The sequence below is a fragment of the Acomys minous genome (genome assembly GCF_964271855.1).
Source record: "Acomys minous genome assembly, chromosome: 12".
Taxonomy (NCBI): Eukaryota; Metazoa; Chordata; class Mammalia; order Rodentia; family Muridae; genus Acomys; species Acomys minous.
Genome location: NC_140493.1, coordinates 12281366 through 12569723, shown reverse-complemented (window position 1 = coordinate 12569723; position 288358 = coordinate 12281366). Strand labels below are relative to the sequence as shown.

The 288358-nt window shown below is 40.5% G+C and overlaps 1 protein-coding gene across 3 annotated transcripts; it reads right to left on the bottom strand.

Moving 5' to 3' along the window:
• Positions 1-78566: 78566 nt before the first annotated feature.
• Positions 78567-259972, bottom strand: CPNE8 (copine 8). Of its 3 annotated transcripts, XM_084749495.1 has the most exons (20): positions 259171-259972; positions 229178-229218; positions 228454-228500; positions 208231-208334; positions 205904-205943; positions 191863-191939; positions 172837-172900; positions 162045-162148; positions 159916-160020; positions 158369-158410; positions 139024-139099; positions 128047-128100; positions 127015-127076; positions 115102-115148; positions 109720-109901; positions 100563-100690; positions 93129-93231; positions 91320-91377; positions 87670-87743; positions 78567-80246 (listed from the first exon to the last, which is right to left on the bottom strand). In XM_084749495.1, the coding sequence occupies exons 1-20, from the start codon at positions 259305-259307 to the stop codon at positions 80058-80060; spliced, it is 1734 nt and encodes a 577-aa protein (XP_084605621.1). In that variant the 5' UTR covers positions 259308-259972; the 3' UTR covers positions 78567-80057. The 3 variants fall into 3 exon arrangements, with proteins under 3 accessions (XP_084605621.1, XP_084605622.1, XP_084605623.1); XM_084749496.1 differs by lacking the exons at positions 191863-191939; positions 229178-229218; positions 259171-259972 and having other exon boundaries at positions 228454-228475; XM_084749497.1 differs by lacking the exons at positions 191863-191939; positions 228454-228500; positions 229178-229218; positions 259171-259972 and adding an exon at positions 208737-208759.
• Between the last annotated feature and the right edge of the window lie 28386 nt (positions 259973-288358).

Genomic DNA, 288358 nt, shown 5'->3' with positions numbered 1-288358 from the left:
CACCTAGTTCCCTGTTGATAGTGCCACTCCCTATGGGCCAAGCATTCAGACACATGAGTCTATTCAAACCACCAGAGTCATGTCCCTGTAGCATAATAGTTATGTGTTTTTTCCCCCCTAGGTTTATGGTCTATCCAGTATAGGGATCTTGTACAACTAACCATTGTTAGGCATGGGCTCCATCTCAAGGGGTGGGCCTTAAATCCAATCACACTTTGTGCCATTTTTATACCAGTGTATCATGCAAGCAGGTCACCATGGTGGATCCAAGAGTTTGTAACTGGGTTGGTGTTTACCTTTCTGTTAGCATGCTAAGTACCTTCCAGTACCATGACCACTAGGTACCAGGCTTCTTTTTTGTTCAATTAGATATGTAAACGTTGCCCTCAGTAGTAAAGCCTTACCACCAGGGTGTGGAGAACAGACAATAGCATTAGCAGTAGGCTGAGATATTTGTTGGGTACTAAAGGACCCCATTGGACAATGACTCAACTATGTATAGCCCATTCTTAGCACTGGAAGTTTCACTTAATAGAGAAAGAAGTCTCATGGGCATTTATCTCCTTACTATTTGGTTACTTCATTTAGTTTATTTTTATACATGTATGTGTTTTTAAGAAGCATCTACAATAATAGGTTTCTGTATGATAGACATCTAAGTGGCTTCCAATTTCTGGCTCTTGTAAGTAGAACAGCAATGAACATGGACAAACCAGCATCTCTGTAGTAATGTAAAGCATCTTTGGGTATGTGATCAAGAGTGATACAGCTGGATATTGAAGTAGATCTATTCCTGGGATCCTTGGGAACTGCAACGCTGATTTCAATAGTGGTTGTACAAGTTTACACTCCCACAAACAATTAATGAGTGCTTCCCTTTCCCCACATCCTTGCCAAACATGAGCTGTCATTTATTTTATTGATCTCGGCTATTCTGAGTGATATAACAGGAAATCTCAAAGTAGTTTTGATTTTTCATTTTCCTGATGACCAAGAACAATGAACATTCCTTTAAGTGTTTCTCAGAAATTTGTGTTAATTTTTTTTGAGAACTCTCTGTACCTGACATTTTAATTAGATTATTTGTTTTCTTGTGTTTAAAAATTCTTGATATATTTTAGATACTAACCATGTGATGGATGCATTTATCAGCTGTAGAAGTTTTCTGGTGGAATGTTTAGAGTCTTTTAAGTATGAAAATAATGTCATCTACAAATAAAGATACTTGGACTTCTTTCTATATATTTGTATACCATTCATCTCCATCACTTGGCTTTTTGCTCTATCTAAGGCTTGACATAATAAATTGAATAGGTATGGAAAGACTGGATATCTTTCTCTTGTTCTTGGTTCTAGTGGAGATTTTTTGGGTTTTTCTCCATTTAGGTTGACGTTGACTGTGGACTTGCTGTAAACTGCCTTTATCATGTTGATATATGTCCCTGTATCGCTAGTTTTTTTTTTTTTTATCATGAGGGAGTGTTGGAATTTGTCTAAAATCTTTTCTGCATACAATGAGATGATCATGTGGTTTTTGTCTTTCAGACTGCTTATGTGGTGGATTACATGTATTGATTTATGCATGTTGAACCATTTCTGCATCGCTGGGATAAGTCTACTTTATTATGATGTGTAATGTAGTTTTATGTGTTTTTGGATTCAGTTTGCAAGTATTTTATGCTCATAAAGGAAACTGACATGAGCTGTTCAGATAATGTCCAGAAAAGGGCAGGTTGTTGAAATTACCCACCATGACTGTGTGAGGGTCAGACGTGTTCTAAGCTGTAGTAGTGCTTTTTTTTTTTTAATGAACTTGGGTGTCCTTGTGTTTGGTGCATAGATGTACCATTTGATGTAACCCAGAATGGAAGGAATCCCGGACAAAACCTGCACTCATACACTGAGTGTGTGTAGCCCTGGTTGTGCTTCAGTGCCAGGTCACCTAGTGACTCTGTTCACCTCAGAAGTTCCCAGAGTGTTCCTAACTAAGGACAGGGGGGAAAAAAAGGTCATGAACTCCAGTGTCAGCTAAAGAAGAGAGCTAACAAATACCAGACTTTGGATTACAGCTCTTTACAAATGCTACTGAAAAACAAGCCAGCTTTCCATATGAAAAGTAGACAATGCTTTAGAGAACCTTTGGAAAAGAGTTTACTTCTCTGATGACTTTGCCCCTGGTGACATCAAACTGTCCTTTCTCGTGTTCAGTGGCATTCACTTCAGAGCTCAGTATTTTCCGTTCCCGATAAGGCAGAGAAAGAGCTGTTAAGGAGGTCACTCTCTGCCTGCAGTTTTGTTTATTCTCAACAAAGAAAGAGCCCAGTGTGACTATTTTACATGGCAAATAGCTGAAGTCAGATTTTCCCAACAGCCTGAGATCATCTAACCTTACCAAGAGCGCATCATCGCGCGCAGTGGAAGATTACCGCACCAGACACTGATGTGGAACAAGGCTGCTGCTACTTTTCCACAGGCCGCTGTATCTCAAGGGAAGAGCATTCTCGCCACGCCCTTCTTGCTGCTGCTCACATACAAAAGGCTGCCTGGATGCAGAAAAACTTTCTCAATGCTTTCTACCAAAGGAATTACTTCTGCATTGTGTGTCTGTTCTTTAACCTCCTTTGTAGCTACATCATCTAATAGTTCACTTATTTAATGGGAATCGTGACATGATTAGTCTAAATATTTAGCTCAGAAGTTTGTGCTGAGAGGTCAATGAGTTTTAGTACATGGGAGATATTTATGGCTGACAAATATTCTATAAATCAATGGTTCCCAACCTTCCTAATGCTGAGAACCTTTAGCACAGATCCTCATGGTGTGACCCACAACCACAAAATTATTTTGTTACTACTTCATAACTATAACTTTGCTACTGTTATGAATTGCAATATAAATATCTAATGGGCCACCCCCATGGGGCCAACGACCTACAGGTTGAGACCACTGCTATAAATATGGGCCATGATAGCTATATACTTGTGTTTGTTTGGACACATTCACTCAGTATGTAATGTAGATTATAGATATCAGCATTTGAAGTAATAGAGATATGGAAAGGTGTACAGAGATTTATCATTAAGTTAGATCATATTTTATATAATTAAGAAAGTCAGTTATGAGCCCTTTATTAAGGTTAAGTTGGCAGCTGAAATTGGGAGAATGTTAAAGAAAGATAAAGATTAATATAAAGGGAGCATAGAAATTAATGAAATAAAACACCTAAACAGCATTGAATCAAGTTTGCAAGAGGAAATAATGGTAACAATAAGGTTATTTGTCATAATTAAGAGAATATATAAAACTTAAAGAGGAGGGAGAAAGGGTTCCTTTTAATTCTACAGAAAATATAGTAAGCAAGATCGATGAATTGCTAGTAAACATGGCTACTTGGTAGCAGATCATATGGCATTGAAAACAATGACTAAGCCATTTAAGATTTTTAAAATGTGTTCATTTTATATCGTTTTGGGCCAGTTAGGTCGCGAGTTCTATTGTGCAGCAGTTGGGACTAGAACAATGTATACCTCTGTCAGGTGCAGAGAAAACCCAGTTCCTCAAATAAAGTTAATTCCCACGAGCACTGTTTTTTCTTGTTGTTGTTTGTTGTTTGTTTTTCCAAGACAGGGTTTCTCTGTGTAGCCTTGGTTGGCCTGGACTCACTTTGTACACTAGGCTGTCCTCATATCCTCCTGCCTCTCCCTCTCCGAGTGCTGGGATTAAAGGTGTGTGCCACCAGGCCTGGCTGAGCACTGTATTTTTTTTTTTTAATACTGTACTGTGCTCCTGTTCTCTTGATGCCCTTTGAACTCTTACAATGGAAAAGTGCTGTCTACGTGAGAGAGGTCAGCACTTCAAAGATAAAGCAACGGATGTGGAGGATTTTAAAGAAGTATTTTCAATATGTGGACAATAAGGAAGGCACAAGTTCAGTCAGCAAATATAGCTGTTTACTTATTGTTAAATGCTGATTTATCTAGTTTTAAGAAATCTGACCAAGTTTATAGAACACAGATGTTTACAACCTGGACATTCTGAGATCTCAATGTACACAGCTCCACTCGCTCAGCATCCAGCTGGTCTCCAATGTTGCTTTTTTCCCCCCATGTAAAACAACCCTTTGTAGTCAGAATACTTTGAGATAATTACCCTCAGCATCCCAAGTGACAGCTAATTTACCGGATAACAAGAGAAGAAAAGTGTCGATCATTTCTTTGGCCTTGTCTTTACTAGGCAACGTAATCTGTGTAAAGATTTGAGTCCCCAACAAATATAGCCAGGTAATAGCTGGATCATGTGAAAGAAAGAACCTCCCGTCATGATGCTGCTTTGGTCCAGTCCCAGACTTCGACTCTCTGCATTTCCAGTGGCCACCTGGCACCAGCCATCCCTAAGCATCTCCTCATCTTTCCCATGTCTCATATATTTTCTTCTATTTTTCAAAGTTCCCTGGGTGGCAACTAAGCACCTTCACCTTCAAATCACAAATGCTTAGCTGGATGTTCCCCTCCCCCTCCTTCTCTCCCTCTCCCTCTCCTTCCCTCCCTCCCTCCCTCCTCCATCTCTCTCTCTCTCTCTCTCTCTCTCTCTCTCTCTCTCTCTCTCTCTCTCTCTCTCTCTCTCTCTCTCCATATCATAAACACTTACCAATTATGTGTGCACAATAGTTCCAGAACTTGTAGGTTCTCGCTAACTATCCCAGAATCCCCGTGGTGTGAGTCACCACACGCTCCTCTAACTGTCTCACTCCCATCCTCTCTGTGCATATGTTTCATCCAGCAGGCAGAGTGATGCTTTATTATTTTAATAAGGGAAGGCTTTATATGTTCACAGATTTAAAATCCAAAAACAAGTAAAGAGAACGTTCTGATTGAGTCTTTGTGCCTGCCACCCTGCTATAGCAATTATAATCACTTTTATTCTGTGTAAATCTTTAACCAGTCCTCATTTTGTAGCAATTTTCTCAATTCATACCATGTTCTTTCGTCTATAAATATTTTTTGAGCGTGTCTCTAATTGTTGAGGAGTTTTAGTTTTCTGAAGATTCACTTTTATTACTTTAAACTATGTCTATGTGTGTGGTCTGTGGCTGAGTATATGTGCATGAGTCAAGATGTCCACAGAGGCCGGAGGCTTTGGATCTCTCTGAAACTGCAGTTACAAGAAGCTGGGAACAGGACTTACAGGAGTATGAACCTCTTGACCTGGGTGCTGGGACTTGAGCTCTCTATCCCTAAATTTTAGTTTTTTATTCACTTATTTGTTTTGTTTTGACTCACCATAATATCACTATAATAATTTAAATACAATAAATAATTTCTTGGCATCATTATATATCTTAAACAGCGATAACATTTTTCTTTCCTCTTAGGAATGTCTCTCTGTGTGTGCATGTGCATGTGCCCCATACATTTATATAAAGACATCCCCACATCATGGCACACACAGGTGCCTGTTGGTCATGACTCCAGTCAGGACTGCAGGGATGTCTTTGTGTCATCTTGTTTTAATGTACTTCTGAGTTTCTGTTAATTAGTCTCCACAGTGTGCCTTAAAGGGGCTGGATCCATTGTGTACTAACATTTACCAGACTCTGGAGCTTTGCATCTGCATTTCTGTGAGGGGGTAACAAGCCCTTGGAATTGCCCTTGCATTTGTAGTTAGACACAGACGCTTAAAATAATGAAACTTTGCTATTTGAGCAAGAATGATTCGTAGATTGTGCATTTCCACTTAGGAAGCAGAAAACAGTCACTTGTCTATTTTCTGAAACATTAAAAACCAGCCTCAACTCACCATTATATTACAGGCCACATTAAAATTCTTGTTCATTTTCAACTACCATACTTATACATAGGGAAATTTTGTCTCATTAGCTAGTCAGCACAGAGTTAAAATGCACAATGTGTTGTTTCACTTATTTACACAATTTTAGTTATAGCCTCTATGTAACCAATGACCTTTCTAACAATCTCTGGGCTCGCAGCAACTTTTAAATTTCTGGCGATTTAAAAAAAACCTCACTATGAGGTCATGAATTGCAGCATATTGGCTGTTACTGGAACCACTATTCTTATTGATGTTCGTGCTGTCAAAGAGTCAGTCAGTAGGACCTCGCAAAATTGCTTCTTAAGCTATTCTGACATAAGGCTAATGAATTTTAATTTCCTCAAGTTTCTGGTCTGGCAAAGTCTTCAGACTTCATTGTCCTTCCATAGACCTAGAATAAACGTTTTTCAACAGTCCCTGCTCCCTCATAGCGGGAATGTGCTGTGGAAATTTGAATCTGGGTGTTTTGCCATGCTCTCCAAACACCTCACTGAACGTTACCAATTGGAAACAGAATTTTATTTTAGTCTAAGAGAGTCAGCCCTCTCTGATGATTTCTCTCCTGATCCATATTATGCCTTTATGCATTGTCTGCTTAAGTGGAACAAGCCTTTATTCTCTTCACAGGAAAGAGTGGGCAGGATAACACCGAAGCCTCATCCATGCCTCTTTGGTTCTCTTGAAAAGTTTGAAAGTAACTTGGAAGCTCTTTCCTTCTTTGCTTTTTGCTATCCATTTTTTTCATTGTTCCTGTTTAACTTAGATTTAGCTGCTCCATATCTTCTTGTTGCACAGAGCATGATCCCAAGTATGCAACTTCTCAGATGGGTGCTGGCATCCTCAAGCTCCAAAGATCTCTGCCTCTACCAAATGCACACTTGTCCTTGAACTGGAGCCGGATGAAGCCACTTGCCAGTGTTGATGCCAACCTCAAGTTGACCTATTGTACTTCCAGTTGAATGTGTTTCCGAAGCATGGGTTTCCTGGGTGAGGCTTTGCTTCTTTTTAAGCAGTTGCTAATGCTCTGAAGATCTTCTTGTGAACTGAGTTTGTGCACTAGCTCAAGCTGTGATTTGTATGAAAACATTGCTCCCTCCTTTAATTGCAGGTGTTACCCATGTGCTTGGGGCTTACTATTCCAGATTCCAGTTATTTTTCCTGTGTGTGTGTGTGTGTGTGTGTGTGTGTGTGTGTGTGTGTGTGTGTGTTCATGTGCGTGTAATGAGGGAGAGCTGCCAGGAGCCCCACATAAAGTGCGGTTTCTCTTTATACAGGCTATCTCTTTTGAAATAGAAGTTAAATCAACTCCTTTTTTACTAGAACTTCTCTCACGCAATCTCGCACTTAATGTTCACACATAATGCTGAATTTATTTGCTGAATTCATCCACAGAGTCTAGAAAATTAGATAAACATTGCATTTGCATCATTTTTAAAAAATCGATTATTTTTTTAAAATATTGACTTTTTGTATGCTATGTCTGGTTTTAGATTCTTCTGTCTGTAGTAATTTAGAAATATGTTAGTAATATGGAAAAAGTACCAGTGCTGCATATTGAAGAAGAGGGTTGTCACCAAAATAAGCACAATATAAATATAAATGCAATATAAAATAAGTGATCATTGATATAAACTTCCTGTTATCATTTTTGGTCCTTTTCCTTTCCATCATCTATTTTAAGGTCTGGTCTTGCTTTTGAAATATAAACGACAGAGGGATGAGGATGTAGCTCTGTCAGCAGAGTGCTTGTCCGGTACAAACAAAGCCTTGGGTTTGATAACAAGTATCACACAAACCAGTCCCAGCACCCGGGAGGTAGAGGCAGGAAAACAGGAAACTCAAAAGTGTCCTCAGCTACATAGTCAGCTACTCAAATTGATCTGGAGTACAGGAAATGAGTCTCAAAAATATATTTATGTATAATAAACTTTTATGTATTATTATATATTGATTAGTAATATAGTATACCTATATATAAAGTTTAACTTTTAAGTTTTTCATTTTCATCCTTCAGTCTACAAACGAGAAGAGGAAAGGATGATATGAAAAGAGAATGCTCCTCTCTGAAGTACCCTGCCACCCAGGTGCACATTTATCTCCATTACCAAAGTGAAATATGATATAATTCTTTAACTGTTTTATAAGTTAGAATATAGTAGGAAAATGATACCCATTTTTTTCTAAGCAGAGCAAATGGAAGCCTTATTTGTTGAAAAATGTATTAAATGTATGGTAATAACACGCACATGGAACGCTGCTCCAGGCTTATGTGAGGAAGGCAGGCTTAGATGCTGATGGAAGTTTTAGAAGTTTGGGCCAAGTTGGATGAAGTGCCTCAGCAGGTGACTGACTCTGTCTGAAGATGACATGTTGTTCATGGCTGCTTTGCTCCTCTCTTCACCTCCCCTCTTCTTTTTCTCCCACTCTTTCTTTGCAATGCTATCCCCTCTCCTTCTCTGCTTTTACCTCTTTTCACATTTCTTCTCCCTCCTTCTCTCTCTCTCTGTCTCTCTGTCTCTCTGTCTCTCTCTCTCTCTCTCTCTCTCTCTCTCTCTCTCTCGTACACACACACACACACACACACACACACACACGTTTCCTCTCTCTCTCTCTCTCTCTCTCTCTCTCTCTCTCTCTCTCTCTCACACACACACACACACACACACACACACACACACACACGTTTCCTCTCTCTCTCTCTCTCTCTCTCTCTCTCTCTCTCTCACACACACACACACACACACACACACACACACACACACACACACACATTTCCTTTCTATTCATCCAAGAGAAGTAGAAAAATGAATGGAGGTGGGAAAACATTTTCAAGGGCAAAAATCCTCTATTTTCAATCATCATGTTGTTAGCAACTAGATTTTGTTTTAGTATGTAACTCATGAGACCAAAGTCATTCATGGAAACCTGAGAATTAGGTTAGTCTCTCATCCAGAGCATCCCTGAAGACTGGAAACACAGAGTTAGATGGACACCATGGATCAATACCAACAATATGCAGGCAGGTACTGTGGCACTTCCGTAGTTAACATACTGAAAAGTAGAATATTTTCAATTGTTTGTGGAGTAATCCCCAATTCCTTGGGCAGATTCCTGGGAGAGAAAGTTTCTAGCTATCAGAGTTTTGTTGATGCCATAGCCTTCCCTCTGTCTTCTAGAACACTGAAGTCTCACTTGAGGCACCAGGTGATTCAATGTATGAGTCTTTGTGGACGTCATAGCCTTCCCTCTGTCTTCTAGAACACTGAAGCCTCACTTGAGGCACCAGGTGAGTGTAAAATGGCTCTACCTTTTCCATTATTTTCTTTTAATCAAAGCCTGAAGCATGTTCTTTACTTGAAACGTGGTCAAATATAATACTGAAAAGTTCTTCAGAGCCTAGTAGCTGTCTTAATTTATGTCTTTAACATTTCTTTATTGTTAAAGAGATCTACACATTAAAATGGAAAAGAATAGATCACATGCATTGCGATTGTAGGTAATTTGAAGTGCGGAGTCCCATTGATCACTAACGTGTCACTATGAAGAGCCAGCAACTAAAACTTCTTGCAAAAACTAAAGTACTATAAATCATGATTCACGCAGAACGATGCTCAACGTTCATTGTCAGTCAGAAAAATACACACCTTAAGCCTTTGTTGGGACTACAGGTTGGAACAATGAACTTAGTGGCATAAAGCCAACAGCATTTCATATTGGGTAGGTATAATAACTTTATTTGATCTTTGTAGTCATATTATTAAAAGAGAAAAATGTGCCACTTAGGTCTGCATGTAATCAATGTGTGGAACACACCATATAGCAAATTGTATAGACATGTTTATAAACATGTTATGTCATCATCTATAGACATTTACTTTGTTCTACTATGAACAGGGCACAACTTTTTACAAGATATGGAGTTCTCCAAACAAGGTAAAAGAAACCAGGACAACCTAGGAGATGGTATTCTAGAACATAAAGGCACTTAAGTATTTGTTTTGCAGCCTACTCTGTCATTTGCTTGTTCTGAAAACGGGGGCAAGTTATTTAGCCTCTGTAAACCCCAGAATTGCCATCATTATAAAAGATGAAAATAATTGTACAGAAGTTTAAGAGGTTAATTTAAACTGAATGTGATGTGTGCTGTGGTGTGTGTGTGTGTGTGTGTGTGTGTGTGTGTGTGTGTGTGTGTGTAGTCCTGATTATCCTGGAGCTAGCTCTGTAGAACAGGCTGGCCTCAGACTCACAGAGATCCACCTGCCTCTGCCACTCAAGTGCTGGAATTAAAGGCATGTATTACTTCCATCTGGCCTCAAACAAAATTTTAACAAATTTCAATATTTTATCAAACTATACTGCTAGTGTAAAAATAGAGCTACTAATCCTACCAGCTGACTCGTTTATCCTTGACTTTAAAGCATTCATGGTGAAGAGGATATTGTAGGTTTCATTTTGGATCATGAAAACATCACATAATAGAATCTGGGACGTCGTTATAAAAACTCTAGGCAGTATTGGACTGTGGGTGTGAAGTTAGCTGTAGAAGCCCTGGACATGTCTCTTCACCATCCAGTTTTCCCACTGACTGCATCCTCCAAATTGCTGCTTAGCTGCGTGATCTACGATTTTCTTACTGTTTAACCCATTTGTATGTGTTTTTAATCTGCATACTCAGAGCTTTGTCATTTTATTTAAATGGTTATACATTAAATTTTTTTAAAATGCCATGGTTCTACATATACATATATCCTAACTTATTTAACTATTTCCTCCCTTTGTAATCATTTGGAGTGTTTGAATATTTAGTAATTACAAAGAATGCTGCAGCATAAATCCTCATTACAAGTCTTTCTGCATACCTAGCACACGCTGTAAGATAAAAATAAGACAATGAAAAAGACTTTGAAATGTAACATTTGGGCAAGAGACGGACTTTTGAAAATGTATGAATCTACCTATGATTAAGAGTAGGTGACCCCTGTGTCAGTAGCAACAGCAAGGCTCTAGCACATTCTGTAGCATTCACGTCTACTCCATACATTCTGAAAGTTACTACTTCCTGGTAAATTTTGTACTAAATTTTTAATTAACTAACATTAGTACCATAAAGCTATAAGAATTTTTAAGTTAGCTTCTCCTATGGTGCAATAGGCTCGTTTCACCTGCAGACTGGATTGTCATCCACTTATGTTGCTTAACTCTTGGCTTCAGTTTACATTGCATTAGTTTTGGGTCTTATTAGGAATGACATCTTCTGTCTGTTCTCCATCTGAGGCCTAATATGTACCCTCCTGTGTTCAATGGATATTTTACTCAGTACTTCTAAGGGTCTATGTTATGTCATCTGACCTCAGAAGGCTAATTGTATTTTCTTACGTTATTTTATTCTATGTGTCACCAAGTATTTATATGGTCTTTGGAGGAGACACTTAAAAACTGACTTAATTTCTATGAAGATTGAGATACACACTTTCATCTTTGAATTTTCCCTGTTCATGGTCAGGGATGAAAATGTGTGGTTCACACTACACTGTAAGAGTGGAAGCTGACCAAGAACATGGCCATCTCACCTGGATGTGGATTCCTGCACCTACTTGCCAACAGTCTCTTTGCCTTTCCCTAAGGAAGCTTGCTCTTTCCGGAAATTAATGTACCACTTTATTCAGACAAATCCAACACCCATCTGTTTATGAAATCCTTTGTGTGGAAAGGTTGGCAAATTTAGCCCCAGGAAACAAATTAAATCATTTTTATATTCTCAGACCTCTTGGAAATAAACAATATGAACTTTCCCCAAATGCTCTTGGCTCACCTACTTCTTATAGCTGGATAATTAAAGCGTGGGCTCACAAATAAAAGCATGTCATTCTACAAGAGCTAAAGATGAGCTTTAGTTTCTTTTGAGTTATACAAAAGAGAAGTTGATTTCAAGAGTTGGTAGTCCATGAACATGCATATATGCTAAAAATCTTGGCTTTTCTGAAAACCAATGTGGCTACCTATTAAAAATTTCACTAGCATATGGTGTCACTTGAATTTTTAGGATAGCAGGCTACCAAGAAGAGACCTGATACCCTATGAGCATATACAGGGGGAGGAGGTCCCCCTCAGTCACAGTCACAGGGGAGGGGAGTAAGGGGAAAATGGGAGGGAGGGAAGAATGGGAGGATACAAGGGATGGGATAACAATTGAGATGTAATATGAATAAATTAACAAACTATATTAAAAAAAGAAAGGAAACCAGCCTAGATGTCTTAGTCTCACTTTCTGTTGTGACAAAATAGCTTTATAAAACATTCCAGAGGAGAGAAGGTTTTTTGTCGTAGCTCAATATCCAAAAAATATAAAGAACTCAATAATTTAAACACACCAAACCAAATATCCCAATTAAAAAATGAGGTAGAGAGCTAAACAGAATTCTCAACAGAGGAATATTGAATAGCTGAGAAACACTTAAAGAAATGCTCAACGTCCTTAGCCATCAGGGAAATGTAAATCAAAACGACTCTGAGATTCCATCTTACACCTATCAGAATGGCTAAGATTAAAAACTCACATGAAAGCACATGCTGGAGAGGATGTGGTGAAAAGGAAACACTCCTCCATTGTTGGTGAGAGTGCAAACTTGTACAACCATTTTGGAAATCAATCTGAAAGTTTCTCATAATATTGGGCATAGTGCTACCTCAAGACCCAGCTGTACCACTCCCGGGCATATACCTGAAAGACGCTTTATTAGGAATAGCCAGAAACTGGAAACAACCTAGATATCCCTCAACAGAAGAATGGATAAAGAAAATGTGGTACATTCACACAAAGGAATACTATTCAGCTATTGAAAACAAAGAAAACATGAAATATGTCAAGGTGAAATATTATCCTGAGTGAGATAACCCAGACCGAGATAACCTGATAGACATGCATTCTATGTACTCACTTATAATTGGATATTACCTTAGTCTGCTGTGACGTAATTTGCCAGGTCAGGTTGGTACCCATTGTGTAGGTGGGGGGCTCTCTTTCTCTGAAGAGAAGGGGAGAGGTGAATGGGGTTGGGGGGTGAGAGAGTGGGAGTGGGAGGAAAGAAGGACGAGGGGCTGCAGTCAGTATGTAAAATGGCTAAATAAATGAATTAATGAAAAAAAATAATGTGGCTCAGAAAAATATGTCTTCATAGACCCATTGAGAGTGGCACTATTAGGAGGTGTGGCCTTGCTGGGCAAAGTTGTCACTGGGGGGTGGGCTTTGAGGCTTCTGAAGCTCAAGGCTGATCTGGTGGTTCGCTCTCTCTTTCTGCTCCCTGTGGCTCCAGATGTAGACCTCTTGGCTACCTCTCCGGCACCGTGTCTGCCTGCATGGTGCCATGCTTCCCACCGTGATGACAATGAACTAAACCTCTGAACTGTTAGCCAGCCCCAATGAAATGGCTTCCTCCATGAGTTGCTGTGGTCATGGCATCTCTTTACAACAATAAAGCTCTCATAAGACACGTAGTTTCTTACACTTTCTGCCTCATTTTTCCTCTATGGAAAAAAGTAATGTCCATGTAAATCCATATTAGAATAGGCTTCAGCAGCTGTGCTTTCCTCATCTTCATCCAAGAGGGACTTTATGTATTGCTGAGCCTTTCTCTGTGTCAGAACTGTTTGAGACACAACAGAAGAACAGGGAAGGAAGCTTGATAACTTGCTCTCTAGAAACTTACAGTGTGATCAAAGAAAGCAGGATGAGATTCCTTTAAAGGCCTTTTTATTACTTTTCCTATTACTCACTTCTGTGAACCTAATGTAAAAGAAATGCATTTCTTTTCTCCAAATAGCTGAGCTGGCAACATCATCAAAGGAACTATAAAGCCTTTATATGCCTTTGTTCTTCCTTGGTAGCAATTTTCATCCCATTCAGAACCCTACCAACATCAGTTGTTCTGCCCAATGTCAACCTGAGCAAACCGACTCCCTTTTTTCTTTTCATTTTCTCTCCATCCTTCAATGGACCCACTGCATTACAACAGTGACCAGCACCACACTCTTAATATTTCTGATATTTTGGGCCCTGACAAATGTTTATTATGAAAGTTTCAATCAAATGGGAAGAAGGCTTGTTTTGTTTTGTTTGTTGGTTTTTTGTTTTGTTTTTGTTTTTTTAGTTTGTGTGTTTGCTCAACCTTAGGTTTTCTGGTCTTACTTAGCTATAGTAAATTGGATAAGCAAAGCTTATCAATATTTATTATTCTAAAATAAGCCAGCAGTGTCTGAAATAACTACACCTTTCACTTTAAGACAAAATGGCTTTGTGATGAGTGGTTCCCTGGACTCTTCCCTAACTGCTTTCTGTTGTTTCTTTCTCTATCTGATTGCATGTAGATGCTCATCTGAAAAAATACCTGATACTGAAAGACTGAGATAAAGCATTTAAAGGCAGATGAAAGACATTTAAAGGCTTAAGAGGAAAAACAAAACAAAAATAAGCTTAAGTAACGTGACTCTAGATTTGTGTGTCAGATACTGGACCTGTACTACCTCAAACAGTGCCAAAATAGCCTCAAGAAGTAGACTCACTTTATAGCCGAGGAGCTGAGGTTGGAGAAATGCCTAGAGCCTGTTGTAGCCACATGATTTCTAGAAGCAGAGCCTAATTGAATCCAAACGAATCTGGGATGCTTGGCTTTGAGCGACGTTCCCTCCACACTGCTAAAGCCCTTGTTCAGCCCTTGCTGTAGTCAATTGTCATTGCCTCCTTACTCTCTCACAGCTGATCTCCAGATGCCGAAAGAGAATCACAGCTGCTGTCTTTTCTCTATATTTAAGAACCAGCCTTCAACTCCTGCACATCATAACCGTTCCAAGGCTGTGGAGAGAGTGAGTGAACAAATACTCATTTGCTCCCTTCAGCTTAGTGTTTGAAACTATCACCTTGAATCTTATAAAGTGCTATAGTTTGAATGACAATGCCCCCCACAGGCTTATATATTTGAAAGCTTAGCCATCAGGGAGTGGCACTGTTTGAAAGGATTAGAGGGATTAGGAGGTGTGGCCTTGTGGTAGGAAGTGTGTCAAGGAGATTTGCTTTGCAGTTTCAAACACCCAAGCCAAGTGCTCTCGCTCTCTCTCTCTCTCTCTCTCTCTCTCTCTCTCCCTCTCTCTCTCTCTGTGTGTGTGTGTGTGTGTGTGTGTGTCTCTGTCTGTCTGTCTCTGTCTCTCTGTCTGTCTGTCTGTCTGTCTCTGTCTCTCTGTCTCTGCCTGTCTCTGTGTCTCTGTGTCTCTGTCTCTCTCTCTCTGTCTGTCTCCTCTCTCTCTCTCTCTCTCTCTCTCTCTCTCTCTCTGTCTCTGTCTGTCTGTCTCTGTCTCTCTGTCTGTCTGTCTGTCTCTGTCTCTCTGTCTCTGCCTGTCTCTGTCTCTGTCTCTCTCTCTGCTTGTGAATCAGGCTATATAATCCTGAACTACTGCTCCAGAGTCTGCCTGCATGCTGCCATGCTTTATTGTACTAAACCTCTGCTACTGTAAACAAGCTCCCATAAATGTTTTCTTTTATAATAGTTGCATTGATCATGGTATCCCTTCACAGCAACAGACCAGTGATGAAGACATGAAGGAAACATTTTTAATACTGTATTATTACATAATTTAAAAGTTGATGCTAACATAAGCATCTGTTTTATCTTTGTTACTAATCTGTAACTTTTTAAAGAAAAGAATTCTACTAATACATACAACATACCACATGCGCATACATATAAATACAAATGCATGCATCCTACCACGTGCACACACATGTGCATATATTTATACATATGCATACCTAGCTATACTATCTACCCAGACATTAATAGTTGGAGAGGTGTAATAAATATTTGTTGATTAGATACCTTTATGACAGTAAGATGTGAAACAGCTTATGGCTGGCTTTCTTTTAAAAGACCAAGCTGGCATAAAAGAAAGTGATTTAGAAGGACAAAGATGGGTAGACCAGGTTAGAAGATTCAGAGAATGAATTATTACCACTTGGACCAAAGATGTTACAATTCATCTGGTAAAATAATGTTTTCCTTATGTATGTGCCTAATGTCCCAAGGCATAGTATAAAACTATATAGGAATACATCTGATTACCAATGTCTGGTGGCCCTGAGTGCTTTCCCATGGTGTTAAATATATTTAGTAACATTTTGAATGAAATAATCTACAAAAGATAGGGAAGCAATTTCCTTAGAATAAGTATTTTCGTTGGAAGATTCTGTCCAAAGGAATCAGTCCTAATGTGCACTTAAGCAGTAAGCAGGCCTGGCTGCCTCTACCTTTCCCTGCAGGAAGCATCTCCTTGGGTGCCTTCCCATCTCTTTATCTCTCATCAGCTTGAGTTACTTTCTCTATTTAAATCTATGTAGGGGTTCTGCTTTCATTTCACACTTCATTCGCCATATATACATGAAGAAGAGAGGACACTCAATTGGCAAGCTGAGGTGCTTGCTTCTTGGCCTTCCGTGGGCATCTCAGAACTGAAGGTAAAACCTAAGTGTTACTGTGAATAAAAGCACCTTGCTTACCGATGACTCTGCAGTTGGCAACCTCATCTACCACTTGTGGCTTTATAGGTAACTACACAAGTAACCCAGGCATTATTTTAAATACAATGGGCTGTATAACTGAGAAGTAGTGCAGACGTAGATCTGTAAGAGGAAAATGTGCAACCAAGTGCTCTAATTTCCCTTGAAAATTCAGAAAACTTGTCTACTTGTCTTAAATAAGTATTGCCTGTATAGTTATCATTTAAAATCCTTTAGCATAAACACACACGGATGGAATCATATGGTGTGCATGTGGGAAATGTCAGCAAGGCTTTTGTCTAACCATTTGGCTCTGTCTACCATACATAAACGCATATGTACGTGCCTTCATATAAAAACAAACAAACATCAAGAAGTCTTGCAAATGGGCGTGCATTATGATTTTGGTAGTTTCATTTTGTTTCGTTCTCAGTATTTTTCCAGCCATCTACCCAGCTGGGATGGAGGAGTATCTTTAATTAATAAGCTAATTAAAGAGAATCAGATTCTTCCATTTTAGTATCGATTGTGGAAACATTCTTATTTTATTGGCACAAAACTGATGCCCAGTCACTTGAGGTGGTTGCTGAGACTCACGTTACCAGAGCTGAGGATTAAATGCATACTGTTTGCCGTTTGGTTCACAAGCCCTTACCAATGATTTTTGTCCTTTAAAGGGGAGGCAGAGTAGCACAGTGTGTAAACAGTCAATTTGAATAAAAAGAAATAACTTGTTTTTAGTCTTGGTATTCTCCCTGATAGTGTGGACAAGTCTAAGAAAGTCATATAAAGTTTTGGATCTCTATGCCTTTCGTAGAGTCGAAATTCCTACTGCACCTGTGAGCTGGAAGGCATAGAACACCCGTGTGAGGGTTAATACCGTCAATCTGATAGGACCTAGAATGACCTGGGAGACAGCCTCTGGTTATACCTGCAAGGGCTCATGTAGATTAGATGAACTGAGATGGGACCAGTTAGTTGACCTGTGTGCATAAGCATTCCATGGACTTGGATGCTGGGCTAAATGAAAAGAAGGAATCACGAACACCTGTGGCTGGCGCTTCCTGACTGATGTAAGTGGCTGCTTTTGACTCCTGCCTCCTTGACTTTCCTGCCCTGAAGAGCTATATCTTCAGATTCTGAGCCAAAAGAAAGCCTTCCTTCATGAACCTGCTTTTTGTTCAGTATTTTGTAACAACAACGAGACAAGCAAAGAATACAGCCACCTTTAAAGGTATTTACTAACAAAAACAATATAAGCATTTCAGAACTGCAAACTCTCCAGCCCTCTGTTCCCAAGGGAGAGATGCCTACACCACCCCACAGCAGATGAGGTGTAGGGCTACTCGCCCGAGTGTTGCAACCTGTGAGAGGTGGGTCCAGCTCTCCAGAGTGCCTCAGACAAGGAGAGGAAGGGCCAGCTCTGCAGAACCCACCCTCCCCATCAATGTAGCTGCAGGCAGCAGCCCAGCCCAGGGATGTCTATGTGGTTTTCAGTGGTATGATGGGCTGTGGACATTGACACAGACTCCTGCTGCTACATGGCCATGGAACTGGACATGGCCTTCAGAGGCATCGTGAGCTGGGGCTTCACAATGGCCTCGGGTGGTAGGGAAGGCCACCCATAACAGGCTATTTCTCTCCACCCTTGCATCTCCACTTCCACCTCTCCTCATAATGCTCAAATCTGCAGGGTCTTCATGACACAGGGCAACAATAGAATATCCCAGAGGAGTCCCGGTGAGGACCCAGTATTGATGGTGTATCAGAAGCTATAGGGCTCGAATCAGACCAATGACTCACTGCAATGAACATTTGCAAGTAAAGATGTGTGGACAAAGGGGTATATGGTGTGACACATTGTGGCACACTACAGCTTCCACCATAAGACTTCTTAAAGCTTTGTTTTATCTATTTTTGTTTTTTATTTTCTGTTGGTGGGAGGTTGCAAGGACAGAAAGCAGACACAAAGGAATGAGATGAGTGGGACTCGTGGCCAGGGTGTGAAACTTACAAAGAATTAATAAACGGTGAAAAAAGAGATACGGCAAGTGTAATAGACCAAAATTATGAATGGCTTTATTTAATTTTGCCAGTTGATCTTTCTTTTTTGCATTGCCATTCGTTTGCTCAACAAATACAGAGGATTGAGGGTGGTTGATCCACTGAAAAGCATAACAGGCTAAATTTTACAGGTCGCTTCATATATTCATCAAGTAAAATGAGTTCTAAGCCCACCATGGAACCTAGCAGGATGATACCACGCAGACATAATTCCTTCTAAGAGATTTTTTTCCCTCCTATTTAGGCAATGGTTTCCCAGAAATGGAGGCTTTACCAGCTGGAAAATGAACTTGCATATAATCTGGTCACACATTTTAAATGCCCCATTTAATTAAAGGGTAAAGCAAATAATTTTTCTAAACCAAATTTCATTCTGTGTAAACACTACTAAAAGAAGACTGATGCATAAGAAAAGAGGTGTTTTATCTAAGGGTCTTGATTTGTGACCTTAGAATTTTTAAAAATATATTTTATTAATTTATTCATATTACATCTCAATTGTTATCCCATCCCTTGTATCCTCCCATTCCTCCCTCCCTCCTATTTTCCCCTTACCTCCCTCCCTTATGACTGTGACTGAAGGGGATTCCTCCTCCTGTATATGCTCATAGGGTATCAAGTCTCTTCTTAGTAGCCTGCTATCCTTCCTCTGAGTGCCACCAGGCCTCTCCATCCAGGGGACGTGGTCAAATATGAGGCACCAGAGTTCATGAGAAAGTCAGTCCCCACTCTGACCTTAGAATTTTTAATAACCCTTTACTTTATCTAACTTAATTTTAACTACATCATCTTTTTCTAAGTCTTTACTCTCAGAATCACTTTTAAACAATATTCTTTAATTTTTTTAAAATTTTAACAATGTTCTTTAACCTAATTTTGTTCTCAATTATCTTTCCACTTAGGAACAATATTTTCTTATCACATGAAGTTGTTCTCTTCACCCCCCCCCCATCCTAAAGCACTTATCCTTTCTTTAACCTCATCACCAAAAATAAACTTCATGTCTGTTAGACTGGGGCTGATCAAGAAGACAGGAAAATCAAAAAGAGACCTCAAGAGAAGCATACTGTCCTGTAAGGGACCAAAGAATGGCAGCATCCTCTGGAGGAAAGGAGACTGTGTGCTGATGCTTGGGGTGGCATGGGTGGGTTTGTCATAGGGCAGGAAGGGGAGCTTGTGGCGTGGATGATACCATTTGTACATCTGTTTTGTTTTTGTTTTTTTCTCTGAGACAGGATTTCTCTGTGTAGCCTTGGCTGTCCTGGACTCATTTTGTAGACCAGGCTGGTCTCGAACTCACAATGATCTGCCTGCTGCTGCCTCCCGAGTGCTGGGATTAAAGGTGTGCGCCACCACTGTCCGGCTCCATTTGTACATCTGTTACCTAGCGGTCTTAAAGTTGTCAGTATCACCGAGGGAGATTGGTACTCTAACAGGAATACAGAGGAGCAGGAGCTCCCTGCTCTTCCCAACTGCTACAGATGCTAGTTTGTTTACATTTCCTGCTGGGAGTTTTTCAGCCCACTTGAGCCTTTTAGGTAATTAACTTTTCAATGTTTATATCTCTTTCACAGTTTTTCCTTACTTGATGATTCCTTTCTGTGTTACCAGTATTATTTCTACAAAAGCATTTATTTCTTACTATGACAATTATATTTGAAATGAAAACCCAGGAATCTATATATGGAACACAGAAAAAATATGTATATGTATGTGGGTATATATATAACATATGGGTATATATGCACACATATAGTCATTAATACAGAGAAAACATATTACTAGTGCCAAGGTTCCTTAAGAAATTAAATACAACTGTCTTTTAAAGATTTGAGTAACTATAATAGGCACTTTTAAACTTTCTTGTTGAAAGTCACAGGGAGAGATAAATAACATTTCCAGTCATTAGGACAGAAAGCCAAGAAGATGATTTCCCTACACAGCAATAAGTATCTACCAAAGGGGAAAAAAAAAGCACATCACAGGGGTAACCATCCCTCGAAACACAGTCCATCCCCTCAATCAGCAGACACACTGGTGGTCATCATATAGAACACAAAATAAGATGAGAATCAGGGCAGTTAAATGGGGCCTAGCATAGGAATCTGTACTTCTTTTATCTTTCTATTTATCTTTTCTTTTCCTCTCCTTTTTTTTTTCCTTTTTCAGGCATTATTGCTTAAGTTCATCATGAATTATTAATGACAAAGCTTTGGCCTAAAGTGCTCTTGAGGCCAGCACCTCCATCAGTAGAGATGTCTCTTCTGCTGGCTAGCTCTTGAATCAAAAGATGCTGCCTTACACTACTTGAGTTTTTCTGTAACCAGCTTAGAGTCTATATTTACTATATATGTTTTTTCTCTCTTCAGCACCACTCAAACACTATTTGGATCTCTGGCCAGAAAGCAGAAGCAAAGCAATTCAGATAGCATGATGCCCAGCTTTGGGTGGATCTCAGCAGGAAGGGGCAGACACACAACACAGCCTGCACCACCTCACTCAGCACTCCCCCCACGAATTCCTCTAATCAATGACAGGCCTTGAATCACCCCAAAAGGAAACTTGGCTTTAATGCCAAAATGAATCTTAGGCTTAGCTGGTTTGAAGCAGAGCTAGAGATTTCATTACAGATATTTTAATATAAGCTCAAGCACAGGATGTAGGCAGCAGGGGCACTCACAAGACAGGCATACGCGTCTGAAAGCACGTGTGGGAGCTGCTCAGGAGAGCCACCTCTGGCAACAGAGATGCTTAATACAGTTTGAGATGACTTTCCTCTCCAGAGTTCATCCTAACACAGGTCATAATGATGTTTTCCTTTGACATAGAACTCATTGAGTAATGAGATAAAAATGCAACGTCAGAGGACAGGTGAGAGGAAGGGAAGATGGAAGGAATTAGGTTGCTCAGAATTTATCTTCAGTTTGGACACATTAGCTAAAAATTCTCATAGTAATTTTCCACTTATTATTTAACAGCTTCTTCTTACATAGATGTGGCTTCTGGGGTTCTTTATAGTTTCATCATTTTAGATGCTTTCATCAGTTAAGGCAGGCTGTCCACTTGTGATTAAAAAAAAAAATCCTAATGCCTAAGACTTCTAGCTAACTATGCAAAATAAGCCAACTGAGAGATATTAAGTGGAGTGAACTGTAAAGCCAGGTTGTTTTTAGTTAGCTTTTCCCTTCGTCCCTAAAATGTGCAACTTGTATTAACACACATAGCAAAGATAAAACAACTTGCAGTGTTGAACAGCTAGCTGTTCTCCAAACGTTTTCTCCTTCTGTGGACTACACATTGGAGCAGGGTCTAGAGAAAAACGATGGGACGCTGGAAACTATTCTACAATGCTCAGAAACCTAATGCTTTAAGAGGTCAGAGAGCAAGTAAAGTAGGAAACCAGAATGCTCTCAGAGCAAACAAACGAAACACGGACAGCAGAAATACAGTGCTCTGAAAGCCTGAAGGGCTGCAGTACCTGGAGGGGGTTGGAATGGTGCAGGTCCAGAAGCTAATCATGTCGTCTTCTGCTAGTTCTAGCCCTACAACAGAGTTCCTTGCTTACCTCTGGTACGAATTAACATCTTGTGACTGGTAGATAAAAGCCCTTTAGAATCTACGAAGACGGGAGACCATTAGCTTCTAAGAAGGTCCTCAGCATCTTGGGCGGTGACTGTTTCTCTGGTATACCCGCTAATGGGCTTTTCACACTTCCCTTGATTTATGACTTTCTTTGTTATGTAAAACTATAAAATCATCATTAAACTCCTTCCACGTTGAAACATGGAGTTTGGGGTGACTTAATTCTGGGCTCCCGGACCATGGTCACTCAAAATGGCCCAGAATAAATTATCTTTTATTTCTTCTAAGATGAGAGCTATGGCTTTGTGTCAACAGAAGCAAACAAATGAAAAGGTATCCCAATAGATAGGACCCTAAATAAGCAGAGCAAATCACCTACCACAAGGGAGTTCTGAGCCTCAGACAACACTAGCATCCCCCTGAGGAGGCAGGGCTGGACAGCTGGACACAAGAATCCACCCCGAGGTCTGGTCTGGGGCCTCATGCTGGGTACTGTAGTAGTTAATGAAAAACAATGACAAAACTCAGCCCTCACCTCTAAACGAATCAGAGACGGTTCATTCTGGAGCCGATTGTGAGTAACCTTAGCCTAGAATGCAGACTCAGTTTACCCCAAATTCTCTATTCCAGTGTGGTGATAGCATTGTGGGGTTTTCACGGTAACAGAATAAAGCTGTGAATCAACACAATTCTCAAATATATTGGTAGGTACACTGTTGAAGCAAAGCAGGGTGTCCTGGTTAGTTTGGTTGTTAGTTTGTTGTTTAATTTGATTCACTTGAGAAGAACGAACTTCAACTAGAGAAATCACCCTCATCAGATAGGTCCGTGGGTAAGTCTGTGGGGCGCAGCTTCTTGACAGATTACTGAGGGAGGCCCATCTCTGTGTGGGTGGCAGATGGGTTGGGGCTCTATAAGATAGGCCTTTAATTACAGCACTTGGGAAGTGTTGGGGGGGGGTAAGGGCGCGGGGGCGGCAGGCAGATCCAAGAGTTCGAGGCCAGCCCTATTTATAGAGGGAGTTCCAAAACCAGAGAAATTCTGTCTTGAAAAACCACCCCCACCCTAAAAGAAAGCAAAGGCAGCGGCTGACCATAAGCCTGGAAACAAGCTGGTAAGCATCATTCCTTCATGGTCTCTGCTTCAGTTCCCGCCTCCAGGTTCCTGCCTTGCCTTCTTTCGATGGCGGACTCTAATCTGAAAGACACAAAGAACCCTTTCCTCCTTACGTTGTCTCAGATTATGGTCATCCCAGCAATAGAGAGGCCAATACATATGGCTACCATTGCTCCAGGCCTCAGGAGTTATCTGATGACTTTCCTAATTGTTTATGGGAGCTAGAAGTACCATGATATTCCAAAAAGACTCACCTGATGGTCACAGAGGCATTGGGTCATACATGGAAGTGAAGAATAAATAGCCACTTGAACGGGGCCAAGAAATCCCCAAGTAGCTCTGGACCTGCAACATTCTCATTGTGCATAATCACTGATTAATAGAATATTCAACAGAAGCCACAGTTTCTTTTCAGGACTTTTGGTGCACAATCCTGCACTGATCACTTACAGTCAACATTTGTGTGTATGCGTAAATACAGCTTAAAGTCTCTTTTATCAGACTTTGATTAAACACTAAAGTAATGTATTTTATAATTATTATATATAAGATATATTATTATGCAATGATATATATTATAATATGATATACATGATATATATATGTATAAAGCATACACACACACACACACACACACACACACACACAACTAGTCTGTGAGCTCCACTGCCATCTTTGTGGCAATAATGTATAAACTAGCAATTCCTCCAAGGCAGGGGCCACTGCCAGCCAGGGTCCAGAACTAGAAATCTGACCCCTTAGTATAAGCTCATAGTTTAGTTAAGGAAAATTGTTTTGGTTTGTTTAGAGTTCAAGTCTGTGTAAACCCCTTAGGGCATGAACTAATAGGACCCTCTCTCACACCTTTCTAACTGTTCAATTGGCGGTTCTAGCCCTTGACTGTCACAATGACCATCTCCAGTTTCTCAGTGGACCCTTTCCAGATTTATGCTAATTTTAGGTGAAAAGGCTGAATTAAAAAACTACCAGTCCCTAAGCTTCCTTCAGTCTTAGGACTTGAAATCCCACCATCCTCACTCTGGAAATCTCTGCCCTAGAAAGCCCTGCCCCCTTAAAAAAAATCCTATATAAAGGCTGTGTTTGTTTGCCCAGTTCTCACTTGGGAGTGGAGACAGCCACTCCTAGTTGTCTGTCCTCCCCTGGATTTGTCTCTCCAATAAATGTTTTTAAAAAGAGATTTACTGCTTGGTGTGAAGCCAAGAAGCTCAAAAGAGAAGTGAAAAAGGAGCAGATCTCAGGCTTCTAAGATCCTCAGGTCATCAGGGGTTGGGGTAACCCTCTCCTGGGAGCTGCAATGTCTCTGCTGAGGAGGCCTCCTCTCAGAGCTGTGTGTTGCTTGGGCTGTCTCGGGATATTCTTCCCTTGGGGTACTGCCCCACCTCAGAGCTGAGATACCTTCCCAGGCCTCAGAGTTGTTGGTTTCCTGGACACCTTTCCACCCAACTAGGAAGACCAACAATAATGGCCATGCTCTATATTAAATTTGCAGAACTTATTTATTGGTGTACTTTTAAAATTTATTTTTATTTTGGTTTCTTATATCTCTTTCTCCCTTTTCCACTCCGATCCCTTCCAACACCCCAATACCAAGTAGGAGAGAAAGAAGGTTAGTGGGGAGAAGGGGCACAGTTTTCCTTAGCTACTTCCTGCTGTTTAGGGTCGTTGGGTTCTTGGGGCAAGTCCAATCCTCTTTTCAGGATATCTCCAACTTCTTATCAAACTACATCAACAGCAACCAGGAGCAGTAGTGGGGAAAGCTCCATTCGCCTTCTTCTTTCTCGGGGGCCCTCAGCCTTCTCTCTGGGTTTGGCATTTTCACTAGCAAAGACCACACCTACTCATGAGGCAGTTCCCAGCTGACAAAGATAACACACCCTCTCATGAGGCAGTTATTAGCTGTGGACAAACTGGAGAAGCTCCCATATCATACACCTTAGGATTAAAACAAAAACATATTTACATATCATAAACCAAAACTTCCATAACACTCATCTGCTTGATATTTGAAAGCTTTTATCCTTACTGAGCTTGCTGCCATTTTCCTCTTTCCCTGTCACCCAGAATTCCCTCTGTGCTGAACTGAACAATCTAAGTTGCACATTTAAAAGGGAGCAGGCAGCATCTGTCTGTCTGTATCTAAATTACTTCTCTTGTGTAATGCCCCAAGGTCGGCCATATAACCATCGACGTCACCCTTGGCTTTTCTGTGTACAATGTACTTCTTACTCTGGCACTCAGCTACATTTAGCTATCACCACTGTGTCTGGGCAATCTGATCACAATCTATCCTAATACAGAGGCAACATGATCCCAAACAATAGCAAAACAAAGCCATCTACTCTCTCACAGCCAGGCTCTAGTTGTTCAGTCCTGACCCAAGTGACTTACCACGCCTCATAAAACTACTTTCGGCTGACTCCCTTTGGCCTCTGCTGCCTCATCCCAAATGGCCAGTATCGGAGGCAAATTATGTTATAAAATTGACTGCATCAGGACAGTGAGCTGCCTGCAGAAACTCTATGACCCCAGCTAGACACATGGTCCAGGAAGCAAGGCCAGCTGACTTCCCTTAACAACCCCGTTCCCCTCCCCAGGCTGGCGATTTATGCTCTGAGATCTTCCCTGCTGTTTCTGTCCACAGTATCTATTTTTTTTTTATTAAGACATTTATAGTTAATTCAGCCCTGGCAAATACTTTTTACACCCCCTCCCCGACACACATCTTGTGGGCATGACATTTGCTGGTCCGGCTGGGGAACTTTCTCTTCGCCTCCCTTTGGCCCATCTTTACTTTATTGCATGTGGTACTCAGCCAAACGGAGGGTGGGCAACTCAAGACCTGTGGCTGGGGCAGCTCTCCAGTGAGGCCTCTTGGCTGTGATGTATCACTGTTTCCTCTCAGGGTACATGCTAATAAATTCCTGTCATCCCCTCCAAAAAATTAAAATAGGGCATTTGTTCTTTCAGGGAGTCTTACTCACTGTCAGTCGTTAGTACACAGATAGTAAAGGCTCATACTGTGAACACGCACTCATCTCCCTCTTCCTTTTACTCATCCCAGAATGGCACTTGACACTGCTCCTCAGAGTTTTCATTCCCAACCATGTTACGACAAATTATATCTGTTCGGCCTAAGCTGGCTAATAACTGACACAGAGTCTGAAACATACTTTAAAAGCTGCCAGCACTATGCTGGGCAGAATCTAAACGGATACAAATCTACTAATAAACTAACATAAACAAACTACTCTAAACCTCATAACATACATATATCCCAAGCACTTGCCAATTTGGTGATCCTCGGGCCATTTCTCTCCCCCTTTCCCCCCCCCCCTCCTTTGCTCCACTGCCAATCTTGGCTCCGCCCCCTTTCCAAGAAGTCCCGCCTTCCACTTCCCATCCTCCTGCCCACCTTATTGGCTAAACAGCGCTTTATTGACAGTTGTTACATCCATTCAAGACATTCATCCACACAACCAGACTTCGTGGACTGAGGAAATAATAGATAAGCAGGTTTTCATGTTCTTTAGGGTAGAGAGCTCTCCTTTCCCTCACAGCTGATCTGTATCCAATTTCCATTTGTATGTACACCTTCCAGGTCAGACAGGTTCAACTAATGGTATGGTTGCCATCCATCTCAAACTTCTTGCTTTAGTTATTTTTCTAGTGTTATGATAAAATATTGACAACAACCAACGTAGGGAAGGTTTATTTTGTTTCACCGTTCAAGGGTTCAGGGCATCATATTAGCCAGGTCACTGTGTCACAGGCTTAGGGTAGACAGACATATTGCATTCATTGTCAAATAGCACAGAGCAATGGATGCATGCTTAGCTCAGTTTTCCTTTTCACGCAGTCTGGAATTCCAGTGAATGTTGGCGCGCACAGTTGGCCAGTCCTCCCCTTTCAAATAATGCAATCAAGGTAATCTCCTCAGGTTTGCCTAGAGACCTATTTCCAAGCTCACTATAGATCTCACAGAGTCGCCAATTTAGCTTGACTATCACAACTCCACACCTTGTCATCTTGACTCTCAAGCACACCGCTTTGAACTATAACCTTCCATCTTTTGACAACTAGAGTCATTCCGGAAGAGGGAACCTCGGTTGAGGAAATGCCCTCACCAAACTGGCTTGTGGTGCACTTTCTTAATTGGTTATTGATGCGGAAGGAGGCAGCCCGTTGTGGGTGGGTCCCGCTGCTGGGATGGCTGCCCTGGGTGCTAGCAGAAAGCAGGATGAGCAGGCTGTGAAGGAGCAAGCCAGCAAGCAGCACTCCACAGCACGGCATCAGCTCCTTCCTCCAGGTCCCTGGCCTCTCTGAGTTCCTGTTCTCTGACTTCCCTCAGTGATGGATCATGCTGTGTAAGGACTTAGAAAATCCCAACGAAGAGAGCAGCTGTTCACCACTACATCTGCTATTCTCAGTGCTGACCTGCGAGCCTTGTGCCTCTTGCATAAGCACTCTACCAACTGAGGCCACACTCCTTGACTCTGGGAAATTTTGGCATTATTATATTTGCGTGGGAGGGGTTTTGTGTGGATCTTCCTCAGACCTTATAATTTCCTAACATGGATGCCAGGGGAGAACTTAGGTACCCCTAAAGTTATCTTAAATATGGATCTGTCCAAACTGCTTCTCCAGCTTCCTAACTTTAGCTGCCTTCATTTCCCACAGTTCATGGAATTAACCTGGCTCAAGTGGTTTTTTTTTTTTATCATCTTGCAACCTATCAGGAAATGCTTTCTCAAACCTGACTCTTGGCTAAATTTGCCCTTGAAACTTTTAGCTAAATAAATTCTTCAGAACCGTCTGCAAGGGGGCTGAGCCAGGCTTTATAAACACTAACCCGAGGGTCTTCAATTTTAAATTTGAATTAACAAAATTATATATGTATATATTCATGGAGTAAAATATAATTTTGATGCATATGACATATGTAGATTATTTGATAAAAGCAATTACATTATTTTGTGTGAGCGTGGTGACACATTTAAATTTTACTTTCTGCAGTTTCCAAGTATACAATATTTTGTTATTAGCTACGATAGCCATAGCATAAGTAGTTTAATTGAACTTATTCCTGTTAACCAACATTTTATATCTTTTACCCAAGAAACCAATTTTAAATGCATACAAGACAATGTGTGATCATTTATAGAAACTGTTATTTTTCTAGAGGTGACTTGTAAAGCAGATAAATTTCGGGTAGGAGGTAGCATGAAAAGTGAGAGAAAAATAAGAAAACAAACAAACAAACAAAAACAACAAAAAACCTCCTCAGAGTTCAGAGAGACTCCACACTAAGGATGACAAAAAATAAAGCATGTGCAGGAAACACACACACACACACACACACACACACACACACACACACACTCCCCCCCCTCCCCAAAATAATGTGTCATATGCATAAGACTCCGGTGACTGACACTGGGATTTAAATCCCCACTCCTTTGTAAGGATTGCCTTTGAATCTTTGTGCCTGGTCCTCCTCAGAATTCTCAGAAGTGCTTTTCTCTTTGGGTAAACTCTCTTTAAAAACAAAAACAAAAACAAGATCCTGAAAACTCTAGCAGGTGCCTCCCACACTCAGATCCCCTGTTTACTCAAATCAATTTCCTTGACTCCTTGACCTCTGTTGAGTTGTTCATAGGTTTTAAAACATTTTTGGCTTTGTTCATTTTGTTTCTATTTCCATTTTCCCTCATTTTCATTTAGTGTGGAATGGTCTCCAGTTTCAATAGTCCTGAATTTGAATAATAGCTTTGCTACACACTACTACAGGAGAGTAGACAAAGCATTAATCTTTTGTGATCTCAGTTGCTGCCTATGTAAAGAGGTGGAAATAGGTTCTATTGTGAGGGTTTTTGTTTTGTTTGCTTTTAAGTTTATTTTGATTTTGATTTTGGAGAGAGAGAGAGAACGTGAAATTGGGTGGATAGGGAAGTAGGGAGGGTCTAGGAGGAGTTGGGGGAAGGGAAATAATTTGATCAAACTATATTGTAAAAAAACTATAATATATATTAAATAAATAAAATGAAGAAAATAACATTCAAAGTCACACATGTGATGATCCTCGTCTTGGCAGGAAAAGTCGATTTATACTAGTGCTTTTAAGAACTCAATTAGTGGCTTTTCTTCACTGCCTGAGGGTTGAGTTTCATCTTGACTAAATTTCTTATTCTTTAGCAGCTTTTCATCTTTAGACTTCCTTACCCGTTTTGATATGAAAATTGACATAACGTCAATACTTCTGCTTGTAGAGATGATCCCATTTCATATCCCCGGCTGCTTTTGCTTTACAGGTGGTGGGTGGGGGAACGTGCCAATCTCTACAAAGAAGACTAACAGCCTCTGATAGAAAATTTAGGACCTTTCCTTTGGGTATTTTGGGGAGAATTAAGAATCTAGCTGGGAACTTCTTTCTCCAAGACAGCTTTAGAATATAAATGACTGCTAGTTCAATTACAGAAAACTCCTTCCATTTCTCTTTGAGGTGAGCGGATCGTTTACCTACCCTCCCTGTTTTTCATTCTTCAAGTCAAAGGATCCATGCATTTCATTCTTCAAGTCAAAGGATGCTAGAGATGCCTCAGGATTCTGGTGTCCAGCACTCATTTTTTTTTCTCATTGTTCCATGGGCTCCTTTATGGGACATAAGAGAGCCTGGGCTTGCTACCCATATTCCTCTACCCACTTTCGACTAATACATCAGCTTATGATGTGTGTCTGTTATTTGAATGAAGATTCAAAACTAAAACTAAGACTGTTTTCAAAGCATCACCCCATACTAATACAGGAAGTAGGAAGGTCATGATGGCTCGTGATAGGTCATCTACTCTGCGCACAGCTGCGCTCACAACCTACTCAGCATTTCTCCTGCGAGGCCTCTTTTTCTTCTTTCGTGACCAAGTGTGTAGCATCGTAGCCTATTTCTACTTCGATCCCATAAAAACATCCGTTTACACAAACTGGAAACAATGCTCTAACCTGCCTTTAGGGATGCCTCTTAGTGTAGCAAGCAGAAGTGAACGCTGAGATTCGTAACTGATCCAAGTGTTAAGTAGGATGAGGTGTTATCTATATCACCGCTCCCAAGACTCAGAAAAACGCCGTGGAAGAGGGAGCAGAAAGAACAGAAGAGCCTATAGAGGGAAGTGTGTTAGTTACCCAAGGCACCTTGCAGGCATGACATGGACATCTGCACTCCTGAGTTCACAGCATCGCGGTCCCCTAGGCATGACCTGCACAACACTACCCGACCGCATTCATCATGGAAGGCAGAAGGGCCTATGGGAAGGCAGAAGGGCCTATGGGAAGGCAGAAGGGCCTATGGGAAGGCAGAAGGGCTTATGGGAAGGCAGAAGGGCCTATGGGAAGGCAGAAGGGCTTATGGGAAGGCAGAAGGGCCTATGGGAAGGCAGAAGGGCTTATGGGAAGGCAGAAGGGCTTATGGGAAGGCAGAAGGGCTTATGGGGTTCCTACTCTTTGTTCGCTTGCTGTGGCATTTGGATTTGGTTCCTGGAGGTGTATCAGATTGTTTGTCTGGGTTCCCCATTTTTTTTTCCTGTTGTTACCACTCTAATTTTTCAGTGTGCCCTAGCTAGCTTCTATTGCTGTGATAATGACTATGACCAAAGGCACCTCAGGGAAGAAACAATTCATTCGGCTTATAGTTTACAGTCCCTTGTGTGTATTATAGTTCAAAAAATAAAAGTGACATGGATGTGAGCCCCTCTGCATTGGCGATCCCATCTGGATATGCCAATATATTCATATGTAGCGCATGCTGCTCACAGACTAGGTCCCTACTCAGTGGGAGGAGGAGGCCTACTGTTAGCAGAGCTTTCTCGAAAACACTCCCTATTTCTTAGAGCTTTTCAGCAGTGAGATACACTTTCTTCCTTTCCCTCCCCTTTTCACCCGTCACATTTGCCTTTCAATGTGAAGCTTCTCCCTGCTTCTGCCCCCTTTACTTTTAATAGATGTTCTCCCCAGTGCATTTGCAAGCTGATGTCTCTTGTCACCTGCTTTTTCATAGAACTTGGCTTACGCAGACTGTTCTAGGAGTGGTCCAAGAAACTAAAGTCAGAGGGTATTTGGTGTCTGGCTTTCTCCTACTTGGTGGTCAGAGGAAGCCCTCTTCGCAAGTTGAATGTGGCTAATTCTGGGCTCAGGGCTGCAGTCTTATTACCCCATAGATAATGATGTTAAAAAATATTACAGAGGAGGGGAAAGAAAACGTAGCTGGGAATCTCGGTAGGGGCTTTATACCAGTATGGATAACCAGACTTTTCAGTGAGGATAGAAATAAGGCTGGCAGCAGGGTATTGATGCATTTATGCATTCAAGCGTTCCAAATTGCTCATTATGACTTGATTTCTGCCGGACTCACCGAACCCGAAGTTCAGGTCATTCTTGTAGCAGTCTGGTATATTAAAGCCAACCCAAACTAGACTAGAAGGGACAAATAAAAATGTCTTAGCAGCTGTTTGAGAGCCCTCTGCATTAATCAACATGTTTTCATCAGCACTTGCTCTTTTGTTGACACCCACAGCCTTGTGTTGTGTCAAGTATGCCCAAATGAACTGAAAGCAGGTAGGCCTCTATATATGTTTACAAATGAAAACTTAATTGCAGTATATTTTTAGTCAAATTTGAAAAGCCACTAAAAACAGTGGAGAGAGAATCTACTCAAGTAGTTGGGTCCTGAGCTATGTCTTGGGACATCTCATATAAACAGCTATGGGAATCATTATCTCTAGGGGGAGCAGACAAGCAGACAGTGGTATGACTCAATGAATGACCCCCCCACACACACACACACATACATGCCACTTGTGTACACGTGGGAAACATTGAATGGACTCAGAACTTAAGCTTTTTCTCAGAAAATCTACACACCTATGAACACTTGATTTTTGACAAAGAAGCCAAATCCATACAATGGAAAAAATATAGCATCTTCAACAAATGGTGCTGGTCTAACTGGATGGCTATGGGTAGGAAAATGCAAATAGATCCATATTTATCACCCTGCGCAAAGCAAAAGTCCAAATGGAATAAAGACCTCAACATAAAACCAGACAGATTAAACCTGTTAGAATAAAAAGTGTGGAAGAGCCTTGAATTCATTGGCACAGGAGACAACTTCCTGAACAGAACACCAACAGCTCAGGCTCTGAGGTCAACAATTAATAAGTGAGACTTCATGAAACTGAAAAGCTTCTGTAAGGCAAAGGGCACTGTCAATAGGACAAAATGACAGCCCACAGACTGGGAAAAGATCTCCACCAACCCTACATCTGACAAAGGACTAATACCCAAAATATACAAAGAACTCAAGAAATTAAACACCACCAAACCAAATAACCCAATTAAGAAACAGGGTTTAGAGCTAAACAGAGAATTCTCAACAGAGGAATATTGAATGGCTGAGAAAAACCTAAATAAATTATCATCATCCCTAGTCATCAGGGAAATGCAAATCAAAATGACTCTGATATTCCATTTGACACCCGTCTGAATGGCTAAGATTAAAAAGTCAAGTGATAGCACATGTTGGCGAGAATGTGGAGAAAAGAGAACACTCATCCATTTTTGGTGGGAGTGCAAACTTGTACAACCACTTTGAAAATCAATCTGGTGCTTTCTCAGAAAATTGAGAATAGTACTATCTCAAGACCCAGCTATACTACTCTGGTCATATACCTGAAAGATGCTCCATCATACAACAAGAACATTTGCTCAACTATGTTCATAGCAGCCTTATTCATAATAGCCAGAACCTGAAAACAACCTAGATGTCCCCCAGTTGAAGAATGGATAAAGAAACTGTGGTACATTTACACAATGGAATATTACTCAGCTATTAAAAGCAAGGATATCTTGAAATTTGCAGGCAAATGGAACTAGAAATGATCGTCCTGAGTGAGGTAACCAACCCTGACCCAGAAAGACATGCATAGTATATACTCACTTATAAGTGGATATTAGCCCAACATAGATTTTCTCTGAGGGACTCCACCCAGTGGGGGATCGGGACAGATGCTGGGACTTGCTGCTGGACTCTGGGTGTTGCGATGAGAATGGAATAGAAGAATGGGGTGATAGAAAGGCCCAGAGGGTTCAGAAGGCCCACAAGGAGACCATCAAGCTGGAAAATCTGGACCCAGTGGGGCCTGCACAAACTCTTGTACCAACCAAGGACAATGCATGCAATGAACCTAGACCCCCCTGTTCAAATCTAGCCAATGGACAGCTCATTCTCCATGGTTGGGGGGAGAGCGGGGACTGTCTCTGACCTGAACTCTAGTGTACCCCCCCATTTGATCACTTCTCCCTGGTGGGGGAGGCCCTGTGGCACACAGAGGAAGGGGAAGCAGGCTATCTGGATAAGCCCTGATAGGCTGTGGGCATATGGTGGGGGAGGAGGTCCCCTTCTGCCAGACGTCTAGGCGAGGGGAATAGGGCAACAGAGGGAAGGAGGGAGAAAATGGGAAGATACAAGTGAGGGGATAACAATCGGATGTAGTCTGTATAAATTATAATAATTTAAAAAAAGAGGACATAAAATTAGGAAAAGGATGGGGATGGGAGGAAGGGGAGTTGGAGGAAAGGCTTAAGTGATGGATCTAGTCAAGATACATTTTATTTATATATAAGCGTATATATAATATTCATTTATTAATATATACTAAATAAATATTAAAATATAAAACATATACATGTATAAATGATAACATATAAAAAATTAGAAAAAGGAAAGTTATGTGGTTCAAAGTGACAAATTAGAGAGTCGTATGCAGCAGAAAATCTTCTGATACTTGGATGGAAGGCTTGGTAGGAGGAGGACAAGAGAGAAGAGGCATGGAAGACAAAGACTTCTGATTGGAAGAACCTGGATGGATGTTGGCTTGCAAACGTGATGTGATAATGCTTCATAGAGCAGCCTCTGCAACAGTGTTCCTATTGAAGTGATTTAGGGACAAGTTTCTTCCACATTGTTCAGGCTGTCCTAACTCTTGCGCTCACGTGAGCCTTTTGGTCTCAGCTTCCCAGATATTTTGGGCTTCGGGTATATGATATCATAGCCAGTTGGCAGTGGTGTTCTCAGCCTAACATTTCATTTTTCTGTTCCTCAGGAATTCTTCTTTTGAAACATTGTTCAACTAAGGAAGTTTGCTTTACTTTTTCTGGACCATCTATTTTTTGAGAACTTTAATTGGGAAAAAAAAAACCCACCTCACACCCAATGACCACAGTTTCCCTGGGGGTTATATATATATATCTTTTCCATGGCAACAAGGATTTCCAACTGCTCTCCTCCTAACAGTGGGACTCCACAGTGCCGCCTTGTTCAAAGTGTCAGCACTTTGGTGTTTGTTTGCTCTTCAGATTCAATACAGTTTTTTGTTTGTTTGCTTTTGCTTTGTTTTGTTTTGCTTTTACTTTTTTTTTTTTTTTAGGTTACATAGCCAAGGCTTCTCTCTCAACTGAACCATCTCTTTTCACAGTCAAAGGGGAGCGGTCACTATCTCAACAAGGATAGCAGTCTCCCAGGAGTTGTTCAGCCGTGTGTGATGAGAGTACGAAGAGACAGAGAGATCCAAGAGGGAAGACCTAGTGCCACTGCCCCTACAGGCTTCATCTTGGCGAGGCAGACACAAAACATTTGGGCATGTACTCAGGCCAAGTGCTTTCCCCCAGATTCAGGCACTGTGTTCTCTAAGAAAACCTCTGTACCAGGCAGATCTCAGTCCGTGTGAGGCAGCTTCTGTGTGGTTCCAGCCTGTTGTATACCGTTCTCACCACCCAGCAAGTCTTGCCACAAAATAGTGAAGCATTGTCAGGCCAGAAAGGATTTGTGGCAGTCGAAGGCACTGCACGGCAGAGGATGACACTAAGTTGACCTCCTGTCACAGATTAGATGAAGTACAGAGCTGGTAGCCAGCAGGCGCAGTCAGCTGCCCAGGTCACACGAGTCCCAGCTGAAGTCAACAGTGGCCAGTTTCTTCAACGTCATTCTCTGTTAGTTACAGAAACAGAATGGCCATTGCAGCCCCTAAGATGCCATGATGGCCTTATGAGGTGGCAACTCAAATAAAGGCTTAAAAGCGTGGTCTGCATCCACGAGTTTGTATTCCCCTCTCTCACACATCCCAGGGTGAGAGAAGGAGAAAAGGGCGGATATGGAGCTCTTTATAAGGTTGAATAGATGTTCCACAGTAATTATGCTAAGGTGAATGGTCTTACACACTAAATTAGACTGACTTCTAAACATGGTTTGGCTGTGTGTGTCTTTTCCAATAAGTAGGGATGTTCATTGCACAGGTCAGAGAAATTTTGAGAAGCAAGATACTATATTAAAAGATAGGAAGTGGTACTTTAAATGACCATAATACTTTTACTAAGATGATGTAAAGTTAAATCCATTATTATGAGTACACATTAATTGTAATTTCTAAATTTTTAAATTTTTTGTTTTTGTTTTTTTTTTTTGAGACAGGGTTTCTCTGTATAGTCTTGGCTATCCTGGACTCACTTTGTAAATCAGACTGGCCTTGAGCTCACAGAAATCCACCTGCCTCTGCCTCCCAAGTGCTAGGATTAAAGGCATGTGCAATTTTTATATTTTTCCAAACTGTGTTTTATCAATACTTAAGTTTTTGTTTACTTTTACTTTAAAATTGTATCAAATATTCTCAACACAGCAGAAGTGAAGGACTATACAGTGACCATCAATCTTTGCTCCTTCTCTTTCTTTTCTGTGTGTGTGTTGTGTGGTGTGTGTGTGTGTGTGTGTGTGTGTGTGTGTGTGTCTACATGAATGAGTAAGGATTTTTGAGTGGTCGAGCCCCATCTTATTTTTTTCATGCAAACTCTCATTTTTAATGTGTTGTTTTATAGTACACATGTGCACCTCTTTCAGGAACACTAGCATTATAGCACTTGAGAAATGCTGACATACAGTTAATTGGCTAGTTTGGTGGCTGTCTCTGCACTTGTCCTCACACTCAGAGCAAAAAGATAAGTGCCAGGGTCATACCCAAAGTTTACAGTCATTATGGCTGAGCTTCCACTTGACTCTCCAATTTTTCTCTTACAAAAAGAGTTCTTTCTATTCTGCCTTGTCCTCCCTCCTTTAAAATAGCTCAACAAATAGTGTTTGCCACTTCCTCCAGAAAGAACTGGCTTCATGTACTGTCATTGTCTTACCATAAACCTGCTCTGTTACAGTGTGTTAACTCCAAATCATGCTAGCGGTATCGCATGTTAGTCCAAAGATTTGGTAAGATCTTGGTTAGTGTACAGGAAAAAAAAACACATCAAAGATCTCACAGAGACCTCAAGGACACTGCTAGTCTCTTAGGTTGGAACTACTCTTGCCCATGACTTAGAGGTAATGGTGTGGCTCCCTGGTTAAGAGTGTGTCTGTGTAGTCAACTATTGAGGCTCAAAGCATAGCTCTATTCTAACCCGGTTGGGTAACAGTGCATGGCAGTTCCTGTGGTGACTTCCCTGCAGGCTTCACAGCAGGCAGGGGGAAATGATCAGAGTGAGGTAAAGAATGAAGTTCAGTCTCTGCTCGTTTTTGTGGTAACTGGTCTTCTAGAGTCTGGCCCACATCATTTTACTTTAGCCATATTAAGCACAGCACGAATTTTGGGGGGATGTATCCAGGTAGCAATTAACTCAGCCCGAGTCACAACAATCTATGGCATGTTGGCACTGAAGCACTTTGCAAAGTACAAGTGCTTCAACCTTCGGATGGTTTCTGGTTGACTTAGGAACAAGGCTCAAGACAAAGGTCTAGGGAGAGTGACTGAGGTAAATAGAAAGCCCGTGGGTGTCAGGAATGGCCTGGCCCTGAGATAACATCGAAGTCACTCAGGGTGTTGGAAAGCACAACATCACTCATAAGAATGAGTTTCAGGTCTCAGAGCAATGTTCAAGGTTTAAGGGGGAAAAGTCTGGGATAAATAGAAATAAAACTTCTGGATGATTATGGGCAGAGCCTGTCTCATCAGACAGCCAAGGATCAGCAGGTTGTAAAACTACCTCATTCCTGGCATTCCAGAAAGAGCAGCTACACACTTCACTGCACTGAAGAGGTGAGCTGTGTGGTTAACTTTCCTGGCTTCTCCAGTGCTTATCTGTGTGCACAAGGCCAGTGCCTTCTACAAATTCCTAGCTGCTCTAAGGTTTAGCCTCTCTCTCTTTCTCTCTGTCTCTGTCTCTGTCTATCTGTCTGTCTGTCTGTCTGTCTGTCTGTCTCTCTCTCTCTCTCTCTCTCTCTGTGTGTGTGTAAATATTTCTCTTGATACTGTTGTCTCACTTGCTGTGACAGTAGCTGCAACAACATACATGAAGTTCTAGGAACACGCCCAGCCTACAGAGAGATGAAGATATTACAGCTGTTATTAAAACCTTGTGAGCTTTTGACCTCATAGTTGGAGAAAAGAGTTTTGTGAGTCCCTAAGGGTAACTTCTCCACTTCAGATAGCAGAACACAAATGCACGGATTTAACCTGTGCCCTACACATTAGAAATGACACAGTTTCATTTTATGTATTGCTACATTCACTCACGTTTTCCTTTCATCTCAGAAGAACTCACCACAGATCTCTCCGTTTCATGCTTACTGTCCTCGTCATAGCTACAGAGAGTTCTTTTCTTTACGTACTTGCTTTTGACTAAACCGTATTGTGCCCCAACTCTGTCATTTATAAGTATGTACATGTAAAACAGCCATTTTGTACCTGAATGGCGTGCACTCACACGCGTGCGCGCGCGCGCGCGCGCGTGTGTGTGTGTGTGTGTGAGACCATGCGTGTTTTCAGTCACCTACGAGAAAGGTAGACGAAATTCTAAAGGGTGCTTCATGAGCAGCAGTTAAACTCCAACCAAAAAAACATAATAAACCACACCAACGTTAGAATACGACAAGTGAAATTCAATTTGAAAAGGAATTAATTTGGCTATTTACTCATTCCACAATCTCTATCTGTCATCTTAGTTGCCTTTGCTTAGTCACCCATACTAATATTTGTCCAGGAGCATACTATTTAAAAACGAAGCACAGAGCAAGTCATTATGGTGTTAGTTTTGCCAGAGAGGATGTGGCATCCTAAATATAACATGTGTTCATTGCAGTGTGGGCTCTGTCTAGGGAACTCATCCTACCCATGTGTAGCCAAGTGAAGAATGAGGTGGTAAAGACGCCTAACAGCGAGGACTTTTAACTTTCGTGTATGATGCGACTGTCCCGGTGCAGATTAAGGGTGAGGGATCTCAAAGTCCTCCTGGCTGTATTTTCTCATTCAGTTCTCTCTCCCTGGAGTGCCCTGCATGTGCCTAACAGGTCCTTCTGCTGTTGTCTCGTCTGGTAGATCGTCTGTTATACATCTCCGCCACCTGATGTCTTTATCAGCGTGTACTCTCTCTTGTAACAGGTAGGGTTCACTCTGCTCCAAAATCAAGCAGTAATCATTTCTACTGCATCAGTCAAGCATAGACTCTGAACCTTTTAGATTCACCATGAATGAACAATTGAACTAAGCGGAAATAACGTCTTTGTTAGGCGGGCAGTGTCTGTCTCCTCAAAGCAAATTCTAGTTAGAGTTCGACTAGGTTTGTGGAATTGATGCTATAAAATGATAGAATGTATTTTCACCACAATTCACCGAAATAACAAATACTTTCTCCTAGTAGCGTTTCATCTCCCTGGATAATGAACAATCCATGGTAGTTATACTGTGACAATAATCATGTACGCTTGTCACATTAGCTTTTTGGAAAAGCCAATGTTTATTAAGCTACAAAAATAAATCATTACAATATACTAGAAAGGATTTAAACTCCAAGAAAATTTAGTTCTTACTGTATCAAGAGCTACATCTTGTCTAGATACATTAGTATAATACTGTCAGAGCCATAGACATTTAGATTTTTAGATTGAGACTTTTTATTATCATATTATTTGTTTTCATATTGTGTAGAACAAAGAAATATACCACTGTGCCTAAGGAGGTCAGAAAACAACTTTGGAAAGTTGAGTCTCTACTTCTGCCTTGCAGATCCTAGAGGTTCTACTAAGGTCATCAGGCTCGGCACCTTTAACCACTGAGCCATCTCTATGGTCCAGTTGTATTGAGTTTTAGTGTCTGGTCTATTGATACATATTTGATTATTTATATAAATGCACATAAAATTACAAAACATTTTATGGTACTGTGTGCTTATATAGCCAGCAAACAGTGGAAGTTAAAGTTTTGACTACAAATTTAACCTACCTTTCTGGATTTTCTTCTATAATTTTATTTTATGTGTATGAGTGTTTGGGCTGCATGTATATGCATACAACATACATACAGTGCCCACAGAGGCCATAAAATGTCATTAGAACCTACCCCTGCAACTGGAGTTACAGACAGCTGTAAGCTTCCATGTGGGTGCTGGGAATGAAACCTGGGTTCTCTACAAGAGCACTAAGTGCTCTTAACTACTAATCTATCTCTCTAGACTTTTCTCTGGATTATTAATAACATCTGTTCTCTGATTCTATGTGGGTCTCTGTGTCTCTTTCTCTTATCTATCTATCTATCTATCTATCTATCTATCTATCTATCTATCATCTGTCATCTATGTATCCACCATTATCTATCATCTATTATCTATCTACCTATCAATATCTATGTCTGTCTGTCTATCTATCTATCTATCTATCTATCTATCTATCTATCATCTATCTGTTTATCTGTCTATTTATCTATCATCATCTATCTATCCCTGAGGAAGACTTACTGCTTTCTAACAGTTTTTTATAAATAATTGTGAAGATGCACAGTTTTAAAAAATCTGAGAGGATTAAAAAGCTCAGCCAAGCTTCTCCCTTCTATGTAGCTTAGAAGATTTAGAAGCAGAAATTATGAGCACATAATACATTACCCACCAGATCCTTCTGGCTGTAACAGTTAAGGGACAAATTACCAAACATTCACGTAAAAGAGGAAACAAATGGAAATTAGGTTTATCTCTAGCAATAGGAGGGAGAAGGAGAGAGGGAGAAGAAGGAAAGGGAGGGAGAAATGAGCAGACAAACTGGTGCAGAAAGTCCCTCCCACTGATGTGAATGGCAAAGCCTGCCTCTATAACACGCAGCTCGACTCTCCCTCTGTCTGTGCATCTCTGGCTCTGTCCCTTGTTCTGGGACACAAACATCTAGAAGTTACAACAGATACCTTCTGGATCCTGATGCACAGCGTTACTCCTGTCTTGGAGTAAACACTGGAAAAAGGCTGTCACGTGTCCACTAACTTGTTGATTTTCTAATTAATGTAATAAATAGCAGCATGGGTCATCTTGGGGGGTGATTTCTTGACGATATTAGTAAAATTTTAAGTCAGGAACGCACAGAAAAGGATCTCATAGTAAGGCCACTCCATTGCTCTTTAGCATGGACTATTCAGATCTTTGGTCACCTATGGTTTTGAATGGAGGGGTGGAAATCTGTGGTCAGTAGAGTTCTGTTGGGTTATTTTAATCACAGGTTGCTATGGAAAACTAAAGTGCCTCAGGCTTTCTATTACTATTTCCCCCTCACTCACCCGAGGGCGTGAGTAAGCCATTCCTCAGTCCTTCATGCTGTTCTCAGGCTCAGCACCTCCTGGTACTTTTGTCAGGTTTAAGCAACCCCTTTCCTAGCCTCTCTAAAGAACTTCTGCTCTTCCTTCCTTTCCCATCTATGTTCTTCAAAACACTCTTTGAAAGTCCCAACTTCTACAACTTCAAAATATAATTTGCATGTGTGTTTTGAGGTGGCTTAGAAAGGCCAGGGATCATGATGGCGCGAGTAGAGGGGCACGGGGTGGGGTAGGGGGGCGGGGTGGGGAGGAGGGGCGGGGGCGGAGCAAAAAGGTTCGCTTTCCAGGCTCCAGCTGCTCTCGCTGTGGAAAAGAACTTCAGACACGCGGATAGGAACGAAATGGTTCATTGAGACAACCTGTTTTCCAAAATGCATCTTGTCAAAGGGGATAAATTGCTTTCATTTGGAGCCAAGTGATACATCCCCAGACACACCCCAGTCACGGAGAGCAGCGACAGTAATCAGGCTGTGCTAATGTAGTGCAGAAAGCGGTACCCTTATGTTCCTAGCCCTCCCCTCTCCTAGCCTGGAATCCGTCAACTTTATGGATTGGGAAATATTTTCTTTTTAACTTTTTAACCTTGTTAAAAAATTATATTCATTGGGCAATGTAGAAAAGGAGGTTTTTTTTTGTTTTTTTGTTTTTTTTTTTTTTTTTTTTTTAAGCAACCTTTAGAGATACAACTGGAGAGCTACTTGAAGTCCTTATGTACCAAAGGAATGTGTTTGGGACTCTCTCAGAGAGCAGCCCTCACTTCTCTTAATGGTGTGTTAGAACACCTCTGTCTGTTTTCAATAAGTCTAAGGCTGTTTCAGGTGTGGGATACCATGAAAATCATCTCATCATTGCCGCTGTGGAAATCCCTGAGAACTCCCCAGGCAGCTAGAGCTGTGCTCCTAGCCACTGAGGCACTCTCACTGACTGTCTGCTCCTTGGGATAGTGTTTATGCCGTACTGATTCTGCCTTCTTTCTGATTCCCTACTGTTTGTGGAAGGTTTAATTAATGGCTTAAGATGGACTTACTCACATCTGTGAGTGTCAGAAAGTGTACAGAAAGAGTTGATGGCTCTGAAAGTTGAAGAGAGGAAGGACTCTTTCAACAGCCCGGTACCAACTCATAAATATTTTTCTTAAAATAATGAGGTCCAGTGGGGGTAAAATTAGAATAAAACTTTCTGAGGTCAAGAAGCTAATGTAAGTGGGCCAAATAAAGTGGTACGCCTTTAATCCTAACCCTCAGGGGGAAGAAATAGCTCGGAGCGCTGTGATTTCAAGGCCTTGTTGGCCTACAGGGTGTGTTCCAGGCAAGCAGAGCTACATAGTGAGAACTTGTCTCAACAAAAGAGCAAAAACTAAGGAAGGGAGGGAGGGAGGGAGGAGAGGAGAGAGAGGGGGGGAGGAGAAGAAGAAGAAGAAGAAGAAGAAGAAGAAGAAGAAGAAGAAGAAGAAGAAGAAGAAAAGACAAGAGGAGAGAGAGAAAGAGGGAAGGAGGGAGGAGAGGAGGAGGAGGAGGAGGAGAGAGAGAGAGAGAGAGAGAGAGAGAGAGAGAAGGAGACAGAGAGACAGAGAGAGAAACAGAGAGAGACAAAGAGCAAAGAGAGGAAAGAGCGTGCTGTGGAGTTGCGCAAGAGCACTGAAGGTGTGCCCTGGGCAGGCCAGCTTGCCTATGGCACTGGCAGTTCTCATGACAGTTTTGATGTGGTGAGCTCTGACCTAGCTTCAGTGATGGACTGCGTGTGTCACAGTTCTCCTGCTTTGTACTTCCAGGTAGACTATCATCTATTGTTAGCAATAGCCATGCATACTTGTGAGCCTTTATATTTGATGCACTAACACTCAAAATTCACTTCCAACAGGAAGACAGTAGGTCAACACCATGTGACATATTATCTGCTATTGCTGTACCTGGCATATGAGTTTCCTTATTGCCATAAAAAAAAATAATTGGAACTCAGGGGCTTACAATGACACACATTTTCTGCTTATATCATCTATAGGTTAAAAGTCAAATATAGATTCCATTACGATAAAATCAGTGTTAATAGACAATAAACATGCTGGTATTTTCCTCTAATTGATTTTAGCCAAGGCAAGAGAATCACAAATTGAGGCTAGCCTAGTACCCTGCTAGCCTGGCCTAAATTGCTTAAATGTCTTTTTTTTTTTAAAGGTGTTGGGAGAGGCACTGTTTCCTGGAGAAGTTAGAGGAGAAAAGGTTTCCTTTCTTCTGGAAATCACCCATGTTGTTTGGTTGTCAAGTCCGACCCCCATATGATGATCTCATCCCCCCCAGCTGAAGATGGGGGGAATCCAGAATATTCTTCCAGATGTAGGGTCAGGCAATGAACAGCATTAACCCCTCTGAAACTTGATTCCTTTTGCCAAGTATCCTATTATGTGTCCAACCTGACTGTTTAACCTGCTTTTAAGAGAACAATGCATCACCTTTAGTTGCCTTGGGTTCCACGCAATCAACTTTTACAATCTAAGCTACAATGTAGCTGTAATCTTAAATCATGTATTCTTCCATGCCCCTGGCCTTGTGTGTGTGTGTGTGTGTGTGTGTGTGTGTGTGTGTGTGTGTGGTGTGGTGTGTTATCAAAATCAGTGCTGGAAACAGAAAATATCAGTTGAAAGCAGGCTTACAGAATGAATACTATGCTGTAAGCGTTGAAGACAAAATATGAGTATTGCTTGGTAACATTTATCTGGGTCATGTATTATGTGGGTCAGTTGGATTCAGTGACTTGACCCCTTGTAAGATTCTGTTAAAGGCTTCCATAAAGTATTCTTCATTCCTTCCCCATCTGATGTGTTCTGTGCTGTTCAATAAAAGAGAAAGTAAACCTCTTTGCTATAGACAGCCAGGGGCACATGCATGCACACAGACCGTGACAGACAGTCACAGACAGCTTCTAGAAAGTCACATATTCGGACTCATACAGTAGACAGACAAGGAGCAACAGAAGACACAGGGAGATAGCAGCAGAAAATTCAAACCTCGGCTTGCTCATGGTTAAGTTATACCAAGGGGAAGTACCTATTATTTTTTCCCCTTAATATGAGAGGGATGCAGTTCGGGTACTCTGAGGTTATTATTAATGCACTTAAACTGATGCAATGCCAGTCATGAGTATTTCCCCACAAGATGCCAAGCCGACATGTCCAGACGCACTTCCACGCCAATGCTTTTTGCAGCAGTACTCACCATAGTGAAGTTATAGGACCAACCAAGGCACCTGACAACAGAAAAATGTATGCCACATATATATTCCCCACCACTTGGGGTATAGATGTACACCTCAGATTTTTAAAAATAGAACTGACATCCAACTTTATTGGATTAGGAGCTCAACACTTGAAAAGACAGAGATTACCTAACAGCATTCATCAAGCTTAGGGTCCAAAGAATATGATTCTGAGGAAAGTGTTTACAGAACTATGGAGAACAAGCATTCCAGGTTGACCTGGGGCTGGCTTCTCTTTACAGGGACTGTCAGGATAATGTAAACCTGAGGTGAGGTTTTAATAAAGCTGTATACGTCTCTCAGATTTTTACAGTGTAAGGATCTTAACTCTTCTTCATGCTTACACAGCAAGATTTCTCCCTAGATTCTTCTCTTTTTTCTTATTATTTTCCATTTCTTTATTTTAATTTCATGAAGGTATCCATAGCTGCACAATTTCAATTCCCACTACCCCTCCTCTTAATACCCTTTATTCTCTTGGGATAATTTCACTTCTCTTTCCATTTAATGTAGACATACATGGTTTTGTGACTATATAAACCTCACATACATAAACCAGAGAAAATACAATATCCTTTTATATTGTATTGATTATCTCCATCTGCATCCATATTTCTGGAAATGACAAAATTTCATTCTTAATTACGGCTGAAAATATTTCTATATATGTTATGTAATAACAAGGGCATCAATTAAAATCATTAGCTTCGAATCATTATTATTTTTAATTTAAAAGCCGCCACTGTACTGAGTAATACCTAGAACATGAATACGCTATATTTTATAAACACAATCAGAAGTAACTTAAGGCATGCATAAGTGCTAGTCTTTGGATACACTGTGGTGGCGTGAATCTTGAGAAGATAAGAACTATGAACAACAAACTGTTGGATCATAATTGAGGTTGATATCAATAACACATCAAGTTCCAGAGAACAGAAGAAGGTGTCAGTGATCAAATTCTGTGTCCTTTAATAACCAATCCGAGAGCTGAGTGTGGTGGCACACACCTGTAATCTCAGCACTCTGGGAGGCAGAGGTAGGTGGATCACTGTGAGTTCTATCTTGTATATATATCACATCCCGATGCCAGCCTCGTCTACAAAGTGAGTCCAGGACATCCAAGGCTACACAGAGAAACCCTGTCTCAGAAAACAACAAAAGAAACAAACAACAGCAATAAAACTCCAAGACCTGAAATGTCAATAAAATGTGACTATCTAATATCTAACTGAAATGATTGCTGCCTTTCAGTTGTAATGCACTATTTACGTGATATATTTCATTTTCGACAGAAACCTAAGAAGAAAAAAATTTTAATGAATAAAACATTATATATCATATTTAAAATAACTTGATAATTACCACTGCAAAGTTCAGAGTTTGGTTGCTTATCCATTTATATGGAAATCATAAAGCTTTAATAATGTCACCAGGGGCTATATACCTAGAAGATTATAATTCAGTGTATATACATACAAACAGAATTTGGGCTGTACCAAGCAATAGTCTTACTAAGTTACATCCAAATGTGCTGTAGAAGGGATATGAAGGAACAGACTTCAAACCTGCCTATGTAGAAATCACAAAACTCTAAAAACGTTTTAACTTGAACACCCCTCTGAACCTACAAAGGTCCTTGAACACCTCCTCGTATACAGCCATCTTTATTCTGTCTCAAATATTCTCTCTTTACTTCTTCTTTTTCAATTAATTAATTACTTAATTTTCATCCCTACCATAGTTACCCCTCCCTCCTCTCTCCTCAGTCCCTCCAACCTTCCCAACAATTCCACTCCTTCTGCATTTCTCTTCAGAAAAGAGCCACCCCCCCACCCCCCCCAATGGATATCAATTAGCCATGGCGTAGCAAGTTGTCATAAGACTAGGTGCACCTTCTCCTTCTGAAGTTAGATGAAGCATCCCAGTAGAAGAAAAGGGTCTCAAAGGCAGTCAACAGAGTCAGAGACAATCCCTGCCCCCACTGTTAGGAGTTCCACAGGATCAAGGTACACAACCGCAACGTACAAGCAGAAGGCCCAGGTCAGTTCTATGTAGGCTCCTTGGTTGGCAGTTCAGTCTCTGTGAGCCCCAGTGAGCCCAGGTTAGCTGATTCTGTTGGTTGTCTTGTGGCGTCCTTGACCCCTCTGGCTCCTACAATTCTTCCTCCCCTTCTTCTGCAGGATTTCTCAAGCCCTGTCTAATGTCTGCCCGTGGTTCTCTGAATTTGCTTCCATCAGTTGCTGGGTGAAGCCTCTCTAATGACAACTGGGCTAAAACTGGTCTATGAGTATAGAAGACTATCATTAGGAACCATTTCATTGACTTTTTTTTTATTTTGCCAGTCAAATTTGCTTCTATCCTAGGTCTCTGAGCTATTCAGCCTTTGGCTCCTGGTCCTCTAGGCAGTGTCAGGGATAGGTTCCTGTTCATGACATGGGTCTCAAGCTGTACCCATCATTGGTTGGCCATCCCACAACCCGCTTTATTTTTAATAGCCTGAAACTAGAAACAACCTGGACGCTCCTCGACTGAAGAATGGATAAAGAAAATGTGGTGCATGTACACAATGGATTATTCCTCAGCTGCTAAAAAAACGAGAATATCGGGAAATTTGCCAGCAAATGGGTGGAACTAGAAAAGATCATGCTGAGTGAGGTAACTCAGACCCAGAAAGACAAACATGGTATGTATTCACTTATGTATAAGTGCACATTAGCCACAAAGTGAAGGTAACTATGCTACAATCCACAGACTCCAAGGAGCTAAATAACAAGGAGGGCCAGGGGTTGGGGGGGGCATGAATCTCACTGTGAGAAGGGAAATAGAATAGAAATCATGAGTAGGTGGGGAAAGGGCTCTGGCTGGGAGCTTGGGGGTGGGAACAGGAAGGGTCACAGGGAGAGATTCAGGACACAGGGACAGACATCCCTACTTAACACCACTCTATAAAACTTTTCATTTAACTACACAATCACTAAAACAAGGAAACAAACAGAATCTTGAAAGAGTATCCTGGAAAACCCGTAGGTCAGGTGAAACTTGAGAATCCTGTTATTAAGAAGGAGAGGGGGGAGATACAGCTCAGCATCAAAAAGCATTTGCTTCTCTAGCGGAGGACGACCCAGGCTTGGTTCCTGGGATCCACATCCCAGCACACATAGCAACACAATTCCATTTGTAACCATTTCCAAAGGATCCAACATCCTCTTTTTGGCATCCTCAAGCACTAGGCACCTATGTGGTGCATGTACATACATGAAGGAAAACACTCCTACACATAAAACACATATCATTACCCACTCAAAATAGCTCAATGGTTCTTTCACAGAACTTATGCCAAGTTAAATTGTCCAGTCTACTCATCAAGTGCATCTGCTTATTCACCTAAACCATCTAAGGAAAAAAACTTATCCAAATATGTTTTTGTTCTTTATCTGCATCATTGAACTTTGCTTTCTCTGATCCAATTTATCTCTAAGACTTGAAAAATTATCAGCAGCTGGGTTGTGTCGATTGACGATAAGGGCGGTATCAACAATGCAATTGGAAGTGGTGGTATTATGATGTGACATGTGGGGCCGATCAACAAAGCTTTGAAGAGGTGTCATGAAAGCCACTGCCTTTCTGCTACAACATAGAGTGCTTGGTACTGTTCATGTAAGCGCTATTGATAATGTCAAATCAGTGCCAGAGATCTAATGGGGGAAGTGCAAGAACACCTCATCAGCTCCAGGATAGTTCCTTGATGAAAGCCATCATTTTACAATCTTTCCTATTTTGAGCTGTGTGAAGAGACTGATTGATCGCAGTTATCACTTGTAAAACTCGCATCTCTTCATTTGCAACAAACTGGGAGTCATGGGAGCTAGGGATTGCGGCGTCAATGTTTGAGTGTTGTTCCTGAAGTCAGCAAGCAAGAGCTGAATGCTGCTTCCTCCCATGTGTCTGCATACATCTATCTGGTATATATATCTTGTATATATATCACATCCCGATGCCACAGGAGCCTACCCAGAAAGCATCTGTCTGGGAGCAAAAGAATGAAGACATGATACCATCTGTCCCCATTGTCTGGTAATGACCTGTTCCTGTGGCCACTGAATTGTTGACCAGAAAGGTCCGCAATTTGAGAAGGTATTGTTAACTTTGTAGCAAATTTTCATTAGCAAGGAAATGTCTCATTCCCCTTATTAATGGCCCATCAAATCACCAAAGTTATGCATCATAAAGGAAACAGAAAGCTGGAGGGTAAGTTTATATTTGGATAATATGGCACTGATGTGAATGTCCAGCATAGGACAAGATGACCAACACTGGACTTCTGGTGGGCTATGGGTCAACACAAAATGTCTGACAAGCAATGCTCAAGGAACTTAAAGGCAAACAGTGATGTAATCTGCTGTAGAACTATTTCTGGCAGAATGCCACTTGTGTGTGACTCTAAGTATGGATGTGAGGTCACAAGTGGTCGACATTTGCTTTTGCCTTCTCTAGATCACCTGAATCCACTTGTAGGTTATTATGTCTACCCACCTCTGTGCAGCCTATGTACCAGTCTACTTGTGTCCTCCTGCCCACAGAGCAAAGCTGTGTTCATTTCTCAAAAAGTGCTTTTTTTTTTCTTTCTCCAAGTAGCCATTGTTCACATTTTTTTTTCTATTGCACTTTGCTCAAGCTGCCCTTGGGCTTTCATCTTATACTTTCATGGGTTCATTTTCTGTCAGCCTCAGAGGTGACTCAATAAATACTGATCAGAGTCAAGATCAGCATTCCATCCAGGATGGGAGCATATGTTTCTCAAATGTGATGTCATTTGGAGATGCGGCTCTTGGTTGGAAGAACTCTTTGGAGCTCTTAGTAGCTTGAGAGTAGAGACCTGTTACTTGTTCTGCAGTGGTGCTGGTATGACAGGGCATTGGAATGCGTTTGAAACTGGAGTCCATCCAACCGGGTATTGACTGACCTTGTCTTTCTCCTAAGGCATTAGTTCTCAACCTGTGGGCTGCAACCCCTTTGGTGAGTGTATATCAGATGTTTACATTATGATTCATAAAAGTAGCAAAACTATAGTTATGAAATAATTTTATGGTTGGAGGTTACTACAATATGGTCCAAGTATTAGGAAGGGTGGGAATCACTGTTCTTCGTTATCAAGTTCTTCTTTGAAGGAAGTGGCATTAGCTCTAGGCGTCCCTATTCTTACGTTGTTTTCTGTTTCTGTTTCTTTTCTCTTGTTATCAGTCTCTTTTAATTTTTGATTCAGCTCTTTCTTAACCCCTCTTTCATCCAAGTGAAGAAGACGACAAGGTTTTCAAAGAGGTCACTGTGATTATGTAGAAGTAAGGAGGAAAATAACACCAGCAAGTCTCACTTACTGACTTCCAACTATCAGCTTGTCACAAGCAGCACATTACAGATGATCCTGGAGATTCTGGGCAACATTGTCCTATAGTCAACAATAATTTGTTGTACAATTAAATGTTTAAGAAGACAGGACTTACATGAAATGTTTCTGCCATAACAATAATAAATTTTATTTTAATGTATTTTAATGCGTTAAAGTACTTTGAATTTATTTTTAAATAATAAACATCATTCCAAGACAGATTCAGTCATAGATGGAATTTTTTCTATTGGGATAAAATATGTTATAATACAATTTGTCATGTTAGTGAGGAAAGTTAATTCAGTTTTTTTTTCATAGTTGATATTGAAAACTATGGATTAAGGCACATTTAAACATTGTATTATGTAATGAGGGTGCACAGATGCTCAAGGCCTTACTGTCTCTCTCTTCAGTACAAAGGCTCAGAGATTAAAGGATGTTGGAGTTAAGGATATGGCTTGCATCTGGAAAAACAATGGAGAGACTCTTACTATGGGTCAAATGGCAACAACGCTATGGAGCATGCAGGATGCGACCTAATGTGGGGCAGGAACGCTAATCAGAGCCTCACCTCTAGACCATAGCTGAACTTGCTTTGTTTGTTTGCTTGCTTGATTCTTCCTAGTTTTGGTTTTTGTTGGATTTTCCAGGTTTTTGTTGGGAAGTCTTAAGGCTGATCTTTTGATCACTGTGCACTTGAGGACGACCCTGAACTTCTGATCCTCCTATCATAGATTCATAGAATTCATAGAATCACAGATTTTTGCCATTATATGTAGTTTAAGTGGTGCTAGGTATTACACTGAGGGTTTATGTATGCTGGGCAAGAACTTTACCATCCCCAGCTCTTTGCTTTCTTGTTTGGAACCATCTTACACAGGTACATTTACCATCTAGAAACCTAATGTTTTTGGAAGGTCAGACTTATATTTCTTCTATACTTCCAGTGCCCTCTCAGCAACTTTATCCTTTTTACAATATCACTTGCTGCTCTACATTTCCACTGTGCTTTCTCTTTCCTGAGTGATGTCTTGCTTACAACACGAAGACACTGGTTGGATTGACATGAAAAAGTTAATAGAGAGTTGAAGGCAAAGGAAAAAAATTAAGGCGCTGGTAATGTAGGTAAAGTGAACAATTTTTAAGGGTTTCTACTATATCAACTTTCCCCATTTTGGTTTCTACATGATTTAAGAAACTGATATGTTTTAAATTTTATATTGTTAAGTCCATGATTTTAACACAAATGTATAGTTTTATGCTGATATCTGAATAGAAGTGAGACTAAACATTACATAAAGATAGTTTTGTTGGTTATTAAAGTTAATCTGTTAGGAATTCAAAGTAGAGTGCATTAGCTTTAGACTACTGATTATGATATGATAATCATAAAGAAAACGGTCTTAAAATACATAAAAATGAAGAAGTGTAGTGGTTTGAACGAGAATAGCCCCTATATGTTCATATGTTTAAAACCATGGCCCTCCATTAGTACAACTGTTTAGGAAAGGTTATAAGGTGTGGCCTTGTTGAGGCTGGTGTGGCTTTATTGGAGGAGGTGTATCACTGGGTGTGGGCTTTGAGATATCAAAAGCCTATAACAAGCCCAAGGATGCATTCCTCTCTGCATCCTCATCAGGATATGAAGCTCTCAGCATTATCCCTTTCTGCTTCCCACCATGATGACCATGGACTAAGCCTCTGAAACTGTAAGCCAGCCCCTAATTGTATTGGTTATGGTGTCTTTTCACAGCAATAGAACAGTAACTAAGACAGAAGGCAATTAAAACTGTTGACTATAAAAATATACTCAACAAAAAAAAATACTAACAAGCAAAGCCATAAAGTAATAAGGCATGTGGAAAATAAGCACGTGGAAAGCAAACAGCCTAAGTCCCTCTTTATTGATGCAGATAACCCTCACATGATTTTTCCACTGTGCAATTGTGGGAAACCATAGTTATCCAGCAGGTAATTCAGTGATATCATGCCTTGATTTTTAATTATTTCCTAGGATATTACTATACAATAAGATATTCTCACAATACTATCCTGTGGTAGAAAGCCACACCTCCATATCAACCATATGGCCATGGCACTGAACTACCCGACAGTGTCTGTGTCACAGAGCTAGGGTATTTTCTGGGCTAATTACACCAAATGCATTTCCCCCCCTTATGTTTTAAATGTATTGAATTTTAGCTTCATCATAAGCTGAAAAGCACTCATAATGCATTTAAATGCAAATGGATTGAACTCCTCAATTGAAGACAAGGGCCAGAAGAATAGTTTTAAATTTTTAAGAATTTTGTTGTGAAACCAGCATATGCCAAATTATATTTATATGTGAAACAAAAATGAATAGACTCAAAAGTATAAGTAAATAATTATAATGATAACTTGTAGCATCAGTCCCATTTTCAATAATGGACCGAACAGCTAGATTTTAGGTAGACACAGAAGCAAAAGGTTCACACCAGTCAAGATTCAACATACAGAACACCCTGGTTAATCATCAAAGAGTACAAAGACAAGTGAGACATCACCCAGGCCAGAATACATGTTTAGATACACACTGAAGCCACACATGTTTTAAAGCTATACATATAACGTTTTGTTGGTCACAACAAGATGAATTTAGAAACTGTTGTCAGAAAGAATCTAGAAAATTCACATGAGTTAAAGACAAGAGATGGTAATTGTCCTCTTTAGTAATAAACCACTACCCTAGGAATGGTATTGATCACCTAACGAGAGCGAAGGTTTCTCTGCGTAGCCTTGGCTGTCCTTGACTGTTTTGTGGACCAGGCTGGCCTCCAACTCATAGCGACTATATTCATTTCTTAAGAGACCTCCTATCAGACAGGATGGAGAAAAGCCCATGAATCCTGAACCCTTCACTATAGGCAGTTAAGGAAAGCTGTGGACAGGAAGGGCAGCCTCCCCAGGAGTGTGTACCTATTCTTACAGTACTAAACAGTCGGTCATGGAAACATAAAGTAGCATTATATGGCCTAAACAGGCTATGTTTAGGAATTTATATGTATATACATATACTGACATATACAAGTAACATTATACAGATTGAGCAGGTTCTATTTAGGAATATTTATGTATGTGCATGAATATATGTAACAACAGTTAGTGAAGAAAGAGACCATGAATTAGAAAGAGAGCAAGGGGGTACATGGGAGGGTTTGAATGAAGGAATCTAAGTGGAGGTGGTATACATATGTTGTGATTCCAAAAATTAAAGAAATAACCAAAAATAAAATAAAAATTGCAATAAAAATAATAATTGCAAATGATTTTTTTTCTTGTGGCCCTTCCCATGTGTGAGTGAGCAAACGCAAATATTTCAGATAGTGTTGATCAGCCTTGAGCAGGCAGTCTAATTTTCGACTGTGGCTCTGCTTGTTGTCTCTACGCTCATTGAAATTAATGCTGCGTTAAAGCCACACGAAGCCATGGATTTGTGTAGGAAGGGAAGTTTTGGTTTGCCTTTTGACTCCTACTTTTGAATTTAGTCTTTATCACCTGGTAAAGCACTTGTGGCTATCAGAGTATGTCAGTGTGTGTGTGTGTGTGTGTGTGTGTGTGTGTGTGTGTGTGTGTGTGTGTGTGTCTGCCTGCATGTGTGCATGTGCCCTTAAATGTTTGCCCCTCCAAAACTAATCTTGCAATGTAATTGCTGCTGCAACAGTGTTGGAATGTGCTTAGACTCCGAGCGCTCTATTGTTATAAAGAGACAAGCTCATCTCTTCTTTTCCTGAGACAATGCTACCAGAAAGTACTGACCCCAATGGTGGCTCCTGCATTTTGAACTTTTAGCCTCCAAAACCAGGAGAATACTAATTCCTGTTTGTGATATATTAACGGATCCTTAGGGCAGCTGCAGAAAATTAGCTATCTCCAGCACATGCTATAAGATTGTAGAAAATAGAAGGGAACATAGTTTTAAAATATAATCAAATTTTCTTTAATAAAGATTGCTTGTTCAGGATCTTCAAATAGGGCTAATAACACTCCCTGTTTGGGCCATTCATTACTATACTTGGTGAGTTGATATTTAACATGACTAACTTTGTGATTAGTTTATTAAAATAAAGGAGCTAACTATTGACTTAGAGCAAGCGAAAGTCTAAGTTGGTAAGTAGTGGAAGGAATGCATTAAAAATGCACTTTAAAGACAGATCATAAATTCAGGCTTCTGTAACCTCATACTTCAAACTCCTATAAACTGGAAATACGTAGTGTATGGTCTGTTTTTATAGTGCGTTAGTATAAGATGGCCCAGATAATATCTCATGATTTTGTCTAAGGTCAGATAGAGATATTGCCATTAAAATCAAAGCAAATATCAAAAGCCTTACCATATATTGCACTGTGCAGCCAACTCTGACAGGCAGATTTCTGCATCATCAAAAACAGTGTTGCAGAAGTCCAACTTAATCTTATCTAGTTTGCCTAGCTTTGAGGTGAATAATAATAATGAAATGCAGAGCACAGTATGGATATCACAGGCTAGAAGCAGAAGAGAACTGGTCATAATCTTCCGTCATCAACAACTACATTTCTGTCTGTCTTTGATGTCTTTCACACTTCTTGACTTCTATTGTGATGCTTGACAAAGACACTGCCTCTCTTAGCAAAGCTCTATCAGTGGATCAGTCCTTTGGAATTCTATTCAGCTTCTTTGCAAGCCTCTGCATCTGGCGCTCACATGTCCGTTATGTACGTACTAAATGTGACTAACTGATACACCCATCTGAGTGGCCCTGACACTCAGTCACCACGACCACTCCCCCCCTCATGGCAAGGCAATACAGTGGCACAGAAAAAGCCTCAGCAAAAATTAAAAATCAACACACAAGCTCAAACTATTGACCACAACTCTCTTAGATTCATATTTTTGTACAGAATTTATTAAAATTCAATATGCTTCTAGCTTGTTGTTCCCATTGTCCTGAGTCATTTCTATTTACCCTTGTCTATATTACCAGCATGCTCTTCAAGAGTTGCTTCCAAATTTCGTTTATCAATTAGGTAGTACGCTGCCTGTAGAACTCACTTGAAGATTGCTCAAGTTGGCAGAGCAGCATTGTAGGCACATCTACAAGGTCCCCATTTGGCAACTGAGTACATCCCTTTACTTTATAGTCTCCATTCTCAAAATTACCCTACAACAACATCTATTTTCTAGAAGCATTTGGAATGTAGTTAATACTTGTTTCAAGTAGCTTGTACTCAAAATTACCTTTCTTGTAAATTTGTTATTTTATGTTTATTCTTTCTCAAATATGTACTGCATCAACTCTTAAATCTCTGCCCCAGAGCCTGGCCATATAATTATGTTGATTACATCCCCACTTCTTTCTTTCCAAGTGCACCAGGTAATTGCAGAGGTTCAGCTGAGTCTATGCTAGGCTCAGATTCATTTACTGTGCTAATAAAAGGCTTAACCCTTTGGTGTTGGCAGCTTAGCAGCTCCTTTTGCACATATTTCCACATTTCTGTAACTTAAAATTCCCATCATGGTTGCAGGATAAAATCATAATCAAAACAAGTATTTTTTATATTTCTTAAAGATTAAGATATTTAGATATGTTGTTTCTATCACACCTGCTGCCAGGGTAACGGCCCTCAAAGCATACGTAAACAGTTCATATAGCGTTTAAACACACACACACACACACACACACACACACACACACACACACACACACCACATCATATCACAACACACCACATTGCATTCAAACACAAACACTTTGCTCCCCAGCTCCTGCTGTCCTTGGTTGATCCATGGTCTTGGCATCACCAATGAATCTGATAGAGTCGCCACAGGCTGCACCTTCACCAACAGCGCCCAGGCCCCTTATTAGGGATTCTGATCTTCTGGTTTGATGTCAAGCCCGAGCCTTTCTCCAAGATACCGTCAATCCTAGAGTTCCCACTGCAGCTGAGGCCTTACCTTCCTCAATGGCCTCTTTTGGTGTCACTTGGTGCAAAACCTCAGTGGTTCCCCATGGTTTTTCCATTGTGGCATCTCCATTGCAATGAGGTTGCTCCTCTCTGTCAGTGGCCTTTCTTGTCCTCTCATGGTGTCAATCCTCCACTGCTCTTCATGACCCCTTCCTGCCTTTAAAACATTACCATAAAATGGCCCCCTCTCGACCATAGCTTCTGTGTGCTAACCCTGGTCTCTTCTGTCACTGCTGATTTCTCAAAGCTAACCAGCATCGGTTGTTCAAATAAAGCAACGGTTTCACTTTGTATCCGTCTCCTGTCACTCACAGCTCATACGTCAATAAGCAGGCACCAGAGAGTCTCAGTTCAGTTCTTAATTTAAATACATCCATCAATTACCCTGATAGAATCTTTGAGGGACTCTCAAAGTTCTTTATGAACTTCACAAGCCATGCCTTGATTATCTGCATGTCTCTTGGTATTCTTATCGTCCAAGCTCTCAGAGAGCTTGGTAATACCATTCTGAATCATACATATGCAACACACACACACACACACACACACACACACACACACGGTTTTATATATAATATATTTGGTTTTATATAATCATGATTATATATATATATATATATGTATATACAAAATTGTTTTCTGAAGCTTTGTTCTATCCACTCAATGTGTGAATGGGTATATGTCTGTCAGTCCATCTGTCTGTCTATGTAAAGTTATGTATATAATATATATGTGACTATATATGTATATATATGATTATATATAATATATATAATTTTATATATATATATAATTAGCTGATAATTTTATCACAAAGGGATATTGAATATTGTCAAATAATTTTTCTGCATCAATTGAGATAGTCATAGTTTTGTCTCACAGTTTTCTAATATAATGTAGTATATTCACTGATTTACTTATTTTGACCCATCCCTGTATCCCAGGGATAAATCTAATTTGATCCTGATAGATAACCCTTTAATGTGTTGGTGATTCAGTTTGATGGTGTTGTGTGGGTATTTTCAATAATGATTTTCTAAAGATTGTTCACCTTAAACTCTAGTTTCTTGTAGTGCATTTCTCTGGCTCTGGCATCAAGGTAATATTGACTTTGTCAAAGGAATCTAGCAATAATTTTTCTCCAACAACTTTTAGAAAAATTGAAATGGGTTAGTGTTTGTTTTTTAATTATTTGGTAGAATATTTAGTATATATCATTAGGTCCAGGGACTTTCTTTAATGGGAAATGTTTTATTACAGATGTAATCTTCTTAATTTTGTTTTCTTTGTTTGGAGTTTTATTTCTTCATTATTCTTTGTTTGTACAATCTGTCTATAAATGTGTTTTCTGGGTTCTCCATTTTGTTCATAGTAGTCTCTTTTAGTTACATATAGGCAAATAAAAAAATATACAGGCATCTTTTGGTCTACATTCATCAAACAAAGCCTTCTGGAGGCAGAAGCTATTTTGTTTTCAAATGTGTATAATAGGTTCCTGGATCCTGTGGTAATCCATTTACAACACAGATGTACACTTTCCTGAAATCATCAGCTTTCTTGATAGTTTTCTCTTGGAGGTTCTTGAAGATAGGAAACTCATATTGTTTTTCTCTGTTTACTATGATGCGTCCATAGTGAGCTGAAGGTCGCTAAGGTCAATGTGGTGCTGGCAACAAGTATTATAGTGCAATTCCCTGCAGGGAACCATGGAGTTGGCTCGGCCTAGCAGCTTTGAGTGACTTGCATTATAGGGTTTTCAGGTTAGAATCCATGGCTCCTGGGGCCCATGATGACTTCCAGTTCCTGAGAGACTGACGCACTCCCTCAGGCAGTGAGGCACTCAGGCCTCTTTGTGTTTCTCTGTAGGTTTCCTTGGAAATCAAGGAAGCATGGAAGCTTGACGGGACACTTGTTCTTAGATATTAATCTTGTATAGCCTGTATAACTTGCAGACACTATTGTCTTCTGGCAACCACAGCTATATCGATCCTGGCAATTGCCAGGTTTTTGATAAAGGCATAAAAAGTCTGATTGCTCTCAATAAAACTGTCATAGACTCAGTTGTGCAGTGGCCCCTCCAACCTGGCCTGATTTAATTCCTTGTGGCCATATTAGAGGATCTTGGCCAAGTAAATAAGCATAGGCACTTACAATTCCCAAAGGAAGGAGACACATTCATATATCTTTCTCAGTCAAGGGCCAGCCTCAATTATTTTAAGGCAGCTTAAAATGATTCCTTCTGGTGACGCTTGCTTGATTACATTGACACTTAATTGAAGTGAGTATTGAGTGAACATATTCACAGATGAATGCATGGCAGGAATTGGGATCTATTGAGGAAGTTTCACTTCTCTTTGGTCTCTTATAACCATGCATGTGTTAAGATTTTACAAGACAAAAGATACTCTCAAGGAAGGGTCCAATTCTGAGCCCTTTACAATCCAGACTGGGAGGTGTGCATACATTCACAAAATGTGGAATCATGTAACTCTATTAATTAATCATATTTGTGCCCCACTAGGATGCTGAATTTTCAATATCTCTCAAATATAGTTATGAGTGACAAATAGACATTATCTTATGATGCAGCAATAAAAGAAAAGAGTTTAGCAATAAAATAATGTTGGCAAGAGCCTGGCTGTTCTCAGTTTTTATGCCTACTGTCTCCCCACACAAATTTTTCAAAGCAACAAGTTTAAAGATTTTTTTCATTCACTGGAACTAAATGTGTCCTATTTTTATTTTCCCAAGAGTCTTGAAAAGATAAGGATACCTTTATAGCAACTACACAAGCCTTATTTTGGCACAGATAATCACTTACATGAAGAAGCAATACCTAACAAGAAAGTATGTCATTACAGGTTCTGTACAATACTGCCACTACATGAAAGGATTGCTTGTTTGTGCACATAACCCTTCTTCTACTTGAAAAAATTAATGTGCTGCAAATAGTTCTGAGATTGATTAATCTAAAGCATAAATAGGTATGTAGGATGCAATGTTCAGTTTCACTGACAAAAAAAAAGAAATAGAATCCTTTAAAGTTAGAGTTATATGATGCTCAAAAGACATAAACATGTTTATTTAAAATATACACACAGGAATGTCTGGAGTAAAAATTGTAGAAATATAATAATGCTTCAGGAAGAAAAGAATCTACTAAGTAAAGATGCTTGGTGGGGGCATCTGAAGCTGGGCAAATCTTATTCTTTTCATTCCCACAAAGTATATGGTTTCCTGATTCATTTTTCCCAATCTAATTAGCAAACAATCAAGGAAATCACTGATGTTTGAAATGGATTAGAAGAGCGACCAATTTTAGGAATTATATAATTAATTGCCATTCCCGCTAAAAATAGCGTATGAGAAAGAATGTGATTTTCATTCATTCTCTTCACTATTGAATCCTCATTGTTTTGTTAGGCTACACACACACACACACATACACACACACACACGGTTCTCAATCAATATCTGGTCATGTTTTGAGATAAAAAGTATTGAGGTTAAGAGTGAAAACAAAACCAATCATTGTGACCAACCAGAAACAGCCCTGCTGCCTATTTAAGCTAGCCCAAACCTTTAATATATAACAGAACATTCTAAGCACATAATATCTACATGAAAATAATTTTGTATTATCACTGGAAAAATTTGCAGTTCCTAAAAAGGCAGCACAAAATAATTTTATCAGGATGAGTTGTGGAAGGTTAAGCCAAATTGTTTGGATCCGCGGTACCCATGTACAACCCAGGCATGACATCACATACCTGTGACACAAGCACTGGGCAGTGGAAAGGAGAGGATCCCTTGGGCTTGCTGGCCATCAGTCTAGCTAGCCAGTGAACTTTGGGCTCAATGAGAGACTTGTCTCAAAATATAAGAGGAAAAGCTATTGAGGAAGACACAATGTCCACAGAATGCACATCCTAGACACCCAAATATATCTCCATAGATATGTAGACATAAATAGAATATAGCTGTGTGTATGTATAATAAATTATATACATGCACAAATATATAAATATGTATTAATTACAAAGCCAGGTACTGTTCCTGAAAAAGAACTCACCTCTGATACATACTGTGATCTTTACTTCATTAAGTGTTTGTTGAGATGTACCTAAGCCAGAGACCTAAGATGCACAAGATGCACACAATAGAGTACCTGTGTGTCTTCTTCTACTTCCTTTAATAAAACTCTTTGTTCACTTTTGTTATTTTCCTGTCTTTGCTTACACTGAAAGAGTCAATCACTTACTAGTTTTTATTTAACTTTTCCATATTGAGGTGACACAGGGCCAGTTTCAATTAGTCCAAAGCGTCACAAATTTTGACTTCTATAATGGGGGTCAGTCATACTGGGAACACTGCCAAACCACATACTGCCTGATATATGTAAAACATATCATAGAAATTGAACTTTAAATTAATATGTTGACAGCTTTTCATGGTGCTGGGCGAGATATTGTAATATTCTCTTATTAAACAGTCTGTCCTTATTTATTTATATCTGCATCCGGTGCCTGCTGATGAAACACCAGTGCCATATGGCTCTAGAAGAAATAAAGTCATATGTCCAACTGAAGGCATGCTATTATATAAAGCACAGCTCATTACATCAAGCCATCCAATCAATATGGATTCTGAGTTTTGAATGGATCATTAAGCTTTTATAAATTTCATAGGAGCTTGAATTCCTAGTCAGTCTTAGGCCTTCCACAGCTTTGCAGTTCAACTCATTAAAGTAAAAGCCCTTACACTGCAATACAATGTAGAAATATACTATTCTTCAGGTGCATCTAGCATTGTGATTTTGGAGGTTCTGGTGGTTTATGAGGCCAGAAAGATTTCCCCAAAACAAACATTGTATGAAAAGAAGAAGTCAGGCAAAGGGAGGAGAGACAAAGGCAAGCCACAAGTAAAGAACTTAGAGAGTAGTGAGTCTACGGGAGTTGAAAGCATGAGTCTGTAGTATCAAAACTACATGTCATGTGAGACCCACAGAACAATAAAGGTTTTCTAACATTGTGTGTGGTGGTGCACGTCTTTAGTTCCAGCACTCAGGAGGTGGGTCTCTATGATTCTGAGGCCAACCTGGTCTACACAGATTTTTAGGATAGCCTAAACGACATAGTGAGTCCCTTTCTCAAAAATATAAAAGTTCAGTGGAAGATAGTATTTGTACTTATTTTAACAGGTTACATTGACCTGCTGGGATATTTTCATATGAAGGAGATCTTCCATACTGTGTTCTGACTTTGTTGAAATTTATGCTCTATGAATATGTATACAGCATTGAAAATGGGTTGATAGTGTGGTGCTGTGATAGTCTGCCTGTCTCTGTCTCTTTGTCTGTCTGTCTGTCTGTCTGTCTGTCTGTCTGTCTCTCTCTCTGTGTGTGTGTGTGTGTGTGTGTGAGAGAGAGAGAGAGAGAGAGAGAGAGAGAGAGAGAGAGAGAGAGAAGTGGAATTTAGGACAGATAGATAGGACAGTAGTCTACAGCTCTGTTAGGGCTCAACAGCCATGATTACAAACATAGACTTTTTTCTAAAGGGCAATGGGATATTTTTGATAGGTTTACCATAAGAGAACAGCATCTTCTGCCTAATAAAGGTTTTTCACTGTAGTGGTGAAAGGGTTGCAGCAACTAAAAGCAGAAAGAAAGGCAGTAAGAGAGTCAGAAATTATGGTGGACTCACGTAGCAGAAGAAAGGCTGGTAGATTTGGAGGGCACTTTAGACACAAAATAGAATAGATTAAGGGACAGGATGTGGGAAGAAAATGAAGGTTTAAAAGTGAGTGGTCACTGGGATCATATACAGACAAGTAACATTGTACAGATTGAACAGGTAGTATTTAAATATTTAGGACGGTGTGTGTGTGTGTGTGTGTGTGTGTGTGTGTGTGTGTGTGTGTGTGTGTACGCATGCTTGATGGCCCCTGTAAATGCTCTTTGGTTTAAATCACAGGGTATACGCCCTTTAGTAAATAGTTTTAAGTTATAACTAGACTTTGATGCCATATCCCCGTAGTCTTATTAATCTGAGACACAAAGGAAAGAAAAACTGAAGGTATGGGGAAATTTTATTAGGTCATTCAAATTTAATTGCCTATGTGACACATTTACATGTGCTACTTTTTCTAGTTGCTATCTTGGAATATAAAAACCTAAACAGCATAGCTTGATTTAACAAGGCCTCAGGCAAGCTATAACTGAGAGATGATGAAATTCTTTAATAATCGTTGAGGTACCTGCACGGCTTCATCATAGGCACGATGCTTATTTAATTAATGCTTTCTCGTACTTCTACGAGTTTATTCAAGAAGGGTATAAATGTAAGGATTTGAAATTTTGTCAAAACATTGCTAAGAAAATAGATCAGGCAAGATTGGCTTTAAGTAAATTATAGCGCATTTAAAAATGCATGCAAATATCCCATGCAAATAGAATTACAAATATCCCATGCTTTCTTTCAATCATCTTATGGCCGTCTCTGGAACACAGCTTTTGTGTGCTGACACAGTGGTGCTGGCCTCTGCTTAAATCACAGCTGACTCTTCAGCCTCTGCTGACCAGAGAGCATCCATGGTCCCAGCAAAGCAAAACCATTTTAGTGGTCTGGTCTCTGGTTAATCCCAACCAGTTCTTCAGCTCCATCTGACCAGATGCCATAGATTCTTCACACGAAGGGCCGGTTCCCTCTGAAACTTCACAATCCAGGCCTCCATCCTCTGCTCTGCTTTCAACATTCTTGTCTCCCAAGCTCTTGCTGCACAACAGCCCACTCAGCTCGCGACACTCAATGGCTCTTTTAGCCCCAAGTTCCTCCCACAATCCTCCCCGAAACAATGTGCTCAGGTCTGTCATCGCAATATCCCACATCCCTACTGCCACGCTTTGTCTCCGGGTTACTACTGCTGTGCTAGAACACCATGACCAGAGCAACTTGGAGAGGAAAGGGTTTACTTGGATTACACTTCCACATCATTATTCATTATTGAACTAAGTCAGGACAGGAACTCAACCAGGAGAGGAAGCTACAAGCAGAGGGCATGGAGGGGTGCTGCTTACCGACTTGCTCCGTCGGGCTCACTCAGCCTGATTTCTTTCTTTCTTTCTTTCTTTCTTTCTTTCTTTCTTTCTTTCTTTCTTTCTTTCTTTCTTTTTTGGTTTTTCGAGACAGGGTTTCTCCGTGTAGCCTTGGCTGTCCTGGACTCGCTTTGTAGACCAGGCTGGCCTCGAACTCACAGCGATCCGCCTGCCTCTGCCTCCCGAGTGCTGGGATTAAAGGCGTGCACCACCACGCCGGGCTCTGATTTCTTGTCATTCCCTACATCACAAGCCCTGGGATGGTACCACCTACAATGGGCCGGTCCCTCCCCTATAAATCATTAATTTTAAAAATGCCTTAGAACTGGATCATATGGAAGTATTTTCTCAGTTGAGGTTCTGTCCTTTCAGATGACTCTAGCTTGTGTCAAGCTGACATGAAGCTAGTCATCGCAGGAAGATAATTACAATTGCCAATTGCCAAAGGTGAGAAAACAGAGATTAGTAGAAATATAAATTAAAATGATGTGTATGAAAAATTAAAAATTAATGAAAATCCCAATATGTGCCATCCAAATAAACTCAATAGAAAATAAATACAAGGAATCCAACAACTAAATACAACATAGTACTTGGCTGAAAACAAAATCAAATTAACATTTATTGGAGGATGGATGTAGATTTTATGGATAAAATGTAAGTTCTTGAGTACTGAGTTTTTAGCAGTGGGAGTGGGAACAAAAGGAAATGACATCTCCATTTAGAAGTGTTACTTGTTTTCAGTGAGGGATTACCTGACAACAGCAATTTAAAGTGAAAAGGGTTAATTTTGGCTCAGTCTGAGTTACACCATGGTGGGGCACCACAGCAGCAAAAGCATGAGGCAGTATCACATTGAACTGCAATCAGGAGGTAGACAGAAATTAATATGCTTATCACACATTCTCCATTTTATTCTAGACAACTCTTAGCTCCTGGGATGGTGCCACTGGTATTCAAGTGAGTCTTCCTTGTTCTTTTAAAATCTTCTAGAAACTTCTTCACAAACATACTCAGAGGTTGTGTGATGGTTGTAAATTTCATCAGTTGAAATGAAGATTAACTGCCACAGAGAGAGAGTAAAAATAAATGCTAACTTAAAACCTTTGCACAGAGCCATTATCCTCCGAAAGCACATGCAGAGCCAAGGATGGTAAGCATATCTGTAATCCTGGTACTTATGAGGACGAAGCAGGAGGATCCTACTAGCAGGTAACCAGCCTGGAACACAACAGGCAGACTTTGTCTTAAGGAGGGTGGGGTGAGGTGGTACAGCATCGAACTTCTTACCAATAGACTCTTCAAGGAAAAAAAGGAAGAAAGGAAGGGAGGGAGGGAGGAAGAGAGGGGGAAGGGTAGGAAAGGAGGCAAGGTGGAAGAGAGGGAGGGAGGGAGGGAGAGAGGAAAAAGGAAGAGAGGAAGGGAGGGAGGGAGGAAGAAGGTGAGGGAGGATGGGAGGGAGGAAGGAAGGGAGGAAGAAAGGGAGGGAGGGAGGAAGAAAGGGAGAGAAAGAGGAAAAAAGGGAGGGAGGAAGGGAGGGAAGAAGGAAGGGAGGAAGAAAGAGAGGGAGGAAGAAAGGGAGGGAGGAAGGGAGGGAGAAGGCAGGAAGGGAGGGAGGGAGGAAGGAAGGAAGAAAGCAAGGGAAGAAGGAAGGGAGGGAGGAAGGGAGGGAGGGAGGAAGGAAGGAAGGGAGGGAGGGAGGGAGGGAGGAAGAAAGGGAGGGAGGGAAGAAGGGAGGGAGGAAGGGGAGAAGGGAAGGGAGGAAGAAAGGGGGGCGGGAAGGAGAAAGGGAGGGAGGGAGGGAAGAAAGGAAGAAAGTAGGAAGGAGCAGAGGGAGAGGGGAGGGAGGAAAAAAGATGTTAAGGTAAAGGAAAAATTATCCCAGATGGGAACAGAAATGCAAGAAGTAATGAAGAGTAATAGAAATAATAAATATGTAAATGAATAGTAAATTAGTGTCAATTTCACAAAAATAAGACTTGTATCTTAAGAAGTTTGACATAAATGTGGAACTGAAATACATTCGAACACAAACACAATGTTCTGTTAATATCATCTGCGATCTTGGCATTGCCTGAGAAGTATTATATGTAGCAAATTTAATAAATGAAGTATATACTTATAATGTCTACTGTAGTAAAACAACAGACAGTAGGTTAATAGATTTGTGATCATAGTAATTAAAATATTAATTAGTATCATTGTTGACTAAGGAGAAAAAAGGAGTGATATGATGAATTTCAAAGCTGATTGGGAGCGTAGATATTACCTTATTAAATTAGTAATTACGTCAATGTCTTTGGACAAACACATACATTTTATTGTAGAAAGATAAATAAAGGTATCAGATTTAGCAAGTAAAATCACAGGCTCTTAAGCTAAACTTGAATCCCAGATAGAGGACCCATAACACTCAGTGTTTTTTATTATGTATTGTGTAATTGGAACCCAAACTGGATGAAGCTTGCATTTTCTTTGGCAAAGTGTGACGACATGGGCATACTTCTACTGCGGGCCAAGTTGTCAACCCTTTGAGAACATCATTTTGCCAGCAAACTTGCTGAGTTGCTTCAGAGTGGGACGAGGTGAATCCAAGCACAGTGCCAGCTGTGTCTGTATCTGGAGAAACACCAGTACAAAGTCCAATACGTGTCTCACTAGAAGAGATAGAGTTGTGGCCTTACCCAGGTTAAACATGCTTTCTCAGACTGTACCTTGCCTGGAGAGATTCAATTTTGCTCCATTTTGAAGACAAAGAGAGGACTCTGCCCCTGAATGGACATATGGCCAGTGTGGCATCACCTATCTAGCATGGACTGATAAATGGGAATTAAAAGACTGCCAGCCTATACATTTATTAAGGTTAGGTGAAAGTCAAGCAGTTTATTAAGCTCATAAGATGGAAAATCAGGGCCAAGAACTCACAGGCCATCCTAGTCTGATTAAAGGACACACTTTCCTCATCTGGACCCTGTGGGAATGCCAAGGGGATGGATGGCCCCACATGTCCCCTGACCATCTGGTGTGGGCACCAAGGGACCATCAGGCAGAGAAACCCTATCTCTCCCAGGGACTTCAGCTTGGCTTAGATTTATTGTTGATGAGGCCTCCTAGAAATGACACCTGCTCATACCCATCCTTTCTCTCATTTACCCAGCTGAATGTATAGTCCAGCCAGGCAACCATTAATGCGCCTGGAACTGGCACCCATTGGGCTGCTCAGACCTGGTACTGCCCTTTCACTTCTTTCACTTGGCCTTGCTCTTCCATCTTAACTCTGGATCTATAACCTATAGCCAGCAGCCTGAGCGGATTCTCCAGCTTGGTTTGATCTGTTATCTCATCCCCCACAGAGAATACCTTGTATAACTGTAATTTTTTTCTAGTTCTGCCTTCATATACCTCTTTGAAACTCCTTTTTTAAAACCCTTTGCCATCATTTTATAACCTAAATATATATAAACAACAAAGATAGGTATAGATATAAAGATTATCTTAATTAGGGTTTCCATCGATGTGATAAAATACCATGATCAAAATCAACTTGAAGAGGAAAGGGCTTATTTCATCTTACGTACAGTCCAACGTGAACAGAAGTCAGGGAAGGAAGTGATGAAGGAACTTGGATGCAGAAGCTGATGGAGAGGCTGTGAAGGGATGCTGCTTACTGACTTGCTTCTCATGACCTCATCAGTCTGCTTCATTATACACCCCAGAACATGGTCCATCCCGGCCTGGGTCTTCCCAAACTAGTCACTAATAAATAAAATGCCCAACAGACTTGCCTATAGGCCAATCTTATGGTGGCAATTTATCAAGTAAGATTCTCTCTCCCCAAATATGTCTAGCTTTATGTCAAGTTGACAAAAAGAAAATCAGCACATGTATGTTGTTTAGAGTGTGACATGATAATTAATATTAATAACTGTGAGTGAAAAATAAGAGTCTATGTTTACCTGACCATGTCCATTGAGGAAGATGGGACTATCTGACAAATTGCTGCCAGTGAAACACAACTTAAGGCAAGTGGGCTTTCTGTTAACGAATCCTGGTTGGATATTGATTCCTAACATCAAACCACCCAGTGCAAAAGCAGAGGCTGCCCAGAAGAAAGAGCTGAAATCATTTCTATTGATATTTAAAGCGAGTCTTTAAATCTGTCTGTTGAGAGAGAGTGAGTCTTAGCAATCAAAGGGTAGCAAGAGAGCTGTGTTTCAAAGAAGCACTTGACTTGAGAAATTGAAAAAAGTCATAGTTTGGAGGTTCTGTGTGAAGTAGCTTTTCCTAAATGATTAAATACTGAAAATCATGATTATATTGCAGCTTAGAGGAAATTGATCACACAATGGGGGATGCTGGTAAGATTTAGAATATTTATTCATCCCCTCTCAGAAAGTTTAATGGAATTCAGTCTTACAATGGCAGGTGGGTGGGTGGAATACTGAGCTAAAATGTCAGTGTACCTAAAGTTCTCTACACCACAGTTAAATCCATAGGCATTAAACACTTCACTATTGTTGCTAAGCAAAGGATGCAAGAATACATTAAAAATAATACATTTGGGCACAGTAGGATTTGTGAATGACCATGTCCTGTTGTGAATGCATTTGCAAAGTTCGAAGCATCAGAATTGCTGTCTAGCTCCTGTAGAGGCAGCAAATATTTCCGTCAGGATACAGAAATCAAGAAATGTAGAAAATAAGAGGAAAAACCTTTCTTTCTTCAAGATCCCATGTCTTGTTGACTGAGTCCACTTTTACTATCATCATCACACACACACACATGCACACACACACACACACACACACACACACACACACACACACCAGTGAAGACATGTATCCAACCCATCTACATGGGCATAATACATCAGGAAGACAGAGATGAGACAGAGGTAAGGATTTAATGTCTTTCCAGTATAAGCCACAAATTCTTGTTACTTTTCTATTTTAAGGAAGAATCTGAGTATTCACTGAAAGCAGCCTTTTATTTCATTTACCACAGTTTGTTTTTGTGTTGCTATTTTCACCATTTTGGTCAAAAGGATTTCCAAAAGAAATATGAAAGAATGAGGTGGCATCTTGTGAAGGCCTTTGCCTAGTCTGTGCTAACATAGGTCCAAGTGGCCGTCAGATTGTGTCAAAGCTTCCAGAATTCCTTCCCTCCTGCACTCTGCCTGGCTTTTGATCATTTTACTGCAAGGTCATGGCAAAGAACAAGAGCAAAGGAAGAGAAAAATGGGAAAGTGAGAAATGGGGCTGCTTTGCGTTTGTTGTTGTTGCTGATGATGATCTTTAATTCATTTTATTCCATTTCAACAAAACAATTTTGCATACCATTACCTGGACTGTGAAGCCCCTGTAAAAGATGTCAGTTGTTGGTAAGAATAGGCCTAACGCTCCTTCCCCTCTTTCACCCACCATTAGCCTGCGTGAAGCCTACAGAGGATGGTGGTTGTCCTTAAGAATAGCCCTAACCCTCTCCTTCCTTTTTAGAAAACTGGTTGCTTTATATCTATGTACTAGCTGGCTTTGTGTGTTAACATGACACAAGCGAGAGTCATCAGAGAGGAAGGAGCCTCAGTTGAGGAGAGGCCTCCATGAGATCCAGCTGTAAGGCATTTTCTCAATTAGTGATCAGTGAGGGAGGGCCCAGCTCATAGTGGGTGATGCCATCCCTGGGCTGGTGGTCCTGGCTTCTCTAAGAAAGCCAGCTGAGCAAGCCATGGGGAGCAAGCCAGTAAGCAGCACTCCTCCATGGCCTCTTCATCAGCTCCTGCCTCCAGATTCCTGCTCTGCCTGAGTTCCTGTTCTGACTTCCTGCAGTGATGGGCTATGATCTGGAAATGTAAACCAAATAAGCTCTTTCATTCCTTCATGGTGTTTTGTCGTTGCAGCAATAGAAAATCTAACTAAGACAATTTAGATGTATGTGTTTCTTTAAATTTTTAGTTTTTTGAGAATTGTGTGTTCTGTATTTACATAATATCTACCCCTCCAACTCTTCCCATGCCCTTTATTCCCTCATAATTTGATGACTCCTTTTAAATTATTGCTTCATATGTATGTTTATATATAATTTGATTTTGTTTGTATATACTTGAGTTTAGGGCTTACCACTTGGCATTGGACAGCCCTGTCTCAGCATCCAGTGACTGAGAGCAACACTTCATCTAGGGACAGTGTCTTAAGCTATTTCTCTCATCCATTCTGGCATGTCAGTTGGTATTGTTATTAAGCAGGTCTTGTTTAGGCGGCCATATTGTTGAGACTTGATGGGTGGGTTTTCCTGTCCTGCCTAGGAGACACTATCTCACAGCAGGTGTCCTCTCTATGTCCCAGTCTTCCTCCTCTGTCTTCTGAGATGTTTCCCTGAGCCTTAGGCATAGGGTTTGCATTGTAGATGTATTAGCTGGGGTTGTGTAATAATGATCACTTATTCTTTGCATTTTGACCCCATTATCTATCCGAATAAAATAGAAGCTTCTTAAATAAGACCCGAAAATTATACTTATCTTTGTGTATAAACATAAGTTTTTAGCATATGGTTAGAAAATATAATGGCTTAGGAAGATGACAGTAGTAGTTTCTCCTCTAGGGTCTATGATCCTCCAGCCATAGGTAGCTGGTTAAGTTGACAATATCAAACAAGAATTTTCTCCCTGTTATCAGGCCTTATAGCCAATTAGACTTTATAGATCTTCTCTCCATCTGAAGACATTGAATTCTGGCTCACTTTATGATGACAGATGAGTAATCCAGTGGTTCTAGTGATCAGGCTTTATATTTAGCTCACTTTTTAAATTTGGCTGCCATCTATGTAACAACCAGGCCATGTGTCGCGTATGGAGAGAGATGAGTGGCTAATTCTTGCTTGCTTCTTGCTTTATGGAGTTCATAAAAGAAACTGGGATACATACAATGAAATCAGGGGGAGAAGAGCAGGTTGTGAGAAAGTGATTGTCCCAGCTGTCTTCAGAGGAGGTCTAAGTGAAAGGATGAGGCTCAAGGGAGGCAAGAAGTCAACATAATGATTACCAAAGTAAAAAGATTAGATGAAGGTGTAACTACCCTAGTATGTGCAAGACCCTAGATGGAAGCTACGAATCATCTTCACAAAGGATCTGTGGAAGGTTTGGTGACCGTTCATGACAGGGAAACTATATGATCCATCAATTTGACTTGTCTATTTTCAGCAGTCTGTTCTTTCAGACCAGGATTTAAGTATAGAGAAAGCGCCTTGTGAATATCCACAAGAATACAAGGATGTGTGCTCAGTGACCCTTTTTGTGAAGATCAAAGGTATAAGGACAAAGGCACAGAAACTCATAGCCCTTTCTCCATCGGTCCTGCATCCTCTGAGTTTGGACATGAAAGAAGAGTGGTGATAATACATGTCTGCTTTTGTAAATGAGAAACTGAGATTTGCCACTTGTACCACCCTTCAGAGGGTGCCTTTCATAGCTAAGTACTCAAGTTTACCCAGTAGCTCCACCTATCTGCCTCTTAAAAGAGTCATACTTCAGAGAATGCAAAAATCTCTCTTTGAGAGTCTAGCATAAGAGTGCTTTAAGGATCCTTGAAAATATCGTATTAAATGGATAAGATTTCTAGACCACAGAGATGGAAATGCCGGTCTTTGACTACCAATGTATAGTGTGTTAGTAAGTCACGCTCCTTTACTGAAACTTGTAAGACTTTTATACCTATAAAGACACCAAATGTAATAAATGTTTTAAATTTATATTTAGAATCATTGATTTAAAATACTAAAATATCCTTACAAAAATGAATGAAAATTAAAATTGCTTATAGTTAATTCGTCTTTCAAGACTTCCACTTGGTGACTGACCTCAAGAACCAGCTGATGAAAAAATAGACTTAAAATGTATATGTTGTCTCTGAACAAAGAAAACGAAGGATTTTCTGTTATGGCTGCTGTTTTTTCTCATGGCCACAGTCTGTAGTGGATTAAAAAAAAAAATGTTTTTGTTTTGATCCCAAGTGTGGGATGTGAAACCGACTTGTGTGAGGACGTGTGATGTTTGTCCACTGGAAACAGACTTATGAGAGGGCACATGATGTTTGTCCATTAGAAGAGAAACTGCCTCATGCGGGGGCATGGTCTCTGTCAGCTGATAAACATCCTGGTACAGACTCTGAGAGGAGATAAACGTGAGCCCCAAACCCTTGGTTTGGCTTTTGGCTTTTGGATTTTGCAGTTTCACATTGCTTAGCTGTTCATCACTCTCCTTCGAGAAGCTCCTAGCTCCTAGAGAGAAACACTTCAGAGAATGCTTTGAGGGTCTGGGTTCTGGATGCTGTGGTTATGGTCACTTTTGCTGAATTTCTGGTTTGCTGTTTAACTGGTCTTCTGGAATCCTTCCAATATAGATTGGAATCATCCCAAGGAACTAAAAAAGGTCTACTTCTCCTGTCCCTATTAACCCCCTTTCTCTTCTATCTAGGATAATTGGGTTGGAAGGGAAGTAGAGGCACTAAAGAACCCCCCAAAAGTAGGTTTTTAAGAAAGATCAAATCCTACAACACTCAGAATGTAAAGTGATCAAAATACAGAGTTTATCTCTTCTTATCACTGACAGTGATAGGGCAGTAATTTTATTAACTTAAATATACTACAAATTTTAAAGATGTACTCAATGTTTTATATCAAAGTTGTCTTATAATAGAATTACCAAATAATGGGGGAGACAGAGCCCCAACTAGACATCCCTCACCACCAAATGAAATTTCTAGTCCAGAAATGGGTTATATCTAATTGAATTGTTAGTGAAAGGGGCCCCCACAGAAACGCCAAACAACCCATGCTATTTCCAAAGCCATTGGTTGCTCTCCACCAAGTGCTGGTGAGGTCCCTGTTGTTGAAGACAGCTCTTATATATGTTCCTAAACATGTAGAAGTCAAGCCTTTGCCTACCTGGACCAATAGATTAGTTAATCTTCATGATACTGTAGGTACTCTACATCTTACCAGAGTAGAAAAGTAAACAGAAACTCAAGTACAAAGTCTCCCATTTATGATGGCGACCTGTCTGCAAGATATGCTGGTTCAGCGGCGGCATAAAAGTTGTGGGAGCAACCAACCACTATCTGTTTGGATTTACAGCCCACTCCATGAGTTGGAACTCTTTCCTGGCATGGATTGGGCGGCCAAGAACGTGAAACTAGATATATAGCTATGTCTAATGACATTCTGCTATACTCACAGACCCAGTGTCTTCTTCAGCCAGCATCAGAGAGGCTTCCTCCTGCAGTAGATGGGAACAAATCTAGAGACCCAGAGTAAAAGGTCTTGGAGCACTTAGTCCTAAATGGGATGTCTCCATCAAATCCCTGCCTCCAGGGGTCAGGGATTTGATACGGAAGAGGAAGTAGCAAGATTGTAAGAGCCACAGGGAATGAAAGACACTAAGGAACATGGCCTCCTAGATACAACAGGACTGATGTATATATAAACCCACAGGGACTGTGGCAGCATGCACAAGGCCTGCAAAGATCTAAGCCAGATGGGGTCCCGGTGGTGAGAGGGGAAGTGGACGCAAGCTCCCATCCCTAACCTAGAAGTTATCTACAACTGATAACTGCTTGTAAAGGAAGAACTAGTTTTCTCCAATGGGCTTTCACTGAGTATGCAAACCACACTGGAGGGCAGGACTTGTGCCCAGCAGCAGATGACAACATAAAACAAACTCAATGACTTTTGTGCTTATTTATTATGATTTCTGATTTTGTGTCTTTATGGGATTTCTGTGTGTGAGAGTCTGTGTGGAAGTCTCTGTGTCTGTATGTGCTACGTGCGCTTTTTCTTACGTCCTTCTGCAGTTCATTTGTTTATTTTGTCCTCTTTATGTTTGTTCATTTTTGCCTTATAAATATTTTCCTCCTTTATTGTGTTTTTAGATGCCTGTTTGAGTTTTAATGAGAGAGAGCAAGAAAGGGTGTGGATTTGGGTGGGCAGGGAGGACCTAAGAGGGGTTGGGAAATGAAAAGACAAACAAAAAAGCTTTCTTGTACGAAGTATAAGAATTATTAGGGTGACTCTTTTTGTAAATAGAATGAAGTCATTCTTAAAACTTACTCAAAGGTGAGGGAGACGGGTATAGCTATTTTAAAGACAGTTCTAAGCATTTTTCTTTCTTTGCCCTTCCTCCTAAGGCCAATGACATGCATGCCTACAACAGTGAAACTTACCTGTAGGGAGTAAACTCAATTAAATACATTGTGGATGCCCAGCAGTCTCATTTCATGAAAATTACATTAATCAGCAACTTCCTGTTGAGAAAAATTCCTGATGCCCTGGCCACTGTTGCTTTAGGTTTAAATAAGCAAAAATTTAAATGGCTTAGCATTTTCCATGGTGAAATGTAGAATAACTAGGAAATAGATGCATAGTCACATGTTGGGGTTGATGGTAGGCTGATGAGGGAGTGTTAGGTAAGTAAAAAGGTCTGTGTGTCATATCAACAACTGTGTATAATTACAGATAAGATTATCTGAGACAGACCCAGGTACAGACTCTCAGAGCCAGTTTCCATGCCTGCCTGTTCAGCAGCCACCCTATCTCTCCCACTAGCTGGGGGCCAGTTAACGTTCTATGAACACCACTCCAAGTAGGAAGCCCCAGAATCAGTATACCTGGCACTGTATCCACTGTGCCGTCTGAGAAACACGTGACATCTCATGAGCCTTACTACAGATTGGGACCTCAAGAGCTAGACTGTCTCTGGCCTGTGAATCACCCTGATCACCACACTGCCTGAGGAACATGTGGCATTTTGTGACTTCCAACCCCAGGTTTGGATGGTCAGCCTGGCCGCCACCCACCCACCTCCTCCATACAGTAGCTTGGCATCCTGCACCCTAACTCCAGGGAGCACCACCCACTCTTAGTGGGACGACAGCCCCTGCCACTCAATGATCACCTATAGACGTCAGTGAACCTGCCTTATACTTCTAAAAATAAGAGAAATGTCCAGCTATAGAAGATTTGCTCTTGGGTGGCATCTATTTCTAGGTAAAGTAGAGCTGCTTCTCACATGACTTTCCTACATCAACACAGAGTTGACCCAAGACTAAGTTCCAAGCACCATTTAGCTGGACAATATGATAAGTGGGTGTAACAGCACACAAAAACCCAAACACCCATTCAATCAAGGTGAGAATATATATCTACACCAATGTCACTAATAACAAATCCAGATGTCCAGTCCCCATCCCCAAAACACACATGAATAACGAAGACAATATATCTTCTCCAGCAATTACTACTCCCACCATTATGTTCTCTGAGAAGAGCAGCTTAGTTTATGGACAGGGCAATGACTTCACAAGACCAACTATCAGCATATTAAGGAACTCAAAGGGAATGAGCATAAATTCTAGAATGAACACCACAAAAGGACAATTATTTATTTTTTAAATTTTTTTATTAATTTATTCATTTACATCTCAATAGTTATCCCATCCCTTATATCCTCCCATTCCTCCCTCCTTCCCGCTTTCCCCCTACTCCCTTCCCCTATAACAGAGGGGGCCTCCTCCCCCTGTATATGCTCATAGGGTATCAAGTCTCTTCTTGGTAGTCTGCTATCCTTCCTCTGAGTGTCACCAGGCCTCCCCATCCTGGGGCACCACAAAAGGACAATTATATTGGCTACAGAAAACCACTTCAGATGTGAAAACAGAATTTAATAAAGATATAGAATCTCTGAAAAACTAAACCGAAATAAAACTCAAATGAAAAATTTGATAAGTCAAGTAAAAAGGACAGAGGAATGCTTCAAAATTATAATAAATCAAGTAGAAGACAGAAAATATTTTCAATTAAATCACAGGAGAAAATGTACCCAATCTTATGAGATAGATGCCTGTCAAAGTGCAAGAGGCATAGAAACCTAAAATACCCAGGGCAGAAAGACATTCCCTGTGTCGTATGATAATCAAAACACAAACATACAGAGCAAAGTCAGAGTACTAAAAGTTAGGAGAGGGACCAAGTTACAAGCAGAGCATTTCCATCAGAACAACATCTGACTTTTCAATCGACACTTTGAAAGCCAGAAGGGCCAGGACTATTGCTCTACAATCTCTGAAAGACCACAAATGCCATCCAAGTTTATTAAACACAGCAAAACTATTATTTGTCATTTAACTAGAAAGAAAATATGTGCACGATAAAAACAGATTCAAGAAAGTATGATCATGAAAACCAGAGGATAATGGAAGAAATACTTCGGTCTGAAGAAATGGTTAAACTGACCCAAGAGCACAAAAGAACAAATCAAAGGAGGTCTAAGAAAACAGCAACAACAACACAACAACAACAACAACTAATAGAAAGCAATACACATTGTTTAAAACTAAAATTAATGGCCTTAATCCCCCCCTCCAGAGACACAGGTAAAACAAGATACACACATTTCACCATCAAAGAAAGACCACACAGTAAGGCAAAAAGCATTTATGAAAAGATACTTATGAGAAAAAGTATCCCAGGCAAATGGAGCTAATAGCCAAACACATGCAGCTATGCTAGCAACTGGCTTCAAACCAGAACTAGTCAGCAGAGATAAAGGGCATTTCATAATCATCAGAGGATAACTTCATCTGGATACTACAGTCTGAAATATCTATGAACCAAACAGAGGCTCTCAGGTTCATTAAAGAAGTTTTACTACACCCAAAACCACAGACTGACCCCAAACCCTGACAGAGAGTAATGTCAGTACAACATTGTTACCAATAGACAAAAATTAAACAAGAAAACTCTGGACTTAAGTAAGGTCATAAAATCAGAAGAATTTATGAATCTAATGGACATCTATTCAACATTTTACTCATACTAAGGATAACATTTTTTTTTCTCAATAGCTTGTGGGATCTTAAAAAAAAAAGAATGCAAATTAATAGTATCAGAGATGAAAGGGGATGCACTACAGTAGACACTGAGGAAATTCAGTGAGTCATAAGAACATACTCTAAAAATCTATATTCAGGGCCTGGAGAGATGGCTCAGCAATTAAGAGCATGGGCTGCAATTAAAAGGACCCAGCTTTGACTCCCAGAATCCACATGGTAGCTCACAGTCAACTGTGACTTCAGAGAATGCAATGCTTTCTTCAGAAGATGCAACACATGCATTTGGCACACAGACATATGTACACACAAAACATCCATACCCAACCCATAAAATAAACACAAAATGTAATTACAAAATCGATATACTATTAAGCCACCCAAGTTAAATCAAGATGAATTTAATAACCTGAATAAACCCAAGACACCTAATAAGATAAAAACGTTAGTCAAAAAGTCTTCCAGCTAAAACAGGCCAAGAACTGTATTGATACAGTGCAAAATTCTACCTTATCTTCAAACAAAAACTACCACCAATACTCTTCAAATTATTCTATAATACATAATACCACGCCTACATTATTTTTACTAAGTTACTATTATCCAAATTTCCTAGTACCAGAAAGATATCCAAAAGCAACAGCAAGATTTTCAGCCAATCTCTCTGATAAACATAAATGCAACAGTTACCACTAACATATTTTCAAGCCCAACCCACCATGATCAAGTCAGCTTCATCTTGGAGACACAGTGACAGATAAATATATGTAAATCAATAAATATAATCTCCCTTATAAAATATTCAACAGAAACCACACAATCCTTTTATTAGAAGCAGAAAAAAAAAGCCCTTTGACAACATCCAATGGCCCCTCACGATCAAAGTCCTGGAGAATCTGGGAAAGCACCAAGCACACCTCACCATGATAAAGACAATATATACAAGTCAACAAACAACATCTTGCTAAACAGAAAAGAACCTATAATCAAGATCAAGGCAAAGATGTCCACTTTCTCCATTCCTTTTCAATTGTACTTGAAGTCTTAGCCAGAGCAATAAGACAAGTGAAGGTGATAAAAGGGAATACAAAGAGGAAAGAAGTCAAAGTATCCTCATTTGCTCATGGGAATACATGCAAGACAGCCTGAGTTTATTTCATGAAGATGCCTGAGGCCAGGAGGCCCGGTTATGCCAGATGCCACACTACTCAACATACATTTTCAGTTGCATTTCGGCATGTTATGGGTCATTGCGTCACACAGCAATGAGATGCCTCTCACGGGATGCTGTCTACATGTAAAGTTCTGCTTTTCAAACTTCCTTTCTTCATTAAACCACTCACACTGACACTGACAGGAAACCAGTTTGGTCTTCAGCTCAACAGTGTTGATTAGGAAAGAGTTTTTAATTAACTCCCTTGCTCTCTTTGTCAGGTGCAAATAACACAAAAGCAACAATGGAAACAGTACAAGCTGATGCGTACAGGTTTGGTTGGTTTGGCAGTGGTAGGTCCTATGAGAAATAGGTGTGTGTGTGTGTGTGTGTGTGTGTGTGTGTGTGTGTGTGTGTGTGTGTGTGAAGTCTCTTTATGGCTGAGCGGATGACAGGTACCAGTGATGCTGAACACAATGATGGTGCTCAAGGTTTCATTTGGTGGGAACTCCTTCAGGAGCCAGTATCACCAGCCAAACCCTACAAGTTGTTACTCACGTTCAGTCCTGCATGATAAAACAGAAACTGAGACAGATTTCAACATAGGTGAATTTTTTTTTTAAAGAAACCATGAAATTTGAGTCAAGATCAGGAATCAAGATCAGGACATTATTATTTTTTTTTTTTGGGAAATTCTGTTAGACAATTGTTTTGGTTGTTCTGTTTTCTTGTCCCCACTATAAAATCAAGTATTGTTATTACCCAGAAGTCTCAGTTCTCATTCTGTTTTATAAGATGAAGGCTACCTAGATTTGTGAATCATAAAAAAAAAAAGCCAAGTAGTAACATAAATAAACGTTATAATTCAACTAATAATCTCCATTAAGTGTAAAGAACAACAGTCTGCGCCATGGTCATGGCTTGTCTGCAACTATCCCCTTTTTATCTTTGTACTACATGCTGGATGAAAGGTTAAAACTCCAACATTCTCTGATTCTAGCGGCTACACGATAAACTTGGAATCCTCTATACTTCATCTCTACTACTGTGCCACTCAAGTCGTATTCCCCAGGGCCAGGGAAACAAGATGCTTCAGAAAGCAGCTGATCAATGACAGAAGTTAATTAGAGTACAGCACTGTGACTGAGACCCCAAACTGACTGGATGGGTAAGGGAGAGGTGGTGCAGGGGTCTCTATAGTTTTAATTATTTCTTTGGGAAGTGATGGAAATTGATGGTACATAAAACCTGTTAAGCCTTGATGACAGAAATAAGGGGACAGAAGTCTGAGAGCTTGTTGTGCAAATGAAAGGGTAGTTTAAGGCTTTCATAAGAGAAGGAGGCAATGGGTGAAGAAGAGGATGGCAGAGTGAGCCATTGGGACTATTATGGCATCCACTCCAGGTCTGGAGATGGTTTCTGCAGCAGGTTTGGTGACTTGGCTCTGCCCCTTTTTCTCAACCCAGACCTTTTTCTGAAGCATCTTGTCTAATGGTGACATGTGTTTGAGTCTGTGAAATATGTTCCTGGGAATTTCAACAGCAACGTACCTCCTAGCAACTCCAACAATTAGGTGGTTACAACAGATGTCTCATAACGGCCATGAGCTTGAGGCCAGCTTTACATGAGTCATTGCATCCTATTATTTATGCAATCTTCATTCTCAACGAGGAGACAAGATGTCTCCAATCTTACATGGGGACCTAAGGCTATATATTTTCTCAACCATTCTTCTCAGCCAGAGGGATGACAAATCACTGAGATTGTTTTAGCCCTGGAATCCAGTGCTGCTCTGTATGAATACGCTATCATTCAGACAAGAGTGTGCATGCTTGTCAGTACAGGAAAATAACTGACCAAATATTGATCTTACTTACTTTTGCATTTTTGACTGAAGAATTAAGGTAAATCAAAAAAATATCTGTTGGCTAACAAAATAGACAGGCAAAAATGTTTATAATCAGCAAAGGACATTATGAGTCTCCGTCACTCCCATGAAATCTGCAGAACACACAGTTATCCTTTTAAAGATTTTTTAATACATACTTAAAATGGACAATTCATATCACAGCTGTGTAACTGTGATCTGTTAGCTATGAGGATGATGCATTTGTTTTCCAGTAAAACAGCTTCATGCTTATAAAAGTCACCAGAGGTCAACTTGTGACAAGAGAACACACAGTAGGAGTAATCCAAGTCGCAAAGAGGGGGAGGCAGAGAGATTATAAAGCAGTCACTGTTGACACGAAAAGAACAAGAAATAAATACACATTTCTGTAGTTTGAAGGCAATTCACAATCATTTCCAGGAATTCTGTGAGAATTTAAGGCCATTTGTTCTAAAGAAATTTAGACGTAACTTCACAAAACTGTAATTCGTATAAAAACTGTACATTGAAAACTGCTTAGAGTTGATTGTGAGCAGGCAGATCAGGGTACAGGAATGGGTTATTTCACAAACAGGCAGGTCAGAGTACAGGAAAAAGTTCATTTCACACATGTGTTGTGTGCTAAGTCACACGTTGAACTGAGAATTCACAAGAGGCTTCAGCCTGTGCAATCCATGTGGCAAAGTGGAATGGTGAGAAAAAGAAATCCCAAGCAAGAGAGCCAGTATCCCTTTGAATTAAAATATCTAGACAGTATACAACTGAGTACAAAATTCAAAACACCTGCTACGTGGTTCAGAGTTATACTCTTGGTTTTACTCATTAATTAGCATTATAAGGAGGGTAGTTTGATACAAAGTAAAATCTGTGCATTTACAGTTTACTATAGTTGCCTTTGTGTTGCTTTTACTTAGCATCGTGAAACAAATTGACAGCAGTCTAAATTTAAACGGAAAGTCCATGAAAAATACTAGTCTTACAGGGTCACATCTGGTTATAAGTTTAAATTCCCACAATTGGCTAAAACTGAGGTCAGATATTAACCGCTAAATAGATCCTTTTTCCTCCCTCTCTCCCCTTACACATCATGAATGTCCAGACAGTCATTCAAAGAGATATTGCTCTTGTGAGTATAGATATTGCAATTTAGAAGACAAAGGATTCAATATTCAAAACTTATTCTTAAGAACAGTTATAAAAGTATTGAAATTTAAAAAGTAGTAACATGTAAACATTGACACAGAGACTGCTGTCCTATATATGTGGCAGTCGAGGACAATATTTGTGTTAAAAATGTAGCTTGTGCTTTTTCCCAATAATACATTGGAAATTTGCTAATTCTGTCAATAACAAAACGAAAACATTTGAAAATTAGAGAAGACATCTCTACTTTGCTTCAAGCATTTAAACAATTTTCCTGTTGCTCATGCAACAACCATATTTACAGTTTTGGTTTAGGAAGAGAGTTGGTTTTGGATCCAAGAAAGCACACCATCGAGGACTGCTGCAACCAAACTGAGAAAGAGTCTCGGTCCCTGGTTCCTAGCAGAGCACCAGGTGCAAATCAGAGGCTCTGCAGTTCTGATTGACGTGTGGTGAGCGTCAGAGTCTGCACGTGGTCATATTTGCGTCTGCAGCATGTGTGTGGGCGGGGTGTATGGCGGAGGCGCCGGCGATGGCTTGATTCCTCTGGCTCTCATGTAGGAAAGGAACTGCTCAGGGATCTCAGCTAAGACGTCTTTGGCAAGTCTAGCCATGCTCAGTATGTGGTTTCCACTTCTGTCAATATAATCCCTGAACGGCACAAACTAGAACAGAGGGGAAAATTACATCACAATCTTCAGATATTAATGTAACAGATATTAATATAACCAGCACATACAATTTTTTAAAAACGTTTACTTTTATGGGCGGTGTTTGAGATAAGATTTCACTATACTGCTTAACATGGCCTCAAATTCATGATCCTCCTGACTCAAATGGTATTGGGAATGCCTGGCTTACATTCAAACAACTGTTCTTACGAGTGTCCTAGTTAGCTTCAGCTGCCAACCTAGAGCCATCTGAGGGAGTCTCAAATGAGGGATTGGCCAAATACGATTGGCCCTTGGCCATGTCTGTCAAGGAATTTCTTGATTGACGGTTGATGTGGGAGGACCCATCTCACTATGGGCAGTGCCATTCCTAGGCTGTATGAGAAAGCTAGCTGAGTGAGTGAGCCATACACTGAGTCAACAAGCAGTATCCTGCCGCGAGCTCTGCTTTGGGTTCATGCTTGGATTCCTGGCCTGACTTCCATCAGTGATGGAAATGACCTGAAAGTATAAGCAAAATAAATCCTCTTCCCTACACTGGGTTTTTTTTTGCCTGGGTGTTTTGTCAGAGCAACAGGGAGAGCCACACATGACCAGAGTAAAAGTATGAGCAACACAAATCCTACATTCAAAATGGATTTGTCACTACAGCTGACTATGACAGCAATCAGATCTTCATAATGTGTGTTTAGCAAAGGGGATGCATTTCTCTTCCTTCTTGCACTTGTGTCCTGTTGGGGACAGTGCCTACTGACGCTAAACAACAGCGGGCATTTAACCACTATGGGACTTTTTCCCCCTCTCAAGTTGGGCTAGTTACATGCTTAATCTAGTTTTGATATAAAAGTTAACTAATACAAATCTCATGCCATTCATCATAGAAATAGTGCACACCGTTAATGAGTCCTAAAGATATTATTTTTAATTGTTATGAGAACATCACGTCATGGCTATTGAATAGGGCAAGCATGCAGTTCCTATGGCGTGAGCCTGGACTGCAGTATGCAGAGGCAGTATGCTCTGACATTGATATTATATATATGTTATTTGTGAAAGCAAAAGACCCCAGCATAAGATGTTGGAATCATTCTGACTGAAATGGTATGATTATTTTCATATCTAAATGCCATTGCTTTAATTTTATCTAGCAATTGCAAAGCAGCCCTTATCAGCTCTGCACCATGCACGTTGCCAAGGGACTGTCTGGGCCTATTCTCCTTTGGAACCATTACTTGGTTAAAAAGCACGGTCCTGCTGAGCATACCAGTTCAATTTCTCCATGAGGGATGATTCTCGAAGGAACTTGGGAATGATTGAAATCATTAAGGATGCGGATAGCTTATGAGCACATTAATCTTTGGTCTTGAGAGAAAATGAAGAGAAAGGACATTAATTTAGGATGTACAATAATTTCTGCATGTAGGATCTGAAAGTTTATATTAATGTTTTTCTTTTCAGAAAGAAAATGAGACAAATTTATTCCGAAAACTTGCTTTTGATGGAAGCCATTATTCAAATTTTACTTTAGGAAAATAACTGTTATTTGTACACTTAAAACAATCAAGTTGCTACAGGGAAAACAAGTTAAATAACAGAGGAAACTAAGTAGCAGGGGTAATTTTGATGTAGTGAAGGCAGTCTCATTCTTCCAAAAGCCTTATTCTCAGCTTCCACACATGCAATAGACAGGTGAAGAGATGGTGTAAGAGGCCGAAGGCTGCTGAGTCAGGGCAGGGAAAGCCCAGTGCGCTCAGTCTTTAGCCAAGAAGAGAACAGGGAAGGCAAGATGACATTGTGTAACAAAAACTTAGATGTGCAAAGTAACATGTTAAGTTCTGTGTCCCCTCTCCCTTAATCTAAATCAACAACTCAAAGAATTTAATGCTTAAATTAAAATAGTTTTTAAGCTCTTTAGCAATCGCTGTAACATACATAGGCTTATGCTTGCTTTTGTTCCTTCTTTCTCTTTGAAGCTAAAAATACATTTTGTTAACATAGATTTCTTGTGCATGCTCTATTTGTTTCACACACACACATGTATATATATATGTGTGTATATCTACATGCAACTCTATGTGTCACATATTTTATTGGCATTGTTTTTATTTTTATTTCATTGAAAATGTATTTTCTCTCATGTATTGTGATTACTGTTCCCCCTCGCTCTACTCCTCCTCCCGGTTCCTCCTTAACCTGGAAGCTATCCTCAACTGATAGCCACTTGCAAATGAAAATTTCGTTTTCACCAAGGGATTCTCATTGGGGAAACAAATTATTCTTCAGGACAGGCTGCATGGCCAGCAGTAGATGGCCAGCAGAAAACGAGCTCAAAGGCATTCTTAGTGGTTGTCTCGTAAGCTTAAATCAGCAATTTTCCTTTTATTTTTATAATATACATCAAATATACATACATACATACATACATACATACATACATACATACGTATATGTATCACCCTACAGGTCCTTTCCATATATATTTTAGCTTTCAGTTTTTTATTTTTATGAGATTACTAAGTGTATAAACAAATGGGTCTCTGTGTCTGTCTCTGTCTCCTGTGTATTTTCTTGGGGTCTCTTCATCAGCCTGTTTGTTTTGTCCTATCCCGATGTGTTGTTTTTGTTTTATCACAGTACAGTACAGTACAGTATAAGAAAGTCCCTTAGAAGCCTGCTTGCTTTCTAACAAGAGACAAATAGGAGATTGATCTTGTACTTTCTTAGTTGAAATAAATTATAATTAGTTTTTGAGAATTTTGCTATATTCTAGAGGTATCAGAATTAAAGTCACAATGCCTGGAGTTCTCATCTTCTAAGCCTGTTTACAATAATGAATAAAACAGCAACAAAATAAACCTAGGCTTGTTATCCCCGGAGGGAGTACTCATCATGTCTAACTTAGGTGTGTTAGACAGGCACGCAGTTTGGCATGCCACCTGAGCCCAAGTTGAGAACCCTGTCAGAGAAAGCCATTGTTACCACAGGTTTCTACTCATCACCGGAGATTGTTGACAGTAGAAAAAAGCAGAGAACTTTCTATTTGCTAATTCTGAATTATCTAAAATTTCCCCCACGGGACATTCGTTCTTCACGCTTGCCACCAGGTGCTCTACCAACGGGCGGGGCAATGCCAACCACTCCTCCACATCATCACCTCTTGTTATACCAACTTGACAGATCTCAAGACAAAAAGTCCTCTAATTGCTTTGTGCGTGTCCTCCTACCTTGACATTTTACCACTCAGAACACCCTTTATTTTCTTACTTAATCCCCCATTTATGAATGCGGCAGCTAGGGACGTTCGGTTAAAAAAAAATATATCAAAAAGCAATCCTCACATATGGTGAAGGTGCACTGTGGTCACAGAACTCAGACTCCTAAACGGCTACATAAGAAGAAAGCGCAATTTGCAGCGCGCTGGTTTAACCTGGTCACATAACAAATACAGGGTATGTATTCTGCTCTGTAGAAACCATGGCATGTGTGGCACTCCATATCTTCTTTCAACCCATTTCCTTAAACATTCTTCATGGCTGCCCTGATGGATGGTTTTGCCTAGTTATGAAAACAAATTTGAATGTGTTTGGGAAAATTGGATTTTAGTTGCTGTTCACTCAGTTGGGTTTGGTTGTCCCTGCTGTGCAGAACTCCATTAGTGAGTCTTCAAGTCCAAGACTCCAAGGCTATTATTCTCCGTTTAATGGAAAGTATAGTTTAAATGTAATTTTTAAGGAAATGATAGGCTGGCCATCAGCTACATGCAGCCAACATGAATGACCACTCCAGGAAATATAATGGCCAATCCACAGCACAGCAAACAAACACACTTTACATACTGTGACCTAAGAAAATAAAAACACCACGGGAGCTCCTCTTGCTTACTGCAGATACAGGATTGACTCTCCAGGTAATGGGACATACGCATATGTAAATGGCAAGATCAAGGCACAGCTACCATAAAACAAAGACAAAATGCCCTCCCGCCGGACAGTGCCAGCATGATAACTGACAATTATCTACACTGGTACTAGTGCACTAGTACCAAGCAACGGGAGGTTTTCTGCTAAGGGATTAATTACAGCATCTTCTTTAATTTCAAGGGTATCCTATCCTTATTTTGATTTGACCTAAGAGGAAACTGAAGCTTAGAAAGTTTAACCTCGCCAAGTCCAAATAGTGGCCGGTGCCAGTCATTACTAGATCCGATGGATATGCCCGATTCTATGGTTATGTGAAAAGATGAAGAGGTTCTGATAATCTCTAGAAGTTCACACCAGATAGTGAGGTGGACTACAATAGAACGTGAGCTTTGGAATCAGAACTCGATTTATCATCACCATAACTCTGTGTGGCTTGGCTGTCTCTCCGTCTTGATCATAGTTGTTTTTTGTTTTAGTTTTTTTTTTTTTTTAATGTAAGGGAATCATGTGAAAGAAAGACAAGGAGCCCATGCCAAGGCAGAGGAATTCTGCCCACATCAGTGAAATGTGACCCAGGTAAACGACAAGGGAAACTAGAAGTAAACATCATGAAAATATGTGTTATGATGAGAGATAAAATGCGGTCCTGAGTGTGTGTAGCAAAAGAGGAAAACTGAGGTCTGAGGTTGGGATGTATAGATGGTTAAGTGGCTCAGATGGCCCGTAAAGCGTTTTCTAGTTCATTGTAGGATTGCATCTAGCTTCTAGGTTCCATTTCTCATTAGCTGAGGATTATGGGCAAAAGCAACTGAACTCAGGTCTACTTTTTAAAAAAGAACACAGTAGTTAAGGTCCTTCCTAACGTTAACGAAGGGGTCAATGATAGAATGCTCTTATCCTGCCTCACACACAGAGAGCATAGAATGGGCTCAAATTAACATTCTGTGCACACGCAGAAGCTGCTCAATACTTGACAGCCTAAGAGAAAGTCAACCTACTGCTCCGACTGGCCAGTTAAACCTCACTACAGTCTACAAGACGCAGCTCTCATTTTTTTTCCAACCTGAAAAATGTGGGGATTTATTAGGAACGTATAAAGAACCTCAAAGTGAAACAGATTGCAAGGAAACCAGAGCCTGCACAGCCTTTGTTCTGGTAGGACGACACCAGCCTGTTCAGATATGTTTTTTCCCTAAACAATGGAAGATACACAGTGTTATCCTACCATCTGCAACACTCAAGAAAGATTCCATAGAAATAACCGACCTACAAATACTCCAGCAGAACATGGACAACTTTGATGGCAGGCCCCTAACAAGATTCAGGGTGACAAAGGGAGAGGCGACTCCTGCACATGCCTGGAAAGTGAACGGCCAGGCTGCTCACATTTTGCAAGGGTGAATCCGGAAACTTTTCTGTGAAATTCGAAAAATATATCAAGGCCCCTCCTTTAATGCAGGGATGCTGTCATCCAGTGGCTCTGAGTTCCCAGGTACAAGTCACGTTCCTGCTTTGTGTCTGTAAGACTCTTTCATCCTATCAGATGGGATTTATGTGGCAGGATCCCAAGTGATTCTCTGAGGATCCCAGTGCCACAGGTATAATAGAATTGCCTCAGGGACTAGGACTTTCAGGAGGAGTTCACTGTCTGATACAACCTCAGGGAAAAACAGAGATCAAAGAGCGTGGACTCTACAAACAGTAGAAGAGGCTAAGAGACAATAGTGACTCTGCTTTCATGGACCATCTCGGTCCAGTCACAGCAAGTGTACCAATGCCATCGACCCACTGAGAGACAAGGCAGTTCTTGTTTTCACAAATGGCAACAGGTGTGGTTTTGTGGCAACACCATAGTGCAATGGTTCCTTAAAAAGAAGTCTTGGTGATGTGAGCAACCTCGATTCCTCAGGGATAATGCTATGCTGCTTCTCTAAACATTCATTTGGATGGAACAAGCTATGAGGTTGCCCTGTTGATTTTATAAAGAAGCATTGTCATAGCAACAGAGCTCATTCTGAAGTCCTTTGCATGTGAGTTTCCTTTCAGTGATTTGATTTTTGGAAAGTGTGGGCTGGACATTATGTGGAGCTTTCAGATAAAGTAAGATTACTTGGACCCATAATTATGATGATGAGGTTAAGACGAATAATTATGTGTCTAATTATGGAAATGAGCACCATGATACACTTAAATAGATGCCATCCCTATGGCCTCTTTCTTGGCTACTTCTAGCTGAATCATTTATTGTGTGTGTTTGTGCTTTTTACATTATGCCTTGTAGAGAAGTTTAAATCATATTTATTTATCTTTTAAAATAATCATTGGGAAATTGTTTCTGTGTTAAAGTGTAATCTTATTGATTTTGGAAGAGTAATTTATAATTCTTTTTAATGTTATTATTTCCTTATTGTAGTTGTGGAGATCAAACTCAAGAGTGTTTAGCATGCAAGTCCTCCATTAGGGAGCTACACCATCTATCAATATAGAGTATTTCCACCCAAATTATTCTAACCATCATTTTGTTGTCTACTACTTAGCTGTATGTCAGGAACATATTCTATGCTGATTGTCTCACTTTACCTCACAAGACTGTCTCTCAGAACACAGAAAAGTTAGCTTGCACAAGTTGACACAGTTAGAATTTGAACCCAAATTCTATAGGATTCCAAATGATATATTTACAGTAGTTACATTAGGAGTAAGCCTACAGGAAAATATTTGGAGATGATATTAATGAACATTGTTTGTGCTTCTAAAATGTGCATATCACAGCCTTCAATGGCAGAGACCTTTGAGTGTTGGCTACTTAAAAGGTAGGTGTCCCCGGCTTCCTCCTTGTGTACATCTTGAAAAGCACACACTATCAGTAAAGCATGCATAGATTTGCTTGAGCTAACTCCCTCCCTTCAATGACAACATTTAGCTGATTGTTTTCTCTTTATTGTTCTCCAAATAGCAGCCAGTATTTTTTCTCAAATATTTTCTATACGTAAAATTTGTAGGTAACATACAACTTATGTGTCATGTGTCATATATGTATGTACATCTTATTTATTATATATAGTTTTAACATACATGTTTATATTTTTCCAACCATAATCTGGGAGAATTCTGACAACAGTCATACTTTTTATATGTTTTATTAAATGGTTTGTTTTTGTATGTATCATATGTTTTAAAATGTCTCATTTACAGGAAGACATATATTTATAGCTTCTAGTTTTGCTAAAGATTATGGAGACAATTTCTCATAAAAGTAAATTAATAAAAGACAATTGGTGACACTTGGACTTTACATATGCTGAACCTGAGACAGAGGAGAAAGCAATTCCATACATAGCACTTATTACCTAAGCTGCATCTCATAAAGAGGGACCAACTAAATTAACAGGACTCAGTGCTCCTAATTGTAAGTTAAGTTGCTTCTTTAGATATCAGGTGGCCATAGGTTCTTCACAGTGAAGGAGACAGACAATATAAACATTTTCAAGCCTTACCTGAACAATGTCTCTTTCAGCGTATTTCCCTCTGGAAGAAACTCTTACATCATCTCCATCCAATTCAACCATTGCTTGAAAATGAAAATGAAATACAGTCATTGGCTGAATACAGTGTAGTGAAATAAAACTGTGTGAGCTGTGTGAATCACCATGTGTGTGTGCAACAGTGTGCCCTGTGAAGTTACAGTTACAGTCTTCATTTCCTAAATTGTTTCCTCCCTACAGACTGATGGCGCACGTCATCTACAGGTAAAGAGAGCCATGCGTATAAGTGACTCTCTGGAGGTCAGGTGGAGTCCAGGCACAGTGGAGCAGTCTCTGAGCCTCTCTTTCTATCCCATTACCCTTTCTACAAGTGGTAAACCTGGGTTATAGGCTTATGTGACCAAATGGCCAAGTGATGTGAGCCCATCGGTTCCCATGTTTTTCTTTCTAATTTAAGAAAAAGCAACAATTACCATCCTCAACTTGAGCCTCATTCTTACTGACATTGCAAGGTCTACACTGCCCAAGTTTTTACAAAGTGACATTTATTCAGTCCTGAATAAAGTATGAGTTTTGTCAAGTATGATAATTCTGTTAGCTGGGAAATAATTTCAGCACCGGCTGCAACAGCTGTTATTCAGAAATACTGAACCAGCACAGCAGCTGCCGGTGTCTGAAGCCGCAATTAGAAACATTTCCCAGAGTTTATTAAGTTTGCTGCGAGATTTCTCTAAATAATTAATTGTATGGCAGGAGTGAACTGGCTTGTGCTTAAACTGTAGTTCTAGTGCTGAAAATTCATTTTGCATATACAAGACAATCAAGACTCCAAAGAGCCAGCATCCTCCCCAACTCCCCCCGCCCCCCATAAAGCACTGCTCACTGAAACACACCTTCAGTATTGCACTCTTTCCTTCAGTCCTTGTAATGAATTTGGGTCAGAAAACATTGTTTTCAAATTTATCTTTCCACATATGTTCATGAGTCAGTGTTTTGGCTGCAGCATTACTAGTAAATACGATTAACAGATCTGCCTGCATACACAATGTATGCCGTACTTTTATGTTTTACCAGCAATTAGGCCAGTAGTACCTCAGTCCCGGAACTGTATGGTATGCTCATGTATTTGAAACAAATAACTCCTGCTGTCATCTGGGCTTGCCTTTCCGAGTCTCACATTACGTCAGCATATAATTGCCCACTGCTGCTGATGTGCTGATGTGCTGGGCTCCCTGCTACGCTCAGGAATGGCGACAATTCCCTCAACAGTCACTCTGAAATGGGAGCAAGACTCAGGGGGCAGCAGAGAGCTTGCCTTCATTATCCTCTACAATCTCTCTTGCCTCGTTAGCATCAAGGAAGAAAATGAATAATCTTGCATATCGGAGAGGTCCTGGACGTTACCTCCCGCTATTCAGCACGCTTAAAGTTTAAAGGTCATAGATAGCATGAACCAGAAGATGAGGTTCTGAGAGCCATAGAAGCAAGATGATAATGTTAGAGGGGCCACGCCTACACGTCAGGGTTTCTGACTGTCTGATGCACGGGCCAGAGAATGTGACCTGAAAGGCAAAGCCTGTCCTTCTCTCTAGCTAGAGGAGGCAGGATGAGTGACTAACTTACATCCCTTCTCCCTAAGCTCGCATCAAAGCAGCTGCTGCATTAAGTCAACTTTTTTATTTCATTATTTTTTTTTTAAACTTTAAGAGAGGACTTTTGACAGCAGAAGAGCAATTTCTATGCCAGAGAATTTTCTATCTCACCCACCAGCAATTTTTCTTTACTTCCTAGCCATGAAGTGAAGGAGAGAAACGGATTTGACAGGAAAGACTAACATTATATCCATATATACATGTATATGTATGCATATAGATGTATATTATATATGTAGGTGTATGTACATATGTATGTGTGTATGTATGTATGTATGTATGTATGTATGTATGTATGTTAGAGAAAAATGTATTGTATCCTAGCCAGATAATCAGCTTTTTAAAGAACAGTGGAGCAGGAAACTATCTCTATGTCATTGAAACTTCTGCCATGGTAAAACAGAACCTAGATGTTGCAGGTCCCTAATTCCATACTTACATTTTCCAGAGAATAATAGCACTCCAAGTTTTAGGAGTTAGAGTTTACTGGGAGGCCAAGTTCCCTTTCTGTCTACACTCTTCACTCATGCTTCCTTGCAGCACCATGACTACTGCACAGAATGCTGCTCAACTCCAGGAGGCATCTGCCTCTCAGAGCAGGAGCAGGTGGTCTCGGAGTGAACACAGTGTTTCAGGACAGTTTATGCTCTAAGGAAAGCTATCAGGAAAACTCAGGAAGAAAGTTGGAGTTATCAAGGAATGGAAAGTCTGGTCCCATCCATGGGTGAAAGTGTATTCTTTACTGCACTATTGGTAATTATATATATATATATCGGTCTGATGAATTCCTCTACATTTTTCTTCAGTTAGTTCTGGACCTCCCATAGAAAAATGATAGAGTATCACTTCTCAGTCCTCTACATATTCACTTGGAAAAAAACAGAGAAAATACGTAGCCTTGGATTTGGAGTGATGGTTGTAGCCAAGTACTGTGTGCTGATTTACAGGAAAGGACGCAGACAGAAATCTACATCAGCAAGTGCCAGGGCTTTGCATTCCTGTATCATGTAATGGATTCTTATACAACACAACCTGACCAATGTGATGCCCACTGGCCCTGGCAGATGGCAATGCACTCATGAGTGGGAAACCATTAGAGGAAAAAGCAACAAGTAGGGAAGGAGAGCGTTTGGGCTACTTTAGCCTGCAATGGATGGATTTGGGGGAACCACAATCAGTCATCACTAGCCAATGCAGATATCATGAGTCAAAGCATGGACAAGATGTCTTAGTGTTTGCAACTCTAGAGAGGCCACTTATGCACACAGCTGAACAGTAGTGCGCAAACAGAGTAAATATTAACAAGAGCATCAGCAGTCGGAACTAAGAGACTTTGGCTTTAGCAACAGGGAAAACCAAGTCTCAAGCTAAATAAGTGTTAATATTGTCCCTCAATTGCAGTTCAGAGGCACCCACTAAAAAGAATTAGCCTTGTGACCAGTAACAAACCATCCTTAAGTTTACTGTGGTCATTAGTTACATAAAAAGTTGTCACCTAACTGGCCTTCGAAGAGGCTAAACCTCAGTTATCCAGACTGCACAGTATCATCTCTGGGGTCAGAACAGTCCCACTGTCGTTATACGGCGTTGTTTCACAAGATGGAGACCTTTGTTTATAAGGATGATTCTGTCTCCTAGCCAGAGGATGGAATCACATTCGATTAGCGTATTGTGCTTATGTTAATATTTCCACTCACAGCTTAATGCTTCGTTAATTTAGCACTGTTCTTTAAAGGCCGTTGCCATGCTTCCCCAAAAAGTGTGCTTCCTTGAAGTGTTCTTTGCCTTAGGATCTAAATCTCAGCTTATTAGCCTGTCAGTTTTACACAGTGTTTTGAGGTACGAACTCTAATGAAATGGCAACGGTGCTTGTTCAATTAATGTATAAGCAGCCGGGAGAGTCTCTTACTCAGTGACAGTCTTATACACAAACTCAATCACTATTTCTACACAGTTAAGGATGACAGAACTGTAACAGCACCTTAGTAGCACTGAAATCTTGTTACTCACCATCAAATTCTGCAGGTCCAACACCTACTATAATTATTGACATTGGAAGCTTCGAGGCCTTTAGGAAGGAAAAAAAAATAGATTTCAATTAAGGCATTTAGTTCTTTTTAAAGATTTATTTATTTATTTATTTATTTTATGTATATGAGTCGCTGTCATATACATACACATATACATGTACAAATTGTCATATACATATATTCCTGCATGCTAGAAAAAGGGATCAAATCCCATTATAGGTGGTTTCCAGGAATAGAATTCAGGACCTCTAGAAGAGCTGCCAGTGCGCCTAAGGACTTAGTCATCTCTCCAGGACCAAAGAGATTTAGCTCTTAAGAAAAAAGAAAGCCCATATAAACATTATACAGATTCTGGGTCTGGCTAATTTTACATTTTCTTTGCAAGTCCTTGAAATTTAAATAATCTTTTAAAAACTTAACAAGGAAAAAAAAAAACAAAAAAAAACCAAACAAACAAAATCCTGATTTTCTGAGACTCTGACATTTTCACAGATATTCATTAAGACAGTTTTTTAATAACATATTCAAAATTGACATCTGGAGTCATTATCACATTGAATTATCAGAAATAATTCTCACAGTGGATTAGCAAGTGCAAACAAATGGCTACTAGGAAATGTTTAACATCCCTCATTAATGCATTAAATATCTGTGAACCGTTGAGACTGCATATTTGATGTTGCAACATGATTTTTGTCATACGAATTACTTAAATTATATTCTATTTAAAGTTACTAAATGGGACTGGGAAGGTGGCTCCCTGGGTGAAGGCTCTTACTAGCAAGGCTGATGACCTGGTCAGCCCAGGGAGAGACATTTATGATAGGAGAGAACTGACTCCTTCAAGTTATCCTATAATCTCCACATGTGCATCATAAATGCCTGTCCACACAAATACACATATACAAAAATAAATAAATATAATTTAAAAAATTAAACAAAACCAGTAACAGATGCACTACACACATGGGGAGAACATCTTGTGTTCAGAAGTTGATGAACTACCCCTTAGTGCAGTGTCTCTGTTTAGTTAATCATGAATTATCACGTCAGTATGGTAAATTGTCAACTGATAGTACTAACAAAGGAAACAGAAACTCAGTGTAAGTAAGTGTAGGCAAAAACAAAATTCACAAAGAAATTGGGTTGCCCACAAAAGAAAAACAATCTATGAATCACTCAAGAATCCCTGCATGAACTTATTTTTTTCTCGCACTAAATAACAATTTATTTCTATGAGGCCTGCAAACAGTTCATCCATTCAACTCATTTTTAATAAAATACTACTCTATGCTAAGCAATGCTAATCTCAGGCACAGAAAAACTAGGCCAACAGGTATAATTCAGCAGACTATCATCTGTTAAACATAGATTCTTGTTGCCAATTTTTAAAAGAAAATAATAAAATCAATTAACAAGCCAAACATAAAACTTTGGGATTGTGATGCACAGGATGGCTTTTAGTAACTTAGAAACAGAGGTTGGCGGCCATTCTCCTGGAACTGGAAGGTTAAGACGTGAGAGCGTCCTTGAGTAGCCTTAAGAGCGTACATGAGTGCAAACCAGTCTACTGTTTGAAAAATAAAGTTTGTCAGTGAAGGTAATCCCCCTCTCCGGTCCTTATGCCGTATTGGATCAAATGTGTGATGGTTTCTGCATAAGTTAATAAGGTGATCAGTTGCAATGGTGCGGCCCTTCTGTTTCTCCATGAAGTCACCGAAAACAGATTTTATTCTCAACCCAGTTGGCGCTGTGCTGTCATGGACCCGGAGACCCTGGCTATACTCACATTAACTATGGACTCTTTAGTTTGGGCCATATCTGAGATCACGCCATCCGTCACAATGAGGAGCACGAAATACTGGGAGCCGTCCTTTACAGAGGATGCGTATCTGGGGAAAAAAAAAAAAGACAGTGGGAAGGTAAGAGCAGCACGCAGAACAGGAGGAGCTCCGGAGGTTCGTGGGCAACCAGCCCTCTAAAATATGGATGTATGTCCTCCCCTCTGTCTCAGTTTCCTGGTAAGTGAAGGCTTTCGTGGGACATGCCCCTTGGGCTAATATGCAGATATAAGTGAGTATATACCATTTGAGTCTTTCTGCTTCTGGGTTAACTCACTCATTATGATCATTTCTAGCTCAATCCATTTATCCACAAATTTCGGGAATTCCTTGTTTTTAATAGCTGAATAGTATTCCATAGTGTATATGTACCACAGTTTCTTTATCCATTCTTCTACTGATGGACACTTAGGAACTCTAGATGAGAGAAGCATGGGAGAATGGCAAAGTAGAAGGATACAGAAGGTCCTAGAAACCTACAAGTAGAACATTATGATAGGCAGATTTGGGCCCAGGGGTCCCGCTCAAACTAAGGCACCAGCCAAGGACAATACAGGCGGTAAACCTTAAACCCCTACCCAGATCTAGACAATGGACAGAACAATCTCCACAGTAGAGTGGAGAGTAGGATATGACTTTTCCACAGACTCTGGTGCCTCAACTTTGACCATGTCCCCTGGAGGGGGAGACCTGGTGGCACTCAGAGGAAGGACAGCAGGTTACCAAGAAGAGACTTGATACCCTATGAACATATACAGGGGGAGGTAATCCCCCTCAGAAACAGTCATAGGGGAGGGGAATAAGGGGAAAATGGGAGGGAGGGAAGAATGGGAGGATACAAGGGATGGGATAACCATTGAGATGTAACAAGAATAAATTAATAAAGAAAAAAAAAGGAAAAAAATATGGATGTATATGCCAGAAGCCTCTGGTATTCAAACGTAAGTCCATAGTTTTCTGAAATAAATAACCAGCTTAACTGCAGTGTTAGTACCTGGCAGGACACAGAAATATTTGGCTGTCCTGGAAGTGTTTTCACTAACAAAATTTACCGGAACTGAGATTTGTTTTTGTAAAAAGTAAAGCTTAAATATAGGCTTAAAAAAAGACCTGTCTGGACAGCAATTTATTATGTTTAAGCTCTTCAAAAATTACTTATGCCATCAGAACTTGATTTTCTTGAAAACTGTTACAGTAATATTTATCTTTGTGTTATTATATGAATAAATTATATGCACGGTTCTCAAATATTATGACATTCTGTATATTAAGCCATAATTAAATTATTCTTGTTCTTGAACAGCACAAAGGTGCTGGTGCATATCACTGTGAAAATATTAAATGCCACTGACATATACACACTGAAACAGCACTTTTGTAAGTTGTAGAGCATACATCTTAATGAAAAAATAAAGTAGAAGACCTATCCACAGTTCTAAGTGTCCATGCGAGTACACACATGTGTGCATGAATATGTGTATATGTGTGTGTACATGAACACGTGTGTGTGTGTGTGTGTGTGTGTGTGTGTGTAACTGTGCATCCTGGCACACATGCTGGTTCTCTCACTGGTCTAGAGCTGTCCACATAAGCTAGTTCATGTCCAGAGTGGGTCGTACACAGCTCTTAGAAGACAGGGAAGGAAACAAGAAGGAGGCTGTGGAATGCATCTACAACAAACAAACAAACAAACAAAAATCAACCAGACCACAGGAAAAAAAAATGACTTGAAAAATGAGACTGAGTGGTCAAAGAAATTGATCCAAACCCAAAGGACCCTAACTGGCCCTGCTTGAACAGCTTTGGTGCAAATATCACATTGGAGTAGATTTTAAAATCATATGAATAAAAATATTTGAAAGCTTATTAGGTACAAAAGAAACTAGTATGTACTCTTGCTGTTTATAAGATGGATGTTGGCATGGCATATTCACCTGTACTTGTAGAAGAGACTGTTGAAATATTTCCATGCTGACACCATAGCACAAAGCAACCTGAACACTAAGGAATCAAAATCAACGTGACATCGATACAATCAATGGGGAAATAACCCCAAGCAGAGAACCGCAATGTCCTTTTCATTAAAAAAAAAATTTTTTTTTAAATCTTAGCTGGAATTCAGCTTTTAATTTCTGAACAGTCATTTTTTTTTTTAAAGAAAAAACCATCTCCTATGGAATATAATTCAATGCAGAGTTTTATATTTTGTGTGATTAGTATAAGCCTGGAAATAGTAACAGGGAAGCTTCTAGAAGCATTCTAGCATCACCTTTATGTGATTTTAAGCAAATCAAAGCTGCTAAAAATGGAAGATATACAGCACATTACAGAGGTTGGGTTTTATGAATGCAAACCCCCACTATGAACGGCTTAGCAGGCTTGATCTTACTCCTGGGTGGGGAGGCTGTGTTCACAGTATGTAGAGAGGGAGAGAGACTGAAGCAGATCACAACAAAGCTAAAATTCATTAAAATAGAAAAACAACAAAGGAAAACACAGATGGCAACCAAACACAGCTGCTTACTCCAGTGGGGTCTCTTTTTCATGTCATCACAGGGAGAAGCAGTTTGAGGGAGCAACTTCCTAACCTGCAATTTTCTTATCTTTGTGATGAAATGTTTAAATGTGTGTGTCCCTTTACTCAATTTTAAGAAGTTACAGAGTTCATTGTAAAAAATTATATTTAAGTGAAATATGCGTTCATCCATTTCTTATTTTTTATTTGTGCCTGCTGTGCTCCTGTTGAGCTTATAAACAGCTAGAAGAATACTTCACAAATCTAAGTAAGACATTTCTGAATTTTTATGTAAGAAGTGCTAGGAACTATGACAGAAACTTCAGATGAATATATTTAAATTCTGCAACTCTGACAAAGTTAATTTTTCTCTCCGATTTATCATAGTAATATTAACATATAAATTATAGATTGGCTGTATTCCAGAATAGGTAGTGAGACGGCTTTTAATAAGAGTTTTAATTATACAATTCATTGAAAGTTCCATTAGGAAGGAACCGTTTGTAATATAATTTGATCTACAAGCCTGTATCTCATTGTCACTTCCTGAAAGGAGCCTGAAGTGTGGCCCACCAGAAACTTCCTACTTCATATGTCCTGGGACATATTAATTATTTTGATCATAAATACTGAATACTTTTACAAAGAGGCTAAATTAAAAGAAATAGTAGTGTGAGATTAATTTTGTCTGGAATTTAGATTTACTCTGCAAATAAATGGTACAATTATAGAGTAAATAACAAATAAATGGAATAGTTTCAAAACATTAGTTTTTCAGTTCATATTATAATTAAGCACTAGGATAGACTGGTCAGCTTTTATGTAAAATGTAATTTATAATAACGTAAGCACCGATCAAGCCTTACAAATGTATACATACTTTTATACCATTAATTATAAAGCATTGTTAAAAAATTCTAAGTATTATAAACTGCTAGGTTTCTATGAATTTTTAAGATAAACATCAAACCACCTAGAAATTAATTATTTTATGTATATGGATATTTTGCCCACATGTGTATCTATTTACTGAGGGTACCAGCAATGGGCATTGGCTCTACTGGGGTTAGTATTTAGATATGGTTGCGAGCTGCCATGTGTGAGCTGGGACTCCAACCTTTCTTGTCTGGAAGATCAAGCAGTGTTCTAACCACTGAGCAACTTCTTCAGTCTTCTCCATGTTTTAAAACTCCATGGCAGAGGTTTAAATAAAAGGTACAAGGTAATAGCGACACAATGACTTTGAGTTTGGTTACTGTGGTTTGCATTTAATTTCACATGAATGGTCACTTTACACATGTGTGGTGCATCCGCCAGAAAAATAGAAATAATGGCAGTGCTGGAACCTCCTGGAACTACTGTGAAGAACAAGAATTAATCCATGCTACAGCAGAGAGACTATTGCCAGGGATGTCATAGCCTCAGCAATGATTTTTATTACGATTTCACCGACTGTTCACACAGATGGAGGAGATTAAACATAATGCACTCTTCAAGTGATTTTAAAATTAATTACAGAAACTCCAAAAAAAAAAAAAGTCTGTTTCTTACAAACTAAAACTAATTTTAATTGGTTATCTAGAACTTGCACTGTCCTCAATGTTTAAAAACAAACAAACAAACAAAAAGAAAAATGCCAAATTGAAAATGGAGCAGGTTGCACTGCTACCCTCTCTGAACAAGTGTGCAGAAGGACACGGCAGAGCCAAAGCAACGGCAGTGGGTCTATGTGAGGGAGGCAGGGTTGAATTAGTGGGGTGGTCACTGGACGCCGGAAGCTTCTGATGCTGTGCTCTTTCCGCTTGGATACACATAAGGCATCAAAAGATGTTAAGAAGCGTTTTTCTAGTGTTTGAAACGTTCCCTGAGCCGCACTGAGTGAAAACCTCTGGGTATGCAAGAAATTGGAAGCAGGGTGTGTGAGTTCTCCGAATGAATACGGAACCATAAATGCTATAAATGTGATGCTTTGTGTTTTATCTGTTTCATATTTTTGCCAACCAATTATTATTAGTACCACAAAGGCGATTTTGGTACCTAGAAAGCAATAAAAAATGATCTTATACACAAAATTGCTATTCCTAAAGTAGATTTCCTAACAAAGAATTCAAAATGCTGGTAGATATTATAATAAACAGTCCAGCTTTCACTCATACAGGAAACACTCCTGAAGAATAAAAATAAGAAAACAGACAAAATATAGCTATGTATTTGTTTTCACTTAGGTACAAACAGGTTTTAATGGTAACATCTGATATTAGCATATCAGAACACACCCAGTGGAAGCTTTGTCTTTGAAATAGGGTGTAATGCATCTCAGATGGCCTCAAACTTGCTGTGCACCTGAGGATGGCCTTAAATTCTGAAACTATTGCTTCTCCTCCTGAGTGCTGAGATTACATGCATGTATCCAGTATAGTCAGTTTATGAGGTGCTGGGAATATACATAGGGTTTCATGTATGTGAGAAAGGCCCTCTAGCAACAGAGTCATCACAGCCTCAAGTTGTGTTTATTTCATATATGGGAGGCTGGTGCTGTCTGCTGTTGAAAAACACTCACCAGAGAAGCCATAGTCAAGAGGCTTTACATAAACAGAGCTTACACACATCTTAACTATGCTGACGCTTTGAGCAAAGAAACAAGTAGTATTGTCTTTAAGCAGATGAAATTTTAGGACAACGCTTTTAGGTGAGCCAGAAATTGCCTATCCTATTAAAATATTAGAACTAAAATTAAACATCATTTTAAAGGTAAAGAAAATGGTAAAGGCATTTATTTCAGAGATTATTTTAAAAGGTGGTCAGTTAGAAAACCCTAGAAAGAAAGATAAGTAATAAAAACCCAGCTGTGGCTGTGGCTGTTTTCTCCCATCTTAAGTATAGTAATAAACAATTATTAGATCATGCTTTTTTTTTTTTTTGAAGGATCTGAAAGCTTCAGCTAACAGTGACATCTATGTTTGAGATTTGGAAAGAACTGAGCGATACACAAATGGCAACAGAACGTCGGAGAGACTGTAGGCCTTTTGTTTTATTGTGTTTTACTTTTATTAATCTATTTAATTTTGTTTTGCTTGTGTGTAGCATATGTATGCGTGATGGTGTGCTTACCCACGGAACTGATGTCAGGTTTCATTTTCAATCTGTTTCCACATTTATTTTTTGAGACAGAATCTCTCACTGAGCCTAGAGTTCATTGGTTTAGTTAGGATGAAGGCCAGTGTCTGTCTGTCTGTCTGTCTGTCTGTCTGTCTGTCTGCCCTTCCCACCCCTAGCACTGGGGCTGCAGGTATGAGCCACCAAGTCTGGGTTCTAGAGATTAGAACTTGCATCCACATGGTATATAGCAAGCACTTTACATCTCCCCAGTCCAACACTATGGGCTAAATAGAAGTAGAGAAGCATATAACAAATTTTTTTCTATCTAAATTTAACTTTTATAATATCAGGGCAAAAATACAGAACGGAATGATAAGTACTGATTAGCATATTTATAACAATGGGCATGCATCCATATAAAATAGATTTTTCTTCTTCTATGCTTCTCTATTAATGACTGATGTGTGTGGTGGTGTTAGAGAATTAATTAAAATTAATTTTAATTAATATGGTTTTGATTCTCTTTTTCTTGGCAGCCATCAATAAACTAGAATGATTTAAAACGATTTAAAGTTTTTCCTATAGGCAATGTAGAAAGTTAATACAATTTTCAAATTATAAATAATGACTAAATAGTTTATGTGAAATGAATGACTTGGGAACAGAAGAAAAATAGCACATCATAGAGAAACCGAGAGAAAAGGAGCCATTTCCTCAAAAAAAAAAAAAAATCAGCGTTTGTTGTTATGTGCAAATAAGGTTGAGATACAGAATTCTTGCTTTGGCAAAAATTATAGAAGGAAGCGTTTGAGGAATCCAACACAAAAAGTCACCGGGGAGGAATGATCTCGTACATCTTTTTTATCCTGAGGTCAGACCTGACTGCTAAGATGCTTTTGTGTATTTCCATGTCTCATTTAATGTAAAGTAGAACCCACTGATTTTCTGGTCACATTCAACAGGGAGGGAGGTAAAAACACCAGAAAGTTCAGAGAATTGAGGACTTATATTGCCTTGGGCACTGAATCCAGACTATTTCCTGTTTCTAACCAGGACCTTCAAAAAGGTGTACAACCTGACCCTTTTTGATAATTTCAACCTATGACAGAGTTTTATAGCATTTCCCACTAGCATTACACCAAATCCTTTAGGGATTTGTAAAGTGATATCTAATTAATTTATGTACTAATAAAATATCAATATATATAAATGGCATTTATGATTTAACATTTTTTTCCCCCAGAATGTGCATTCTGAGTCACGAGCAAATTCTTCTCTCAGTGCTGTGCACTATATACTAGCAGAGTTCTGGGAATTCATAAAATTAGCTTCGACATTAACATCAGAGAGCTTGAAAGAATGTGCCCTATATATCACAGAAAGAAAGCTCTTGCCTTAATGGGATTGTCCCATTATTTTTATGCCACCACAGGACGTGACATTGATATGAATGACTTAGACATTTTAAGATTGCCATCAATATTGTGCTCATGTATTTTCTTCAAAGAAAACACTTTCCTTGGTTGGAAAGGACAGATCCTGAAATAGCCTGGTGCATGCTTCTTCATTTGAAATTGGTGTAAAATTCTCTTTACAGTATTGTTGACTGCTTGGTGGAGACCACCCTGTATCTACTTCCTAACTTTTTGCAGGCAGCGAGAAGAAAACACCTTGACCATGGAATTGTGATGCGATGATGATGTAGTTTAAGCACGATCCAATACATCAGCCTGCACTAACACAAACGCCATTCCTGCTCTCTACTTACCTTGCTACGTGGTTTATTACGGGAGCAAAGTTGGTTGGCCCATACAACTGCACAGATTTCAGACTTCTATAATAAGCTTCCATGACCCCTTCAATGCCATCACAGTAAGGATTCTGAGGGTTGCCATTCTTGTAGAAAGTTATGAGGGAAAAAAAAGCAAAATAAAAAAGTTAGTCTACATGAAGACCAGCTAAAAAGATAAATTAACACAGTAATATACATTGATACGTATAAAGATAATTTGAACTTAAAGTTTTACAGTAGTAACCCCGCTCCCCCCCACACACTGATGAATTAACTGGCCCACAGATATTGCACAGATCATAGTATAAATTAAAGAGGGTGCAAAAATTCAAAATAACCTGAAAAGCACATCAGACACTTTAAAAAAACAAAGACACATTTAAAAAACTCAATTCCATATATATATACTTGTGCACATAGAGAGATTTTATCTATATGGAAGAAAATTAATGATAATTGTGTTTATCTCTCTGGGAGGTTAGGTATCTAATGGCTATCACTCCATGTCTTTATCATCGTCCACATTTCCCCAATTTAGTATAGGTAGTAAAAGTACACTACAGTCTACATGCTCTCAATTCAGTTCTACTTAGAAACTGCAAAAAAGCAAAATATTTGTTACGTACACACTTTTCAGGCCACAGCTGCCGGCCTATAACTAGAGAAAGGGTCATAGGGAATATAACTTGAAGTGAGGAATGTCAAAAACAAGAAAAATGGGAGAAAAATAATCAAATAGGATACCCATGTAGTTCAAGAGAATGGAGCTGGTTAGTAAAAAATAAATAAATAAATAAATAAAAATAAAAATCCTTGTTCTGCTTTTCTGGAACAGTGCCCACATGGACACCACATTCTTTCTCTCCCCACCCACGCCACGCCAGCACCTGTTGAGGCTAATCCTCCTGGTCCAGATTTTACAAGTGATTCAAGTGAGACCATGTTAATTATTGATTTTTATCCACTGGACTGTTCTCTAATGTTTCCCCCTTTGTATCTTGGCATGAAACAGTAATCTACACAGTCTCCTATATATGGGGGAACTCCGGAGCAGCCGAGGTGGCCTGTTCTGCAGCAGGAGAGCTTGTGAAGTTGTGCCGGGTTCAGACGCTGATTTGAGTTTGCAGACATCTGAGAGCCTGACCTGAAGTAGAGTAAAAAGCCAAACGGACGCGCCATGGGGTGGTTTCTGATGACATGGCGGCTGACTTTGCCAGAATGAGCGAGTAATCAGAGAGAAAGACAAAGCCTCAGCAGCTTCAGCCTTGTGTCTCCTCCACCCAATCTGCTCAGACTGGGCCACAATAGAGCAGCCTTTTCTCAAGGTGAGGACAGTTTAACTCACACCTCTGGGTGTGGCGCATGCATAAAATTATAGATATCTGCAGAGGCATAATAACCGTAATTTGAAACATTAATAATTTAAACACATACAACTCTAGTGTGCAGGCCTATGCTTACACAATCACAATAACTGATAACTTACAACTGAAGTCAATTGAATTCTCTATACTGAAGGGTAGGAGTGTAAAACGTCAGTAGTTAAAATGGTCAATAAAGTGGTGTTACACTTAACACGTGAAGAAACGGAAACACTGAGCTGTTAGCTCATCCAAGGTCACACAATGCAAGAGAGATAGAAACTGTGGCTCTGGGAAATCTGACCTTAAAACTTGATCTCTTAATCCCTTCTTGTCACCACTTATGACACAGCCAGTGTTTTTGCAAAGCTGGGGAGCTTAGAAACTACGGCAGATGGGATTAACAACCTCAATCTTGTTATTTATGAACAAGGTATTTATACTCACTGTTCTCTTTTGGCTGTATATTTTCTTTGAATACGTTAACTAACTAACACTCATACAATATTTCAAAACTGTGACATTTTGAATAAACATGTCTCCCACAGGCTTATATAAATTCTTGGTCCCCCAGTTGTTAGTGCTGTTTGAGTAGGCTTAGACTGTACGGTCTTGATGATGGAAGTGTGTCACTAGAGGTAGCCTTTGAGGTTTAATAGCCACATGCTGGTCTCATTTTGTGCTCTCTGCTTCCTGTTTATAGTGTAAGATGTGAGCTGCTCCTTACAGGAGCAGGAGGCCTGCCTGCAGCCATGGTTCTCCATCATGGTAGTTATGGGCTCCTGTCCCTGTGCAATTGTAAGGGCCCAATAAACCCTTTTTCTCACTAAGTTGCCTGGGTCATATCACGGAAACAAAAAAGTAACTAATACGGAAATGAAAAATAAATAAACAAATAAAACAAAACAGAAAACAAACAAAAACAAACAAACAAAAAAAAACACCACCCAGAAAAACAAATGCTGTGTGGTTCTCTCAAATAGGGAGATTCTGGCTTTGTCTTTTTTGTTTTGTATATGTTTTAAAAAATCTTATTAATTTATTCAGATTACAACTCAGTGGTTATCCCATCACTTGTATCCTCCTGTTCTTCCCTCCCTCCCGTTTTTACCCTATTTCCCTCCCCCAGGTCTATGACCGAGGGGGACCTCCTCCCCTACTATATGGTCATAGGCTATCAAGTCTCATCTTGGTAGCTTGCTTATTCTTTCTTTGAGTGTCACCAGGCCTCTCCATCAAGGAGAGGTGGTCAAATAAGGAGCACCAGAGTTCATGTCAAAGTCAGTCCCCACTCTCCACATAACTGTGAAGAATGTCCTGTCCATTGGGTAGATCACAGTAGGGGTTTGATATTTGCTATTGTATTGTCCTTGGTTAGTGCAATAGTTTGAGCAGACCCCCCTGGGCCCTGATCCACCCATCAACCAAGCCAATGGTCACAAGAAGCAAGCTGGTGTAGCCATTTTAATATCTAATAAGATAGACTTTCAACCAAAATTAATCAAAAGGAATGAAGAAGGACACTTCATACTCATCAAAGGTAAAATCAATCAAGAGGACATCACAATTCTGAACATCTATGCTCCAAATACAAGGGCACCCACATTTGTAAAAGAACTATTAAAAAAGCTTAAACCACACATTGATCCCCATACATTAATAGTGGGAGACTTCAACACCCCATTTTCACTGAAGGATAGGTCATTGAAACAGAAACTAAGCCGAGAAATAACATCATTAACTAACACCACGCGTATGGTTTTTTTTTTTTTATATGGGGCAGAGTGCAAACATAGTCCCAAACTGCTTCAAATTATGCAGTTGAGTTTCTCACATTGGGGGAAATCACAGGGGTCAGCACATCTGGAGTGCAATGGATAAGCCTCACCCTGAGGAAATCACCCTTGTGATCATGGTACCTCCCCTGCCAGGTAAGTATAGGTATTTAAATTGGGGTGCTTGTAGAAGCCAGGAAAGTAGAAAGGAGCCATTGGCGGTGGGCTAATCTCAGGGAAACAAGGATGGAACACACATGGTATCAAGTTGGAATTGGCAATAATGGAGAATGTTTAAGCACGGAAGGACATAAAAGAGTTGGGTGAGAGGGGTGGGAGGAAAGATAACTAATGTTAAGAATGTTTGAAAAACCCATATGGAAACCTACTATTTCACAAGATTCCATATATATATACATGATAGATAGATAAGAGATAGATAGATAGATAGATGATGGATAGATAGATAGACAGATAGATAGATAGGAGTAGAAATGGAGTTACCTTTTGTATGGTGATAATGCTCCTCCCACAAGCTATGTGTTATCAAACAAACATGAAACAAACAAACAAACAAAAATCCAGTGACAGATGTGAATACCTCCCACTGAGTTGTGGGCCAAGGGAATCCCAGATATCCCACAACAATACAGAAAGTTCCCATTGCTCTTGGTTGCCCACAAGAATTTGATGGTAAGACCCTATCGCTGAAAACACCACACATACGGGTCACATAGGTCATGGAGAAATGAAGCGGGTACTGACCTCGGAGTTTAATGCCTGGTTTCTAGCTTTCATAGTGCAAGAAGGTGCTATGCTCATTGCTAGGGAAGGCATCAACATTCTCATCCAGCTGTAAGCCCTGAAAGCTATAGTAACAACTGATGTAACAGTGGTATCACTCTTAGGGAAGTAACCACCTATTTTGTGATTGGTCATAAGACCTGCTTCACAGGAGAAAGCATCTCGCTTGCTACTACAACCCATAACCTGGGGAGGCCACTGGCCCTTGGTAAGGGCTTACTACTATTATTTGGCCAAATAGAGTATTAAGTTTTCTCCTAAATATTAATCTTAATACCTACAAAGTAATGCAGCTCCCAGACTTCATCAGAGAAGCTTTCTTCTTTCAGTGGATAGTGGCTGATACACGGACTGACAACTAGTCAGTGTTCAGAGGACTTCTACAAAATAGTGCCCTCTGGACATAACAGGATCCCCACACTGATGACCTCACAGCAGCTGCAGTTGCCAATATAAGACCTGCACAAGCTCAAACCAGCCAACCTTCCGGCGCGGATGAGAGATAGGCTTCAAACCTCGCTGAGGAGTGATTGGCAGTTGATGGGTGCCGAGGTAAGAACGGTCAATTTTCTTCAAGGTTGAGAGGGGGATGTTGATATTGGGAAATTTAGAGAGGGGAGTGGGTGTCGATATGTTAAAATACATTGTATACATGCATTTCAACATCAAGAAACAAATGAAAAGACTATAGTAAGATAATGAAAGATCTCTCTTTTCATTGTGAGATTGATATACGAAGTATCTAAAGTTTAAAATATAAAAGTTTAACATTCAACATGAAATGTTGGTTTTGATATTAACTGGAGGTTGCATTTGTGTGTGTGTGTGTGTGTGTGTGTGTGTGTGTGTGTGTGTGTGTGTACATGTGCATATGTGCGTGTGTCTGGTGTGGAGGCTGCATATTGGCATTGAGTGTCTTCTACAGTAACAGTTCACCTTATTTTTTGAGACAGTGTCTTTTGATGAAACTGGAGGTCACCATTGTTTTTTCTTCTTTTCTTTTCTTTTTCTTTCTTTCTTTCTTTTTTTTTTCTAGCTTGACTGGCTCTAATGCCTCAGAAGCCTTCCAGTCCCCACTCACAGCATAGAGATTATGCATGTACCACCATCCTCTGCTTTCTATTAGTGATTTTACTTTCATGGGGGCTTGGGATTTGAACTCAGGTCCTCATGCTTTCACAGCAAACACCTTCCTAACTCAGCCACCTCTACAGCTCTGAGCTGACCTATTTCAACTTCTTCTAAATAAGAGTTTATGGTGCTCTTTTCCCTTGAAAGTATAAGCTAATTAAAATGAAAACTCATTACTGATTTTGGGCATAGAAAAAAAAAGTATATTATATATCTGCCTTAGGGGAACAGTGGCAAACTAGGATAGTTCTAAGCTACTTTTATGATCAGTGTTTTCACCTTTTTGCTGGGGGCTTGTACTTCTGTGGAGCTCTTTCTCCTCCTCTGGAAGTGAAATTACAAGGTCACCATTTCCCCTCGTTTGGCAGTGGAAAGGCAGTAGCTGCCTGTTCGGCTTATCCCCATGGATTGCGGAAAGGATGAGTTCTGAATTAGTCCTCCTGTCATAAGAAGCAGTGCTAAGACTTCCTCATGGCCAGGGTGATAAGAATGCTTTCTAATGCCAAGTCTTATCTTTTAAGAATATATGGTTTCTGTTACATCAGATTATTTAAAATGTCTTACCAGTTACCAAAATTAGATTCCCTCATTAATGATCAAGTTGTAGTAAGTTATAAAAAGTTTTCTAAAATGAATTCCTTCAACAAATTATTCAGGAAATCAAGTTTTGTATCTTAAAAGCAAGGAGAGCGGCATTGCATGTGTGCCACTATCATCTCAGAGAATGCCTATTCCCCAGGGAAACAAAGGTACCCTGAAGATTTCACAGAGACTGTAACCACTAGGCAGCACTCAATTTGGGCTTATTGCCATCAGGACTAATGTCATTCCTGTTTCTCTGACAGTGTACAGGGCTGTTTTTCACAGATTTCCATAGGCTATAATGGTTATTTTATTTTATTTTATTTTTAGGAGTGTAGATATCTTTTAGAAGTTTTGAATTGGGTTTCCAGGAGAGCTTGCAGGTCAAATAATAAACAGTTCATTCTTAGCAGTAGACTTGACTATGAGTCTGAATGAGAGTAAAGACAAAGCAGAGAAGGGGATAGAAAGGCAAAACTTATCCATATGGGTGAGAGCTATGTAGAAAAAGTCATTAATCTCACTTAGTTGAACACAATCATTCCTCCTGAGGCCTTTAAAATAGACCCTGACCCGCACAAGTGGTTTTCATGGCTTTTTAAGTTTCTGGAAGATTTTAATTCTTTGAGGTGCATGAGATGCCTGACAGACACTCACTTCTGTATGGCACTGGGGGTATGAAGATTTGACTATTTCATGATGATAACAATGATCCCTTCCTCAGAGCATCTTTTCCTAAGGTTGTGTAGGTGATGGAATGGAAAAGCAAGAATGAACACAGAAAGAGCAATGCACAAACATTCATGAACATATGTGGAAAAAAATGAATCTGTTCACAAAAAAGCTTCTCTGTGTGTATGTACATGTGTGTTCATATGTGTATGCATGTACATATATGTGTGCATGCAAATGAGTCTGCATGTATCCATGCATGTATGTGTGCATATGTGTGTTTGTACCATTGTATGTGCACATGCATGTATGTGTGTGTGCATGCATGGACATGTATATATGGAAGTGTGCATGTGTGTATGTGTGCATACCATAGGTGTGTGCATGCATATATTGATGTGTGCATGTATGTCTATGTGTGTTTGCATGTATACATGTGTGCATGTGTATATGTGTGTTTGTGTGTGTTGAGAAAACACATATCTTACAGAGACACATGGGATGTTTTTGAAAGCTATGGTTAATAATGATGAAGAGCAGAAGTGTTAAGATAAAGAAAGATTGGGGTTTGCCCTTGGACTCTGAACTGTCAGGTGGCTCCTGAAGATGTTCTCATCACACCTAGTATAAACAGCACAGTATGTGTGTAATATTGCATCTGCTACACATGAGTATTTTTTGACATTATATAACAGTGGTTCTCAGATATCCTCATGTGGTGACCCCCCCCAACCATAACATTATTTCATTGCTACTTCATAGCTATAATTTTGCTACTGCTATGAATCATGATGTGGGATCTAATATGAAGGATATCTGATATGTGACCCCCCCCCCAAGAGGGTCACAACCTACAGGTTGAGAGCTGCTGGTATATTAGAGAGTGAGTATAAATTAAGAGCCTTGATTGTAGTAATTCAAATGCTATGTTTGTGTCGTTCACTAAGTGTTGGTCTCTCTTCCTCCCCAAGAGAACTGAGCCGTGAAGAAGCAGAACTAAGCCTGAGGCCACATCACCACCATCGGCATAAGGTTACCATCACCAGCTGGGAGACCGTTCATCATTGACTGACAGAGAAGGGATCTCTTGGCTCAGTGCTGTGGAATAGCATTCCTGGGTGCAGAATTCATAATCTACAGAAATGAAATTTCAATGCTCTGGAGGTTAGGAGGCCTAAGACCAAATAGCAGCATAGATGCTTGCTCCAGATAGGGGGATTGCTGCCTCCTCACATGACGGAAGGAGGAAGAGCAAGGGAGCAGAGGCTGTGTGAATTCTCTTCTAAGAAGGCTTGCTTCCCATCTCTTCGTGGTCTAACTACCTCTTGTATGTGCGCTGCATGTAAAAGCCCAGATGATGGCAGCGGGGGTCTTCCTGGTCACTTTCCACCTCACTGCTTAGACGGTATCCCTCCTTGAAGCTGGAGCTCACCAGTTCAGCTAGCCTGGCCCCCAAGCCTTGGGGACCCTCATCTCTTTGTTTCCCCAGCACTGCAGTCATGGCCACATACCCTCATGCCTCATGCCCTTCCTTTCATGTGGACGGTAGAGATCTGAAATCTGATCCTCGTGCTCAGACAGCAAGCACTTGGATCTGTTTTTGATCCAATGAGCCATGTTGTCAACATCCAAGTCTGCTCATCTCTTAGTAGGCTTACCTCTTAGTTTCGACAACACTAGAAATTTATACAAGATGCAGTCAGATCACAGCAATCTCTATCTTATGATATGGGAATTTAAAGAATCTGATTTGGGTGTATTTTTTAAACTAAGCCTAACAGTATATACCAGCATTGATTTGATTACATATATAAAGATGGAAAAAGCTGAGAAAGCAAGAATGACAGGGAAAGAGAAATGAGTAAGAACATACAAAAGAAGAGGGGACATTTGTATGGAAAATTAATAATTTCATTTAGTTTAATACAATTAGCCCTTTTTAAAAAATCAGGCATAAAGAAGAATGGCCAGTTAAAAATAGCCACACTTCCCTTGATAGTCTTTCCACCGAGAAGTCAAAATTAATTGTCCTACCTTGAAACCTGTGCTGGCCTTCGTAACTCACTTGATTAAAAAATGGTGTAGCATTTTAGAACTTCTAAGCCTGTGATCTAATGAGTCTGGAGTTTCTGTCCCAGACTTCAGAAAACTACACGTGGGGAACCTGAATTTCATGAGTCTGTCATACAAAGATGAGGCCAATGATAACCTGTGTGAAAGAGGCAACTGTCTCATCTCAGGCATCAGGCAACAAGCACAGGCAAAGAAGCCATCATAGTGTACATGCTCCACAAAGCACACGATGCAGGTAAGACTTGAGGATCTGAGTCAGTATCCAGAAGGGGGGCTCAGAAACATCACCTTAGTCAAATTATTCTGTAACTATTAAAAACATCTGCACTGAGACCCAGTATTTAAAACAAACAACAAACAAACAAACAAACAAAACAAATGTGCTTATCCAGTTATATTTTGACTCCCTTCCTGACCCACAGAGCATAACTTTAACACATCTGTGTTATTTTACAACTCCAAACTTAAGGAGTGTTTGTTACGTAGTGATGAATACCCAGAATAGACCTACTATGTATAAATGGAGGCTGTTTGGGCAGATTTACTGATATTCTGTCTTTTATATATATATATATATTGGCTATTCTCGTAAGTGAACAATTTTGAAAACTGAGATAAGTGTTTGGTCACCAAGACTTGCAACACAAACAGGTACAGGACTAACAGAAAGTCAACACTGAAGTATCTGGCATATTAATTCTTTCAAACTGTCAAGTATTTTTAATATATCATTACCAAGGCAAACTCATGAGATATCCTTCCATCTGGAGGCAGCTTTGCACCAAAACCAAGGGCTGGGAACATCTTATCGCTGTCGTAGTCTTGAACAATTTCTCCTACGGCCTTCAGTGCCATGCCATACGCGTTCAGTTGGTAAGGATTCATGTAGTGGAGAGAAGTAGGCTGGGCAGGGTTTCCTAATGACAGAAAACGCATTAAAAAACAAACTGCCAGGCCGTAGATGTCTAACAAGGCTGTATATTACATTTTACTTCAGCTTCAGATACTCAAAATTATCATTTTGCCGCCATGCCCACTCAGCGTCTTTGGCCAGACCTGGCTCGTCACTCTACATCACTGGTACTTTCCCTTCTATGCCTCTCAAGTCGTCACCCTGTCCTGAATTCACTCTTCTCTGCTAGTTACGTCGCATATACAGCAAATGCTATTTCTTGTTTCCTTTGGCTTTTCTTGTCTTTTCCTACCCTCGACTCTCTTTTGTTCTTTTCCACAAAATGGCGATTGAAAATCTAGTGCTCTCATATTTGACCACGTCCCCTGGAGGGGGAGACCTAGTGGCACTCAGAGGAAGGACAGCAGGTTACCAAGAAGAGACTTGATACCCTATGAGCATATACAGGGGGAGGTAATCCCCCTCAGGAACAGTCATAGGGGAGGGGAATAAGGGGAAAATGGGAGGGAGGGAAGAATGGGAGGATACAAGGGATGGGATAACCATTGAGATGTAACAAGAATAAATTAATAAAAAATTAAAAAAAGAAAAGAAAATCTAGCGCCCAACTCCTTGAGTCTGCGACCTTGTCTGGATCTGCCGTGCGCCTTCAACAATGCCTATGAAGAGAAGTAGTAGCTCCTGAATGACGTTGAACTTAATCGGTAGCAGCAATGATTATAACAACAAGGGCTTGATCACGGACTCATGTCTCACAAGCCTTTAACAAGTTCCTTCCATGCTTTGACTTTGGTTACTAGGCTTCTAAGAATGTCCGCAAACATGTGTTCTTGCTACATGCTTCCGTTTCTCTTGGACATATAAGTTGGACTGAAATTTCTGGTGTAAATGGTGACACTGAATGCTACAATTTGAGTAACTTCCAACAAGTCTTCTAAAGCAGCCATACAATCAACATCCACAGCATTGTGAAAGTTCCGATTTCTCTAGCTCTCACCAACAGTGGTCATCAGACGGGCTTTTGCCGTCTTCATGAGTGTGGAATGTTATCTCTCTATAGTTCTGCTTTATAGTTCCTGAAGTCTAAGTATGTCAAGAATATTTCCTTAAACTTACTTGCTATCTATATATTCTATTTGGACAAAGATTCTGCTCAGATAGTTTGTTTACTCTTACTTTTATTTTATTTATTTTACATTCATATTTATTTATGTGTGCATGCATGTGCCATGGTGTACATGCAGGTGGGTCCTGGGGACTGAACTCAAAGCATCAAGCTTGGAAGGAAACACTTTCATCTGCTGAGCCATCTTGCTGAATCCATCTGCTTATTTTTAAGTCTGAATATCTTTTCGTTGAATTTAAAGTTCTTTATGTTTTATAGATACAAGTCTCTTTTGACATTATTTGCTGCATTTGTGGCCCCTGTTCTGTTTTGATAGTATCATTTGATACATGAAATGTTGTAATTTTGATAGCATTCACTTTCTTTTGCCTTCATTGTCACATTTAAGAAACAGTTGCTACATCCACAGCCATTAAGGTTTGTTCCTCTGCTTTTTAAAATTGTTGTTTGTTTGTTTTTTCTGAACATTTTACCATTTAACATTTTAGAGCATTTCTATTTTAGAGGAGTTTTGTACATGACTTGAGATAAGAGTCTTAATTTCATCCTTTTGTGTGTGGCTAACTACTTGACCCAGTACTGCTTGTGAAACAGACCATTATTATTTTTTCCATCAAATTGTGCTTGGTATTTTTCTTCATCGTTTCCTTTAGCTTTTCTTGATCCTTTGTAATACCACATAAATTTATAAAAGAATTTTTCCTTTACTAAAATAAAAACTTTCAGATTTTGATAGTTTGTCAAATCTGTCAATCACTTGGAGGGAGATGGCTATCTTAACAATGTTTTGTTTCACAATTAAATCCAAAAATCTTAAATTTTAATATGTAATTTTTATTGACATTCTTATTAAAATATATTCTTAAGTTTGTAAAGTTTATGTGTATTTTGTTAAGTGCACTCCTATTTTTTCCATTAAAAATATTAGTATATGTAGAATTCTTTTCTTACTTTCATTGTGATTTTTTTCCCTTGTAACAATTAGGAAAATAATTGATGTATGTATTTATCTTTTATCCTATAGCTTTTCTCAACTTATCACTAGTTATAACAGAGTTTATCAGAATTTTGCATATACAGATCTGCAAAAAGAGTTTCATTTCATTTTTATTTATTTCTAGTATCAATATTTTAATTTTTTGTTTAACTTCCATAGCAACAAGTATAGTACAATGTTGGCTAGAAATGATCAGAGAATCTTGTCTTGTTTCTCATCTCAGGAGAAATCGTACAGCTTTTCACTCTTAAGCATAATGTTAAGAGTAGATTTTTCATAGTTTTTCTCTACCAGGTTAGAAAGTATATCCTGCAACCATGTAAAAATATGTCAAATGATTTCCTAGCATATTCATTTTCAACAGTTTTATGTTAAAAAATCAAGTAATGAAATGAAGTACTATGAATACCAGAAAATTAGCAAACAAATGAACAGATGATATATCATTATATGTTGCTAGGTTTGGTTATTTTACTGAGTATTTATATATATGTGTACATGAAAGAGGATTTTTTTTGAAGTTTCCTTTTCTTGTGATGTCATTCTCTCATTGTTGTATTAAAGTAGTAATGGCCTCACAGAAGGAATGTGGAGATGCCCTTCCTTCTTCATTTGTTGGGACAGCATGTGAAAGGCTGCCAGTAATTGTTATTTAAATATTTGAAGACTTCCTCAGTGAAGCTACTTGGAACAGAAGTTCAGGAAATAAACTTGAAGCTCTCCTAATTACTAATTCACTTCCTTGTTCCATGTTGTCGGGATTGTCAGTGTCTTGAGTGAATTTCAGTTGCTTATATAGTTCTATTGAACAAACAACTGATTTTCTTAGTTGGCCTAAAATTCATCAATAGAGCACTGAGAGGTTATTTCAGTAGTTGGGCTTCGGCTGAGTGACTTGTATGGGCCACATTTGATAGACAGGAGTCAAGATCATCATCCAATGACATAATGTTAAAGAATAAATTTTAACACACAACAACAAGTGAATCTAGTAGAATCTGGCCTTGTCAATTGTAGTTCTAGCTCCCCTGTGAATAAACCAACACGTATGATTAGTGAATTGTTTCATTGAACTAGGTTTGCTCAATTATATATGAGGACGACTGGATTTACATGCTTTTTGAATGGTGATTTGTTCCTGAAAGCCATATTTGTGAAATGTGGGTCAGTGTAGGAGAAATGTAAAGAGATGACATGAGAGCTGCAGACACAGTGAGTACTTAGGAAAAAAAAATCCACAGAGGCTCCTCAACAAGCACCGGGGCACCATGCTGGGTTGTTTTAGGTCAACTTGACACAAGTTAGAGTCCCCTGAGAGCATGGAGCCCAAGTTGAGAAAAAGCCTCCGTAAGATTCGGCTGTAGGTAAGCCTATATGGCATTTTCTCAATTAGTGATTGCTGTGGGAGGGCCCAGCCTATTGTGGGTGGGCACATGCCTGGGCTGATCACCAGGCAGTGATAATGCACGCTCGGGGCAAATGAGGACAGATCTCTGAGTTTGAGGCCAGCTTAGTCTACAGAGTGAGTTCCAGGACAGCCAGGGCTACACAGAGAAACCCTGTTGGGACTGCCTCCCTCCAAAAACAGAACAAAGGAGAGAGAGAGAGAGAGAGAGAGAGAGACAGACAGACAGACAGACAGACAGACAGACAGACAGACAGAGACACAGAGACACAGACAGAGACACAGAGAGACACAGAGACAGAGACAGAGATAGAGACCGAGAGAGACAGAGAGAGAGAGAGAGAGAGAAAGGAAAAGGAAATAAACCAGGCTGATCAAGCCATGAAGGATAATCCAATAAGCATCACCCTCCATGGCCTCTGCCTCAGCTCCTGCCTCTAAGCTCTTGTCCTATTTGAGTTCCTGTCCTGACTTCCTCCAACGATGAACAGCAATATGGCAGAACAAGCCAAATAAACCCTTTCCTCCCCAATTAGCGTTGGTTATGGTGTTTCATCACAGCAACAGTAATCCTGAGACAAGGATTATCCTATCAAACACAGTGGAGGCGGAAGATACTGTAACTCAGAAGCACACTTAACACTCCTAACCCTGTGTCTCAGCAACTCCAAATACCATGGGCAGCATCATTTTTTCCCTGTGATCCTGTAACTGGGGGGCAAGGGGGCTGTATCTTGCCGCTGCAGCAGCTGTTTGATGCCACGGAAGAACGTCACATGGTACCACTAGTTCAAGGAAGAAGATTAAATGGGAAATTCTGAGCACAGCTTCTAATGGATCTGCACTGCCTTCTGGCCTTGTAAAGTTGACTTTTTCTAAGTAAGCTACTGTAGTTTGGCAACCACCTGTAGGCAAATATAAACTAATGGCAACCTTTGGCAAAATAAAATTATTCGGGCTTGCAAGATGACTCAGTGGTTAATAGTGCTTGGTGTATATGCTCTGATCTCACAGCAGAATGACAGAAAATTGTCCTCTGACCACCATACATGGGCTGTGAAGCTAGCCCGATCGCACTCATACATGTACAGCATATACATGCATACATACAAATAATAATAAACAAAATAAAAAGTGAAAAAGATAATAAAGTTCATTTTTTTAGGATACAACTAATTCAAATTGTCATTCCATTTAAAATAAACTTGGTTCAAGATAAAATTAAATTTCCATTGCTTTTCCTCCTTAGAATATTTTTACATGAATCATTAATGTCCATACCAAAACATTATGCGTCAATCCTATTTAATGAGTTAGATGTAACAATGTTAGTAAATGAGTAAAAATAGGACCCCATTTCCAGGACTAAGTACACATAGAGGCTGATAGAGGCTGGGTGGGGGCTATAATTGGACACACTTCAGAAAAATAGTTCCGATACGCAATGGGCTCAACCGCATCCAAAAATCAGTATTCTTTTGAAAGAAATGTGAAATAATAACATGGTTCAACATTAAATTAATCTCTCATATATTTTTGACTTATTTCTTGTGTACTTTGTATATATGGACTGCTGTAGAGTGTTAAAATAAAGACAGAATTATGTGACTTTGTAATGAAACTAAAAGTTCACCACTTCGTTGGGACACCTATTGGGGAACAGCGGCAGCACTCACCATTCGATGCTGTGAAATCAATGGCCACCGTGAAGTTGATCTGTGTTCTAGAACACAAGCAAAGAAGAATCATTAAGTACGCAACTGCACCAAGGAGATTATTGTCTAGTTTTGTTACACTTTCGGTGTCACGCATTTTCTTAAACGTTAAAAATTGAACAAATATAACATATATTAGACAGCATCAAATAGTCAGATTTACTAGGTTAGAGTGTGTCAGAAATATCTTTGTTGTCATTTTACTACAGAGTCAAAATCCCTTTGAATTCCATCGGCTTGGTTTTGAGCCCAGTAAGCACGCACGTGCCTGAGTGAAGAGTCTACACAAGCCACTGTGAGGTTCAAGTCCAGCACTCCTCACTAATTGCCGCCTTCAAACCATCAGTGCAACTGCTGCAGCTAAGCCACTGTAACACCTCTGCAACATCAGCCCTTAAGCCAACTTTCCAAAGCCCGGAAGACAGGCCCCTCCTCTCCGTTTCTGAAAACGGAAGCAGCATGAGTGACATGCATTCTGTATCAAGTTGTCATGGGATCCTCCACATATTTATCCGCTATTGGTAAATACAGTGAACACACACACACAGACACACACCTTAATTTTCAGCAGTCAGTCGATACATAAATTTATTTTATTTAGATAGTTTGGTGTTTTTAAATGAGCCAGCTGGTTTTGTTCTTTATTTCTCCCCTTCCTTCCTTCCTTCCTTCCTTCCTTCCTTTCTTCCTTCCTTCCTCTTTTCCTCCTGCAGTTCTTTTTTCTATTACAAACTAAGTGGGTGGCATTTCACTTTGGGGTACACTTATGACAATTTATATTCATGATACTGTTCCTTTCTTGTCAATGACAAAACCATAGCAAGCGTCAGTGCCATAATAGCAGTGATGTGCAACCCTATCTGTGAATCTCCTTTTCTTGTGTTATTTAAATAGCACCTATTCTAAGCTGGGCATTGTTGGTGCACACCTTTAATTCCAGCACTTGGGAGGCAGAGGCAGGAGGATCGCTGTGAGCTCAAGGCCAGCCTGGTCTACAAAGCAAATCCAGAATAGTCAAGGCTACACAGAGAAATCTTGTCTCGAAAACCAAAAAAAAAAAAAAAAAAGAAAAAAAAGAAAAAAAAATGCATGTGCTTTAAGAGCACACTTATCGTATTTTCTTGTTTTCTTTTTTATTTTATTTTATTTTTTAAATATATTTTATTAATTTATTCATATTATATCTCAATTTTATCCCATCCTTTGTATCCTCCCATTCCTCTCTCTCTCCCATTTTTTCCCTACTCCCTTTCCCTATGACTGTGACATCATGTTTTTTGTTTTCAGATTCAGCTCCCAAAATCCTTTAAACAGTTCTGGGATGGAGTCAAAATCACACTCCTCCCTAAGGAATTATCAACATTTCATATTTAGATATAACAAAGCCAGTGCTGATTCCTTTTAAAGCTACATGGTTATGTATCACTCAGAGTAGAAATTAGTTACAGGCTAAGAATCCAGGCTCACTGGGAGCTTTGTTCTCATCAGCATGAATCAAAATGAACAAACTTTCAGAGAAGTGATGTAGTGAGACATGTGGGAGAACATTCCAGACAACTAACCACCTTTGAGGGGCTGAAAAGAGCAACAACTCCCAGCCCGCTTACATGCCATGGCAAATAACTACAATACAGGGTGACAAGGTGACACAAAATGGGCCCGGCTGAGTCTGAAAGAACTAGATTTGGGTCTCAGGAACTCAAATTTCAATATTCTTGGAGGGCAGGCTCACAGTACTAGCGCAAGGGAAATACTGTATACATAAAATATATTCCATGAAAATAACACACACATTAAACATACACATTATGGTGCATAGCTACATAGGCTACATTTGTTCATCTAACAATAATTTAGAACAATCTAACAATAATTAGAAATGAAAATCAGTTCTATATTTTTCATGTAAGGAAACTTATGCTCACAGAACTCAATAGCTTTCTATACCAACAACAAATGGGAGCATTAGAATGCAAATTAACACCTCTCCCAAGACAGATGCCCTTACTAATAAAGAGTCTACAACTTATCATCTGCTTAATGTAAATTTGTCCTCTACCAAGTATGCTATCAATACTAACCCCAGAAGCGCCTGCATATCTGTTATTTATTCCACTGGAAACTTGTTAAGTATGAAAGTAACCCAGAGCTTTGATAACACATCATTTTAGCATATTTTAATACCAAATTTGGATCAACTTTCCCTAGATTTTCCAGAACAGACAGCTTATGCTGATCTGTCTGTCTGTCTGTCTGTCTGTCTGTCTGTCTGTCTGTCTGTCTCTCTCTCTCTCTCTCTCTCTCTGTGTGTGTGTGTGTGTGTGTGTGTGTGTGTGTGTGTGTGTGTCTATGGTTGATATCGATGTGTTCATTTATTGTCCTCCACTTTATTTTCTGAGTTAAATTCTCTCACTGAATTTGCTGCTCTGCATTGTAGCAAAGCCAGAAGCCAAGAGCCAAGATCCGCTCCTGTCAGTCCCTCATTTTTGGAGTTACGCTGCCATCCCTGGCTTTTTTTTTTTTTTTTTTTTTTTTTTTTTATGAGGGTGATGAGAATGTGAACTTAAGTCCTCTTGTTTATGCAGCAAACATATTACCCATGAGGCATCTCGCCAGTGCCCAAACTCTCTATGCACTGTTGGAACTTCACTGTTCTTTCACAGTCATTCATGGTTTAATTCTACGGTGGTTACTAATTGTTTCTTCATGGTAACACAGAGGATACATCACGTGAAAGATTCTTAAGTTACTCTCAGGACAAAAACTGCAACAGTCACAGCAACAAAGGCCCTTTCAAAGCAGTTGGTTCTGTCCAAGCTACAAAGAAAAGCTGCAACTCTTAGTTACAGAACTATATGGCTTGGGACAACAAGGACAAAAAGAAGAAATATTTAGAACTAAAGTAACTCATGCAAACACAAAGCAAATTCTATACAAAACATTAATCAATTGGTTAAAAAAAAATAGAGACTGGCCCACACCTTTAATTCCAGCACTAGGGAGAAAGAGGCAGGTGGATCTCTGTGAATTTGAGGCTAGCCTGGTCTACAAAGCAAGTCCAGGGTAGCCGAGGCTACACCGAGAAACCCTGTCTTGAAAAAAAATTAGAGACTAAAAAGAAAAAGGAGAAATGAGAACGGTACATGTGGAGTGACTTAGAGAGAGAAGGAGGGAAGGAGGGAGGGAGGGAGGAAGGGAGTGAGAGAGAGAGAGAGAGAGAGAGAAAGAGAGAGAGAGAGAGAGAGACAGACAGACAGACAGAGGAGACAGAGAGAGAGAGAGAGAGACAGAGAGAGAGAGAGAGAGATCTGACAAGCCCATTATTTAGTTATTTAGTCTAAAGAGCAATTAAAAGTCCAGGATCCTCTAAGACAGAGTATAAATGAGTGGTACACTTAGCACTAAATAGAAAATAGGGCAATTATGCTAATCATGGATTAACAGAGACACTGAAGGAATCCTTGATGTATATTGATGATGGGATTTGACTAATTCCTCCTTTCCATGGACTTTCTTCCATCATTGGCTTTGCCTCATCAGCGTGTTCAGATTAGAAAGGAAACATTATGCCTGACTACTCAGGTCATCTGTTGATAGTGATGGGCTGCCTGCTATTATCTTAAAAAACAATGTCAAAATAAAACAAAACAAAAATACCCCAGAGTTCAACAGTCATCTTCCATTTGCCAAGAGCTGTGTGGTGTGAAGGAAAAGCCAGCTTTGAACTCACCAGGCATCCTGCCAACATTGCTTTACTAAACAACCACCCAGCATTTTACGAGCGAATCCATTCCCACTGCATCTGAGTGCATGCATGCATATTATGATGTATGCTTCTTATGACAACAGCCATATTTCTACATGCTTAGAAAATATTAATGAATCCACTTCCCAAAGGAAGATGGTTGGCGCTAGGCTGGAAAGAAGATTTCTTGAAGACTTTGATTAGTGATATTTTTTTCCTTTAAGCTAAACAATGCCGTCAATAACTGCACTACATTCTCCTTTCTTCATCGGTGCCTAGAGCTTAGTGTCAGAGACAAAGGATCAAACATGAGTCCATACAGGACAGCGCCTGATGGAATAATCACACAAGGAGACAGCCTACATTTTTGAGATGTTGCACTCAGGGATTTTGTTTTAGAAACAGACTAAGAAAAGGTGAGATCTCAAGAAATGCATGCTGTGGTCCGGTTCTGGAATACAAAACAAGGCTGCCTGCCAAAGTGTGCACGTTGGCATTAACACCACACACGCTCTAGCTCTGCGAGGGCAGACACTTGACAGGTGTCTCTGCTTTACTTTGCCACCTTTTTGAAGCTGTGAATGTTGGAAACATCTGTGAGCAGGATGGGCACGTGAAAGGGAGCTGTGCACGTGACCCGGCGGGGTGGCCTCTCAGAGTTTCACAGCCGTTACCGTCAACTACCTATCCCAAGTGAACATTGGCACATTCGACACGGTTTGCATTTACTCCCCCCCAATTTAAAGCCTGTTCAGTTGCCCAAGCTAAACATTATGAATCCTCACGGTAAAGTACCCCAGACCTAGTTAAATTAGTTTTGATAAGCATAGACTCATATTCTGTGGCTGTTGGGATCTAGACCCACCCATCCCCAGCAGCCGTCTCGTTCTAGCTGTGGGGCCACCAGGACCATGCTTCTGCCCTCTTAACTGACAACCAGAAAACTGTCTGACTGCGGCAGTGCTCCATCTTTATTTTTTTAATGATTTATTTATTTATTACTTATACAGTATTCTGTCCCCGTATGTGCCTGCACACCAGAAGAGGGCACCGGATCTCATTGTAGATGGCTGTGAGCCACCATGTGGTTGCCGGGAATTGAACTCATGACCTTTGAAAGAGCTCTTAACTCCTGAGCCATCTCTCCAGCCCCCGTGCTCCATCTTTATAACCCCTGCTCTGATTTGGTGGCCGGTGAGAGATGACAAAGTAGTTAGGAGCACTGACTGCTCTTCCAGAGGACCCAGATTCAGTTCCCAGCACCCACAAGCACAGCTTACAATTGTCTGTGACTTCCCCTACCCCCATTCCAGGGAGATCCAATTCCCTCTTCCGTGTTCTGGGGGCACCAGGCTTATATGGGAGGTGCAGACACTCATTTGTACACATAGAGTCGAGAACTGCTTCTAATGTTCTAGTCATGACCGGCCAGATGAGAACAGGTTTTCATACAAATGCAAATTCAACTGTCCCCTGGGAAGACCACTACTTCACCTTTGAACATCTTCCTCATAAGAGCAAGGTACCTTTCTGGTACCCACCCTTGAAAGGCGCTGGCCGAGTGTTACAGTCTTTAGTCTCCCCGTCACTGACTCTGGTTCTGCCAGAGACTCAAAGGCCGTTGCTCAGTATTTGACCTCTCACCCTAGACTTCCTTTTCCCTACTTCAGCTGCTATGGACTGAGCCAGCTCAACCCAAGACAACATTAACATTGGTCTGTAACACACGCAGGCTCACTGGGGGTTTTTTGGCTTGTTTTGTTTAACTTAAGTTGTTCTAATTGGAATTTATGTCAACTCCATCTTCCCTGGCCCCTTCTCACTCTCAAATGGATAGCCTCTTTCTGATTATTGGTGTTACATGTATATGTTCATAAATATGTAACTATGCCTTGACCAGCCTCCTGAGTGTGGCTTGGGAGTGTCAGATATGACAACTTTGTACTAAATAATGAGTTACTAGGCTCATCCCTGGGGGAGGTTACTCCCCTCTCTCAGAAGTCATCAGACTCTTGCAGTTTTTTTGTCTCAGGGGTGAGGCTCCGTGATTTTTCCCTCTTCTGTGGTAGAATCTCTATTGATATTATCGCCATTCAGGTCTTGTTTAAGGGGCCATATTGTTATGCTTCCCTGTCATCTGTAGCAGATAGAGACTTCCTGATCCTCCGGCTCTCACGGCCTTTCTACCCCCTCTTTCTTGATGTTAGCTGAGCCTTAAGTGCCAGAGCTATGCCGTAGAACTGTGTTTTAAACACACCACAGGGGCTACAAAGTGTGATTCACAAGACATTGCCTCACCTTCTTTCTAACCAGTAGCTAAAAAAGAAATCTCATAAGTAATATAAAAATAAACAAATAAAAATGAACGAGCCTCTGATCTAAAATATAAGCACTGCTTAAAAAACAAAAAGCAAGGACAATACAGGCGGTAAACCTTAAACCCCTACCCAGATCTAGCCAGTGGACAGAACACTCTCCACAGTAGAGTGGAGAGTGGGATATTACTTTCTCACATACTCTGGTGCCTCATCTTTGACCATGTCCCCTGGAGGGGGAGACCTGGTGGCACTCAGAGGAAGGACAGCAGGTTACCAAGAAGAGACTTGATACCCTATGAACATATACAGGGGGAGGTAATCCCCCTCAGGAACAGTCATAGGGGAGGGGAATAAGGGGAAAATGGGAGGGAGGGAAGAAGGGGAGGATACAAGGGATGGGATAACCATTGAGATGTAACAAGAATAAATTAATAAAGGAGAAAAAAATAAAAAAATTAAAACAAAAAGCAAAAAACAAAAACAAAAAACAAAACCCTATCGGAAATGAAGTAGATGATGGAGAGAAAATTTTCTTTAGTAGAAAAACTTTGAGCTGTCCACCAGAGAGCCTGAACCTCAAAATCACAGCAAGCCAGGTTTCCTGAAAGGCAGCAGAACACTGAAGACCTGTGTGTGGCAGAACAAGTCTGCAAACCACAGAGCAGACTCCTCGGAAGCCCAGCTTCTTGGGCGGGCGTGGGGGGTGTTCACACTAATCCTTTCCTCTCAGGAGGGACCATTCTTTTTGCTCTGTCTCAAGATTTGTTTTTCTTTAATCCTCTCCACACTGTATTTGTGGTGAGTGTACAGGGTCAAGCAATGAACTATCAGCAGGGGATGAACTGCTGCAGAGAACTTCAAAACAGCACCTCTGTGATCTCTTTAGCCACAGCCTGCATGGTGGCATCAACACACGCATCAGGCACTGGAGAACAGAGCTTCTGCCCGCTTCTGCCACTTGCCCTTGGTTAGCCCTTGCTCTCTCTCTGTCTTCCCTCCCCGACTTCTAATTGCTCTCCAGAGTGAAGCTCTTCAGCTGTTCTTTCAAATACAGGATTGCAAGCTCCTCTTCAGAAGCTCCTGTACTTCAAAGAGAATCCTCCTTTAGAGAGGAGGTGGCTGACCCCCAATTAGCAGGAGAAGGTATGCAGTGCTCTGAGAGCCCTCTGCAGGATCCGCCCTCCTTTGCTTTGCTCTTCAGTTTGCATGGCTGTTGGAACTCTTATGTACATGACTGAGAAACTGTCTAACATTAACCTTCCTCTTTTTTTTTTTTTTTCTTTCCAAGACAGGGTTTCTCTGTGTAGTCTTGGCTGTCATGGACTCGCTTTGTAGACCAGGCTGGCCTTGAATTCACAGAGATCTGCTTGCCTCTGCCTCCCAAGTGCTGGGATTACAGGCGTGAGCCACCACATGGCCAGCCTGGCATCATTTCTTATGATGAAACACTTCTGCCTTCTCCCTGAAGACTGGTCATGCTGTCTGCAGATGGACAGGCTAAGGGTGAAAGACAATGCAAAGCGCGAGGCTGGAAATATCTATTTCTTCACTTCCAAGCCTATGTCATTTGTATTTCATTAACTTTGAATATTTTACTTTTTAAATTTGGCATGTGAAGTAGATTTTCATATATATATATATACACACACATATATAATTTTGCTTGACTCTCTCCCAACTTTTCCCTTTAAATCTACAGATTTAGAGTCAAGCATTAGTAAAAACTAGTTTCGAGGCTGAGTTTTAACATGTGTAAAGGTCTCTTTCCTAACTGTTGGTTTAGATGAGCTATGAAACTATTCCTTGTGAGTTTAGAGATGGAAGGCTGGCTTTTCTCAGCTGTATCTCAATTCAGAGCTGCATGGTTTAGCTTTCCGCTGCTTTGATGAGTACAAATTACTTGGATATCCCTACAAGGAACCCTAATTTTAAAAAATCCTAGGCGTGCATATTCAAACAAGTAATCAGATTAGATTAGAAAAATATTGCTGCCTGCTCCAGCAAAGCCTGCTCCCTGAGGCAACATTCAAAGTAACCTCATATATTTTTTAAAAGTGAGGCAAATGTTCTAGTCAATTTTTGAAACTGCTGTAAGTATTTATCCACATGGTATCTTTTCAATGCTACTCTGTCCCACTCTTTCTCTCACGACAGGAAGAAAAAGAGCAATTTATGCTCAAATCTTGATTTTCCTTCCTCTGAGCAGCTTTGGAATCTAAAGTCCTGCAGCAGTGTTTTCTGGTAGGTGCAGAAGCATATTTATACTGTAATTTTATTACCTTCAAGAATATACACATATATGTGATATATATATATATATATATATATATATATATATATATATATATATATCAAGCTTCCTGGGAGTTTTAACATGAACAAGAGTTGTACATGGTCTAAAATACGTTTTATTCCAAAATTATTAGAGAAATAACAAATGAGCATTTCTGTCTTTCCTCAATCACTGGTGATATTGGGAAGAGACGTCGCCTCTGGCATCTAACCTCTTGTGCCCTGCCTGTATTATAAAGCATATTCCATCACGCATCAGTAATCGGCAAAGTTCCATAGCTGGGCTTTATACTGCTCTGAGATTTTAAAAGGCAAGCTTACATCTTATTGGTCCGTTTTTACTATCTGAGAAACCCTGCATACAACCCGAGTACATCTTTTTATCTGTCTGTCTGTCTTCTTCTTTTATTATTTATTTATTTAATTTAGTATTGATATAAGACCCAGAGAGCAAAGGTGGAGGCAGGCGTTTGTGACGCAACTAATGGAAATCTGGGTTTAGAATCTGGTCGTAGCCTGAGGCATTGACTTATTTTACTGGTTTTATTGTCACCTGAAATGGAAGTTTTGGAAACTCAGTTATGTATGTATGTTTTTGTTTTAACCCTGAGTGCGGGATTTTAGTTTGTCCAACAGCTGATAATTGTCTCTCGTGGGGCATGGTCTTTGCCTGCTGAAGTTAGTTGAAGAAATCTGAGGACTCTGAGGGGAATAAAAAAGCAAGCATGCATGGACCCAGCAGCAGCTTGGGAGAGACTGACAGAGGACTGCCTGCTGTGCTTGCTGCTGACAACTGAGACTGGCCTTGCCCCAAAAAGAACCGACTACCCAGCTGGAAGAAATAAAGAGGTCCACATGCCCTGTCTTCCTCTTTCCTACCATCTTTCTCTCCTACCCAGGATTGGGGACTTAGAAATAAGGTAACGGTGTTTAAGAACCCTAAATAAAGTAGGTTTGTCAAAGGTCAAGGCCCACAGTCAGCTGTGAACATGTGGCCTAAAGACAGAGGAGCATTTTCTGTTCTGTGCTGGAGAAGCTTCAGACCAGGGCGGACTTTCCTGGGAAGGGTAGCAAAGTCTGGCTGTAAGGCAGCGGCTCTTGGCCTTCCTATTGCTGCGATCTTTTAATACATACAGTTAGTTCCTCATGTATCGTGACCCTCCTCAACCATAAAACTATTTCCGTTGCTACTTCATAACTATAATTTTGCTACTGTTATGAATCATAATGTAAGTATCTGTGTTTTCTGATGGCCTTAGATGACCCCGGTGAATAGACTGTTGTGACCCAAAGGGGTCTCGACCCATAGCCTGAGAACCTTGCTGTACGGTCTGTAATGAAGCTACTTTCTCTTGATGTCTTCAGTTTAAAATTTCCAACCCTCATAGGGTATCAAGTTTCTTCTTGGTAGCCTGCTATTCTTCCTCTGAGTGCCACCAGGTCTCCCCCTGCAGGGGACATGGTTAAATATGAGGCACCAGAGTACGTGTGAAAGTCAGACCCCACTCTCCACTCAACTGTGGAGAATGTCCTGTCCATTGGCTAGATCTGGGTAGGGGTTTGAAGTTTATGGCCTGTATTGTCCTTGGCTGGTGCCATAGTTTGAGCGGGACCCCTGGGCCCAAATCTGCCTATCATAATGTTCTTCTTGTAGGTTTCTAGGACCCTCTGGATCCTTCTACTTTGCTATTCTCCCATGCTTCTCTCATCTAGAGTCCCAATAGGATGTCCTCCCCTCTGTCCCAGTTAGAGGGGGAGGAAGTCCCCCTCAGTCACAGTCATAGGGGAGGGGAGAAAGGAGAAATGGGAGGGAGGGAAGAATGGGAGGATACAAGGGATGAGATAACCATTGAGATCTAACAAGAATAAATTAATAAGAAAAAAAATTTAAAAAAAATTTCCAACCCTTCAATGAACCTAGAAGAGTGGGAGGAAGATGCAAGGTCCGCCAAGCCTTCATTTTTCAGTGCTTCTCAATAAAGGCTTTTGCAGAGAACGGGATTAACTAAGAGATCAAAATGAGAGTGCATAGCTGCTGAGAGAAGAAGTAGTCATCTTTGGGAGTAAAGCTGCTAGTAGGTTGTCAGTGCTCCAGTGGGTGGCCCCACGTACGTACAGCACTAATTGTACTTCAGGGTTATTAAGTTTCTTTAGAGAAGAAGAAGAAGAAGAAGAAGGAGAAGGAGAAGGAGAAGGAGAAGGAGAAGGAGAAGGAGGAGGAAGATGAGGAGGAGAAGGAGGAAGATGAGGAGAAGAAGAAGAAGAAGAAGAAGAAGAAGAAGAAGAAGAAGAAGAAGAAGAAGAAGAAGAAGAAGAAGAAGAAATGATGTAGGGGGACAAGATGAGGGGAGCATCCAGGAAAAGTTTTGAGGGGAGGGGGTAAGTAGAATTGTATGTGATCATATTTCATTGTAAACATGCATGGAGTTCTCAAAGGATAAATTCAAAGATAAAAATAAAATGGACCGTGACCTATTTCGTTAAGTAAATTTGTAAAAATAGAAAAAAGGGGACTATTCAGTAAGGGTTGGGGTGGGGTTAAGTTGTTCACACACAGATGTTACTAGTGTCAATTAGGATACCTTTTTAGCAATATAATTTAGACAAAATGAATCGTAAGAACACACCCCACATGGTCTTGCAGCATCTCTTCTATGCAGCGAACCTAAAGTGCTTGGTGAAGTGTAGGGAATTCTCTTCACTGAGGTTTTACGTTGTAGCCTCATTCTTAATATTTTTTTTAATGGATTTAATTTAAATAAGTATCTGCTCTTGCTAGTTTTAGGAAAACTTGACAAAAGATAGAGTCACTTGAGAGGAGGGAGCCTCAGTTAGTAAAAAACGCCTTCATATGGCTGAGCTTGTTGGGCAATTTCTTAATTAGTGATTCATGGGAGAGGGAGAGGGCCCATTGTGATGGTACTATGCCTGGGCGGGTGGTCCCAGATTCTTTAAATAAACAGGCTGAGCAAGCCACGGCATGGCAAACAAGCACTCCTCCGTGGTTGTCTTTACATCAGCTGCCCTCTCCAGGTTAAGTTTCTACCTGGCTACCTTTGTAAACTCTTTCCCACCCAGGATGCTTTGGGTCATGGTATTTCATAACAGCAAGAGAAGCTAAGACAGCTTGTGTTTCCATGAAGGTCTATGATAAAATATCTACCACCAACATATCCAAAGGTGGAGCCCAGTGTGATGGCTCAGTGGGTAAATGTGCCTGCTGCTAAGCCTAAGGACCCAAATTCAATCTTTGGAGTCCACAGTGTGAAAGCACAGAGCTAATTATTGCAAGGTATTCCCTGAGTTCCTCCACCAGGCTTTATGGCATCTATGCACTGTCCCAGTGCTAAAATTAAATACATTACACATATATACAAATGTATGTATGTATGTATGTATGTATGTATGTATGTATGTATGTATATATAATATTCAAATGTGGTCATTAATTGCTTTCATGGCCATGGGAACAATCTACACACCAAGAAATGCTGTGCAAGCTTTTACAGGATGACTTACCCTCCTTTAATATAGTCTAGGAAGGAGACTTCTGTTTCCACCAAGAAAGACAGTAAGGTTACCTAGAGAGAAAGGGAGGGCAGAGAGAGAGAGGAGAGAGAAAGAGAGAGAGAATGAATGCATATTACCTGTCAGTATTAACTGTAATCCCAACATCCCAACATGGAATGGACACAGAGTTTCCTATTAAAGAGAATATGATATTCCTTAGCATTCTAAAAATATCTACAGACATTATTTATTAAAATCTGCTAGGATGTGCATTTGACATTATCAGAAGGGAAGAGATGAAAGACAGCATTAATTATCTTAAGTCCTCTCTGTGACTGTGAGGAACAGTGTGGAAGTCATCTGCAGGGACAGTATGCTGTTAACCTCCTGTAGATTAGGAAAGATAAAAAAAAAATCTGGAAAGCAGTTAAAGCTACACGTGGACTCACAAAGCTGAGCTGTGCAAGAAATGGTCATTGTTACTGTGTTTTCATAAGGCCATCTAGTATTTGAAATGCTATGATTAATACAAAACTGTAGGTGTAAACTTTAATCCGAAAATAGGGTGGTCTTGGTGTGGTGTGTGTGTGTGTGTGTGTGTGTGTGTGTGTGTGTGTGTGTGTGTGTGTGTGTGTATGTATGTGTGTGTGTGTAATATTCTCCTTGCCCTCTACTCCTGCCCTGACCTTCCCAGCATCCCCACAGCTGATTTTTGGTATTCCATCAGTGAGAGCATTTCCCACATCAGGCTTAGGAGTCACTGAAGAAGGTAGCCACTCTGAATTTGGCCTTTGCCAGATTCATTGCACTGAATTCTGCTGAGTAGAGTTCATAACAGCAAGTCAGCCTCCCTTGGAAGAAGCCACCAGCAAATCCAGCCACTGCCACCATCTGTTCTCCAGGACCACCCTCCCTGGGAAGGTAATGATCCCCGCATATGCCTTTGCAAAAATCCCTTTCTGAGATGATTTTAGCATGCTCCAGACTTTAAGTCATTTCTAATCCGAGTCTTTAGTAAGTATAATTAAAAATATGACTTACTGTTCCTGAATTAGTGTATTTTTTCTTTTTTCCTTTCTTTTTGGGATTCACCACCTTGAAAAGCAAATAAAACAATTATAATGTTAGGTTAACTCAGATTGAAAACACGTGTATTCCAGCTTGCCACATTCAAATCTTGCACACTCATGGGACAGCCCCTTGTGACCCTTGGGTAGTCACTTGGTCCACTTCTCTGCTAAAATCTGAAGTCATTTTTCTTAAGTCTTTTGTTCCTAATATCTTTTGTTTTCAGTTTGTTTTGATTATCCTTAATCATGTATATATATATATATATATATATATATATATATATATATATATAATTTTATAGGGATCTATTTTAGCTTTTATATAGTGTATTTGTGTGTGTGTGTGTGTGTGTGTGTGTGTGTGTGTGTGTGTGTGTGTGTGTATGCTTGTGTTCTCTAGTGAATGTATGTGAGGGTGTGTATGAGTGGGTATCTGCCATGTGCTTTGAGATGCTGTAGAAAAAGTTCCCAGAAAAAAGCTGCACCCTCAAGCTGAACCTCCTGCATGGCGGATTAACCGATTAGAACTTCGATGATAATGGAGAGGCTGTGTCAGGGCAAGACAGTGCAGAGGTTCCTCCACCTTGTATTCTTGCCGAGGCCATCAGGTTTAACTAGAATTTCATCTCCTTGATAGATAGATAATCCTGGGGATTCTGAGGCCAAGATGCTCCAGGTAAGAGTTGCTGTTACACTGTTTGCAAGGAGCCCTGTGGCTGCCAAGTGAGATGCCAGGCCTTTGAAAGCGAGGTATAGTCCTTGCCTTCAAAAACCCTGTGCTCTGGACACTTGGGGCCACACCTGGGTCCCTAAATGTCTGAGTGTAGTCCCAGCAGGCTGGAATACAGACTTTCAATTGGCTGCAGGTCCACAGTGAAACTTTCTAGTTGAACCAACAGATGTTTATTGGCCTCCACTAAACCTTACCTACAGCTTTGTGACTATTAGGTAAATCATTTGGTATTATGAATAAAGCACTATTTATCCGTTGCAATGTGTCAACATCTCAGACCTCTTCCTTCCAGTAACGACAAAGCTAAGAGTTCCATCAGCAGTGTCTGAGGCCTATAATGACAATGTCTTCCATTTGTCTATCACTTCTCTGATGCTTCCACCAATACGTTTTCTTTTTGCTGTATACTCAAACTTTATTTTTAGTAATAGGTTTTTTTTTTGTTACTAAACTTAATATTATTCAGCGAGCCAACCTGCAATAGTGCATTTTAGTATGTTGTGGGAGGCCCAATACAATGCAATTAATAAAAATAACTTTATTTACAGAATTGTATGCATCTATTATTTAACATTAGCACTGACCTCAGGCCTGCCAAAGCATTCTTTTTTGTCTTCATTATGACTTCCTTTGTTATGATAAAAGCTTCATGAGATGTCTTCCACTTTAGAGAACAGAATCTAAGGTAAGCTAGATCTATGTTAAAGGGCCATAGTCACTTATACTTGGCTTCAGAATTTACTATTTCTTTTCACTTTGAGGTGAGAGATGTACTCTTGCAATGAGAGCGCTCAGAGAGACAGGAAGAGGGTGGGGGATGTCTTAGAGCGGGAGTTAAAGTCAGTTGTGGGTCTAAGAAGTAGAACTCAAGTCCTCTGGAAGAGCAGCAAGCGCTCTTAACCACTGACCTGTAACTACATACTTCTGGATTCAAACGAGACCTTTAATATTCAAGTATCTTCTGCCCCTAGAAGCATTGCAGATGTGGCTGCTGTGCCACATGTGTATCAGGAGGTGGCAGAGAGGAGAGAGGCTCTGACATAGGAATAGTTAGTAGGGTAACATTCCCTGAAAAAAAAAAGTAAGAGCCTGAGATGCCCCCCAGTTTGGTGCCAAGGGATGAGGACAGGGGGCTAGCCTGAGGCAACCATCAGTCTGACACTGTGCAAGTCCTGCCTGCTCCCTGGACCAGGAGCGAGCTAGAAAAAGAACAAATTATCTAAATAATGATAATTTCCTCAAAAAGAATAATAAATTGTAACCCGATGGTGGTCAGGCATAGCTGAGAAAGATGAGACAGGGGGATTGTGAAATTGAGGCCAGTCTGGGTTACAAAAGGGGAGAACCTGTCCCAAAAAAAAAAAAAAAAAAAAAAAAAAAAAAGGAAAAGAAAGAAGAGAAGAAAGGAAATCATAGATTACTAAAGACAAGTATATGGAAAGACCTAACTTGCCCTTTATTAAACCATTAACAGCACGTTACCTCATGGGTGAGTGTTAGAGCCATATCAACCAAGCTACTGTAGATGTCAGCAATCACACACACCACACACACACACACACACACACACACACACACACACACTACACAATAGCTGGTGAGGATAGACTTGTGGACATACTGTGGCAGGAAGACTGGAGCAAAATTAAAATAAAGAAGCAGCGAGAGACAGGAAACCCTTCCCCACCTGCTTCCTACAACAAAAGGTTTGCGCTCAGGCCAATTTGCAGAGAAAGATCCACAATTCTTCTCCACCTGGGCTTTCATCCAGGACAGCGGTTCTCAACCTTCCTAACGCTGCAACCCTTTCATACAGTTCCTCACGTTGTGGTGACACCCCCCCCCACCACCATAAAATTATTTTTTGCTTCTACTTCATAACTATAATTTTGGTACAGTTATAAATCCTGATGTAAATATCTGATATCTACTGAGAGCCACAGGTTGAAAAACTGCTGATCTAAGGACTAAACCCTGTGTGAGAAAAGCATTCAATATACAAACAGGGTGGCGAAAGCTAAGGAAAAAAAAATACATGTTCTATAAAGATATACTCTACCCAGGAAGCACTTTTTGGACTTTTCCCCTCACCTCATTAGTCCAATCTAATAATGTGTTTACTAAAACTCTGTTAAATTTCCCTTTCAAATGAAAAAATATATAAACATAATTGAAAGGATAAAGTTCAAAATCTTGTTTGGTTAAAGTATGCCTTATGCACGGTTATGAATACAGTCCACCTGTCCACACATGTTGGTTTGTTTTAACATTATGTACTTAGTAATAATTTGACTTATAAATAAATGTTTATGTGAACTAAACTTGCAGCTTGGCCCAGCTTCATTTTGTTCACAGTAAAACTAAAATTTAAAAACAAAATAATGATTGTTTAAACAGACATGGCTCATGGTCCTGGATCTTTCTTTGGAACAACTAACATGAGCTTTTAAATGTAAAATATTTAAATATGCTTTTAAGGACAAGACATAGATAATCCTACAATTCCCCAGTCAAAATAGTATCACCTTGATCTTAATCCCAGTTATGGTTCTACAACATGGTCCCTGTTTCTTGAGGGTGTAAATTAACTTTAAGAAATGACTGCGTCTACTCTAGGACACATTTTCCCATTGGACAACTGCTCTCTCTTTGGATAAGAATGACCTATATCTATGCTTTTAAGTGTGTTTCATATGTAAATAAAGGTATGTGTAAACACAAGCATGCTAAGGATTTTAAAGATATTTTTGAACGCTGTAGCCTCTTTAAAAGCAAACAAATGGGTTTTCAAGATCTGATGCAGGGCTTTTTTCCTACCTTCTAAGTTAACTGACTATCAGCTGCGTTCTTCCAACTGTGTTGGCCTAATATGATCACAGCAGAAGTTATTAAATGTTAATGCTTTTTTTTTTTTTACAGAAGAGGAGCTGAACAGGCCATCTCAGCTAGATACATATATGTTTCTCTCTCTCTCTCTCTCTCTCTCTCTCTCTCTCTCTCTCTCTCTCTCTCTGTGTGTGTGTGTGTGTGTGTGTGTGTGTGTGTGTGTGTGTGTGTGTTCATACACACATGTTATACAAAAAGTCTATTTGACTATAAATTGTCCTCATACTTACTGAGTAAAGACTTTAAGTGTGATTGCCTCTAGGCCACCCAGCGTCCCATCCATAACCCCTTACCAATTCCTTGCAAGCAAACCCAGTAAACTCATTGGTTCTGCAGGGTGAACGTTGGCTTGTCACTGTGACTGTATAAGAGATTGCTTAGTCTCCCTTCCTCCACGGTGAAAATTCTCACAGCAAATAGCGAATTCATTTGTTAGTACTATTGTGTCTCTGGGCCTTAAAAAAGAGAAGCGCTACAAAGATGTAAAGATTGAAGCTGTTTCAGTAAAGAATGATTTATGTGTGAATATTAGGATGGATGGATATTTTCAGAAAGGGGAAAAACTAAAAAGCTTGTGCATGCTACTAAGGTCTGAGTAAGTTATTCAAGGAACATAAAAGAAGAAAGTTAGAGATAATAATATGATATTAAGGTTTTTGAGGCTTACAATCAATAATTACAAAAACTGGCTAAATTGTACATTGCTCAAAGTTTATTTCAGAGTATTTGGCCCTTCAGATATTATACAATAATGAAAATTAAAGGACTGGTGTACTGATCTTCTGGGTGTTTAGTAACCCACATTGGAGGCTAATCTAATGTGATCAGAGGAAATAAAAAGGAAACTATTTTCCCCCCTTTCCCTCCATGGTCATTAAGTCTCCAGGCCATCTTAAGAACTGTTGTGTATCTGTGGAAAGTCTCTAGTTCTCTTGTTCTGGGAACCCATGGAGCACTTCCTCCAAATTATTTAAAGAACCCACTACTAAGCAATATATGGAAAATCAGGGATTGACATAAAAATCAAACAACAATAATAAATAATTTCAACATTTTGAAAGTTTGTGTGTCATCCCCTGGATGAGGAGACCTGGTGGTGCTCAGAGGAAGGATAGCAGGCTACCAAGAAGAGACTTGATACCCTATGAGCATATAGATGGGGAGGAGATCCCCCTCAGTCACAGTCATAGGGGAGGGAAGTAAGGGGAAAATGGGAGGATACAAGGGATGGGATAACCATTGAGATATGATATGAATAAATTAATAAAATAAAATTTAAAAAAAAGAAAGTTTGTGTGTCATCACTGTTGTGCATAAAACCATCCGTTTGGCGTTCACTGTTTAATGCATTTAGGAAAAAAGCATTTTCCTTGATTTTAGAAAATAGAGAAGAATCCCAGTGCACCTCAGATTTCAGTCCCACTCATCTCCTCAGCCACTAGGACAATCATGATCAACTTTAGTCACAGAGAGATGAGCTCAGGTAATGTGATTTCATGATTGCCTTACATGGAGATTTGTCATTTAATCACATAAGGTAGGTCCGACTATAAGAAAATACTTGGATTTGTATGTGAACAGGACCACATTACTTCAGACACTGAAATGGACTCGAGAAGAAGCTCATTTAAAATGTGGGATAAGAAACTAGAAAAAAATTATAACCATTTTTTTTTAAGAATCTAGAAAAAATGAAGACTTGCTCCAAAATTGAGGCTCATTCATTCAAGGAATTTCACTGTGTATCCCTTCTCAGCCTCATCTTTCTCAACTCAGTAGCACAGAAAAGTCATCCTTGCAAATTTAGAGCAGTAGAGCAAAACAGAAGTCTAAAAGCCACTGACCAGATAGACCATGGTTCACCAGAAGGTGTTATTTACAAACAATTAGCATTTAACAGACTTGTCTAAAAGTTTCATTAAACAATGTTCAACTTGTCTTCATCTGACCAAATTCAAAACTTTAGTGTTGCAGGATATTTGATCGTATTGTGAATCCTGAGCTTGTTAACTGTGAAAACCTGTTTCTTGTTTGGTGTGGCTCAGCCCTAACACACACTTTTAACCGAAGAGCTTTCTGTCTACTGTAAACAGGTGGTTATGGTATGGCTCGACCCTAGCACACACCTTTAATCGAAGAGCTTTCTGTAACCAGTAGCTAAATATAGTTAACCCTAGGTCAAGAGGTGGAACAAGAAACCAGAGATTAAACAGAAAGGAGGGACATTGAGAGAAGGGTATTTAAGACAGCAAAGAGAAGAAAGGACTTTTGGCTTTTGGTTTTCCCCTTCTGGGACGTGAGCTGAGTAGGAAGGTCAGCCGGGTGCTTTCTCTGCCTCTCTGAGCTAATAGGTTTTCACCCCAGCATCTGGTTCCTGAGTCTTCATTGGTAAAAGATGAGTGATTGGGATTTTCTCTCTTTAGAACAACACTTGCGATCTAGGAAAAGATTTATCTCCAGGACATTTATTGAGGATGGTCAGTGGCCCCTGGAGATCTGCCAAAGGTAAGAAGAAAGGCTTCCCTATCCGGCTGATGTGAAATCCAAGAGAGATTATCTGAAATATGAGATGTCTTTAGAGTGATTTATTTTAAGTTTTAAAATTCATTATGTGTCCTCATGTGTGTGTGTGTGTGTGTGTGTGTGTGTGTGTGTGTGCACATTTGTGAGTGCTGTTGCCCAGAGTTCACCCCTACAGCTGGAGTTGAAAGTAGCTGTGAGCTGTTTGATGTGGGTGCCAAGAACTTAACTTGGATCCTCTGTGAGAACAGAATACACACTCTCTCTCTTTTTTTTCAAGACAGGGTTTCTCTGTGTAGCCTTGGCTATGCTGGACTTGCTGATAGACCAAGCTGGCCTCAAACTCACAGAGATCCACCTGCCTCTGCCTCTGCCTCCAAAGTGCCACCACCGCCCGGCTCAGAATACAGTCTTACTGGCAGAGCTCTCTCTCTCTCTCTCTCTCTCTCTCTCTCTCTCTCTCTCTCTCTCTCTCTCTCTCTCTCTCTCTCTCCAGACTGGAGCGGGTCAAAGGCAGCCAGGCAGCACAGCTCTGTGACCTGATAGGCATCACATGTGCTGCCCGCCATACTCTCCCACGAAGTGGGAAAAGAAGGGCAGGGAAGTAGGAGCCCAGGCAGGAGCCTAAGGAGGCCACAGTGAAGGCAAAGCAGGAAAAGGCCACGGGGAAGGAGAAGTTATTAGACAAAAGTGTTCAGGCAAAAGGGAAGAGGCGAGCAAAAGAACAAATAGGCGGAAGCACCTGACCTACAGATCTGCCTGCAAAAGATAGAAGGGAAAGCAGAGTCCAGCCTCTGAAATAGAAGAGAAAGAAGCTATGTCTGACGAGCCATCCATCCATCGTGTCTGTCAGTGGTCCCTGCTTCCCTTCTTGTACCCAGAGGAATGTTTTTTTTTAAAAAATCAACTATTCAGGAAATGGGAGTCTTTCGGTAGCTCTAGAAAAACTTTTAAATTAAGGAGGGGGTGGTCTACCTCATCTCACTTTGTGTGTGTGTGTGTGTGTGTGTGTGTATGTGTGTGTTTGGTTTTTGTTTCTCCCCCCAAGAGGTAAAATTATTCACTGATTTTTGTTTGTTTGCTTGTTGTTGTTGTTGTTGTTGTTGTTGGTTTGGTTGGTTGCTTGGTTTTGGTTTTTTGTTTTCTGGTATAGTTTGAAGACTTGGGGCTACTGAATTAGTAAAGAGTGCGCCTGTCTCCAGGTAACCATGTACAGAGGGGGCTAAAACCAATACAAAACGAATGTAACTGCAGTTTGGAGTCTCAGTCAGGCATTTATGTTTAGAATATTTTCAATTGCATCTGATCCCGTGTCTCTAGGAGAAGAGTTTCCTGCAAACCCACTCCCTGCTTCTTGCCTTCTTAGGACTGTGATGTCTCTGGTAGTAGCAGTCCATTTTCCTAACAATTTTAATAATGTTCTGTGAAAGATGGGAAATTTGAGTATGTGCTGCATATGGCACAGAATCTATGAATTGGTGGAAGGTCATGAGGGTTTGACTATGTTGTGTGATGTCAAAAAAAAAAAAAAGACAAAAAAAACAAACTTGTTTCCAAGTTTGAGGCTAAGAGATCACTAGGATACCTTCAAAAAGAAATAAGATGCAGCTCTTCAGGAGCGTTTTGGTACCTGAGCACAATACTTGACTTCAGAATTTGGCTGGATGCCATGAAACATTTATAATCCTAATTCTTGGAAGGCTGAGGCAGGGGGATTGCCATAATATCATGTCAGTCTAGGCAACAGAGTGAGACCCTGGAGAGAGAGAGAGGGAGAGGGAGAGGGAGAGGGAGAGGGAGAGGGAGAGGGAGAGGGAGAGAGAGAGAGAGAGAGAGAGAGAGAGAGAGAGAGAGGGAGAGGGAGAGGGAGAGGGAGAGGGAGAGGGAGAGGGAGAGGGAGAGGGAGAGGGAGAGGGAGAGGGAGAGGGAGAGGGAGAGAGAGAGAGAGAGAGAGAGAGAGAGAGAGAGAGAGAAACTAAGAACAATCCCTCAAAGGAAAATACGCTATTAGCAGAAATATGCTCAGGAAGGGTGTGTGGGTATTCACCTGAACAAGAATGATGAGAAAGGGTTGATAGCTCAAGAGTCTACTCAGGAAAAAAGAGAAAGCTAAAGCAGTATTTTATAGTATTGGAACATGCTATGTGTGTCCTGATATACACAGTCACCACACTAGCAAAACAAAGATGCCCGTAGCCCACAAAAAGAATTCATGCTTTACAGAGCTAATTGGTCAGAGTTACTAAAGTAACAAGAAACTCTTCTCTCTTCTCTCTGTCTCTCTGACTACTCTCTGTGGGGTATGTGTGTGTGTGTGTGTTTGTGTGTGTGTGTGTGTGTGTCTTTATTGTAGATGGAACTCAGAGATTTTACATGTTAGGCCAGTCCTTTACCAGTGAGAACATCCCAAGCATTTGCTTTTTTGATACAGTCTACTATACAGAACAAGTTGGATTTGAACTCAAGTCTTCTCTGCCAGCCTCTTGAGTGTCGCCAGGCCCTGATGTCCACTGACACCTTAAAATTATGTGTGCACAATCCGTTGTGTTTAACTTCCTTCAGCCTGATATCTGTTTATAGTGTTTCTTTTGTAAAAAAGAAAACATTTACATGGAACAAATGGCATCAACATCCTCCCAGGACAGTTAGTAAGAAAAATCCTGATTCAGCTTTTTTTATCATCTCATCATTTGTCACAGCCAGGCTTCTCATTAAAGCAATCTTCCTTACGTAAGAGAGAGTGGGGGCTGGCTGAAACCAATAACTGGAATAGATTTATCAGCGAAGGAAACTCAGAGCGGTAGATCTCTGCAGCAAATGCCCTGAAAGGGCAAGAAGCATCTGCATGCTTATACACTCCTCCTCAGCCTCGAAGTCAGAGAGACTGAGCACTTACATAGTCCCAGACGATCTGAGGCTCCTTTAATCACCAGTATAGACTTACTGCCCTTTCCTTGAAAGATTTGACTAGAAAAGAGTACTGCTCAGCCTCTGTCTGTAACGAGGCTCCTTGGGCTGAGTTTTGCCTCTCCATAATTTCACAGGTCAGTAAGCACACTATCGTTTAGAGCACGGACTAAGGACCATTGCAGACTCTGTGTCTGTCTTGCTCTTCCACGCTGAAGAATTTCATTCATCTCTGTGTGCCCAGAAGGATGCACAGCCCAGTAAAGAGCAGGGACAATATTCTAATAGGCTAATCAATAAAGAATGAGTGGAACAGAACCATTTCGGACCAGGAAGAAGCTAGGGAAAGACAAGCCTTCACTCTGGAAAGAAATCAGCATTAGTGGCATCCTGGTGGGTGACAGGTGCCACTATTTACTAAACACTGAGATACATTTTCTTTTTTTGGGGGGGGCAGTCATATGCATTGAATTTAAAAAGTATGGAGAACGATCAGATGACAGTGATCCAGGATCAGCATTGCTAATCCCAGACTTGGTCACTGAGGGCAGAAGCAGTTTCGGTATGTGTTGTGAACTTGGGGTTCTTTACTGACTGCACAGTGCCCTGGTACTCCCTTCAGTCTGCCTAAAGGAAAGTGAAAGTGCTCAGAACACGATGAAGACCATAGCTCACTAATGGTGTGTCAGTAGTAGGAAAATGAATACTTTTCTTTCTCTAGTTAGTAATTGGCTTATTAGAGGTGCATCAGGAAGCAAAGCATAGCAGCTAAAGCAAACAGCTTAGGATTTGTATATAAAATAAAAATAATAATAATAAAACATTTCCCAGGACATGAATAGGGACAACTCCAGCAGACATGCTAACACAACAGAGGGAATTCTACCAAAGGCTTGACCCTACAGAAAGAACTACAGGCAGCTAAGGATGCAGAGAAGAGGAGAAATAGTCTTCCCCACAGAAGAGGGCACCAATTCGTTATGCAATACCAAATAGTCAGCCCTGAAAATATATCCATACAAGTAACATTATACAGATTGGGAAGGCAGCTTTTATACATTCAGGCACACACATATACATATATATGTGCATTTACACACACACACACACACACACACACACACACACACACACACACACCACACACCACACACCACACACACACACTCACATTCACACACACCCAAGATTAAAGAGCAAGGGAGAGGGCACATGGCAGGAATGAGGAAATGGAAAAGGAAAAATGATGTTAGTTACATTTTAACTTCAAAAAAACAAGAAAAGGTTTCTCTGAGAGAGAGAGAAGGGCTTAGTGCTTAAGAGCACTGCTGCTCTTCCAGACGACCCAGTTCTGTCCAAGCACCCGTATCAGAGCTCACAACCACCTGTAGCCACAACTCCTGGGGATCTGACGGCCTTTTTGGGCTCTTGCAGGCACACATGCACACGCACACACACACACACACACACACACACACACACACACACACACACACACAGAGACATAGGCTAGCATACATATAAATTTAAAATAAGTTTTACAAAAAATTCTTCCTAGGCAAAATCTTAAAAGCTCTAAATAAATAGATCATGTGACTTAAGAACAAGAATAGAACACAAGCAATTGCCTGCAGCAGTTCACAGGTTAACCTAAGTGGGGCGGTGAGGGAATGAAGAAAGGATAGACACACAGAATTCACGCAGAAAGAAGTAGACTAATTTTAATTAAAGGAACAAATCAGCAAATTGATTCAAGATTATAAATATATTGTGCATATACTCTCTCGCGTATGCATGCACTTGCATTTTCTTACTTTACCTATGGCAATTATACTTTGAAAATAGTGTAAAGCACAAACTGCGGTACCACAGGATGTCAGTAGGGAAGGCCTTGCGTCTTACCTCGTAGACGTTGAATTGTGACTGTCCTCTAGAAAGTTCCCGGTAGCTTGTTGTAAACTCCCCGATGAAATCATGACTAAAAGTGAGAGAACAGGACATTAGCATTAGCCTTGCTCAACTCTCTTCCATATTTCAAAACATTTTACAAAGGAATAGTTTATTGATTATGAAAAAATGTTATCTTTAGAAACATAACTTTATAACTTGGCAAATCTATTGAGAGACGTAATTTATTGTATAACACATGTTAATTATATTAATGTATGATTTCTCTTAATCTAAAATACATAATCAACAATCATATTTCATTAATATTAAATATTTAACTGACCTACCTGAATTAATACTTGAAACGTGAATAATAGATTTAATAATATTCACATCTTAAACAAATGACAATCTTGTGTTACCCAAATAATTATTTCATCAAGTTTAAAACACTGCTGAGAAACTAGTCACTGTTATCTGCTCCTTATGCAATCATAATTCACCCAAAGAAGAACATGTAAGTTACAGAAAGTGGAGACCTGGTCAAGTGACAGAAATCAGAAACACCTGGAAGATGGCTCTTTGCACATGCCTGAGGAATACTGCCTTGATTGTGTTGCCTGCGGTGGGAAGAAGCATCCTCATATGCATGATGTCTTTAAGAACAGAACTTGTAGCTCTCTTGAGTGTCGGTGATCCTGCTTAGAACCTAGTCTCTCCCTAGTACAACTTTCAGGTATCTTAAATGGTAACCATGGAGATGAAAGGTTCTGCTCTGATGCTGACAGGTGTCACCCGACCTGTAACACTGAGTGCTCACCGAGCAGTGGTGGCAACGGAGAATGGAGAACTGACACAGACTGTGTGGCTCCATCTGTGCTTGGTTACCCATTGAAATATCAGTGTTCAGATCTTGGTCGTTTGCACTCCGTTTCTGCCAGATTCAACACTTATCACACACTTGACAGGGAAAAGTAATGCTTGCTAGTCTCAAGCAGATGCGAGTAGGCAATTTAGACTCAAAGTCAGGAGCAGCTAGCTACAGGGAGCCATGTGATGGGGTGGGACACCTGGATCCAAAGGCAGGGCCTGGTTATCAGAGCACTCTCAGACATGACCACACTGAATTCATGTAGAACTGCGATGGAGGTCCCTATTTTGAGCTGGACACATTTGGTACTCTTTACAAAACTGAGCAATGTACAACAGGGACAACCTGCTCATTCCCAGTGACGGAACCTTATTTTTGAAACCGCTGACCTGGGTAGCTGCCCGCACATTCTAAACTGAAGAGAGAATGTTCTCCTTTGCAGTACTTACTACAGAAGGTAGAATCAAATCTGTGATTTCTTTCTAGCAGAATGTAGCCTATGCTGTCCTCTAAAGAATCCTGTTTTCTATCCCTACTACTTGAGCCCAGTGTCCTGATTGGATTATCTGTTGCCTTATATGTACCTCTACATGTCTCGTATTTGTTCAGAACAAGATTGACCATAAGGAAATGAAACAATGGATACGCTGATGAACAGCGAAACAATGAAAAGCGAATAAATCATATTGTTCCCCATCTCAGTATGATTCAAGATAGTTATTTTAGAAAAACCAAATTCACGTGTAGCTGAAATATCCTTACATTGTAGCAGATAACATGCATTTAGTTAAAAAAAAATCGCATGGCAGCCACCAAGATAGTGTATTCTATATGATAGAAAAGACACACCGTTTCACCAATACAGCCCTCAGAGAAATGACTGAGTAAAGTAGAAGACTTTTCAAACTGCATAAAAATAGCAGTGAAGCTGCCAAACCTAGATGCAAACAGATTTTCTCAAGAAGCATACCAAGGTGTGGAGAGAGATGATCTGATGCGTATAAATGCAGATATGCTTTATCATTCCATCCATATATGTTTTGCTACCTCAAATTCTGCATGCTAAACTACACATACTTTAAGAACATTAACTTTGTTTTACATTTACTTTTAAAATAGTGTGTGTGTGTGTGTCTGTGTGTGTGTGTGTGTGTGTGTGTGTGTGTGTGTGTGTGTGTGTGTGTAGGTACATGTGCCTGAGTGCTTATGCCTATGGGTGCTTGAAGAGGCCATACACAGGCGTGGGGCATCCATCTTTATTCCTCTGAAGTGGTACCTCTCATTGGACCCAAGGCTTATGTTTTCTGCATTAGATTGAAGTCAGCAGTGATCCTCCCGCCTCCATCCATCAAACTAGCTGGAGTGATAGGTATCTGTGGAATGCCTAGACTGTGACACAGATGCTGGCTCGTGGCTGCACAAGCCCTCGTCACTGCTGAGCCATCTCTGCACCTCTCATGCGCATATATTGACTGAGCTCCATTTTTTTTTCTATCTACTATCACAGCACGCTACTAAAATGAAAAGAAAATGGAACTTGCTTGAATAATTTATTTGTTCATTGTGCTCAATATAGTAACATGGAAGTATTCCTTTCTACATATAGAAATAAGGTGGAAAGTATTTGAAACTAAATCACAAGCAACAATTTACTTGCGATTCTAATAATAGTGTTTTCACTACTTTCTATCGATCTGATTGTAACTAAATATTTTGTTCTCTGAATGCATTTTCAAAGTAGAGTTTAGGTCAGTGCCTTTTGTATGAGTGACAGCTCTCTGCATGGTTATGGTTCACATTTTTATAATATATATGAAAAGTTTGAGGTAATTAGATATTTAGAACAAATTATTGACTACCGTCACTAGCAATTTCACCGTAGAAACTAGTTTTGAGCCAAGTGCTGAGTGAAATGTACACATGGCAATCATATCTGTGTTCCGTGCCAGTGGAGAGTGGCATGCTGCCAGTGTGATTCATGTTTTTACCTGTCCAGGCATACAGACTTCACCTCCTTACATGTACCTTGGACGGTCTCCTTGGCATCAATTACTGGCTTAGCTATTGTTTCCTCCAGGAAGCCTCTCCTGATCCAACCCTCTTAGATAGCTCTCAGAAACAAAGGCAAGTCTCGAAGCACCCAGCATCTCCCTAATTTTACATTTCCCACCACATAGTATGTATGCTTATTTACATGCTCCCCCTCTGAGCCTATATTAGGAAATAGGGACGTTAAAATCTCACCTCAGCATCCCCATCCATCTCCACTAGTGTAGGGCACACAGTGGGTACCATGAATCGCACAGTGTGCTTGGATTACATCTCTGTCAGTGCCTGGCACACAGTGGGTACCATCAATAGCACAGTGCTCAGATCATTGACACAGCTGATCTGTGATACTACTTTGCCTAGATTAGTAGTGATTTTGCCTCGTATCAGTCACATGCAGTTCAGCACAGCAGGGAAAGGGTCAATTCTATTCATTTTTGAAGCCCTATGCTCTGAACACAACTCTGAGTGTCATTGCTGCATAGGTTAGGTGCCTATTCGTTCTCACTGAAGGTCCTGCCTTCTGGGGCTGTTCCAATGGTCTTCATGCTTGCTTTCCCAACTATCACCTATGAACTGTGTACAGATGCTAACAGCTGGCAGACACATCCCAAACCACCCCATTTATTTCTCTGCCATACTGAAGCTCTGAGTTACTGTCAACTTGTGTGTGTGTGTGTGTGTGTGTGTGTGTGTGTGTGTATCTTCATGTAAATGTTAGAAGCAACACAAATTTCTATTTCAAAACTAAATTTAGATAATTATTTTGACTCTCTCCATTAAATACTTATTCTTTAAAAACCTTAATACTGTGCATTCTGATTTTTAGCAACGTAGTTCAAAACATCTCTATATATAGTCAATAAAAAGGGTTTAGTCGAAAATCATTTATAGAGATATATTAAGCTTATGAACTTTAAGTGCTATATAATATGGCATGTTATTTTGAAATTATATCCACAAATAGAGCCTGTGTAGATTCCAGGGTGCTTACTTCTGGAGTCCTTCTGTTTAGGGGATAGCACGGTGTGAAATGCTACATGTTGAATTCAGTACAAAAACTGTTCCAACTTGTTAAAAGTTTGAAGGTAAATGCTCCCCCACTCCCCAGCAGGCTCATGTTTGCTTGTTCCCAGCGTGGTGTTCTTGTTTTGGGAGGCTATGGAACTAGTAGGGGGTGAGCTGTGGCCCGGCTTGCAGAGCTGAGTCACATTCCAGTCCCCAGTTCTAGCAGCTTTGTAAGCTGATCCTCTATGATGTGAAGGATTGCTTTCCCACATTCTCCAGAGAGCCAGGAGCTGTCCCTAACTGAGCTGTCCCAGGAGCTGTCCCTAACTGAGCTGTCCTAGGAGCTGTCCCTAACTGAGCTGTCCCAGGGGCTGTCCCTAACTGAGCTGTCCCAGGAGCTGTCCCTAACTGTGCTGTCCCAGGAGCTGTCCCTAACTGTGCTGTCCCAGGAGCTGTCCCTAACTGAGCTGTCCCAGGAGCTGTCCCTAACTGAGCTGTCCCTAACTGAGCTGTCCCAGGAGCTGTCCCAGGAGCTGACCTTAACTGAGCTGTCCCAGGGGCTGTCCCTAACTGAGTTGTCCCAGGGGCTGTCCCTAACTGAGCTGTCCCAGGGGCTGTCCCAGGAGCTGTCCCTCCATGCCTTCCTTGACTAACGGGTGGAAAGTCTCTAAAACCCACAGCCAAATATCTGATTCCTCCCTGTTTCTGTCTAGGTCACTGTAATATCTTTCGCGTGAGGGCAGCCTCTGTCTTTACTCCTTCTTCCTCCATTTATATTTCCCATTTTTTTTCCTGTCTGACTTGATTTCTGCCAGTGCCAGCAAACATTGTGTAGTCTTTAAAAATAACAAGGGCTTGAAAAGTGAGCAGCCACAGTAATGGCAGACCTTCCCACTCAAGTGTAGGGAACTGGATACACAGCTGCAGACACTCCTCCTGCATAAACCCGTATTTACAGGATGGCAGCGGGCTTTGTTCCTAGGTGAATGGAACCAAACCATGAGTTCCGTGATGGCAAGTCACATGGGCACTGGGCTCGTGGCTGGCGATGGCTGCAGCAAAGAACTGTCTTAGTAAATGCCTAGAATAATCTTTCATCTGCTCCTCATTTTTTCCTCTAGTCATAACTCTGACTTTAGTGGTCCTTTGAGTATGTAAGGATGCTTTTACCCGAGATAACTAACCTCCACTTTTGCTGAATTTGGTAGTGTAGATAAGCCTCAATGTTTGAAAAGTTGGTCTTCAGCTGTTGGTGCTTTGGGGGCCTAGGTTTAGAAGGTGTGACCTTGATAGAAGCAGTATGTCACTGGGGGGCAGGCGTTGAGGCTTCAAAGCCCCATGGCATTTCTAGTGCATTCTCTGCTCTGAGCTTGAGGTTCAAGACGTGAGCTCTCGGCTTGTTGCTCCAGATGCCGTGCCTTCACTCTACCATCATGGACTCTCACCATGTAGAAGCATATAAACTCCATATTCTAATTGTTGCCATGGCCATGGTGTTTTATCACAGCAACAGAAACACTGACTTTTAAAAAATTATATTTAAAATCTAATAGATTTTGTTGTTTGATTTTTTTTTTTAACTTTCTGAAATTCTATTATCCATTATCTAGAGTGGCTAAAGAGCCTCAGAATGGCTTGTAAGCACTCCCGGGCTGTGTGCTGCTCTGTGTAGCAGTCTGCTGGATAAGCATGATTATTTTCCTTGGAGATGCCAGAGATCAAACCTGATTCTGTGTACTGGTCGGGCACTCTGCCACAGAGCCCCAACCTTAGCTCGCGGCCCCGGTCCTAGATTATAGGCATATGCTGATAGAAGTAAACTTTTCTTCAAAGGTCATGTTTTACCTAGTATAGTGGGTGTGAATATATCGAGGATATAAGCAACTCCAGACAAACGTTAAGCAATTCTAGTGCACCTCATGTCTTTGCTCCTCTGTGGGTTACAGGTATACGCCTGGGTCTCCATGGTAACTGGATAGATGTTATCACTCTCAATCATTAGTGCTTCAGAACTAGGCTAATTTTATCAGTCTTGCCTCTACCTGCCATTCTACTCATTTCCAATACAGAAAAAAATTCTAAAGGTGTATTTTATACATGTGTGGTATAACAATGTATAAATATATGTAATATATAGCTATGCTTTGGCGTTTACATATAATTTCATGTTATATATTTAAGGAACAAGGAAGTCCATATTTATAATTTACTTTTTACAGTTATTGAATATTATATTTATAAATTTGATTTTTACTTTATTGTGTCCACACAAAACCATGGATATAATCACATTTTTCCAAGATGAAGAAAAATTTTATAATGACATATAAATGATACATCCATACCTAGGAATATGTTATATTTGGTTTTGTCACATTTAGGTGAAAATCACATTCCTATATAGTTACTACTAACTTTTGAAAGAGAGAGTACATAAAAATCTTTGTGTATTTATACTTCATTATTAAACTTCATGTATACCAGATATAATTAAAGCTTTATACATATAAATCTGACTTTTAAAAATATAATTACCTTTAATACTTTGCTCATTGCCTGTACCTTAATTCAGTACAACCCAGCAAAAACATCACACTCACGTTAAAACTTCATTGTTTGATAACAGCATATTATATTTGAGGATTGAAAACCTTTGATATAAAATAGCTTTTTCCCAGTATATCACTTTTAACACCACTATGACAAAATACTTAAAAGAACAATGAAAGGAGGATTTGGTTTTGACTCCCCATTTAAATGGTTAGTTTACTAAGATGGAGGACATGGAGGCAGAGGGCTCCTGCATGGTGGGAGGTTGTCCTCACCTCCCCACATCACAGAGGAGCAGGGAGCTTGTCCTCAGCCACCAACATCACAGAGGAGCAAGAAGCAGGAAGAGCAGAATGCTGACAATCCTCAGACTTTCTCATCCCTCCACCCTTTATGCAGACTAGGTACCTTGTCCACGGATCCTGTCAACCATGTCCTCATCGAAGCCTCTGAAAAGGCCATCACAGCCTCACAGAGATGTCATCGAGTCAAGGTGACACTGACATAGACCTAGCAAGGCCCTCTGTTAGTAGATGGGACAAAGAGGTTCGGTTTTGTTTTAATTCCACCAGGGTCTCTGGATATTTATCTAGGATTATATGGATTTGAAAGTTATTGAGATAAGATCTGAACTTAAAATTTTTACTACTCAACCATGTTCATAGCAGCCTTATTCATAATAGCCAGAACATGGAAACAGCCTAAGTGTCCCTCAATAGAAGAATGGATAAAGAAACTGTGGTACATATACACTATGGAATACTATTCAGCTATTAAAAACAAGGAATTCCCGAAATTTGTGGATAAATGGATTGAGCTAGAAATGATCATAATGAGTGAGTTAACCCAGAAGCAGAAAGACTCAAATGGTATATACTCACTTATATCTGCATATTAGCCCAAGGGGCATGTCCCACGAAAGCCTTCACTTACCAGGAAACTGAGACAGAGGAGAGGACATTCTAGTGGGACTCTAGATGAGAGAATCATGGGAGAAAGGCAAAGTAGAAGGACCCAGAGGGTCCTAGAAGCCTACAAGTAGAACATTATGATAGGCAGATTTGGGCACAGGGGTCCCGCTCAAACTAAGGCACCAGCCAAGGACAATACAGGCGGTAAACCTTAAGCCCCTACCCAGATCTAGCCAATGGACAGAACACTCCCCACAGTAGAGTGGAGAGTGGGATATGACTTTTTCACATACTCTGGTGCCTCACCTTTGACCATGTCCCCTGGAGGGGGAGACCTGGTGGCACTCAGAGGAAGGACAGCAAGTTACCAAGAAGAGACTTGATACCCTATGATCATATAGAGGGGGAGGTAATCCCCCTCAGGAACAGTCATAGGGGAGGGGAATAAGGGGAAATTGGGAGGGAGGGAAGAATGGGAGGATACAAGGGATGGGATAACCATTGAGATGTAACAAGAATAAATTAATAAAGGAGGAAAAAAAAGTATTCGTAATGTTTATGTCACCAGTTTTCTTATTACTATAATTTGTAATTTAATTCTAGATTTAAGCTTGAGCAGTACTACATGGAAAGGAAAGTTTCTGTGATTCAGTAAGTATGTAGTTACAAATGCTTAAGCTATCAGCCAGTAATAATTAATATTGCTATAAATAACAGAAAGACAATTTTGATGTTAACCAAAGGACTATAAAAAAAGAAAGAAAGAAACCAGAAACAAACAAAGAAACAAACCCAGCTCTAGAGCCCATGGTCACAATTTTTTTTTCTGTCACTGGTGTATACATACAAGAATTCTAAGTTAGCAGCTCCTTTCCCAAATATTTTCAAATAATATATGTGTTCTAGAATAGATAGATAAGCACACTTCCATTGTGAAAGGATGAATATAATTCAACATGTAATCATTTCATGTCAGCTTCGCCTTGTGCATTTTATATAATGGAATATTTCTAAGCTACTCCAGAATATAGATTGACACATTTTCACTTCTTGTTTTGTCATCAAATTTGTGTGGCTTCATAAATTAGGTGTAACAGTCTATATGAAGATGGCATTATATTTCTACTCTTGTCTTTTTCCTGTCAAAATTCACTCTCAGTATTATTTGAGCTTCTTTTTGTTTTCATAGTGATTAAATATAGAATCAAACAGTCCATAGCTTCTCAATCCAATGCTCATATTTCGATAAGAAAAGACAATATAACGATGAAATGGTAGCAAGAATAACATTGTCTCCAACTCCAACCCCGAAATTATACAACACCTCGTTCACAACCTAAAGCAAACAGAAACTGAACCATTCAAACAAAGAATATAAATAAAACAAAAACACACAGAATAAATATGCAGAAAATTTACAACAATATCAAAACACCAAATTAATGAATTGTAGCCACAGAAGACCAATCCCAGGCCAGTGTCACACACCAGATCCTCAACAGGATCTGGAGAAAATGTCCCCAAACTGAGGAAAACCCACCCATACAGCACAATGAGGACTAAGTAAAACCAGAGAAGAAATTCCCAATAACATGTTACAGTGAAAGCATTCAATAGCAGAACAAAAAGAGAATAATGTAAATTTTAAGAGAAAATACAAAACCCACATATAAATAAAAACCTATCAGAATATTAGCTGATTTCTTGATCAAAACTTCAAAATCCCAAGTTCTAGAAGACCATGGATGCCAATCCAGACTATTGCACCCAGCTAAACTACTTGCCGTAGTAGAAAGAGGAATAAAACTCTCCATGACATAAACAGGCAGGAAGAATTCATTTCTGCTGAGCTAGCCCTACTGAGACTTACAAATAAAGTGTTTGAGAAAACTCCAGATAGTGACAGAAGAGCTAAGGGGGAAAAAAAACCTGTCTTGACTCACAGAAGTTTGGCATAATGAGAGAACACTGACCTTTGATAAAGAAGGCACATGCACTGACACCAATCTAATGACTTATGAATGATTATTCAAGATTGATGACATTATTACTCTGCATCCTGTATTTTGAATTGTATGAAAAAAATGTAACCATGAAGAAACACACCCCTCCATGTCAAAAATGTATAAAAACCTGGCTTGCTAGTCTGCAAAATACATATTAAACAGTACCTCTGAGTTTGTCTCTGTTTGTCACTAGCCTATCTCTGCCAACCAACACTTTAAGAACTCCTGTTCCCAAGGACCTACACACGACTGAGACGGTCCGTGGCACATGAAGTGAGATCAGACAACAAGCAGGTGCCACCATCTTACTATCTGACAAACATCAGACTTTAAATCAAACTTAATCAGAAGAGATAAAGAACACAGTGTTCTGATCAAGAAAACAGCTACCCAAGAAGATATTACAATTCCAAACAGATATGCGCCAAAATCGTGAACACACTGTTTTACAGAAAGTATATTTTTGGATTTCAAGACACAGATGAACCCAACTCAGTCATAGTAGGTAACTTCAGTTCCACCATTTCTCCAATAGACAGATCATTAGGAAAAAAAACCAGAAAATATCTATATTAAATAACTCTGTATTCTATCTGGCCACAATGAAAGAAGGCTTGAAATCAACAATGATATAATCTCTAGAAATTATATAAATTCACAGAGATTAAACAACATGCTACAGAATAATGATTGGGTCAAAGAAGAAATAAAGAAATGTTTACAAAATTCCTGAACGAGGAAGTAATGGCCAAATTAATTACAGCTAAGGTTCCCCTAGAGATAAAACTCCAACTTGCTACAATCATTTGAGATCATTCCGTAATTTCAAGCGCAGGGAAGAGCAAGGAGACTAGCAAATGCCTGTGACGCTGGATGCTCACCAGGAAGGTATCAACTGCCCCTGATATTCTTCTCAGGTGTGAAGCTCACACAAGCACTAGGTGTGAGCACGCAGAGGCACCTTACCTGCAAGGACTGTGTGAGCAGTAAGACAAAGCAGTCACCTACACCCAGTGAGCTTGCAGTTAGCATGGAAGACCCCGCAGAAAGAGTTCATTAAGTATGCTAATAAAGGAAGAACTGGGGGAACCCAGATGCCTAAGGAAAGCTTTCCCTTGGTTAATGACATTTCCGTGGAGGCCTGGACAGAAAAGCCATGCATGAGCACAGCAGGCCTTTCTAGTGGGGAAAGCACTATGAAAGATCTGACAAGGCAGGGCAGACGAGGCCTCTGCACAGTTCAAAAATAGGATGATAAATTTGCTGATATATCTCAGCAAACCGCCAGTGTGAAGTGTTTGTGTAATTGTCTGAAAATTTTTATTAAAAGCTAAGAACTCCAAAATCTTTTAAGGTCAACATATTGAAAGGCAAATTAAATATAATTAAAACATTTTACATAAAGATTGGATTCTTTAGCTAAGTTGCTATACCGGGTCACCTGTTTAACATGTAAGTGCTCAATGACAATTTATCCCAAAATTAATTGAATGAGTTTTTTTTTCTTGACTCATTTAAATAAGTGAAGATGCTAGAGAGTTAAAAATTGATTAAGGATCTAATACACACATAATTAAAACAGCCCATCTTGAGCATGATAATTGCAAATTAAAAGGTCAAGGGACAGAAAGTCACATGCTACATTTGAAAAAAAAAAACCTAAGTAGATAGAATTTAAAAATAGCTATGCCTGAATAACATTCAGTTTGTAAAATTCCATTTATCAACATTAAAATAAAAATTTCAAAGCGTGTGGCCTATATACACAGGACAGTAGGATTAACTGCAAGCAAATAATGGGCTAATTTTAGGGGAAGATTAGAGACAGTGAGTGAGGAATTTTAAAATAAATGAGGAAATCACCAAAGGTTTATAAAATGGTCTCTTTGGATGAGGTCTCACATCTCACAGTAAGTACAAGTAATTTCTTAAGCCCTAGGCTAAAGACAATAGAAAATGCCAGAACTGCAACCTTCCACAGGCTTACAAAACGCACTAAAGGGAGCTGGCTAGATTACCTGGCATTTGTATAACATTTCACAGACAGATAAAGTTTGCACATACATATAATAAATATTGTTATTTGACAGGAGGATGTGCAATAGAACGCAATGGCCACGGTAACACTTATCGTCCCCTATTTAGCAGTCTGTGGCTGGGATGGGATGACTGGCAGCTCACTGGCTCAGTCTTGTCATCACATCATCGTGCGGCTGCCTACTCAGTCACTTATTACAATCAGCCACGCATCACAGCCCTGTGGATTTTATGCAGAACAATCCCATTAATGGGCCCCGGCTTTAAATCCAACCAAATGCAGCTGTAGTTAACTTCTAAGAGATTGAGGCTTTTCAAGGATGCCACCACTGATGGTTTTTATGACCCCAGACAACTCTGCTCCTTAGCGCTTTAACTCTCCCTTTTTAAAATGAAGCCTCCCTATTCCTCCACAGCCCTTAAAGACACGGCAGTCAGCAGACTGAAAAGAGCACTACACAGAGGTGGTTTAACTTGTTACAAACTGAAGACATCTGAACTGATTCCTCATAATGAAGTGATAACGATACCACTGCCCTCTCAGGCCATTGTCACCGTGGTTAATTAAAAAGCCCAGGTAACGACTCTATTTCTTCCATTCGGGACTGGTTCAGGACAGTACATTCAATGTGAACTAGTACCTGTTAAGCAGCATCACAATATTCTTTTGTACACTTCATACCCATAAGGCTTTTCTCAAGAGAAGGAAATCTCGGGTCACATGACTACTTGAAGTTGCCAGTCTTAAGAGGTTATTATGACGGCAGTCACTTGTAGCTCCCTCATGAGTAAAACAGGTGACTGCGAGTAACCAACGGGACAAGAATCTCCCACCCCCAGCCCCCTTTTTTGAGACAGGGTTTCTTTGTGGTCCTGGCTCTTTTGGAAGTGACTCTGTAGACCAGGCTGGCCTTGAACCAGGAGATCCACCTACCTCTGCTTCCAGAGTGCTGGGATTAAAGGTGTGCACCACCACTGCCTCAGCCCCACCAAAACTTTCGGTTGAAATAGCCCCTCTAGACCAATGGCTCTCAACCCTCCTAGTGCTGCGACCCTTCAGTTCAGCTCCTCATGCTGTGGTGACCCCCAACCATAAAAGTATCTTTGTTGCTGCTTCATAAGTACAATTCAGCTTACTTTTATGAGTCATACTGTAAATGTCTGTGTTTTATGATGGTTTTAGGTGACATCTCCTTTCTACACGACCCACAGGTTGAAAATCGTGCTCTAGACTCTATGCACTAGTCTTATATGGCTAAACATCCATACAAAGTAGTATATTCAGAGTGTTCTTAAGTTTTTGTCCATACTGTGGATTAGTCTCACAGTCTTGGAACTAGGCAATTGTTCTATTTCTAAGCTGTATTCCAAGCACTTTATTTATTTAAAAAAAAATTAGATATGATCTCATTAATTGCCTGAGGATGGCTTTGAAATATCTGTAGAGCTCAGCTAGGGCCCAAATTTGGCATCTCCCACCTCAGTCTCTGAGAATTGGGGTTATGGAAACGGACAGCATGGCCTACATGGTTTAATGTTTTTTACAATTCACATTGTATGGATGTTCATCAGCCAAAACAGTGCTATGCGATGAGGCAGCCCCAGCATGGGGTTCTATAAGTCACTGGAAACTGACTGACTAACTCAGCTCTGGGCTGAGTTATGTCATAAGCATTGTGCACGTGTCGGATTTTAAAGAGTGTGTTAAAAGGTGTGCTTGCTACCTTCATCATTGCTATGTTATGTGGAGCTAAAAGGTAGCATAGTATGGAACTAAGAGTGAATCCACTCTTTCAGTCATGTTTCTGGTTTACTTGTACTTTTTAATGTTGCCAAGAGAAAATTATTTAAATTTAAATATGTAACATTATCCATGTGACTTGTATTATTTTCATTGAACAATGCCTATCTAGCTGTTTGACATAAAACGATGATCCACAAGGTTGAGCACGGTGACAGAAATCTTTATTTTCAGTACATAGGAGGCAGAGGCAGGAGGATCTCTGGGAATTTGAAGCCAGCATGAGCTACATAGCGAGTTGCAGGTCAGTCAGAACTATAGAGTGTGACTCAAGAATAAACAAAATAAAAGGGCACCAATAACCCTATCTGAAAAGAAGCATTCAAAGTCCTGCCTGTACAGGAAATGCAAAGCGAGAGCGATACAGAATTGCACACATTGGAGATGTCAGAGAAGAAACACAACAATGTCCTTTTGATCACTGCACTGTATTGTAATCTGTGCTCATCTTGTTGAAAAACTGTCAGATAAACAGACACATAGTACCCATGTTATTACCCCGGGCAGAACATGGGATATTGACTGGCATAATGACCTATTTTGATTGTTATTATTATTAAATTGTAAAAATAACATCTGAGTTTTATTACCTGTATTATTTTATTTTAGAACCTAACATGTTTTTCAAATATCATGGGTTATCTCATTGGGAGTATTACTGAGAATTAAATAAATTATTTTAATTTAGCTATTTATAACTAATCCATAAATTGAATATTTAATTAACACTTAAGCAGCTACTTTTGGGTGCATGTATTATATAGAATTATGGGTTAGCATTTTATATCCAAGTGCTGGTCTACATTTTATAGAAAGGCAAAGACACTGTCCTAGACCTAAAAGGAAATCCACTTAAAACATTGCAGGCTCTTCCACCATCACTTCACACAATCCATTTCCAAGGAATATTTGAACTTCTCCGTAAAGATTTTTTCTTCTTCTAACCTCATCCTTTTTGTTTTCAGTCTTCTCGGGATCAGATATTTTCTTTTTTTTTCTCCTTTATTAATTATTCTAAATCATAGAAGAAAATTTCCCCAATCTAAAGAAAGAGATGCCTATAAACATACAAGAGGCATACAGAACACCAAATAGAATTGACCAGAAAAGAAAAACTGCCCGTCACATAATAATCAAAACACAAAACATACAGAACAAAGAAAAAATATTAAAAGCTGCAAGGGAAAAGGGCCAAATAACATTTAATGGCAAACCTATCAGAATCACACCCGACTTCTCAGCAGAGACCATCAAAGCCAGAAGGGCCTGGACAGAGATCCTGCAAACCCTAAGAGACCACAGATGCCAGGCCAGACTACTTTACCCAGCAAAACTATCAATAACTATTGATGGAGAAAACAAAATATTCCATGACAAAACCAAATTCAAACAGGACCTATCCACAAATCCAGCTTTACAGAAGGTACTAGAAGGAAAACTCCATCCCAAAGGGTCAAGCTACAACCAAAACTACTCAGGAAATAGATAACTATACCATGGCAAAAACACAACTACACAAACACTCGACTGGAACCAACATCAAAATTAAGACTCTTAATAGTAACTGGTCATTAATATCACTCAACATCAATGGTCTCAATTCTCCAATAAAAAGACACAGACTAACTGAATGGGTGCATAAACAGGATCCAACATTCTTCTGCATTCAAGAAACACATCTCACCCATAATGATAGGCATTACCTCAGGATAAAAGGTTGGAAAAAATATTCCAAGCAAATGGTCACAAGAAGCAAGCAGGCGTAGCCATTTTAATATTGAACAAAATAGACTTTCAACCATGATAGATTAATCAAAAGGGATGAGGATGGACAATTCATACTCATCAAAGGTAAAGTCAATCAAGATGACATCACAATCCTGAACATCTATGCCCCCAATACAAGGGCACCCACATTTGTAAAAGATCTGCTAAAAAGACTTAGACCACACATCGATCCCCACACAATAATAGTGGGAGACTTTAACACCCCACTCTCTCTGAAGGACAAGTCATTGAAACAGAAACTAAGCCGAGAAATAACATCAGTAACCAATGCCATGGGTCAAATGGATCTAACAGATATCTATAGAACCTTTCCCCCAAACAAGAAAGAATATACCTTCTTCTCTGCACCCCATGGAACCTTCTCCAGAATTGATCACATCGTAGTTCACAAAGAAAGCCTCAACAGATACAAGAGGACTGAAATAATACCTTGTATCCTATCAGATCATCATGGGCTTAGGCTGCAATTCAACAACAACAGAAATAACAAAAAGCCTACACGTATGTGGAAACTAAACAACTCTCTGCTAAATGACACCTGGGTCAGGGAAGAAATAAAGAAAGAAATCAAAGAGTTTCTGAAATTCAATGAAAATGAAGGAACAACATACCCAAATTTGTGGGATACATTGAAAGCAGTGCTAAGAGGAAAATTCATAGCACTAAGTGCCTTTAAAAAGAAATTGGAAGCATCGCACATAAACACCTTAACAACACAACTGGAAGCCCTAGAAAAAAAAGAAGCAGAAACACCCAAAAGGAGTAGACGTCTGGAAATAATCAAACTCAGGGGTGAAATTAACAAATTAGAAACTAAGAAATCGGTCCAAAAAATCAACAAAACCAAGAGCTGGTTCTTTGAGAAAGTCAACAAGATAGACAGACCATTAGCCAAACTAACTAAAAGGCAGAGAGACAGTATTGAAATCAACAAAATCAGAAATGAAAAGGGAGACATAACAACAGACACTGAAGAAATACAAAGAATCATAAGATCCTACTTTGAAGGCATATATGCCACAAAATTTGCAAATCTAAGGGAAATGGACAATTTTCTTGATCAATTTCACTTGCCAAAGTTGAGTGAAGAACAGATAAACAAGCTAAATAGTCTCATTTCTTCTACAGAAATTGAAGTAATCATTGATAGTCTCCCAACCAAAAAGAGCCCAGGGCCAGATGGTTTCAGTGCAGAATTCTACCAGACCTTCAAGGGCGAGCTAATACCGATACTCTTCAAGCTACTCCAAATGATAGAAAGGGATGGAACATTACCAAATTCATTTTATGAGGCCATAGTTTCATTGATACCTAAACCTCACAAAGACTCAACAAAGAAAGAGAATTTCAGACCAATTTCTCTGATGAACATCGATGCAAAAATACTAAATAAAATTCTTGCAAAACGAATACAAGAGCACATCAAAGATATCATTCATCATGACCAAGTAGGCTTCATTCCAGGCATGCAGGGATGGTTTAATATATGGAAATCCATCAATGTAATCCACCACATTAACAAACTGAAAATAAAAAACCACATGATCATCTCTTTAGACGCAGAGAAAGCATTTGATAAAATCCAACACCCATTCATGTTTAAAGTTTTAGAGAGATCGGGAATACAAGGCACTTTCCTCGACATAATAAAGGCTATATATAGGAAACCAATAGCCAAAATCAAAGTAAATGGTGAGATACTCAAGGAAATTCCTTTAAAATCAGGAACAAGGCAAGGCTGCCCACTCTCTCCATATCTCTTCAATATACTACTCGAAGTTCTAGCCAGAGCAATAAGACAACAAAAGGAGATCAAGGGTATTCAAATGGGAAAGGAGGAAGTCAAATTATCCCTATTTGCAGATGACATGATAGTCTACATAAGTGACCCTCAAAATTCCACCAGAGAACTCCTACAGCTGATAAACACCTTCAGCAAATTGGCTGGATACAAAATTAACTCCAAAAAGTCTGTAGCCTTCCTATACACAAATGACAAGCTTGCAGAGGAAGAAATTAGGAAAACTACACCCTTCACATTAGCCACAAGCAATATAAAGTACTTAGAAGTTACTCTAACTAAGCAAGTGAAGGACTTGTTTGAAAAAAATTTCAAAACTCTAAAGAAAGAGATTGAAGATGACATGAGAAGATGGAATGATCTTCCTTGCTCATGGATCGGGAGAATTAACATAATATAAATGGCCATCCTACCAAAAGCAATCTACATATTCAATGCAATCCCTATCAAAATACCTACACAATTTTTTAAAGACATTGAAAGTTCAATTCTGAACTTCATATGGAAAAACAAAAAACCCAGAATAGCTAAAACAATCTTGTACAATAAAAGGTGCTCTGGAGGAGTCTCCATACCTGATCTCAAACTGTACTATAAAGCAATAGTAATTAAAACAGCATGGTACTGGCACAGCAACAGGCTGGTTGATCAGTGGAATCGAATCGAAGACCCAGATATGAATCCACACACATATGGTCACTTGATTTTCGACAAAGAAGCCAATTCCATTCAATGGAAAAGGGATAGCATCTTCAACAAATGGTGCTGGTCTAACTGAATGTCTATGTGTAAAAAAATGCAACTGGACCCATATTTGTCACCTTGTACAAAACTCAAATCCAAGTGGATTAAAGACCTCAACAGAAAACCAGAGACACTAAGTCACTTAGAAGAAAAAGTGGGGAAGAGCCTGGAACATATTGGCACAGGAGACAACTTCCTGAACAGAACACCAACAGCCCAGGCATTAATGTCAACAATTAATAAATGGGACCTCATGAGGCTGAGAAGCTTCTGTAAGGCAGGAGACACTGTCAAGAGAACAAAGCGACAGCCTACAAACTGGGAAAAGATCTTCACCAACCCTACATCTGACAAAGGTCTAATATCCAAAATATATAAAGAGCTCAAGAAATTAAACACCACCAAACCAAATAACCCAATTGAGAAATGGGGCTTGGAACTAAACAGAGAATTCTCAACAGAGGAATATCAAATGGCTGAGAAACACTTAAAGAAATGCTCAACCTCCTTAATCATCAGGGAAATGCAAATCAAAACAACTCTGAGATTCCATCTTACACCCATCAGAATGGCTAAGATCAAAAATTCAAGCGACACCACATGCTGGCGAGGATGTGGGAAGAGAGGAACACTCCTTCATTGCTGGTGGGAATGCAAACTAGTACAACCACTTTGGAAATCTATCTTGTGCTATCTCAGAAAAATGGGAATAGGGCTTCCTCAAGACCCAGCTATTCCACTCCTTGGAATATACACAGAAGATGCTCCAGCACACAAGAAAATTTGCTCAACCATGTTCATAGTAGCCTTATTCATAATAGCCAGAACATGGAAACAGCCTAAGTGTCCATCAGTAGAAGAATGGATAAAGAAACTGTGGTACATATACACTATGGAATACTACTCAGCTATTAAAAACAAGGAATTCCCGAAATTTGTGGACAAATGGATTGAGCTAGAAATGATCATAATGAGTGAGTTAAGCCAGAAGCAGAAAGACTCAAATGGTATATACTCACTTATATCTGCACATTAGCCCAAGGGGCATGTCCCACGAAAGCCTTCACCTACCAGGAAACTGAGACAGAGGGGAGGACATTCTAGTGGGACTCTAGATGAGAGAATCATGGGAGAATGGCAAAGTAGAAGGATCCAGAGGGTCCTAGAATCCTACAAGTAGAACATTATGATAGGCAGATTTGGGCACAGGGGTCCCGCTCAAACTAAGGCACCAGATATTTTCTTTGATTCTAAATCTGATATTTCAAAAGTAAAAGGTTGCTGGGAGTGTAGCTTTCAACAGTGCTTGTCATGTGTAAGGTTCAGTTTTAGTGCCACCAGCATAAAAATAATAGTGTGTTTTTTAAAATTATATGTATGTTCTTATAGGATGGTGTGGGGAGTGCATACACACCTTGAGTGGCATGTCAAACAATGTATATGTTCCTTTACAGAACTTATAGAGCTGGAGCCATGGAGAATGCCTCATCTCCAGCTGTGAAAACAGATGCCTGTGTGTTGACCTAGTTGACAAAGCACCAAGACCAAGCATGGAATACTTGTTATAAATGAAGAAACACTTTTCTTAATCACAACGTTTTAGAAAGTATATTACCTTTAAAATAACATATAAACTCATTAGTAGTGTATTTTTAAAATGAAAAACATGAAACTAGAAAGAAAATAAAACAAAACCCATCCTAACCATTTTCCTGCCATCTGCTTAAGCATCATTGAGTCTGAAGAACAGGAGTGACACAGCACAGAGAGTGACACAGCACAGAGCCTTACCTCCCATCTCGGTCCCAGTCATAGACTTCCACTTTGATTGTTCTGCCAGGAGAAAAACACACACAATGAATGCGGCTTAGGTAAAATAACACCATCTGATAATATTAAAATAACATGATCTGGATCTACAAAATGAAATTTTAGCCAATTGTTCTTAGAGAATAGATGCTTATGTCTCACAAGGTAAAGTGAAGTTGATTTAGCTAATTTTATTACTGCAGTTAAATTTACACCTTAAAGTCGGTTTCAAGAATCTATAGCAATTCTTCTGTGTGAGAAGGTGTGTCCACAATGTAACTCCTCAGCGGTGTCTCCTCTTGGAGACCATCACGCCATGGCTTGCTAGACCCCGTTCCCAGAGCTTCTGGTTCCACAGGTTAGAGTTGGGAACTTTAATTTTAGAAGGGACTAGATAGTGTTGACGTCACTAATCAGGAAACACATAAGTAACTTTTTCTTAGAAATACAGTTAGACTCATCAGCCAAATGATATCATATGTTTGAGAGTAAACATGATAACACACTCTTCCCAGTTCTTGGCATGAAACTGGTTAATAGAATAAATCACCCTCGGGTGTGGTTGTGGTGCACTTGATGCCGTCAGTGGAAACATGAATTCTTCGCTAGCCTGGGCTCCATAGCAAAGCACTGTCTCAACACTACATAGAAGACAGTGCTTTCACTTTTGCTAATATACAAGTAGGAAGATGAGTACAATAGCAAAGGGATTGATTTTTAAAATTTTTATTTATGTACTTTTGGTTTTGATTCTATAGAGGTTTCTTATGTAATAACCTACAATAAGCTTCTACTAAAGAAGAACTTTAGTATTATGAATCTTTAAGTGTGACAGAAAGATCACAGGGCAGGCCTTGTTAAAATGCCTTCTCTTTATCTATGAGACCTTTATGAGCGCAGTAACACCATGTAACAGGTTTAAAGACATATAAGGAGTGACAGCATCTAGCCAATCAACGCCCTGTCCATGAGTGACACTTATGAGCTGCACTCTAACAAGCTGGACCATCAAGGCAATGGCAGCCTGGGGCGATAAGAACTCAGGAGCCACATTTAAACAGTAGGTTAAAAGTTAAACTAACATTTAATCTACTTTTATTAGCACTTAATGCACGTTCATTGGAAAAAAAGTAAAGTTAGTCAAGCTTTAGTTAGCTAACATTATCTCTATGGAGTATCTACTATCATTGTGGATTAAAGCCAAGTTGCTTGATTTTTTTTTTAATACTTCATCCATGCTTTTGTGGAAAACCCTATATTTACTTGGGTGAAGCAGTCATCTTTATAAAAACACAGTGTGGACTAGATTTCAGTTCCATGGACCAGGGGCATCCCACATGCTCTGTGTGAATATGTTGCATCTGTCTTACCTGGACCAGGGGCATCCCACATGCTCTGTGTGAATATGTTGCATCTGTCTTACCTGGACCAGGGGCATCCCACGTACTCTGTGTGAATATGTTGCATGTGTCTTACCTGGACCAGGGGCATCCCACATACTCTGTGTGAATATGTTGCATGTGTCTTACCTGTCATAATCCCCGTTGCACAGGGCTCGGACCGAGATCTTGAAGGCTTGCCACACAGGATTTAGAGTGTTTTTGACAACTTCCGTCTTGTGGCAAATTGTAAAGCTGTGAATAGGGTTTTCAATTATTAAGTTAGATAGATGATAGATGGGTAGATAGATTGATTGATAGAGCGATGATAGTTAAATGATAGATATAAATTACATGAAATTGTGTACATATCAATATGTGTGTGTGTGTATATATATGTGTGTGTGTGTGTGTGTGTGTGTGTGTGTGTGTGTGTGTGATTTTGTTATCATGCATTATTTTGTTAGCCATTCCTCTCCATGGGCAGTGTTGTAGACCTCTGGCTGCTGCCCCTTCCTGATTTAATATACAAATACAAATTTAGAAACCTGTGTGATTATCTCTTTAGAATATACACAATGAGATATGGCAATATTTACCCCAAATAATTTTCTGCAGATTCAATAAATCCTAATTCTATCTTATAAAACTTGAGATGCACAGGAGTCATTGGCTTTGGCAAAGTTGCTTAAGGTAAAGTCAAAATTCATTGAACATACTACTTATAAAAGGAAAATATTATTAAACCTCATCATGAGTGTAGAACATGATGAAATCAATAGGAAATCAAAAATTAGAAATTTAGAATTGCATACTAGAAAGATTTTTAATTACAATTTCCAGTACAGAAAAGGGAATTTAGAAGCAGCTTCATATTTAAAGAATGTTAAAAACACCAATAAGAAAAGATCATGCACTGAAAAGTACATGTATAAGTGAGCAGTATTTAAAATTATTTTTCACCCAAAACTCATAAAAACAAAAATTATGCATAAATGTTTTAATATATTCATTAATACATGCTTTAACACAAATACTAAACTAATTTTCTGTAAATATAATATGTGAAAATATGTGTGAAGTAAGATTTATCAACTTAAAAAAATTAAGTTTCAATTATTTGGAAATTTCAAATCGTTTTGCTTTTGAAAAAAATAGATTTCATTTGATTGATTTCATTTCATTCAATAGATTCAATGATACAAAAATATCATTTGTATAAGCAGAATGTATTGTCATAACAAAAGCATCATTAGATATGTAATAAGCTGAACTCTTATGAGAATACATTTTTAGAAAAATAAGTAAGAGAACTCAGGGAGCCACAAGTTCAGCCAGAAGGACACAAGGACACCAAGAATATAGAAATTCTGTACACCTGTTAGCTTCTTCATGCCTGGGAATAACTAACAGTTATACTTATGCTGTTTAGAATTTCTGTGTGAATAAAATGGTGTTCAGATGCAAAGTGTGCACAACACTGACCCCTTCCATCTCAGTTGTAAGCACAGCAATAGTGGCAGAAGTTCAAAGTCCATTTCCTTCCCTTTCAATTTCTAAGTAACATTTTCTCTTTAGACAACATTTTATTGTGCATTGCTAAGACAAACAAATCTAAATGCACTAAACAATAATAATAATAGACAATGGTTAAGCTCTCACATTTCTGAGACTTTGTCATGAGTTCTTATAGTAATTTGTTCACTTCTCTCAGCCTTGTGAGGTGGATCACCCCATTTATATATTGGGAATCTGTACATGTTGCCAGAGCCATTAAGTATTACGTGATTTACTTCTCAAGCACACTTCTAGCTACGGAACTTTCTCATAAATGCAGACAGTACAATATGACTCACAGGAGCCATGCACGGTCAACTCTGCACACCACCCAGTCATGACTGGCACTCACCACATGGAGACACCTCACTGAGATTTAGAGGACTAAATCTGAAGTAAGATATCAACTTTAAGAATTGTCCTCTGCTCCTCATCATCCCAAACAAATGGTTTCCACTCACATATATAGAAAATGCACTTCTTAATTTGGGTTTCTAAAACATGCCACTATTCTACATTGTTAAAAGAAAACAAACTTTCTTAAGAAGCAAAGAGGAAGTGGACACTAATTTATGTAGTAATATAAAGCATACATGCTTATCAAATTAGTTATTGAAATAGAAAATCACACCCATATTCAAAATATTCCATTTACTAACTTGGAGATCACTGAAGGACACAATAGCACAGCCACCACCAGCATTTGGAGGAGACATACCCACCTCCCATCCTCATTACTGCGGTAAAACACAAGGAAAGGATCCGACTTTCCAAAGAAATCCTTCTTATCCAATTTGTTAGCACAAAACTGCATCAAGACAGCATCCTGAAAACAGAATTAATAATACAGCTCAAAATCTGGGACAGGAACAGCTAGCTACTACAGATCACAAGCAAGGCTTGACAGGAAAACACATTTGTCACTTTGATATCACAGGCCAAGTGTAGGGAGCTTGTAGACAAAGGCCATTACTTATTGAAGGATTATGAGGCTTTCAGATGTCCTGGAGATTCTATTCTTATGCCAGATAAATAGTATTCAGAGCGCTGTACAAGTTCCTACACAACCCCAAATGATAACGAGCCAGGTGACTCCAGGTTAATAATGTCACACCGCAGCATCTTCAGCCATGTACCTTATTACAATTCCTGATCACTTGGGACATATTTAATCATCTTCTACTTCAAAGGATGTGTTTAGTAAGCCTCTCTCACAGTCTAGTTGGGAGAACTCTGTTATTATAAAGAAGTAGAGCAGAACATCTGAAAACGACATTAAAATCGTTTCTTTGGCGCTTGAGTCCAAGAAGAAGAAAGCATTTTCCTTTTGGTGTGCAGCATCATTGTACATTGTGGGAACTATTCCAGCCTACTCACCAAAATTGATCCAAGCACTTATACTCTGAGTAATTTCAAGGTACTTTCTTGCTATCATACCAGGGAAGTCAAACACTATTAAGTTGATCAGACTAAGTATTTTTTTTAATGGTAGAAAATGTATAGTTATTTAAAATTCAAATGGATACATCAGGGGATTTATGGGCGGTTTTTTGTGAATCTATATATGACTCCTGTCTTTCCTTCCTCCTTCAATCTCTCCTGTGTTCCACCTCTCCCTCCCAAATTAATGATCTCTTCTTTAATAATTCTTTCAAATATACACATACATGCATGCATGTATAAATATGTATGCCCATGAGTCTATTTAGCTTTACTCACATGCACATATAACCAGGGCTGACCACTTGGGACAGACAAACTATGAGGGAGCTCATCCTGAAAAGACAAGGATTCTCGGTCTCTCATCAGATATTGACTACTTACGGGTCTTTATTCAGTGTTGGGACCATGTAGAACTTCCATCATACATGCTGGCATGTCAACTGTAGTTACCAGCATACCAGTCTTGTTCAGCCAACCCTATTGCTGAAATTCCACATTAGCATCTTCCTGTTACATCTAAGGGAGACTATTTAGCAGCAGGTGTCCAGAGCCTCTGGATATTCCAATGTTTCCACCCACTCTTCTCCAATTTTCCTTGATCTTAATTAAGTGCAAGGGTTCTGTTACTGGTGTATCAGTTGGGGTTGAGCACAGCACAGTCATTTATTCTCTGCATTTGACCACTTGTAGATCCCTTTAATAGTCTCTGTCTGTTGGAAAAGGAGGCTTCTTTGATGGGATTTAAGAGATACAGCGATCTGGCTGGCGGCATAAGGATAAGTATGTAGAACACAGCTACAAATCAGATTGGTTTAGAAAAAATGATGGAAGTGGGTAGTTTATGGTCTATGACTTCTCCAGTCATGAGGATTTGGCAACATTTACAGTATTGAAATTGCTTCCTGTTGAGCTGATCTTAAAGTTCAATTAAATAGGCGTTGGTTACCCCCTAGATAAAAGTGCCACTATTGCAACACTGGGAATATGTTGCTTGCCTACTTATTTGTGGTTCCTAGGTTTACATCTAGTAGAATGATTGTTTGTCTCCTTTGGCAGCTTGATATCATGTCTGAACACTATCAGAGCGAGTCTTCAGGGGGGAGACTTCCAGGACAGTTCCAGATGGGATCCTCCAAGACCTATGTTGAAAGTCTGTGGATTCCTTCACTTTTATGTTCTGTGAGGCAAAAGAGGACAATGACAATATCCTTTATTGTTTTGGGAGATTCATTTACTCCCCTAATCAAAAACTTGAGGGGAAGTTTTTTGTTTGTTTGTTTGTTTTTATTCCTGGCACCTAGGGGTTGGTTTAGTAATAGTGCCTGGTACTTAGGAGTAACTAAATCACTCCATAGAGCATAACTACACCAAACACAGACATATGCAGATATGAATTCATACATATGTAAGTTTGTAAAATAGCACTCAAGCACTCTCAGTGTTATTTCCCTTCCTCCGCCCTTAACCTCTGTATTATACTTCCTCCATCTCCCCTATTGAAAATCCTGACATTTTAAACATTATGCTGTTCGCAGTGCCTGTCTCCTACTGTTCCTCCTCTAGAGCTGCATTTCACCTACTCTCCCTCTCATTCCATGCTCTCTTTCTACTTTCCTGGCTTCTTCACGTAGAAGCACAGCTGAAGATGTGGAACGAGGATCTCAAAGGCAGAGCAGCTTTGTCTTTCAGGGTCTAGGTTATCGGGCTCAATAATCCCCAATTACACCCATTTTCCTGAAACTGTGGTGATGTCATTTTTTTCCCTGACAACTGAATGTAGTTCAATTCTGCATATGTGTCACATTTTCATTGTACGTTTGGGGGGTTGAAGGACACTTGGGCTATTTTCATTTCCAGCTGCTGTGGGAAGAGCAGCAATGAACATGGCTGAACAAGTATCTATGGGCGCCGTGTCCTTTAGGTAGTATGACAGGGAGTGATGGGGTCGCTCATATGAGAGTTCTGCCTTTAGTTTTTGAGAAGGCTGTATTCTGAATTCCATAATGGCTGTACTAGTCTGCAATCCCGCCAAAAGCAAATGATCACTCCTCTTTCCTCAACATTCATGCAACCACTTGTTCTCAGTGGTTTACTTGACCTTGTCCATTCTGATAACATGAAATCTCAAAGTCATTTTAATTTGCATTTCTCTGGTTACTAAGTATGACTAACACTTTTTGGGCTATTTCTCAGCCATTTTCATTTTATTTTTTTCTTGAGAACTCTGTTTGGATCCATTGACCATTTTTAGCTGTGCCATTTGTTTTCTCAATAGTATGGGGTTTTTTTTTTTAGTTTTTTATATAGACTGGCTATTAATCCTTTATCAGATGTATACCCGGCAAAAATTCACTACCATTCTGTGGTCTTCCTTCTCAAGCAATTATTTGCTTTATGAGGTCTCTTTTGTCAATTGTTAGCTCTGATTCCTGGGCAAATATAGAAAGTCATTTCCTGTGCCTTTAGCACATTGCTTATGTTTTCCTACCATTATCAAATTTTCTGGAAATTTTATTTCAACTTGACACAAGCTAAAGTCACCTAAGAGGAGGAAACCTCAATTAAGAAAATGCCTCCATAAGATCGTGCTATAGGCAAGCCTGGAGGGTATTTTCTTAATTAGTTATTGATTAGGGAAAGCCCAGCCCACTGTGGGTGGTGACTTGCTGGGCTGATGTTCCTGGATTCTATAAGAAAGCAGTCTATAAGCAAGCCAAAAGGAGCAAACCAGTAAGCAGCACTCCTCCGTGGCTTCTGCATCAGCTCCTACCCCAAGTTCTGGCCCTTCCCGAGCTCCTGTGCTGGCTTCCATCAATTAAGGGCAACAATGTGAAAGTGTAAGTGAAATAAACCCTTTGCTCCCCAACTAACTTTGGCCATGGGTTTCATCACAGGAATAGTAACCCTAAGTAAGATATCAATGTTTTGGGTCTGTCACAAAAGTCTTTTTAACAACTTGGAGTTGGTCTTTTTTCAGTGTGTGTGTGTGTGTGTGTGTGTGTGTGTGTGTGATGTAATGATTTTCCATGCAGACATCCAGCTTCCCCAGAACAGAACCATTTACTGAGCATGATATCTTTCATCTAGTGTGTATCTTTGCCACCATTGCCAAATGTGAGATGGCTGCAGTTATGTGGACTCATGTTTGTTTGTTTTGCTTTGTTCCATTGATCTACATGTCTGTTTTTGTGCCAAGGCTGTTTATTTTATTACTATCTGTAATATAACTTGAAATCTGGCATGATAATTCCCCAGCATTGTTGTTTGGGCTCAGAATTGTTTTGGATATCTGAAGTATCTTCTGCTTTCATATGGAATTTATGATTTTTTTTTAATTTATGGGAAGATGTCATAGTGATTTTGATTGGGATGGCACTGAATGTATAAATTGCTTTTGGTAGGATAGTCATTTTCACAATATTAAATCTATCAGTTTATGAGCATCTGGTCTTCCTATCTAGTAGTATCTTCCTAAATCTCTTTCTTCATAGATTAAAGTTGTCATTACAAAGGTCCTAGATGTTTCTTTGCTGAGGCTATTGTGAATGGGGGTGTGTCTGTCATCTTTTCTTGGGAAGTTAGTTATTGGTATATGGAAAGATTACTGATTTTTATGAACTGACTTTGTGTTCTGATACTTTGCTGAAATTACAATACAAAGTTTCTAATTCAGTGTTGGGTTTTTATATGTAATATCATCTAAAAATATGGGTAACTTGACTTCTTTTTCTATTTGTATTCCTTTAATTCCCTTCTCTTGTCTTATTGCTCTATCCAGAGATATAAGCATTATATTGAAAATGACTGAGATAGGGAACATTCTTGGTTTTAGTGGCGTTGCTTAGATTTTTCCCCCATTTTATGATGTTTGCCTTGTACATCCTTAGCATGTTGGGTATTTTCCTCCTAGTCCTGTTCTCATGGAACGTTTACCATGAGGATTTTTTTTAAAGGCCTTTTCTGCATCTATTGAGATGATCATGAGATTTTTTTTCTTTAAGTCTATTTAAACAATTTCTTACATTTTTTTATCCACACCAAATGAGTCTTCCCAATACCTCTGCAATGAAGTTCATTTGATCATGAGGGATGATCTTTCTAATCAAATGAGTTGCAACCCATTTTGGGGGGGGTCGCCTATCAGATATCCAGCACATCAGATACTTACATTATAATTCATAACAGAAGCAAAATTACAGTTATGAAGTAGCAATGAAAAAATTTTATGGTTGGGGTCACCCCAATATGAGGAACTGCATTGAACAGTTGCAGCATTAAGAAGGTTGACACCACTGTTAGATGTTTGCTTATATTTGGTTTTCAAGTATTTTATTGAGAAGTTTTGCATCTAAGTCATTGCAGATATAGGCCTGTAGTTTTTTGTTTGTTTGTTTGTTTGTTTTGAGTGATGTAGTAAGTATTGTCTGTAGTTCTTTGAAAGTCTGGTAGAAATCTGCTGTGGATCTATCCGGGTCAAGTCTTTTTAGTCCAAAGCCTTTTTCTTGGTGTTTAATCTCCTTTGTTACAGATCTGTTTAGGTTGTTGATCTAAGAAGACTTAGTTAACTTTGCTGGATTGGTGAATGCAAAAATTTGTTCACTTTATTTAGACTTTTTTTTGTTACCGGAGTATAGATTTCAAAAGTATTCCCTTAAAATATTCTGAACTTCTCTGCTGTCTGTTCCCACTTGTTTCCGATGCTGTTCATTTAGACCTTGTCTTTCTTTTGGACAATTGGGTGAAGGTTTTGTCAACCTCATTATCTTCACAAAGAACCAGCTCTTAGACTCACTGACTTCTTTATTGTTTTATCTATTTCTGTTTCGTTTATTTCTGCTCTGACTTTTATTATTTCTTGCTGTCTACTGGGTTTGGGTTTAAGTTTGTTTTTTTTTTTTTCTTGTTTTCCAAATCCTTAGAGCACATCATTGAGTATTTAACGCTTTCTGATTTAAATGTAGGTTCTTAGAGCTGTAAATTGCTTTCTTAAAACTGTATTCAATCAATGTGTCCTCTGTATGTGTATGTGTGGGGGAGAGAAGAGAAAGAATGTGTGTGCTCTGTTTTCATTTTCATTCACTTTCAGGATACTTTGTTCTTTGCTGACCCATTCACCTTTCAGTAATGTGTTGTTTAATCTCCAGGAGTTCACATCCTTACTGCAGATCCTTGCGATACTGTGGCCATTGATCCTAAGCTTCATAGCATTATGGTCAGAGTTGACGCATGGGATGATTTCAAAACTTTTTTTTATTTGTTTACATATGTTTTGCATCTTAGTTTGTGCTTATTTTTGAAAACCACCTTGGACTGATGTGTAGCATGTATTCTTTGGTTTTTGAGTGAAATATTCTGTAGATTTTTGTTAGTCACATTTGATAAATTATGTCACTTAATTCCAACATTTCTCTGTTTATTTTATGTTTTTCTAGATAACCTGCCTGAGGCATTGGAAGTAGGGCATTAAAACCAGCAACTAATGGTGAGTTAGGATTAATATGTGTCATGAAGTCTAATGGTACCCTCACCCCCTTTTTAAAATGAAATTGAATATGCCTGATTTCAGTCCATATGTGCTTAGGATTGTAATGTTTCTAGGTTAATTGGGACCTTGATCACTGTGAAAAATCTTTCTTAATCTCTTCTGATGGATTTTAGTTTGAAAGCTGAAAGATATTGTGTCTGATATTAGATAACAGATTTTTTTTTGTTGTCATTAGAACGTGGAGTACAAATTACTGCAGGCTCTTCTACCTCTCCAAGTTTCCAGTGAGAAGTTTGAGAAGTCACCTGTTAATCTGGTCTTTTTTTTTTTCAATGTATGTGCCTTGTATCTCCCACAACTTTAAGTACTTACTGTTCATCCTGTGCATATGACATGTTAGTTATAATATGACATGGGAGTTTCTTTTCTGGTGCTATTTGGTATGTGTTCTTCCTTAACTTGGGGAAGTTTGCTTTTATGATCCCATTGGAGATCTGGTCTATTTCATTGTCCCATAACTAGCCTCCTTTCTCTATGCCTGTAGTTTATATATTCAATTCTTTCATGGTGTCACAAAGATCCTGAATATTGCTTTTATATTTTTTCATATTTTTGCTTGAATGATACAATTCGTCCACTTTATCTTCCAGTCTTGATAAATCAGGGGCTATTTCTAAAACCAGTTTGTTTCACTAGATTGTAATCAAGTGAATTGAATAAACTGAAAAATCTATTGAAATATATTTTGAGAGCAGAGCCGCTGCTTTAAATTTCATACACTGGTGAGGGAGAGCAGGTCTGATGTTGTAACTATGACTAATTTTGTTATTTTTTATTGGAGTGTTGATGGTGAATATGATGTCACTAAAGGAATGGGTTTCTTAATATTGTTAGAAAGACACAACTAAATGACAATATTTATAAAGAATAATAAGAACATATCAAAGCAAATTATTTTTCCATTGTCAACATATCTGGTATAGTTACTGATGCTGCTCCAGTGATAACAGGTAAAAGAAAGGAGCTTGTAAAATTAATAGAAGACGATATAATTCTTGTACAAAACTCAAGCTGGAGTGTCACTGCACAGTACATCAAGAACCTTTATGCAGAAAGGTCTTTAAAATACACAGAATCATATAACCATTTTCTACACTGTGAATTTCATAATAAGCAAGGGATTAAGCCCTCACCAGTTCCCAAAATTCTTTAAAAATGTTGATGCTGACAGTAATGACATCATATATTTGAGAGATATAAGATGCCTAGGTAGGGACCAAATATGGGAAATATTTAAGATTGGCAACACGTTAACAAACCATTTGAGGTTCCAAAACCAAACTTTATTTTATTGCCAGAACTTGACAGTGGAGACCAGCTTGCAGCAGGCGGCAGTTTTAGTATATTAACCACTTATTTAAGTGATTTAAACATGAGTCTCTTCAAGGCGAAAACCACCAACTTATTGAAGAAAAGTTCCACATCATAACTGTGTACAGACGAGAATGAGATTATGACAAGCTCTAATTAAGGCCAGCAGTTTTGGGCATTTCAAAGACGTTGACTGAACACAGTCCTAGAACCAGTGGGAAAGATGTCGCCTTGACTGATCCTTGCTTGCCTCATGTTTTTCAGTGGCCACCCTAGGCTGCGACACAGGTGGGTGATATTCACCATTCTTCCTGCCATTCCTTACTGCATGGTTCCAGTTTCACCCTCAGCCTTGCAGCTGTCTACTTTCAGGTGTCCCTCCTCACGCCCTACCTACCGCCATTCCCTTGGGAATGTCACCTCTTTGTACAGACACAACGTAGCTGTTTCTTGCCGACCCTCTCAGCCTTCCCTTGTAGCCCATTTCCATTTTGTTGCGTCCACCACTAACACCCGGAAACATATTCCACCAGAGACCCACTGCGGCCACGGTGGGGCTGGGACTCAGGTAGGCGGTTTTCACTATCCTTTAGTGTCTCCACTACCATCTGACCAGACTTAATCTTTGTCCCATAGCAGCCTGATTTCAGGAGCCCCTCCTACCCCAACTCCATTCCCTGGAGACCCCAGCTCTTGCTCTGTACCCAGAATCCATCTGGCCCTTTCATTCCTGTCTTACCAAACTTATTCCTTGTCCTGTTGTACCCTATATGCAGGACTCCCCCTCCCCCCCAACCACACCTCTATTCTCCAAGGACTCTACCACTTGGTGTATGGACTTTTATCCCTCATTTATTCAGGCAACCAGCCTCATCTTTCCTTCCTCACCCATCTCCATTCCTTTCTGCCATCTAGAAACCTGTAGAAGTAGTCTCCATAGAGACCCCGCAGCCACTGCATTTGCCCAGGATTCAGAAAGGTCATCAAGACCCAAGATTGGAATATGCACTCAATAAAACAAGACCAAGTATCAACCCTAGATTAAAAAAAAAAGTACAGAAAAGAAAAAAAAATTGGGAAGATCTCATACTAGTAACATAGTAGCACCCCTGAAAGGTCTAGAACAACAGGAAGGAATAATGTCACAAAGACAGAGACTGGCAAACTAGGGGCTGAAATCAATAGAAATGAAACAAAATAAAACAAGCAAACAAATAAAAAATAACAAAGAATCAGTGAAAAGATGGTTATGTGAAAAAATAAATAAATTGACAAGCTCTTAGTGAAACTAACTGAAAGACACAGAGATGAGATCCAAGTTAGTTAAGTTAAAGATGACAAGCAAGGCACTAAGGAAATCTAGAGAATCATGAGGACATTTCTTCCTTTTTTTTTTTTTTTTTTTTTTTGAAACAGGGTTTCTCTGTGTAACAGCCTGGGCTGTCCTGGATTCACTTTGTAGACCAGGCTGGCCTCGAACTTGCAGTGATCCACCTGCCTCTGTCTGTTTAACAGATTTAAATAGACTCATAACTTCTAGTAAAATGAAGGCAGTCATTAAAAGTCTCCCACCCAACCAACAAGTAAATAAGTAAATAAATAAATAAATAAAAATAAAGCCCAGGGACAGATGGATTCAGTGAAGACCTAAAAAAAAAGAATTTGTGCCAATACTGCTCAAATCATTCCACAAAATATAAATCGATGGAACATTTTAAAATTATTTTATGAGGTCCCTATTAACTTAATACCTAGATGACATGAAGATCTAACCCCCCCCCCAAAAAAAAAGAAAAGAAAAGAAAAGAAAAAGAGTATAGACCCATATCCATAATGGACATAAATGGAAAAATTTTTAATAAAATGCTAGAAAACCAAGTCTAAGAACACATCAAAAAGATTGTTTAGGAGGATGAAATTGGCTGAATCCCAGAGATAGAGGGATGATTCAATGTATGTAAATTATTAGACATAATCCCATAATATTCTACACAAACATAGGACACTAAATGTACAGAATAAAAATAAAAATAGGCCCTAGATAAAAAAAAAAAAAAAACCAACATCCCTCATGATAAAAATCTTGGCAAGACTATGGATGCAAGGGACATACTTTCATCCTAATAAAGGCAGTTTGTGTCAAGCCTGCAGGCAACGTCAACCAAAACAAAAATAAACTCTTGAAGCATTTTCAACAAAAGCGGAAGACAAGGATGTCCACTTTCGCCATACCTGTTCATCATAGCACTTGAGTGAGACAACTGAAGGAGCTCAATGGAATTCAAGTAGGAAAGGAAGCAGTAAAAGTATTACTTGCAGATGACATGATAGTATACATAAGTGACCCTACAAATTCTACTGGGAAACTCCTACTGCTGATAAATATTTTCGGTAAAGAAGCAATGGTTGTCACAATTGTCTCAAAGGTTATGTATATGTATATATATACTGTGTGTGTGTGTGTGTGTGTGTGTGTGTGTGTGTGTGTGTGTGTGTAATTTAACTAATACAGAGACCACAACTGATCAAGGTATAGAGAATGAGAGACTGTAGACTGCTCAGTCCTAAATGGGATGTCTATGGTCATACCCTCTCCTCTCAAGGCTCGTGAATCACTGTGGAAGATAGGGCAAGAGAAATTATAAGAGCCAGAGGTGGTAGAAGACTACAAGGAAACAGTTGTTTTTTTGTTTTTGTTTTGTTTTTGTTTTGTTTTTGTTTTTGTTTGGTTTTTTTTTTTTTTTTTTGGACAGGACAGGCCAATTTCACCTGTGAACTCATAATAGTTGTGACAGCATGCACAAGACTTATACAAGCTCAAGCCAAGCAAGACCCCAAGTTAGAGATAGGAATTTGTACAAAGTCTCACCCCAAGCTGAGGACTTAAGGACAATGATAGCAGCTATGTCAGGGACAATTATTGTGTGAATGGTGTGAATGCTGGCATGTTTACCACCCTCCCATGGATGGCCACACACGTCAAAGCATAAGGATAGCACAATTGGACTGGGTGCTTTTTTAGTTTGATTATTTTGTTATTTTTGTGTTGTGTTTTGTTTTAAGTAGACATAGAGTTAGGTGTCTAAAGAAGGGAGTGTGTGGATCAGGAAGAATTGGGGGAGTGAATATGACCAAAATATATTATATGGAATTCTCAAAAACAACAGAAAAAAATTTAAATAAAAATAATTTTATACAAGAAAATATTTACTTACCCTGCAGCAGTTTAGTTCCTCTGCTGTTAATATGATTGTTCCACATTTCCTGCCTGGAATTCCTCTACAACAATAAGATAACAGTTAGTCTATTCAGATTTATATTAAGGGATTATATTAATTAATTCATTCTTATCTCATATAATCACATAACGAGCCCACTACCATTATTGAATTTTTCCCTACCAGAGAGCATCCTCAGCCTCACCATTTACTTGGTCCTCAGCCCCATCCTGTCCTAATGAAATCAATTCCTTAACATCATGGGCAACATGTGAGGCTTCTGTTTGAGAATCTTCATGCCCCTCTTGTCTTCTGACATACAATTGGCATAATGCAACACATCAAAACTTTCTATTGCAATTTCTGTGCTGCCATACATCAGAATCCCTGGCCCATGGCATCTCTCCCTCCACTCATTAAGTGGTTACTATTTGTGCTTGTCTCTCATGCCCACTCATTCCCAAATCAACACACTACAGTTTGTCTGTTGGGACTATTTTGCTTCAGACCGCTTACACCCTTCAACGAAGCTCCATTTATTGCATTTATTGCAGGACCAACCATTACTCTGTTATGTACCATTACTCTAAGTCTGAACCACTTGGATTAGCAGATAATCATCCCTAAGTTTTGAATGCAAGTGTCACTTTTATTTCTTCAGATGGAGTGGTGAGAGCTGTACCAAAGCTATGCGGATGAATACATGGCTTGGGCTGAGGCCAGGGAGTTTCTATCTTAAATATCCCTAAGACTAGACCTGGGATCTTCCAGCCTTCATACAATCCAATCTTCTGCAAGCCTGGTCCTTGAAGGTTTCAGCTTCCACTCTCCATCTGTGACCCTAGGCTTAGAATGCTTTGGCCTCCAAGACTTACTGTTTTTCCTGATTTATTTATTTATTTATTTATTTATTTATTTATTTATTATTGAGACAGGGTTTCTCTGGGTAGCCTTGGCTGTCCTGGACTCCCTTTCTAGACTAGGCTGGTCTCGAACTCACAGAGATCCACTTGCCTCTTCCTCTCAGAGTGCTGGGATTACAGGAGGCTTGTCTTACAACCAAAAAATAAACTCACTCTAGCTCTTTCTGAACTCTGGCTGGCTGGTTCAACTCAGCTCTTCTGGCTCAAACTCTTCTCCAAGCTGATTGGTTCAAATTGGCTTCTCCTGGCTTCTGACTTAATTATTCTGCTTGGAAAGACTGCCTCTGAACTCCATGGACTAAACTTCTCTGAACTCAACTACAGCTGCACTCAACTGAACTGCACCGAACTAGATTGAGGTACCTTCTTTCTCCCTCACTGATCATTAAGTAGCCTCTCTTTCCATTCTGTTCTCATGAGAGTTCATCATATCATATCTCTGACCCATTTTGTGACATCTTTCTCTGATTCATCACTCTGTCTGCCCGTAGTTAGATGTCATTGTTTGGTATTAAATGTGAGCACTAAAAGCATCACGTCTGTGTTCCAGTCAGAGGAATCAAAGGTGTGTGGTGTGTCTGCCTCCCAGATGGATCATATCTTTGGATGAGATCTCTTACCAGAGTAATCATGTTGCTGGATTAAAATTCCTCTCTGCTATATTATTTATAAAACAACATTTATGCTGCTTCTTTCACACTTCTGAGTTCTATAAAAGCAAAACTTGACACAAAGTTCTTGTCAATCCACAGTTTAAGAGCTGTATGTGCCAGGTGCTCAATATACATGATGATGAAATATATAAGCTCAACTCAGCAAAATAAAATCGCCACTCAAACTGTCTCTCCACAGTTGTCTGTTTTACTTATGCTCATATGCTTCTAAAAGACACCGAGGGCAATGCCGTCTAGGACTACATGGGATGTGTACATGGGATGTGTACATGGGATGTATACATGGGATGTGTACATGGCTCCTGCTGTGGTTTGAAGAAATATTCCCCTGACTCCAAGTGCTACATTGGTATTCTATTGGGGGGTTGGTGGGCACCACTGGGAGGTGCTTTTAGTGGTAGGATGTGGGGAGAGTAAAGATCCTAGAGAGTTCATTCTCAAAAAGGATAGTGGGACCAATGTCCCTCCTAGTCTCCCTTGCCTCCTAGCCGGTGAGATGTAGGATGGAGATGGAGTAATTGCACCAGCTATTTTGAGATGCAGCTCATCTCTACAGTTCTCTGTCTGCAGGGAATCAAAGTGTAATCCTTGCAAATCCCCCGGAAAGCCATCCCAGTACTCTAAAGGTGTGTCCTAGGACAGATCGCCCAGCCAAGACTCTTCAGTGTATCCTACGAACTATACAGGTAGACTCAGCCCAAGGATGGTTAGTGTCTTCAAGATACAGCTCACTCCTGATACTCACAGTATATGTGCAACTCACTGGATATGTGCAACTAACTTATTATCTTCCCTGGGGGGAAATGTGAGGAATCTGGCAGTTAAAAATCTTAGGGGTTGTACAATGTAAACTATGCTCCCTCCAAAACGGATCTGTTTTCTTCCTATTGGCAAAAATCTTTCAGAAAAGACCACCCCAGTTTCTTTCAAAGAAAGCATCTCTCTGCTAGGGCCTGAGGCTGTCCACACCTTCACGTACACATGAAGTACACTGTATATATGTCAGGATTGTCCATTAATCTCTCGCAACTGTGAAGTCAATTGATTTAACTTTTCATATTAAACAATATGGCATCCATTGTTTTTTAACATCCTTCACTTTTGTTTTTTGTTTTGTTTTGCTTTTCCTTTCTCCTTGGTTTTTGAGGAAGTGTTAGGTTTAGCCTCAACCCCACTATGTACCTGTGAGAGTCCTTAAACTCCTGTCTTCCTACCTCTATTTCTCAAGTGCTGGGATTGTCAGCCTATGGCACCACAACTGATTGTTCTAATTACTTGTTTTGCTGTCTATTATGAATAACAAGGTTTCAATATTCAGCATGAAGGGAGAGCAAATATCTATCTCTCTGGAAATGTTGACTATAGTCTGTAAAAAGGTCTGTACCGATGTTCTGTATGAAAACTCAAACATAAGTATACCTGAGTCCTAGGGGCTGGCTCACAGCTCCGTCACTGGGTCATTCTTTCTTATCTATGCAGTACAGCAAGAGGCTGCACCTTTGTCTTGCCTGCAAGACTTAGAAGGGTACCTGCATCTCACTTGTAGGCCGTGAATTTCCTTCTGACCTTCTGACCTTGGTGACTCATGCTATGTCACAGGCACGAGGTTCCTGCCCAGATTCTTCCTGGATGAGTCATATTTATGTTTTGGCTCCGACTGAGATAACTGAGTGGCCTAGAGTGAGTGTCCTCCGGGAACATTTTGTGTGGCTTCTTAGTGTGTTGTCTCCATCACAATGAAGTTGCATCTCAGGGGCTGGGCCACACCTTCAGCCTTCTTCCTTGCCCATGCTTGCCTGACGTTGAGCCTTTCCTGCGCACCTCCGATTGTTTGAGCAGAATGTGTCTCAACTCACCACATCTGTTCAAAACAACCCAAGGGTTTTGTTGCTGCTGTTGCTCTTTAAAAATCCTCCCATTCTTCACATACTCCTAGCCTTAAAGATATCTACTACCAAGCAACTAACTTATTATAATAACCCCCACTTCCAGCTGGCAAAATATGCTTTAGCTTCCTGTTGCTTTTCTAATGAATTACCATTAACATGAAGAGTTAAAATAGCCTCTGCTGTTGAACAGTTCTGTAGATGAAATTTTCAATGGGGTTGGGTAGGCGTTCTGCTTATAGTTCCTCATAGCCGAAGCAGCCAGGCAGGCCTGCAGGATGGGTGCTGCCCTCATGCCTAGAATAGCTGACCTCCTAACTGTGCAACTCTGACTTTGTCTTTTTTTGTTTCTCGTCCGTGTTCAAGGATCCATATGATGGTATTCAGTGCACTGAGGTGACTACATTGTGGTGAGTAACCTACACTCAGCAACGTATTGTGACGTCATCTCCCTGTGCAAATTACCCCTCACTACACAGAAAGCATCATCACCACGAGTGTGCTACCACACCACAAAAGTCACAGGAGTCAAGACCCTCCATTTCATGCTTCACATATGCTACACACACTCCACACATGTTAAACACATAATAAATTCATGCTATATAGACGCTAATGCATAGTACACGCATACTATATAGTTGCTACATGCATGTTACAAGTATACTACATACATCCTCTATAGTGCACACAAAGCTTTGGATATAACACCATACTGAAAAAGTCACAAGACAAAATTCTCCATGCATAAAATGAGGCATGTGGTAATTTTGTGGCATTGCTCATACATTAAAAATAGACTACTGAATGTCTACTAACTGAATATTAATCTGTTTATGAATTATAAGATAGATTATTTACACCACAATGCAGAGGGGGAAAGGTAAAAAAAAGGCCCATTGCCTATATATTTTATAAATATATTTATAATTCATTAAGTGGACACAGCAATGAAATAAATACACTAAGCTTCATATATCGGTAGTTCTCACAAACTACTTGAAATAAAAACTCATCACTAATGTATATCTAATATATGATCAAGTGAAATATATTTATATATTATGACTTGTTATTTAAGCAACTCAGTTTAAATCAACTGACTGTTACCTTGAGCAAGCTACCTAGCCACTTTGAAACTCGGTTTCTACACTTAATGAATCAAAGTGAGTATGTAAATTTAAATATCACATGTATATTAATCATGGTGTGGAATAGGATATTCTTCTCAACGGTAAGGGCTTGCTTAGCATGTGCAGGGACCCAAGTGCAAATCCTCAGTCAGTACTGTCAAGCAATAAAGGCCAAACCAAATCAAACAACATACAGACCAGATGTTCAGTACATTATAGTTTTAGTGTGTGTCCACATGTATTGCTTACAGTGGTCTGTTGGTTCCAGATGTAGGATCGAAGTTGGAAATGTTAATTCTGAGTAATGTAGGGTTGAAGTGGGAAACTCACTCTTCTTTTTCACTTAATGCGCAACACTGAATTATCTATGGCCCTACTCACATTATCTGATGATCAAATGCACTGTGAGGAGGACATACATGCTCAGTGTATATTACGTGCTTGTCAGAAGTGTCGTTCTGTGACAGAATACTGTGTGATGAATACATGCGGTGAACTTGTAAAATAACCATCGGATACAGAAGTCTACACTGCTTAATGCATGAAAAGCTCTTAGCACCATGTGACAGTGCAAATACAAGTAATAGTAGGAGCTAATGCTTGTTACAGAATAATTTTCTCTGAGGCTAAGAATGAGTGAGAAGTGTACAAGATGTGCAATGAAAAAAAAGAAAAGATTTATAACAGAATAGTGAGAAGTGATCATGACAGCCATGGCCCGGTGGCCGTGAAACTGAGGGATTCAACAACTGATGAACTAACTGATCAGAACCCCAGTGATTACAGAGACGGGGTATTTCAGGCCTTGAACCAAGTGATCTCCAGCTCACTTCAGGTCCCTTCATAGACATTCCATTCCGGACCCACCTCAAGGGTCTAACCTAACAGCCTGTGACTCTCAGGTAAGTCCTTTTGAGATGAACTTCCTCCAGCCTTAAAGCGAAGGACGGCATCAGATAACAGTTGAGGCCTCGCACAGATCTCCCCTCCTGAGCTGTAGCCTGCCTAGCTGATGTTTCCATCAATGTTTTATAAACATGCTTTGGTTACTATAAAAACCATATAAATTGTTACCGTGTTGGAACATGGAATTTGGGGTGACATGAGTCTGTATTCCTGGGTCACAGCCATTTTCACTTGGCTCCAGAATAAACTAGTTTGTCTTTTTTTTTTCCACCCCTAAGGTAAGGATGTGCTTTGATGTAGGCAAAATCCATCAGATCCGCTCTGGTGATCCTTTATGCTCAGACCCTGTTTTGAACGAAGAACGTAACTAGATAAGGCTCATGATGCCCCATTGAGAATGGAGCCAGGGGGAAAAGACAAAATGTGAGATTCTGACTAAAAGGAAGTTAAAAAGGAGGGGCCGAGTGAGTCATAGATACAGTAAACCTCACGTTGTCACCTTGGCCTTCGGTTAAACCTGGTAAGGGTTCCAACACTCCAGACAAGTACTCCACCCCTCTCCTGCTGTGTGACTATGACTCCCTGGCTGTCGGATTATGAAACTGAGGACAGAAAAACAAAGAAACTCACAGGGTTAAAACTTTCCAGGCCACAGAGATGGCTCAGAGTATTTCCTGGTCAAGTGTGAAGGCCAGAGCTCAAATGTCAGCACCCGTGTAAAAAGCAGGGCATAGCCTTGTACCTGCTGTCAAAATAGGAACTTGCTAGAACTTGCTGGTTGCTGATGTAGCTCAAGTTTCAGGAAGAGAATCTTTCTCAAGTGAATAAGGCAAAGATGGAATAAAACAGTGACATTCTCTAGCTGCACATATGTACATAGATGCTTATATCTGCTGACATGTGCATCTCCCCCCGCCCCCGCCCTCTCTCTCTCTCTCTCTCTCTCTCTCTTTCTCTCTCTCTCTCTCTCTCTCTCTCACATACACACACAAACACACACACACACACACACACACACAGCATTAGTCTGTTTAAATTTTCTGCAGGATCCCCAGGCTTTGAGAAGGGACTCAAAGGCCCCAGCACCAGGCCACCAGCCAAAAGAGGGCCTTGCCTCCTAGGAAAAGGCTTGCAACAGTTCTAAGAGCTGATTACAGGTCACCCACGCCTGCACATGTCTTGTCTCTTTGTCTCTTCTCTTTTTTATAAAATTGTAGTGTACTGCCACCAGCAAAATGGAGAAAAATCGGGCGGGTGGGAGGATGAGTGAGTTTACTTCTGGTTTTGAAAAATTGGAATAAATCCAATTTCTATTTCCTACTTTTTTTTTTTTTTTGAAATACATAGAAACTAAGTGGCATGGAACTTGATACCAGTGTGACTAAAGAGGCTAATACACGCAAATTCAAAGTTGTTACAATTACTGCTTCAGTGAGCTCAGTGGTAACTGTGTAAAGGTTTGTACAGGACAGTGTCAAGGAAATGGTTCTGTGGCTATGGTCAGTGTGTCTGCACTTTAGGACAGAGCACAGAGGTTACAAAATGTGTGATGCTCAGTATGTGTAGTGACATATGAAATATGTGAGACTGAGCAGCAGCACGGCCTACTCATGGCCCAGAGACCACCAAAGTCCTTGGTATTGGTATTCCTTAGAAGCGTGATTATATGGGGAAACACATCATTTCCAAAGATAAACGATCTATACAAGCGATGAATTTAAATTTAATCATGATGTATTTACCTTTGTATGCAATGTACTGTATTACTAACAAAATTTAATCTCCAAAATTATAGTAAGTTGGTTATCCCAGTGAAAATTATTATTTTCACCTTTAAAATATATCACATGCCGGACAACTGAAAGTAAATATTCATTTAAAATTTGAAGTAAAGTATATATCAAGAAATTCATTTTTCCCCCTACAAATTTAATATTGGAACTAGATATGATCCTGTTTTATGGACACAGTGTCAGAATTGACACTGAAAAGACAAGATGGCAACCATTACAGTAGTACAAAATGGAAATTCTCAATCACAGCATATGTGAAAAGTGTTTAAAAAGTTATTTATGTTGCTTTGATGACCTAAACTACCTACCTATTTATAAAAATATTAAGCTAACATTATTGAAATCTATTTTCTGCCTTCATATTATAGTGATTGCACTTAGAGCATGGGAATCCCAACCCCTGAGAAACAAATATAAAGTTTTTATGTGCAGAAAAAACATTGGAGGTGTGGTTCACTGGTACAGCATTTTCCCAGCATGCACTGGGTCTGAAGTTTGATGCCCAGCACCACAGAATGTAAAATAAAATACAAGACTTAATAACAACAACAAAAACACATAACAAATAAACATGACTATCATCCTACATTGTTTACTTTAATAAACATATGTTGAATTATTATTCTTCATAAGACACACAGGTCCATACAATAATGGGTATGATGTTCTCTTTTTAAGGTCTTTGGCAGCTGTTATTTGGGGAATAACAGGGTGGGAAGGCATTCAGGGTCCAGCCCGTACTAAAAGGATGCTGTTGTTTTGTCCCAGGGAGCCAAGTGTGTCCTACTTCACAAAAGATGAAGAATATTGAGAACTGTAGCTGATTTCCCTGTTTTCCTGTTTTATTCAGAGCTTGGGTTTTTATGCTTTAGCAAAGACAATAGAGACCTTAAAACAAAACAAAACAAAACAAAAAAACAAGCAAGTAATCCAAAGACGGTGCTCGAGGGGGAGGGGGGGAAAGCCGACTTCAACAAGATGCTCAGAGGAGCCGATGCTGTCAAGTTCAAACTGCATGATTACTTTTAAAACCACAACTGAATACATTTGCGCGAAGGACTGAGCGCATACATTGGAAGGGCCTGCACTTGGAAATGCTAATTTACTGAGCAGCTGTCTGTGTTTGGAATCCTGTGTGGGGCTGACTCAGTCTGAGTTAAGATCCAATTGCTCGGCTCCTGTGATTCCAGAGGGTACAATCAATACGATCCTCCAAGCAGACAAGGGGTCTTCTGGAACACTGAAAGTTTTCACTTACCGGAGTGTATTCTCAGACACTGGCGTCCTGTGACTCTACCTGTTCCTAGAATTGGCACTGTGCCCCAGCAAAGGTTAAGCTTACAAAGGCCACTAACAAAACAAACAAACAAACAAACAAACCTAACACCAGGTCTGCGTCTTCTTGTCAGACTCTTAAAGCAATAGACCCCCCGAAACAAAAACTTCCCCAGGAATTCCACAGTGGAAGTGTAGAAAGGCGGAAGGTCTGATGCATGCTAGAAACAGATTTTGCACATTTCTGGAGAATTGCATCCTGGTGTCAGGTCCAAATCCTGGCAGTTAGACAAAAGCCAGCATTCCTTGGAGCTTGAGAAGCCGGTTCCTCTCTACCAAAGGAGCTACATCACTGGCAGAGGGACAAATGGCTATCTGTGGCGTCCACTACCATACCAAAGTGTATGCTAGCTTCCTGGCTCCCTCAGTATCACATTTCAGTGCCCACGCTTGCAGCCAGGCTCTTCTTACCCTACACTTCTTCCGGCTCATGGGCTTCGCTCTCCCACAGCTTCTTGTTGTCCTTAGAACCGTGCTATTTCAGTTGTCCTCTCTTGGTCACCTTGGCTCACAGTGTCCTTGTCTTCCTCTCTCACTTGTCTTTCTTCTCGTGGCCCAGTCTAGACTGTTGGCCATGTTGAGTCTACTACTTTCTCTCGCTGCTCTGGAATAGTCTAGATTCCTCTGGCTGTATTTTCACCTAAAACTATAATACAAATCTTTCCCTGAGGCTTTCCTTGGGGTGGTCATATCACCAATTTATACACCTGGCATCTGTCTCTCCCCTATAAAATTGTGCCACTGCCTCAGAACAGGGGACCGGAAGTTGTTCTCTCTGGTATATTTTTACATTACCGGCTTGCTTCCTATCATCCTTAAGTGTCAGGTTCGTCTATCAGTGGTCAGCATGATTTACAGTCCAAGATTGTCCCTTAAAGATCTTTCCTCACTTGCTAGTTTGCTTAAACACAGAACTAAGATGGTCCTACCTGAATAATGAATCTAAGATGTTCAAGTTCTATCACAAGTTGGGGGGGGGCGGACTGAGGAAATAAGTTCTGAGTGTCTGTGTTAAGGAAACTGGTGTCTGTGAAATGTTTTCATACTTAGATCACCAAACACTGTAGAAACAGTAACAGCCATGCTATGAATGCCAGTTGATGCTGGGCATATTTATTCAGTCTATAAATATATGTAGTAATTAACTCATAATTTGTCTTCCAAATGTAGCAGTTTATGTCTTACTTGTTTTCTTCAGTCATGTCATTGGTAGCAAAATTTCAAATGCGAGGAGGTTAGGCTAATGAGAAAGACCCATCTGCTTCCACAGCTTGCTGAGCAGTGTGGCAAGCCCCAAAACACACCTTCCTCTTCCAGGAATCCCCTGCGTTCATGCTGGCTCCATCCAATTACTCACACAAGAAATTTAAAGGTCATTTAAAAAATCGTCTTCAACAACCTTTATCAATCTACCACTGCAACAGCAACCACTGCAACAGCAACCTCAGGAACACAATGCCAAGCATTTGAACTATGCTTTTGTTGACAACTCATAATTAGTTTACAAACCAAAGTGAATGAACCTCTTTGAACAAAACTCCTGAATTCTCTTCCACCTTCATGATCAAATTCATAATATTAAAAATAGCCTACACAGCCTACACACACACACACCAGTCTAAGCTAACCTAATTCCCACTCACAGAGTTTGGGATTGTAGCTATTCGTGTAATGCATAGGTTGGGGAACTTAGCAAGATCAGGATCAACTTTTCATTTGTGCTCACTCTTGGTTCTAAAAGTTTTTTTTTTTAACAAAAATAACTTTTCAATAAAGTAATTTTTAGGTAAACTAGCATTTTATAAAAATCCCTAAGACATCTATTAAACCCACATTTTATCTGACAGAGAAGTAAAACTCTCACCACTTTATTATTTCCTCAGGACAGTGAACATTACTCCATTTTTGTCATATTAAAATACCTACAGGAGTACATGCAAGCCTCATATGAACAAAGGAGAAGCCACATCTCTGCAGAATAACAGATTAACTGCCCTATGGTTTGTCTCTGATGGTGGCATTCAAAGCTATTTTGATGAAATAAATTTATTTTGTCCATTTTTTTTCATGACTCACCATATCTTTTCTACACCTTTCCATCTGGAAGAGTTCATCTGCGTGGCACTAGCAATAGCTGCTAGAATTTCTGACTAGCACAAAGAATCAAGTCAAATGCTGCAGGGAATATCCTACTGTAAGCACCTTGATTTTTTAAAAATAAACAATTATATCTATGGAACTCTTTCTAGTTTTTTAAAAATTTTTTATTAATTTATTCTTGTTACATCTCAATGGTTATCCCATCCCTTGTATCCTCCCATTTTTCCCTCTCTCCCATTCTCCCCTTATTCCCCTCCTGTATGACTGTTCCTGAAGGGGATTTCCTCCCCCTGTATATGCTCATAGGGTATCAAGTCTCTTCTTGGTATCCTGCTATCCTTCCTCTGAGTGCCACCAGGTCTCCTCCTCCAGGGGACATGGTAACAAGCTAAGTATTAAAGTTCTGTCATATTTAAAGTTTACAAGCTTGCAGCACACACATAAGAAATTGGTAGTAGAGTTTACCACTTCCCTCAGAAGGGGACTAGTTAGTTCTCTGTTTAGCCTATGTTGTTCTCACATCTATTGTCCCTCTAAAACGCATTAATTTTTAGTATATTGACAATAGTGTCTTGGTTTCTTCTGTTGCCCCGACCAAAGTGACTTAAGGGAGAAAGTATCTGTTTTACTCACAGATGGGATTGCAGCCTACCATTTCCCAGAGTTCAAGGCAGCTGGGACACGAAGCCACTGGGCACATTACATCCACAGAGCAACGAAGCAATGCATGCTTGTATGTATCTCTCATTCCCTTTTCTACACTTACACAGCCCAGAACCCCAAGCACAATGGTGCTTCCCAAAGTATGCAGGTCCTTCCACACCAAGTATTGTGATTACGATAACTTCTCAGTCTTTCCCATGGGCCCTCTGCCCAGATGGTCTTAGACTGTGTCACACATGAGTGTTACTAATATGTATATGCCTGCAGCCATGGGATCTTTACTAACACAAAGGCTCTTAGCTGACACTGAATTGAGATCGGCTTCCCTTGCAATTGTGTAAGAACATCCATCCATCTGATACTACAGGAATTTAGGTCACTTAACACAAAATAACAAAAAGTGGAACTCATCTCATTGTCCCAATTTTCAGACACACACTAAAAACAGACAAAGTAGTTTTATATTTATATTAGGAAAAAATTTACATAATAAAATCAACTTTGGCTTGCTACTGTCCTTTTCCCTAAATGTGCTAAATTACTACCTTAACACGTAAGAAAGAGACAAAAGCAAGGGAGAGAGAAAACGAAGATAGAGAGAAGAGATTAACTGATGTGACTCGAGTTTACTCCTAAAAAAAAATCACTGGATATTTACAGTAAAAGTATGAACAGTAGCCATTGTTTTGGTGTTTATGAAACCCAGTGTACTCCAAAATAAATTTACTATATAAAGCATTGCCATTTCACTCAATAACTATCCTAAAAGTGCATTACTATGGTGTCTCAAAAGTTTATAAAGATGAGACATGATAGATATTGATTTACACTCAGAAGTTTAGACACACCAAGTAGGAAGGATGCTTTCTTCAAGGTTGCCAAATACAAATAGCCAAAACACTATGAGTGTAACATTTATATAATTCCTGCTTGTTTTGTGGTTCTTCTTGCTATAGGTAGTTTATTGTATATATGCGTAATAATATAAATGTGTACGTTAAAAAAAGAAAAATTTTAAAGAAGAAAAAAAAAACCCAGGAATTAGAGCTAAGGAATTTAAAGCAATTTGTTCAAATTACAAACCTGACGAATTGTGGAACCCAGTTCTGATTACCTCCAAAGCTTCGCTACACCACCCTCTATTTAAAAAAGCCGTACACTTCCCTCTACACCAAATTAATTGTTCGTGTCACTAGTGTGATTCACAGCTGTACAATTATAATATGCCACAGCTGAGATCTGGCCTGCTGAAAGTCCACTAATTAAAAGTCTTGGTTTCTAGTCAGGGGTGGGGGGGCACATTTAGAAAGTGGGACCTACTAAGGGTATCATTGTGTGTCTTCAGGAAGACAGTGGAGCCTGGTAACCTTCCCCTCTTTCTTTCACTTGTCAGGAATACAGTGAACATCTCTGCGTTCCTGCCACTATTGTCTGCCTTTGTACACACCAAAGGAATTCAGCCAATTGATTATGGATTGGAAGTCCAGCAGAGGAGCCCAGTGTTTCCTCAGGCACTTGCTGTAGGGGTGGAAGGCTGACAGTGCTAATGTAAAGACACCATATTATGCATCCTGTTAGTGGAAGAGCTGAGACTAAACAGCTCTGACTCTATTGTAGCATACACACCACTAAAGTAGATTGTAGAGTATAAAAATATTGAATTAACCTGCTGAGTTTACTGTCAGCATCTTGGTTACATCTTTGTTACTTTATTATTATTTGTAAGAGGTCCTGACCAAGGCAATTTATAAAAAGAAGACTCTGATTTTTGGGCTCATGGTTTCAGAGGGTTGTAAAATGTTCATGACCATCTTGGTGGGCAACATGGCAGCAGTCAGGCAGGCAAGGCACTGGAGCAGGAGCTGAGAGCTCAAATCTGATCTGATAGGGGTGGGGAAGGAGGGAGGGAGAGGGTATCATGGAATTTTGAAACTCAATCCCCACTCCCTGTGACACACCTCCTCCAACAAGGCCGCATTTCCTAATCCTTCCCAAACAATTCCACCAACGGGACCAAGCGCATTCAAATTCATGAGCCTGTGAGGTCCATCCTCATTCAAACTGCGACCATGAGATAATATAGTCACAGATACGTTTGAGATAATTTTACAGCCCAAAATATGTCAAAGCTGGCTATATTTTAATATGCTGAAAACTGTACAATAAAAGCATGGTCTTCCCTCATTGTAAGGTTTTCAAAAATCACCTTCGAGCTGTCCTTGTGTCAGCCTCTCCTCCTCCACAGGCGTTGACAGACAGTACATAGATGAGTCTGCACTGGCATCAGATCAATAATGCCAACATCGACAAGCTGAGCTTAAAGTGCCATTACGCCTCCTCTGTCTTGCTTTTGCCACCCCTCAGCCTCCCTTCAGCTTTGTGGTTTTCCCAGCCTTTCTGGTGGTGAACCTCAGCATCCACCTGTCTCTGCCTTGAGGCCTATGCAACAACTAGGTTTTCTGTGTCCAATGAACAGCCTCAGTCTGCTTTTCAAGTATCATTCACCTGAGACCCACCCCTGCACTCTCTAGAGCTCATCTGCCTTTCTAAGAACTTTCCTTTATCCTCCACGCGAGAGCAACTGCCTAGACCCCAGGCTGCTGCCTTCCATGAGCTTTCCCCCTCACTTCCTTCAGCTAAAACGGCAATCAGTACACTACCACAAGGGCCCGCATTCCTCTCTGGATGGAGGATTGGCTGCTAGTCACTGACCTATGTATTCTGGCCCCATGTCTTTACTGAGATGCACTTGTGCCTGGCTGAAAGGGACAAAAACAGAAAGTCTATTGCTTTAGGAACATAATCCATATCTTCCCCCACAGAAGACAACAGAAATCATTCTTCAACTAGAGCTGACCCTAGTATTTTTGAGACTGCTGAACCCATCGCTCAACTCCTTACAGGTAGATGAAGGAAGGCTCTGAGAGCATTGTGGAGAGAGATGGGAGCAATCTGACAGCATAAAATAGCACAGAGCTGAGCGGAAGTGCTGCTGAATAATGGTGGGACCTCTAAAGAGAGGGGCCAGGAGCAACAGGGATCCAGCAAAAGCTGCAGACAAGGAAGTAGCACGTCACCAAAATATATATGCTAATAAAGACTTGGTAAATATATACTATCTAAAAAAATGGACTTTCAGGGAACTATAAAAACATTGAATTGCTAATAAAATGAAAGCAAAGGATTGGAAAGCAAAGAATTTGAAATTAGTAAATTTTAAAATCTCTTTATTTTAGTTCCTAGAGACTATTTTTTAAAACAATCATAAGAAAACAAGAGCCCACATCTTTAAGTGACAGCCCATGTTTAAATTCAAGTTATGATTCTTTAATAAGACATGTGGCTACATACAAGAAGCCTTTTCTGCCTTTGTGACCAACCTGGCTTAGTTGTCAAAGGCTTGACTAATGGATACGTTAGAATGCTACTTTGTCTTCTTTAAATCCTCAAATTTTACAATTATCATTCATTTCAAAGCCCTTGTCTGATAAGGAATGATAACTCAACTGCAATTAGGAAGCTGGGAAAGAGGCCTCTGAACATCTTCTCAGAATATAAACCAGGCCATCTAGAGGGAAGAGAGCAAGAGGGTATTTTGAATAACTTAAGACTATAAATGGGAAACTAATTAGAAAACAAATCTCTGATCTAAATGAATTAGTAAATCAATGTTGAACCATTTGGATAATGCTATTTAAGATAAGTAACATATGAGACACAGGAAGAATTTTGGAAGTCAAGATGAATCAATTTTGTTTATCGTGGGTGTATTTTCTACCTTGGAAGAGACTTTGTGCTGCTTTTCAGAAGTGTGTGCTCAGCAACGCAGAGAAGGTTGCCAGAGCAACACAATTGCAAAGGTACTGACTGCAAGCAGGAGAGTGTGCAGACCCCATCTCTGGGCCTAACCTTGAGCAACAGCCTGAAAAGTGTCCGTTTTTGAGTGGTTGCCTGGTTAAGGCGTGAGGAGGTGGCCCAAGAGAGAGGGACTGTCGCGAGCAGATGCACACTTCTTCTTAGGAGTCTGTCATCTCCACTGTGAAGCTCATCACCCACGGCACACTTGGGAAATCCTAGCTTTATATACCACACAAAAAGATACGCTCGCTTTAAAGGCTGTTTGTGCTTGCTGAACTTCTCATCATATAAGCATCTTTCTGACGTTTCATTATTAATATATCCTTGTCTTTGTCCTTTTGCCAACAGCCATTCTCTCTTCTACTGAAAGGGGACTGTCCACAGTCCCTCCCCTTTTTTCATCTCCCCATTGTTTCCTGTTAGATGGACTCCTGGGAAATGGCAAAAGAGTAAAAAATGAGGTCAGTGGGTCAGCAAGGATGGGTGTGAAGCTAGGGGAAAACGTGGAGGGGCCAGCTGTCTTGACAGTACGGATGGCTCGACAGAGCTTTCATGGAAATTGTTCCCCTGGCTTTCTCAACATCACTTCACTTTTTCAAACAAGAAAACTTTTACTTAAGGTTAAGGTAACGGAGTAAAATGCAGTTTGCCTAGAAGCTACGTTGTTACTGGAAGACCCGGAACTTCAACCTTAGCCCAAGGACCTTGTTTTTCAGTGCACCTGTGTCCTCCGGACACACACCTCTTACACAGGTGGAGTTTTTCATGAAAGCCAGCCTGGTTTTGAGCAAGAGGACCTGTGACACCTATAACTGTTTCAATCCCTTGTTCACCCAAGTTGAACCAATTGTTGAGATCACAGAACGCGACCGTGCTAACTGGTCCTTCTCTAACAGTATGAATTTATCATTCTACTAGCAAGTTAACCAAAATTGGCTTTACTCTCTGTTGACCAAGACTGTGCGCCTCAACTTCCCTTGCCTTCCTTCCATTGCGTTCATCTTGAGTGTGTCACACCCTCTCCTTTGGACACTGCCTTCCAGCAAAGTCTATTGCTTTATAACTTTAGTTCTTGTCTTCTTTATTTTAGGATCAGTCTCTGTGATATTCAAATTCTACATTTCACTACCTACTCCTACTGGTGCTGGTTGCCTAGCCCACTTTCTTAAAAAAAAAAAAAAACAACAACTCTCGAAATCTTGCTCTAAGACAAGAAGCCTACTTTGCGACATTTTCTAAGTACTTATTTGCCTGAGAAAACCATTCAGTAAGAATAGATGCAAACTTAGATATTTGAGTGAACTGTATTGTTTTCTATCACATGCTTACAACATCAAAACAACAAAGTTGTCTAAGTTTTCAAAATCCCCTAGAGAAAAAACACAATCATTGGAACCCACACTTATCACATCAGTGGTCCTAAGGCTCTGTCTCATTAGTTGCCCAGCCTCAGCACCACTCAGCAAACCCAATCGACAACTGTGCAAAACCAACCCAACTCAGTAGCTACTAAATTCTCTCTACATCTGTATTGTCTTCCAATCATTACCCTGGGCACTGTTACCTCTTAGCATGAATTGACATTTGTTGCTCTCATTCAATGGAAATTTTGACTCAACTGAACCAAGGGTACAATCACACACCCACAACAAATATAATAATTTCAATTTTTAAAAGATGTGTAAAATTCAATAAAAAGAATTTTCACTGAGCAAAAATTTTTTGATATTAAAAAAATTTACAATAGAATTCTGATTGCCTTTTATAGAGGGAATAAGAGCACTTAGAGTTTTCAAATAAAATCACGAACTTAAAAATATGATTGCCATCCAGGTGGTGTGGCACACGCCTTTAATCCTAACACTTGGGAGGCAAAGGCAGGTGAATCACTGTGAGTCTGAGGCCAGCCTGCTCTACAAAGAGAGTCCAGGACAGCCAAGGTTATACAGAGACTTGAAAAAAATTAATTAAAAAAATATATATGATTGCCACTTTATAGAAACATCACTTCCATTCCTCTGATCTGAAATGAAAATTTGATACTTTACTGTATATGCTTTCCCTTGAAAATTATTAAAGGTGTCTTTAACATGGCAGAGAATATAATGGATTAAAAAAAAAACAAACTAAAGTTAGATTCATGTTATTCCAGGAACCCTTAAGAATGCTAGTCACTTGAGTAGAACATGACTTTACAAGTAGAGGCACTTAGTGGTATTTACTTTGACCATTACATTACCACATACTTTCAAAGACATGTTTTGTGGTTTTTGTTTTTGTTAACAGGAGCTCAGATTAAAGCCCGGCTACTCTGGGACACGCCCATTATGCCTCAGGCTAGTCTCAATCACTGGCTGTTCTCCTCCCTCAGCCTCCATACCTGCTTTTATTACTTAGTAACTGAGAACAAATACGCTTTACTAATAGTATCGAAGTCCTATAGCTAGATGTAAGCAATGGATTCACGACAAGAGCACTTGAAGGAGAATATGGATACACGAAGTTTTCTAACTGATACTTGGTAGCTACTTTATAAAGAAATCAAGGTAAATAAAGGAAGTTAAAGTGAATAGACCTCCGAGTTTATTAGCTAAGAGATTTTGTATAACGCTGACACACACACACACACACACACACACACACACACACACACACACGGAGTTCACTTTGATCCAGGAACATGAGAAAGATGGTGTGGTAACTTCATGAAAAACAGATTACTTTGACATATTCTTTTTGTGAATTTGAGAATAATGAAGACAAGGGTTAAAAATATTCCTAAAGTTTGGGCCTCATGGTTAGTTCTCAGTTGTTGAACATTTTTCCCTAGGTCTCCCGATTTTCATAAACAAGACAAATGAATTGGAGTGATCAGAATCACACACTGCCTCCTTTACCAACTCTTAGAAGCAAAAACAACTGTGGAACGCCGTCTGTTGCACATAGGGCTGACAGGGCTGGTGCCGTTTTCAATTCAGAGGCGCCACCGACACAGAGTCTAGCTAGTTGACCCTCCCTCATGGAAGGAGGGACTGCTGTGAGTGTAATGAAACCTTCACGTCAGACTCCAGCCTCTTCACCTGGCCCCACAAACCACACACACTGCTGTTCCAGCTGCAGGCGGTCTCAGGAGATGCGAGGTGCACAGGACCTGGTACAGCATTCATTAGGCTACCACCAATGCTTGGGTGGGACTTCACATTGCTTCAGCTGTTTGGGAGTCACTGACAATCTCTGTGGACCTCCCAATCCATGTCTCTGTAAGCTTAATAAACTCATTGGCTTACCAGCAATCAATTCTTTGATTTGTCATTGATGCTCTATGTGGAGATAACAGATTTGTTCAAATCTCCCGAAGGGAAAGTAATGTATCAATTAACTACTAAAATCTCAATAATCCAAAGTACATTTATTGAACAGTTTGAAAGAGGTGTTACACATATATCCTGACTGAAAGAAGTATTTTATTTTCCATAAAATATTAACTCTAACAATATAAACAAAAGGAATAAACAACATTTCCTTTCATATCCCACCAATTTATCTTTTGAACATTTTTTTTTTGCATAACACATGGCAGCTGATACACTGTCTTTATTAAAATGTCAAAATTAGCTGCTGGAAGAGAAAATTCCAGTAAGAATGTTAAAATGCACTTTTGCTCTGCAACTATAATATATTCATGAGTTCCACACTGCTCACATAGAAAGGCCAGAGTTGACAGGTCACTGTCTGAATTAAAGAGTACTTACACTATTGGCTTTTCCAGACGACTTCCCTGTGAACCAACAATCTCCCCCAATGTACAAAACACTTGTCCCAGAAAGTCCTAAAATAGATAAGAGGATTAAAGCTCATAAGTTCCCACACTGTTGCGCAACAGATAGTTTGTGCATCATTTTCATGACTAAAATACAAAATTCTCAGTTCCGAAAAATAAAGCAAGCCCCATGTGAATCAGTTTTATAGCACTGCCACTTTCCTCCAAGTTCACATGTAATTTCACACTGTAGTCAAGGAACCAGTTTGTTGCCTTGAGCTGTCAGGAGACCGCAGTGTCACAGACCGGAAACCAAGGGCTCTCCTGTCGTCTGGATGCACGCACTGAGGAAGCAGAGCGCATGTCAGGGAGAAGTGCCCACTCCAGACTACCCTGGATGCTTCACAGATCCGTGCTATCCCCAGGATCTCCACAGGGAGGACCTTCCTGTGTTCAATGGGCCAACAGGGAAGCCCTGAGCATGATGTGCAGACGCCCAACGTGAGGTTTTGTTTTCAGTAAAAGAAGAGTCAATAAATCTGCCTGTTAAATGTGCAAGGTATGATGTTGAGTTGTTCACTAAGGTTTCAGGGGAAAAAATGACTTCTCAAGTTAAAAAAAAAAAAAAGAAAAAGAAAAGCCAGTTCACACTTGGGAACAACTACTGGCCTCCCACTTTACAGATAATAAAACTGGGCTCTGAAGTAAGCGACTCGCTCAGAACCATGCTGAAGACCCGGAAGATAAATCTAACTAGGGTACCATGTCCAGCCATGCTGCCTCTTCTACTAGACCGTGAGAGGAGTTGGACTTGGATACACAAACGGCCATCGAGGCCCAGAAGTAAAATCTCTCACTACACCACGTGGAGTAAGGTGAAGGAATAGTAGTTTGAGTCCAAACAGGAGGAACAGCCTGTGTGGACTAGGAAGCAAGTGTTGAGAGGCTTGTGGCGTCAGACTGAACTGTTGATCCTAGAGGGAAGGTCAGACTGCCTGTGAAGAAATGAGTAAAGACGGGAACTCAAGTGAAGGGAAAAAGTGGAGGGAAGAGCCCGGATCTCTCAGGACTCTCTTGGCCAGACAACCGGAAGCCACCAGACAACTTTGGTCAGTGCAGGAACACAGCCAAGACAGGGGATCCAGAGAGCACAGATGTAGTTCCTGCTTGGAGCACGGGCTCATGACAGGAAAGACCAGCACTCAGGAGACTTCAGTCACTAATATTAAGCAAAGGGCTAAGACCCAAGTCAAGGTTACAGTGAGGGGTGGGAAACAGATTTGGTGAACAGTCCCTGTGTGTGGTAGGGCTGGAGGAGGTAAGGAGCAGCCAGAGATGCAAACGTTCACTCTAAATCTAGAACTTGGTACCAGACAGAGGATTGTACTATCTGAAAAATGCAAGTCTTTGTAAAGCTGTCTCTAAGCATGCAAAACAACTTCAATCCTTATTATAATTTATTAATAGTTAAATCATATTTAAATTGCAAGTCATTAGCATATCATGTCAATTTCAATATATATTTAAAATATCAGAGTTGAGCAATCCTAAAGCTTCCTAGAGCTAAATACTTGGCCTTCCAAGTGCTTGGTATTTAGAAAAATCATTGCTTTGCTGAATAGCTGCAGAAAAAAAAATCTCTATGGAGAGTTCTAGAACTGTTTGCTAAGAATATCTATATCAATGAGCTAGTGCAAAAGCGTGTTAAATGGAGATGGCTGATGGAATAATAAATAGGGTGAGGAAAAGTTGTATGCTATTGTGCAAGAAAGCAAAATAGGGGAAGGCAGCAGCTGAGCACACCTACCAGCAAAGACAGGGGCATCATTAATTTCAACTAATTAAATCAGTAACATGTGAGCTACTAGTCACACCATAATCTATGCGATTCCTCCTAGTTTCCTCACTCTGTCTCATGGTTGCAGCATCCCTGGGTTTGTTCTGCAGTTCTGAGTGTGTACGTTCTGTATCAAGCAGCCCAGTCACTACCCACGGCGCAAGAGTCAGCACGTGCTATTTACTCAGCAGTCACGAGGTGGGAAACTGCTGCTCATTGTGTGTGTTTTAGCTAGCTGAATGGCTCACATCTGCTATGCGCTTTACAGCACACTCATGTGTAAATAATTAGTGTCTTTCGGTGGGTATTTTTAGGTATTCTTGGCTGTAGGTAGAGATGGAAATAAAAATAAACCACACCATGAACTGTCTCACTGCCTCTGATGCTGGTGCTGTGACCCAGTTGTGGATATTTCCAGGAATAAATCCAGCCCCTTCTACAATTCTACACCCCATACAGACTAAATTTAGCCTGGAGAGTCTCAGGCAGATGAAAAATGTTTTCATGTATAGTATACATTAATGTAATGTATAGTAATAGTGACTACTGGATTCTCCCACCTCCCACCGCAAATGCCCATGAGTACAGTAAATATTTGTTAAATTCATTACTTCATGGTTTAAATAATAAGTTCATAATATATGAAAACTATTCTGTCCATGCCTAGGACTTATTCCAACTTAAAATGTATCCAACTATTACTCTTAATTTGCTGGTGCCAAAAATACAAGAGAGATTAAAGAGAGGAGAGGAGAAAGCAGCAGGGATTATATAACCGAAAGAATAAAACGTAGCAGAGAGCCAGTGGGCTCTGCCTCTAGAGTCGCTACAGCTAAGTGATTCAAAGTCCCCGTAACCAGGGTCCAGCTAATTAGATACAAATACTTTGGTTTCTCTCTTCTTTCTTAGCTCTGGACACAGCATAATACTTTTTTTCCTTCAGATTTATTGTTTTAATTACTTCCTAAGTGCGAATGTTTACTAATAGGTTCTGTTGCCTACATTTTATTTTATATCACAGCTTTACAGTTGTCTACAGTGTCTATATCCTTTGCAAGTCTGCCCTGAGTTGTAGACATTCTACAAATAGGAAAAGAAAAGCTCTGAAAGCAGTGGGCTGGCTCAGAGGGTGCTTGCTGGCTGCCAATAAATCCCTGGACTCACACGGCAGTAGGAAGGAGATGACTCTTTTCAGCCGTCCTCCAAGACCCACACTGTGTCACATGTATTCACACACACACACACACACACACACACACACACAGTGAATAAAAATGTTTTCACATGTTAAAGGGAAACTCATTCTGCAGTAGAAGAACTGTTTTGTAGGTACAAATACTAATGGTACTTATACATGATTTATTTGAGTCACACACACACATGCGTGCACGCGCGCGCGTACACACACACACACGCGCACAGTTTATAGTGGATAACATACTACTTTTGAATGGAATCATGAAGGTTTGCACTCATATCCAAACAGAACCATGTTCTAGTGCCTCTATACCTCAGTAGTCCAATCTACCAAATGGACATAATTCCTACCTCATGGATTCCTGAGGGGATTATTTAAGAAAATACCTGTAGGTAATATATGCAAAGCACTTGAAATATATGTCTAGAACAGTCCTCCTGTCCCCTGGGCAAAAACATGATTATACCTTCGCATTGTATTACTTGCTGTAAGAATCCGATACTGGGATACTATAACCATCAAAATAAAATAGCTTCAGTTCCAGTTCCCCTCTGCAGTCATGGAAGGTCCCCATAAGTACCAGAATGCAATGCAGATGTGGCTTACACACCAAATCATCTTACACATTGCACATATTGGCATGCATTTACAGAAGGATGTTTTAGAAGCAGTAGCACAATGAGCCCGGAAATATTACTTGAAAGAAAACTTCTGATTTTTACTACTAATACACATAACACATCACAGATGTAATAATAAGCAACTTCATATGCATCTCACAGCGTGGTGTCTTTCTCTTAACATTTCTACTAGCGGTAACTTTGAAATGCTTTTCTTTACCAATGATTGGTGCATATCTGAATACACAACATCTTTAATTAATAGGTAATTTGGGCTAGAAGTCATTCAGTAGTTGTGTTGATGGTCTGTCTGCTTTAATTCAACAAGGTCCCTGGGGACAGTCAACTGATCGTGACTTGGCCATTAGAGTTCTTCACATGCGTCATGATTTGCTTTTATTCTGGTTCTGAGCTCATTTGACTAATTTTTCTTTATTTTTATACAAGTAGATTTATTCAGATTACATCTTAATTTTTATCCCTTCACTTATATCTTCCCATTCCCCCTCCCTCCCTCATTCATCCTATTCCCCTCCCCTTGACTAATTTTTTAACACATCTATACAAACAATCAAAGGAAAAAAATGAGTGATTAAAAAATGTCTTGATTTGTAGTGTTTTAATTTAATGTGGTAAAGTGGAGGAAATGAAAACTCTATCCATGAAGATCGTATCACTGGTGTTACCAGGCAACGTTTTATTGATGGATTGTCTTCTACTATTTCAGACTTCATTTCTATTTACTTAATTTTTGTAAATTGCATCACTCACAATGGAGAATGAAGTGCGAGCCATATCAAACACTGCACTCAGCTTGGCAACCACGTTTAGTAATAGCCAAAGTACTACGTTGTTGCAGTAGGGGCTCGCAAGTTTTTAAATGATTGTTGGAGGGAATAGCATATCATTTGAGAGATGAGAAAATTCAACATTGGATAAGTAGAGTCAATATCTTAGTAGAAATAATTGGTTGTAGCTTAACAACAGCGCAAAAGAGTTTTTTTCTTCATACCGAGGATTTTTGCATTTAGAAGAAGAGCCTTGATGCACCACACAAGTTAGTCCTCTTTCAATACTCTAACAAAAACTTGTAAGCTAACTTACAAAGAAAAGTTCAAAAATTTTCCCCAACCAAATTTATCTGTTTTCCCTTTGAGTTACTGATGATCTTCAATATATGTTTGTCATTCTAAGAGTTACACCACTGACAGGTATAGTGGTGCACGCCTGTAATCCCAGCACTTGGGAAGCAGAGGCAGGCAGATCTCTGTGAGTTCGAGGCCACCCTGGTCTACAAAGCAAGTCTAGCACAGAAACCCTGTCTCAAAAAACCAAAACAAAAACAAAACAAAAAAATTGTTAAGCCACCGAATAAAAAGGTTTCAACAAATTGGCAGTGACCAATTAAAGCCAACTCATTTTAAAAGTTATCACTCGTATATAATATACATTTTAAAAAGCAATGCAATTCACAAAGAGAAGAAGCTTCGTGTGTGAAATAGCACCTTCTGGAAACAGACTACCTTCAGTGAAACACTAATTCTCAGCAAAGCTAGTTGAAAAGTAACATGCTGTAGTACATTATCTCACCAGCCCAAAACATGTAAGACAACTGAATGCAAGTAACTAGGAAATGAAGAATACTATGAAATTCTTACTAATAATTGCTAAATATGAAATACTTTAGTGTTACTATGTAATAATATTAAGTACTATGTAATTTTATTGCAGGACCTCGATTGATAACTAAATCCTGTAGTAAGAGCCATTTTCCACATAAACTATCCCACCTCACACAATTAGTGAACACTCAAGTAACAGTCATCCGGCCAAGATCAGGTAACAATTCTATGTATGACTCAAGAGTTTCAGGCAGATTCTAGAAGACTCTACTATCAGGGGGATAGGACGCCTAACTCACATCTAGCATAACAAACCAGCCATAAATGCTTTATTTTATGCATGTTGATAAGGCTAGATCTTATGATCTGACACAGATCAGATAGCTTTTGTCCTCCAGATCTCAGAGGATAACATGAGGAACAGTTAGGCGGACTCTTAAGGGCGAACGTAAAGAAAGTATCTGAGAGCTGCACTCATCCGTGGATAGAAGGTGAGATTAGACTGCAGTTAGGAGTTATAAACTGATTTAGGAAAGTGGTGATGGTTGTTCCCTCTCCACTCTCACCAACCCCCAGCAGATGGAGACCACAACAGAAACCAACAACTGGTCAAAACGTAGAGAAGCATGGACCACAGGGGCACAGGGGTGCCTGCCCACGTGGACATTTCTACAACTCCTACACCTAAGGCTCCGGGAACATTGAAGAAGAGGGGAAAGAAAGATCGTAAGGACCAAAACAACAGGAAGTCCTGCTGTGAGATCGTGTCTTCTCCATGTGACAGAGACACTACACTTAGTGCAATCTCAACAGCCCAACCACCTACACAATGACAAACCCGAAAAAATGACAACATGGGATGACAGGCCAACACCAGTTGGGGAAATCCGGCCGTGTCTCATGTATAGGTAAAGAAGTACAGGCAATTATCAGTTGCTGAGAGAGATTAGTCATCCGCAGAGCAAACTTCTTACATGGCTATCCAGTACCAAGTGGTAAGCCCTAAAACTGTATGCACACAAGCAACACTAAACAGACCCAGCAATTTGCATTTATGTATTTATTTGCATATATGCGTATACACACACGTGCACTCACGTAGCATGCACACACATGTGCAGGTGTGTGTAACAATAATATTTAAAGAAAAAAGGGCCATAAACTTGAGAGGAAGTGAAACAGGGGATGCGGGAGGGAGGGAAAGAAGGGGGAGAAATGATTTTTGTACCCTTTTTAAGTATCTGAGAGATTCTGGGAGCAAAAGGAGTTAGAGGGGTACAGGGGTTAGAGAAGATGCAGTTACTGTGTGCTCATGTGTAAAATCCACCCACTTGGGTGGGCTGGGGCCAGACAGTGGCATGCAGAAACAGGCAATGGGCCTGGTGACTGTAGCTGGTCTTCCTCTATAGGATTTCTAAAGTCTTCAGTTCCCTCAAGAACCTGTCATCTTAGTTTCCTCATTTATACTCAATTTACAAGGCTAATTAATACTTCTGGTTGGTGTTTTCTGGAGGCTGGCCTCTAGCCTCCGAACATTGCCTACCCACTGTCTGCATTTGGAAGCTTACTGGAGTCAACCCACACTGAGCAAGGACCTGTCCTTACTGTCCCTGGCCTCAGTCACTTCTGCAGCAGACTTCGTTGTTTGCCCAAGTACTCTCACCAATACTCAAGACAGTCACGCAACGTCTCTTACTTCACATCTAATCGGAAATTCATTTGTAATCAAACAGCCATCATACATTCCAGATGGGACTGTTTTGTTTTTTTTTTAAACCACTCCAGTGGCTTTAATTGTCAAATGTGACTCACGCAATCAAATTACAACAGACTCGTAACTGTTATCCTTGACTCCAATCTTGCTTCTCTGACCTCATTCTTCCCTTCAGCAGGCACACATCATTTAAATGCACAAATCAAATCACAGCACCCTCCGGTAGCATACAACACCAACAACAATGTAAAGCCCTTAGAAGCATGGCCTATAAATCTCTGCATGCCACAGCTATGCCCCTTTCAAATGAAACCGTCAGGCTCTCATCAACACTTACGGATGGCCACAGTAAACTGCATCCCTTCCTTCCTCAAGGATTGTATTGCTTGCTCCCTTTCGTACTGAAACGGTCTTGCTAAGTCTTTCGGTAGCTCCCCCCTTCTCTCTTGTAAACTATATATCTAGTAAGTACATATTTATGACAATGACAGTCCTGTCACAGTGACTAGTAAAGTGGAATCTCAGAGTGCTGCTTGAAAGGAAGGAAATGAAGGTCATGTTGTATTCTCTCTCTCTCTCTCTCTCTCTCTCTCTCTCTCTCTCTCTCTCTCTCTCTCTCTTTCCCTCTTCTCTCTCTTTCTCTCCCTACCACCCATCCATTTCTCACTCAATATTATGTCATCTATCAGTATATGTGCTATAAGGAAAATAACTTATTTTTTTAAATTTTTTATTAATTTATTCTTGTTACATCTCAATGGTTATCCCATCCCTTGTATCCTCCCATTCTTCCCTCCCTCCCATTTTCCCCTTATTCCCCTCCCCTATGACTGTTCCTGAGGGGGATTTCCTCCCCCTGTATATGCTCATAGGGTATCAAGTCTCTTCTTGGTAACCTGACCTGGTGACACTCAGAGGAAAATAACTTATTTTAATAATTTGTTTGCATCCGTGTTCACTAAAGAAATCTGCTCACCCTACCTCCACTGTGACAAAGTGTTGCTTGTTGGAGACAAGGTATCCTTTGCACTGTCCACCGCTCTCTCTGCTCTCATGATGCAAGAGTTGAGTCGAACACACTTATTGCTGGAGTGACTGTGGGTACATGCTCATTGAATTCAGTTAAGCCATATGTAAATTAATTTACTGTTATGGTTTTAATATGAAACGCTCCCCCATGGTCTCACAGATCTGAACACTGGTCCCTCCACATAGTGGCTTTGTTTTGCAGGGTTGTGGGACCTTCAGGGGGCCCCTAAAGTTGCCCTGAGAATGAGCTTTGGAGAGGAATAGGCCCTGCTTGTTTCTCTTCTGACTCTCTCAATGCCTGTCAGCTGCTATGAGGTAGGAACTGCCACTGTTTCCTACCAAACAGGAGCCCCAAGCTGCCTTCCTCCCCTAAGTTGTTACTTTCTTCATGTATTTTGTTTACTTTGGCAGAGAATAAGAACAGTAAACATTGCACTTAGCTCTACTCTGACCTCTTTGGGAGCCTCTTCCTATGAGAAAGCACACCTCACGGCCCAAAGATTTAATTTTCAAATGAAACTGTAAAGTCAAATTAACCCACAGGAAGAAGTGTGTATGCATAGCAGGAAATGCACTGAAGACCACAGAAGCCTACAATCAAGGTTAGTGACGCATGGCCTGGGGGAACCAGTGAACTGCTACCATGCCATGAACAAGAATTTCAGTGGCATCTGCTAAAGCCCAGCAAGAGAACAAAGCATCGCCTGCCTCTCGGCTGTCCATTGTTGCACACTGTGCAGTTGTAGCGGCATCGAGTCTGGAACACCAAGAATCCTAGACACACCAACTATGAGCTGATGAAATGAAGTTATGTAAATGAAAGCGTGGGCTGCGGTTCTGCCAACAACATTAAGATGAATTGGTTCACTAGTTCCTCAAAGAAGGCTATGCTTTCTTTACACTACCTAATGCCTGGGGAAGACACTATTTTGGCAAAGGTGTGTTTATTCCGAGAACCATAAGAAGGATCAGTCACAAGATGAAGAAAGAGGCTGGGATTGCGTCATGCCTCACCTGCTTGCGTCATGCCTCACCTGCAGCCAGTGTTTCTCCACTGAAAGCATCCCAACAGCCAGGGAGCCTCGTGACAATTCCACTGGTGTTTCATATAACAATATTCCAAACCAAAGCTACAGGCCTGCTTTCTTTCTCAATTTTCCTGATATTATAATGACTTTTCTTGTCCGAATCTGACTGTGTAGCCTTGGCTGGCCTTAAACTTGGTCTGTAGAACAATCGGGCCCCCAATACACAGAAATCCACCTACTTCTGCTTCCTGAGGGCTGGGATTATAGGCCTATGCCACTACATCCTGTTAAAAGAGATTTATAACACAAGATCCTTAGCTATCAGGTGCCAAATAAAGTCATCTTAGAAAGAAATTCTTCCAAAATTATCAAAATTAAAAATTTAAAGCCAAAGATTTTATGAATCCGTTTCCAAGAAACAATTTGCTACCAAGTCCCTTTTGCAAAACCAACTAAGTAAGTTCACTCTACATGGGGATTTGGGCACTTAGCAGTGTTTTTGAAATGACTGTGGTTTTTACTTCACTCTGTCCAGTTGGCAGGGAGACAGGACTGCTGTTAAGAGATCGTCTCTCTGGGGATAGACCTAGCTTGCTGATTGGCTCCTCTGATCTTCGAAATGCATCACAAATTGCCTGGAGTTGAATGCACTATGTGCTTTTATTTTTTTTTTTTTAACCTAAAATCTGTACTTCAATGCTTTCAGATAAGGAACGGTTTTTGTTATTATTAATTTCCAACAGAAATGCAAGGTAATAGTCTTCAGCAATTCTTGTAATAATTCAACCTCCATATCCTTCTTCTTTGGACATGATTTACCTACTTAGAAGCTCAGGAATTTATTAATTCATTTGTATTGTCTATTGAATATACAGATTTTAAATTTTTATTGGACTTATTTTGTATGTGCATGTATGTGATATGTGTGAACACACACACACACACACACACACACACACACACACACACACATATATATATATGCAGGTGTGGAGGTCATGAATGGAGGTCAGAGAACAATTTTCTCTTCACAATGTGGGTCCTAGGAATCAAACTCAGGGTAGATGTCAGGCCAGCAGCAAGTGCCTTTACCTGTTGAGCCATCTTTTTGTGTGAACAAGACTGACAGTTTGCTGACTGTGTGAGTGTTGGAAAGTGTTTAACAGTGCATTATATGCTGTAAGAAAATTGAAGGGGGCTGGAGAGATGGCTCAGTGGTTAAGAGCGCCGCCTGCTCTTTCAGAGGTCCTGAGTTCAATTCCCAGCAACCACATGGTGGCTCACAACCATCTATAATGTAATCTGATACCCTCTTCTGCTGATAAAGCACTCATATACAATAAATAAAAATAAATAAATCTTTTTTTAAAAAAAGAAAATTGAAGAATCAGGCTCTCAGAAAATGGAGACAGCACAAGAAGATAATGAACTTTAGACATTTTAGTTTTAGGTTTCAATAGAAGATCTACTGGAAAAACTTTAACACACAATTGAAAATTGGGTTTGTTTGTGTGTCCAAAGTCAGGTACTCCAGGATCTCACAGGAGAACTTAGAGGCACAAGAGAAAAAGAAACTTTAAGCTACGATGAGTAAATAATCTAGGGAGGAGATTCCTGTGCAATATAAGGGAAAGAAGCTATTTCCTTGAAGAGAACAGCCAGTTCCATGCAAAAGAAAGAAGGTGTGTGTGTGATGGCATCCCAAGAGTGGTCACTGCCTTGATCACATCAGAGCAGCATTAGAAGTAAGAGCCAGAGTCCAGTTAGTTGAAAAGAGCAAATCAAAGGAAGACATCGAGATGGAGCCCAGGATGGCCACTGAAGATGTGCGGCGCGAACAGAGAGTTGAAGAGGTGCTTTGAGGGTAAAGAAGCATCAAACTGGAAAAGTGAATTTGAAGGACTATTACATTTAATTACATGTGTGTGTATGCATCTGTGTAGAGGACTGTCCACTTGAGTACAGGGGCCACAGAAAGCAGAGGATCTTCATCCCCTAAGGAACTGGAGTTACGATGGGTTGGAAGACACCCACTGTGTTCTGGGAACAGAACTCAGGTCCTCTGGAAAAGCAGTCTACACTCTTAGGTGCTGGGTCATCTCTTCAATTCAACAAAGCATTTTAGGATGAGAGAAGCATAAAACCATTTTGTGAGAAGAAAACGCTCTTTTCTACCAAAGAAATATTTGAAAAGCTATATTGCACCACATATTTGGAAAGGCATATGTCTGACATCATAAAGTCTAATTATCACTGTCTGTTGAAGAAAGATATATTCAGTCATGTCTGAAATGAAGAGAGAGCTCATATACTTTCTTCTTTGAATGCAAGGCTACTATTGATAGATCCTCATTTCAGTTCCTTCATGCACACCCTCAAAACATTCATCTCCGTGGAGATGCCTCTAACTGCTCTGTATTACACTCTTTGAAATGTAATTTGAACTGAAACAATCAAGAAACACAGAAATTATTTTCCAGGTAAATGGTAACTCATTCAATGCCCAATAAAGGACTGGGGAGCACTTTCTCATGTATATGGTGTTGGGTAAACATGGACATATGATCTTTAAAGAATAGAAGCTCAGGAAATTGCTGAATAGAATGCTCATATGGTCTCAGAAGGACATGAAAGAAGAGAGAAAACAGCTCTTGTCCCAACTCTGGACCAGAAAGTCAAGGTTTGCCTCCTATCCTTGAGATGTTCCAAGTCCATGTGAAGGAGTAGATTCTGCTCTTTCTTTCTAAAGAAACAATCATGCCTAGACCCTGTGGTTCTTTCCCTGGTTCTTCCAAGAACATTTAAAAAGTATCCCATAATTAAGGGTTGGGGATTCAGCTCAGTGGTAGAGTGCTTGCCTCGCAAGTGCAAGTGCAAGGTTCAGTGCTCAGCTCTGGGGGAAAAAAAAAAGGAAAAAGGAAAAATAAATAAATAAATGGAAAAGTATCCCATAGCAAGCTATGCAAACACATTCACAAGATTCAGTCACAATGCTATGAGCCTATCACAGAGGAAAAATAAAAACATTGTCAAGGTCCAGTCACAATGGTACAAACCTTTCCCAAAGAACAACATATTCTCAATGCTCAGTCATAAGCTATGAGTCCATCATAGAGAGAAAACTTTTAACGCCTAGGCACAACACTACGGACCTACCATAGAAAGCAACACATTCTCAATGTTCATTCCCAATGCTATGGACCCCTCATAGAGATCAACATGTTTTCAATATCACACTATGAACCCGTTATAAAGAGCAACACATTCTCAATGCCCAGTTTCAACGCTGTGCATTCATTATAAAGAGCAGCGGCAAGACCACCACACTGACTTCCAATGGTGGGAAGGAACTACAGCATGTTACAGCCTTTATTTGTTTGTTTATTGTTTATAGAAAAGTCACTACTTAGATGGCCCTTTTTATAGTTCGTCACATGATTCTATTCTGCTCTTTATCACACAATTAAGTATTATTATATCCCCCAGGAAATTAGAGAAAAAGGTGTTTCTTTGTTGTTGATTGTGATTACCCCATAAATACCCCTCTTTTGTGAATAACAGCACCCGTCTCTCTAAGGCACAATGGATGTTGTATGTCCTGCTATGCTGTTTATGGCATCCAACAAAGGGTGAGTTAGCTGCCCTCCCATTGGCTGCTGAGCCTCTATCTGTGGTCTCAGGTTTCACATTGAACCCTGCTGGACCCTTTGCAGAGCATTGCTGTACCTCTCCCTCACTTAGCCCTCATATTATGGTTTGGATGTGAAATGTCCCTCATAGGCTCATGTACTTGACCAATTGGTCCCCCAGTTGGTGACTTTGTTGGGAAGGTGATGGAACCTTTAAGGAAGTGGATCCTTGCTGAAGAAAGTATGGGGCAGCCTTTAGGGTTTTGCAGTTCTCTCTCTCTCTCTCTCTCTCTCTCTCTCTCTCTCTCTCTCTCTCTCTCTCTCTCTCTCTCTCTCCCTCTCCTTCCTATGTATGAGTGAAATACAATCATTCTGTTTGCTGACTGTTCACCTTGCTCCTGGCTCCAGCAGCCAGATCTCTGCTTCTATTCCGCCACAGGAGTGTAAGCAAAACAAACCCCTTTCTGCTCCACGTTGCTGTTTCTCAAGGTAATCGATTACAGCAGCAAAAGGACAGACAATAGACCTCGCTACTGGCTTCACCAAACTTCAGTCTTTCAAGTCAGTGACAAGCAGATAAATTAGCATTTTGCCCGAGTACCTTCCTCTAGTCTTCTCTGCCTATCCTGCTTAACACGCCGGGCTCTGCCTCTCTTCTGCTCCAGGCTGCATGCCACTGCTGCAGCGAACAGCTATGGTCCAGAGAGAAGAGACTGGAGAAATGGGCATGGCTTGATCTGAGGATGGTTAGTGCATCTTGTACTCTTCAGAAACTGGCACGTGAGGAAATTCTGCAGAACAGTTGAGCTTTAGGGAGGCAGGACCATTGGGTCTGCCCCTCTCAATGTCTCCGAAACGGAGCCTACTAACACAGTCTGGATCACTGTTTCACACTGCTCAACCTCATGTAGCATACAATAGACCAGCTTCTTAAGTAAACAATGAAAACAGTGACCCACCCTACCGACTGAAAGTACTTTCTTTCTTTCTTTTTTTTTCCTTTTCTTTTTTGGTTATTCAAAGACAGGGTGTCTTTGTGTAATAGCCCTGGCTGTCCTAGAACTCTCTTTGTAGACCAGGCTGGCCTCGAACTCACAAAGATCCACCTGCCTCTGCCTCCTGAGTGCTGGAATTAAAAGAGTGCACCAAAATGGCCAGCAAAAGTGCTTTCTTTCAATAAGCTCCTTCTAAATGTGATTCCATCATTCCTTAAAAATGTTACTTGCTTTCTATGAAAAAAAAATCATACCACATCAAAATTCATGGACATATAATTTTTAAGTCATCAATGAGCATAAATATAGTAACAAATGATCATATTATAAAACAATATATAATAATAGAATATGAACTTACATGTTTGGATAAATTGGGACTCTTTGAATCAACATCATACCTGAAAAATTAAAGCATAAAACTCAAATTATTTCTACAAAATATAGCTAAACATAATGTTTCCTAGAACAAGCAAACATAAAAATTAATTTGAACAATAACCAATGGGACATTAATAGTAACGTGTTTCAAATTTCCAAATATCCAATGACAGAACTGATACCTCTGGGTCTCTTGAATTTCACATAACCAAAAGTATGAACTCTGTTGCTTGAGAAGTAGCAAATTTATCTTTTTTTTTGAATCATCAGTATCCAATGTCACTCAAGTGACTTCAAAAAGCTCTTCAAAATGGACATTTCCTCCCTCTGGTTACAAAAAAATAAGCATGTCTTATCAACAGGTAAGGAATGATGAGCAGGATAGAAACCCAAAATACCAGTAAAGGAGGACAAAGGGTGACAGAAGAGAAGAAAACATCGAAGCTGTCATCTGACAAAGGTAATAGGTGCCTGTCAGCAGACAGCAACCAACTCCCCAGGGAAATAGTTCTAACAGTCAGAGCTAACAACAAAACACGAGACTTCAGAGAAGGAGCAAAGACCGAACATTTCCAGGCTTAGTGTCAACAAATCAGAACACAAAATGAGTAGTCTTGTGTGTTTCCTTTTAGACTAAAATTTGACTCTCAATACTTTATCGCCAAGTGCAAATCAGAGTCCTAATAAGTGATCACTGTATTGTGAAGAGGAACACTGTTCCAGGTTCCCTGTAGTGGAAGTGTAGATTCAGTGGAAATGAACATCAATAAGTGGTAAAAATACGTTATTTTCTTGCAATAAAAATCATGTAGACACCAAATAAATGAATTGTAAAGCTATTTTGTGGCACATAAAAATATGTGAAAACTTTAAGATGCAGTGAAATAAGTTTGCCTCAATTATTACATGCATATCGTGGTTTAAAGAAGCTCTGGGGATTAACACAGTGAACCACTTGCAGTTTTTTAAATTGCAATAGTGGAGTTCTTATTTTTCAAATAGTTATATCACTTTACATTTATAATAAATGCCTATTACTTTTAAGTGAAGGAAAATAATATAGGTAGATGTGCGAGGGAGAAAGAAAAGGGGAAACAGAACAAAGGATCGTGAAATGGTGACTGATTTTAGAATAAAAGAGGAAAAGTTAAGGGGGGTACCACGATGTTGTGAGAGAAGCAGCATTTCAGAAACAGCTGCTGTAAGCTCTGGGCAAGGGGAGCAGCGAGCCAGTTTCAAATGGTTTTCCCAAGGTGCTAAGTAACATCTTAGCCTCCATGGGTGGGCAGAAGCCATTGTGAGCCTGTGCTTTTATCTCTCATTACCTTCATTTGGCTATTTGGAAAGAGGTTTGGGGGACAAGGGGGAGGGGGATATAAGCCTAATGCAAATATCATAAATTTTGCTTTAAAATCTGAAGTACATCTCGCACGCTTGGGGGGAGGGAGAAAGCATTACAGATTCTTTTGTTACATCTATTTCAGAGTAAAAAAAATAAAAACAAATCGCTAGCAGTAAAGAATTTATGTTAGGAGGGAAATTAGGACTCCTCCAAAAAAGTTATTGTCATTCTTTCTTATTAAAAGGTATTCATAGTTGTTGAGAAGCTGGCATGACTTTTTCAATGATTTGAACAAGGCATTAGCCTTTAAAAAATACTTTTGATATTTCTAAGCATTCATTACACAGAGCATCTTAAATACGAGTGCACATTTCTTCCTGTATCCACATTTCCTTTTACCCATGTACAGACCCTACCAGTCCCCAAAGCTCACGTCTGTGGAAATATATATATAGAGATAGATATAGATATAGGTATAGAGAGATATAGATAGATAGATATACAGATATATAGATATAGATATAGATTTTTTAAATGAATGCTAGCGCTATCATCCTTGGCTTTAAAGGCATGAAGTATCAAGGGAAGCCACCATGGGACAGAGGTAAAGTGCTAGCCTAACGTGCCATGGGGGGAAGTGGCCCATCTGCCATTAGCCATTAAGCTGGACGTGTTCCCTTATGCTCTCTGAGAGAGAAGAAGCCCACTGGGGTACAAGTAGGTTTGAGAGAAAGCCCATCTGCAGTTCCCCACATGACTAAGCTGTCCACTCACCTATTCAAATCATATTTCAAAACAATAGAAATAAATCTTATGTTCAATACTGTGCCCCAACCTCTGGCTAAACAGAATAAAGCTGCTTTTTAAAAAAAATTTTATGGGACAGTCAGGTACTCAGGGCAATCGACACAGTCCAGACTGTGATACTCAAGTAGTCTTTAAAACCCCGGCTTAGTAGAACTTACAAGTCAAAGCGAAGATTCTCTCTTTCTTCAAAGAAATAGTCCAGAATGAACTTCCTGACAAAATCGGGATTCAAAGTATTGTCAATCACTTCAGTTCTTCCAAACTATAGAAAGAAACAGAAAGGGCACAGAGGTTAAAAACAAACCTTCCATGGCGACTGGCTTCCAAGTCTAGTCAGCCAGTGTTCCTTTAAGAAAATTGAGTGACGGACACCAGCTGACTTCATCAACTACAGCTCCAGAGAGAAGGGGCTGAAGACCAAACCTTCCCCCTCTGCTGGGACTCACTCAGGGAGAGAAGCTTCAGACTGACTCCGTTCCAAACTCGGCTACCACACGCAGGACAGCACACAACACCCTTCTCTGTGCTAACTTGAAAGCCAAGTCCCTTTCTAACCTAAAGAATCCATGCATGCAGTACATTTATTGTTTTAATAAAGCACTTAAAAAAAAACTCAGACAGCTAACATGCATTCGCCGAGGGGCCACATGTCCTCAGTCCTCACCTTTAGCTTTTATAGGAGACAGCCCTTCACACACGAAGGCCGATTGCTCATGTTTTAAGTGGAAATTCTTGTAATCGTTTTGCACTGACAACACAAACATTACCTAATCACATTCAGATGGACAGGTTATAACAACACATATCAATCTGGTATGTTTCTAAAATATGAGTAATATACTTCAGGTTAAAAACATATGTTTCTCTATTTTTGAGGAAGTAGACACGGAGACCAAAGACTTCTCTCCCTTACATGGGAAGGAACGCCATTAGATCGTCAGCACAAAGATACGCGTCACAATCGCTTTTACCCTCAGCCGATATTCTTTACCTCCAACTGCCATTTTAATGACAGGATTTTAACCCTAGCTGTGAATCCATTATGCAATCAAGCAGGCAGGCTGCCTTGCTAGAGAACCTATTTTTATTAAAGTTCCAGGAAGCATTATCTTCTTAATAGGAAAATGAAGAATCAAGCTCATCCATTTAATGTGAAGGCCAGAGACGTCTTTAAACTTTATGTTAAAATGATTCTTGAAAAAAAAAATGGTTACGAAATGGCATTTATTTGGGTTATGGACAACTAATTACCCCCTCACAAAGAAATAATTTGCCGTGGAACAATACTTTATATCATGGTCCAATATCACATGGACAAGCTGTAATCAAAAGGTTACATTTAGGAAGTGTGACCCTGCAGAAGGCTCATACAGCTAAAGGTTGTTCTCCAGCCTGGGGAACCATTTTGAAAGGTTCTTGAAAATTCAGGAGGTGATGCTAGTGGACAAATTGAGTTACTAGAGTTGGGACCTTCAGGATATTTATTCCCAGTTCCTTCCTTCCTTCCTTCCTCCCTTCCTTCCTTCCTTCCTCCCTTCCTTCCTTCCTTCCTCCCTTCCTTCCTTCCTTCCTCTCTTCCTTCCTTCCTCCCTCCCTTCCTTCCTTCCTCCCTCCCTTCCTCCCTTCCTTCCTTCCTTCCTCTCTCCCTTCCTTCCTTCCTCTCTCCCTCCGTCCCTTCCTTCCTTCCTTCCTTCCCGTGCCCCCTTTATCTTCTTGCTGGCTGCCCCTCATGATTTCCCACCATGATGAACAGTAAGCAAAAGAAACACATTCCTCCTTAGGTGGCTTATGTTAGGAATGTGGATCACAATGACTATGCCAGAGAATGGGCCGTTGCTGTAACTACGCCTAACACAGGGTGCTTAGACCTTTAGAACCGGCTTGTGAGAAGAATATTAGAGGGTCTGGAGATGAAGGCTGGAGAAGCTTAGAGCTTTGGTTCTCAACCTGTAGGTCACAGGAGTCCCCTAAGACCATCAGCAATACCAGATGCTTACATTTTAATTCGTTACAGTAGCAGAATTATGATTATGAGGTAATTAAAAAAAGTAATTTTATGGTCGGGGTCAGCACAACAAGAGGAACTGTATTAAAGGGTGGCAGCTTTGGGGAAATTGAGAACTACTGCTCTAGAGTATAGTAAACAGAGCTTAGTGGGTAGTTCTACTGGAAACTCAGAAGACCAGAATACTGAAAGAAATATGGACAGGATAGGTTCCCGTCTGGCATGGAGCTCGCAGAGATCGGCTGCTCATGAGGTTCCAACTCATGTGAGGTCCCTACATTGGGAATGGAACTAGAAGCCATTCCTGTACATTCTAGAAAAAAAAATCTACATTTTCTCCATGCCGTAAATGAGACTAAATTCCAAAATAACAGACTAGTTGGTTTGGTGGATAAGATTCCAAGACACCATGCATTGGTGCTATTAGTATGGGTTTTTGATGGCTTTTTTGAAGGCAGATTTATAGTGAGGTCATAGGTAGAAAAAGTAGGGCAAAGGAAAAGCCCTCTTGTCAGGGAAGGAGTGAGCTGGAAGCAACGATTATGCAGAGAAGCAATGTTAAAAAGAAGTCATACACCCAGGGGTGGTGGAGAACAGCATTAATCACAGCGCCCAGGATGCAGAGAAAACAGTGAGTTCCATGCCAGCCAGGACCACATAGGGAGACCCTGTCTCAAAAACGCAAAAAAAGCAAAGACAAACAACACACAAAAAACCCAGACATGCAAAAAAAGAAAGCCGTGCACTTTGTGTGAGCACAACGGGATATAGTGTTGTGAGAACAACCCAGGAGCAAGCCAGAAGCCACTCACTGGAGGCTCCATGATTAACCATTGTAAATTGACTTGAAACACGTTTTCTTGGCAAGACAGAATCTTGGGGCTACGTCATTCCTGCATGGCCACCTCTGGATGTTTGTCCTGTGTTCACACACCCACACACAGAGGCAGCTGCAGCTTGGACCCTCACAGCTTCCCGACTTCTGGAGGCAAAACAGCTTCCAAGACAAAGGGCAAACCTACACTCAGTAAGAACTCCCCCAACACCCAGCCTTCATTTGAGCTTCAACCCAGATCCATACTGAGAAGGAAACTGGAAGAGCAGCGTGAACTCTCCAAGCAGCGGTTCCATTGAATTGCCAGCTCACAATCCCTCAATTCATCAGCCACGGACACCCTTACTAGTCTGTTTCTTGTAAGTAGCAGTGGGGGGCTGGATATATTCTACTCTCTGTGGAAGACTAGTGTATGGCTATTAAAATTCTGGTGTTAGCTAATCATCTATAAATCATGACTGTGTCTGTCTCAATACATCTTCTGACACACGGCCCTGACGTTGCTTTAGGGGATGTCAGCCGTGGCCTTCATGATGCTAGATTTATTGTCAGTGTGGAACCTTCATCACACTTGGCCTTTCAGTCTGTCTGACGTTGTTGGTCACTCCATCCTTCCTGAAGCATGCTTTTCCAGCTTTTTGCCTTCATGGGTGATTACACTGTTTTTGTACTTAAGGCAATCGACTCCTTCTTCACAGGACATACTTCGAGTCTCTCATCTCCTGATAGGCACTCTTCTGCTAGGTGGTGCCATTGGTCCTTGTCCTAGTCACAGGTGTCCTCTCTACAGCTCAAATGTTGTCTTGTGATGACATGGGGGCCATAAAGTTTCCTCCCCTGAAAATGGGATTAAAGCCCACCACTTGCCCACCTCCATCTTCTGCCAAGTGAAAATGCACCACAGGAAGACCCTCTCTAAAAGGTACTTTGCTCTTGGATTTCCTCAGACTCCAGTGAGAAAATAAATTTCAGTACTTCGTAAATTATACTGTCTCTGGCATGCTTCCATAGCATTCCAAAACAGACTAAGGCTACACATTTGACTTTACCACACACCTACTTGATGATGACTTTCTAAGTCTTTGTGACCTGCCCAGAGTCACCTTCGTGCAGTCTCATGCATACAGCCCTTGAGGTACACACCTGCTAATCTTACAGGCTCTTCAAAAATTATCATCCAGGATTGAACACTGCCCCACACTCTCTCTAATCCTGCCACTTTGGCCTACCTCCTGACAATCAGTGAGTTTTATACTGCACTGTGCTCTGACCATAACGAGAAGTTATCTATATCAACAGCTTCCCTCTTAACCTACCAAAGCCTCTCCTTCACTGCTTCCTGAATTATCAATATTAACTTTAAAACATATCCCTGCAATAGTCAACTTGATAATTTTCTGTTATTAATTTGAATTCCATATCTTTGTCTTAACATGGACTATCCCAAATGGTTTTCAACTCCTACTTCTCACTCCTGTTTTAACTGCAAATTACCCTCTACCCAGCAACCAGAGCCATCCGTAAATAATAGAAATATTATGTCTTTTCAACATACTGAAAGACCTAATGGTGTCACAGAACACATCAAACAAACTCTTCTGGTCAACAGGACTTGGCTTCTTTCGATGACAGTTACTACTTTTTTAGATTTATTTTATTTATTTATCTGAGCCTGGTCACCTCATGTGATTTTTTTTTTTAAGTTCTGCTTATTTTCCTGAAATTTTAATTTTCTTTACAACTCAGTAAAATTCTATTGTGTATATTGGCTACATTTTCATTATCCTTTCATCAACTGATGGACATCTGGACCGGGTTCATTTCCTGGCTACTGTGATAGACCATTAATGAACACTGATGGCAAGTATGTGTGTAGGAGAATACTGAGCCCTCTAACTGTGTGATAGATTGTTCCTACAGCAGGTCTATTTTTATGTTTTTGAGAAACTTCCATGTGATTTCCAGAGGTGGTGCATCAATTTATACTCCCACCAATAACAATAATGGTTTCTTTCCCCCGTATCCTTGCCAGTATTATAATTTGTTTTTTTTTTTTCATAATAACCATTTTGACTGGCATGAGACACAACTTCAAAGCTGTTTTTATTTGAATTTCCCATATAATTGGGGATGTTGAAGATTTTCACTAGCCATTTGCATTTTTTCTTTCAAGAACTCATGGTGCATATATTGACTAGATTGGTTTCTTTTTTATGGGCTGTGCTTTTTAAAAAGAGTTGTTTATTCATGTATTTTATATACATGAACTTCCCTGTCTTCATGCACATCAGAAGAAGGCATCAGATCCCATTATAGAGGACTGTGAGCCACCGTGTGGTTGCTGGGAATTGAACTCAGGACCTCTGGAAGAGCACTCAAGTATTCTTAACCACTGAGCCATCTCTCTAGCCTCTGCTTTGTTTTCTTAATGTTCAGTGCGTTTGGCTCATTATCTTTTCTACATGTTAACCCTCTGTTGGCTGAATAGGTGGAAAAGACTTCTCTCCCTTCCTAAGGGTGGTGTCCTCACTAGATAAGAGTTTCTTTCAACGTATAGAAGCTGCAGGATTTCATGATGTTCCAACTTTTGATTATTGGTAATATTCGGAAAGTCCTTTTCTGTAACTGTGTCTTGAAGGGTCTACTAACTTTCTTCAAAAATTTTGGGATTTCAAGGCTTACACAGATGTCATTCATCCATCTGCAGCTGTTTTTGTACAGAGTTAGAGGTTTTTAAAAATCTGGTTTCATTCCAATTTTTAGATATCTGGTTTTTCTAACACCATTTGTTGATAATACTGTCTTGTCTCCAGTGAGATAGTTGCACGGTGGATCACAACCAGGTGGATATACATAAAAACTCACAGAGAAGTGTCAGCATGCAGAAGTTCTGCCCTGTAGAGGGATTTTAATTCAGAATATGGCTTCTCTGACAAGAGATCGCATCCAAAGACCTTCTAGGTCTGGGTGATCCAGCTGGAATACAAACACACCTTTAATCCAGGATACAGAGGCAAGCAGACCTGAGTTCAAGGCCAGCCTGGTATAGCACAAATTACAGGTTAAAAAAAAAAAAAAGCTTAGGTTTAGGTATGCTGGTAAACACCTTTAATTCCAAACAATGAAGGCAAAGTTAGTTTATAGAAGGAAGCACCAATGTTTGAAAGTGATGTCTAATTGAGTAGCAGAAAACGTGACAAATCAGAGAATTTTTTTTAACAGAATAGGATACACCCAAATCTTATGAAAAGAGAGAGGAAAGGGGAGGTACTTAAGGGGCAATGCAGAGAGAGAGAGAGAGAGAGAGAGAGAGAGAGGAGGCAGTTTTATTGGGACAGTGATAGAGAAGGATTGCAGAAAGAGAATACATGTGAAGACCACATGAGCCAGATATGAGGAACCAGAAGATTAGCATAGATTGCTGGAGTTAGTTTGAGGCCAAGCAGAGCAATTCAGGAGCCGGGAGAGAAGCTAGACAGGGTTAGTCAGCTGGGAGAGGAGTTAGAGCCAGAGCAGCTGAGTTGAGCCAGCCAGCCCAGAGCTCAATAAGAACTAGAAAGGGTGAGCTTACTAAACAATAAGTCTCAGAGACTGAAAATGTTCCAGGCCTAGGTTAGAGTTTATGGAGGCTGGAAGCTTCCAGGACTAGGCCTAGGTTAGCAGAACGAGGCAGTAAGCCTCCCAGACAACAATTGAACCAGGAGAATAAAGTTCCTTTTACACTTTACTAAGAAGCTATTTGAAACTCGTACCTGCTGGGACTGGGAAATCAGTTTTCCCTGATGTAGTGTCACTGGGTATCAGGAGGGAAGGCCCCATGCTCAGAATTAAGTCGTTCGCCAACACAAACAGACTTCATGTTTGTGTGTGTGTGTGTGTGTGTGTGTGTGTGTGCATTTTCGAGGGGGGGCGTTGTTTTTGATATTTGGGTTTGTTTGTTTTGGTTTTCATAGAGAGAAAATGAGTTTGTGTGACTAGGAAGATGAAGGACTCTTTGAGGAAAAAAATTCCTATCCTGAACATCAGCTATTCTGTATCATCAAAAGGATGTATACATTTGTTTACCTTTATCAATGGAAAATGACATATAGATTACATTTGACTCAGATTGTATTTGAGGGCACATGTCATATACACACGTAAGGACAATTGATGAGAAAAGAATTTGAAGAAGAATGAGAAGGGATCTATGAGAAGATTTGAAGGGAGGAAAGGGAGTAGTGAAATGTTGTAATTAGATAAGATTTTAAATTTAAAAAAACAAAACATATGGCCTGTTTAAAATAATCTGCCCTCTGCAGCAAGAGAAAGCCTGAACTCTGTAGGGCAGAGAGACTATGAGGACAGACTAATCAAATGCATTTAATGAGAAAATTCCATTTAAGACCATAAACCTTTAGGCAGCATAAAAGAAGAGAAGGTGTTGAATTCACACACACATACATACACACACACACACACACACACACACACACACACACGCATGCATGCACACCCACATATGCACACACATGCACACACACATGCACACACACACATGCGCACACACATGCACACACACATGCACACACATGCACACACACATGCACACACACATGCATATACCCATGTATACACATGCTCAAGCCTTACTATTCTTCTTGAAAGTTAAACTCTGACCTCATCAGAGAATGCATGGCCCTCTTCCTTTGAGGGAACCAGATAAAGTTGGGTCATCTGGCTCATTACCTCAAGCATTTTTTAAAAACAAATCAAAAATCTGAAGTTCATATATTTCTGAAATGATAAGCAGAAATTTGAACCTTTATTCAGAACTTACATTATTACTGAACAGTGAGATGTGACTGCAGAGATGCAAAAGGAGATGCCATGAATTCCTTGTAATAATCAATAAAAATCAAGGCATATGGAACTGTCCTAGATTTTTAGGACCTTTTATTTTTAGGAATGTATCTAAAGTATTAGCCACTAAAAAAAAAAATCCACCTTTCATTATTGTCCCTTAAACTTTTGTACATTAAATACAGAAAAGACTAAACCTATCAGTTCTCAGCTTCCATTATTTTAAACGTTTATCCAAAAATACTTTTTAAAGTAAATCATAGTCATAATAATAATAATAATAATAATAATAATAATAATAATAATAATAATTCATAGGGTTGCTTTTCACATGTTTTATTTCTAGCTATCAATACCAGGGTTAGTGTCATAATTAATCACCTAAAGAAAAGCAATTAACTGACTGACAAGTGGGTTCTTACTGGAGAGTACAAGTTATATTTATTATATATCGGTTAGATCCCAATTTACATGTGATATATGTTTTTCAATAAATTGTGAACTCTGCAGTTTATAGGATTGGACTCTCCAGTGGACATACTCATCAGTCAAATAAACTGTTTGGTTTTTTTTTTTCCCCCTAAAATGCAGCAATGGAGGAAATGTTATTCAAAACAAAATCAGTAAAAAAAAAAAAAATGAGGTTATTTAAATATGCCAATAACTTTAAAATATGTTATTGTAGAGAGATGATTATCTAAATTGAACTGAGGGTAAATTTGGAAAACATGCAATCCAGAGAGGCAAAGCAAAATGTTGGCGAAGAAAAGAAAGAATTGACCAATGTCTTCCCTTCCATAATCCAAATAGTGAAAAGCAAGATGCCTCTGACTTGCAGGAAGGAGAGTGACTCTCATGCTGTCCAAAAAACTAAAGGCCAGCATCAGGCTCACCACTCTGAAGTCAGCTGCCGTATAGACCCCATCTCCTCTCTTTCTCCCTCTGCTAATGCTCATGGATTAAGGGAACCTCATTATCTCGTAACCACCCAAATCCTCACCCCTACCCCACCCTTAATCCTAGCCAGCAAAGAGAGTAACAAGAATTCAGCGCCGGCATCACTACAGCGAGAGGCAACACCCAGCTGCATATCCAGCCCAGAGCTGGCTGACGGAGCCTCCAGACCTGCCACAGAGTCCACCAGAAACCTCTATGCTGATGGGTCAGAGTCAAGTTGCAGCACACATCATGGCAAATTTGACAGTTGGGCTTGTAGCACAATTCCTTGGCCTAACTGGTCGGGTCCTGATGCTGCCGAGATTCAGGTGTGACCCAGTTTTATATCAGGCTTGAGGGCAAAGGGCTGTCTTCATCATCCTTCCCCAGCCTTGGGTCCTCAAGAAGGCTACTTTCATCTCACCAGGCTGACACTTAAATGTCCTAGTGAGACACACTCACATCTTGTCCTATATTACTACCACCTGCAGCTTGGGATAACGTACACCGCTGAGACTACATAGGTCCTTGCAGCTACGGAATTAGGGTGTGACCCAGTTTGGTGTCTGCTCTGGAGGTCAAGAGCCAGGCTTCTCCACATCACTTCAAACTTGCAAGGCAGGGTAAGAGCAGGGCTATTCACTTACTGCAAGGCAGGGTAGCAGTGTAGGCCTTTGCCTAGGAGACCATGATAGGACATGGAAACTTAAAACTGAGTGGAGCCATTCACAGGCTGGCATTGGGACCTTTGGAAGAGGACCAGCACCAAGGAGAGATATCACTCTGGCTCATCAGACTTCTCTTCTGGCCACACTTTGTAGCTGCAGTGATCCTGCATCCTAAATCTACCTCAGCAATGGACATCCAATAGCCCAATGAGCCTTGGTCAAACCTGATGCTGCACAGTACTTAGTGGGCTATATTGTCGGCTGGGGCACAATTTGGTGAATTTGTAGCTCTAAGTGTGGCATAGAATTCTGCATCTGGTTTAATCCATGGTGATACAGTCACTATCTAGACAATTAAAGCTATTACTGCAGCACTGAAAATTTATAAGGCACATGGCCCACTCTACATTTATAGAATCAGACTACCCTTTATAGGTTCTACCTTAATAACCTACTGAATAGTGAACAACAGCCTACCACAGATCTGGGGCAAGTCTGAGCTTCGGTCATTCTGTAGTGCTGAAACAACCATCATACCAACTAGCCACAAAGCTGGACTTGAGGCTCAATCTGAAGAATCACCGAAAAAAAAAAATAAGTAGAAATCAAAATGCTTGCATTTCTAGAAAAACAGATGCAGATAGTGCCAGACCACAGTACCTGGAATAAATCCCTAATTCTACAATGTGCAGAAAATATACCCCACTACAAGAGTCAGGAATTTGGGGGGGAGGGTTGAAATCATGATGCCACCCTAATAGTTAAAATAAGGTGAAAGAAATCCATAGGCAAAGGTTAGAAGATTTTGATCAGCTATTTTAAGGAAACCCAACATGGTTCAAGACATAACAAAGAAATGATTCAATCTACCAATGAAGGAACTTAGGGAGGGGGAAGAAACTAAAAGAAAAAAAAATCTCCAAAATTACTGAGCTGAAAGATAGAGAGAGTGAAAGTAAACTGTAATAAAAACATATTGATTGCACAGATTAAGCAGAGAGAATTAGTGAATTCAAAGGTAGGCTATTTGAAAGTACGGGAAAAGAGAAAGAAAAGGGGAGGAGGAATTAAAAAAAGTATGGGAACACGGTGACAGCATCACAAATTAGATATTCTGGCAGCTGGGGATTCCAACTACCGTTGGGGACAGGAGCATGGGGAAAAAGAAGGAAGATTTTTCAAAAAGATGTGAACAGAACTCTTTTCAAACCAAGAGAGGGATGCAAACATCCAGGTTCCAGAAGGTCAAAGGTCATCACAGTTAAGCCAACCAAGTCGACCCCAAAACATAGTATAATCAACCAGTCAAAATTAAAAGAGGAGGCTTCTCAAGGCGGTAAAGAAAGAACAGGAAAGCATGCCCCAACTCTGGTCGGCAGAGTTCTCAGTAGGAAGCTTTCACATCATGAGAGAGATACATGAAAACCCGTCCTAAAGGAACACTGGAGGGAATTATTCAAACTGAAAGAGGCACTAACAAGTGAGTAACATGAGTAATTACAAATTCAGAAGACTGTACTGTTGCGAACAGGGTGAAAAGGCCGCTTGTATCAAGACATAGAAGGGGAAAAAAAGCACGCCTCAGGCTTCCTATGCTGAAGACAAGGTGTTCAGCCTGTGACACTGTTGGTGACTTCGTAGAAGGACATCAAGTTTTTGGGACCATGTTCCTGAAAGGAGTAATGGGATCCCTTTCCTGCCACCAGGAGGTGAACAGGACTACTGTGTCACACATTCCTGTCCCATGTCCCACATGACCCAAGGAAACGAGGCTATATGGCCACAGGATGAAACCTCGGAAGCCATAGGATAAAAAGCACACACACTTCCCTTCTGTCCCATGCTTTCCATGTCGACAGAAAGCCAGCACACAGCTTAAAATACCTCCATCAGTACCCAAGATAGCAGAAGAGAAAGATAGAAAGAGCGGAGTATACAATTACAAATTCTTTCAAAAGTTGGAGCACATCTTTCCAGGCCCTTCTGGCTTTAAAGGTGTCTGGGCCAGGCGTTACCTAGTAGGGCTGCCTTCACAAGTGGCTTGACCCTTCTCCCTTGAAGTTTTCAATACTTTTTTTTATAAATGTATTTATTCTGTTTTTAATGTTTTAACTAATATGTTATTGATAGTTTCTTTTCTGGTCTTGTCTATTTGTCTGTTCTGTAGACCTATTATACCTGGATGGGCATCTCACTTTCTGGGTATTTTTACTGATGATAAGAGTTTTGTTTGTTTTTATGATGCCCAAGAAGTTCTCTCTCTCTCTCTCTCTCTCTCTCTCTCTCTCTCTCTCTCTCTCTCTCTCTCTCCCCCCTCTCTCTCCCTCCCTCTCTCCTCCTTCTGTCTCTCCATCTTTGTCTCTGTTTGTCTCTCTCTCTCTTTCTCTGTAGTGTGTGTGTGTGTTTCAACTTTTCATGGACATATACTGGGTGATATAATTTCTCTACTCCATCTTTAATACCTATTTTTGGCATGGTCCATTCATTCTGTTGCCAAGGCTTTTTATTAAAGTTTTTACTTGTCTTGTTGAGGTTTTTCATTTCTGACATCATTTCACTTTAGATTGTTGCTTCATTTTTAAAACTTGTATAACGTGGCTTGGTTTCCTTACACCATTCATCTTTGCTTTTGTTGTCTTTGCACTGTTTGACCATCGTTGTCATCATTCTCCTGAGTTCTTTTTTATACATTCCTAGGGCCATCTTTATGGCATTTGTAGGTTTGGGAGGAGACATATTATTTTGGTTTTTTCCCCCCATGTTGTTTTCCTTTCTGCATTGTATTTGTGCATCTGGAGTTAGTGTATGTGTTTTTGTTGTTGAAGTTTGCTTTCTTCTTTCAGCAGAGTTATTTGCAGTGTTCAGGATGGGGCTAATTCCTAGTAGAGTTTTGATCTTGCCTTCCTCTGTTTTCCTGGTTTTGAGGGGATGCACCCTCTATTTAGGTATTTCTCTTCTGCAGTCTGGCACAGGCTGAGGAACTATTGGGTTCTGGGCCTCCGGGGGTAAGCAGCCATTGTTGGTTTACTCTATCTCCTGTGATATTCAGCCTCAAGGAACAATGATTAGCAGATGTTCAACCTTTCAGATGTGTGATAGCTATGGTTACACTCTTTGGAGTGTGTGTGTATGTGTGTGTGTGTGTGTGTGTGTGTGTGTGTGTGTGTGTGTATGTGTGTGTGTGCTGTTTCTCTAGAGAACCCTGACTAACAGAAGTACCAATAAAGTAAAATAAAGTCTGACATTTATTGTATGAAGTTAAATGTAACAAGAATCAGAACAATGTTACTGGATTTCAAAGGTTCCTGTTGGAAATTCTCCTTACAAGATAAAGAAGGGCATATGTGTTATGGCAGAACTCCCACTTGTGAAGTTAAGCGAGCTGAGCTTTGAAGACTCTTTCCGAGCTCTCTGAGTAGGTGTAAGGGCATTCATTACACATTCATCCTTCAGGGTGGAGATGAGTAAATGTTGAACTTCTAAGTGTGGGTGAAAGGAAGCCCACCAGAGACAACGCCAACGACGTTAATCATTTTAAGCAAAATATTTGAAATTTATAAACAACTGCAGCGGCTCTCTCTCCTCAGATTGAAACTTGGGGAATCCACACTCAACTACTCAATTTAAATGCTTAAGAGTAACACAGAGATGGATTCATTCTAGCTCACAGAAGTTAACAGCATTTTCCAAGTCTCTATTGGCATGCAACAATTTGGGAAATCCCTTCACTGTGTCCATTACACTATTTTTTATTTCCATAACTTAAGACACTTTGTATCATTTATAGCTCTGAAAGAATTAAAAGATCCATTATGTCAAGAGTTTTCCATATTTCATGATCATTAGATAAAATATATTAAAGAAAAGATAATTATAGTAGATTGATACAATTTAAATTGGGGGTCTCAACTATAGTTGTCTTAAGATGATCTTATATTTATCTGAACTACATTGCTTCTTATGCAAACCTGTATTTTCCTGTTATCTAAATGTTATGCATCTTAGAACATGAAGCCATAGTAAGCTAATGCTTTTGATAATTCACCCTTGATTTAGATAAAAGTACAACAGCCATACTAGTGGGGTGAGGTTGATATCCAAGTCAGTAAATTGAGTTATACAGACAAACCAAAGTTGCCGAGAAAACTAACTATACTAATTATACCAACCATTCCAACTACACGGTTAGTCATCACTAAATGTCAGTGAGATTAATAAATGATCAAGTATTTGTGGCGTTATTAAGAAAGCACCTATCTATTCTAAGTCTGATCTGAAATAGCTGGATAAATATGCCTCATTGAGATAAAATAGTGTTTGACACTTAATATGGATTTGGAAGAATAGAGACAATTATTAAATGATTTGATTTGAACTCCCTGACCATGGGAAAGTGCAAACTTACAGGAATATTAGCACTGAGAAAGTTCTCCCTGGTGAATCAACACAGCCCTCACTGGATGACTTCTGCCACAGATATCCAAGACGCTTCTGTCTGGTCCCCAGAAACCCAAGCTCTTGTGACGAACTCATGTTGCAAAGGCCTTCCTTCTACTGCCTCATTCCCATTTCTAAGTGAAAATATTTTAAGAATCTGAGGACAGCTGTTATAACTACCCAGACACCACAGTTTTCAGAACAAACCCTCCTTTATTCACGTGGCCCAGGAACTAGCTGTCACTTCAAGACAGAAGCTCTCTTCACACGCATACTTCTTCTTCTGCCAACTAAAGCATAGAAATCAAAAAGGAACCTTTCAAATTTGTTCCCAGAGGAATAAAGAGCAACAGCGTTAGGCCGAATCACCTGAAATTGCCTAACCACAATCATTCTTTCCCCCTTATAAGAATGGCAATTTTATGCGGTTCAGTATAAACGCATCATTTTTCTTCATGTAAGCATCGCACATACCTCAGTGTGGCCTCAGACTGCATTAGCTTTTGGCAGCCGTGTAAACACCACACTTTCAAATTGGATTTGAGGCCAAGTAAACCCCGGAGACCATTTCCTATCAGTTGCTAGGCAAGCACCAAGAACGGGATTCTATAATGTGCAAAGATATCTCATCTGCTACTTGGTAGTTTTGTTGTTGTTGTTTTTGTTTTTGTTTTTATAAAAGTTGTCTTTCCAGTGTGTCCTTACCTATGCAGTACTTGTATGACAGATATTGCGACTATTGCAACTATTATTCTATTACTGCGACAACTGTAGGAGCTGAAATCACCATGCCTCAAGTACACATGCATAGTCAGCAAGAAACCGGGCACCTGTCTTCCAGCCCTGAGCTACCCTGGGAAATGAAGCGGCATAGTTATCTTCCTCTGAAGCTAAGGAACCCGGTCTTTCTTAAGAACTGTTATGGGGATTAACTATCAAATAGAGTTTATTTTGTTGTTCAAGGTCTTTAGTTGCTAAGTGTTAGGTCCCTACGTGCTGCAGGGCGTGGCTGCCGCACCCTGATGCCCTAGCCCAGGGGTGGGGCTCCCCCTCTTCCAGCCTCTTCAGTACATAATCCAGACATTTTGGTTCTGCCTCTTCTCTCTCTCTCTCTCTCTCTCTCTCTCTCTCTCTCTCTCTCTCTCTCTCTCTCTCTCCCTCTCTCTCTCCCTCCCTCCCTCCTCCTCTCCCGTCCCCCTCTCCTCTCTCTCTTTGAATATGCTCCTCTTTCCCTCTCTCCCTCTCCTCCTCCGTCCCTGCTGCTCCCAATAAGCCTGCATTTATGCATATACAATTTCACCTTGCCATTAGCTCATTCCATTATACCCATCACTAAGTGCTACGCCATGTTTGCCTCCTGCATCTGCACTTCTCCTACTCTTCCACATCACTCTTTCAAGTATTAAATTAGTACTGTCAGCTCTTTTGAAACTACCTTGAATGTGCCTTCTTGCTAGCTACAGTTGAGCGGAGTTCACATGTTGGACACATTATCACCATCCAGCCGGGCTGAGTGAGAGGCTTTAAAGAGGTAATATTGTATGCTGCTCTCCTAACAAAGTATTGGCACTTCCAGAGGAGCAGGCTCCTGATGGAGGAAGTGGCTTACTGAGGTAAGGATGCTGTCATGAGTGCATCCCAGCCCCATCGAGACACATTTCTCTCCGGCCCTTCTGCTCTCCACCATCGACTGTCATGGTAAGGCCTCGCAAGACATGGGCCCCACAATGGCAGCACTAATCCTCACAGCATTAACTTTGGTGCTCTTTTTATAGAAAAACAAGCAAGCTAAGACACCCGTGTTTCTCAATCTTTCACCCATGGCTTCTACTCATTTGGGATAGCTCTAAGTCCTGGTTCTCAGTATCTTAGCCTTTTGGGTGTGTGTTGGAAGTTGGTCTGAAGCTATGTTTTTTGATGCTAATTACAGGCTTGCAAAATCTCTGCTTGCCCTGAACCAGCCCTGATTGGCTGAATCAAAGGCCTTCACCTGGGTGAGGCAGAAGGAAGGGGCGGAGCAAAGGCTCCAGGGCTCTGAGAATCTTGGGAATAGGAAGGACAGATCCGGAAGAGGAAATGGGTCCATCTTCCTTGATGGGTTAGGTGGAGAAAGCCCATGGCCGGATGGGCGTGGATGGAGGAGATGGAAAAACATTAGCAAGTATTTATGAATTATAGATGGGAGGTCACCCAAATAGAAATTATTAGAAGCAGATGGCATGGGAGGGGGGCTGGGAGATATGGAAGACAGTTTAGAGGATTAGTATCGGCCTTGCCCCAGGTGGAGCAAGGCTGTGCTAAACCACAACAGGAATCTGTGTATTTTGTTGATTGATTTTTGGGTTAGAAAATATCTCCATAATAGCTTAGCCTAATAATAAATATTTGTTAGGCCTTACCATTAAAATAACAGCAACGCGTGGTTTACTATAACCACCATTTTCTGGTCCCTCAAAGACAAACAAGAGAATAGCAGAATATTCTATTATATATCAGCATTTTATCTTAATAATATGCCACCTTTCCCAAATAGTAAGCCTCAGCTGGCTTCCTATATGGTTTTAGATTTTGTTGTCTGGTTTTATTTTGTTTGTTTGTTTGTTTTGTTTTGTTTTGTTTTAAGTATCACGTTTCAGAATATAATTACAACCTCCCCCCAACAACATGAAATTTCTTTATCTTTATAAAATGGAAATGTAATAGCTAGACTTGGACAAGAATTGCACACACAGGAGTAGTCTAATAGCAACAGTTCCAGACAGCCATGGTTCAAAGCGCCACACTGGATTTATAATCAAGTGTAACTGATCAGGCCGTTTCTCCATTCGGGCTCTGTTTCTGCTTCCTAGTACAATGATTATAAAAGCCCATACCTCTAAGGTTTGCTATACAAGCTAAATTAGCCAGTGAATAAGAATGGCTTAAAATGGCCGTTATCCATTGTTATGGTTAAAAAAGAAAAAAAAAGCTTGCAAATTATATAAAAAGTTTCACTTCACTGATAGGGCAACAGAAAATCATGAGACTGTTTTTAACCAAGGGAACTTTGAGTTTGGTTTATTAACATCCAACAAGACACTTTTGTGCTGTTCTGAGCATTTTACACTGTCGTTCCTCAAATTCCCCTTATCTAATGGATTTTTCTGGCTGTGTCATCATCACGGATTTGCACTGGCTAAGTGTCTTGTTATGTACGTAGCACGGTTACTTTCCTGGTTGCTGAAGCACAGTACGCTTCAGCCGCATGCAGCCTGGCACCTGCTGTCTGTCAAGAGTTTTCTACTGCATGACGAAAACGGGAACTCAGAGCATGTGACAGGGGATTGTGTGGATTTTTAGGAAGATCAAATGTATAGCCCAATAAAAGAACAAAGGAGAGAGAGAGATAGAGAGAGAGAGAGAGAGAGAGAGAGAGAGAGAGAGAGAGAGAGAGGCCAGACTTGAGAACATTGCAACAAGGAAAACAAAAGACAACCTGTGAGGCTGGGGAGATGGTGCACTGGGCTTAAAAAACAAACAAACAAACAAACAAACAAAAAACCTTGCTATGTAAGCAAGAGAAACCTAGTACAAGGCCCCAGAAAACACAGAAAAATAGCAAAGTATGGTCACATATGTGTAACCCCAGAACTATGAAGGAAAGAGTTAGGTCCCAGGGTCTCACTGGCCAGCAAGTGAGGCAAAATAGCAAGCTTCTGGCCCAGTCAGATCAGTAAAGAAATATACCCAGTGTCTTCTTGTGACCTCCTCATGCACAGGCGCACATGTCTACACACACACACACAAAGGGCTGTGAATAAAAAAGATGATGAAGAAGTTGTGAAAGAGAGTACACACCTCTGGCTGACTAATTAGATAATGATGATTCAGAAAAGAAATTGGGGCAATTAAAAAAAAACTTGTCATTAGCCATATTTATAGAGAATATAAAGCAGGCATGGTAAGATGCCAATGATTTGACATTTAGATAGGATCAGTTTTGTGGGAAATATGAAAAACACATATGAATGAATCTATGGCAGCCTTTCCCATTCAAACCACTATGAAGCCATCGGAAGGTAATGGTGAGACTGTAGCCCTCTCCTAACTTTCTTTTTATTCCTTGAATTACTACACATTTCTGCCAAGGAAGTCACAGGCTTGAATTCCTTCAACTGTCAAACTAAACTTTTGTATTGCTGCGATGATTAATTCAAGCGCGCATTTGCCACAGCAACAGGATGTTGGCTGGTGCAGAACAGGGGCACCAGGAAATTGAGTCATCTTTGCTGTGTTTGTTGTATGCTAACATCCTGGGCAAGCAGATAGCACTCACAAGAGACAGTCAGAAGCGTCTGATGGAACAGGCTAGAAAAAGCCTGAAATTCTTCTGTAAGCAGAGCTACATCGGTCAGTGCAGAGTTGAATGTAGCGAGGAACATGGACAGTAACAGTCTGATGGTGGGTCTCAAACGGAAACCAGAACTCCACGGGGAAGTGGGCCTTAGGCCTTGCTCCCTAAGCCATGCCAACCAATTTGAGGCTTTCTGTTCATGTTACCAGACATCTTGGTGCTTTGAACTTGAAGATAATGGACTTGTTTGTCGGACAAAGAAAATTTCAAGGCAACAAAGCACTCAGTTCTCTCGGCATGAACATCCCTGGCTGCTCTTAGTCAAATTTAAGGAAAGAATCAGGAGCAAAGAAAAGAAAGCAGCAAGGCTGAGAAATTCTGCAGTGCAGTCAGACGAAGGGGCGTGCACACAGTTCAGCTAAGTGAGATTAGCAGAGACAGGAAGGAACCAAATGCCCCGTGCACGGGAGAGGACGGACATGCTGTGAGCGCCTTGACTCCCATCAATCACAGCTCCAGAAGGCAGAACTGCAAATTTGGTTTGAATACTTCTGTCAGAAGAGAGGGTTCTAGGGGGGTCTACTCATGCAGGACCATTTTTCCCCTAAGTTTAGCCATCCATGAGGAGCTCATTGTTCCGTTTGAGCGAGGCCAGGTAGTTTAAGCTTGTCAGTAAACTTCGGTGTCCACTATATGATCCTGGTTTTTATATGCAGGAAGAATATAAGACTTAAAAGGGAGTCATGAATGTTCCCATGCAGACTCCAAGGGAATATCTCGCTAACTGGCTCCGAATCCTAGCAGGAAGCCCTGACAGGTGAAAGCAGGGAACTGAAGTTTCCATAGAGATGCTGGAAGGCAGAAATGCAGAGCTCCTTGGGAATACTGTGGGCAACAGGCAGGGTCAGCACAGGGGGGCTGGTCATAGAGACCACAGAGTGTGGGGCTGCACCAGCCCTTGAAGTCCACATCTGGTGACAGTGTGCCTCAGAAGCCACACGTGGATAGTAAGGGTTCTTCCCTGCCGGCTTTCACTCTTGCTTGGATCTAGATCCTTCCTGTATTCTCTCCATGTCTGTTTCATCACCATTCCTGGGATTGTGTGTAACTCTCGTCTTTACAGTCTTGCCTGCGTCATGGGGTCTTTCCAGCAACACTGGAATAATTAAGGTTTTATGACTCCTATGGGTAGAGTAAATGCACATTGTGGGACAGCCAAGATAGTTGGGAGAGCTGGGGAGATAGGTGCTGAATGATACAAGTTTGATATTACCCCAAATCTTGTGCATTAAAGGTTTGATTTTGAAAGGGTGACCACTGAGAAGATGTGAAACATGAGAGAGAGATCCTGAAGTCCCTGGGGTGTGACCTTCAGTAGGCACCAGCCCCAGCCCCTCCCCACTCTCCTTAGCTTCCTGGCAGAGGGGAAATTTGATCTCCTTAAACAAGACAAGGGAGCTAGCCAAGGGTGGGCTGAACTTCTAAAACTACAACCCTCCAAACCCTGTTTTTCTTTATAAATAAATTTTGTTGAGTATTTGTTATAGTAACGAAAAGCTCACTAAAACCTACATAGGAGAAGCCACAGCTCAGCATCGCACTGACACTCAGTCATTACCAACAGTTGTAGTATTTGAGTTGTTTTTACCCCAGTTGACAATAAAGTACCTTGGTCTTTTCTTAATTGTCTACCTCCCCATTGGGACAATCGATGAGGCAATGAATGAATGTATTCTGTGGCAGCAAGTAGGAAAGCTGCACAAGGGAAGTCTAGCCACATACTGTGACTCCATTAAAATGATCTGTAGCCTTTCTGAGAAAACCAGCAAAGACCAGGAGAGCGAAAGGCCCCACCCTCAAGTGCTCATCGTCTCCTTTAAATGCACAGATGCTCTAGAAAATACAACGATTGAAAATCTTTCATCTGCTTTGCTTTTCTTCATTGAACCATGCACGGGAGGAAATTGAAATCGAGTTCTTATTTTATTTCCAAACAATAAGAAACTTGCTGACTGGGGAAAAAAAAAAAAAAAGCAAAAGCAGGTGATAGTTGACAATAAATGCTCTACTTAAGATCCTGTGGTCCAGCATTTTATGAAAATCAACCATTGGCTTCTAAAATTGAGATTAACTCCAGAAACATAATGAACAAAAGGGATCAAGTCAACTGGGCGAATCTGAGGTCTGGAACACGTCATGAGAAGCTCATGAGTGAAAATTCAGTAAAGCCAAACAATAAGAAATTCAACTGAAAACAGGTAAACTTCTCTAGTCACCCAGGAAGCACCTCTGCACAGTGAGTTCAAAACCCATGGTTTCTCTTACCTCTCTCCATTCTTTGTTCCCAACTGCTTGTGTATACAAGACACAGACTACAAAAGATGGAGAAAACACACATGTGTAAATGTCTGGCATGAACACGAGCCTGCATGATTTCTATTTCAACTGTCTGAAGGCTACATGAAAAGAGTGCTTAATTCCAGGGCTCACCTTCCCAGGGAAGTAATCAGAATGGTTCAAATTATTTCAGTGAATCAGGAAACAAGCTATGCCAACCTTCACTGTTTAACAGGAATACATTTCAGCACATGGAGAATGTTACCATTGGTGGATAATGCCTTTAGATTACACAATAGGTGTAGATATATTTTTTTAAAACATACTTCAATAATTTCAAATATTCAGGGCTTTAACATGTGTGTAAAACATTTTAATATACTTAAAATCGCTCAGAGCAACCTCAGAAGTGACAACCTGAGGCAAATGTACTCTACAGTTACATCAGTAACCAGTAACCCATTCCCTCTGGTTGTAACAGGTAAGGTATTCTATTTAGTGATAAAGTCTAAAAAATGAAGATTAAGGACTTTACTTAATGATTATGGGTTAAAAAGAATCATTACTACTTATCAAATGAGGCACAAGGATTTTTTTATTACAAATGTCCGGGCTTTGTCTCATTTTTAAAAAACCAAACATTTAAGTAGAAATAGTAAATTTCACACAAGTTTTGCAAGATTAAGCAAAATAAACAGAATATCTCACTTACTTGGATCAGACTTAGAAAATGTGTCTCTATCAAGAAGATTTCTGTTAAATAAAACAGAGAATTCTAGTTAATTGCAAAACCAAACACTTAAGATTTCTATAACTGCACAAAACGTAAATATGCAAGCACATACGTGGAACAAATTGTGAACATACTGAAGTCTTGCTTCTTTGATTCACACTGGTTATCAGTGGACTGGAAGTAGTGTGCTCATCTATTTCTCTTGCATTATAGTTGACCAATCATACTGTGGATCTGGGATGTCTGTGCAGATGTGACTGCTTCAGCTTTTCTTTTATCTTATCATCGGGAGACCCTGCAGATGTGTGGCCACTTCCCAAACTGAGATGTGAGTCAGTTACTAAGATAAATTCAGGGATTCGGAGCTTGTGACCACATGGGCACATATAACCCTGCGCACTAGAAAGCCCCTTCTGTTTACACTTGTTTTGTCATCCTTGAAATGTTGCTGCAAACAACCTTTTAGTCTGGGAATTTCTGATGAACACATTGATATTGTTTAAGCAATCTTTTTAGTAGGTGAAAATATCAAACAACTAGACTAAGCTAATATAACTAACTACTGATTTGTGTGTATGTGTGTATTTTCACATCTAGAACAGAAAAACGTGAACTCAGAAAATGGGCATTGGGAAATCCTGTTATCTTCAACAGCAGTAAAACAATTTGATACATTATTCTCAAAAATAATACCGGATTATCATTTGAAAATTAAAGTTCAGGAGCTGGAGAGATGGCTAGGGCCATAAGTGCTTACTACACAAAACTGGAGACCTGAGGTCAGGGACCCATCACGCACATCAAAAGCCAGGTAATGCGGCTCGTGCCTATATAGTCAGCCCCAGGGAGGCAGAGATAGGTGGGCCCCTGAAGCTTAACAGCCAGCACTAGGTAGTTTTGCTAAATCATCGAGGCCCTGGTCCTATGAAAGGCACTGTCTCAAAAAGTAAGGCCAAAAAAAAAAAAAAGGAGGAAGATATTAGTGCTGACCTCTGACTTACGTACAAAAATCACATACAGGCATGTGCACCTACACACACAACACACACACACACACACACACACACACACACACACACACACCAAAATACAAGCGTCAAGTTGAGTATCTATGACTAATAAGGTAGTTACAACTTAAACTCTTCTCAAAGTGATCATTTTAACCTGTATCCTTTCCTTCAAAGGTGATAATCTGGCAGCTGCTCAAATGTTCACTTCAGACCCAGCTTCCACTCTTCTTTGTGTTAGCTGTTTGCAATAGCTAACATTTCTTTATATGGTGCTTCAGATGAAAACTCTGTGACCATGCTGCTTCAACCCTCCCCAGGCTGCCGCTCTTGGGTACTGTCTGTACTGTCACCAGCGTCTGAGCAACCCTTCAGCATTCCCTCTTATTTTAGTAGTCAAAAGCTACCACTTCCACCGTCACCATCACTGAGAAATAAAAGCAGTCGGCTGAGCTGCTCAGCACAGGTGGCAACCTGAGGCCACGCCTTGAACTATCCCTGGGGACGAACAGCGCTCATGTGTATATTTGGAATGGAGTCGGATTTTAAAAGGTCTGTGCTACACAGAAATCAAATGGAGACAATCCTTTCTGTCTCTTCTGCAGACTCCCAGACTCCAGCAGTGGTTGGCAGATAGTAACTCAGATAGTTTGACATTGCATCTGCAAAGGTAGTTTTCCACTTAGTAATAAGTCTCCAGTTCATCCACTGGCTCCAACTTCTGCCCATTAAGACCCTAAAACAACGTGAATTAAGCTCTTTCTTTCAGAGTTCATGAAAACAAGAGAGCACACCGCTGTGCGGTGGAGAATCCAAGTATGCTAAATACATATTTTAGACTTTAAGGCAATTCTAGTGCCTTGTTTATGTAAGGCTAGCTACAATCTTTACTTAAAAATATAAAGTTTTGCTTGTTTGTTGTCAGCAAGATGGATAAAAATCCCAGAACTTCTTCAGTGTGATGTTGATCACTGAGATTTAATTTTCCAATTCTGCCTAAATACAAGTTGTTCTCCGCTGAGGTCAAATGAATACAACGCAGCAGAGAACATCCGACTGTGAGTTCCTGGGAGGCTACTGTGTTCACACACTTAGAAAGTTTAGAAAAGTCAAACGTTTTGAATTATGCCTGGGGAGCAAATGATCAACAATTGTCAAACTGCAGCCCCACCTTCATCCTACTTGAGATAGGGTCAAAAGATTTTGTTTTACCTATATTTTATTAAAAAGAAAGTCCACGTGTCTTAATATGTCCAGGGAAGATTAAATCGAGTGAGGTAACCCAGACCCAGAAAGACGAAGTTGAATGTTCTTCCAAGTTGAAGGCCAATGGGAGACTCCGAATCTTCAAATGTGAGTGCATACCCTCAAGTAACTGCAGAAACCAGGGAAACCAATCAGGAGCTTCGGCATGGTGGGCAACGGGGTTGGGGGGGTGGGCAGTTGGAGTGGAGATCGTGGGGTATAACGGATTTGCATGGGGAAATGGAAATGGGACCTTCTTCTATGGGAGGGCGGGTAGAGCTAAATACAGAAAGACGGAGAGGGACAGCACAGCAAACAAAAAGGTTGTCTGAAAAAAAAAAAACATAGGGAATCATTAATTATCTACCTAAAAGGAAAATCTGTAATGCACAGAAGTCTGTGCACAAATAGATATATATAGTTTAAATGAAATTTATCATCTGAGTTGGTCAGGCTTCCTCCTAGAACCAACCAAAGACAACAACGTAGCAAAGACCCAAACAGCAGCCATAAGAAACCCTATTTTGAGTTGTTGGTAAGGATTGTTGAAGAGATTCCCAAACATTACTGACTACTGTTATTGCCTTAGGTCTACCCTCACCCGAGGTAGAAAGTTAAGTCCCTCCTATTATTGAAGATGCCGTGCACTCCAGAAACAGGGGCCAGAGCCCATTGATCTGGAACTGACCTGAATGCCTCTTCCATGAAGAGCTAGTGTTACCAGGAGGCACCATGCCAACCTCCAAGCAAGGGAAGCAACTGGCAGTTCTATCCGGCTATGATGCATATAAACCATACAATGACCAGACTAGCAGGATAACTTATGGGTACAGTAGTGGCACCCATATTGCGGTGTAACCAATTGCTCTCTAATTAGACTTCAGACCTGTTTAACAAGAGGAAAGCTATGTCTGGTACAGGGAACCTAACCAATTACCTAAAGCTAGTGAAGTCATGAGTCTTGAAGAAGAACCTGCTACCAGCAATTTACTAAACCAGTACAACCCCTAACTGCATCTAAATACTTGGCCTTAAATCCACAGAGAAATGTAGTCCTCATTCCTGTTCAAAAAAAAGCTTCCTTGCAACAAACTGCGATCATTACAAAGAAGCACAACCAACCCTAAGCAGAGCTGTGGAGCCCAGCTCGTCTCAGTGGATACATCCACAAAACAACTCTTGCCCCTAAGGCTCAGGAACATTGAAGAAGAGAAACTGGAGGGTCGTAAGAGTCAGAGCATCAGGGAGGCGCCTGTGAGACTGTGTGATGTCGTAGGCTGAGCTTTTAAAGTCTCACTGACATCACTGCCAAAACATGAGCTGAACAAGAGCAATAATAATACAACAACAGACATGTCAAATTGGAACGGGAAAGCCCAATAGGCATCAACCCTACACAAAAGAACTACAGATGACTAAGGAATTCTAAGAGAGGGAAATAGTCTTCTCCACCAGGGAAAATCACACCAATTAGCTATTCAATACCAAGTGGTAAATGCTGAAAACATACATAATAGGTAACAGTAGACATACTGAGCAGGTCATATGTAGGAGTATGTGTGTGTGTGTGTGTGTGTGTATGTGTGTGTGTGTGTGCACGTTGTGACCTATATATTGTATACACAATATATATGTGTACATATATGTGTGTGAGTGTGTGTGTGTGTTACAACAATTAATGAAGAAAGGGGCCATGGATTTGATAGAGATTATGGAGGAACATAAGAGAGGGTTTGGAGGAAGGAAAAAGAATGGTGGAAAGGATTTAATCATATTATAATCTCAAAAAATAAAAGAAATAATTTTAAAAAGTCATTCTATAAATAAGGTGAAGCCCAGAAAAAGCATGTGAATAAACAAGACACACAATTCCAGAAAGAAATGGCCTCGTGATGCCAACTCTCCTGACCCCAGGCCCCTGTTCTTTATAGAACAGAACACTGCCTGGAGAATTTCAGAACAAACAACTTATTTTCTCAGAAGTGTTAGGAATGTGCAACTTGAGCCAAGCAGTATAAAACAAAGTAAGTTCCCATCAGCATGGTAATTTGAAAGGCTTTGCTCACAGAATGAGAGAAGCAGAGCAAGAGGCCAAAGAAGACTGCGTTTGTCACACAGAAGCACCTTTGTTTTCTAGTCTTCACACACACACACACACACACAAATACGCACATGCATGCACACATGCACATACAGACACACATATACACCCATGCACACACCTATATGAGCACACATGCATACACTTATATACACAAACACATACATGCATGTGTACATATTACACACAGATGAACACAGGCTAACACATACACCCATGTGCACATACATACTTACATACACAGACATGTATTGGCACAGACACATACACATATGCACACACATACATACATGTGCACACACGCACACATACACACACACACTCTGCCAGGTTTGAGATGAGAAGGCTGCTCTCTTTCATGGCTTGTCATTAGCTTGAACTAGAATAACAAAAACTCATACCAATATTTTTATGATGTTGAACAGCAGCATTAGGCTAAAACTGCTGAATGTCTTGTCTGTATTCTGTAAATTTATTTACAGCCAAAACAAGGGAAGAGAGCAAATCCTCGAACAACAATCTAGAAAACTAGTGTACTGTAGAAACATTGCCTGAAGCTGAGGGGTAGAGCATTTTGCTAGCATGTGTAAGGCTCTGGGTTTCACCCTCATTACTGCAAAATTTTCCATTGTCTTGTCAAGTGATTGTCATGCATGGATTTATGTTACCTGAAGAACATTGCTATTTTACAATTATTTAGGTACACTTATGTATGTGTGTTTGAGCCTGAGGAAATACTTAGTGTAAATTGCACATGAGAGTTCCTCTAACAATTTCTCTTTAAGGTCAGTTAAAATGTTGGCCTGTAAATTTGAAACAGGCCAGGACAACTAAATAGCACAGCTGACCCCAGAGTTGGCCAATATGTTACAGCTTGTATGAGGAGGAACTGGGTTCACAGAAAGGGGTGTTCTCCATATCTAAATCAGGACAGTAGATGATCAGGAAGTCCCCAACACCTCCAAAACATAGCACAGAGCTCACTGTGGGGCCCCTTAACCTATCCAGTCCTCCTGACTAGTAGACCCCTGAAGCACAGGCAGAAGCTGTCCTCCCAGAGGTCAGCAATCCCTGTCTCAGACTGTCACCCTGCCTGCTCCGAAGTGATGCTCAGAACCACTTTGTGATGGTGACACAGCTTCCAGAGTTATTAGCCTCAATGTGCTGAGAAGTGTTATCAATAGCAGTTTCTGTGCCTCCTGCATTTTTCACTGTCCACTGCCACGAGACAGCCGAGGTCATTTGTTGCTATGCTAAATGAAAAATAGCAATTTTCTTTAAACTTCAGCACGGTTCTCCAAGCATTTTTCAAGTGAATACGGAGCACCAGCGCCTACTTGTGCACTAGCACTTATGAAACAAATACGACAGTCGTCATCTAGACTTCATGAATCTTGAGTATTATTGGGAAGACAAATGTGTAGAACAACTAGCCGGCCATGTCCAGTGTCGTGTAAAGTATCAGTGTAACACAGAGTAACAAAACAGTCGCATTAATTCGGCTGTTAAAAGTTAAAATTCCAAATAATTCTCATCTCCAAGTCCAGCTAGTTTAAGAAATGTACCAGAAAACAAACAAACAAACAACCGATAGGTGTATAGACTTAAGTAAAACAGTGCACACAAACATAGCTTGTACTGAGCCTTTCCGTAGAACCGGTGAGATAGCATAGCAGGCAGAAGTGGCGAGTTGCAAGCCTGCCCGCCTGTGTTCAAAGCCAAGAGCCCTCCTAAGGCTTGACGGACAGAAGAAACTCCACATGCACAGCCACCCTCAAACACACATCATGCACACAGTAATAAAAAGCCAAAAGAACCTTTTTATTGTTCATTTTTTTCTTTCTTAATAACTGATGCCACATAATAAAGACTAATTTTGTACAAAAACAAAAAACCCAAAAAAACAAAAAAACAAAACAAAACAAAACAAAAAAACCCAAATATCATGATCTATACATCCTATCGCAGATGCCACATGAAAAAAAGAATCTACTGAATATTCATTCATATGAATTTCAATGTTAATTTGTTACAAAGTCATAGCAATCTGAGTCATTGTAAATTCCGGAAGTACTAATTTAATAAAGCACATGATATGTTTGCTTTAGAGAACACATCCTCACGTTGAACACATGGGGTGGATTGCCAGACGCACTATTGCTAAGTGGGTCTGGAAGAGCTTGCTCCAACAACACAAGTTTCCACCGCTGCATGAATGGAACAGCTCTGTTAGCCTTCAGTAGAAGTGGGTCAGAAGGGGCTAGAGAAATGGCTTTGTGGTCAAGAGCATTGGCTGGTCCTCTAGAGGACCCAGATTCAATTCCCAGCATCCACATGGCAGCTCACAACTGTCTGTAACTCCAGTTCCAGGGGATCTGTGACCCCCGGCATCATGTTCATGGTGCGCACAAACACACACACACATATAAATAAATCTTTTTTAAAAAGAGAGAGACATGCTTAAAAATCTAGAACAAGAATGACAATAGTAAATAGTAAAGGAAGAGCCATCCCATGTTTTACAGCATAAGCATTCCACATATGATAGCATCTCTGTTTCATAAGGCTTCACCCAAAACTTGTCCTGTTTCTATCAAAGGAGAGGGTCATATTTTAATTAATAATCGGACATTATTGAGTCTTGTATTCGCCTGTCATTCAGCGTGGGTTGTGGAGCACTGGCAGCCTGCCAGCCTGCTACCAAATACTGCCCAGACAGCTCCAGGAACTCACACGAACTTGCAGAAAGCAGGGCCGCCAACAAGTGCTGAACCACACAAGTGCTTTATTGTTTAACTGAGGCACCAACGGCTGGCTCTCTCTTGTGTTTGCTGTGGGGATGCTCTGCCACAGGCATCACAGCAGGGGCAGGAGGCAAGTGAGGTCACAGGGATTCACAGAGCCAGGCCTGGGCCTTCGTGTTTGCCGTGACAGTATCTCACAGACTAGATCAGGAACTTTGTGGACTGAGAAAACATATATTTCCTTAAATATTAAACATGCTTTTTTCATTTTTTAAATATTTATATAAGGGCAAGTAAAAAAAAAAAAAACTTAGTGTTTGGGAACGACCAGGCTGTAATATTTGATTCACTTATTAATTCTTTTGTTGGTTGAAAACATAATTTCTTGGAATTTTAAATGTATATTTATGGAAAATGTATTTTTCTCCAAACTACGACTGATATAGCAAAAGGATAAATATTCAGTGGCTGAAATTACAGAAAAGTCAAAGTCAGCTCGAATCTAAGGCATAAAGGAATTCTGAAAAGCAGTCCCACTGGGCGCCCTCACCAAGACTTCCTGGCTTCCCACACAGGAGGAGCAAGCTCTTATATGGGGCAACCTCACCACCACAGACACTATGCACCACTCAGCAATCACACAGAAATCCTCAGACACACATAAATGACCTGATCTTTTTAATTGATGCTGAACTGGGTTATTCCAACTCTTTGTTTATTACTATCCTTGAGTTGAAAACAAACAAACAAAAAAAAACAAAAAAAAATGATGTACAGTTTCAATTCTGTATGAGAGATTTGCATCAGATACCTAGAGATATCCAGGAACATAACTAAGAGTGAAAATATTGAAAATATCTTAATATTTCTTCTGAAGCACTTTGCTACAAATGACGCTCTTAGAAATGACAAAGAAACCCTAGTGTCTGACATGTCACATGCCTTGGTAGACTTGAAATAACAGGAACATCTACAGACGTGAGGAAGCAAAGGGTTAACTCAGAGGCAAAGCAACCTCTCAGGAGAAATGGTGGAGGACACAAGTCTGATTCCAGGCATAGGAGGGAAACATAACTATGTTTTAAAGCTCATGGTAATGGAAAAAATTCAAGATTGAAAAGAGACTATTTGGCTAAAGCCATGACCGAAAGCAACCAGGGAAGCAGAGTTTATGTCTCCTTACAGGCCACCGCTGAGGGGAGTCAAGGCCGGAAGCAGGGGGAAGGAACGGAAGAAAGAAGCCATGGAAGAGTGCTGCTTAACAGTTTGCTCCTCGCGGCTTGCTCAGTCTGCTTTTTACACAACTCTAGACCACCTATCCAGATGCTGCACCACCCACTGTGGGCTGGGCCTTTCTAACATCAGTCATTACCCTAGAAAATGTCCCACAGATATGGTTGCCCACAGGCCAATCTGAGGCTCCCTCTTCTCAGTTCGTGTCAAGTGGACAAGAAACCACCAGTAAATGTGTCTCCTTAAAACCCTAAATCGCAGGGTTATGATAATCAACCAGGGGTTCACTACCCTTCTGCAAGTATACAGACCCTGTATTGCCAGCACGGTGAAAGACAACTCTAAGAGCTATCTAGAAATGTCAGGCTGTGATTCCTGGAACCCACAAATGTGCCCATAATTATCTGAGAGGAGAGGGGCAATCCTTACGATGCCACTAAGCCATTCACCGAATTGCAGAGATTATCCTGGCTTTCGGGGTGGGGCAGAAATGTTATCATGTGTATCCTAAGAGGAATGGACAGGGAGTGTGGCCACGAGCAGGGAGTTCAAAAGGCCATGTGACCCCTGCACAGACAGTTCTGTAAAGTATGGTCTTGAGGCTTAGATTGACCATAAGTTAAGCTTGGTGAGTCACTAGAAAACCAAAAGAGGAGCTGCAGGAGGAGAATGGCATCACCCCCTCCTCCCCCCGCAGGACGTCAGCCCAAACGGACTGATTCAAGACTCGGGTTCCAAAATGCCAGAAAAAAATAGCTTCCACTCCTGGAATGCGGCACATTTGTGAGAATCTCTTATAGCTAACATGGCAACATTGTGCAGCCTCCATTAGCCTTGAAGCACCCGTCCCCTTGGCAAAGTCTCAGCTGCGTTCCCAACACTGTGTCTCTTCCTTGGATTTTCTGCCTTCCATCACACAAATACAGTCACCAAGGCAAGGTGCCTCCAGGAGGAACACATTACCTACAGAAATCCAGTGCTGGTGCTAAGACATTCATCACCCACCACGTTCTGTCTTTACATCTCTATGCATCTACAAGTGGTTCTCAGCCTGTGGGGCATGACCCCTTCGGGAGTTCAATGTCCCTTTCACATGAGTACCATACCAGATATCTTGCATATGAGATATTGACATTACGATTCATAACAGTAGCAAGATTGCCGTTGTAAAGTAGCAACGAAATAATTTTATGGTTGGTGGGCCACTGCAACATGAGGAACTGTGTGCATTGAGGGGCACGGCATTAGGAAGGTTGAGAACCACTGAGGTAGCTCCAACTCACCCTTCCTTATTCTCTGTGTTCATGTTTTCCCACTGCAATTTCTTTTTCTGGAACTTTCTCTCCCTGCCTGCTGCTGTTCTCAACACTGCCCACTCCCTCCTATGTGGCCAGCACAAAGCAAGAACTCATAGCACAAATTCCACGCCTACTCCATGCACCACGCCTGGCACCAGGCTGTGCTCAGCACTTAGATAAGCCATTTCTTTAACCTCCAATGTGATCCTAACAAGTAGCAATTATCAGCAAGACTCATTTTCCAGATGAAATTACTAAATTCAGAGATGTCCAATAAAGTAGCCAGAGTCACAAAAATATAAGTTACATTTGAGGTATATTTTAATAACTGATTTTTATTTTTTATTTTTAAATGTGATGTACATGTAGGTTATGTTGACAGACTGCGTCAATGAAAACAAAACAAAATGAGCTATAAACAAAGTCTTTATTAAGCATAACTTTTAAAATTCTATAGGCAATAAGATGCAAAATAAAAATGAGTACTAGAAAGAGAAACAAATCAAATTATTCTGCAGAAAATTAAATTTTTTCAGATAGAAAGCAAGCAAGAGAATAAACTAATAAAGCTTTATAAATTAACAAAGCAATTCAACAAATATAATATAATTATCATGAATATGCAAAGATTAATAATTTTTCTAGGTTTCTACTGTTCATTTTTTCAAAAACTCATAATCTGGCAATTATATGCTGCTCTCATGTTGAGGTACATGAGGGCTAGGCAGCGTTTTGACTATAACTCATTGCCAAGGAGACAGACGTTCTTTAGTGAGCAAGACCCCAAACAGTCATGTAGTTTGCCCCATGTTCAATACACTTGGCAGCTTTCTGCCATTTCCAAACAGCACTCCTGGCATGATTTAACTAAGTATCTGTACAGAGACTTCAGTAGACATCTGTGTCCCTGACTTAAGGCATCTCTCACCCTGGAGCTACGTTCTCCAAAGCATGGCCATGTGATTTATTGAGTGTGTATGGTTAACATTCCTTCTCCGGGGACAGATATAATCAACATCTACCCTTTCTTCTTATGTCCCGAGGACAAGCCAAGGTTTGATTTCACCAATGTTTGCCTAGGAAGCCAGTGAGTTTATTGGTTTCATTTACAGAGCAGTGGGTGGAGGAATTACAGACAGAAGCATGGGTGACCTTAAAGCCATCTTTAAGTTCTGACAAGTGATTGGTCTAAGCCTGGGAAGGCCTAAGCTTCCCTACCTCCTGCCTATCCCTAAAGGGGAAGCTCCAAATGTAAGATTTTCCTCTAAGTCCCTAGTCTTTTTCTGTCGCAGCAGATTTCCACTAGGACTGGAGGAATCATCTGTAGAGTAGTTTGTAGGGCCAATGTGAGCCCATCCAGCCATTGTGATTGATTCCTGTCTCTTCAGAGGGTCAATGAACAAGATGCTTTTGACCAATGGCACTCATCATGAGAATTCTCTCCTGGCTTCTGACCAGCATTCCAGTCCTCCTGATCCCTGACAACGACGTCCTAATTTCACATGAGAAGCAGTTACAAAAGTCAGCAAAGCACCCCTTATCCTCAACAAAAGGCTGCACTCTTAGTTCCAAAAGAAACTGGTTTCCCTCTACCAGAAGGCTACTATATGTCTTTAGAAATATAAACCTGTACATACCACAGAGTCAGAGATTTCATCCAGGACACAACTCAGCGGGGTGATATGACGGCTAACACTCCATTTAAGTATAAACTTAGTATGTTTGAGAGACCAAAAAGCAAAAAATAAAATAAATAAATAAAAATAAAAATGAAAATGCCTCTAACATGTAATCCCTTGACTTTGTACAGGCCGTACCCTAGAAGCACACTTTCTTTTTTATCCCCTAGACATCAAAGACTATTCTTAAATTAATCTTTACAAAATTGCTGTTCTTTTAAGATAGTAGGTCATAAGATTAAATGCTATTTCTGATTTTTTTTTTTAATGAAACTTGCTTACTCTGCTCAAAAGATGACTAGGACAACTGCAAAACATCTATGTTAAAATAAGACCCTGCCTATACGTAGGCACAGTACATGTAATCTTATGGGTTTTTGCCTTTATAAGCCTGGACTGACATGGCGAGGTGCTACATCTTGAGAGTGTTCTCAGGTGCAGTCCAGGCCCCACACTGAATGTCAGTGACTAAATAAAAAGCTTCTTCTTATTAATTTATTCACAGTCATGGTGAATCTCTTGAGTGACCCCAGATCCCTAACAAATGAAAGCTCTATACCCAGTAAAGATGATGGTTTTCTCGAGTCTTCATAGAGGGAGACCTCCTTGTCCCCTCACCCACAAACTTCCCCCACCTACAGCCTCTAGCCTTTCCTAAGTCCCCCAAGGCCACAAGCAATTAAGGCAGAATTGCAGGCAACTGGTTGTGAGGGAAATGACTCAGGGAAGGGTCCCATGATCTTTCCCATTATCTCATTCCAAGAAGAAAGGTCAACGGTTAACAAGCTCAGCTGTGATGATCTTCAGCGAGTAGGTCCAACTGGACTCCTAGAGATGACAGGCTTTGGCTCAGAGGATAGTCCTGTACAACATTGTGAGTTTCCTATTCCCTCTGGAAGTACAGTTATGCACAAAATTTCATCAACTACAGAATACCTATACAACCATTTTCCCATGAAGTTTTAACAGAGCTAAAAGTCTCTTATCTTCTAACGACAACACTGTCATCTTAACCATTGCAAAGGCACAGTTACTCACTTGCTTGTGGTCATGTGGTGATGCACCCAGCTGTATAAAGTTGATGATAATAGTTAATAATAAATAATTACATTACTGGTTTAGACACTCACTAAGCTTCTTGCCCTTAGCTTTAGAGCCCAGTTGTATTAAAAATCAGTGTCCTGCAATTAGGGTGAAAACAGACTTGGACATGCTGTTTGTGGCCTCTCTAAATTGCATCATTTTCTCTTGCACTTGAATTAATTCCATGCTTTCTTGTTCATTATAACCCTGGGAGCCATAGGCTACATCATACATAAACACCATAGAACCCGGGATATTCCATCTAAGCTCATGTAAGTAAATTCTGTATATAATGTTTGCTCAGTGGTGAGACTTCCTGAGGATGTGTTTCCCAGAGCATCTCTGTCCTCCTTTAACTGTCTGTGCATATCCTTTTTTGTCACAGAGCGTGAAATTTGTCTTCTAACATTGCAGTTTAGTTTACACTGTGTCTATCCACACGATTGTGTAGCAACCATCACTGCAATCTAGTCTTAGAACACTTTTTAAGTTCTTTCCCACCAAAGAGCCACTGACCACTAACAGCCACATCCTGTCCTCTTCTCTCCAGCCCTTGGTCACTACGATTCTTTCTGTTTTCCTATATTCCTGTGTCCTAGACCTTGCATGTAAATGGATTGCTACAATATGTGTGCATCACATTTTGAACTTCGACACATTTTTGCAGCATCAATCAGGACTTCCTCTCCGGTGCCAAACAGCATCCTATGGCACAGATACTCCATAAACTGTCAGTAGAGTTGATCAATACTTCAGTTGTTCTGGCTGTAGTGCATGCACTTCTGGGATCATTTTTTACTTACATAGACATATGGCTTACTATCTGGTGAGAACATGGCTAGCCATAGATTTGATGAGGCCTATGAACCCACGGAACCATTTTTCCTAAGTGGCTGCACTACCTTACATTTCTGTCATCAATGGATGAACGTACTCGTTCATATAAATCCAGGGGGGTGCGGGGCGGTGTTATAGGATAACCGGGTAATAGGAAAAAAAAAAATTTTACAATCCACTAATGTATTTGATTGCCATACGGTTTACCAGTAAGAAGGAAGGGAATCATTTATAGCATGTTAAGAAGGTAAACTCCTGTGGCGCTGATTAACTACAGATGGTATAATCGTGACCACCACAGAACGTGGACTTCTGGTCACATATCACACGCCCTAGAGAAGACTGACCCAGAAAATTATGCAACAATTAAATTTAAATATATCACAGCTGTGTGTATGTGTATAACCATGAATATATGAAGAATTATCTAAATTAGTGAAAAATATATAAATATACCAAAGAAAACATAGGCTAAAGAATTTTGTTATTAAAACATCATCTCACTGTGCAGCCCTGGCAGGCCTGGATCTCACTCTGTAGACCAGGCTAGCCTCAAAAATCATAGAGAGTTGCCTGTTTCTAAGCTAAAGAATTTATCAAGCATTGTTATAAAAGAAGAAAAATGGTTACTCCGTGAGTATATTAAATAAAGTTCGTCATCAATAATGGCATTGTTGAGACTCAAATGAGGCGCAGCATGAGCCACTGTTCTCCTGTAAGATGGACAAACACTAAGTGTGTATTTTGTTGTCACAGACGACAAAGGGTATGGTGAAAATACAGAGGTGCCTTATGGGTCCCAGACTCAGGCACTCAGCTGACTGTGACTAGAGCAAGGACAAAAATGACAACAACAAAAGTCAGCTGTGGTAGCTCGCGCCTGAAATCCCAGCACTAGCCAGGCTGAGGGAGAAGTGGTCAGCACAAAGGTCCCGCCCAAGCCTACAATTACATGAGATACAGTGGCTGGAGAAAAGCTCACTCTTGTGGCCATAGTAACACAATTTCATGGTGAAATCTTGTTAGGGTTATGGACAAATAATAATAATAATAATAATAATAATAATAATAATAATAATAATAATAATAATAATAATAATAATGTCCTGGAGAGAGAGGCTTGTGTACTTTAAAAAGAAAAATGAGATCTAGTGGGAGGAAACTGACACTGTTACAAAAACAAGACAGAGGTGTACCTGAGTATATCATCCAGAGATAAAAATGTGATGCCGTTTGTAAAAGTGGCAGATCTTTTGCTCTTCATGATCTTTTGTCTTCCTGGTGTGAGACACTGACTGGCCTACCTCAGCTGAGTGGTGACACATGTATGGGTTGTACGGCCAAGTTGCAGGAGATTTCAAAGCCTTTTATTGACATTACATCACATAGTTTAAAAATGTGCACACACTGGCATCCTTCTCAATTACGTGACTATATACTATGTGCAACGCCTATTACAACATCATCATAACTGCTGCTTATAATTAAGAACACTTGATGGAAACTAAATAATCATCAAGCGACTGATTAAAGAGGTGAAATTCCAATCAAATTTAATGAATGATTTCAGTGAAATTTTAGCATCAGAGAAACAGCCTAGTACTATTGTGATGTCATAGACCCAGGAGGCACCAATGTGGCCACTTCCTGGCTGTCCAACCTACATTCTGTATGCTTCACCCATCCTCTGTTTGAAAACAGAAGGGATGTGTTAGAACGTGTGGGACAATTCTCGAATACTCCACACAGGGTGTTCTGGGAAGTAAACATAAAGTACCTAGACTATCACGCAGCACACAGTAGAATAGGAAAGCACTGGGGAAAGCAGCCACAATGATGCAGTTTCCATGCTCAGTGCACTGCTGCCCTCCAAGTTCCTAGGCATCCATGTTAAACTTTAAAAGGCCAAGGATCCTCCTGGCAACATGAAAAGGGACGCTCATGGGTTCGAGGTGAGATGTCATAATTGGCCCCAGCTGGAGTACAGGGAAGCCCAGTGGAACTATCCCCTAAAGAGGGGCAGCTCATCTTGGAAACCCAGGCTCAAAGGCAGGTCCTGACCCACACAGCCTGCAGTCCAGAACTGTGCAATGTGAGCACAGACCTGTGAACGTATGGATGGACACGTTCAACCGCACCCAGAACATCTTGGCAAAAGAGGCTGCTAGCTTGAAAAGTGACCCTCAGGGGCCACAGAGACCCATGGGATCTGGTAAATGAAGAGCCCTGCACCACAGACAATGTCCGGAGTCACAGTGGGAGCAGGCAGCAAGGCCACATGTCAGACTCCACAGCAACAGGACATTACTGCCACTTCTCAGCTGCTGCATCCACAGAAACGTGGCCACAGCAGTGATAAAGGGCTCCCCAAGGCAGACAGGAGGTGGGTTTGCTGAGAACACAGCTGAGGACTCTCCAGGCAAAGGTCCACAAGCCTGCTAAGAGGAGTCGAATTAACACAACAACAAAAGGGAACTTCATCCTGTCTGTCACCAGAACATGGATTTGAATGAAAATGCACCGAATGTGTGTGTGTGTGTGTGTGTGTGTGTGTGTGTGTGTGTGTGTGTGTGTGTGTTTCTATTCCATTCTTTTAAACACAATTTGGTTTGGATTTTCTATGTATTTTTACAGGGATTATGTAGAACCTTTCTAAAAATGAGTCTTGGGCAGGTGATGACGGTGCATGCCTTTAATCTCAGCACTTGGGAGGCAGAGGCAGGCGGATCGCTGTGAGTTTGAGGCCAGCCTGGTCTACAAAGCGAGTCCAGCACAGTCAAGGCTACACAGAGAAACCCTGTCTCGAAAAACCAAAGAAATGCCAGGCGAGGTGGCGCACACCTGTAATCCCAGCACTTGGGGGGCAGAGGCAGGCGGATCTCTGTGAGTTCGAGGCCAGCCTGGTCTACAAAGTGAGTCCAGGACAGCCAAGGCTACACAGAAACCCTGTCTCGAAAAACAAACAAGCAAACAAACAAATTTTTAAAAAAATTTAGTCTTCGCTGTCTTCATGTTGAGAGCTATTGTTCTTCTGCCTTGGTTAATTGGTAATACAAGCGAGTTATGGAGTTATGTGCTAAGCCTCGCTGCCTCCAATGCTCTTTACTGATATTACACCACACAATCCAAGTAGCAGCCACATGAGAATGACTTTCTACCCCATTTGCATACAGAAGCAGCTATCAGAAAGCTTCCTGAAACCTCACAGTTGAATACATGAGCCCTAATCGAAGAAGCCCTGCCCCGTCCAGATCTGGACTCTTCCTCTGCGTCTCACCAATGTCCCTTATTATGTTACATCTTCATTTTTTTTCAGTCTCTCTTCCCACCCATCTGAGGTGCAGTCACCATATTTGAACTCACCAACAGCTGTGTGGCAGTGATCTACTGCGTACTGTACACGATTTGCTAAAGCAGCAGTCAACGCATGCATGAAGCATGCCTGTTCCAAGAAGTAAATGCTGGTCCACAAACCACCATACAGGAGAAAGCTGAAGGCAAATTCTGCTTGCCTGGCATCGCTCCAGCTGACGGCCTTCCAGGCACTCTAAGTACGTAATGAGTATATGGCTGTATTTCCCAACTTTTTGTTTCTTTCTCCATTAGCTGTTGAGAAATCTGTTGCAATTTCAACCACTGCAAGCTCAGTATCTCCCCAGTTCAAAAGAAAATCTGTGCACGGGGCTCATCTGGCTTAGATTAACTTTCCTCAGTAGGCATGCATCCTTTACCAATAAAAACAAGCTTATAAAGGCAGAGCCACACAGTTACGTGGAGAGCTGGGACTGACTCTTAACATGAACTCTGGTGCTCCATATTTGACCACCTCTCCTTGGAGAGGAGGCCTGATGGCACTCAAAGAAAGAGTAAGCAGGCTACCAAGATGAGACTTGATAGCCTATGGCCATATAGTGGGGGAGGAGGTCCCCCTTGGTCTTAGACCTAAGGGAGGGGAATAGGGTGAAAGCGGGAGAGAAGGAGGGAGGGAGGAATGGGAGGATACAAGTGATGGGGTAACAATTGAGTTGTAATCTGAATAAATGAATAAAATTAAAAGTTTTTTTAAAAGGCAGAGCTAGATTAGAAGTTTTTCTGATTGTTTTTCCCCCGGCTTCTTTAAATTTAGTTTTTAAAATTACAATAATCACTACACCATTTCTCGATTCCCTTTCTTCCCTCAACACCCTCCTTGCTCTCTTTTAAATTCATGGTTCCCTCCAGGTTTTCAGCTATTTTCAGAAATCTGTTTAAATGAATGAATAATTCAAATTGTGCTTCACAACAACTCGAGCTCTACAGACTCTCCATGAGAGTTTAAACAGAAAACGGAAATGGCGCTCAAGTTTTAGCCCATGTGACCAGGTGGCGCGGACACCAAAGATACCCAGGACGGGCATCTCCATCGTGAGCGACAAGAGTAAAGATGCGCCCCTGAATCACAAGGACTCACCCTGCTAAGACAAGGAGATGAACTCAGTCCCAGAATCCACAAGCTCACTATGCATTCAGTTCTCCAAATCTTAAAACGTTGACAGATAAACTCATCAAAGGCCTTTCCCGACCCTGTCTCCTTCATCTTGTGTTTATATAAGTGATCATTTTAAAAAACTCAACTGAGCCTGTATCTATTCCCTCCTTATGTCTTCTAGTCACAGTCCCCAACGCTATGAGATACACTTCCTCAACAACTTAGGGTACGCAGTCATTATGTACTTTCAATGCAGGACATTAGGCTACTAGCTATATGCGGTGCAATTGTAGATATAATTCAGTTGGGGGGGGGAGAATGTATAACTTCATGCACATCTGACAGACTTTCAACTGTTTCTTCAATAAGCACTAAGTCACTGGGATCCATAGAAACGGTGTAGAATAAGAGGCTAGCTATAAATGCCTGTGGCCCTGCCTCTAGATTATCTGTATTTGATTAAGGGGAGATTTGCAAGCAGTCCAGTGAAATGTGGACTATGTACAGCAAACTCATTATAACTTAGAGAATAGCAGGTTCATTCAAATTTATCTGAGAGTCTTTACAGTGACAGGGATGTGTGATCTATCAACAGATTCTAACAGGAGGGACACTGTGAGGGACACTCCTCCTGGTTTGCTCCTGATTCTGCTGGTCCGAAGTAGCTTGGAACTGGTGAGGCTTTGGATAATGGCAGTAGAGAGATGGGGAACAGGAGACACGAGGATGAAGATGTGAGGCTAAACAGTTAGGTCAATACCATCAACACTTGTGAGGTGAACACAGGAGAACCAGGAATTCAAGGTCATCCTGGGTGAATTCAAGGACAACCTATGTTATGTGCAAAACCAAAAACCAAAGAAATAATCAAAATATTTAAAGATTCCTAATACACTGGCAACTGAGGAGTTGTAAATAAAAGTGTAATAGCATAAGTATCTTCCCTTTCCTGCCTCCCAGGGGAAGATTTCCCATAGCTCCGATGAGTCAGTAGTGGACAGGACCACATTTTGATGAGGGCTACTTAGTTAAGCACATCTCTTGCTCTATATTTGAGCCTGAACCTCATCAGGACCACAAAGATAGATGTGGGGTGCGAGGTGGGACATGGGGATGCCCCTGAAGTCTTCATGTGCTCCTCTTACCAGGGTTGCCGCACTCAACACATTTCGGTTGTCTGCTTTATAGCATTACTTATTCTAAGTTGGCATGTTGAGTGGGTAGCTGAGCCTGGTTTGCTGGGATTGCCAGAGCCAGTCTCGTGGCCTAAAAACCCCAGTGACACTTATACCTTGGTCAGACCAGCCTGTATGTACCTGCTCAGCATCGTAGGCAGTCACGCTAAAGGGTATAGGTGTGGAAGCAGAAGTAGCAGGAAGTAAGGGCTTAAATGCCAAGTGACAGACATTTTACTAATGTACTAAGGTCATTTTAAAAAAATGGACGCCCTGGGCTGGAGAGTTTGCTCTTCCAAAGGTCCCGGGTTCAATTCCCAGCACCCACATGGCAGCTCACAACTGTCTGTAACTCCAAGATCTGACATCCTCACACCAAGGCACATAAATTTAAAAAATTTAAAAAAAAATTTTTTTTTTAAATGGACGCCATAGGAGGATGTAAAATAGCATTTTCTTGTGGGCCCATCTGCAGCCTGAAAAATCTCTGAGGAGAACTGCTGATGACAGTTCTGCTGAAAACAACAGGCTTAGACCGTTTTCCTCAAATGAGAAGGAAAGGATACAGGCACATAATAATTGCATGATAAAATCCACAGCACTCCCACTGCATTGGGAGCAGCTGGGCACCCCCACATGCATGAAACTAGATACCCGTGTGCCAGTCTCATTGGAGAAAAGTAGTATTAGGTCTTCCTGACTTTATAGGTACAGTCATTAATGAGGCCTGTGCCATAAAAATACCTCATACAATCAAGTGTAATGAGGTACAAGCTAAATATAATTAGCCAAGCACTGAGACCCTTCCGCTGTGTTAGATGCACTCTGGATATTAGACAACTCGACAAAACTTCACAGCCAGACAAATGGGCGGATTCGCAGACAGTGGCTCCACATGCAAGTCTGCTTATTTGAACATAAATATCACACATAAGAAAAAATATCATGCATAAAGATCAGTCAGCTATTTTCCAACACCAGACCCTGTTTCCTTCTACTGTTCTCTTCTTGAGGCTTTACACTGTTATGACTTTTGATTTTTCAAGAAACATTTATTCACATTTTTGTGGCAAAAGATTAAAACTGATTGAACAGACACACAGAGTCTGTAAGAAAATGCATTAACAATCGCCCTCTCAAGGGACTCGTCCTATCTCTTTGAAACACCATGAGTTGCTCACTTCATTGGTTCATCAAATAAGTTGGTAAAAATATTTTTCTTTAATATGAAATCCCCCCTAGAGTTAAAGATTAAAACATGCTCATATGTTTTCCTACATGATATAGGCCACCACACATACAAGTTCATCTGGTGTGTACGTGCATGCATGCATGTGTAGAAGCCAGAGGCCCACAACAGGTATATTCCTCGGTCATTCTATACCTTGTGTGGGGAGACAGAGACTCCCACTAACCTGAAGCTTGCTTCTTTAGCACACTGCTGGGCCAGGGGTCCGGAGGAACTCTTTTGCTTTCCCAATAGGCACACCACTGCACTTAGTTTTTTGCCAAAGGACTTGTCAGCCCAGCTCCTTTGCAAGTTCTATTTATCGTCTATTTTTTTCTCAACATTTGTTCCAACTTAAAGAAGCAAATCATCAGGCAGTATGCAGAAATAGTGTCCGCTTCTAAAACTGATTGTGTTATATTCAGAAACAATGTAATTTAATTCAAAATTATCTGATATTTGTCTCTTCACATACAAACTTTTGACAAATGTTACATTAACTGGATAAAAAGTATTCTTTCATTAAATTATACTGGCAAGTGGGTTGGTTTTTATGTTCTCTACTGTTTATATTGACATTTTAAGATTGTAAAAATAATTAAATCCGTGGACATGTAGGTTCACTTTTCCAACCTATCCACGAAGCAGCAAAGCATCTACTACATTGAAAATGATTACACACAAAACACAAAGTTAGATTTTATAGCAATTAATGGTTTAAAAAGTGCTTTTAAAATTAGTTACAGAGAATACATGCAAAAATCCAAATAATATTAAGTCATAAGAAGTAAAATGTGAGGTAATAGTAGGATTCAAAGAAAAGCACATTTAATTACTACACACTCTGGGAACCTACCTAAATACCATGAGTGACTGTGTGTAAGCTTAGCCTTCACAGCCAGCCACGGGGCAACATTTTCAGACACTCAGAGATCTTGAGACTCTGTCTAAATGAGACAGAAAGGGGATAGCTCATGGGGGGTGGGGGGCAGGGTGTATGGAGGGGGGAGGGGGGACGGATGAGGAAGAACTCCATCATCATTCACCAAACAAAACCAGTCACTCCCCAGGCTCTGCCACCCACGTGTTCCCTACGGGACCTAACACTGCAAGCAAATGAGCCAGAATCGTAGGAATGGAAAGGAAGCAACAGACTCCAGAGCCTCCCCAGTGCCTGGTACATGGCTTTAAGAAGGATGTGCCCACCCTGTAAAGCTCATGAAGCACGCTACATCCAGGACCCTAAGAAGAGAAGTGCCATATGCACAGCAGGCAGCATCTGGTCACCTCCGAATCCCTCCAGACACAATCTCAGGCAGCCAGGACGTGGTAACAAGTGAGACAAGTTAGCACACGAGATTGAATCCATTTGCTGTCTCCACTGGAAGCTCGATTTACCAGAAACACTGCAAGCATGCTCAGAAGTAAACTGCAGGGAAAGCATGGCTATTTATTAATAAAGAGCATCGACCATTTCAAAGATGAGCAAAGCCAGCTGGATTCCTGATGAGAGGAAAATCTAGATCCACCACAGCAGAATTTCACATTACTTGGAGAGAAGATGAGTAAAATAAGGACTTTGAAATAACAAGGGCTTGATTTTAGAAATAACCTACCATACTATCCTTCTAAAAATTTCTCAGACAGGGATGCCAAGAAAGCTTACCAGGTAAAGGCACTTGCCACACAAGATGTACAACCTGAATTCCATTCCTGGAACCCACAGTAGGAGGAGAGATCCTCACAAGTTCTCCTCTGACTTCCACTCATATCCCCAAATAATAATAATAATAATAATAATAATAATAATAATAATAATAATAACAATAATTCTGAATCTTGAACACTAGAATTAGGTAGGCCCATCTAGGCAGCAATGTGTGTTATGTCAACAAATTTTGATTGGGCAGGGAAAAATAACAGTTTAAAAGTATATGTTAACACTGTACTTTTCTCTATTTTTTCTTCTTCCCTATTGCTGAAAATAAATCCAGGTTAGACCTAGTGCTTTATGCCCATTATCCCAACATTCAGAGCTGAGGCAAGAGGATCATAAGTTTTAGGCCTAGACTATAAAGTTACATAAAAAGATCCTATCTGAAGTAAAAATAGAAAGAAACGACAACAACAACAACAAAACCACTCCAAGATAAATCATTTTTTAAATAATACTATATTTCATTGTTTCTAGACATGTGTTAGGTCAAATTATTTAAAATTATGTATTAATACCATTGTACCATGCCAGTATAATTGCCTGTTTAAAAGGATTGCCTTTTTATGAAGCATAAACTATGACTTAGTTTTTGCAAATCGCAAGCGTGAGATTTCCTTCTATTTCGTTTTACACAGTCTCATCAAAAGTCACAGAGACAGTGTCAGAGGAAGATGAGACGCTTAGGCCTCAGGTCTCCCTGCACACGGAAGGAAGCCATAAACCTCACAAGTGATGTGTCCACGACTAAACGTTTTAAACGAAGCAGAGAAATTGAACCTAGTTAACTGTAAGACTAACCTTGACTTGAAAACCAACAGTCTCAAACTTCTCTCAAAATTATTTTTTAAATTCTCTAACATAAACTTTCTAATTTAAGAGACAAACTCACTAAGCCTTAAATTTATTAGGCTTCCATTTTCCCAAATGCTATACAGGCGCTTTGGGATGGAACCGCTAGCACATAAAATCAGTTATAAAATCATTTGATCATCAAGCCCGCACATGTGAACTCGTGCAAGTGGTGTACACAGCATCACCTTCCCAGAGATGTCTCAGGAGATCTTCTATGGAGCCTGGAGTCCGTAACAGGAGTCTATAACACTACATGACTTCATTTAGCATCGTGTGTTTACTGACTACTCAGAACACATCATCACGACAGAGTCACAGTGGTCTTTAGATTGTGTCCAAGAATCACCATATCCCTACTTGACAGTGGTGTGAACTAGCTGTTTGAGGAGCACAGAAAACTCCAGCAGAAGAAAGGGGTCATGAAAGAACATGACATTTTGACCGCAGTCTTAAAAGGAAATAAAAATCTAACCAAGAAGAAGGAATGAAGAATTGAAAGAGGCTAAAGATAGCGAGCAGCGTGCCACAGACATACTGGCCCGGCCCGGGATGATCACGTGGTGTGCTTTGGAGTTCAATCTCTGGATCAAATTTTGTTGCCATATTTATTTGCCAGGGGTCTTGATAGATGGTAAGCACATGTTTGTTACACTATATTCAGACAACTCATGGGGCAATTGACGTGAGACAAGCCAAGGACACTACAGTTAGCTTCAACTTTTATAATCTTACCATGACCTGCACACTCAAAACATTTCAGCTTCTGTCCACATAGTGTTTCAAATCAGTACTGCCAGCATCCCAGGTATACCTGAAAGACTCTGCACTTGGGAGGGAGCATGGGCAGTCCAGGAGCTCACCATGCTCTGACTGCTCTTGGCATAGATAAACTAACCTCTTAGAACCAGGCAAGGGTTCCAGGGCAGGGATTGGGACACCAACCCAAGCCACAAAACTTTCAGCCTACAAGTTGTCCTCGCCTACAAAATGTGCTGGCACACGCCTTTAATCCCAGCACTTGGGGAAGCAGAAGGTGGGTGGATCTCTGTGAGTTCGAGGCCAGCCTGATCTACAAAGTGAGTCCATGACAGCCAGGGCTACACAGGAAAACTCTGTCTCAAACAAAAAAACAAAAAACAAAAAAAGATGTGCTCGAATGTAAGTGAAACAAAAATAGTGGGCGTGGCCATGGAGCGAAAGCCCACCCCCTGACAATGCCTAGAGAGGCAGGAACTGGAACCCGGAACCCGGATAACCCAGAGAAAGTGACAGAAATCACAAAAATAGTGAAGCCAAGTCTCCCAGAGAAAGTGACAGAAATCACAAAAATAGTGAAGCCAAGTCTCCCAGAGAAAGTGATTGATTACTGCAAATTATTTTTCCCATTACCTTCAGAAACAGTTTACACTGAAGTGTTCTCAGAATAAAATTTGAAGGTTGGCAAACTTGTATCATTTCAGCTGTACAGAAGTTCAGTTAATCGTGTAATTTAAGTCTTTCAAAACCCCTACAAATTACTTTAATAAAGAAGTGTAAATGCTTCTATCCTCCCACACACACACTCTTTTCCACAAGACTCCATATGCTTCGTCCGGTGTTCAGCTGGGAGTCTCCACTCACTGCTGGGTGAAGCCTCTCAGAAGACAGCTGTGTTAGGCTCCTATCTGCGAGCATAGCAGAGTGTCATTAATAGTGTCAGGGGTTGGCTTTCTCCAATAGGGTGTGTCTCAGGCTGGGTTGGCTCTCTCCCATGGGGTGTGTCTCAGGCTGGGTTGGCTCTCTCCCATGGGGTGTGTCTCAGGTTGGGTTGGCTCTCTCCCATGGGGTGTGTCTCAGGTTGGGCCAGGCTTTGGTAGGACATTCCCTCAATCTCTGCTCTATATCCTTGTACATCTTGTAGGCAGGGTAAATTTTGGGTTGAAGTTTTTGTGGGTGAGTTGGTGTTCCCCTTTTTCCCTAGGAGTCATGTCTAGTTAGAGGGTGGCCTTTTCAGTCTCCATGACCCCTGCTACTAGGAGTCTCAGCTAGAGTCATCTTCATATCTTCCCAGGAGCCTAGCCTGTCCTAGGTCTCCAGCTTGTCCGAGGAGACCACTCCCAAGGTCTCTCTTCTCTCTGCAAGCCCTCTGTCTGCCCGTCCCCACTCTCCTCAGATATGATATCTACCCTCGTTTCTCTCTGTGTTCCCTCTCTTACCCTGTTCCCTTTCTTTGACCACTTCTTCTGTCTATTCTATTTCCACTTCTGAGTGAGATTTAAGCATCCTCCCTTGGGTCCTCCTTGTTACTTATCTTCTTGGGTCTGTGAATTGTAGTATGTTTATCTTTATTATATGGCTAAAATCTGCTTTCTAAAGGGAATACATACCATGTGGGTCTTTCTGGGGTTGGCTTATCTCCCTCGGGGTGAGCTTTTCTACATCCATTCATTTGCCTGCTCTACAAGAAGAGCAACAGAGCCAACTAGCCAGGGCCCGGAGGGGCTTGTGAAGACGGAAGCACCAACCAAGGACTATGTATAAACCAGACCAAGCCCCCCCCCCCGCATAGATACAGCAGATGGGCAGCAGAGGCTTCATGTGGGTCCACTAGTAAGGGGAGCAGGGGCTATCTCTGACATAGATCACTTTCTCCTGGTAGGGCTGCCTAGCTGGGCCACAGAGAAAGAGGACTTCTCACCCTGATCAACTTGGTGAGCTGGGGTGGGTGGGTAGGGGGCTCCCCTTTTTGGAGGAATAGGGAAGGAACAAAGGGAAAGAGAGAGGGAAGCTGAGACTGGGAGAGGGCTATGCTCGGGATGGAAAGTGAATAAATTAATCAATTAATTAAAAAAGAAAGAAGCATGAACACATACATAGCAAGGTAATGAGTAGAAGAAAAGTCAAAGATATACCATTCCTGGGCATATACCCAGAAGATGTTCCACCATACAGCAAGGACATTTGTTCAATTATGTTCATAACAGTCAGAAACTGTAAATAATCCAGATATCCCTCAATCAAAGAATGGATAAAGAAAATGTGGTTTATTAAAAACAAGGAAATGATGAAATTTGCAGGCAAACGGATGGATCAGGAAAAGATCATCCTAAGTGACGTAACCCAGACCCAGAAGGACACATATGGTATATGCTCACTTATAAGCAGATTATTAGTCATATAATACAGGAGAACCATACTACAATCCACAGACCTAAAGAAGCTAAGAAACAAAGAGGATAGTAGGGAGGATGCTAAAGGGCAAGGAGACTAGACACTGGGAGCTATTGAAGAGAGGCAACAGGGCGAGAGCCTGCCACAGACGTCCTCTGAAAGACCTCAACCAGCAGGAGATTGAAGCAGATGCTGAGCCTCATACCTAAACTTTGGGCAGAGCGTAGGGAGTCCTGTGGAAGAACAGAGGAATAGAAGGAACAGGAGAGGACAGGATCTCCACAAGAACACCAAAAGAGCCAACGAATCTGAACCGAGGGTGGGGGCTGCAGAAACTGATGCACCACCCAAGGACCAGGCATGGAGAGGACCTAGGTCTCCAGCTCTAGCAGGCAGGCAGCTCATTCTCCATGCGGGTCCCCTAATAAGGGGAACATGGGCTGTCTTGGCCATGGACTCTGTTGCCTGCTCTTTGATCACTTTCCCATGGCAGGGCGGTCTTGCCAGGCCACCAAGGAAGAGGATACAGACAGTCCGGATGAGACTTGATAGGCTGGGGTCAGCTAGAAGGGGAGGAGGGCTCCCCCTTTCTGAGGACTAGGGGAGGGGGGAGGGGGGAGGGAAAGTGGGACTGGGGGGAGATGAAGGAGGGGACTACAATTGGGATATAAAGTGAATACATTTTTAAAAATAAGCTTAATATAAAAAAGATTTAGATTAAGTATAACTAGAATGTGGTCTTCATCATTAACACAGCAAGTTCAGGGCCACTAATATTGATGCTGCCATCTCTCTAACCCATGCACATCTGCCTTGATGTGCCACAGCCCATCTTCCTGATATATATGCTGGATACACAGTTCTACGACGACCTCTCCCAACACATGCAGAAGTCTTATCACTAGGTCTTATCCTAAGTTACTATCTTATATAATGTTTATCTGCCAGTCATATTTTGTATTCCTGGAGATAACAGTTTATTTAACTACTCATGGAGCACAGTTTAATTCCTACATATATAAAAGACACTCAGATACTTCATAGTAAAAAGAGCTATATTTAGCTTCTGGCTTCAATATCTTTCCTTCCCAAAGTGACCATGGATCTTTTGATTATGGGGGCAGAGAAAGAAGGTTATCCAAAGGGGTTCCATTGTAAGCTGGTTTTGACAGATGCTGAGCCAAGGGAAATCCTTGCCTTGCTTACCCACAGCAAGGCTGAAAGGCTCTCAGTGGCACCGTCTTGCTAAGGGAACTTTTCACAACCATCCAGAGAAATCTGTGCTCTGGGAACAGCCAGCTCTGTTTTTGTTAACCTGCTTACTAAGATGCAAACAGAGAGTAGTTACAGAACTCAGTTAGCAGAACTCTAAATGCTGTTTTCTGTATGTGCCAGCTAAGTCTATGTCAACTTGACACAAGCCAGAGTTATCTGAAAAGAGAGAACCTCCATTGAGAAAAAAAAATGCCTCCATAAGATCCAGCTGTAGGACATTTTCTTAATTAGTGATTGATGGAGGCGGGTCCAGCCCATTGTGGATGGTGATTCCCCTGGGCTGGTAATCTTGGGTTCTACAAGAAAGCAGGCTGAGCAAGCCATAGGGAGCAAGCCAGTAAGCAGCACCCCTCTGCTGATGCTTGAGTGCTCCCCTGCTTCAGTCCCTGTCCTGACTTAAGTCAAATAAACCTTTTCTTCCCAAAGCCATGGTGCATCATCATAGACATAACACCCCTGTGTATAACATCCCTACGTACAACAAGCCTCTGTGTCACAGTAGTAGCTCACGGTTATTATTTCATAGCTAACACTGCCACGTACTGTATAAGCATGTTCGCCATATCCTTCCATAAAACTCTCATAGCACTCTAAAGAGAAATGCCACAAGTAGCTTCATTTTCAGATACGAACAAGTTTTGGTTCTCAGGTAGTGACAGTAAACCACAAGGCCAGAATTTGCATTCAGGACTCTGATGTCAAGGTTCAAAACTGCCGTCTCCCGAGGTGGCAAGACACCTCCTAATTTGCCACGTCCACCTGCCCAAAAGTAGTTTCTAGGTCCAGTTTAGCAAGAAATAAACAATCAACTGAGTCTAGGCAACTCAAAAAATAGACAAGGCCTGGACAAGCTTAGCAGAAACACTTGACACTGGGTATTTGTTCTCTTTCAGATTATTATTTTTTTCCTACCTGAAATATATATGTGTGTGTGTGTGTGTGTGTGTGTGTGTGTGTATACATACATATATATGTGTGTATATATACATATATAAGTGTATATACATGTGTGTGTACATACATATATATGTGTGTATATATACATATATAAGTGTATATACATGTGTGTGTGTGTGTGTGTATTTATATTTTAAGCACCCATGGAGAAGAAAGTATTAAGGGCCTGGAGCAGGAAACTGAACCAAATGCTGCAAGCCAAGGCACTTCAGATCCCCAGCATCCCTGCAACAAATAAGCAGGGCCTTGTTGGTACATGAGACCATTACTATAACACAGCGTCCCTAAGGAGCTCCAGGGTGTTCCAAATGGATGTGCAATACGCTTGTCCATCTAGTGACCTCCCAATGCTGCAGGATGTTGACTAGATGATAGAACTCTAGAAGATGCTGAGCTTGTGGAAGTCCTGACCACCCTCTGTGTTCCACACTGGTGGGTAGCAGTGACCTTCTGACACCAAAAGCCAGCGCCAGACAGAGGGAAAAGCACTTGGAAATTGGCACCAGAGTCTTCCAGGCAGCTGATAACTGAGAGGAGCTTAATGGCGCACTAAAGGCAGTGACCTCAATAAGCCAAAGGCTTGTGTGTCTGCTCTCATGAACACCATTATCACCTCCGCAGGCCGAGGTCAGTCAGAGCAACCATCATACGTAGTCTCTTGGGCTATCCCCTACCCAAAGAACATGGCTACTTGGGGGGGGGGGTGTACTGAAACTTGAATTTCTGAGAGACTTCAGTTTCAGAGCAGGGAATCACATGTGGGTTACAACCCCTTTGGGGGTTGACAAATCCTCTCACAGGGGTCACCTAAGACCATCATAAAACACAGATATTTACCTTCGGTTGTGACAGTATCAAATTTATAGTTATAGAGTAGCCATGAAAATAATTTTATGGTTGGGGTCAGCACAACGCGAGGAACTGCATCAAAGGTCATAGCATTAGGAAGGCTGAGAATCAATGTTTTTGGGGGCTGAAGGCATTTAAATTTCAGAGTTTGTTTACAATCAAAATAACCCAGGCTTATTGAGTCACTTAAGACAAGTTTTCCTGTGGTAAAGACTGCGAACATTTGAGGACATTTAAAAACACGGGGGAATAGCGAGGTATGTGTGGAGTTTTCCACCTGGGTATATGCAATAACTCTAGAATTCTTAATATAGCCGACCACCTAATTCCCCAAAACTGGAGCAGCACAGCTATTTTACCTGACTTACAGAGGATCAGGCCCCGTGAGCATCAGGGGACCTGGGAGTCTAAAACTAGCAGTCCTTGAGTGAGAGTTGCTGGATGCATTCTCCTGTTTGTCTACTGGCAGGCAGAAAATCAGTCGTGACTTCTCAATTCTTAGGTAAGCTTCTGCCAGGAATGCTGAACCTGGAACCGCTACCCGCCTAGGGCAAACGTCCCGGAAGGGTGGAGGGTGAGGAAGTTGGAAGGTTCCGGGAAGTGGGTGGGGAGGAAGAAACTGCGGAACTAGAGCTGAGAACACCAGGCGGCTTCTCAGAAGCTTAGCGGGTCCAATGTGCGCAGAAGTCACGCGCGGTTTTGGCAGTACCGACCCTCTGGTTGCCGACACCTCTGAACCTCTGGCCCTGATTTCGTGTTTTTTTTTTTTTTTTAAGAGGTTGTAAAGTGGAAGGCGGCTAGGGTTTCCGTAGCTGAGTCACAGCTTTGCCAACTTTCACACCATTTCCCAGAAAGCGAACAAAAAGGCTCAGACCCAAAGCCCACCACTCTGGTCTCCAATTCGGTGTCATTTGACTCGGGGTGGGGTGGGGTGGGTAGCGTCAGTGTCACAACTGGAGTGTCCCCACTCAACATGCAACTTCTTACCGGCGCCAAGCCTCGTGGTACCGGGAGCGCTAGCCAAGTGCCACCAAAACCCCGATGGAAGGAAGAGAAGCCAAGCAGCGTCCTCACCTGCAGGACACCGACACCTCCACGCGTGTGGCCGGAATGGTCGCACTCAGCTGATTCAAGTCCCCAATGCCCGTGGCGCTGGTGTAGCGGCTGTCCATGTCGAGCGGAGGCGCGGAGCACTTGTCCCAAGCCCACATCCAAGCTGCGGCAAGCTGAGGGCTGCTTGGAGCCGAGCTCAGCACCGACGGGAAGGGGTGAGGGTGGAGGCAGAGGAAGGAGGCGGAGGCGGCGCGGGAAGGGGAGGGAAGAGGCGGACCTCGTCGCGAATCCAAGGACCTTGCCAGTCCTGGCAAAGCCGCTACGGTCTGGCAAGTGGCGCTAAGGGCTGCTCCCGCCCCGTGGCAGCCGCCGGGCGGGGATTGGGTTTACGGGCCCCCGGGTTCTGGGCGTAGGGCGCGGTGACAGTGGGTGACCTGGACCGACACCTCACCATCTAGTGGAAAACCCCCGGCGCCCGCGGTGTCCCCTCTGCACACCCTCACCCTCCGGGGCCGTAGCTGCCTCCACTCCTGCCAGTCAGTCCGTTTCCTCTGGCTTGGAAGCCAGCCGGAGGTGTGGGCTAGAAGCCACTCCACGAAGCAGCCTCCTGTGACCAGGGCACAGGCACCTGCCCCCCCCCCCCTGCTGATGGGCTCCCCACTTCAGGCAACTGTACTGACGGGGTGGTGGGACAAGGGATGGCGTCCAGCTTTTGACACCGGGTGCAGAAGGCGTGTCAATATGTGGAGCAAACTAGGGCGGAGTAGACGCTGCTGGGACAATCGCTGCGTTATAAGGGAGGAGGCTTCACTGCGTCCGCCGTCTCTGCAACTTGAGACTTTAGGCGAGGGTCCCCTTAAGGGGCGGTCAGCGCCTTGCAAGGCCCCTCCTTTCCAAACCGAAGGGATTTCTGCCCTGAGGCCTGAGAGATTCTAACTTTATAATCTAGCTCCTTCTCCCTAAATCTGGTTCTCAAGACCTGAAAACAGGGCAGCGTAAATCAAGTTCGCACCCCGAGTGACCGGTAGCCTTTGGCAAGTATATTCTGGGCGGCGCGACTTGGGGTGGACAGGACGCGGATGTCGCTGCAGCAGCATGATGGGCAACCCCCACTTTACTGCGCACACCTGACCTCAGGCGTCACTGCAGGTCCTCTGGTGAAGTCCACCAGGAGGCGACGAAGAGCGCCTAGCCTTGGGAGAGAGTGTGGCTGACATCTGTCTTGTTGGCTCACCTGGAAAATCAGGAGCTTATAACTGGCTTCCCTTGTGGCATTTTAATCCACTTGCAGCCAAGTGCTTAAACAACCTGTGCAATTGCAGTTGGGGGCGGGGGCAGGGGCGGGGGCGGGGGGGGTGTGATAGATAGTCTAGAGGGGTTTGTTTGTTTGTTTGTTTGTTTTGTATTTAGAATTTTATTTTGCAAGTGCCTGCTGAAGAAATAAAAGGCAAGGACTTTAATGTTCAATCCAGAGGCCTTGTCCTAGTTTTCCATCTTATCGAGGTGTGTGTGTGTGTGTGTGTGTGTGTGTGTTCTAATACATGTATTTATATGTGCAATGCATGCAAGTGCTTAGAGTGTATCCTCTGATGGATTATGACCAGTGTCTACCTGTAAAGTCATCAGCACATCGAAATAATAAACCATTCCCTCACCCAAAAAGTGTCTTGTGTCTCTTCTGTAATCAATCTGTCCTTTCAACAAGTCATTTTTTAATTTAAAAACCACAAAATAGGGCACGCTCCATTTCTAATCCTATTTCTTTCACTCTGTAAAATTTTTTTGCAGTTTTATCCACAGTGCTGGGTGCATCAAGAGTGAATGGTCCTCCATTTTTTTTAGAGATGTGCCACAAATTGGTCACCCACTCACCTTGGTAGACAGTTTGCTTGTTCCTGAGTGTGGACTACTTGATATAAAGTTGCTGTGAGCACTAGTATCTAAGTCTTTGTGAATGTAAGCTTTCATTACTTTGGACAAGTAGAAATAGAAAAGCTGCATAAAAAATTGAATCGTATGCTTTATTTCTATAGGAATTACTGATTGTTTTACAAAACGGTTTCACTATTTCCTATCCTAAAGTAGTATATGCGTTCCAGTTCTTTACCAATCTTGTCAACACTTACGTTACAATTTTTACAATTTAAACAGTCTCATTGTGGTTTAATGACTAATGACAGTGTGTTTTCCAAAAGTCAAGGTGTCTTCTCACTTACATTGTAGTGTCAGTTTTAGTATTTCTGAGATTTGAGGATTATTATTTTTTATTCAGTATATAAGACTATTGCCATATACGATTTGTGTGCTTTATTTAAGTTTGAAATTTTTATATTTTTATCTTCCCAACAGTCAAAGAGAAGTTTTTAGTCTAGTTTTGATGAGTTCAGTTTTCCAATTTTGTTTATAACAATTGTTTTGTTTTGTTTTGTTTTGTTTGAGACAGGGTTTCTCTGTGTAGCCCTGGCTGTTCTGGAACTCACTTTGTAGACCAGGTTAGCCTTGAACTCACACAGACTTGCCTGCCTCTGTCTCCCAAAGGTTGGGACCAAAGGTGTGACCCACTACTGCCCAGCAAAAAATTTTAAACTCATGTCAGTGCTAAGAAATCTTGGCTTAATTTGATGTCCCCCCAAAATATGGTTTATGTTTTCTTCTTATACTTTTAGTTTCAGACTTTACATTTAGGTCTATTATTTCTTTTAAAGAATTCTTTAAAGTTATCTTCTACTTTTTACATACCAACATCAAAACCTTGCAGCAGCATTTGTTATAAAGATTAGCCTTGCTTATAATTTTCCTCAAAAAAATCAACATAACAAATAAGTCCGCTTTTGAATACTGCCCTGTTCTGTTGGCCTATTTGCTTTGTTTAAACCAGAATCAGAATGTCTTGACTACTACAGCTATAGAATATTTTTAATTGGGTATCGATCAAAAATGATTCTGTGATCTCCTGCCCAAAGAGTTTGATCACTTTAAAAATCTTTGCATTCCCTCACAGATTTTAGATTCATCTTGACCATGTCTATAAGAACTCCTGATTCTAACTGAGCCTATATTTATTCCAGAGATAGTCCCAAATAGAGAAGAACTGACATTTTGCTATGTTTGGGGGCCTGTCTTAATATGTGTCAGCATTAACTGTTGGTTCCATGGGAAGAAATTGGGAGACACACAAGCAGGCCGAGGCTGGAGCAGCTCTCTACTTGCCCAGGAACTCCAGGAAACTGCAATCTCTGGCAGAGGCAAGAGGTTTCACTTGACACTTTAGTGTAGCCCTTGATGTCAGACTCATAATCATGAGAGTGCAAGCCGTGTTGTCTGAAGCTTACTGGTTTGTGGCTATATTGCATCAGCCTTAGGAACATCAACACATGGTGGAAACATTACTTCCATGTCAGTAGTTTAAGCTCAATCCTAGGGAGTGTTGCATACTGAAGTAAGTTTCAGGTGATGAAGCACGGGATCCAGTACTCCCAGACTTATGATCATTAAAAATAAATATATCACCATGAACTCTAACTTCTCTACCTGTGCTTGTGTTTAGAAAATGTATTAACAGCATGTGTTAAAAACGCATCCAGGTAAACAATATGTGACCTTGTGATGTGCTAAAAGCAAAGATGAATTATTCACCACACTCTCCATGTGGCAAACACTAGCTGGATGTCCCCTTAGTACTGAACACACTGTTAGATCAGACAGAGGAAATAGAAAAGTTAGCGGGGGGTGGGGGGTTGTAGGGATTCTATTAATTGAGTCATTCTGTTTCTGTCACTTCTTTGATTATCTGTTTTTTAAAAGAAGCATTTACTTATAAAATAGGATAACAAGAAGCTAATGGGGAAAAGACAAAGTAAGATGAGGAAAACAGAAAGAAAAGGAAAACCCGCAAGTAGCAGGAAGGGGTGTGCTCCTAGGGACTGGCTCTTCCTGGAAGAGCATCCCATTGCACACAGGCCGGCTTCCATCACCTTGTGGATAGTGCTCAACTCAGACGAAAATCGAAGACAAATAAATTGAGGAGTTCTTCAGGCTGCAGTTCCATCCACTGAACATGTGTCTGTTGCCCCAACAGCTATGCAACTTCAAGACAAGTCAGAACCTCTAGCATTTCTATACACTTGGCTTAACAGTGTCCTTGGAAAGTCAAAGAATGCAAAACTACAACATCACTTGACCTCTGTGGACAGTTGTTTAATCAGTAGCGTGGCCTGCTTTAAGAAGGCACATCTTGGGACTGGAAAGATGGCTCAGAGTTTAAGAACATTGGTTGTTCTTCCAAAGATCTTGAATTCAATTCCCAGCGACCACATGGTTGCTCATAACCATCTATAATGAGATCTGGTGCCCCCTTCTGGCCTGCAGGTGTACATGCAGGCAAATGTTGTATAAGTAATAAATAAATAAATCTTAAAAGAAGGAGGAGGAGGAGGCGGCGGCACATCTTAACATAAAGTAAACTCACAATAGCAAAGAAGGGTGCACAAAGCCACTGTGATGGAGTTAAACAAAATATGTTCTTTCTCAAGGCATGACCTTGAATCCCAGCTCTCAGGAGACAGAAGCAGGTGGCTTTATCTCTTTGTGAATCTGAGCCCACCCTCGTCTACACAACAAGTTTCAGGTCAGTCAGGGTTACATAGTGAGATTCTATATTAAGAAAATAAAAAAAGGAAGAAAGGAAGGAAGGAAGGAAGAAAAGGAGGAAGGGAGGGAAGGAGGGAGGAAACAAGGGAGAAATGAGTTTCAAATATACTGTCTATGCAGTATGAAGACTGCCTATACAGTATGAAAGATCATATTCCAGATGGTGTTGTGAAGTTCCGCTAGGGCAGTCATTTGCCTCTGACCATAGGCTACTTGGGAACAGAACAACCCGAGGCTGCCGAACTAAAAGGAGATAGACCAACTGACCTGAGATATCTGTCCCTGTCAGGTCTTCTAGTCTTTTAACAATAATACCTCAGCTATCTCTTCCCGTGTAACAAGCCATTCCCAAACTTAGTCACACAAAAAGCGGCCCCATGGGAATGATGGGGGGCCACACTCATGGCAGAGCACAGCCAACTCAAAGCTGACTACGCTACATCGCATGTCGTTCCCCCAGGCAGCTGCTCTGTGATTTTTCTCCTGGTGTGTATGCACATGCATGCATGCGTGTGTGTGTGTGTGTGTGTGTGTGTGTGTCCTGTGCTTCCCTCAGCATAGAGGCTAGCTTTCTTCTTGGCAAAGTAGAAGCTGCCAGGCTTCTACAAAAGAAACAAGACACCTCCTGGTTTACAATGTAGTAAGCATGTTCCCTGTCCTGGTTTACATTGTAGCAAGCATGTTCCCTGTCCTGGTTTACATTGTAGCAAGCATGTTCCCTGTCCTGGTTTACATTGTAGCAAGCATGTTCCCTGTCCTGGCTTACATTGGAGCAAGCATGTTCCCTGTCCTGGCTTACATTGGAGCAAGCATGGTCACTGTCTTGGTTTACACTGTAGCAAGCATAGTCCCTGTAATGGTTTACACTGTAGCAAGCATGGTTACTCTACTGAGCTAGGATGAGTTTTCAAGGATTGTTCTACTTCCTACATCAAGAACAGGACAGGAGAAATACGGAAAGCAGGAAGAAGGGCTTCCTTGTTTTTGCATTATCTTAACCGTACATGTGATTCTTGGCCTTGGCTAATTCCCACAGCATAGAAAAGAAGAAGAGTCATTGTATAAGAGAGCAGCCCTGCCCGGTGTGAATATTTGACAAAAGCTCCACTGGCTTGGGAAGCCTGGCACTCTCTGTGAAAGACCACTGCTCTCCATGCAAACTAGGGATACATCATGTACCTCACTGAACACTGAAAATGAGACTGGTGCCTGTGTGTGACGGCATGTACCAATGTCCCAACATTAAAGAGACAAAGGCAGAAGAATCCAGAAACTCAAGGCTAGTCTAGGTTACACAGTAAATTCCAGTCCCTTCTGAGCTACATGAGAGCCTGTCTCAAAAGGAAAGAGGGGGACACAGATGACAAGAATGTCATGGCGAATGTAAACTCTCCGGCTTTGTCTTCTAACTGTTCCAACATGCTATTCAAACTGCCACCTGTCTGTGAAGTGATGCTTATGAGTGACCTGAGTGGGCTTTCTCTGTCATTCTCTGGGCTTATCTAGCATAATGTACTCCAGTTCTGGAAGTGTCACTCTGTTTTTTTTTTTTTTTTCAGGTTTTATTTTATTTTTTTTTCCTCCTTTATTAATTTATTCTTGTTACATCTCAATGGTTATCCCATCCCTTGTATCCTCCCATTCTTCCCTCCCTCCCAATTTCCCCTTATTCCCCTCCCCTATGACTGTTCCTGAGGGGGATTACCTCCCCCTGTATATGATCATAGGGTATCAAGTCTCTTCTTGGTAACCTGCTGTCGGAAGTGTCACTCTGATTGGCTGGTTTTTCCTTAGTCAACTTCCTGTTTGGGCTTTATAGCTCCTCTACACTGTCACTTCATCAGCAAATTATTCCTAATGTATCATCGCTTGATTTGTTTATTAAATAATGAATTTACAGAGTGACCTACCTTACTCACAGGGGAAGAACAGGGAGAAAATATGCAGATTCTTTTGTATAATAAAGCAACTGTTTATATTCAAAAGATTGATTTTAGCATGATTATTCAATGACAACCAGCTACTTTTCTAGAATATTGTCTACACTTTCCACAGTCCTGATGTCTTTCAAAAGGGCCCACCATAAGAGTTTTATAAGGACATGTTTCCATGGGTACTAAACAGAACAAGATTTAATTTTTATGTGTTGAGCTTCTGGCTGTATCAAAATTTTTTTCTAAGTAGTCACTCACAGAATCTTCTCAGTCAAAGAATGTTGTTGTTTAAAACTGCCAAAAGAAAATCACTTTGGAGAAGTACTGAGACAGGTCAGGCACAAATATTGAGGCCTAGCAGAAGAGTCCAAGAGTACATTTTATCTTTTCTTTTTCCTTCCTTCCTTCCTTCCTTTTTTTCTTAACAGCATTTCTCTCTGTTTGGCAGTCCTGGACTTAATTTGTAGACCAGGCTGGTCTTGAACTCACAGAGATCCTCCTGCCTCTACCCCCCTGAGTGCTAAGATTACAGGCAAGTACCACCATGCTGGGGCTCAAGAGTGCATTCTTAAAGGATTGGGGACTGTGAATAATTTGTTCCTACAGAATCTGCCCTAAGTGTTCAATGTAGACTCATTTATAGCCACTCTTACTTTGCACTGTCAAAATTAGAACACTTATTTTGTGGCAATCTTCTTAACCCTGGATTGCCCCTGCTACCCTTTGAGCCACAAGAAGAGGGTCCATCTGTCTGACTCACAGTGAAGAGCATCAGGGTAGAGTCAGGGGATGTGTACCCATGGGTTGCTCAAAGCATCTGAAGCCTCTGATATATGTTGGGTCCAAGTGGAAGCTGAGCACCGAAGTGAATGCCCAGCAGGTGTTTGACCATGCTGGAAGAATAGGATTGTAAGCTCAGAATTAGCAATAGGCATTTAAGAACTTGAGGGAACGTTTAGGGCAGAAAAAAAGTAAATGAAAACAGGGACAATCTCTAATGAGTTGTGGAAAGGACACCACAGGAAATGTCCCAACAAGAAAAAAGAAGAAGGAGTTGGGCAAATGAGAAGTTAAAATGACAAAATAAGCAATCACAAAACAAACAAATAAACAGAAAACAAAAGCAAACCAGTTCATAAGGGAGAGACACTGTAGCAGATGGTGCCAAGACCATGGCCCTGCCTTTGTTCCCAGTTTGGTTTCTATGTCTATGAAAAATACCAAAAACAACCTTGGGGAGGATAAGGTTTATCTGACTTACACATTTCCCGATCACACTCGATCATGAAGGGAATCCAGGAAAGGAACTCAAAACAGGAAATGGAGAAAGCACCAGACTGATTTCCGAAGTGGTTGTTCCCACTAGCAATGGAGGAGTGTTCCCCTTTCTCCACATCCTCGCCAGCATGTGCTGTCATTTGTAGATTTGATCTTAGCCATTAGTGAAACGCAAATCAAAATGATTCTGAGATTCATTCCATTTTACACCCCTCAGAATGGCTAAGGACAGTAAGCATTCCTTTAACTGTTTCTCAGCCATTTGAGATTCCTCTGTTGAGAATTCTGTTTAGCTCTGAACCCCATTTTTTTAATTGGGCATCTCATTCCATGATTTGGTCGCTGCCCCTCGGCAAGATGGCCTTGCAGGCACAGAGGAAGGGGATGCATGATGTCCTGATGAGACCTAATAGGCTGTGTCCAGACAGTAGGGTAGGAGCCCCACCCCCCATCAAAGGTCTGAGGAAAGGGAATAGGGCAGAAGAGGGAGGGAGGGTGGGAATGGGAAGATGAGAGTGAGGGGATCACAATTGGGATGTAATATGAATAAATTATAATAAATAAAATAAAATCCATATGGCAAAAATAAATAAATAAATACATAAATACATAAATAAATAAAGGCAGGAGTCTGGAGGCAGAACCGGAAGCAGAAGCCTTATGAATGATGCTTACTGGCTGATTCAACTTGACTTGCAGAGACTGCTGTCTTGGATCACCCAGGACCAGGAGTGGCACCACCCACAGTGGCCTGGGCCCTCCTACATCAATCATTAATCAAGAACTGCCCTAGAGACTTACGTATAGGCCAACCTGATGAAGGCATTTTCTCAGCTGAGGTTCCCTCTTCCCAGAAGACTCTTAATGTTGCTTCGTTCTTTCTGTTTACAGAATCCTGGACAGGTTATCCTCCATTATCCCACACCTGTCACTCAGAATCATCTGCTGCAGTGAACAAGGCGCCCACTGCTGGCCCCGGTTCACCACCTATGGTGCAAATCTCATCTGCCTCAGAAGCCTTCTCTGCTTGCTTCATGGTCATGTTGCCTGAGGGACCGATGCCAGCTTTTCAAGCCTGATTTAGTTCTTTGCTCCCTCGGGTCAGATAGGCATTCATTACCTGCCCTCCCTAGAGGGTACTGTGGTTTCCTCCCTGCTTAGGCAATTAAGATGTGCAACAATGTAAAAGACCAACTGTTTGGTTGGAAACCAGAGAAAACGAGAGACAGGAAAAAATAAAATAAAAATTCAGCACTTAAGAACAATATAGTTAGAACTCTCTGTATAGTCCAGTCTTTTGCTACACTTGGAAACAGTTCTCTTTACTAAAACAATAAAATATTTCATGCAACAGGCTCTCGTTGGCACTGTGTAAAACCTTTCAGCAAAACCGAGATTCACAAAACTGATTTCATAACTATGATAATAGCTGTTAAATTTTCCATAATTTGCCACAGGAGGTGGAATATTTTCTATTGGAAATTTAATAATTAAACCACTGTCCTTCCCAAGTGAGCCCCTTAGTGTAGTGTAAAGTTAATAGAAATATATACATATATCGGATGTTGAGGGTAGTCACTGAGGTGGTAACTTCTGTAGAAGAACCTAAATTGTTTATTCTAATAAAAATGTGTGGTTTGTTTTAATTTTAATAAATAATTGATTGTTTTTATTAAGCTTATTATTATACTTTAACTACCAACAGTGGGCCAATGGAACAATTAGGCTTAAATTTCAACATCATAAAATCTTTCTGGTGCTGCCTGTTAATGTTGAAGGACCAAAGCATTCTACGTGACACATCGGCTAAACAGTTCCAGTTCGCTCAAAAGAACCACAGTAGGAAATGTGAGCACTGAAAACCCAGGGGTATTTGATTGACTAGAGCCAAGTGTCCAAATTGTATGGTTTTATTCTGGAAATATAGACATCAAAAAGTAAAATACTAAATCCATTTCAGCCAAATGAGCTTATGCCGTGGCCTCATAGTATGTGGAATGCCTTTACTACTGGCCTGCTCAGTCCTAAATTATTGAAAAATTTCTTGGAGGACTAGTTTTATAAGGGCATCTGAGTTCAACATTCAACTGAGCAACAGTTTTCAAGAAAGTTGTATGAGCCTCCCTTCCAAACACTATTTCAGTGTGCTGAAAGGGAAAGTAATGTTTACAACCAACACTTATGTATTTTTAAAGGTCCAAATATGATTTAACCTTTAAGTTAATTGCCTAAAAACATCATGCTTTCCTGTAGAAAAATAATAAAGGACATAAAAGATTCAAGAAGGAAAGGCTGATAGCTCTAAGACAAGAGACAATGTCTCTTGTTATTTCTTAAATGTAATTGGAAAATGTTACCTTCTGCTGGTAGGCAAATACTGTAAGACAGGGAAACAGGTACCTTCATGCATACTTCTGGAAGTGCAAATGGAACAAGTATTTTAGAGAGCAACCCAGCAAGATAAAAAAAATTAAAAAGAAGATTCAAATAGATACTCTTTATAAAAAAAAAAGGCAAAAAAGTTTTGGTCTTCAGCTTATACCATATGTAAAAATTTACTGCACTGATTTACAGTCCTTAAGGGAAACTTAAAGCATATAAACTGTAGAATAAGGTAGAAGAAAACATCTTTATGACTCTGGCGGGAGGGAAAAAATTAACAAATCTGACACCAGATTCTGAATCTACAACACAATGCACAAGGGTAGGCCCAGACTTAGCCAGGTATAATATCACAGGTTGGTAGGGACTAAGGTAAGAGAGTGGCCACCAGTTTAAGGACAGCCTGAGGGACATAGTGAACCACATCAGCCTGAGCTACATATCAAGACCCTGACTCAAAATAAAAGTCATATTTTAAAAATATCATAAATAAAATAAAGACAAATTTTATATTGGAGAAATGTTTTACAAACTATCTATCTATCAGTCACTAGAATGTAGAGGAATTTTAATTCAAGATATGGCTGTTCTGGCTAGAGATCAGATTTAAATATCTTCTAGGTCTGTGTGATCCAGCTAGAATACAAAGATGCCCTTAATCCAAGAGACAGAGGCAAACAGATCTGAGCTCAAGGCCAGCCTGGTATAGAGCAAGTTTCAGGTAAAGAAAGTTAGGTCCAGGCATGGTGGTACAGGACCTTAATCTCAAACAAAGTTAGCTTGTAGAGGGAAACATCCTTGTTTGAAAGTGATATCTTCTTGAGTAGCAGAAAAAGAAAGTGACAAATCAGAGAAAGATTTGTCAAAATAGGATGTGCCTAATTCTCACGAGAAAAGATGAAATGGAAGCTACTTAAAGGGCAATGAGAGAGAGAGAGAGAGAGAGAGAGAGAGAGAGAGAGAGAGAGAGAGAGAGAGAGAGAGAGAGTTTTACCAGGAGAGTTTTACAGAGAGATTCTGAAGGCAGAAGGAGAAAAAGAATGAGAAGGAGCCAGAAGATTAGAGCAGGTTGCTGAGTTAGTTGAAGCCAAATAGAGCAATTCTGACGGCTGAGAGAGAAGCCAGATTGAATAAGTCAGCTGGGAGAGGAGTTTGAGCCACAACAGCTGAGTAGAACCAGCCAGTCCAGAGCTCAGAAAGAACAAGTAAGGGTGAGCTCACTAAGCAGTAAGTCTCAGAGGATGAAAACATTCTAGGCCAAGGTTAGGAGAAGGAGGCAGCAATCCTCCAAGGCGAATACAAGTTCCTTTTACAATAGAATATTTAAATACTTATGTAGTCTCAAGATAAGAAGAAACTAAGAGTCCAATCTGAAAGAATCAATCCGTAAACATTTGAAGAGACACTTTATGAAAGGACAAGTATAAACGGCAAATAAGTTCATGAAAGATGCTCCACCACATCAAACCAGAGAAGGGCCCATGCACACACCTCACAGTGGGGACCTACCATGTACTAAGACAGATAAAAACAAAGGTTCATTATCCTAAACATTGTGGGCTGGGTGTGGAGCAACTATAGCTCCTTTGGTGCTTGTAGGACTGTGCAAGGATGCAGGGCATTTGTGAAACAGGCTGAAAGTGTCTTAAAGGTCATATATATAGTTGCTCATATGATCTGGTCAGTCCACCACTGAATTTTTTGTAAAGGTAAATAAAGTGTTAGTTCAACTAAAGATGTGTATGGGAATACTCATGGCAGTGTTGTTATTTGCAATAGCTAAAAATTGGAAGCAGATTAAATGCTTACAAAAAAAAAAGACAAAGGGAGAACAGATTATCAACAGAAGCAACAGCATAAGTTCTTCTCTTTCTTCTTCTTCTTCTTCTTCTTCTTCTTCTTCTTCTTCTTCTTCTTCTTCTTCTTCATCCTTTTCTTCTTCTTCTTTTCATGTGATATAAGCTCTCTCTGTGTAGCCCTGACTGACCTGAAACTAGCCCTGGCTGGCCTAAAACTCACAGAGAGATCTACCCATCTCTGCCTCCTGAGTGCTGGGATTAAAGGCATGCACCACCATGGCCAAGTAACAGAGGTTATTCATAACTAAAGTAACTATGTTTAAGGAAAGAAGACAGGGAAACCATTGCACAGTGTGTGCTCATTCATATCCAAACTGTAACAGAGATGCCAGCAGATTGACACAGTGGTTGGCTAGGGACCACCTTCAGAGGAGGTACAGTAAGCAGGGGGAAGAAAAAGTTCAAGAGGAGTTCATCTTGATCATAGCAGCAGTGTCTTGGTTGACTACATATGTGGAAACATCAGCTGAACCTCGTGCTTGAACAAGAGAATGGCTGAAGGTTGGTGTGTGCTAGAACTTACCTCCCCCAAAAGTGCTTTACCCGTGTTCCAATGGCACTCCAGGTCAGACGCTGGAGAAAGCACCAGGACACCACTGTGACATGGGGCCAGCAAATAATCCAGCCCTCTGCTGTCTTGATTCTCACACGGTGCGCCACTGCTTGCAGAGAGAAAGGAATCGTCACCCACCCACGTCCCTGATGGCACAGCAGGTTTTTACTTTCTTACTCTCTTTCCTGATAGGACAAACATTTCCTTCTTTCCGGGCCTGATGCTCTGTTTTTCTTTCTCACTGTCAGGTTTTCCACTCATTGGTCAGATGGCCTTGGCCATGGCTGGTCTCTCTTACCTTCTAGTAATGCTTTTTAGTTTGTTCTGCGTTTTCACTCTCTGCTTCCATGAATGAGTAATCGTGTTTGTCTCTTCCAAATTTCAACAAATTATCATGCAGACTGGATCCCAAGAAATCAGTGCCTGTACCAGATGAGGAAAGAAAGCCTCTCTGTGACTCCCCTGGCCACCAGTTCCCATGCTACACCAGGGCACTTGAACTCTTCCCTGGCTCTTTTCATTTTGTGTTTTGTCTTTGACCCTTGCTCACTTAACCTCCTGGTACCATTGGCGTCTTCCAGTCGTCAGCCCCTGAAATGTCAAGCAGTGATGACTTTGGGATAAAGGATAGTAGGTTACGCCTTGTAGCCACCTCCCTTTATAAAAGGACTTTGAGCTGTGCAAGCTACACTGAGAAACAAAGAATAACTGAACACATCTAAGTCCAGGGTTTTATAACCCTTTTCAACAGGAAACGATTGGATGTGACGTCTATATCCAGTTTCCCTAGAAGGATGTGAGGGATACACTCAGTTGGGCATGTCTATGAGAGATTATCTTGGTTATGTTTATTAGAGCAGGAAGGTCCACGCATTGTGGGTTGTAATAGTTCCTGATCTAGAATCCTGCCTGTGTAAAAAAGAAAATGTGACCAGAACCCAAACACTCACCATTTTGGCTTCCTGGCTATGGACGCCATGTTCCTAAAGTTCCTCTGCCTTGACGTCTTCACCATGGTAGACTATATTCTTAAACAGAGCCAGAATAAATCCTTTCCCCTTTAAGCTGGTATTTTTGGGACATTTCATCACAACAACTTGAAAGACAAGTAAGACAGAAAACTGGTACCCAAAGCACTCCTTTGCTGTGATGAGCATCAACTTGTGCTCCATGGCTTTGCAGAAGAAATGTACAAGAGCTTAAACTTTGGGCTAAAAAAGCCTGTGGATACCAAAAGAAGGAGTTAATGGTCCAGACTTTGGGAAATTAGAAGGCAAGAAGGCTGGGAAAAATATGGACAGTGGGCAGGTTTCAGAGGAAAGCAAAGACTCTATTGGAAACTGGAGTGGGGCCATTCATGTAGTACTTCAGCTAAGAATATGATTTTTTTCACTCTGCATATTTCTCAAGAATGCAGGGAAGTTGAGTTTAAAGGTAATGGACATTTTGTTTGTGCATAAAATTTCAAGATGGGAGAAAATACAGCAAAATAGCTGTAATTATTAAAACTATCAGCACCAATGAAGAAAAACCTCCTGGGCTTCACTGTGACAGTAGGAAAAAGTGTCCTGAGGGAAAAACCTTTGGAGACTTCATCTTGTGATGATTCAAGTTTATATGAAAGAACACAGCCTAAACGAAAGAGGGACCTTGCTCTTCAAAGATAGGTGGTCAGGGAAGTGTCACCACAGGGTCAGCACAGAGAAACTGATACAGCTGTGGTCCAAAAGAGATAGGCTGCATCTCAAGCAGAAAATGGAAGCAGTATCTGCATAGTATGATTTTGTATATGTGGAAGATGCAAAATTGAAAGGGTCATGGAGCTCTACTCTACGTTCTTAGAAAGGAGCTGAGGGCAGACAGTGTGTGTCTGCAGTCAGAGTCCTTGAGTGGAGGTTTAAAAGAATCCTATGAAAGTTGAACTCTAAGTGACAATGGAGATACCAAGATATAAGAGATTTCTAGACCACAGGGCATCTGCCAAGGAAAGCTGCAGGCATGGAGTGGAGCTGGCCTAAGAGGGAGGCTATTCACACTGCAGGTGGTGGCCTAAGAGGGAGGCTATTCACACTACAGGTGGTGGCCTAAGAGGGAGGCTGTTCACACTGTAGGTGGTGACCCAAGAGGGAGGCTGTTCACACTGCAGGTGGTGGCCTAAGAGGGAGGCTGTTCACACTGTAGGTGGTGGTCCAAGTGGGAGGCTATTCATGCTGTAGGTGGCACAGTTGGAGAGGTGACACTATTCCAGCTCTATGGACACAAGACAATTTCATGGCAAGCCCCAGATGCCAACCTGGAGCTGCAAGATTTGGTGTTTCGATTTCCAAATTCTGGTGTGGCTGTGGTCCAGTTATTCCTTGTTGTGTATTCTGTGCCAATGTATGTTGGAAGCGTGCAACTTATTTTCTGATTCATAGAAGATCGCAGTTAAGATATTGCCCTGAATGTCAGGTAAGAAATGGACTTTTAAACTGTGGCAATTTTTATAGAGTGTGGGGTCATTGGAAGTTTGGATAGTATTTCACACGATGAGATCAACATGAAACTCTTGGGATAAGAGGTAGGAGGTTAGGGTTTAGAGTGATTTGCTTGTGTGCCAAGTTCACAAGGGGTTGAGATGTTAACTGATGTTTTAGGATGTCAAGTTGCCAAGGAATAGAGCTGTGATGATTAATCTCAGTTGTGAACTTGATGAAATCTAGGGTCACCTAGGAGACGGCTCTCTGGGCATGCTTGGGGAAGATTATTTATAAGGATATTTTACTTCTTTTTCAAGCCTAGACTTCATGTCAGGGCCCTGAAGATGTAAGTGGAGCCACCTCAATAACACCTCAGTAAAATATTCTAAAACTTCTCATTTACTATTCGACCAAAACTGTCTGAATCAAGAATCTATTCCACAGAAATAATGAAAATGGGTAAAACGAAATTATGTAACTGCCTTTCTCTTAAGTTTTACATTTTTATTATAACAACTGAAAAGTAACAAACATAAGGGGTAAATTATATCTGACAGTCTAGGAGTTAGTTATGAGGCAACCGAGATACACAGTTTTGGTAGCTCCATTTCCTGCCAGTCAGAATTTCTCTTTGTAATTAGACAGCCTTGAAGTGACAATAATGTGCTTCCTGCTATGCCAAAAATTCAGTCACCAGAGCATTTTCCTACACATGATCACTAACAAAGGATTGTGCGTTTGGATTTGAAACTCTTCTCGCCAATACCCTCTTTGTGGGACTTTCTGTATAATCATAAGAAGACATACCCTAGCAGGGAGACACAGGATATGGAGAGAAAAGAGTCATATTACCTCACACATAAACCACATATCTCATAAATATTCATTTAAGACTATTTCAGTGTCACAATACAAAGCCCATTGGGCTGCTTCTCATCTGTTGGGAAACCCATTTCAATCTCTCTTTGGAGTAGTGCCTTTGCATAGCTTTGTTAAATAAAATTTTGTTTGAATTATCTATGTTCCTTGACAGAATTTCTTTGTATCTATCAAGAAAATTGTCCATCTTATTTAGATTTTCCAATTTTTTTTTTTTAGTACAAGTTTTTGAAGTAAGGTCTAAGGATTCTTTGGGCTTATTCTCTGTCTTTTGTTATAGTTTCCTTTTCATTCCTGATTTTTTTTTTTAACTTGTATAAAAGGAACTTTTATTTTTCTGACTAAGTTGCTGTCTGGGAGGCTTACTGCCTCCTTCTGCTAACCTAGGCCTAGTCCTGGAAGCATCTAGCCTCTGTACAATCTAACTCAGGCCTAAAATGTTTTCAGACTCTGAGACTTACTGCTTAATGAGCTCACCTGCCGGAGTCCTGCCCAGAATGAGGGAAGGGCTTGAAGAGGGTGGAAGCAAGAACGATGAAGGAAGATTCAGACAGATGTGGGACACCACGCAGTTTCTTTGAATAAGAGATGGAGAGAGAGGAAACACATCTAGGGATGGCTTAACCCACTCTGACAACCTGTGTCTCTTGCAAGCTTTATTTATACACAAAATCATTTCCTCAGAGACTTTGATTATTGATTACATAAATTTAAGTCTTTCTTGGCCACATAAGTATATATAAACAAGAGAAAGTGAGCAACCAGCAAATCTTATAAGAACTACAAATTAACATTATGATAAAAATAATTTCTCTTTCAACTCAAAGTTTTCTCTCTAAAGATTGGTGTTGTAAAGCCTTGTGGTTACAGAAATGCTGGACAGGATGAATCTGTTTGAGTTTGACCATGTTTCATTTTAATCAGAATTAATCAGAAGTTATTTCCCAATACCTGTACATCAAACATATCTTTCTACAGAAGTCCAATCTCTCTGACCTTTAATTCTTCCTCTCCTTCCTCTATTTTTCTTTTATATTTGATGTAACACCACCATTTCTTTTCTTTGATTCTTAAAATATTGTGTAACTCCTTATTTAAGCAAAGGTGAACTGTTCCTACAATATCAGAAAAGTCCTGGTCTGACAAGTCTGCTCAGGAAAGCAGGAAGTTAGTTCACTGGTTTACTCTGTGTCCCTGTCATGAACTCCTTTTTCAATACGATTCCCATCTTTATTGCCATCCTGTGTGGAAGAGGAAAGCATCAGGGTTCCTAAATCCATTTACTTTGCCTTCAGGAAGGTACCAAAGTCTGTCAACAACAACTTGATCATTATCTTTTCCTGTCCGTGCTGGTCTTTTATTTCTAAAGCTGAACATGAAAGCCTAATGGTTCAATTACAGTTTGTCAGCTTCTAAAATTTCCCTAAGTTTTTCTTTAGCAATTTTTCTTAAATCTTTTATCTCATGCTTACTAATATCATTCATTAATAATCTAAAAGTAAATCTAAATGAATTCTATGGAAGACTCAATTTTCTGCATGGCTGTTTCTCCCAGGGAACTTCCATTAGTCTTATTTTATTTTATTTTTTTTATTGACACCAGCTTTTGTCACATTATGCCAATTCTAGCCTTTGGAGGGACGGTCTTTAACAGTAAGAAATATCCACCAAGGGCATGAAGGATCAATCCAAGATGTCCAGGCACAGGAACTTTGTCAAACAGTGCCCCTAGGATGCATGGCAAAGATGCTTACTCTTGTGGGAACTGGAACTTTGTCAAGAAGTGTCCCCAGAACTCTTGCCCACACCACTCACCCTTACTCATTCTTTCCGAGCTCAGGGCTGGTAGGTTCCACTCAGCTGTTCTGGCTCAAACTCTTCTCTCAGCTGACTTATTCAATCTGGCTTCTCTAACAGCCTGGAATTGTTCTGCTTGGCCTCAAGCTAACTCAGGCATCTACTCTAATCTTCTGGCTTCTCATTTTCTGGCACGTTCTGTCTTCACCTGAGTTCTCTCTCTATTACTGTCCTGGTAAAACTGCCTCCTCTCTCTTTAATATTTCCTCTTCAGTAGCTTCCCTTTCCTCTCTCTTCTCATGAGAGTTGGGCATATCCTATTCTGTCAAATCTTTCTGATTTGTCACGTTTTCTGACACTCAATTAGACATCACTTCCAAACATGGGTGCTTCCTTCCACAAACTAACTTTACTTTTGTTTGGGATTAAAGCCATACACCACCATGCCTGGTATATATCTCATGAGCTGCATACATAATTATTTTGTATAATTTATATATTATTTATACTAATATTATATATCTATATAATATATTGTGTTTATTATATTATATATAGTTTTTACATAAATATATAACTTCAACAATCTATTAAAAAGATGTAAGGATAGTGGCCAGCCCTCTCATTGGATTACATCCAATTATTCTCCATTTAGAATGATGTTGGCTGTGAGCATGTCATATATAGCTTTTATTATACTGAGGTACATTCCTTCCAGTCCCACTTGATCTAGAATTTTTTTTTTATCAAGAACATGTGTTTAATTTATCTCAAAGGCTCCTTCTGTGCCTATTAAGATGATCACATCATTTAGAAGTATAGCTATGTAAGAACACTGACTGGCTGGTGTTAGTGGTAAATCTGAAAGTAGACTACAGTTTAATTTAAAGCAAAACAATGCTGGGTGTTCTGCTTCTATGGTATAGCTTTTTATTCCATTTAGTGGCATTTTATTCCATTTATTCCATTTAATGGAATGAATATATATATATATATATATATATTCAAGAGATCTCTTGCATTCTGTTTCCACCCATTTATGTCCCCAGCACAGGGCATCAAACTTCTTTCCATGTGACATCAAGCCAAATTACCCAAGCTATTGCCCTAATCCTCAATATGTCTGCCTTTTATTAAATGGCATTTAGAGCCTGAAAATCTCAGGCACCAAATCTTGATTTCAATTTCAATGGAACTATTAATATGGCCAAAGAAAACAATCCTCTGTACCCTCAACACACAAACTCTAACAACCTAGGGGAGTATGTAAGAAGCCAGTGCCATGATGGAAAGGTAACAGGGCACCATTCAACTTACGCCGACATTATTAGGCATCTAACAGAACATCTCACAAGAATGTGTCTCCCAGCTGCCACTGTACCTGAATCTTCTACATTTATTTTTTAGAAAAAAAAAGAAAGAAGAAACAAAGAAAAATCACCTCTCAATGTAGATAGAGTACATAGTAAATCCAGAAAATTTTGTATAAATAAATATACATTGTACCCAAAACAAGAATTAATGCCAAGTTATTGGATAACTATCAAGAAGTGTCTGATCAGTAGCAGCCACAACCTCTAATCCAAAAAATTGATTTTTAAAAAAAGATTTATTTATTTATTATGTATACAAATCTCGTTATAGATGGTTGTGAGCCAACATGTGGTTGCTGGGAATTGAACTCATGACCTTTGGAAGAGCAGTCAGTGCTCTTAACCTCTGAGCCATCTCTCCAGCCCCAAAAGAATGATTTTTGTGTTGACTACGGGAAGACTTCCCTGTCTTGAATACCAATGAGTACCCCACCTTCAACACAGGCATGATATACCACATACAATGGTATACGACATACAGAGATGACCTTATAGCGGTGCCTCTCAACCTCGAGGGTTGCATATCAGACATCCTACCTAGCAGACATTTACATTGCAATTAAGGACATTAGCAAAACCACAATTATAAAATAGTAACAAAATAATGTTATAGTTGAGGGTCACTACGCCGTGAACTGTATTAAAGGGTCTTGGCATTGGGAAGGTTGAGAACCACTGCCTTATGGCGAGAGAAATGACGCAGTGGGATCCAGAGGCGAAGAGGATGGAGATAATTGGGAATGGATTATTACTTCTAATAATCACAGCAAGTCTTGGACCTGAGCCCTCACTACTATGAATGACCCAAGAAAAGACAGCACCTTGGGGAGTAGGGCCAAAAGACTGTAACCACCCACTGAACACTGACTAAGTTTACTTTGGATGTGCAAGATGAGGTTCATCACCACTGGATGAAAGAGGAATTTGAGATTGAAACGAAATTCTGCTGCAGAAAATGAAATAAAATAAAATTTATTTCTGAAATAACGATTTTTGTTTGGAGAAGAAATATGACCCTTCTCTTTATTAACAATTTATCACTACCTGTCATCTTCTTAGCTGATTAAAAGTTGCTTCAATTGCCAGGTATGGTGGTATAGACCTGTATTCTCAGCACTCAAAAGGCTGAAATAGGAGGATCTTGAGTTCTAGGCCAGCCTCCTGTGGACACGGAGACCCTGTCACAAATCAACTAATCACACAATTTCATCTAGCCAAATTCATATATATAGTTATGAGTGCAAACTTCCAATACTAAGCAATTAAATTTTCTCCTGGATAAAAGAGAGCTACTTACCCTTGAAGATATGAATTTCTGAAAACCAGAGGTCATATTTCTTACTCACTTTGTTGATCATTAGCACCTAGACAAAGTACTCAAAAATGGGTAATAAGTAAATGAATCAGGGAAGGCGCATACCAGCATATGCTACTTGGGTAAAATCAATAATAATAGACTAGTGTGCTTATCACACCATCCTAAACAGCACCTTTCCTTTCCACGCTTTAAAGAATCCAAACCATTTCTAAAAGTAAAGCGAATGTCAGAGGGAGCCTTCTCTGCAGCTCCTAAGCCATTTGTTTTCCCATGAGAAGATGCAAATGTAAATTGCAATCTTGTTTTTGGGAAATTCTAGCCCAGTGACACGTGAATGCCACAGCCAGGGGCCCGCCACTTCATGCCTTCTTGACAGGCTGGAATGTTGCTCCTGTTTTCTGCATTGATTTTTCATTAGGCCGTGCTGCATAGCTGCCCAGTGTCAGAGGGAAAGCACACACTTTTTCTCCATTAGATTTGATTGTAAGACGGTGGCTTTGAAATATTTTACTTACTTATATAATTCCTGCTGAATAATTATAGGAAATAGCAGAAGTCAATTCTATTTTGAAAGGCAGGCTATGTTGACATGAAGGCTTTTAATAGAAATATCCTCTTAGAGAAACATACTTTCTACTCTAGTTTATATATACCACCTGATCCAGGGGACCCCACACATGTGACTCAGGAACCTTCCCACACAGATAGACACTGAGCTAAACTGCTTTTAAAACCTAAAGTGATATTTTCATGTGATCCCATGTTTCCATGGAAACAAACTAATCAGAAGTTGGAGAGCCACTGTGTAAACTCTGTGGTGGTAGCTGAACCTGACAGGCCTCATCACAAAAAAGAGACTAACTGGAAAGGCACATTTCTCACCTGTGCACACAAAGGCTCTTTCACTGGAAGACTCTAAGCAGCCTGCAGCCCTCGAGAACAAGTAGAGGCAGAACATGCAAGAATATGAGAAGTTGGTCTTCAAAGCAATTCATTGTTCTTGGTTTCAGTGGTGTAACTGAACGCAACTACCACAGGATGAAAATATCAATCACGCCCCCACAACCTCCTTCTCGATTTCCATTGGAAGTCATTAATTAACACATCCTGGAGATCTTTCTTTTATGACTCAGAGTCTAAGGAAAGTCCTAAAAACTATTATTTGCTGAAAGTACTGGGAAATTCCAACAGCTGTCAGGGCAAGAAAGATTAGTAATCCATCCGTTTGTGGGAAAGTGCTAAACAAGGAATAAAGTTAAGGCATGCATTATAAATTTATGTCGAACGTCTGTCTATAATAGAAACAAAAGTGTTACTTCTTTATTTGAAAAATTGCCACTTAAAAAGTATTTCAAAGGTACCACAGCGTAAATGCCTCTGTGGGGGTGTCTACAGAAAACTAAAAAAAAAAAAAAAAAAAAAAAAAAAAAAAAAAAATCCATTTCCTTTATAAACAGCTCTTCAGGAAGATTAAAACAGAAACTCAGATTTAAGAACCCCCTTGCCCAAATTTAGTAGACCCTGGGCAAAGATGAGCTGTGAGGCTAACTTGGAGCAAGTGCCTTGCCCCGCTCTTCCTCAGCTGGAGCCTTCTCCTTCCTCGCATCGCCCCGTGGTCATCTGCCAACATCCTACCCTTTCTTCTCTCACTGTAAATCCTACTTTTTTTCTTGTCATTTCTAATATGCAACAGAGATCAAGATGGAGGCACATCACAGACATATAGCCTAAGTTACCCTAGTCATTTACTTTCCACTCCTCACACAACAACTAGCGTGTATTCTGTCTTTATTTGATTAGTGTTTTTCTTCCTCTTTGTTTTGTTCTTGTTTATTTGTTTGTTTAATGTATATGGATTTTTGCCTCCATGTATGTCTGTGTACCACATACGTACCTGGGTCCATAAAGGCAAAAGAGAGCATCAGATCCTCTGGACTGACAGTCTGTGGTTATGAGTCACCATGTGTGTGCTGAGAATTGAACCTGGGTCCTCTGGAAGGGCAGCCAGTGCTCTTACTGCTGAGCCTTCTCTCCAGCCCCTAAACCGTTATCGCTTGGGTGACTTGTGGAGACTTAAGCTGTTAGGGTGGGAGATTTGTCACCTGCTTTTTCAGTGAGTTCCTTACATTCTGAATGGTCTTGAGTCTAAAGATACTGTCTCTCTTTTGAAAACGTGGCTAGGTCCCTATCTTCATTCCACTGCGTATTATTTGAGCCATATTTGAATGTTAATAAAATAAAAACATCCTGCTGTAGCAAATACACTGAAACTCAGCTGGTTAAAATCATATGGAACATAACCTCAAAACTTTTAACTTATTCTTTATGATAGAGACATTCATCACTTACATTTTATTGCCCAGAACTAACTATGACCGAAAATAGTCACAGAACCATATAATATGATGTGCTCTACCATGTTGTCCAAACTCAAGTGTCAATTGTATGGCTTTTAAAATCCTGCAAGACAACTCTACTCAAAATGTCCAAAAAAGTTACCAACATAATCGTCACCATCACAGTTATCATTCTTCGACTATTTACCAAATTATTTTTCGTACATGCAATGCAGTAATAACTGCTCCAAGAAACCACTGGGGTGGTTATTATCAGCCATATTGAAACTTGGGGAGGCATGCGATACAACACATCCTAGTGCATAAAGCCTGTGAGGTATATATGATGCCTAATCTCGCTTGTCCATTGACATTCCAGAGAAGTCTGAATTTAGATTGAGGATTTTCTCCCATCAGCTTGGCCTCCCTGGGGGACATTTTCTCAATTGCAAATCATTGTGGGAGGGCCCAGACCACTGTGGGCGGCACTATTCCCAGGCAGAATGGTCTGGGCTGTGTAGAAGTTAGCTGGGCAACAAAGGAAAAGCCAGCCAGTCTGCAGATTCTCTCCTGGCTCCTGGCTCTGCTCCTGCTAGAGTTCCTGCCTTGATTTCCTTCAATAATGAGCTGTGATGACAAAATATCTTTCCTTCCTAAGTTGCTTTTAGTTGTGGTGTTTATCATAACAGTAGAAATGCACACTAGAATGGTGTGAACCACACATTAAAAAAATGTTTCTTATGCTTACTTTGTTGAATGGCTATTTCATATTTCCTTGAAACACACTTACCCAAAGAGATCTTCATAAACCACAAATATACTGTGAAGTCTCGTTCATACCTGGCACATACAGCCTTAACTTTCTCTGTTCTCTATCCTAGCCTATCGTAACCACAGTCTTTTAATCATAAGCACAGGTTAAACGTAGCCAGATGTTTTGACCACACAAAAGAACATGATTTCCATTCTGCCTCTGAGCTTTTCCACCTCAATGCAGTTGCTCTTCCAGCCATAGCTCACACCTTACCTAGCTAATTTCCATCTGTAAATCTTCCTGGAAATGCCCTTGCTATTGAAAGTTGAAGGGATAAATAAGAATGGTAAATATCTAAGGAAAGTCGGTCTCGTGAATCTCTAAATTCAGTCAACAGAACTATTACCATCTGAATGGAAGACAGGAGTAAAGAAGAAGCCCTAAAGCACACAAAAACAATGTCCTAAAAGAAACTTCTGGAAGTTACTATATCCATGAAACATTAATGATTTTGTGTATTTTCTTTTGAGGCAGACTCTTGCATAACCCAAGCTGGTCTGGAACTTGGTGGCTAGCCAAGGAGGACTGTTAATTCTGAGATTCTCAAGAGAAAAATCAGTTCCACAATTTTGAGACAAATATGATGCAAGATTTAATTAAATATTGACCAGGATGGATTCCGGTCAGGTCTACTCTGAGATATCAAGGAGTATCTAAGGGTCACATGTAGGGTGTTTTTAAGGGCAAACCCCACAATTTATTGCAATTCCCATCAAGTCCAATTAGGGGCAAACATACATTCTGATGCATTTCCTGCCTACGTACCTTCTATCCACATATGATTAAGCATATCTGATGCAGAGAGGCCAAACAAACTTATCTGGGGAAGAAAACAAAACAAAGCAAAACACATGTGGCTTGTTATTTCCCAAGAACTACAACTCCCAGCATTCCCAGGAAGTTATATTGTCCTTGTGCAGGTGGGTCTAACAGGTTGACTTTGGCTCTTACATGACTTTGAACTCTGGATTCTCCTATGTTAACTTTATAAGTGCTTAAATTATAGGTCTGCTCTATTATGCCTGGCTCAATTAATTTTCAGCAAAGATGCTTTTGTGAATATGTAAAGCATTGCTGACATAGAAAAAAAACAAGTAGGTCATAATAATATTCGTGACACTTGCTATAACTAAATATCACATTATCAAGCACCAAAATAAAATAAAGGAATAAGAAAATAAATAATTTCCTGTCAACAAAATTTGGGTATTCATTAATTGAATTAAGAATCAAAATGAGCCTTTTGGGTGTTTAATAAGATATTTACATTTTATTTTTTGGCCTCTATATTTTTTCCTGTGACTTGCTACTGAAAGAACAAGGCTTGTCCTGTTAAGTGTGCTATAGTCCACCTTGTCAACTGTGTCCCTGCTCTAACTGCTAACTTTCTGCTACCCCTTGTGTTTCCTGAAGGTTAGTACTTCGGTATACTGGCCTGATTAGATGCATTCATGGAGAGAGTGTTTTGTACCTAGCCCCACAGACATGGTCCGGAAGTTCATAATGTCTATTTTTATGTCACATAAACCATTGATTATGATGATTACTCAGAAGCATTGAATTAGTTGTTTCAAAGTGGTAATGCTTCCTTGTTTAAAACCAGAAATGTTTCCATGCGAGGAAATAGCCTTTTCCTCTAAACCATGTTACCCGAGGTATGGTATACTGACATGGTAAGACATTTGCTAATTATTTTAAATTAATTTTTCAAATGATCAGTTTCTTATCAATCTCAAAGTTACCGAGTGACTCTTTAGTGTTGAGTGCTTATTCAGCACGTACAGAGTATTAAACACAGTCTTGCTTCGGTCTCTCCAACTCAGCTGACAAACCTAATGTGCCTGGTTCCAGAGCCATTTCTGACATAATGGTAGCAACCTTTAAGAATTTCTTTGCTTTGTAGTAGGAGAAGCTATTCAAATTTCTGTATTTCCTTGTCCCATGACTAGAATTTAGCATGATAAAAACTATCTAATATTTATGACACACAAATGTCAAATATATTGAAAAATATAAATGAAGTCCCAAGTAAACAGAGGTGTCTTACTTTTACTCGTAAGTTAAAATCAAATCTTTGAATTACTATAAGTTCAACGAGATTGTGTAAAATGCTAGCAGAGATCTAACTAGCTATAAATTTATCAGAAGAAATGTTCAGAAACATGAACACCAAACCTTTCAAAGTTACCTATGGAATTTATGTTATTACCACACACAAACAATGTGCACCAGTAACATATATCAGAATTATAAGGTGTTCTGGGAATAGCACTGTTTATAGGTCAAATGTACAAAAGAAGTTAATGGCACTACCAGAAGGAAACTATTTATATTTCTATTTTTCACTGTACAGGAAGACTTTCTTAGAAGGAGACAGTACTGGAGGCCTCAAGCTGATAAAACAAATCCATTAAAACATAAATTGCTCTAGGTTTAGTAGTGTAGGTCTTTAATCCCAGCACTTGGGAAGCAGGGGTAGACAGAAAATCTGAATTTGAAGCCAGCCTAGCCTACAGAGCAAGTTCCAGGACAGCAGGGCTACACAGTGAAACCATGTCTCAAAAAACTAAAACCAAACCAAACCAAACCCCCCAAAAATCATCCGTTAGAAGATACCACAATCAAAGTTAGATAAAGACCAAAGGCCCGTGTAACAGAAAGGGAGTGGCCATTGTGTATGCTTGGGAAAAAATACTATAAGAACACAAATAGACTGGTGCCTTAGTTTGAGCAGGACCCCTGGGCCCAAATCTGCCTATCATAATGTTTTACTTGTAGGTTTCTAGGACCCTCTGGATCCTTCCACTTTGCTATTCTCCCATGCTTCTCTCATCTAGAGTCCCAGTAGGATGTCCTCCTTTCTGTCCCAGTTTCCTGGTAAGTGAAGGCTTTCATGGGACATGCCCCTTGGGCTAGTATGCAGATATAAGTGAGTATATACCATTTGAGTCTTTCTGCTTCTGGGTTAACTCACTCATTATGATCATTTCTAGCTCAATCCATTTATCCACAAATTTCGGGAATTCCTTGTTTTTAATAGCTGAGTAGTATTCCATAGTGTATATGTACCACAGTTTCTTTATCCATTCTTCCACTGATGGACACTTAAGCTGTTTCCATATTCTGGCTATTATGAATAAGGCTGCTATGAACATGGTTGAGCAAAGGCACCAGCCAAGGACAATACAGGTGGTAATCTTTAAACCCCTACCCAGATCTAGCCAATGGTCAGAACATTCTCCACAGTTGAGTGGAGAGTGGGATATGACTTTCTCGTGTACTCTGGTGCCTCACATTTGACCATGTCCCCTTGGAGGGGGAGACCTGGTGGCACTCAGAGGAAGGACAGCAGGTTACCGAGAAGAGACTTGATACCCTATGAGCATATACAGGGGGAGGTAATCCCCCTCAGGAACAGTCATAGGGGAGGGGAATAAGGGGAAAATGGGAGGGAGGGAAGCATGGGAGGATACAAGAGATGGGATAACCATTGAGATGTAACAAGAATAAATTAATAAAAAAAAGATAGAAAAAAAGGGGAAAAAAAAGAAAAAAAAACACAAATAGAGTGAGCCATGTGAAAGAAACACAGACAGTGCAGAAGGCTGTAAATGACGTTGTAACTAACAAGAAACCAGCAAATAAGGGATTCCTGCTTTTTACATAGAACTGAATTAAAGTCAACAGATTGAAAGTGACTCAGACATGGGGGACTTCAGTCATACTGCTTATGGGCAAGAGATTTGTACAAGCTTTCGAAGAGCAGCTGACTAGACCCGAACAGGATTACAATGGCGTTGCCCTGTGAATTCCACTTTGAGGAACCCTGATGGTTTCATCTGGTCGAAACCCTTTTCACAAACCAACACAGCTGCGGGAACCAAGACGTGCACTGTCACAAGTGCACACACAGGAAGCAACCTGAGTACCTGTCAGTGTTGGAGCATTCTACTGTAACTGCGCTCACAGTCGGGTCATCACTACAAGTGGAAAGGAAATTATATGCTAATGTATGCTGTTAAGGATGAAAGCTCCCCATGGGGAAAATATAAATACACAGTGCAAAAATAAATAAATAAATAAATAAATAAATAAATAAATACACAGTGCTTCATTTCTGTGATTTTAAAAGTGTACATGTGCAAAAAATAAAAATAAAGATAAAAAAATTAAAAAGTGTACATGTGCAATTATGCAAAACATAAGAGAGTAAACAATTCTTTTATATTTAATTAATTTATTCAGATTACAACTCAATTGCTATCCCATTACTTGTATCCTCCCATTCCTCCCTCCTTCCCTCCCTCCCTCCCACTTTCACCCTATTCCCCTCCCCTAGATCTAAGACCAAGGGGGACCTCTTCCCCCACTATATGGTCATAGGCTATCAAGTCTCATCTTGGTAGCCTGCTTATTCTTTGTTTGAGTGCCACCAGGGCTCCCAACCAAGGGAAGATAGTCAAATATGGGGCACCAGAGTTCATGTCAAAGTCAGTCCCCGCTCTCCACATAACTGTGGAGAATGTCCTGTCCATTGGCTAGATCAGAGTAGGGGTTTGATGTTTACTACTTGTATTGTCCTTGGTTAAGGCAATAGTTTGAGCAGACTACCCTCATCTCCCCCCGCCCCGCCCCCGGGCCCTGATCTACCGGTCACTATGTTCTTTTTGTAGGTTTCTAGGATCCTCTAGATCCTTCTATTTCCCCATCTCCTATATTTGTCTTACCTAGAGTCCCAGTGGGATGTCCTCACATCTGTCCCAATCTCCTGGTAAGTAAAGACTTTCATGGGACATGCCTTTTGGGCTAGTGCCCAATTACAAATGAGTATATACCATGAGAGTCTTTCTGCTTCTGGGATAACTCACTCATGATCATTTCTAGTCCCTTCCTTCCTTGTTTTTAATACCTAAGTAGTATTCCATAGTGTAAATGTACCACAGTTTCTTCATCCACTCTTCAACTGAGGGACATTTAGGCTGTTTCCAGGTTCTGGCTATTATGAATAAGGCTGCTATGGACATGGTTGAGTATATGTCCTTGTGTGGTGGAGCATTTTCTGGGTATATTCCACAGAGTGGAATAGCTGGGTCTTGAGGAGGCCTTATTCCCAGTTTTCTGAGAAAGCACCAGATAGATTTCCAAAGTTGTTGTACAAATTTGCATTCCCACAAGCAATGAAGGAGTGTACCTCTCTCCCCACATCCTTGCCAGCATGTGGTGTCACTCGAATTTTTGATCTTAGCCATTCTGATGGGTGTAAGATGGAATCTCAGAGTCATTTTGATTTGTATTTCTCTGATGACTAACGACGCTGAGCATTTCTTTAAGTGTTCTCAGCCAAGGATAGTAAACAATTCTAAAGGGTATGCGTTAAGCTATAAATAGTAAATTTTCTGAGAGAACTACTTTGGTGGGATTTTTGTTGTTGTTGTCGGTTTTGGGGTTTTTTTTTTTTAGTTATTTGAAGTGGTTTTGTTCATTCCTTACTACACTCAGAACTCAAAATAAAACCTTGTATCTGTAGGATAAAAATACTCATAGATATTTTCAATTCTTTTATAGTTGCTATTTGGT

Bases quoted from the DNA above. Each gene is read 5' to 3' on its own strand.
- CPNE8 (XM_084749495.1), bottom strand. From the start codon at position 259,307: ATGTGGGCTTGGGACAAGTGCTCCGCGCCTCCGCTCGACATGGACAGC. The intron at 205,944-208,230 runs GTAAGTTCTACT...TTAATTTTTCAG, and splicing joins GAGAATCTTCGCTTTGACTT to GTATGATGTTGATTCAAAGA. The intron at 162,149-172,836 runs GTAAGTAAATAT...TTCTGTTTTCAG, and splicing joins AGGAACTAAACTGCTGCAGG to GATGCTGTCTTGATGCAGTT.